Here is a 268,529-nt window from a genome sequence, read left to right as displayed (position 1 = left end):
CTTGGCAGCTTTCCCTCGTCCGCCCCCCCCAACCCCGCCCCAATCTGCCCTCCCGCCAAAAAAAAAAAAAAAAGTCGCAACCCCTGCACCCAAGACCGTGGTGGGCCCCCAACTGGGAGCACAGAATGCGCATCAAGTTTCATCCAAGGGGAACTGGCTCCCCTTAGCCATCGACTGTGACTCTCGGCCACCGCCCACCCTGGCCACGCACCGAAAAGGCAGGCGCTTCCCTAGGAGCTCGAGCAAGTTCGATGAGCAAGGAAAAAGCAGTTCGTTAGGGCAGCTTGAGCAAAGCCACTCCTTCGCGGGTTGCAGCACAGTCCTTGAAACAGCTTTTCTTTTTTTTCCATGAGTTTTTGCCAGCAGTCCCCTCCAGCTCCACATTCCAGACTTAGTTGTTCCTTTAAACACAGGCTTGAGCTAACGGGAACTAGATTAACCTGGAGAGTAAAATAATTTGCTCACAAGCTTGAAGGTACTCAGGAGCGTCTTCGAGAGTGGGTTTTGGGGTCTCCTCTGCTCAATCCCCCTGGCCCCGAACCCAGGGTTTGTGCAGGTGGAGGTCGCACCTAGGGGCAGGGGGCGGGCGTTAATAAAAAGCTCCAAAAGGAATCTCTCCCTGACAAAATGTAGCAAACAAAAAACCAGAGAAAAACATCCCATTCCTCGTTGTGAGGTTTGGTATAGGCAGATTTAAAACTTTTGCCTGAAAAATAATACAAGGTGCTGTGTTAGCTAAAAGTAAACCTTTGGCAGGTCTTTCTCTCTATAACTTTTTTCAAAAGTTGGATGAAGGTTTTGCATCCATGATCTGCTTAACTTAGTATATAGGACATAAGTTTTTAAATCATAATTCGGGAATAGAAACCTAAAAATTTTTTTAAATGTGGAATATATCCATTTTGTACAATGCAGAATAAAATTATTTTCATATGATACAACTTATGCAATGTTAAGGACCAAATTAAAGTATTATTTATTGTATCTAAACTCTAGAGACTAGCACAAAATCAAATTACATTCTTTAAAATGAATAAATAAATATAGTGCAAAATTCAAGAAAATTTGAAGATTAAAATACAAAAATTAGGCCATTATTAGGTGCAAACTAGGGCTTCCCTAGTAGCTCAGATGGTAAAGTGTCTGCCTGCAATACGGGAGACCTGGGTTCGATCCCTGGGTCGGGAAGATACCCTGGAGAAGGAAATGGCAACCCACTCCAGTACTCTTGCCTGGAAAATTCCATGGATGGAGGAAACTGGTAGACTACAGTCCATGGGATTGCAGAGTCGGACACGACTGAACAACTTCACTGGTTCACTGGTTCAGTTGCAAATATTTCAGCGAGATTTGTTCCATCAGTTGTATATGGTCACATAGGAGGAAAAGTTGAAACGGTCTAAGATGAAGGTTCAAAAATGTTTTTAAAAGCTAGAAAGTTAACTTTAACAGAAAAAAAAAGCAGATTTAAGTTTAATCTTTCAGTTCAGTTCAGTCACTCAGTCGCGTCCGACTCTTTGCGACCCCATGAATCGCAGCACGCCAGGCCTCCCTGTCCATCACCAACTCCCAGAGGTTACTCAAACTCATGTCCATAGAGTCGGTGATGCCATCCAACCATCTCATCCTCTGTCAACCCCTTCTCCTCCTGCCCACAATCCCTCCCAGCATCAAGGTCTTTTCCAATGAGTCAACTCTTCGCATGAGGTGGCCAAAGTATTGGAGTTTCAGCTTCAGCATCAGTCCTGCCAATGAACACCCAGGACTGATCTCTTTTAGGATGGACTGGTTGGATCTCCTTGCAGTCCAAGGGACGCTCAAGAGTCCTCTCCAACACCACAGTTCAAAAGCATCGATTCTTCAGCACTCAGCTTTCTTTATAGTCCAACTCTCACATCCATATGTGACCACTGGAAGAACCATAGCCTTGACTAGACAGACCTTTGTTGGCGAAGTAATGTCTCTGCTTTTTAATATGCTATCTAGGTTGGTCATAACTTTCCTTCCAAGGAGTAAGTGTCTTTTAATTTCATGGCTGCAATCACCATCTGCAGTGATTTTGGAGCCCAAAAAAATAAAGTCAGCCACTGTTTCCCCATCTAGTTTCCATGAAGTGCTGGGACCAGATGCCATGAGCTTAGTTTTCTGAATGTTGAGCTTTAAGCCAACTTTTTCACTCTCCTCTTTCATCTTCATCAAGAGGCTTTTTAGTTCCTCGTCACTTTCTGCCATAAGGGTGGTGTCATCTGCATATCTGACGTTATTGATATTTCTCCCAGGAATCTTGATTCCAGCTTGTGCTTCTTCCAGCCCAGCGTTTCTCATGATGTAGTCTGCATATAAGTTAAATTAGCAGGGTGACAATATATAACCTTGACGTACTCCTTTTCCTATTTGGAACCAGTCTGTTGTTCCATGTCCAGTTCTAACTGTTGCTTCCTGACCTGCATACAGGTTTCTCAAGAGGCAGGTCAGGTGGTCTGGTATTCCCATCTCTTTCAGAATTTTCCACAGTTTATTGTGATCCACACAGTCAAAGGCTTTGGCATAGTCAATAAAGCAGAAATAGATGTTTTTCTGGAACTCTCTTGCTTTTTCGATGATCAGATGTTGGCAATTTGATTCCTCTGCCTTTTCTAAAACCAGCTTGAACATCTAGAAGTTCACGGTTCACGTATTGCTGAAGCCTGGCTTAGAGAATTTTCAGCATTACTTTACTAGCATGTGAGATAAGTGCAATTGTGTGGTAGTTTGAGCATTCTTTGGGATTGGAATGAAAACTGACCTTTTCCAGTCCTGTGGCCACTGTTGAGTTTTCCAAATTTGCTGGCATATTGAGTGCAGCACTTTCACAGCATCATCTTTCAGGATTTGAAATAGCTCAACTGGAATTCCATCACCTCCACTAGCTTTGTTCGTAGTAATGCTGTCTAAGGCCCACTTGACTTCACATTCCAGGATGTCTGGCTCTAGGTGAGTGATCACACCATTGTGATTATCTGGATCATGAAGATCTTTTTTGTATAATTCTTCTGTGTATTCTTGCCACCTCTTCTTAATATCTTCTGTTTCTGTTAGGTCCATACCATTTCTGTCCTTTATTGAGCCCATCTTTGCATGAAATGTTCCCTTGGTATCTCTAATTTTCTTGAAGAGATCTCTAGTCTTTCTTTGCATTGATTGCTGAGGAAGGCTTTCTTATCTCTCCTTGCTATTCTTTGGAACTCTGCATTCAAATGGGACTATCTTTCCTTTTCTCCTTTGCTTTTCGCTTCTCTTCTTTTCTCAGCCATTTGTAAGGCCTCCTCAGACAGCCATTTTGCTTTTTTGCATTTCTTTTCCATGGGGATGGTCTTGATCCCGGTCTCATGTACAATGGCATGAACCTCCATCCATAGTTCATCAGGCACTCTATCAGATCTAGTCCCTTAAATCTATTTCTCACTTACACTGTATAATCATAAGGGATTTGATTTAGGTCATACCTGAATGGTCTAGTGGTTTTCCCTACTTTCTTCAATTTAAGTCTGAATTTGGCAATAAGAAGTTTATGGTCTGAGCCACAGCCAGCTCCCGGTCTTGTTTTTGCTGACTGTGTAGAGATTCTCCATCTTTGGCTGCAAAGAATATAATCAATCTGATTTCAGTGTTGACCATCTGGTGATGTCCATGTGTAGAGTCTTCTCTTCTGTTGTTGGAAGAGAGTGTTTGCTATGACCAGTGTGTTCTCTTGGCAAAACTCTATTAGCCTTTGCCCTGCTTCATTCCATACTCCAAGGCCAAATTTGCCTGTTACTCCAGGTGTTTCTTGACTTCCTACTTTTGCATTCCAGTCCCCTATAATGAAAAGGACGTCTTTTTTGGGTGTTAGTTCTAAAACGTCTTGTAGGTCTTCATAGAACCTTCAACTTCAGCTTCTTCAGTGTTACTGGTTGGGGCACAGGCTTGGATTACCATAATATTGAATGGTTTGCCTTGGAAACGAACAGAGATCATTCTGTTGTTTTTGAGATTGCATCCAAGTACTGCATTTCAGACTCTTTGGTTGACCATGATGTCTACTCCATTTCTTCTAAGGGATTCCTGCCCACAGTAGTAGATATAATGGTCATCTGAGTTAAATTCACCCATTCCAGTCCATTTTAGTTTGCTGATTCCTAGAATGTCGACATTCACTCTTGCCATCTCCTGTTTGACCACTTCCAATTTGCCTTGATTCATGGACCTAACATTCCAGGTTCCTATGCAGTATTGCTCTTTACAGCATTGGACCTTGCTTCTATCACCAGTCACATCCACAACTGGGTATTGTTTTTGCTTTGGTTCCATCCCTTCATTCTTTCTGGAGTTATTTCTCCACTGATCTCCAGTAGCATATTGGGCACGTACCGACCTGAGGAGTTCCTCTTTCAGTATCCTATCATTTGCCTTTTCATACTGTTCATGGGGTTCTCAAGGCAAGAATACTGAAGTGGTTTGCCATTCCCTTCTCCAGTGGACCACATTCTGTCAGACCTCTCCACCATGACCCGTCCGTCTTGGGTGGCCCCACACGGCATGGCTTAGTTTCACTGAATTAGACAAGGCTGTGGTCCGTGTGATCAGACTGGCTAGTTTTCTGTGATTATGATTTCAGTGTGTCTGCCGTCTGATGCCCTCTTGCAACACCTACCGTCTTACTTGGGTTTCTCTTACCTTGGACGTGGGGTATCACTTCATGGCTGCTCCAGCAAAGTGCAACTGCTGCTCCTTACCTTAGACGAGGGGTATCTCCTCACAGCTGCCCCTCCTGACCTTGAGTGTGGAGTTTGCTAAGAGTTTAATCTAGCAAACACTTAGTATGGGCTACTGGGGAGGGGGGTAAATTTTTAATTACTGGCCATTATCTTTCTAATCCTGATGCAGTAGAAATATCTGAAATTCATCCTACATTCTCTGAAAGACTTGAGTTATCACTCGAGACTCTTACACGTATGAACCATTTATTAAGTTGTAGAAATAGTACTCTGATTGTAAACTGCCTGTCTCAAGAATGCCTCATCTACTTCCCATATTTCCCATGAAATTACTGAAGCCCTAATTCTGATAATGTAATTCACATTATCTATATTAGAATATTTTCTCAATGACTGTGATCACCTAAGCATTTATAGAAGAGTCTCCTTGTTATATTAAATGTTATTAATGATAACAGCCACCATCTATTGAGCACCTACCAAGTGCTAAGAATCATGATAGCCTCTTTAGATACATAATTTCCAATATTCATAACATTCCTTTCACCAAGTTCTTATTCCCATTTTACAGAAGAGGAGGAAATGTAACATTACATCGCAAATAAGTGCCAGAATCAGCTTCTGAATGTACACTTGAAACTTCCCTATCCCTTCCACCTTAGTCATCGATCATATGCTTTTGTCATAGATCATGTATTTTGTTTAGTTGCTCAGTCATGTCTGACTCTTTGAGACCCCATGGACTGCAGCACTCCAAGCTTCCCTGTCCTTCACTAACTCCCAGAATTTGCTAAAACTCATGTCCATTAAGTGGATGATACCATCCAATCATCTCATCCTCTGTCGCCCCCTTCTCCTGCCTTCAATCTTTCCCAGCATCAGTCTTTTCCAATGAATTGGCTCTTTGCATCAGGTGGCCAAAGTATTGGAACTTCAGCCTCAGTCCTTCCAATGAATATTCAAGATTGATCTCCTTTAGGACTGATTGGTTTGATATCCTTACTGTCCAAGGGACTCTCAAGAGTCTTCTCCAGCACCACAGATTGAAAGCATCAGTTCTTCAGCACTCAGCCTTCTTTATGGTCCAACTCACATCTGTACATGACTACTGGAAAAACCATGGCTTTGACTATACAGACCTTTGTCAGCAAAATGTATATAGACATTCAATAAAAATTATTTTATTTTCTTGTACCTTGCTTTTCTCTCTTTGCCAAAATAAACTCAAGACTGCTTTTTAATGTTAGCATAGGTCAGAACATCATTCTTTTACATTACACAGAAGTGTCTTGCACACAGTAGAAAGCTGGTAAATATTTGTTGAATGAGTGAATAGATGAATGGATAATGAATACCTACTATTACGATGTTTAATTAATTTTGCCTAGAAAACATGAAAATGAGACTATTTGAACTGAAAGAATAAGGACTAAGACTAGTAAAATCTAAATTTCATGCTTATTTTTCAAGCCTCAGATTTCCTTCTGTGGATTTGCTCCTATAGTTCTCTTGATTCAGCCCAAAACCTGTGACAAGCTTAAAGGAGATCTGTCATCCCCAGCCAGCCCAAATCCAATGCAAAACACTCCTATATCTCAAGTATGTCTGATTACTTCCGTTTGTACCTTTCTTTAATATTTAATATTAGTTCATCAGAATGAAAATATGATCTTCCTTCCTAGGTTGTTGTTGTTCAGTCGCTCAGTCATGTCCAACTCTTTGTGACCCCATGGACTGCAGCACAACAGGCTTCCCTGTCCTTCATCATCTCCCAGAGCTTGCCCAAACACATGTCCACTGAGTTGGTGATGCCATTCAATCATCTCGTCCTCTGTTGTCCCCTTCTCCTCCTGCCTTCAATCTTTCCCACCAATCTGTGATTCAAAGCTATGGTTTTTCCAGTAGTCTTTCCTAGGTAAGCAGGTTTAACCTCTATTTCCATCAGCAGGCATCTGTATATTGAAACAATATTATTTGCACAGGTCAAACTCAAGTTTTCAGATGCTTAGTGAAGTTACCCTCTAGTTTTCCCACTTCATGCACTCCTTTCTCCCTAAAACACAGAAGCCTAAGCCTGGCAGAGGCTAGCGATCCAAGGTATTCCTGGTAAACTCACCATGCATGTTTTCACTTGAGTGAAAAAATCTATACAGTTGGTATTAAATAACTAATTAAAATAGTAACTGGGTTTACAAACATCTTCAGATACTTGTTTCTAACAAACTGACCCTTTCCCGAGACCCAGGTTAGATCCCTGGGTCGGGAAGATCCCGTGAAGAAGGGAATGGCAACCAACTCCAGTATTCTTGCCTGGAGAATTCCATGGACAGAGGAGCCTGGTGGGCTATATGTAGTCCATGGGGTTGCAAAGACCTGGACACAACTGAGTGACTAACACACTTTCACTTTTTCCCCATTAAATTAAGAGCACATATCAGTAAGATATAAATTGGTTTTTATTTAGGATTGTTATTGCCGGTTAAAATAAACTTCTTTTTCCTAAGTTCAAAATAGTAACTTCCTTGGGAAAATATCAAGAGGTAAAGTCTGTGATATGAAGAGAGAGATGCCAATCTAACAGAAAGACTATGTCTTATCAAAAGACAGAGCTGCATCAGGAGGTCTGAGCTCTTATCTTGAATTCTTAGTCTATCATCTACTAACTAGATTTCTTTAGCATCTGTCCATCCCTCAACTTTTTTCTTTTTAAAAATGGGGGTAATAAAATCTGCCATGCTCCACAGCTGAGAAATTGCTACTCAAATCTATCAGAAAACCACAAGGTCTTCCCTTATTGGATCCCCATACTTGAAAAAAAAACAAAAAACATAGATTCATCTCTTACAAACAAAATGCATGAGATATAAGCTGAATTTGTCCAAGTCAGATATTTTATATACTGTGAAAACTAGCATAATTTCAATGAACATTATAGGGTACACTTGGCCATTATTACATTCACCCAGTCCTTCAGTCAAAAACCAAACATTTATCAAACACTTGTATGCAGCTCTGCTGGAGGTGGGGATATCAAAATGAATAAGACAAACTGAACACTCCAAGAGTTTACACCCAATCCAAAGAAAGAGGGAGGAAAGGAGGGGGTTTAAAATCTTCAAAAGAACTAGTATCTCCTATCACACCCTTAATCATATCAAAAATTTTTAGATGTGCCATATAATACTGCATAACTCGATGAATGGAATTGCAGTTGACCGACTGATATAATGTCCTTTGGACAGTTAATTAAAACATTTACTAGTTCTGATTTTACACTTTTTGTGCTGGTTATTCTCCACTTGAGCCATTACTCACACCGCGCTGCCCCGCCCCCCCATGCATTTTCACCCTTCTTTGTCCCTGGGTGGGGACTTACTTTTCAGTAGTGCTGGCCCTTTTGTCAGCTGGTTTGGCCAATGGCAAATGTGATGGTGGGGAGGGGGACACAGGATGGGGAAAGAGAGAGAGTTCTTCCCACTCTCTTCCTGCCTGGGACCTCAGACTGCCACTGGCAGTGATTCCACTACAACAGCTCTGGGCAGGGTCTCCACTTTCAGGACTGGTTCTCACTCAGCCTTCAGGAAGAGGGAGAAGAAGGTACAGCTTCCAGTTTCTACTAATTCCTGGGTAACCTCAGCATCCCTTGTTAGTTCCCCTCAATCTACCTACACTTCTGTAAATAATTCACTCAATGCTCTTCAAAATTATATATGACTATACCTTCTGTTCCTGCTTGGACCGTTATTGAAATCATTTTATTCTCATATTTTAAGCCTTACAATTGAGAGAATGGAGTAGGGGGTTCAGATGTTTGTTTTGAGAACTTATAAACCTGAGGCACTGTGGTTTACATAGCACCTTAGGATGTCATAGCCTATTATGTGTAAACAAGTCACTATAATACTGTGGATAAAATCAACTTAGAGATATTGTCTTAGAGTGAAGGTTAAAGAAGATAATGTGTAAAAAAAAAAACACCTAAATGCTATCTGTTTATTGATAATAAATACTCCACAGTTACTAGTTCCCCATAGCCTATTTTTTTAGAGGGTGAAAGAGGTGATATTTGAACTTGGAGGGGAAGAATGCAGTTTGCCAAACAAACAAACAAGATCATAGGGAACAGCATATGTGCAAGGTAATGAAAAGTCACAGCATGGTCTTTAAACAGTGAAAGATTCAAGACATTCACTGGGCTGTAGAAAATATGAAGGAGTCAATTTAGAAAGGACTTTGAGTGTCACGCTAAGGTGTTTGAACTACTGAAGGCTGCTAAGCAAGGTAGTTGTAGAAGGAGAAATGCGGATCCCTGCAACCCCTCAAGCTGCTGCTACAGTGCCAAGGGCTCTGCGCCTGTCTCCTAATTGAAGGCTGACCTCTGTGAAAGCAGTCAAGATGGGCACGTGCTGGCAGGAGGTCACTGGCCATCCAGCAGCAGCCTCAGAGAGCATGGGCTGGAATGGGCAGAGGCTGGGAACAGTCAGAGCAATTGGGCTTTAATGGTCACAGGGAGGGGAATGAGGACCGGAACACCAGAACAGGAAGCTGGCAAGCTGGACTGGCCACCTCACAAGGCCACTTCAACAAGTGTGGTTTCACTGTTGGTTGTTTCTTTTTTTTCAATTGACCTTAAACCTACTTTCAATAAAGTGCACATATCATAAGCATAGAGTTTGATTAATTTTTACATATGCACGCACAGATGTACTCACACTGACGTCAAGGTATAGAGATTTCCAGCACCCCAGAAAATCTTATGACTCCTCCCAGTCAAGAATATTCCCTCCCAGTGAAGAAATATTCACAAGTCTTACTTCCTGTCCTAGTCCCAGAGCCTGTAAAGGTGAACCCACTGGAGCTGGCTGGGGAAGAAGAGGAAAGCTTGTTCCAGAGGGAACTGCCTGAGGGATCATGAGAATTTCTAAACAAGAAAAAGAGGGGAATAAATGACTGGTTTATTTATCTGAAAAGTAGATCCGCCCCCGCCCCCCGCCCCAGGTCTAAAGAAAGAACAAAGCACACATAATGGAATCCAATGTGGAGGATGCAAAACTGAAAAATCCTTGTACAGATTGCCTGTTCAAATTAGCATACAATCACTTCAGCCTTTCTAAATAAAAATTTTTTAAAACCTTAAAAAAAAAGAATATTCCCTTCCTGCCTTCAAGTAACCATTGTTCTGACCTCTATCATTGTAGATCAGTTTTGCCTATTTTTGGATATTTTACCAATGGATTTATACAGTATGTCCTCTTTGGTGTCTGGCTTCCTTGACTTAACATTTTGTCCCCAAGATTCATCCATATTGTTGAAGCATCACCCTCATTCTTAGCAAGCATTGCAGACGACTTTGCTGTCCCCCACTTTCCCACAAGCTGTTCTGTTTGATTAAAGCTATTGTAATTTGTCTTCCAATTATTTTCTCCTTTTCCTTCTTATGATGAATTCTCTTTAATTAAAGTAGTAGTTTGGCCTCCAATTATAGTAAACCTTAGTTATCTTGATAATGAAAGTTTTGCTTTATTCAAAGTCAAGGGCAGGTTTCACTTCACACTCAAGCGAGGCGGGGTACTGTGTAGGTAAACTATTGACCTTTCTTCCATTTTGAGTTTTCTGTCTAAATACAGATTTGTAAACCAATATAGTGGCTGGTCCGCAGATTTGAGTAGTTGCATTTTGTTTGCTATTTACTTCTGCTCTGCCAAAAGTAAACAAGAAAAAAAAATAAAGCCAACAACCAAGAGAATTTGATTGGAAAAGTAGAAAAGCAAACTAACATAAGAAATAATGGAAAAGCAGGCAATGGCATCTGACAGAAGAAAGGGTATAATTAGGAGAGTCTGGGTTCGGGAGAAGTGGGAACATGGTGAACAGAAGTGGTTACCTGCCTACCCTCAAAGGCCAAGGTGACTGGAGGTCTAAGAGATAGCACATATCATTTTTTTGCCCTGTGAAGCATGGAATGTTCTTTGTTCCTGAGTGGTTCAATTCATGGCATTTCTGTTTCTTTGTGAATATGGATGTCTGGAGATGTAACTCTTCAACTTCCCTGGGGCTTCACACCATTCATTTCCCTTCCGATCCCTGTCTTTCTGGGCCAGCCTCCTGTTCCAGTACCAGCTTGACAAACGGCCCCTCTCACTACTCATACTGATAATACTTATATATGTGTGTGTGTGTGTGTGTGTGTGTGTGTTTGGTGGGATGTTCATTGTCATTTACTCTGGCTGTGTTACCATCCCTAAGTGAGTACAGCTTGGATTTTACCAACCTAGATCTCTGAAGTCTTTTAGGTCATAACACTTACACTTAACTATTTTTTTTGTATGTATATATTTAATCTTTAAAATATGCAAAAGTAGAATAGTGTAATGAACCCTAGGCACCTATCACTCAGCCCCAGTGATTATGACCTATTCTGCCTCAGTCACACCCCTCTCGGATCTCCCCATCCTCTGTTATTTTGGAACAACTTCTAGATGTCATATTTATTTTGTAAATACTTCATCAAATATCTCTAAAAGATGACTCTTTGTATAACATAACTATATCAGGGTCCTACTGCTGCTATAACAAATTAACACAAATTTAGCAAGTTAAAACAACAGAAGTTTATTATCTTATAGTTCCGGAGGTCTCAGGTTCAAAAGGAATAGGCAGGGTTGTGTTTCTTTTGGAGAGTCTAGAGGAAAATCAGTTTCTTTGTCTTTTCCAGCTTCTAGACACCACCTGCATTCTTTGGTTTACAGCTGCTTCCTCCATCTTCAAAGCCAGCAGAAAAACATCTTCAAATCTTCCTCACTTTGACCTTTGCTTCCACTGTCACATCTTCTCTGATTCCCCTGCCCTGTCTCTTTCCTTCATAAGGACCTTGTGATTGCACTGCGCACACCAGATAATCCAAAATAATTTCCCCACACAAGATCATTAACTTAACCACACCTGCAAAGTCCCTTTTGCCACACAATCACAGGTTCCATGGATTAGGATGTGGACATCTTTGAGGAAAGCCATTACCCTGTCTACCACAATAACAGCAAGACCTAAGTAATTAGAAATAATTTCTTAATATCATCAAATATCCATTCACTGTTCAAATTTCCAATTGTCTCATAAAATACCATACTCTTTCCCAGCTTTAGAAAAAAAGGATGCAAATAAGGTCCACAAGTTTGGATGATAAGACTTTAGAGTCTCTTTTTATCTATAGGTTGCTCCTCCATCTCTCTATTTTTTTTTCCCTTACAATTTGTTAGTTGAAAAATCTTGGTTTCCCAAAACACAAAACACACATTAGAGAAACTCAAAAACAAAGGCTTACCCTTTAAAAAAATTTAAATTTATTTGTTTGAAATAATAGGGTAAGTTAAGAATGCTTCGGAATCTACACAGTCTCTCATCAAGATTTAGGAAGGATTTTTAAAAATGGAGAATAACAACAGCAATGTTGAGTTAACGAGCAAATTGATGGAAAGAACAAAAAGCAATACTGTGGACACTTGGACATTCAAAGGCTTGAATTTAGAAAGATAACCACAATTTAAATATTCTAGACAGGTTTTATAGCAGTACCTCTGTTCCTAAAGTACATGGTTTCTGAAAAGGGTTTATCATGAGGGTATTAGAGAAAGCATAGGGAGTCAGGGGACCTGGCTTAAATTAGGCTCTGCTCCTTTCTAGGACTGGGACTGACTTAAAGTGACAGACTCTAAAGTGAGTGGGAAACAACTCCACCAGCCAACTGTAAGCCCCTCTCGGGCTGGTCTAAACCCAGTATCTGGCATTGTAATCTGTCTGCATGATACCCTGGACACATTCATTCTTCATTCAGGAAGAACATATTTACTGAGCCTACTATACTCGGGTCATGTGCTAGATGCATACAACCTGCAGACAAAGAAGCAATCTTAATGCAAAGAGCTATCAGTGAAGTTAACATACCAATTATAGGCGCCAATAGGTATTCACTTGTTAAGCAAACCTGTGTTTGCATGCATGCTCAGTCGCTTCAGCCGTGTCCGACTCTTTTTGACCCTATGGTCTGTAGCCCACCACGCTCCTTGGTCCATGGAATTCTCCAGGCAAGAATACTGGAGTAGGTTGCCATCCCTTTCTCCAGGGGATCTGCCCGACCCAGGGATAGAACCCGCATTTCCTCTGTCTCCTGCATTGCAGGCAGATTCTAAACCACCAGGGGAGCCCCCTTACCTATGTTTATGTAAATGAATAAAAATAACCCTTCATACAAAATCTTGTAAACTTTGAATATAGGACATAGTGAAATCAGACAAGCCAACATGAAGTTCACTCAGAATATTTTCTTCCTTTTCTTAAAGAAGATCTTTAGCTTCTGGCTTTTGGAAATTTCCACCGAACTCTCCTTCACACATTTCCAGCAAGTTGTCTTTCCAAACCATGCCTCTGGGCATCGAGGGAGGGAGTCAGTCAACCACATGGTCTAAAGCCCAGGGTTCTGCAGGCCTCGAATAGCATAGTGCTCTCAATGGCCTCTCTTCTCCCCTCTAGTGCTAGGGACCTCAATCCAGGTGCCTGAGAAAAGAAGATGGAAAGTTGTGGTTTTGTGGGATGCTTTGTGTAAACCCAAAGTGTGCAAACCTTTTTTATTATATAGTGTCGGCTAGGAAAGGGGAAAAAAAAATACCAAGCCTAAGTCCATGAATTTCCAAAGCACGACACAACATGTTAAAGGTTTAGTATCATGAACAATCCAGTCCTTGTCATCTACCCATTTGCTAGCAAGTTTCCACAAATAACAGGCAAGCTTAAAATTTTCATAAAACGCTTTGGCAGTGCAGGATGGGCCAACTTTCTGGCCGTCTCTCTGAGGAAACGACTGCAAATGTTTTTTGGTGTGAACAGCCTTAAGTATTTTAAATCCTTGGTAAACAGAGTTGCCAACAGTCCCAAATATGTTTTACTATTTCTGAATTGGACATTCAGGATTATTTTAGGAGGATATTTTTCAACGACAAATGTTTCAATAAACGAGTTGTCCTAATTCCCTTTCTCAAATATTAAGTGACTTTGAAAAACTTTGTAAATGAGAAACGAACTTCAGTAGCCAAATTGCAGAAGATGAGATAAATAAAAATTTCCTAGAAAGCATACTTAAAAACAACATGATTCTATTGAGGCTTCCAGAAATAGTATAACATCCACAGTTTTCACTATATGAGAATGCTGATAACTAAATCAAAGGTTTGACACACCAGCACAACTTACTAACCTGAAATGATTCTAGAGTTCTTTCTGCAAGTTATCCTGAAGGATATTTGTTCTAAATCTGGCTTCCACTGTGGTAGTCACTGGCCATGTGTAACTATTTTTTTTATTTTATATTAGAGCATAGTTGATGAACAATGCTGTGTTAGTTTCAGGTATACAGTAAAGTGATTCAGTTGCAGGTATACATGCATTTATTCTTTTTCAAATCACATGTAGCCATTTTGAATTAAATTAATTAAAATGAAATTAAATTAAAAATTCAGTCCCTCAGTCACACTAGTCTGATTTCAAGCGCTGTGGCTAGTAACTGTCATATTGGACAGTGCAGAACATTTCCATCTCAAAGAAAATTCTATTGTTCTAAATCCTTATTATTCAAAAGGTAGGCCAGCAGCTTCAGCATGTGAGAGCTTGTTCGTTTTTTTGTTTTTTTTTTTTTTGCCTGTACCATGTGACATGTGGGATCTCAGTTCCCTGTCCAGGGATCAAACTCATGGCCCCTGCACCGGAAGCATTGAGTCTTAACCACTGGGCTACCAATGAAGCCCAAGAGCTTGTTGAAAAGACAGAATCTCATGCCTTACACCAAACACACGGAATCAGAATCTTCTTTTTTAACAAATCATCCAGGCGATTTGTGTGCATAGTTTGAGGACCATTGGTCCAAACTGGCGTTTCCCAGACCTAGCTTGATCATGAAAATCACTGAGTGCACTCATGAATCATTCAGGGTCCAGGGCCTTGCTCTAGATCTACTACATTTGACTCTTCAGAGCAGGTGCTTGGGAGCCCATATGTTTAACACGCACACACTCTAAGTGATTCTTATTACTCTGGAATTGTTGTTGTTCAGTCACTAAGTTGTATCTGACTGTTTGTGACCCCATGAACTGCAGCACACCAGGCTTCCCTGTCCTTCACTCTGGAATTGGGCACTGATATTTTTTCAAAATTCCCCAGGATTCTGATGGGCAGCCTAAGTTAAAACTACTGCTATAAATTATTAGATTTCAAAACTACTTCTGGTCTTAAAATTGGGTATTAAATTTTTAAATAGAGGTAAAAGGAAATGGCATTAAAAGTAAATCCAACAGTCTATGTAGTTTAGAAACATAGCTAAAGAGCTTATTTTGTATTTCATGAGCTAAAACATGAAGTGTTGATATATAAGGTTTTGGCTATTTTGCCAATTTCTATGTTATATAATCAGAATTCTATGTGAGACATTTTTGGCTTTGCTATGTCTTACTTTTTTTTGTCTTTTCTAAATAAAATGATTAGCTCAAGATAAAAATGAGATTTTTCTAATTTCTTGGAGCCTATAACTCCTACACTAAAATAGACACTTGTTGACTCAAATGAACCAATAATGAGACCCAGATAAAACAAAGTCACAATACTATAACAGCAAGAGCAGCAGATAAGAAACCCCCTGACAAAAGACTACCCAACCATGAAGAAATAAGAGTCAAAATATACTATTAATAAGGAAAATGTGAAAGGGAAGTGTTCAGAGGACAAAAGCTGGTTGGTTCCAAGATATTAATTTTCTTATTATGCTTGATAACTTAACTTTTATAGCCCTAGATGGCTAGAGTAGAAAGTAAGAAAACCTTAAAATTAATTAAACTGTCCAACTTAATTAAAAAAAGAAAGGATAAACCCAAGGAAAGTAGAAGGAAAGACAAAATAAAAACAAGTGAGAACATCAATGAAATGAAAACCAAAGAATAGAGACTAGCAAAGCTGAAAGTTGGTTCTTAAAATAACAGCAACATGAAAAATGATCCATATAGTTAATCAATTTTCCCCAGATTAATCTGTAGATACAGTGAAATTTCAGTCAAAATTTTAACAGGTTTTTTTTCCAAGAATTCTGATAATCAGATTATAAACTTTATATCCAGGCTTCTTAACCCTTGACAGTGTTGACATTTGGGACTGAATCATTTTCTTCTCCCAGGGCATTGTTCACTGTAGGATGTTTTATAGCATCTCTGGCCTCTACCTACTATATACTAGTAGAAACCTATCTCCCACTATGTCGCAGGTTGTGACAATCAAAAATGACTACAGACATTGCCAACGCAGTGTCAGGGGTGGGGCTGAGTGTGATAAATTCACTTCCAGAAGAGAACGACAATTTTATGGCTTTAAAGGGAAAGGACCAAACATAGCCAGAATACTTCTATAGTAGAACAGACTTAGTCTCCCAGATCTCAGAAGTAATTATGAAGCTATAGTAATTAGGCCAATTACATGATCTTAGAATAGACCATCGAGCCCAGACATAGTCCTCCTTTCAAGTTACAAACTAAGAGAATATATTTTCAATCCACACAACTCGAATATATAAAGAACTCCAACAAATAAATAAGGAAGCACAAGCAACCAAACAGAAAAATGGGCAAAAGGCATTGTTATGGACTGAATGTTTGTGTCCCCCAAAATCTATATGTTGAAATAGTAACCCCCAATGTGATAGTATTGGGAGGTGGAGCTTTTGGGAGGTGATTAAGTCATGAGGGTGGTCAGTGCCTTTATAAAAGATACTTTAGAGGGCTCCCATTTGAGGACACAGCAAGAAGATGATCATGTATGAATGTGAAAGTGGGCTTTGACCAGACACCAGATTTGCCAGCACTTTGATCTTGAACTTCCCAGCCTCCATAACTGTGAGAAATAAATTTTTGGTGTTTATAAGCCACCCAGTCCATGGTATCTGTTATAGTAGCCCAAACAGACTAAGACAGGCAAGAACATACATTTCACAGAAGACAAAACACATATGAACAATTAGCATGTGAAAAATCTGTTAAATACCATTAATGATCAGAGAAATTCAAACCAAGACCAAAATAAGATGCTGTTTTCCACATATTAATCGACAAAAATTTTAAAGTCTAACAATATCAAGTGTTGAAAACGATACAGATCAACAGAATTGCTGCTGTTAGGTGTGTAAATTGATATAATCATTTCAGAAAATAGTTTGACCTTATATCATGATGGTGAACAGTCACATGCCCTATGGTCCAGTAATTCTACTCCTAAATTTATCACAGAGAAACTCTTATATGTGTATCCTTGGAGGCATGCACATATATAGTCATAGTTGTATTCTTCACAATAGCAAAAATCTGAAAACAGCTCAAGTATGCATTGACAGAAGACTGGATTAACTGTAGTATATTCATAAAATGAAATACTATAGTCAGTCAAAATGAATAAGCTACAGCAACACATACCAACAAGGACAAACCTTAGCAACATAATATTAAGGAAAAGAGTAAGGGCAAATATTTCATACAACATGATACCCTTTTTAAAAGTTAAAAACAACTAAAATTACTTTACAATATTGTAGTGATTTTTGCCATACATTGACATGAATCAGCGATGGATTTACATGTGTTCCCCATCCCGAACCCCCCTCCCACCTCCCTCCCCATCCCATTCCTCTGGGTCTTCCCAGTGCACCAGCCCCGAGCACTTGTCTCATGCATCCCACCTGGGCTGGTGATCTGTTTCACCCTTGATAATATACTTGTTTCAATGCTATTCTCTCAGAACATCCCACCCTCGCCTTCTCCCCCAGAGTCCAAAAGTCTGTTCTGTACATCTGTGTCTCTTTTTCTGTTTTACATATAGGGTTATTGTTACCATCTTTCTAAATTCCATATATATGCGTTGGTATACTGTATTGGTCTTTATCTTTCTGGCTTACTTCACTCTGTATAAAGGGCTCCAGTTTCATCCATCTCATTAGAACTGATTCAAATGAATTCTTTTTAATGGCTGAGTAATATTCCATGGTGTATATATACCACAGCTTCCTTATCCATTCGTCTGCTGATGGGCATCTAGGTTGCTTCCATGTCCTGGCTATTATAAACAGTGCTGTGATGAACATTGGGGTGCATGTGTCTCTTTCAGATCTGGTTTCCTCGGTGTGTATGCCCAGGAGTGGGATTGCTGGGTCATATGGCAGTTCTATTTCCAGTTTTTTAAGGAATCTCCACACTGTTCTCCATAGTGGCTGTACTAGTTTGCATTCTTTTAGACAGCTCAATTCCAGAAAAATAAATGACCCAATCAAAAAATGGGCCAAAGAACTAAACAGACATTCCTCCAAAGAAGACATACAGATGGCTAACAAACACATGAAAAGATGCTCAACATCACTCATTATCAGAGAAATGCAAATCAAAACCACAAGGAGGTACCATCTCACGCTGGTCAGAATGGCCGCCATCACAAAGTCTACAAGCAATAAATGCTGGAGAGGGTGTGGAGAAAAGGGAACCCTCTTACACTGTTGGTGGGAATGCAAACTAGTACAGCCACTATGGAGAACAGTGTGGAGATTCCTTAAAAAACTGGAAATAGAACTGCCGTATGACCCAGCAATCCCACTTCTGGGCATACACACTGAGGAAACCAGATCTGAAAGAGACACGTGCACCTCAATGTTCATCACAGCACTGTTTATAATAGCCAGGACATGGAAGCAACCTAGATGCCCATCAGCAGACGAATGGATAAGGAAGCTGTGGTACATATACACCATGGAATATTACTCAGCCATTAAAAAGAATTCATTTGAATCAGTTCTAATGAGATGGATGAAACTGGAGCCCATTATACAGAGTGAAGTAAGCCAGAAAGATAAAGACCAATACAGTATACTAACGCATATATATGGAATTTAGAAAGATGGTAACAATAACCCTATATGTAAAACAGAAAAAGAGACACAGATGTACAGAACAGACTTTTGGACTCTGGGGGAGAAGGCGAGGGTGGGATGTTCTGAGAGAATAGCATTGAAACAAGTATATTATCAAGGGTGAAACAGATCACCAGCCCAGGTGGGATGCATGAGACAAGTGCTCGGGGCTGGTGCACTGGGAAGACCCAGAGGAATGGGATGGGGAGGGAGGTGGGAGGGGGGATCGGGATGGGGAACACATGTAAATCCATGGCTGATTCATGTCAATGTATGGCAAAAACCACTACAACATTGTAAAGTAATTAGCCTTCAACTAATAAAAATAAATGGAAAAAAAAGAATAAAAATAAAAGAAAAATAAATAAAAACAACTAAAATAAAAAATGGACTTAGGTCTGAATATAGATAAGATCAAGGAAAGCAGAAGGGAGCTCTAAACAGACATTTCTCCAAAGAAGACATACAGATGGCCAAAAAGCACATGAAAAGATGCTCAACATCACTAATTATTAGAGAAATGCAAATCAAAGCTACAGTGAGGTATCACTTCACACCCGGTCAGAATGGCCATCCTCAAAAAATCTACAAACAATAAATGCTAGAGAGGATATGGAGATGTAAATTGATACAGCCACTATGGAAAACAGTATGGAGGTTCCTCAAAAAACTAAACATAGAACTACAATATGGTCCAGCAATCCCACTCCTGGGCACATATTCAGAGAAAACCATAATTTGAAAAAATACGTGAACCCCAATGTTAATTGCAGCATTATTTATAATAGCCATGACATGGAAGCAACCTAAATGTCCATCAACAGAGGAATGGATAAAAAAAAATGTGGAACATATACACAATGAAATATTACTCAGCCATAAAAAAGAACAAAATAATGCCATTTGCAGCAACATGGATAGACCAAGGGATTATCATACTAGGTGAACTAAGATACAGAAAGACAAATGTAATATGATATCACTTATGTGTGGAATCTTGGACAGGGAGGCCTGGCATGCTGCAGTCCATGGGGTCACAAAGAGCTGGACATGACTGAGTGACTGAACTGTTATGTGGAATCTTAAAAAAAAAAAAAAAAAAAGGATACAGATGAACCTATTTACAAAACAGAAGTAGAGTCACGGATGTAGAAAACAAACATGGTTACAGGGGGTAGGGGAGGGCAGGGATAAATTGACATATCCACACTGTGTGCATGCATGCTCAGTTGTTTCAATCATATCCGACTCTTCCTGACCCCGCGGACTATGGCCCGCCAAGCTCCGTGTCTCTTATGTCCCCTGCATTGGCAAGCGGGTTCTTTACCACTAGCACAACCTGGGAAGCCCCATATATACACTACTATATATAAAATAGACAACTAATAAGAAAGAACCTGCTCTGTAGCATACAAAATTCTACTCAATACTCTCTAATGGCCTATATGGGAAAAAAAAAAATCTTTAAAAGAATGGATATATGTAGATGCATAACTGAATCATTTTGCTGTACACCTGAAACTAACCTAACAGTGTAAACCAACTATAGTCCAATAATTAAAAAAAAAAAAGGAAAGCAAAAGAATGACTAACAAAGGATTCAGATGCTTAGCTCAGCTCAGGAGAAGCCAGTGTGATGAAATGGCTGAAGACCACATGGCTGGATGATCACTGTTGTACAAGTCCTAGCTTTCACGTTAGATGGTAGATCCAGTCGTTCTTACTTAACTGTAAATGTAATTATATAGATGGACAGATAGATAGATAGACATAATAGAAAGTGTTGTAAATGGAATAAAGATGAGAGTAGTCTTGAACCAAGGAATAAAATTAATCCAAATATGTGTACCTAAGGTCCATTAAAAACAGGTCACATATAAAATATTTCATAATTAAAGAAAATAGAAAAATTAGAATGCACACATTCACTTGAACCTGTGGATGTACTTCTGAAAAACTGAACTGTTTTTCAGAAAACAGAAAACACAAAACTTTTTTTGCCATTGGAACAGAATCAAACTCCAAATGTCTTACTGGACCTTGTATTTTTTTTTTAATCTCAAAGGAACTATTTTTTTTCCCCAATTATTTTTATTAGTTGGAGGCTAATTACTTGGTGCAAACTAGTACAGCCACTATGGAGAACAGTGTGGAGATTCCTTAAAAAACTGGAAATAGAACTGCCATATGACCCAGCAATCCCACTCCTGGGCATACACGCCGAGGAAACCAGATCTGAAAGAGACGCGTGCACCCCAATGTTCATCCCAGCACTGTTTATAATAGCCAGGACATGGACCTTGTATTTTGTTGCTATTTTTGCTTTTATGAGCAACTCTATAACAAATCTTTCTGTATGGAAAATAACCACTGTTTTGTGCATATAATTATCTCCTAATTTACATATTCAACAAGTTTCCACTTTCAGCCACTCTCTGACCTGTATCTGACTATATACATATCGCAGTGGTAAAAATTTGCCTGCCAATGCAGGAGACACAAGAGACATGGGTTCCATCCCTGGGTCAGGAAGGTCCCCCGGAGTAGGAAGTGGCAACCCACTTCAGTATTCTTGCCTGAAGAATCTCATGGACAGAGCAGCCTGGTGGGCTATGGTACACAGGTTCGCAAAGAGTTGGACACAAACTGAGCAACTGAGCACACACACACACACACACCTCTACACATATAATTTCCTTCTTACAAATAATTACCCAGGGGACCTCCCACACAACAACCTCCTCTCCCAACTTTGCCAGACAGGGTGTCCATTCCCTCAACCCAGATTACCCTGCTCCAGCCTAGCATCTCTCCCATGCTTCACTGGTGCTGGCTTCTCATCGCATCTCATCAACAAGCAGATCTATGCTTTTTGAATGTACAACTCCTTCTCCAACCCCAACAACGACACCACAGTTCCTATTTCTTCACTCGAGATCCAGGGCTCTTCCTTTCTTCACTCAACAGATATTTACCAGTCACTTTCACTACATGCAATGCACTGAATTAAGTACAATGGGAGATATAAGAAGGTGAACCAGAGAAAGCCCTGCCTCGGGAACATGCAGACCTGTGGAGGAGGTGACATATATACAGCAGAAATAACTGCAAGAGAGAAAGTAATGTGTCTAGTCTTGGCCACACCTGTAAAATCAAGGCTGATCCAGATCCCAGGATGAATGTAACCTACAGCAGGAAGCATTTAACAGCCTTTAGCAACCTGCAACGCTAGACTAGACACAGGCACTCAGCTGCCTTTTCTCATAATTTGATTCTGACTTTGTCACCGCACCCTAGTTCCTGTTCTGGAAACTTGTTTGACATCTCAGTTCCCTATTAGGGGCTCCAGATCTTATCATTAAATTCTACCTTGGCCTCTGCCCCTCGTTTTTGGCCAGTAGCTTTGAGAGTATGACATCTTTTCATTAGCCTGGGGTCCTTGCAAGAACTGGGGCACTGCCCCTGAACTGCAGCTCCTGGATGGGATATAGAGAAAAGTGAAGTGAGAGTAGCTCAGTCGTGTCCGACTCTTTGTGACCCCATGGACTGTAGTCTGTAGAATTCTCCAGGCCAGAATACTGGAGTGGGTAGCCTTTCCCTTCTCCAATTCCCAACTCAGGGATCAAACTCAGGTCTCCCGCATTGCAGGTGGATTCTTTACCAGCTGAGCCACCAGGAAAGCCTAAGAATACTGGAGTGGGTAGCCTATCCCTTCTCCAGGGGATCTTCGCCATCCAGGAATCGAACTGGGGTCTCCGGCACTGCAGGCAGATTCTTTACCAACTGAGCTATCTATCTCAGGACTTCCTTGGGGAAGCCCAAGGGATAGAGAGCAAGGGGGAGTCAAAATCAGAATCAGGGTCTAGTCAGGAAACAGAACCACACCAGCGATTTGAACAGGGAAAATTGAATACGAAGAATTATTAACTAGGCAAAGGGTAGTTGATTTCTGAAATATAGAGAACTGATAGGTGTAACAGAAATAACTACTGCGGAAAGAGCCTGCCACTTCCAGGGCTGAGGGAAAAGTAAACAAAGAAGGAACTTAGAAAATTCAAGGAGATTCCCATCTCCCCCCGCAAAGCTGAGATTCAGACCTTTAAGGAGATCGTACGGTCTGCTGCAGAAACATCTGATCCACCGCCAGCCAGAGTGCGGGAGAAACCCGCGGGAGGCGACTGGGCAGAAAGAGCACCCCATCGCACAGAGAATGCTGCAGGGATCAGTTGCTCATCGAGCCGGTCGAGTCATCGCAGCAGTGGGAAGAAACAAGCAAACAGGAAGCAGGAAAGTCCTCTGGCGCCTCCTATTGGCAAGACCTAACATGGAGCCAGTTGCCAAAGGAGAAAACAGGGTTTTCAGAGACCAGTTCCGTATTGATTACAAAGTAAGAAAAACAAGGGTGGGCTTGGAACCAAGAGTCAATAAATTAATAATTGAGACTCTGGCAGTCATCTAAACTTAGATATGGGAAGAAGGGAAGTTAGACAAGAAGCAGGATAAGTTTGGAACTGCAAGTAGGAATCTTTGGCTACCAATCAAAGCCTGAGAAAACTCCATTAACCTCTTTTGAAATCAGGGAAATGAAAATTAAAGCCACAGTGGGATATTACTACAAACCCACCAGATTGGCAAAAAAAAATTTTATTTTCAGTCTTTTAAAAGAATGCCAATTATACATCAATAAAAAGGTGTATTTTTAAATAAATTAAAAATATATAAATTATATTTTATAATTTATATATAATTATAAAATATAATATAAACGCTTTAGAAGATAGTTTGACATTATCTAATAAAGTGGAAGATAAACACAGACTATGGCCCAGCCGGTCTACTTCTATGTATATGCCCCAGAAAATTCGTGCATGCATATCATAAAAAAATAGACATTTTTTTGGCCTGTGCGGGTCTTAGTTGTGGCATGTGGGATCTAGTTCCCTGACCAGGGATTGAACCAGGGGCCCCTGAATTGGGAGCATGGAGCCTTAGCCACTGGACCGGGGAAGTCCCACAAATAAACTTTTAACAATGTTCATGGCAACATGATTTGTAGTAGCCCCCAAGTCCACCTATAGTAAACTGGGAATATATATTTTGGCCAAAGAATTAATGTTTTGGAATTGTGGTGCTGGAGAAGACTCCTGAGAGTCCCTTAGACTGCATGGAGATCAGATCAGTCAATCCTAAAGGAAATCAGCTCTGAACATTCATTGGAAAGACTGATGCTGAAGCTGAAACTCCAACACTTTGGCCACCTGATGTCAACAGCCAACTGATTGGGAAGGACCCTGATGCTGGGAAAGATCAAAGAAAAAGTAGGAGGGGGTGGCAGAGGATGAGATATTAGATAGCATCATCAACTCAACGGACATGAATTTGAGCAAACTCTGGGAGATAGTGAAGGACAGGGAAGCCTGGAGTGCTGCAGTCCATGGGGTCTCGAACAGTAGGACATGACTTAGCAGTTGAACAACAGCAGCATATATTGTGGCATAATTATTCTACAGAATAATTCAATAGCAATGAAAATACACAGCTACACACTGTGACATGGATAAAATCTCAAAAACATAATGTTAGAAAGATAAAAAAGAAGAGATAGCAAGAGAGAGAGAGAGAAAGAGAACCCAAATGTTATGATTCCATTCAGATAATACTCAATCCAGCATTGTTGTTGCCAAGTCGTGTCCGACTCTTTTGCATCGCCATGGACTGTAGACTGCCAGGCTCTTCTGTCCCTGGAATTCTCCAGGCAAGAGTACTGGAGTGGGTTGCCATATCCTTCTCCAGGGGATCTTCCTGACCCAGGGATCAAACCCACACCTCCTGCTTGGTGGGTGGATTTTTACCACTGAGCCACTTGGGGAGCCTGGGATGCATACCTAGGGATAAAACAAAACAAAGAAACTTGAAAAACAAGGACTTGTTTATCAGGACTTACCAGTTACTTCTGGGAAGGCTGAGGGTCATGATCAAGGAGGTTGCATGTGGAAAGCCTCTGTTAGGATCTATTTTATTGACACAGGTGACAGTTACACTGTATTTAGTTTTGGCTTTAAAGTAAAAGTAAGTATGTTTGACATACATTTTGCATGTTTATTGTATGTCATGATTTTCAAAAAGAAAGCACAAAAAGGCAAGAAACATCTGTAATCCACCACTTGGGAGTACACATAGTTTATTTTTTAAATGGATTTCCTTCCTGTTCTTTTTCTCTTTTCCTGGGCATAAATGCCCTTTTTTGTTTCAGGTATTTTTGCAAAATTGAAATTATACTGCAAAACTTACAAAATCAAGATCAAAAGTGTTTTTTTCCCTCTTTATTAATATTTTGCCCTAATGTTATTGGAATTCTTTGAAAGATCAATGTTCTATAGTGGTAAAGGCCGAAGACATTGTATAGAAGGTTGTCTGGGTGATGGGCAAGGTACTGGAAAGCAGTTTACTTTGCTTTTTAAAGAAGCTTAGCACACTTAATGTCTTTTGGAATGAGTGCAACCAACACGTCGTGTATATTTGGGTTAAATAGGACTTTGCATGCAGACCTAACCATTGACCCAACAAAATATGCTGAAACCTGGTACATTTGGAGAACAGTAAATTGAGAGTGAAGCACTGGATATACAGAAAGTAGCAGAAACTTTGTCTGTAGTGATAGATGGAGCCAGATTGTGAAGGACTTTCTAATGTCAATGACACTGGATTTAGATTAATCCTATAAACATGTAGCCAGGAGAGTAGTTTTTTTCTTTTTGTTTTAAAATTTTTAAATGCATTTTAATTTTTAGTATACTTTCAGACCTACATAAAAGTTGTAACGATAGTGCAGAAAGTCTCCATATACCACGTACCAATTTTCCCCATTGTTTGATTTTTTAAAATATTGTTTTATCTATTTGGTTGTGCCGGGTCTTAGTTGCGGCTTGTGTGATATTTAGTCACAGCATTCGAACTCTTAGTTGCAGCATGTGGGATCTAGTTCCCTGACCAGGGATGGAACCCAGGCCCCCTGCATTGGGAGTGTGGAGTCTTAGTCACTGGACCACCAGGAAAGTTTCCAGTAGGGGGAGACAGGGGACCAAAAGATCAGATAAGCAGTCTGGGGACAGACTAGGCTAGAGACAAAGACCTAGGTAAGGAAGTGGCCCTGGCAATAGAAAATAAGTTCCTACAGTATTTGTGGAGGAGGTGGGAGCAGGGAGACAAAATGCCAGGAGTGGAGGAAATAATGAGTCCACATTCAATTTGACTGAGACACCAAGGAAGAAGTATCAAGTAGCCTGAGAAAATTCTTAGTGAACCGCTTTGATCACAGATGAAGTTAAAGTGTTGGCAGTTATAAGCTGGCACCTAGAAGGCGAAGCCATGGGAAGAGCTGGGATCATCCAAGGAGAACACTTTGTTGAAGAAGAAAAGAGGAACAAAGGAGAAAACCCTGGGAACACCAACTATGAGGAACAACATATGCCAAGTTCCAAATCAATAGATGAATAATTTTGGAACATTCATTCATTGCTTGCACCAGTTCAAGAAATGGCTAATAGTCAAGAACATATTTTGGTACTGCTTTCTCTCTTTATGTAATTCAGAAAACTTTTCCTGTGGACTTTATAAAGGGACATAGTTCACCCAAAAATGTGTGAAACATGCCAGCGTAATTTTTGTGTGTCAAGTACCCATCGCTTCTCAGCCTTTTGGCTAAGATCAAGTGTATGTTGAGTACCAGTTTAAAAAAAAAATCAGGATTTGTAATTAGGGTTATTTTTCAGACTAAAACAAATACTATTGTTCAGAGAATGAATTAAAATACAAAGTTAGAGATTAAAGAGTAGACTCTGCTTTTTAAACTAGCTTAATAAATTTTAAACTGTGCAATATTTAAAACATTCAAGAGTGACGAATTAGAAGTGGTAAGAATGATCATTTTTGTCTTAGCATCAGTATTCATTGGAAGGACTGACCTTTCCTCACCCTTATGGCAGAAAGTGAAGAACTAAAGAGCCTCTTGAAAGTGAAAGAGGAGAGTGAAAAAGTTGGCTTAAAGCTCAACATTCAGAAAACTAAAATCATGGCATCTGGTCCCATCAATTCATGGCAAATAGATGGGGAAACAGTGGAAACAGTGACTGACTTTATTTGGGGGGGGCTCCAAAATCACTGCAGATGGTGATTGCAGCCATGAAATTAAAAGACGCTTACTCCTTGGAAGGAAAGTTATGACCAACCTAGACAGCATATTAAAAAGCAGAGACATTACTTCGCCAACAAAGGTCCGTCTAGTCAAGGCTATGGTTTTTCCAGTGGTCATGTATGGATGTGAGAGTTGGACTATAAAGAAAGCTGAGCGCCGAAGAATTGATGCTTTTGAACTGTGGTGTTGGAGATGACTCTTGAGAGTCCCTTGCACTGCAAGGAGATCCAACCAGTCCATCCTAAAGGAGATCAGTCCTGGGTGTTCATTGGAAGGACTGATGTTGAAGCTGAAACTCCAATACTTTGGCCACCTGATGCAAAGAGCTGACTCTTTTGAAAAGACCCTGATGTTGGGAAAGATTGAAGGCAGGAGGAGAAGGGGACGACAGAGGATGAGATGGTTGGATGGCATCACCGACTCAATGGACATGAGTTTGGATGAACTCCGGGAGTTGGTGATGGACAGGGAGGCCTGGCGTGCTGCGGTTCATGGGTTCGCAAAGAGTTGGACACGACTGAGCGACTGAACTGAACTGAGAGCATATTAAGGAAAAGAATAAGAACTGGAATATCAAGAAGAGAAAGATAAGTAAATCTCAACTTTTAATATTCCTTCATTCATTCCAATTATTGTATACAATTACCATTGGAAAAGACCCTGATGCTGGGAGGGATTGGGGGCAGGAGGAGAAGGGGACGACAGAGGATGAGATGGTTGGATGGCATCACCGACTCAATGGGCATGAGTTTGAGTGAACTTCGGGAGTTTGTGATGGACAGGGAGGCCTGGCGTGCTGCAATTCATGGGGTCGCAAAGAGTCGGACATGACTGAGCGACTGAACTAACTAACTAATTAACCATGGAAATATTGTTTGGTGCTGAGGAACTCACTTTTGAAAGTATGATGAGCAAGTAAACTGATACTACAGAAGTAAGGAAGCTCTACTATGAGAAAAGTGACTAATTCTGCCTGGGAAGATAGCAGTAGGCTTCTCAGAGGAGGTGACATTTGAACTGGATCTCCATAGTTGAATTGGAGTTTGCAGGTAAGGAAATTTCAGGCAGGAGACAAAGAAGTCCCTATAGCCTCTATAAAGGACAGAGGGGGAAAATGTACAAATATAACATGGGGTTTTGTAAGGGTGGGCAAGATGAGTTTGAGGGTTTGTGAGACATTCAATGAACATGCAAATAACTTGTTCATCAACATGTAGATGAGCGTTTATTTGTTTGTTTTGAAAAGCTCCTTTTGTAAAAGGACTGAAGCCTAATTGCAACCAAGCAGGACCCTAAAGGGCCTTCCCGGGACTGGCCTTCCCCAGTATCCCCATATCCTTTGCCTTAGCTCCTCTCTGAAGAACCTGAGTGAGGGAAAGTCGCTCAGTCGTGTCCAACTCTTTGCGACACCATGGACTGTAGCCTGCCAGGCTCCTCTGTCCATGGGATTCTCCAGGCAAGAATACTGGAGTGGGTTGCCTATCCCTTCTCCAGGGGATCTTCCCAATCCATGAATCGACCCATGAATCAAACCGGGGTGTCCTGCATTGCAGGTGGATTCTTTACCAGCTGGGCTACCAAGGAAGCCCCTAGATAATAGTATTTGATGTGCATTTCCTGAGTTGTTGTGTAAATGTAAAAAACTCCCTCTCTCCAACAAAAGGAAGATGTTAACTATGTGAAGACCATGATGACTGAGCACAGAGTCCCAGGCCTCTTGGAGCCTAAGGACTGATAATGTTCACCCCCATGACATCACTCTGCTACCTCACCATCAGCCAGTCAGAAAGTTGTGCACAAGCTGATCACAGACCTTCCAACCCACCTCCCTTACCTGGCTTTTAAAAGTGCTTTGCCAAAACCCTTCAGGAAGCTCTGAGCTTTTTAGGGCATGAACCACTTGTCTCCTTGTGTGGCCCTGCAGTAAACCTTTCTCTGTTCCAAACTCCACTTTAGTTTGTTTGGCCTCGCCGTGTGTGGGGCACAGGAACTTGTATTAACATAATCGGTTTCAAAATTCTATAGCTATGGCAGACTCCAGGCTGGAAGGATTTCTGACAAAAGCTATTTGTATAACTAGTTTCTGTTGCATTTTTCACATTTTAAAAATTCTTATAATAGTTTATTATTTTTTTAAGATTTTTAAAAATGTGGATCATTTTTTTTTAAGTCTTTATTGAATTTGTTACAATATTGCTTCTGCTTCATGTTTTGGCTTTTTGGTCATGAGACATATGGGATCTCAGCTCCCTGACCAGGGATTGAACCCACACCACCTGCATTGGAAGGTGAAGTCTTAACTGCTGGACCACCAGGGAAGTCCCCTAATAGTTTAAATGATAAGGATATTGATGAATAGTGAAAACTTTTACTAGTCACATCTTGATCAGATTAATTTTAATTTTTTTTCAAGTTAAAAGATGTTATATTTTATTTTTCTAGTTTTAAAAAAATGTATTGGGCAAGTCCTAGCAACCAAGCCACCTCTCCTTTTCTAGCTACAGTTAGCTTCACACAAAGCTTTCAGTCATACCCAATACTTTCTTAATGGGCTGGAAGCAGTAAATAATAACATTTTTCTAAAAGCAACCCAGGGACTTCCCTGGCAGTCCAGGGGTTAGGACTCTGCACTCCCAATGCAAGGGGCATGGATTTGATCCCTGATGGGGGAACTATGATCCCACAAGCCAATCAGTGTGGCCAAAAAAATAAACTTTTAAAAATTAAAGCAACCTAAAAGTTTCTGAGAAGTTAGACATTCTCCTCTGTGCTGTTTTGCTGCTTAAATTCAAACAACCAAAAGAGTGTGCCCATCTGTCAGAACAAAAGCAGAGCTAACATTTGATGACGTTGAATTCAATGCAAAAAGGCTGAGACAATTCAGTTTCCTAGTGTAAAGGAGGTACTTAATGGGTAGCTAGAGATCAGTCAAAATTAATATAGAAAGACTCCTAAATCCAAACCTAAGATCAAAAAGAAATGAATACTATTAGTAATTCACCAGAATCTAGACAGCATGGAGAGTGTTGGCTGACAGAAACTGTCCCAGGTTATACCAGCGGGATGTAATTTAACACAAACTGATGCTAAGATTATAATCTTTTATTAACCTAAAATATGAAAGAAAATTTCCAGTTAACCTGGAAACTGTAATGTGTAAAATGAGATTTTGTAATGACAAATGCAATTAGAGAATGGATCATGTGGATTCTTTAACAAAAGAAGAGGGATAAATCTCACTAGAACTTACTCATGCCCAATTAGAGACAATACTTCACCAGATATCAAAATATTCTCTATAACCAGATACTGATGAAGACACCAAATTGATAAAACAGAATAAGGAGTTTGGAAATAGACTCATATATGTGAAAAGGTAATGTATGATAAAGGTGGAATTAAAGGACAGCCTGGTCAGGAGTGTTGGAATGATTAGCTATCTATTGGGGAAAAAAAGACTCATACTTTACACAATAAACAAAAAGGAATTCCAGATGGATTGAGGGTGTAACTGTGAAAAAAAAACAAACTCTGAAAATATTTTAAAAATATATTTGGGAGCATGTTTATAAACCTGATGCAGAGTCAATCATCCTGAAAAAAAGTTCAGAAACTAATGAGGGAAATAGTCATAATTTTAACCAAGTAAAAATTAAACCTCTCCCATTTAAAAAAACACTATAAGTTTAAAGACAGTAAACCAGTAGAAAATATCTGTTACAGAAATTATAGTCCCATAATTAATTTCCATAATATATAAAGAACCAGCGTTTATTAAGAAAAAAGATAACAGTTTATGCATAGATGACTTCCACACAAATTTTTATGCTCATTCCAGGCGTCTCCCATGAGTGCCAGACATTTATATTCAGTTTCAACTTGACTTCTCTTGCATGGCTCTAGGTTCTTCAAATTCATCAGGCCCTAAGGTGAATTTATGATCTTCTCACACATATTGGGTCCTCTCCAAAATTCTTTTTTCTCTGTTAAAATAACAATCTACCATTTTAATTTTTTTCAATTGGAATAGCCCTCCGTGGTTTCCCAGTGTTCTTCAGATAAAGACAAAAGTCCTTACTGGGTTTTACAAGGTCCTCCATGAACTGACTGAGAGGGTAACAGGCATGAAGGCCAGGGGTCTCCAAACGGAGGAAATAGGCTGCAAGTGTCAGACATTTTTATCTCTCTTAAGCGGCAGGAGGAAACAAACTAGAGATATTTTTTTTCCTTCTCTATACAAATTTAAAAGGAGATTTCTCATAGATCCTCTATGACCCACCTCCCAGAATATTGGAAATAAAAGCAAAAATAAACAAATGGGACCTAATGAAACTTAAAAGCTTTTGCACAACAAAGGAAACTATAAGCAAGGTGAAAAGACAGCCCTCAGATTGGGAGAAAATAATAGCAAATGAAGAAACAGACAAAGGATTAATCTCAAAAATAAGCAACTCCTGAAGCTCAATTCCAGAAAAATAAATGACCCAATCAAAAAATGGGCCAAAGAACTAAACAGACATTTCTCCAAAGAAGACATACAGATGGCTAACAAACACATGAAAAGATGCTCAACATCACTCATTATCAGAGAAGTGCAAATCAAAACCACAATGAGGTACCATTACACGCCAGTCAGGATGGCTGCTATCCAAAAGTCTACAAGCAATAAATGCTGGAGAGGGTGTGGAGAAAAGGGAACCCTCTTACACTGTTGGTGGGAATGCAAACTAGTACAGCCACTATGGAGAACAGTGTGGAGATTTCTTAAAAAACTGGAAATAGAACTGCCATATGACCCAGCAATCCCACTGCTGGGCATACACACCGAGGAAACCAGATCTGAAAGAGACACGTGCACCCCAATGTTCATCCCAGCACTGTTTATAATAGCCAGGACATGGAAGCAACCTAGATGCCCATCAGCAGACGAATGGATAAGGAAGCTGTGGTACATATACACCATGGAATATTACTCAGCCATTAAAAAGAATTCATTTGAATCAGTTCTAATGAGATGGATGAAACTGGAGCCCATTATACAGAGTGAAGTAAGCCAAAAAGATGAAGACCATTACAGTATATTAACACATATATATGGAATTTAGAAAGATGGTAACAATAACCCTATATGTAAAACAGAAAAAGAGACACAGATGTACAGAACAGACTTTTGGACTCTGTGGGAGAAGGCGAGGGTGGGAGGTTTCGAGAGAACAGCATCGAAACATGTATATTATCTATGGTGAAAGAGATCACCAGCCCAGGTGGGATGCATGAGACAAGTGCTCGGGCCTGGTGTACTGGGAAGACCCAGAGGGATCGGGTGGAGAGGGAGGTGGGAGGGGGGATCGGGATGGGGAATACATGTAAATCCATGGCTGATTCATGTCAATGTATGGCAAAAACCACTACAACATTGTAAAGTAATTAGCCTCCAACTAATAAAAATAAATGAAAAAAAATAATAATAAAAGGAGGTTTCTCTTAAAATGCTCTGTTGCCATGACACCTGGTTTCACCTGAAGCTAACTATTCTCAAAACCTTGAGTTAACCAATACATTTTTCTTATGGAAATGTTTGTCTTAAGCTATGTTAATGTGCTATGCATTTACCCCAGACTCTGTAAGTTCTGCCAAATGGCTCAAACTACTTGACAGACCAGTATGTTATACTCAGATATTGTTCCCCTAATCTATGTAAACGAAACTATTTGTTTGGTAATCTGCCCTTCTACAAGATTCAAGTCAATCGTTTTATGGCCTGGGATGAATTATCTGGTGCCAAGATTATCACAAAATGCAACTTATGGATGAGGGGCCTGGTGCCACTCTGAGTTTTAACACATTCCTTTCTTTCATTAACAGACTGCCAGTGACTATATAACATCCAGCTGAAGACTAGCAGGGGGGTACTCTTTCTGCCCCTTCTGATGCCTATGTCAGAAGCTTTCTCTATCTCCTTTATACTTTAATAAAACTTTATTACACAAAAGCTCTGAGTGATCCAGCCTCCTCTCTGGCCCCGGATTGAATTCGTCTCCTCCAGAGGCCAAGAATCCTGGCGTCTTATCGTTCAGCAACAACCTTTCATGACCCCTTCCTCCCTCTCCAGAGTCATCTCACACCACAAGCCTTGCCTTCTAGAAACTAAGAATTCAGCTAGAGAATTGAGGGAGATATTTGGCGTCACAAAATTGATTTAATTTTGCATGACTCCCTATAGGAGTTTGTTACATTCTCTGTGGCCCTAAGCCACTCATTTCAGCAGCTACTGTTGAGTGTATGGTGGTGCCTCTTAATAGTGTCCAGTGGTTAGGCCACTCCAATGTGGCCAAATAAGAGGTGTGTCAAAGTTGTAATTCTACTTATACAATTTGAAAAACTAAAAGTATTTTTTTAAAAAAACTGAACAAAGGGACATTTTGAAGACCCCTCTTTGAAAAGTGTTTTGGGTCCATTCCATTGCTATCTGCCACTGCCCTAATCTAGGCCATCATTGTCTTGCTCCTAGTCTAAGGCAGCAGCCTCCCCGTTGGTTTCTCGACCTTCAGTTTCTTCCCCTGTGATCCATTTTCTGTATGACAGAATGAATTTCTACAGTGCAAATGTAATCTTGTCCCTGCTCTGCTTAAGCAGCTGCCTCGTGCTCCCTGGAGAAGTACTGAGCTTCGTAACAGGCTTGGAAAGCCCTTCAAAGCTTCACTCTCTCTCTCTCCAATCTCATCTCTCCCCATTTTCCCCTCCTCTTTCCGATCCTTCAACTCACAGGCTCCAGACACATCAAACATCTTCCAGTTCCTCAAAGAAGCTCTCTTTCCTCACCTGGGAGCCTTTCAATGTGCTTTTCACTCTGCCTGGATGGTTTTTCCCACCACTTCACCTCATCCTTCTTTGGAGGCACTCCTCACTCATTCTTCAGTTGTCAGTTTAAATGTTGCTTTTTCTACTTGTTCTTGTTGTGTTTTCAGTGAAGTGAAAGTCGCTCAGTCATGTCTGACTCTTTGAGACCCCATGGACTATACAGTCCATGGAATTGTCCAGGCCAGAATACTGGAGTGGGTAGCCTTTCCCTTCTCCAGGGGATCTTCCCAACCCAGGGATCGAACCCAGGTCTCCCGCATTACAGGCGGATTCTTTACCAGCTGAGCCACAAGGGAAGCCCGAGTGTTTAGAATATCCTCTATTTAGCCTTTGCTATGCTGGATTGTTTTTTCTCACTTAATTATTATAAGCTTCTCTAAGGCACAGTCCGTCTTGCTTCAACTGTATCCTTAGCATCTGGTGCAAAGCCTGGGGAGTAATAACAACTTTTTAAGTGTCTCTCAAATGAATGAATGAATGAAATCTCTATGAAAACAGCCTGCTAGGTAGCTTACCTAATTTCATAGCTTCTTCCACCTTCTCTAATTCTTGTTAGACATATCTTTGTAAGACACCACAGTTATCATGCTAAAGCATTTAATTGCTCCTCATTTCTTACCCAGATGGCTCAGATGGTAAAGGGTCTGCCTGAAATGTGGAAGACCGGGGTTCAATCCCTGGATCAGGAAGATCCCCTGGAGAAGTAAATGGCAACCCACTCCAGTACTCTTGCCTGGAAAATTCCATGGAGGGAGGAGCCTGGTAGGCTAGTCCATAGGGTCACAAAGAATCGGACACGACTTCACTTTCACTTTCATTTCTTACAGATTAAAAACAAAAGTTTTCAAGTGCCTCTGTATTGTTTCCCTATGCTGTCTATCCAAATTTGTATTATGAGGAAGATTTTTTTTTCCAGAAACGACATTTGTTTGTATTTTCAAGAAAAGAATTAAAACTCCCAGAGCTCCCCATTGGCTTTCATTTGCAGGGAGTGCAGGGACCAAGGTGGATATAGAATCCTGGGTCCTCCAGCTGTGCTAGAGCAATCTAGAGTAGCTTAAGTGGAGAGAGAGTAGGTCTTAGTGGACACTTTTTCCTGGGGTTGGGGGTGCAGTGAAAAAGAAGGTGAAAAACAGGGATTGCTACTATAATGATTGGATACACAACTAAAACCTAGTTTCTGTGGCTATGGTGGCCTCTTGCCACTCACCAGGCTGACTAGACCCCAGATTGTCTTCAGGATTGTGTGTGTCAGCAGAAACATTGAAGCAGCAAGTAGATGCCTTCCACTTCGCTTCCACTGGGGAATGTAGTTTTTAGCTTTTTAGTCCATGTGGTACAGTATCCACATGAGAAGGAGGTTGAAATGTATGCCAAGTGCCAGTCGACCATACCAACCAAACAGATGGGGGAGAACTAAATTGCAAAAGTAGTAGCTTACAGTGACCACTGTGGCAGGACAGTGTCAATGACTTTGAACCTTCTTTGTACTTATGAAAGAAAGTGTTCAAGTCTATGACAGTAGCCCAATTGTCACAGAATAATGTATATTCTCATCATTGAAGCACTTGATCCCCAGTTGCTAAAATGACATGATTAGACCAGATTTCTATTACTTAAGAAATAGTTAAACTAACAGCATATTCATTTAGAGAACAGCAGGAATATTTTGATCTAAAGCAAAACACATTTTCATGCTTTCAAGAATATATAGCATCTGTAATTGGACTAATGATGCATTGCCCAGGAAACCAATTTTAGCAAGCAGATAAACATTTTTGTCATCAGCATACTGATTTAGTGCTTATATTTAGCATATCAAGTGTTTTCATGTTATATGTAAATGTTGCCTCTAAAGGGATTGAATACAGCCTCTCCACTCAATGGTCTTGACTACACTCTTAATTTATTTAACAGATTTTCATTTAGAAAATACAACACTATGCTTCAGCTCAACCACAAAGTCAATGTTACTAGTATAGTTATTAAGGAAGTTTAATTGTAATTACTAGTTGTGGTAACAGCTACAATGATCATTTGAGAAAATATTATGATACCACTGTACTCGACAACCTGCCTCCTTGTGCCTCTGAATTTTCTAGTGAGTAGAGTTACATGAATAAATCTATGTCCCACCTCTTAGGCAGGCAATGTGGCATTAAGGAAGGATCTGGCTGGCTTCAGGGGCCTCCCTATTCCCAACTTCCCATCAAATCTCTGACCCTGAAATGTAATTTTATTTTCTCTAAATGTAATTTTATTTTCAGTTTAGAACAAACTGAACACGAACCCAAAGTAGAGTCAGCTGCAGAAGATAAATAGCATGCATTTGACCACAGATGAAAAGTCATACTAAAACTTCTTCAGCACATATGAAATAAGGCTATCAAGATCCAGATGATTCAAACATTGAAAATCATGATGTATAATTTAATGTTTAGAAAGATCTCACATTCAGATCCCCTCACGACTGTGAGTCTTGGCCCAGCCACCTACCATGTATGGTGTCTATGTATTGGGCATGTGGGCTATAGTCCTCTCTCTTTCACCTGCTGCTGTCCTGATAGGTTTGTGCCTCTCAAAACCACCTCCTTTGTCATTGTGTCACATGGTCATGACAGTTTTAAAGGGGCTCAATTACTGTGAAATCAGGATTTTGAAGCCCTGGAAGTTTTGGCATTTGATCCATCATTATGTCATTAGTGGCAAGCCACTAAAGAAGAGGTAGAATCTGCTTCTATTTTTGGTATCCACACACAAGAGTTAAATCAGTGAGCAGTAGGAGCTCTTGTCTCTATGGCTGTACCATCTGAGTTTTTGTCTGGATAACACCCAGGCATCTGTGCCCTGCAGTTCTAACATACTTTGCTCTAGTACCCAGAATAGGGTAGTTTTGAAGATGGCTTGGTAAGAACCAAGGTATTAGAGCTACAAATCTTCCATCAACAGGGGCAACATGGAAAGAGTCCCCCAGACATTATGCCTTTTAAAACACAAATTCTAACTTTCTACACTATGGAATTCCCTGTAGGTACAAAACATACACATGATGCATGTACAAAGCAATGACTGTCAGGTTCACCTTAGGAATATCAAGGCATAAAGCATAGCAGAAGAACCACAAAGGAGAAAACTTAATTAAATGTATTGTGTAATTAATATTACATTGAAATGGAATTCACAAAAGAGATTGGCCATCAGAGATTACATCTAGTGATAATTCAAGCTTCTGTAGCTGATTTTAATTACACTCCTGAAATAGAAGTCTGTAAAAAGAATTTCAATAGATGGCTTAGATAAGTCTTTGCTCCACTGACAAATTTTGCTAGCAATATTCTCAGTCTACCAAAATTTGAAGGTGATAAGTTGATAAAGAAGCATTCTAAAAAGAACTGTCAGAAAAGAGTTCCAAAACTAGTGTGTTTGTATGATTTAAAGCTTTTTTTTCAGGAGAGTAGTTTATGCCATTGACAGTAAAAAAGTGTTTAAGTACCATTTTAAGATCTCTTTTTCTCTCTTTAGAACTTTCAGGTCAAATTTTCTGCCAAGTTCTTTTTATCTTTTTAGCTTGCAAGTTAAAAGTGAATGTCTACATTGCTGTAATATAGGCTATTTCTATATATTTCATAGGAGATGTCAGGAACAATGAAGTCTAATGACTAAATCACTCCCATTTCTGCATCTTCTTTTACATTGCCTGCCTTGGACTGGACAGGTACAGGTGACTTTTTAGATAATAATTCTATATTAGTTTCCTATAACTGTTGTAACAAATTACCACAAACTCGGTGGTTTAAAACAACAGGCAACCATTCTCTTACAGCTCTGGAGGTCAGAAGTTTGAAACCAGTTTCATTGGGCCAAAAACAAGGTGTCAACAACTCCATGCTCCCTCTAGAGGCTCTTGGGGAGACTGTTTCTTACCTCTCTCTCCTTGTGACTTCCAGCAATCCTTGGTTCATGGCATCACGGCTCCAACCTCTACTTCCGTGGTCACATTGTTTTCTCCTCTCCTGTGTGTGTAGTTTCCCTCTGCCTTTCTCTCTTAAGGACCCTTGAGATGGTTGACCTGCGTTTCAGGCCAATCCAGATACTCTAACAGCAACATATATCTGGGATTCATTACATGGGAAGTATTGGGCTAAGCACATATGTTTATTTAATTCTCACCACCACCCCAAGATGTGGATATAACTGTTACCTCATTTTACAGATGAGGAAGCTGAGTCTTAGAGAGGTAACAGTCATACAGCTGGCAGCCAAGATCCATCTCTTGGTAACTGGGAAAATTAAGACCAGAAATAACTTTGTACATTTGATAATGAATCCTCTAGTAGTAATAGAAGGAACTGGAGCCAAGGCCATCATTGGGCTTCATGCCAACATGGGCAGGTTTGAAGTCCTGGCAGGAGACTGAAGGCCTATTTGTCTGAAAACTGGTATTCAGTCACTCAGTCATGTCCAACTCTTTGCAACCCCATGAACTGCAGCACATCAGGCTTCCCTGTCCATTACCAACTCCTGGAACCTGCTCAAACTCATGTCCATCGAGTCAGTGATGCCATCCAACCATCTCATCCTCTGTCGCCCCCTTCTCCTGCCTTCAATCTCTCCAGAGTCTTTTCCAAAAAGTCAGTCTTAACATCAGGTGGCCAGAGTATTGGAGCTTCAGCTTCAGCATCAGTCCTTCCAATGAATATTCAGGACTGATTTCCTTTAAAATTGACTGGTTTGATCTCGTTGCAGTCCAAAGGACTCTCAAGAGTCTTCTCCAACATCACAGTTCAAAAGCATCAATTCTCCGGTGCTCAGCTTTCTTTATGGTCCAACTCTCACATCCATGACTGCTGGAAAAACCATAGCTTTGACTAAACAGACCTTTGTCAGCAAAGTAATGTCTCTGCTTTTTAATACACTGTCTAGGTTTGTCATAGCTTTTCTTCCAAGGAGCAAACATCTTTTCATTTCATCACTGCAGTCACCATCTGCAGTGATTTTGGAGCCCAGAAAAATAAAATCTGTCACTGTTTCCATTGTTTCCCCATCTATTTGCCATGAAGCGATGGGACCAGATGCCATGATCTTCATTTTTTGAATGTTGAGTTTTAAGCCAGCTTTTTCACTCTCTTCTTTCACTTTTATCAAGAGGCTCTTTAGTTCTTCTTCACTTTCTGCCATAAGGGTGGTGTCATCTGCATATCTGAGGTTATTGATATTTCTCCCGGTAATCTTGATTCCAGCTGGTGCTTCATCCAGCCTGGCATTTCACATTATGTACTCTGCATATGAGTTAGATAAGCAGGGTGACAAGACACAGCCTTGACATACTCCTTTCCCAATTTGGAACCTATTAGACAGCTGTTATTTTGGACTGTCCAGTATCCTTTCAAGAATCAGCAGGATCTCCATTTTTCTGGTATTGACGTCCCAGCTTTCCTTTGGGAAGCTTCCACTTGTCCCATTTGGTTTGGCTCTGGTTCAAATGGGGTTTTCAATTATTTTACCTGGCTTCCCTGACCACAAATGTTGGCACATGTGCTAGTCATCTATTGCTGCATAATTAACTCCTTCAGAACTTAGTGGCTCACAAGAGCAAACATATATTATCTCACAGTTTCTATGGATCAAGAATTTGGAAGCAGCTTAGCTAGGTGGCTCTGGCTCAGGGTGACTCTGGAGGTAGCAGTCGAGATGTTGGCCAGGACTGCAATCATCTGAGGGCTAGACCAGGGCTAGAGGATCTGCTTCCAAGCTCACTCATGTGGCTGTTAGCAGGAAGCCTCAGCTCCTTGCTGTGTGTAGGCCAGAGACCTTTGTTCCTCACAACGTGGGCCTCTCAGGACACACAGCTGGCTTCTCCCAGAGGGAGTGATCCAAGAGAAAGACCCAGAGGAAGTTGCAGGGCCTTTTATAACCTGGTATCAGAAGTCACATACTGGCACATCTGCCTTTTTCTATTAGTCGCACAGACCAACCTGATACAATGTGGCAGGACATTACACAAGAGAGTTAATACCAAGACGTTGGGATCATTGGGAGCCATCATGGAGGCAGGCTACTGTAGCACTTGACTTCACCACTGCATACCCTTGGCCACTGATTGGGTTGAGGGATGGACATATGACTCGAATGAGGCCTGTTAGAATGCATCTCTGAGAATCATATATATAGGTGCTGGGAATGAGAGCCACGCATATTTTCTTTGACTCTCAAGCTGCAGTGCTGTAAGTCTGAAAACTTTGGTGGTCATGTTTTCAACCACATGGAGGAAGCAATTATAAACTGGAAAAGAATGAAGCCAAGCAGAGTAAAAAGTAGAATTAATGGTTAGAAACAGAGAAAGCCCTGTTAACATCCTGGGGGCCCCTGGATCCATCCATGCCTGAAGTTTATGCCCAGATTTCCCAGTAACACAAGCCCATTTCTGTTTTAGCTCAAGTCAGTTTACTTGGATTGCTAAATCTTAAATCTGAAAAGGCATGAACCCAGGCACAGCTTGAGGAGACTCGCAGTCACAAACCCATCCTACAGGAACAGAGGATCAAACTTTGCGAAGTGACAGAGCCTGGACTGTGTGAGGTGTAATTCCCCAAAAGAAGTTGATTACTCAAATTTACCTCATGGTCTTGATCCCTTAGCACCAGACCTAAGCCCTATGGCTAAAGGAGGAGGATTTTTTTCAGTGGGAAAATGATTTTATTATAAACTCTGTAAGAGTTTGGCACAAAAGCAATCCTGAATGTGTGCCCTTGTGACAAACGGTCACTCCTAGTGGAAGGAGAGGCGTTTTTACTGTTTCCCTTCAAAAGAAAATGGAGGTTTTACAGACTAGAGAATCCTGATTCCACAACTGATGCTTTGGTGAGAGGGGCTTTCTCACTGGTGCTCTGAGACAGAGTGGTCTGTAAATGTCCCTGCTAGAGCTGATTGCCTCCCAGACCTGGGAAAGAGAAAGATGGTCTCTCTCTGGTAATCTTTCACCAAGTATCACCAAGAAGCCCCTCTGACCTTTCTCTCTCCTAGTGGAAAGCTTGGCCCTCTATCAGCAAAATCCTCATGCTCCACCAGGATTTTGTATGTCTCCAGCCCCATCTCTGGGGAGTCTCGTTACCTACAAATCCCTGCAAAGGTCTAGGCACAGAACTCTGCCCCTAGTAGATGCTCCAAAAACACTCATGGGGTGAAAGCCTTGAAGGGAAACAGAATATATTACCCCCAAATATGCTCCTCTGGCATATGGATTATTTTGAGCTTGTTATTTTTAAGAAACAGCAGAGAAAACAAAAGCTTTGGAAACCCAGTAGAAGTTACCTTATCATAAGATACATTTATGTTTATAAGGGAAATCTCCATTTGTAACGGTGTCTCCCTCTCTTCAGGGCTTCCCTGGTGGCTCACTGGTAAAGAATCTGCCTGCCAATACAGGAGACATGGGTTCGATCCCTGGGTGGGGAAGATCCCCTGGAGAAGGGAATAGCAACCCACTGCAGTATTCTTGCCTGCAGATTCCCATGGACAGAAGAGCCTGGTTGGCTACAGTACATGGGGTCGCAAAGAGTCAGACACGACTGAAGCGACTAACATACACACTCCCACATTATACCAGGAACAGGAGGAATCCCAAACTCTAGAAACTCTTACCAATGGAGAATGCTTGGACTAAAATCTTCATAACATCTTTATCTTTGCTTACTGTGCTTTGCCTGATAACTTACCCCATCAACATCTTCTTCTGTTTTTTATTGCTAGAGATGGTATTTAAGATAATGACATGGATCATTTACAAGAGCAACTCATTTTAGGGGTCTCTCCCATAAACACAGTATGATATGTATTATTAAACTTCCGATTGTTTTGCTCTTGTTAATCTGTCTTATTATAGGGAGGTCTCAGCCAAAAAGCTACAGAAGTAGAGGGAAAATGATTTTTTCTCCCCCAGCAGCCTAATTGAAAGACAATCACATTTCTGGCACCATCCAATGAAGACATAATAAAAATCAAAACTTTAGGTCATGAGAGTGCCCAAAGAAATTCTGAAACACTTATTTAAATGTTCCTAAAGAGATCAAATCGCCAACACCCGTTGGATCATTAAAAAGCAAGAGAGTTCCAGAAAAACATCTATTTCTGCTTTATAAATGACTATGCCAAAGCCTTTGACTGTGTGGATCACAATAAACTGTGGAAAATTCTGAAAGAGATGGGAATACCAGACCACCTGACCTGCCTCTGTATGCAGGCCAGGAAGCAACAGTTAGAACTGGACATGGAACAGAGTGGATCCAAATAGGAAAAGGAGTACGTCAAGGCTGTATACTGTCACCCTGCTTGTTTAATTTATATGCAGAATATATCACGAGAAACGCTGGGCTGGAAGAAGCACAAGCTGGAATCAAGATTGCCGGGAGAAATATCAATAACCTCAGATATGCAGATGACACCACCCTTATGGCAGAGAGTGAAGAGGAACTGAAAAGCCTCTTGATGAAAGTGAAAGAGGAGAGTGAAAAAGTTGGCTTAAAACTCAACTTTCAGAAAACTAAGCTCATGGCATCTGGTCCCATCACTTCATGGGAAATAGATGGAGAAACAGTGGAAACAGTGTCAGACTTTATTTTTGGGGGCTCCAAAATCACTGCAGATGGTGATTGCAGCCATGAAACTGAAAGACGCTCACTCCTTGGAAGGAAAGTTATGACCAACCTAGATAGCATGTTTAAAAGCAGAGACACTACATTGCCAACAAAGGTCCGTCTAGTCAAGGCTATGGTTGTTCCAGTGGTCATGTATGGATGTGAGAGTTGGACTGTGAAGAAAGCTGAGCGCCGAAAAATCAATGCTTTTGAACTGTGGTGTTGGAGAAGACTGTTGAGAGTCCCTTGGGCTGCAAGGAGACCCAGCCAGTCCATCCTAAAGATCAGTCCTGGGTGTTCATTAGAAGGACTGATGCTGAAGCTGGAACTCCAATAGTTTGGCCACCTCATGCGAAGAGTTCATTCATTGGAAAAGTCCCTGATGCTGGGAGGGATTGGGGGCAGGAGGAGAAGGGGACGACAGAGGATGAGATGGCTGGATGGCATCATCAATTCGACGGACATGAGTTTGAGTAAGCTCCGGGAGTTGGTGATGGACAGGGAGGCCTGGTGTGCTGAGATTCATAGGGTCGCAAAGAGTTGGACACGACTGAGCGACTGAATTGAACTGAACTGAACTCCAGTAGTAATAACTGTGGACTAGGAAAAAAACAAAACACAAAAAATGCGGCTCATACAGTAAACAATTCACGTGCAATGCAGGAGACACGGGTTCGATGTCTGGGTTGGGCAGATCCCAGAAAAGGGGAAGGCTAACCACTCCAGTATTCTGGCCTGGAAAATTCCACGGACTGCATAGTATATGGGGTCGCAAAAAGTCGGACACGCCTAAGCGACTTTCACTTTCAACTCACCAAAGACCAAACCCGCAATCCGAACTGGTAAACACAAAAAGCTTCAAAACTGTAAAAGAATCGGCCGAAATCAGTTACTGTCAAGTTCTACTTTTCTGCACAAAAATATTGGTCTTGCTTAATCTCACAAGACCTCCAAAAGTTGCTGGGTCATGCAAAATTTTCTTTCTTGGTTCTACTTGACTTAGTCTGCACGGCAATGCCGGAGACCAAGCGCAAGTAGAAGCAAGAAAGGGAGCACAGATACCGCGCTGAGCCTGGGCACGTACTGATAGGGGGAAGTTGACTCCTAATACACTGAGGACGAGGAAAAACAAGCAAACAAACAGAAACGGTAAGTCCCGGTGAAGAGCTTGTAGCAGATCTTTTCACATTAGTGGACGAAGGATCATTCCTCGAAATACTATGATTAAAGGAAATTTATGATAAATTCAAATAATGAATTGAACATATTGCGCGCAGTGCATTCTGGTTATGCAAATGAATGCTGAGTCCCCACCCCCGAGATTCTCGCCTTTCCCGCCCCAGCTCTCGAGAAGCCTGCTTCCAGTCCCTTGTTCCCCGGCCCCTGACTCCATGTCTTCTCCACGTCTTCTCCTCGATGCTCTGCGTCTGATTTCTCTCGAATAAAGGATTTTCTTGACGGCTTAAGAAAATGATATAGGAGTGCTGCATTTGACACAGAGAAGCTTCACTATAATGTCAAATGAAACAGAGTGCCCTGAGTGCACAGTTGTGCCAAATTATTTGCGACCCATGGACTGTAGTCGTCCAGGCTCCTGTGTCCATGGAATTCTCCAGGCAAGAATAATGCAGTGGGTAGCCATTCCCTTCTCCAGGAGATTCTTACGCAGGAGTGCACCTCGGTCTCCCTTATTGTAAGTGGACTCTTCACTGTCTAAGCCACCAGGGTGACTCTAGTCAGTAGTTAAAACAAAAACAAACAACAAAAAAAAGCTGTCTACCAACATAGGAGGAGCTGGTTCCATCCCTGGGTCGTAAAAATTGTCCAGTTCTTCTGCTGAGTCGTCTCGGAACAGGGCTTGTTCCGTCTCCCAGGGCTTGTTCAAACGGATGTCCACCGAGAAGGTGGGTGCTCTATAATGAGTCAATGTTGTCTCTTTCTCCTCCTGTCTTCAGTCTTTCCCGGAATCAAAAAGCAAAAACAATCTCAGGGAAACTCCGTTCAGGATTATGAAAATCTTACTGACTAAACATCAAGAACACGATTTCCCATGATAAATACACATAAGTCTCTTAACTGCTGGAGGTGTAGAAAAACTGCCCAAAGCCCTCCATTTTTCAAATTCTATTCTTCCACACAGCAATATTGGCCTCGTTCAATCTAACAAGGACCCCAAAAATTATCGGAAGCTTGTCTTATCCTTACTTGGGTAGAAGCAAGGACAAGAGTAAAAATACCCCATAGAGCCTGTGAACATACAGGGGATGCTCTGATGAGGGAACACTCACGCCTAACACAGTGAGGCTGAGGAACGTCAAGGGTAAGTCCGGGTCAGGAGTTTGCAGCAGATGTTTTCGCAGAAGGGCATGAAGGCTCATTCTTCGAAATACTACGTTAAAGAAAAAAAAAAAAAGATAAATTGAAATAATAAATAAAAACTACATTGCACCCAGTGCATTCTGGTTATGAAAATGAATGCTGAGTCCCCCGCCCCCGAGATTCACGCCTTTCCCGCCCCAGCTCCAGTGAAGCCAGCTTCCAGTCCCTTGTTCCCAAGCCCCTATCTCCATGTTTTCTCCTCCTGGACACTCTGGGTCTGATTTCTTTTGAATAAAGCTTTTCTTGAAGGCTTAAGATAATGATATATGGGCGCTGTATTTGACACAGAGAAGGATCACTATAATGTCGAATGAAATAGATGGTCGAACCCACTCAGTCGTGCTCACACTATTGGCAACACCTTGGACTGTAGCCGTCCAGGCTCCTCTGTCCATGGAATTCTCCAGGCAAGTATACTGCAGTGGGTAGCCATTCCCTTCTCCAGGAGATGCTTCCCAGGAGCGAATCTGGCTCTCCTGCTTTGTAAATGGACTCTTTATTGTCTAGGCCGTCAAGGTGACTCTAATCACTGTTTAAAAAACAAACAAACAAACAAACAAACAGGTGACTGCCGAAATAGGAGGGCCCGGCTCCATCCCAGGGTCGTGAAAATTGTCCAGTTCATTTGCTCAGTTCTGTCCGACCGGCTTTCCTATCCCTCACTAACTGCCGGGGCATGCTCAAACTCATGTCCACCGAGTAGGTGATGCTATCTAATCGTTTTACCCAATGTTGTCCCTTACTCCTCCTGTCTTCAATCTTTCCTAGCACCAGAGAAATCTCCTGGAAAACCCATCACGATTATGAGAACCTTACTGACCAAAGACCTATCAATCTTACTGACCAATCAACCTGACCTGCCCCCTGAGAAATCTGTATGCAGGTCACGAAGAAATGGTTAGAACCGAACATGGAACAACAGGCTGGTTCCAAAGCGGGAAAGGAGAACCTCAGGGCTGCACATTGTCACTCTGCTTATTTAACTTATATGCAGAGTACATCATTGAAAATGCCATGCTGGATGAAGCACAGGCTGTAATCAAGATTACCGGGAGAAACATCAGTCACCTCAGATATGCAGATGACACCACCCTTATGGCACAAAGCGAAGAACTAAAGAGCCTCTTGATGAAAGTGAAAGAGGAGAGTCAAAAAGTTGGCTTAAAACTCAACATTTGGCTACCTACCTTGGACACCTGATGTGAAGAACTGACTCAGTGGAGAAGACCCTGGTGCTGGGAAAGATTGAAAGCTTGAGGAGAAGGGGACAGCAGAGAATGAGATGGTTGGATGCATCACCACCTTGATGTACATGACTCTGAGCAAGTTCCAGGAGTTGGTGATGACCAGGGACCCCCACGTGCTGCAGCCCATGGGGTCGCAAAGAGTCTGACAGGACTCAGCGACTGGACTGAACTGAACACGGCATGGCTCATAGTTTCACTGAGTTAGCCAAGGCTGTGGTCCATGTGATCAGTTTGACAAGTTTTCTGTGACACTGGTTTTCATTCTGTCTGCCCTCTGACAGATAAGGATAAGACGCTTATGGAAGCTTCCTGCTGAGAGAGACTGACTGTGGGGGAAACTGGGTCTTGTTCTGATGGGTGGGACCATGCTCAGCAAATGCTTAATCCAATTTTCTGTTGATGGGCAGGGCCGTCTTCCCTCCCTGTTGTTTGACCCGAGACCAAACTAAGGTGGAGGTAGTGAAGATAACGGCCACCTCCTTGCAAAGGTCCCAGGCAGGCACTGCTGCAACAGTGCCCCCGACCCTGCAGCAGTACACTGCCGACCCACGCCTCTGCCAGGGTCTCCTGGACTCTCACGGGCAAGGCTGGGTCAGTCCCCTGTGGGGGGAGGGGTCCCTGCTCCTTTCTCCCGGGTCCTGGGGCACACCGGGTTTTGTTTGTGCCCTCCAAGAGCCTGTTTCCCCAGTCCTGTGTAAGTTCTGTAATCAAATCCCACTGGCCTCCACAGTCAGATTCCTTGGGGGTTCTCAGTTCCCTTGCCAGATCTCCAGGTTGGTAAATAAATCTCTTGTGGGTCCTAGAACTTTCATAACAGTGCGAGAATTTCTTTAGTATGATTGTTCTGCAGTTCGTGCTTCATCTGCTCAGGGGCTCTATGGCTGGGGTTAATGGCGACCTTGTCCAAGAGGGCTTATGCCACAGGCTGCGTGACCAGGCCTCCTACACCCAGAGCCTCTGTCCCTGCGGCAGGCCACTGCTGACCCCCAGTCCCTCCACAGGAGATGCTCAAGCAGAGTTCTGGCTCAGTCTCTGTGGGGTCTCTGAGCCCTGGTGTGCACAAGGTTTTGTTTGAGCCCTCCAAGGGTCACGGGCGGGTATGGGCTTTGATTCCAAACGAAATTTCGCCCCTCCTACTATCTGGCTGGGATTTCTCCTTTGCCCTTGGACTTGGGTTATCTTTTTTTGGTGGGATCTAACATTCTCCTTGGTTGTTCAGCACCGAGTTGTAATTTGGGACTTCTCCCAGGAGAAAATAAGGGCACCTCCTTCTACTCCGCCACCTTGTATGATTCCCATAACACTGAATGGGATTTTTCCAAGAGATTTTTTTGGTGCCAGAAAGGATTGAAAGCAGGGGGAGAAAGGGACAACATTGAAAAAAGCAATTAGATGGCATCACCAACTGAATGGACATGAGTTTGACCAAGCACGGGTGTCGGTGACAGACAGGAAGGCCAATCGGATAGGACTCAGCAAATGAACTGCACAATTTTCACACCCCAGGCATGGAACTGGGTCCTCCTATATTGGCATACAGGTTTTTTTTTTTTTTTTACGGATTACAGCCACCCTGATGGCTGAGACAGTAAAGAGTCTGCTGACAATGAGGGAGGCCCAGGTTCGATCCTGGGGAAGCTTCTCCTGGAGAAGGGGATGGCTACCCACTGCAGTATTCTTGCCTTGAGAATTCCATGGACTGAGGAGCCTGGAGGCCACCTCTCATAGTCTGGGTATGTTTGGCACTCTATTTCATTCAACATTATAGTGAAACTTCTCTGTGTCAAATGCAGTGCCCATATATTACCTTAAGCCATCAAGAAAATCCTTATTCAAAGAAATCAGACACACAGGGTTGATGAGGAGAAAGCATGGAGTCAGGGGCCTGAGAACAAGGGACTTGAAACTGGCTTCCCAGGAGCTGGTTCGGGGAAAGGCTTGAATCTTGGGGGCAGAGACACAAGGTTCATTTGCATAACCAGAACGCACTTTGCTCAATACAGTTTCAATTTACTATTTCAATTTATTGCAAATTTCTGTTATACGTAGTATTTCGAAGAATGAGCCTTCATCCACTTACGTCAAACGATCTGTTGCAAACTTGAGCCGGACTTGTGCTTGTTGTTCCTGGCCCTCACTGTGTCAGGAGTGACGTTTCCCCCATCTGTATATGCATAGGCTTGGTCTACTATGGTTAGGGTCTCTCTTGCTTGGCTCAAACCGATTTTATATGTAAGACTCGGTTAGGTAGGGTCAGAGCAGGAAAATTAGCGTGGTCATCCTCTTTTTTGGAGGTCTTTTGAGAGAAACAAAACCAACATTGTTGTATGCAAAAACAGATCTTGTGGAGTAAAAGTTTTGAGGCAGGGTGTTTTCTGGGGTTCCCATACTTAACAGCTTTCTCTGTGTTTATCTCGTGAAATCATGAGGTTAGGCTTTGGCCTGCTCGGTTGACTGTCAGTCGTGTCCCACTATTTTGTAACCCCGTAGACTGCATGCAGCACTTCAGCTTTCCCTGTCTATCACCCATTCTCAGAGGTTTCTCATACTCATGCCTTTCGAATCTAAGGTGCTATCTAAGCATCTCATTTTCCGTCGTCTCCTTTATCCTGCCAGGGTTAGTCCTTCCCAGCATCATGGTTTATTCCAGGAAGTAAGTTCTTCGCATCAGGTGACCAAAGTAGGTAGCCAAATGTTGAGTTTTAAGCCATTTTTTTCACTCTCCTCTTTCACTTTCATCAAGAGGCTCTTCAGTTCTTTGCTTTCTGCCATAAGGGTGGTGTTATCTGCATATCTGAGGTTATTGATGTTTCTCCCGGTAATCTTGATTGCAGCCTGTGTTTCATCCAGCATGGCATTTTGCATGATATACTCTGCATATAAGTTAAATAAGCAGGGTGACAATATGCAGCCTTGACGTTCTCCTTTCCTGATTTGGAACCAGCCTGGTTTTCAATGCCTGGTTCTAACTGTTGCTTCTTGACCTGCATACGGATTTCTCAGGGTCAGGTCAGGTTGATTGGTCAGTAAGATTGATTGGCCTTTGGTCAGTAAAGGTCTCATAATCGTGAATGGGTTTTCCAGGAGATTTTTCTAGTGCCGGGAAAGATCAAAGACAGGAGGAGAAAAGGACGACATAGGGTAAAAGGATTAGATAGCATTACCGACTCGGTGGACATGAGTTTGAGCATGTCCCGGAAGTTAGCGACGGTTAGGAAAGCCGGTTGGACAGAACTGAGCAAATGAAGTGGACAATTTTCACGACCTTGGGATGGAACCGTACCCTCCAATTTTGGCAGTCACCTTTTTTTTTTTTTTTTAATATTGATTAGAGTCACACTAAAGAGTCCGCTTACAAAGCAGGAGACCCAGATTCGATCCTGGGGAAACTCCTCCTGAAGATGAGAATGGCTACCCACTGCAGTATTATTGCCTGGAACATTCCATGGACAGAGGTTCCTAGAGGGCTACATTCTATGGGGTCGCAAATAGTCTGAGCACGACTGAGCGACTGAACTGAACTGAACTGAAAGAACTTTAAGGCTTTTAAAAAGTTTTCGTATAAAACTTCAGAAATGTATTAGTGTTATAAAACAAAACACACCAATGAAACAAATAATCCTGGTTTCCTTCGAGAGAAGAAATCATAAAATACTGTCCACAGTAACCGAACTTTCAGGTGTTCACACTCTCAGACAATAGATGGCACTGTGAGATAACAATCAATGACTTTTCTGCCTAGTTAGGAGGAAGCGGGGAAACAGAGAATCAAACAGCAACCTGATGTGGGATCTGAACTAAATCTACATCGTTAAAGAGGGTCATTTTGAAAAGGCCCCTGCCCAGGTGCAAGTTCTACTCTCTTCTAAACTATTCGAATGTGGTCCTGGGACCAGGGGCCCTGGTGTCATCTGAGAGCTTGTTAGAAATGTGCAATCTCAGACTCAGACCCCTTGAGAGAGAATACACTTCTTGGGCAATGTCTTCTTAACTGACCAAAAGCTTCGGAAAAATTTTCAGTTATGTAGCAGTGCAGATGTTCATCCATGTTACAACACAAAGCAAAGCAAAGCAAACCAAAATGATGTTTGTCCCCTTTAAGGGAAAAAAAACATCCTGTTCTTGTAAAATAAGTGTTAAAGGAACTGGCGGTGCTTCCCACTTTTAGGCAACAGATGGCGCTGTGGGACAACACTAAAAGTCACTCTTTTTCCTGTAGCCAAGAGGAGTCCTGGAAACTGGCAGGATGGAACACAGGAGTCTTCTGCTAGATGTGGACCTATTTAAAAATCTACATCTCCAAAGTTAGAAGATTAGGAACTCTTCTGGATGAGGAAAAATAAAATAAGCTTGTGGAGGAGGTGGTGAAGAAGACGACAAGGGCTTTCCTCTCAAAGGAGAGAAAAAATTTGCTTTTATATGTGTCAGAAAGCTCTGAAATTGTCTCTTTAAAATCCATTGTTAGAAAAAAAAAAAAAATCCATTGTTAGAACTCCAGCCGTTTAAGTCAGTGCTTAAAACACAAATGCCCTCAGGAGGCAATACATTTCACCATCCTAATGCCTTTCTGGGCATTAATTTGTCACCTTGCTTTGTAATAAAGGTCACTCCCCAGCAGCAAAAGAGCTCCCCCACACCTCTAGTAAGAATTCCTTCAGTTCCTTTCAAGTTCCCCATCTCTTTCTCATAGGGACTGGTTGATTCAATTGCTATAATGGAAAAAAAAATTGCTATAATGGCACAATGAATATACCTCAACAATAGATAGATTTCTACCTCATTAGATAGAGAAAGTTACATTAGAACAGTTAAGATACAATATGCTGCTGCTGCTGCTAAGTCATTTCAGTCGTTTCTGACTCTGTGTGACCCCACGGACAGCAGCCCACCAGGCTCCCCTGTCCACGGGATTCTCCAGGCAAGAATACTGGAGTGGACTGCCATTTCCTTCTCCAAGATACACTATGATATTTGTGCAAAATTTTTAAGTATGCAATTACAGAAATATACATATATCATTAAAAGTACAACATTCATGGAAATAAGGAGAGTGGTGACCTCTGTAGAGAAAGGAGGAGGGGGCAGGCTTTTTTTTTTAGCCAGGGCCATGGCAGTGAAAGCCCAGAATCCTAACCACTAGGCAACCAGGGGATTCCCAAAGAGACAGGCTTTAATTGTTCCAAATTTTGTTAAATATTAGCATCTGTTAAATCTGGGTGTTGGTTGCCATGCGGTTGTCTGTTATACTGGTGTCTTTACTATCCATATATTTGAAATATTAAAAATTTTAACAATGTTATCTACTATGTAAAGGCATAAAATATAACTTTTTATGTTAAATGTTAGTGCTTGTTTGGTGCTGACCATACAAAGACGAAGAGAAAACTGACAATTCGACATGCCAGTGCAAGACATCTAGTGATAGCAGTAGAAGATTAATCCTCAAATGACTGCTTTAGAGATGATTGGAAGAGGGAAGGAGCCCTGAGAAGAGTCTGGGAGAAATTCATGGATAGTGGGAATGGAATGGGATCTTGAGGCCACCTGGGATCTGTATAGTGGGTGGGAAGAGGGTTAGCATTCCAAACAAGGAAAACAGAATGTCTCAAATCACAGCGGTCCCAGAGTGGGGCATCCTGGATGGCCGGCAGAGGGTTGGGTAAGTCAGAAGTTCTGGCCAGGGTGGCAACCTGGTTGGAGCAGGACTCTGTTAAGTCTGAAGCTTCTCCCCAGCTGGACCATTCTGCTCATGCCTCTACCTACCAGGGAAGGAGCAGCCTACGAAAGGCCTCCACGGTCCCTTGAGGAGCCTGGGTCTTTCTTTGCAGAGCATGAGCAGTCCTAGTTTTCTTAGCCATGCAGAGACAGGATCCAAGCTGTCACTTAGGCAGGTCAGCTTGGCATCTCCACACAGGGTCGACTGGAGAGGAGAGATAACCAGAGGCAGGAGACCCTGTTCAGAGGTCAAAGTCATTGTTGAATGACACAAGTAGGCCATGAACTAAATTATGATCGTGGCTCCTGGAGTGAAAATAGGGAAGAAATGAAAAGAAACTGGGAAATCATTGACAGAACCCACAACTGTACATCCAGAAGACTAAAGAGAAATTGAAAAGGGCTCTAAGGGTTGGGAAAATAGTGATGCCCTTAAGGACAGTACATGGCACTGGGAGGGACAAGAAGATTTGGGAAAGATTAGAGGAAGTTCATTTGTATAAATTTTGAGACTAAAATGATATCTAAGTGGCCATTCCATTAAGCAAGAGATTTGGGGCTGGGGGCTTGGGAGGCAAGCTGTTGATTCAGATTTGGGAGCAGTCTTAGAAGCCATGGGATTGTATATACTTCGTGCAATGAATGATTAAGAGAAAAAGATGGTACACTAACAGCCTTTTCTTGGAGAGTAAGGAATAGGAAGATACAAGGAACCAGGGAAAGGTAAAGAGGGGAACTGTATCAAAGGGAGAAGCAGATGGTGGAGAGAGTGTGGCCTCTAAGGTTATGCTGATCAGTGCAAGAGGACAGCCAGGTTTCCATGGGCTTTGCCAATTGCTTGACCACCTAGTGTCCTTTGAACAGGACAGAATCAAGTCCAGAAGAGCTTCTGATGGTCCTAACTTTCTCTCAGCTCTGGCCAGTTGCAGATGCACAGGAGAACCTAGATTCTTGGACAATCTTTAGTTCTCTCAGGAAGCTGTCATTTTCCCAGTCCTCTTACTTCTTGTCTACCTTGAAATGGCACTAATAATTAAGCATGTCTTCCTCTGAAATCCCATGGCACATTTCTTGCCTCTCCATTGGCCATCAAATAAATCCATTCAAAGAAGATTCTGAAGTCACACACCTAAGTTTGAATCTGGGCTCCATCAGTTACTACCTGTGACCTGGAGCCCATTCTTGAATCTGCCATGTTTGATTCGTTTTGTATCCTGGGGTCCAAACACAGTGACTAATGCAGTTGTTATTGAGTTAGGTCAAATTTTGCAAAATTCCTGGCTTTCACGTCACTTCTGCTTTGTCTTCATATTTCCCTTCTGTCCACATGATACTTGCAGCAGTAAAGCAGGGAATATTGACCACATGTTCAAGAAGTAAGCACGTAGAATACAGAGAAAAATGGGATGGTAGCTGGAGGAAGCAGTGACAGACTTTTCCAAAATAATGAAGACCCGTGCGTCACTTAAGAAAGGAGGAAAGAACCAATGTAGGTTAAAGAGCTGGAAAGGGAAGGAATCTTATAGGCCTGGTAAGTGGGAAGAGGGCTGCTGCTGCTGCTGCTAAGTCACTTCAGTCGTGTCCGACTCTGTGCGACCCCATAGACAGCAGCCCACCAGGCTTTCCCGCCCCTGGGATTCTCCAGGCAAGAACACTGGAGTGGGTTGCCATTTCCTTCTCCAATGCATGAAAGTGAAAAGTGAAAGTGAAGTCGCTCAGTAGTGTCTGACTCTTAGCGACCCCATGGACCGCAGCCTACCAGGCTCCTCTGTCCATGGGATTTTCCAGGCAAGAGTACTGGAGTGGGGTGCCATTGCCTTCTCCGGGGAAGAGGGCAGGGGGGATTCAAATCACAAGTGCCAAGAGAAAAGAGTTTGCCTCTCTTTTATTAAAATTTAAAAAAAAAATTCTTTGGAAGCAGTAAAAATCATCTTAAATAGCAATTAACAGTCATTAGCTGAGAACAACCATCATGTCCAATATATTAATTACCTAAACGGATCCTGGACTGAATCCTTGAAGTCTTTGTGCACAAACTGATAAAGGTATATGTGCTTATGTTATACATGTATGCCCCAAACAGACTTAACTAATACATCAACTTGAGTGTTTCTATCTAGAAATTCTTTTCAAGAGGAACTTCAGAGAAGCTAAATGAGCTACTGAACTCACCACTTCACTTAGATGAGTAAACTGAGGCATGAAGTACTTAAGTAACTTGTCCAAAGTCAGCTGGGAAGTGGCTGAGCTGAAATTTAAACTATGGTGTTAACCACTCTTGTTATTTTGTTGCTAAGTCGTGTATGACTCTGTGACCCCATGGACTGTAGCCCTCCAGGCTCCTCTGCCCATGGAATTCTCCAGGCAAAAATACTGGAGTCGGTTGCCATTTCCTTCTCCAGGGGATCTTCCCGACCCAGGAACCACTCTACTGCTGTTATAAAAATGAATATCTTAGACCCACCTTGACCATGGTCCTGGATCCTTCTCACTTGTTCCTGCCTTGCTCTTCATCCAAGTTTGGTCTTCCTCTGACGTGTAACTCTCAGTCTTACAAGATCCTGTCCCTGACCTGTATAACAAATGTCTGTACTTGGTCTTTCTACTGGAGTCTCTGGGGACTCTGATTAGATTTGTCCCCTGGCTCTATGTCACCCACATTGCTCCAAACAGGAACCTGGTCCAGTTCTCAGGTTCTAAACCTATTGGCTTTCCTTTGCACCCAGCCTCCCAAGGTCCCACCTTTTACCTTCCACCTCAGTTCACCTGAATGCCCAAGTTGGGATGGGGGAAAGTGCACAGCAGCTTCAAGTTTAGACCCTTGCCCCAGCGTGACCCCTCTCCAAGGGATTTGGAGATCTGGGGACTTGGTATCTGGGCAGACACAGTTTTCAGCTGAGGCCAAGAGATGGAGGTAGAGAGAGATTAAACAATTCAAGTTAGAGTGGTGGGGAATAGGCCCACAGAGAAGTAGCGTCTCATCAGGGATGAGGTTGAGTGAAGTCAAGTCAGAGATGAAAACAGAAGTGGTGATGACAGGTGGCAGATGTGAAAAGCTGAGTCAGAGAGACACATTCCTAAGAAAAGTTGTAGGTGACCATGGGAGGCCTCAGCCCATGCTTGGCGATCGCTGTGTGGTCTGCTCTGCTGAGCGTGAGTCTTCTAGCCTCTCAGACAAAGACTGTAAGTTTTGGCAGGTATGGCCTCTTTGAAAACCTGATGGAAAATATGAACTGTTTCCTCAGAAAGGCAGAGGGGTGCACAAGAGCAACCCACATTCTGCAGGTAATTTTTCAGGAGCCATAGACACCCCGCCCCCACCACCGGAAATTAATCCACAGACCTCAGATTAAGAATCCCTGCTCTAGAACTCTTTTTTTTTTTTAAATGACAGGAAGTCATTGGGATGTCTTATTTATTCATGTATGTATTTAAGTTTATTTATTTTTATTGAAGTATAGCTGATTTACATACTGGAGGGTTTTAAACATGCAACTGGAAAAGTCTGGTATACATAAATATTTTTAATTTAAATTTTAATTTTTTAATTCAAAACAGAATTGGGTATATGACTTTCAGGTGTACAAAGTAATGATTTGATATTTGTATATGTTACAAAATGACCACCAAAATAAATCTATGGAACTTTTAACCTGGCCCTCTTTCGTTATTGAAATTTAAGTACTTTACTTCCATAGATTGGAGAATTTTTCTTTTCTCTTTTGGCCCTGCCACACAGCTTGCAGGATCTTCGTTTCCCAACCAGGGATCAAAGTGACAGTGCAGAGTTGTAACCACTGGACTGCTGGGGAATGCCCGAGAACTTTGGAGTTAGGAGTGTTATCAGCAAGCTAGTGTTTCCCAGCCCCCTCACATCACTACTGAGGAGGCTATACTGAGGTACAGAGAGGTATGCTCACAAACCTTCTTTGAAAATGGCATGGCCTTTCTACCATACTGTTTTCTGCCATTTCCCCTTGTCTTTAACTCCCATGGAGGAGGAGGAAGGAGGAGCAGATGGCTTTAAAGTGCTCTGGGAAACTTCAGAGATATTTTTGTATAATGTGGGTGTTATGGATTGAATTGTGTTCTCCCCTCAAAATTCATATGTTGAAGCCCTAACCTCACCCCACCTCACTCCCGCCCTGGTACCTGAGAATGTGACCTTATGTGGGAATAGGGTCATGTGATATAATTGGTTAAGATGAAGTCATGCTGGAGTGGGCTTCTAACCCAACGTGGAAAATCTTGGACATAGACACACACACAGGGAGAACGCCAGGGGAACATGGAGACAGAGAAGGGACTGAAGCGGCTGCAAGCCAAGGAACACCAAGGATTGCCTGCAGAAGCCAGGGAGTGAAGAGGCTCCTCCCTCACACTCTCAGAAGGAACCATGCCTGCTGCTGACATCTTGACTTCGGGCCTCTAGTCTCCAGGGCTGTGAATCAGTGAATTTCTGTTGTTTAACTCCCTTGGTCTGCAGTGCTTTGTTAGCGTGGCCCTAGCACGTGAATATGGAGGGGGCAGTATGTACTTCTTTTGTCTGGGCACAGTGCTCTCAATACATGCCCTGACTACTGGGTCTTATAGGCAATGGCATGAGCATCTTTGGGGAAGATGAGGTGGGAAGGAAGGGACAGGAAGTACGCTGAGGTCGTCATACAGACCAGCTGCCTGTGGTCAAAGAAGGCAGGTTTGCTTGGTTAGGAAAAAGCAGACTTCAGAGCTGGGAGATGATGAGAAATTACACCAGAGAGTGGAACAATGTGTTCAAATATCTCAGAGTAAAGGAAATGAGGTTTAGATGGATTTGGTCAAGGGCTACAGTCCATGGAGTCACAAAAGAGTTGGACACGACTTAGCAACTAAACAGCAACAACATCAGGGAAACAGAGGTCTTGTGGTGGGGGACTTGAATGCCACAAATAATCTCTCCAACCCTCACCATCATGAAAGCCAATTTAAATAAATGTTGTTTAGTTGCAGTTGTGTCCAACTCTTTTGCAACCCCATGGCATGCACCATATTCTGCCAAGCTTCCTGTCCATGGGATTTCCCAGGCAAGAATGCTGGAGTGGGTTACCGTTTCCTTCTCCAGAGGATCTTCCAGACCTAGGGATCAAACCTGCATCTCCTGTATTGGCAGGCAGATTTTTAACTGCTGAGCCACTGGGGAAGCCCAATTTAAATAAATATACAGTCTAATAAACACAGTGCATTGATGTAAACACGCAATTTTTACAGAATCTTGCCTAGACCAATTTGTTGCCCTAAGCCCTTTGTATTACTTTGCTAGGGCTGCTGTAACAAAGTAACACAGACTGGGTGACTCAAACAACAGAAATTTATTTTCTCAAAGTTTTGGAAAGTCCAAGATCAAGATGTCAGTGGGTTTGGTTTCTCATGAGGCCTCTCTCCTTGGCTTGCAGACGACTGTCTTCTCCCTGTGTCCTCTCACTCACAGCCTTTCCTCTGTGCATGCACATTCCTGGCATCTCTTCCTTTTATTCGAAGGACACCAGTCCTATTGGATTCAAACCCACCCTAAGGGCTTCATTTAACCTTATTTACCTCTTTAAAGGCCCTATCTCCAAATACAGTTACACTAGGAATCAGGGCTCCAATATATGAATTTTGGTTTAACTCAATTCCTTCCATGGTACCCCCGCATGAGAAAAAGTCTGAGGCTGTCCTTGTAATAAAAAGAGCTGGAGAATGGCAAGGCACATGACTGATTTAATATTACTGTGGAAAAGTGGGCAAGAAGAGAAGATTGAACTGGGGGTCGAAGGATTTAGTCAAAAAGGGAGAATATCACATAGGTTAAGTGTTATAGAGAGATTTTTAAACGGTATTGAGTGGAGAATGAGATTGAGAAATTCAAGGCACTTATATGATAGGAGAGCTACTACGAGTGAGGAGGAGAAAACTGGATTATAACTACTGTGGGATTTGAAAATTGGGCCGGATTTGGTACTCTCTCAGATATTTCAGTGAAGTTCAGTTACTTTTCGAGGCTAAGCTGTGCTGCTTCGAATGGCGTTCAGTATGGAGACTGGATTATGTGAAGCACTGACTTTTGTGTGGGTTACACAAGAAGCAAAGGGCACGAGTCTGGAAAGAGTGTGAGGTCAGGGTTTTGTCCATGATTTGTACATTTTTATGACTTAATTATCTGAGTAACAGATACCACTACAACTGGATGCTTTCAACAGGACAAAATGCAAAGCAAAAAAAAAAAAAGTGAGTAGATGAAACATTAAATATAGACAAAGGATTTCCCAGATGGTGTCAATTTGGCACCATTGCTCTCTCAAATTGTTTAACTATGACTAAGTCTTTTCCCCACTTTGACATTTTGAAGGAAACCTTTTGGAACCATATTTAATTTGAAATAGAGGCAAAGAAGCCTTTTAGGGGCTGAGTAAATATAGGCTTGGTTGCAGTTATTTCAGTGGTAGTCACATTATGGTAATAAAACCTGATTCTCTTTGAGTTCTAGCTAATCAAAGGAAGGTACAATTATGAGGAAACCAAGACTTAAAGAGGGGAAGTTACTTGTTCAGAGTCACCCTGCTGGTGAGCAGCAGAGCTCAGAGCAAGCTAAGGGCATGTGTGTATAATTTGAGTGCACTATTGCAGGAGTGGGCCTGCATACTGACTCCCTATGTTATGCGTTCTGTCTATAGAAATTTGCTACAGCTTAATGAATGAAGAAACTTAATGCATATTATCTGAGGCTTATATTTTTAGACAATTGTAAGGGTTAGATCCTTTAATTAATACTAGAGAGATATGTGTGTGCATGTGTGTGTGTGTGTGTGTGTGTGTGTGTGTGTGTATTAGGAGGAAGAGAGGGAGAAGGAAAGGAGGAGGAGGAGGAAGCAGAAGAGGTGGAGGAGGAGAGAGGTTTCAACTCACAAAGAGGTTTTGCTCCAAAAGTTTATTTTTAAGTTGATGGCATTTTCTCTCAGAAACAGGGTTATAGAGGTTGATTAAGGGCCCAGATCAGGCTAGAAAAACACATTTAACCAGTGCTCTAGGAGTATAGTAGTATCTTAGAGTCCAAACACTGTTTTATGACAGCAGTGTTTCTGTAAAAAGTGTGTTGAAGATTCTGACTTGGAATGCCAGCGATCCAACTCCCTATGGGCCCTCCTCTTCTCCCCCACCTATCTGTTAGGGTAGCAGAAGTAGACACTTCACTAGCACCAGGTACAGATGGAAGCTTCTAGGCATGGGACTAGTCCTATACAATATAGTAAGTGGTCAGGGATGGGCTGAGACATGGGCTGTGAGCAGGCCTGGGAGACAGTAGGGAATTGTGACAGAGCACTTTATGGGGAATGGGAGGCTCCCCAGACTTTCTCCTGGGTCTTTAGCTGGACCCAGTGATGGTCAACCTGCTTCCCTTCCTCCTACTACCAACTGATGCTTCCAATAACTTCCTTTCTTCCCTGGTCTGTTCTGGAACAGCACATGGCTTCCATGTTTCTAATCCTATCCCTGAAGCAAGCACTTCACAGTGTAGAAATTTAGTCTACTTTAGAAGAACTGTCAGACTTTGACTGTCCTTGCATTTTATCTTAAGAGCTATAAAGATCCCTTTGGTGACAAGTTGGATAAAGCCTGAGGCCACTTGTAGGCAGATGGTTGAGAAATGGGAACATCGCTGTGACCAGTACATCTTCCATAAGGTGGAAGGTTTGAGTGGCACAGAAGGGCCACTAGCCCCAAAATATCACACTAGATCACATTTTTTTAAAGGGAAGGTGCAGGTTTGAAAGGTTTTTCCATTTGAAGATTCCTCTGAGAGCAGTGATACTTCAGACATTCTCTTAGCAGAGTTGCCTAGTGATAATGGGGCTTTTGGATTAATGAAAAAGCTGGTACTGGTATATTTTAAATTATAAAGTGCCCTTCCATTCCTCATTTCCTGTTCCACTTTCTCTATTGGATAAGAGATGAATTTTTAGTGAAAAAATAAAAATGAGACTTGCCACAGGTTGGGTTTCCTTGGAAGCAGACTCTGAGATGGACACAGAGCATATTAGGTTTATTAGCAAGTGTCTTTGGTGTCAACTCCTGTGAAAGGGAGGGGCAGGAAACAGAACTGGGCAGAGGGAAAAGTCTCTGTGTCATACAGGCCCAAACACAGCCTCAGAAAGTTCTGGAGCTTTGTTTTGGGTTGGGCCAAGATGGCCAGGCCTGTATAACCTTACACCCATCAGTGCTTGGATGCTGGCCACCTGGGCCAGGTGACTTTTTGCAGCTGAGGCACCTCCTTGTGCCAATGGCACTCCCAGCTGTTGGGGTAGCAAGCCCGTCACTGAAGGCAGCTCCACATGGTGCACCAATGTGTCATATTATGATACTCAGACTAAAAATGGATGATAACTAGGAATTTATAGTGTAAAATAAAAATAAAAAAGCGTACCTGTTTAAAGTGCTGTTCTCATCTGCACAGATTCATTCAGCAGGAGTAGCAACAGAGTGCAGTCTACAGGCCAACAGGTTCCTGTACCTGTGGCTGAGTACAGAAGCTGGGCTGAGACCAAGGCCTTTCCATTCGACCACGGCCATTCTTGCCATCTACCATGGCAACCTCCAGCAGACACACCACGGCAATCAGGAAAAAGAAAAGCCTGCTTCTCTTCACTTATTTTTAAGAAAAGAAGTGAATTTATTTATCCTGAATTTAAAAGCAATTTACATTTACTGTAAAAAAAATATGCATAGTGCAAAGGAGTAGAAGAAAAGTGGGAAAATCACCCATGACCCATCGATCAGAGTATTTGTTAACATTTTAGCATATATTTCCCCTAATCTTCTCTGATATATATGTGTGTATATATGTGCTGCTAGAGCCAGACATCCTGGAATGCGAAGTCAAGTGGGCCATAGGAAGCATCACTATGAACAAAGCTAGTGGAGGTGATGGAATTCCAGTTGAGCTACTTCAAATCCTAAAAGATGATGCTGTGAAAATGCTGCACTCAATATGCCAGCAAATCTGGAAAGCTCAGCAGTGGCCACAGGACTGGAAAAGGTAAATTTTCATTCCAATGCCAAAGAATGTTCAAACTGTTGCACAATTGTATTCATCTCACATGCTAGCAAAGTAATGCTCAAAATCCTCTAAGTCAGGCTTCAACAGTACGTGAACCGTGAACTTCCAGATATTCAAGCTGTATTTAGAAAAGGCAGAGGAACCGGAGATCAAACTGCTGATATCTGCTGGATCATCAAAAAAGCAAGAGAGTTCCAGAAAAACATCTACTTCTGCATTATTGACTATGCCAAAGCCTTTGACTGTGTGGATCACAACAAACTGTGGGAAATTTTTAAAGAGATGGGAATACCATACCACCTGACCTGCCTCTTGAGAAATCTGTATGCAGCTCAGGAAGCAACAGTTAGAACTGGACACGGAACAACAGACTGGTTCAAAATCGGGAAAGGAGTACATCAAGGCTGTATATTGTCACTCTGCTTATTTAACCTATATGCAGAGTACATCATGCGAAATGCTGGGCTGGATGAAGCACAGCTGGAATCAAGATGGTTGGGAGAAATATCAAACTCAGATATGCAGATGATACCACTTAAATGGCAGAAAGCAAAGAGGAACTAAAGAGCCGCTTGATGAAGGTGAAAGAGGAGAGTGAAAAAGCTGGCTTAAAACTCAATATTCAGAAAATGAAGATCATGGCATCCGATCCCATCACTTCATGGCAAATAGATGGGGAAACAATGGAAACAGTGACAGACTTCATTTTCTTGGGCTCCAAAATCACTGCAGCTGGTGACTGCAGCCATGAAATTAAAAGACGCTTACTCCTTGGAAGAAAAGTTATGACCAACCTAGATAGCATATTAAAAAGCAGAGACATTACATTGCCAACAAAGGTCAGTTTAGTCAAAGCTATGGTTTTTCCAGTAGTCATGTATGGATGTGAGAGTTGGACTATAAAGAAAGCTGAGCGCCGAAGAATTGATGCTTTTGAACTGTGGTGTTGGAGAAGACTCTTGAGAGTCCCTTGGACTGCAAGGAGATCCAACCAGTCCATCCTTAAGCGAATCAGTCCTAAATATTCATTGGAAGGACTGATGCTGAAGCTGAAGCTCCAATACTTTGGCCACTTGATGGGAAGAGCCAACTCATTGGAAAAGACCCTGATGCTGGGAAAGATTGAAGGCGGGAGGAGAAGGGGAAGGCAGAGGATGAGATGGTTGGATGGTATCATTGATTCGATGGACATGAGTTTGAGTAAGCTCTGGTAGTTGGTGAGGGACAGGGAAGCCTGGTGTGCTTCAGTCCATGGGGTCACAAAGAGTCGGACACGACTGAGTGACTGAACTGAACTGATATGTGCTGCTACTAAGTCACTTTAGTCGTGTCCAACTCTTTGCGACCCTGTGGACTGTAGCCTGCCAGGCTCCTCTGTCCATGGGATTCTCCAGGCAATAATACTGGAGTGGGTCTCCATGGTCTCCTCAGGGGATCTTCTCAACCCAGGGATCGAACCGAGTCTCTTTATGTCTCCTGCATTGCAGGCAGATTCTTTACCACTAGTACCACCTGGGAAGCTCATGTGTGTGTATATGTATATATACACATTTACCGCCCCCCCCCCCCAGTAGTTGAACTCATGCTGGACTTAAAGGAAGCATCAGTGTGTTGTGATTAAGAACATGAACTCTGAAGACAGAAAAATCTGGTTTGAATTCTGTCCCTGCCACTTATTAGTGGTAAAACTTCCATTCATTCAAAAAATAACTATTATGTAGTGCTGAAAATATGAGGGTAAAAAAGAGAGATACAGCCTTTCCTTCATGAACTCACATGGTAACCTTTCTTAGTCTCCACTCTCTCACCTGGAAAGTGGAGATAATAATACCTACTCCATAAGGCTTCTGTGAGAATGATCTTGTTAAACGAGATAATGTATGTAAAATGCCGCACATAGTAATTGCTCAAAATTTAGCAGTTATTATCATGTATGTTTTGCTTTTTTCCACTGAACATTACGTCATGGTTTCCCCATGTTGTGTCACCATGGGATTCCAGAGGATCTCACTGATTCTCATGAGATCAATGAAAATACAGATGCTTAGGAGCACAGTGTTTAGAACTTCAGCAACCTGGCAGCACAGCCCTTCTGGGTTCAGGGGAACACTGTTTGCCCTTCTGCTTTCCAGTCCAGAGTGGTAAGGCTTCCTGAACCAATAATTTTTAGATAGCCTCATCTCCCTTTCACTTCTCTCACCCTTCCATCTCTTTCTTTAGTGATGCCTTCCAGTCAGTTCTTTTTGTTTGTTCTGTTTTCCTGTTTGGACATAAAAGAGACAAACATTGTTTCATTTTGGCTTCCAACTTTAAAAGTAATTCTAAGGGGAGTTCCCTAGTGGTCCAGTAGTTAGGACTTAACACTTTCATTGCAGTGACCCGGGTTCAATCCTTGATCGGGAAGCTAAAGTCCTGCAAGCCAAGCGGTGTGCTCCCCGCTCAAAAGTAACTCTAAGAAGTAGCTGAACATCCATTAAGTTCAGTTCAGTCGTTCAGTCGTGTCTGACTCTTTGTGATCTCATGGACCGCAGCACGCCAGCCCTCCCTGTCCATCACCAACTCCCGGAGTTTACCCAAACTCATGTCCATTGAGCCGGTGATGCCATCCAACCATCTCATCCTCTGTCATCCCCTTCTCCTCCTGCTCTCAATCTTTCCCAGCATCAGAGTCTTTTCAAATGAGTCAGCTCTTCGCATCAGGTGGCCAAAGATAGTTGTAAAAAGAATTTGACTTGAAAAATGGGGCAGCTGGGGAAAAGCTGCAATAGTGAACAGGCATGTAGGTTAATAAACAAAGGATTTAGCACCTGAAAAGTTGTTCTAAGAATTTGATCATTAATTTACCATCTCCACTGAGAAAAGAAGAAGAGGAAATTTCCTCCAAGTCAGGGAATCAGAATCTTTTTTTAGGAAAAGCTTCCTTATCAGAAAGCAGAGGTCAACTTTACGTAACCTTTTGTGTCTGGTTTTTTACATAATGTCTTCAAGTTTCATACGCCACTGTAGTATAAATTAGTATTTCTTCTTCTTCTTTTTTTTTTTTTTTTTTTGCCAAATACTACTCCAGTCTATGGAGGTATCACCTTTTGTTTATCCATTCATCTTTTTTTTTTTAATTTTGGCCACACCCCATGGCATTTGGGATCTTAGTTCCTCAACCAGGGCTCAAACCTGTGCCCCCTGCATTGGGGGTCAGTATCTTAACCACTGGACTGCCAGGGAAGTCTCTATCCATTCATCATTTGATGGACATTTGGGTTGTTCCCACTTTTTGACTATTGTACACAATGCTGGTAGTCTCACTAGATCTTGGAATTTTATAATGAGAGGCTTTTCTTCTATGTTACTGGTTGGTTGATTGATTACTTCAGTGTTAAAATGTAAACTGCCAGGAAAGATTACACAGAACACAGCCATTAACAGCCATTTATAGGCTGGTTTCAATGAATTTATCAGGTGTTTTTTTTCAGAGCTACTTTTGAAAGGGAGAGGGTAGCAGAGCACTGGGTATACTGAATTTGAGATGGTGTGGAGGGTGGGAAAAGGAGCAGAAGGGGAGAGTGGCATCCATAAAATGAACACTAGTCCTTGAACTTGCCTTGTTTAAATGCATTCATTTTAAAGCTTCCCAAGGAGGCAGAGATATTGCAACCATTCAATTGGTATGTTTAGTTAGATACTCTTTTCTTTTAAAAAGAATTTTTTTGGCTGCACTGTTTACAGGATCTTAGTTCTGAAAGGTTGTTGCTGAACGATAAGACGCCGGGATTCTTGGCCTCCGGAGAAGACGAATTCAATCCGGGGCCGGAGACAAGGCTGGATCTCTCAGAACTTTTGTGTAATAAAGTTTTATTGAAGTATAAAGGAGATAGAGAAAGCTTCTGACATAGGCATCAGAAGGGGGCAGAAAGAGTACCCCCCTGCTAGTCTTCAGCTGGATGTTATATAGTCACTGGTAGTCTGTTAATGAAAAGAAAGGAATGTGTTAAAACTCAGAATGGCGCCAGGCCCCTCATCCATAAGTTGCATTTTGTGATAATCTTGGCACCAGATAATTCATCCCGGGTCATAAAACGATTGACTTGAATCTTGTAGAAGGGCAGATTATCACACAAATAGTTTTGTTTACATAGATTAGGGGAACAATACCTGAGTATAACATACTGGTTTGTCAAGTAGTTTTTGAGCCATTTGGCAGAACTTACAGAGTCTGGGGTAAATGCATAGCACACTAACATAGCTTAAGACAAACATTTCCATAAGAAAAATGTATTGGTTAACTCAAGGTTTTGAGAATAGTTAGCTTCAGGTGAAACCAGGTGTCATGGCAACAGAGCATTTTAAGAGAAACCTCCATTTAAATTTGTATAGAGAAGGAAAAAAAAAATCTCTAGTTTGTTTCCTCCTACCACTTAAGAGAGATAAAAATGTCTGGCACTTGCAGCCTATTTCCTCCATTTGGAGACCCCTGGCCTTCCTGCCTGTTACCCTCTCAGTTCCCCGACCAGGGATTGAACTTGAGCCCTCTGCAGTGAAAGCAGACAGAGTCCTAACCGCGGGACCACCAAGGAATTCTCTAGTTAGATGCTCTTTCCTTGGAAGCCAGTGAATAGACAACAAAAAACACATTGAAATTGCCTATCCACAGTCTCGAAGTTGTATCTTTTATAGTAATGAAATTGATTAGTGAGAAAATAAATTTAGGTTTTTATTTGGTTAGTCTATGCAGTGTTTCCAGGAATTGATTGCCTTATTTATGCATGAGTAAAGAAACAAAATTTTTTTCTTTCTTTTCTTATTTTTACTTTTTTATTATGCCCATGTTCATTAGCAGTTTGGAGGAGAATAAGAAGGAAAATATAGCTTATGATGATTGGGTGCTCCATTTGTGTATCCTCACTGTGATATATATATATATATATATATATATATATATATATATATATATATATAGTGTTTTCTATATTATAGGCTATCATTAATCTTTGTTGAATAGATGAACTCAAGTCAACCTGGTCATTTTCTAGCAATGTTGATGCAAAGAAAAGTTTAATATGTGAGAAACCAACAAAATTGGTTTAAGTGGAAGAGTTGGATTATTGGTGGATGTCAACTGGTTGCAAAATCTCTGTCTCTTGCTAGTAAAGTAATACAGTTGTTCCCTTGTTTTTGAAAGCAGTGTGTGTATATGCACATACTGTTTGTCTTGGGCACTGTGTCAGTCATCTATCACTGCATAACAACCTACCCCTAAATTCAGTGAATTCCAATTACTTACTTTGGTCATGAATCTCAAATTGAGCAGGGCTTAGTACAGACTGGTAGTCTCTTCCCTGATGGCTCAGTTGGTAAAGAATCTGCCTGCAACGCTGGAGACCCCGGTTCTATTCCTGGGTCGGGAAGATCTGCTGGAGGAGGGATAGGCTACCCACTCCAGTATTTTTGGGCTTCCCTTGTGGCTCAGCTGGTATAAAGAATCTGCCTGCAATGTGGGAGACCTGGGTTTGATCCCTGGGTTGTAATGTTCCCCTGGAGAAGGGAAATGCTACCCACTCCAGTATTCTGGCCTGGAGAATCCCATGGACTGTATAGTCCGTGGGGTCGCAGAGTCAGACACGACTGAGTGACTTTCACTTCACTTTCACATAAGCTGGGGTGACTCTCCTGGGGCTGGAGCATACAATCCAAAAGTGACTCACTCACATACATGGTTAAGTTGGGACTGGCTATTGGTTCTTCTCCAGAGTGACCTCTCTATAGGGTGATTTGGGTTCCCTCACAGGAGAGTGGCTAGAGAAAAACAATGAGCATCCTGAAGAACCGACCAGAAGCTACACTGCTTTTTTAATATATATTGCCTTTTATAATGTAGCATTGGAAATCACACACTGGCCCTTTCACCTTAGTTACAAGTCAGCCTAAATTCAAGGGGAGGGGACATAGACCCCCACCTCTCAATGGGAAGAGTGTGAAAAACACATTGTAAGGAGGACATATAGGATGGGAGATATTGTTGTGGCCATTTTGGAAAATACAGTTTGCCATAGGGATTACTTATGACCCTTCCCTACACCCCAATTTTGCAGGTGTAAAGATTTTTTACTATTTGTCTTTATGATCATTTCTTCCATCTGTCCCCTTTAAACTTGGTAGCAATGATATCTCAGGAGTTAACATTATTTAAAATAATTTGTGTGTGGAAAATTGTTTTTTCAGTACAGAAGGCACCCACTGAGCATTTTTCTAGGATAGATGTGTGTTCGGCTAGGTTCATTCTTCTATATAATTCTTATCTCTGTCTGGTTTGGAGAAGAGACTTAACACACTGATAAGCATAGCCTTAAATATAAGAAGTAAAATACAGGAGCAAATATATATATATTGCCTGGGGCAGCCTGAGTAAATTTTTGGAAAATTCTATGGCGTAGGTGGTGGGTGGATTCTGTGGAAAATCTTACAGACATGTGAAATAATAAGTGGTCTCTATTTTGGGATTATCATGGCAATGCAAGTTAATGATACATGTTGTGAGTGTGTGTGTGTGTGTGTGTGTGCCCAGTCCTAGTTAAGTTGGAACACTGAGGCCAGTAGTGATTTGGTCATGACTTTGTGTGAAATCCTGAACATAAAATCAAAAAGCAACATATATATTTCCATCAGAGTAGGATTTTCCCTAACATTTTAATCAGTTTTCAAAATATTAAAAGTGTAAAGAATTGCACATTCTTACATACGTGGTGTGTAAATGTCCACATACCACCACCCAGATTCTATAATTAACATTTACCCTATTTGCTTATATCCACATATACTACATATTTACCCATTCATCCATCCCTCTATCTATCCATCAATTCATCTTGTTTTCTTAATGCATTTCAAAGTAACTTACAGTTATCAGTAAACAAAGTAGCATATTTTGAGTTTTGTTTAAAAGTGTGGACAGTTTTCTTATTTCAATCTATCTTATAAAAATTATATTTGATGAAATCAGGTGGACTTGATCTTTTATGATCATATTAAAAATGAAATCTATGAGAATTTAGTGAAGAAATTACTGGAGAAACAAACCGTACAAAGACTGTGCTCTGTGATGCATATTATTTAATGTGATTCAGATCATATCTTAGGCTTCACTTGAGAATCTAATAAAAACTTATACACATGGAATTGAATCGTTGTGTCTCTTGGTAGCAAAAAGGTTGACTAATAAATAAAATAAGCATTGTACCTTTTCATTTCCTTAAATATATTGGAAGCCATATTGAATTTTTATCCATGAAGCTAGTTAAGAATTTCTTTTGGGGAAGTGAAGCCAAGACTCAAGGCAATTGTACAGGTAGATCAGGTTCACTCCATAACTCTTACACCTTTTTATTCCAACCTGCCTCCTCCAAATGGTATAGCCTCAATTTACCTACCTGTTTGTGTTCATCTTTTTCTCTTTCTTCTTCTAAAAAATGGATATTCCTCAGATAATTGTCTGACTCCTTAATTTTCAACTATTGTATATTAACACAGCACAAAATGATGCTGAAACTCATTGATCAGTTTATTCACTGATTGGTTCATTTAGCAAATGCTTAGTGAGCACCAGGTCTTGTGCTAGGCATTGGGAAAACAAAAATGAATAAAACATATTCTTTATTTTCAGTGCAAAGCCATTAATATGTAACATTGATTAGTACAGATGGCAAAAACTGAGGCCTACTAGATTTTTTTCCACTTCTCCGTTGACAGTAACTATATAATGGTACTAATCTTTGCTTCATTTTATGTTGTATAGATACCAAACAGGAGTGTACACACAAGACTAATCTTTGCTTCATTTTATGTTGTATAGATACCAAATAGGAGCGTACACACAAGACCAATGTTATGCTAATCTAATCACTCATTATTATGTCAGAACATTTCTAAAAGAGCAAGAATTGTTTTATGGATTTGAGAAGAAGCAAGATCAATGTGTTTTCCGCTGTGTATGTTTTTATATAACTAGCCCAGAATTCCAAGGCACCTTATAAAAAGGTCTATAAAATTGCATTCAGTGAAGTCTGATATTAAACCTAGAAAGTGAATGGCACAGCCATTTGATTACTTTTTACTACCTAGCCTCTATGAACTTAATTTGTTTCCTTTACAAATTAAAAGAGGTGCGTTTTAAATTTTTCCACTTTTAATTAAAATCTTGAGATAGGATAATATTTAGTATAAGCTAAATCTCAGTCTATCTGCATATATTCAAGGGAAGGCCATCATTTGGGGCCATTTTAAACTTTCAAAACCCTTTGAGAGAAGGATATCAGTAAGGTGCTTATCAAGTCACCTTACACTTGAGCTAAATAAGTAAGCAACAGACAAAAAGGGAATAGATAATAGTGCTGCCTCTCTTATATACCTTTATGTACATCATTATCATTTGATTCCTATAAGAAGGTAGTCACTTTACTTTGAAGTTACTTTACTTTTACTGGAAGGCAGAAAAAAAATCTTCCTTGCAGAGCTGTTGTGGGAGTAAATGAGACAGTGTAAAAGAAGTTCCTGGCACACAGCACTGTTACATAAATGGTTTCTATTGCTGAGAGGGTATAGCTTAGTGGTTAAGGATTAGGCTTTTAGAGTTAATCACCTGGATCTGTATCCTGGTCCCACAGTCAACCACCTGGGTAAACTTGGGCACATTGCTACAACTTTGTCTGTAAAATGGAGACAGGAACCACCAGCATCAATTACGCACCAGTATAACAAATCACTCCAAAACCTGGTGGCTTACAACAAGTAAGCATTTGTTATCACATGGTTTCTGTGAGTCAGGAATTCAGGAATGGCTTAGCTGGATGGTTCTGGCGCAAGACCTCTCATGTGGTAGCCGTCATAGGATGTTAGCCAGGACTGTACTCCCCTGAAGGCTTGACTGGGGCTAGAGATCTGCTTCTTAGATAGCGCGCTCACATGGCTGTTGGCAATTCTTTGCTGGCTTCTGATGGGAGGCTTCAGTTCCTCAGTCCATGATCTCTCCATAAGGAAGTCTTGAGACTGTCCTCACAGCATGTAGCTGACCTCTCCCATAGTGGGTGATCTTAGAGGGAGAGAGAGGAAGGAGGAAGCTGCAACACCTTTTGGGACCTGGTCTCAGGTCATGACCATCTATGGCCACCATTTCTGCCATATTTTATTTGCTAGAAGCGACTCACTAAATGTAGCCCACACTACAGGAGAGGGGAGTTTATTAATAGTTCTACATTTTGACTGGCAGGCTACAGTCCATGGGGTTGCAAAGAGTCGGACACGACTGAGACACTAACACACACTATCTTTTGAAGGGAGAAGTAAGGGTAAATTTTTGTAGAGATATCTTAAAACCACTGCATGACTTCAGAGGGATATTGGAAGGATTAAATGAGATAATCCATGCAAAATGTTGAGCACAACGCCTGGCACACACCAAGCACTCAAACAACATTGATTAATATTATCTCTAAAGAAAGGTCAGTAGACTCCTATTTAGCTAGGGTATAAATATGATGGCATCTGGATAAAGACATTAACACATGAGAAAGTAATCTATTGATATTTTAAAATTCTATAGAATTGCGAATGTTCAGTAGAAACAGGTATCTGAGACAACAGGTATTTCTAACATACTCCTCTGGCTTTACGTCTCTTTCATAATTTATTGAGCACTATGTTGGGGGGAAAGGGAACTGGATGTGGAGGACTGCCCTAAAATCACCAGATCAGGGGTTTCAGGACTATGAAATTATTTAGGCCAGATGAAGGATGCTAGGATTACTCTCCATTTTGTGCCCCAATTCTCAGTGTTATTTTTCTGCTGCTAGCTATAAAATTAGCTGTCTCGCTTCTTTCAAAGCCAAAGACAGCACATCTCCATTATCTTATTAGATATTCCTCTTGAAATAAAAAGCTCTTCTATACCAGTAACAGCATCTATTAGCACAGCCACACTCCAGCTCCCTAGATACCACTGATCTCAGATGATCTGAGCATTCTAGACTAAGGTAGACCAGGGAATCCACAGCCTTTCTAGTGGATTGAAAATGGGGCAGGGAAAGGGGGTGGGTTGGAGGAGGCTTCTAGATGTAACTGTTATCTGAGAGGATTTTAAAAATAGCCAAGTTTCAGGCTTCTTCCTAGAAGGTTTATATTTCTCCAAGAAAACACCCCATCAATTGTGGAGTCCATAATATTCACTGCTATTTATGCTGCCAGCCTGTGGTTGAAGAACATTTTCTGAAATGACTGCCATTCTGTAAGATACAGTTCTGTAAAATGGGTATAATAATAAAAAAAAATAAAATGGGTATAATGATATTCTTAGCTGAGGGACATACTCTGGTCACCCCAGCAAGGTCTTCCTAGCACTCACCTCCACCTGCCTGAGGCCACTTATTGTGATTGCTTGGGACTCTTTGCCTGAGGTTCTTTCCCAGGCTGTGGGAGCATACTTGGCCGACATCTTGGGAGAACTGAAAATTCTGGAGAGTTATTGCCTGGAAGAACTTCCAGAATGGTGGCTAAACACTCCAGCATCTCATCTTCTGGGAGAGGAGAAGCTTCTCCATCATCTCCTGGAACTCCCTGGCCAATCCTGAGCTCCAGTCGCCTACAGAAGTCACTGGCTTGATAACCCACCTATTATTGGCTTCCTTCTCTTCCCTGTCTCACTTGCCCATGCTCTTGGGATCAACTCTCAAAACCATGAACACTTAAATCCTTGTGTCAGGGTCTGCTTTGGGGGAAAACCAAACTAAGATATCACTCATAGGGTTGATGTGAGAGTAGAAAGAAATGGCCTATGTACAATGCCTGTCATAATATAATAACAGTGGCTAGCATTTCTTGATCAGTTTCTTAGAGTCAATACTGCTTTAAACACTTTACTTGTATTAATTCATCTAACCCTGTGTTAATCTTCATAAAAACCCGTTAGTATTACTCTACTACAGATGAGATTGAGACACAGAGAAGGTAACTTGGCCAAGATCACACACTATTCAAACCATTGAAACCATTATTCAAGCGGTAAACATGGCAATATTCTTTCAGGATGCTCAAATGGTTCTTTGAGTTATTGGAGCTCTAACTTACTGAGTTGACTTTTGGAAATTTTGGCTTGTTTTCTGTGCATTATTGACAAATGAATAACAATATTTTGAGAGATTTTTTTTTCCTGTTGCCTCTGCTTAGGAGGGCTTCTGTAGGGAAAGTGACAGATAGATCCGTGAGGGGGAATCTATACATGTCATTCAGATGCCCTCTACACAGAGGTCAACTAGAGCCAAGAGTGGGGGTAAATGAGGAGAGCAGGGGACAATGTTCATGGGTTGTTAAGAGAAGAACTGATGGCTCCTTCTCCCCTCTACTTCTTACAAACCCCAGTTTTGGGTGTGGGGAGTAAGGGCTGGTATGGGAACTGATCAGGCCCTCAAAGGAACTGGAGTAGACATGAACAAGGGTGAACCACACCCCCTGGTCACTTCAGGTCCCTCGAGTCACAATCCTAGCAGGTGACAATGGTGGTGGCAAAAGGGGGAGAGGGATGGGATTTAATTCAAACACAACATTCAAGTAGACTAAATTGATTTTTGATAGCTACAAAAACACAGGAGTCAGAAAAACTGTCCAAATTGTGAAGGGACAGAAAGGCCAAATTTGCTGTAAAATCATGGCTCAAAGTAGTCACTTGAAGAAAAAGAAATTGTTTCCAGTTTATACCCCACAGAATTGAGCCTGCTCAACAATATAAAGTCTTTGCTATGGGCCAGGTATTCTGTGGAGCATTTCACAAATAGTCATTCAAATAGACCTGTGAGGTGAGCACTATTATCACTTGTCATCATCCCTATTTTACAGGGGAGGAAACTGAGGCACACAGAAGTTGAGCAATTTGCCCAAGGATATAACTAGAACTGGCATTTAATCACAGGCAATCTGGCTCCCAAGTCTATGGTTTTAGCCATTAAAGCTACACTGCCTTGCCAACCATCCACTTTCATATGGCATTCTATTCTGGTGTGGTTTTTCCCTCTTGGGTCTTTTGAGGCTGACATTTCTCTTCTGTCTACCCTGTTTGTGGCTAAACTTAGTGCCTGGAAGATAGGAATAGAGGTTTTAATAGTTTAAACTGAGGTACTGGACTTGCATTTCTAAAATGACATTTTCCCAAATGGTATGAACTTTAAACAAAAACATGTAAGATCTGACAGTCTAATTTAAGCTCTGAACAGGGCCAGTGAATAACTAATGCTGACCTCTTCTGATAAACAAATTTATACATTGATTTGATTCTTAACTTTTTCTCCTAGATCTTAATTGTTTTATGAGGTCTAGGCCCAGATAGCCATTTCATAAATGCTTTTTGACAATGATTAGAAAGCTTATTTAGTCTTCAAGACTTGTTCCACATATATCCAGGGTAGAAATGTCTTACATCTCTATGACTACTTGTTCATTTATTATTGAGAGCCATAATAAGTAGCACACATGGATGCTTCTGAGGCATCTAATAGAAACTCAAATCCAAACTGCAAGAAAAGGCAGAATTTGTTTCATCAGACAAGTTAGTGGCATCATCAAGAAGCCAAGTTTTTTTTTTTCCTTTCTTTTTTTCCAACTCTGCCTTATTTATATAGGCTTTGATCTAAGTCTGATTTTCCTCCTAGTAACAAAATGGCTGCCAGTAGCACCTGGGATATATGCTTCCTTATTCATCCAGCAGGATAGACAGGGAAAACCTCTGTCTCAAACCATAGGCTAAGTCCTTTCCTTTAGTCTAGTTGGGCCACATGCTGATTGGCTAAGAGATATAAGCCCCCACTGCCCTGGAAACATGGATAGCTGAACACAGTTGTAGTTCTATTAGTAGAAAGAAGGAGCAAATAAATGCTGAGGAGGTTCTGAAGCTGTTTCTTCATCTGGAAAAAAGTGACCTATCAGAGAATCTTACAGAGAATCATAAGGCTCAGAGATTATGTAGGGTTGCCAGATTTAACAAAGAAAAATAGAGAATGCCCAGTTAAGTTTGAATTTCAGATCAACAACAAATAATTTTTAGGATGAGTATGCACACCTTTTTCTACAAACACTACAAATTTACACATTGATTTGGTTTTTAAGCTTTTCTCCCGGATACTGATTGTGTTATGAGGTCTGGCACCAGAGGGGCTTTACAAAAAATGTTTTTTTCTTTTGATAGTGATTAGAAAGCTTATTTAGCCCTCTACCCTTGTACCACATGTATCTAGGATAAAAATACACACTTCTACTAAAAAATTATTCATTGTTTATCTGAAATTCAAATTTAACAAGCCTCCTGTATTTTATCTGGCAACTCTAAATGTATGCAAAGTTCTTGGCACATAGCAGGCATTCATTCAGTGTTAAGTATTAGTGTTCTTTCTAAATAAGAAAAGAGCTCAGTTAAATGGCAGCATGGTGCTTTTTAACTCTTATGAACATAGAAAATATATGCTGTTTATCAAAATTGCAATTCCCTGAACTGGATGTGACCTGAAGAACCCCTTTACCACCACTCAAAATAAGATCAAAGCAAAGGTCCCTAAGTGGAAGGTCATATTTGCATACATGGGATGGCACATTATAAAGCATCTAATATTACCACTTAAAACTAAATTGAACCTGTAGCACCAGATACTTAGTTATTGGCTTTTCCTTATTTTATTCTGAATCTATACAAATAAACCAGTCTTCACTTGATTCAAAGGTAATGCTGCTACAATTCCTGGGACAAAGGCACTAATGTACAAGGTTGACAATGGACTGATTGCCATAGGAATTCTAGCTCCACATGGGTGAAGCTTGAGGTCACAGCAACTGTTACTTTGCATCTGGAGGTGGCATTAAACTCTGTAAAGCTCTCTGCTGTTGCCTCTGACTCCATTTTCCCTCACTGCTCATTCACTGTTCCTACCTATAAAATTTTCTAATATGCTTCCTGAGAAGCTGAAGGTAAAGCAGGCACCTTCATTTCCTCATCAAATATTCACCATATTATGAAAAAGAAAACCCTACTGACAGGGCACTGAATGGTCAAATCCAGCATATTGTTACATATTGTTACCAGATTCACAACAGGAATAGATCAAGTGGATTTTATCCAAGATATCTAACTCCCATTACAGTACAGTACTATTTCTAATTTGGTGGCTGCTATGATCTCATACACTGCTTATTTTCTGCGCTTCTCCTATAAACCAGAAAAAAAAATCTCTTTTTCCCGTTTGTTTTTTAAGTGGGAATTATGCAGCTTTACATAGATTAATCTGCAATGTCTTTAAAAGTATTATTTGTCTTAGATTTCAAGAAGTGGCATTGGAAATGTATCTCCTTCCATGTCATCACCTCTTCATTCTTGTTGGAAGCCTGATCCATAGTAGGTATTAAGATCTTTACATTTCTACTGGTTGGGCGATGACTTCATTGCTTTCACGCCGGCTGGGGAATCTTGTGTGGCTGAGCACTGGACCGAAGCGGAACTGTGGGTTAGCTGCTGCTGCCGCAACAGCCGTTAGCATGTATCCAGCTGCTGTGGAAGGAATCCTCAGGCTACTAGTTCTTTGCACCTAAATCACCTAAGGGATCGCAGGCTGATGGACGAACGTATGTGTGAATGTGTGTGTGTGAGCACGGGCAGCTGCAACAGTTGGGCACCAGCAGCAATGGATTTCGATATGATTTTTACCAACAACGGAGATAAGCCATCCTCCATCCTTTATTTCCAAGCAGTGCCTCGGTTTCCGCCCCAAATGTGCTCTACCCTCTCTTCTCCGATCCCTCCCTCCCCCCGCACGTGTCCCTACGGAGGGAGGCCAGGATAGCTGCGCTGCAGGCAGGATTCCCCTTGTTTTTCCGCAGTGACAGGCGGATTCCCGGGCCTCCTCGGCCCCCCACCCCCGCAGCCGCCCCTTTCTCAGTCACGATCTTCCCCCCCAACCCCCCCTCCCGTCGTCAGCTTGCGGCTCGGCCCCGCCCCTCCCAGCCACTCAGCCCAGGTTGCTAGGGCCTGGCGGGGCAACCAAACGTGGCGCGCGAGGAGGCGCGGCGCGCGCGTACGCGCGCAGACGAGCTTATACAGGGAACCAGCAGTCTATTGCTTTGGGGACCAGAGCACGAGCCGCGCAGGCGGGGCGCACGAGCCCGAGCCCGAGGACGAGCGCTCTCTCCTTATTGGTTCCAATCAGAAGTGGGCGGGACGGAGGAGGGACCTGTCAGAATCTGAGGCGCTTCTCCATTGGTCCGAATTGGACGGTTGGGGCGGGGCAGTTAGCAAATTAGGCTGCGCGTCGCCTGAGCGAGAGGGCGGGGTCGAGGGTTTCGATTAGTTGTCGCTGCCGCTGGGGAAGGTAAAGCGGTGACGGCGGCCTCAGGAGCTGTGGGGTCCCCGACTGGAGGTGGGGAACTCGGCGGGGTGAGTAGTCTCGTTGCCACCCGCTCGCCAAGCCTCCTTGTCCTCACATCGGCCTCGTGCTCACCCAGCTTCTTCTGAGAGAGGAGACCCACCCGGTCCCCCCGGGCAGACGTGAGAAGGGGCGGTGGCGCGGGTCCCCTCCGAACCGGGCGACGCGGCGAGGGCACCCCAGTCTAGAGTGGTTCCTCCTCAGCGCCCCATTGCGCCGCTGGAAGGGCTTCCCCGGCGAGGGACTAGGGCTGTATTTTGGGGTGTAGGGAGACGGGAGGGTATGAGGAGGGGCGGCGGGTCGAGGCCGCCCCGCGGGGCTCCTCTCAGCGGCCGGTCTGCGGCATCCCCGCCCCGTTGCCCCCGCGGCACGCGCTCCCCCGGGCTTGCGGCGAGGGAAGCCCCTTCCCGCCGGCGCTGAGGAGGAGCCTGAATGCCGGAGCCCCCCTCTCGAGTTCCGTGTGAGTTCGGGACCCGCCGGGGACTGCGAGCTTGGCCCCGGCCCTGCTGACCTTGGCTGCCTGCGAGGGTGGGCGAGCGACCCTCCGCCTGCCCCGCGGCTCCTCTACCTTCCCCCGAACAAGTTTCAGGCGTCATTACGAAGTTCAAGACTAGCATAGTGGGGAGAAGCAGAAACTGGCCCTTTCCCAGACCTTCGTACCCTTTGGACCCTCATAGAAATTTAAATCCTGGGGTTTGGAACCATTTCCGAGCACGAACAGGTTCTGCTCGCATTGACACGTTCTGTGCCCACGTTGGGGGAAAAAATAACCTGAACGTTTTCATCGTAAAGGCAGATCTTCCTTGAGGGTTTTGTTTTTCGCTTCACTTGAGTATTAAAGCACAGATGCCTGAAAAAGAAAAACCTGACCTTAGTATCTCCACAGTGAGATTAGACGGATGCTGTGATATTTAAATAGTTGCAGATCAGTGTTCTGTTGATTGAAATTTAAGCTGATTTTAGAAAGTATCGCAGACACGGAATAATTTCTTTCCATGCATCTGAATTAGGTTTGTTTGGATGTAATGGTTTATGTAGCTAATGTAAAGGATTACACAGATTAATTTGTCCAGGGGCATTTGACCGAAACAGCAGACATAAATATCAATATGTATAGAATAGAATTGTCCTTTTAGGTAACATCTGCTGGAATATTTACAGGTTGTTCCTCTTGCTGTAGGGTTACCAAAAAAAAAAAAAAAAAAGCCTCTTTATCGAGGCTATTCGAAATTACAGGTGAATGACATTTAGATGTAAATTTGTTTTTAATTTCTTTAAGTGTCATAAAATGTGAAGAACCTATGTTTACTTGTCCCTGTATATTTAGTGTTGAAGGAGGGGTAGTATAATCATGTATTTAACAATACAGTTAGGGTCCATTAAGAATAATTTTTTTAAAAAAGATGTGCCTCTTTTTGAGAACATGATAGTTGAGTACCTTAGCAATCTTTTACATTTCTGTAATAAAAGTACTATTTTAGGTTTGAGCATTTTTGGCCGTTGACTCTGGATCGGGAGTAAGGAAGCCTGCAGCAGTATTACCAGTTTGACACCGCCAGTGGGTGTTTCTGTTGACAAATGCAGAGAAGAGAACATTTGGGAAGGAAATCTTTTTTTTCCAGGAGGGTGAGGGGTGGGTGAGGGGGGGAAGGAGCCAGAAGAGAGAAGCTGTAGAACTAAAGCTTCCAGCACAGTGTATGCTGAGCATTTCACAAGTACAAGGAAACCTAATTAGGAGAAAAAAATTCGGTTTGGAAATAATAGAGCTCCAAAAGAGGAATGCTGAATAAAGTTAATAATCACGAGTGTTAAATAATCTACCATTTCAGAGGGGTTGGAGAGTCTTCCCTTTGAGTTGTCTGGCCTTCTAACCTAATCAATGCAAGGATTTATTTGATGTATATGTATATATATATAGAAAGCACTTCAGTATTCTGATTTTGCTTATTTGGGAAGTTTTCTGAGCCTAGTTTTTTAAAAAAAAAATTGGTATATTAAAAAAATAATTAGACATAAGCCTTCTTTCTCCAAAGAGAATTCGTTTTTTCTCCTGCTCAGACTTATAGTTTATTCCTGATTGAGGGGCTTCTGGTAGGGGTTTTTTACCCCTTTATCTCAGGTTTTTTGATTTTTTTACTTATGCAAGTTCCCTGGGCTAAAGGTGCCATTATTTTCATTGTAATTTTCTAGGAGTCATTTAAATCAGAGTGTGGCATCCACAGTATTCCCTGGGGTTTTAAAAGAAAAGGCTCCCATTGAGGGAAATTGCAGGGCCATCTCGCATAGATGAGTAATAGAAGGTTGACTGATTGCGAATCAGATATATTCTGTTCCAGATAGGCTGCATTTAATGAGAACCAGATTTTACTTGGTATTTCTACTTTGAAGGTGCGGTATTGTTACATTGTAAACCGAAATACAGAGGTGGAGAAATCCCTTCAAGTATGCCTCCCCCTGCCCCAACCCAGCCTTGCTTCATCACTGTGTGTGTCTAAGAATCTGCGACAGACTCTTTCAACAATAGTTGCATTGTTGGAAATGACAGTGGCTTCTGTTGCAGAAATTTAACCTTTCATTATGATTTATGTTTCAATTTACTTTGTGATAGAAAATTCCAGTATATCTGAGAATATGGCTATAAGAATTTGTAAGGAGGTGAGCAGAGAAAAGAAGCCTTCTTCAGTGTGTCTGTTAAAATTCACCTTTTTTCCCCCTTTTTAGTTCGATAACTTTGGTGGTTATCTCCTTTATTTCTAATGGATATTAGCAAGTATGTTAACAAAGTATCAGTACTTCATTTTTGGCTGTTAGTGTGGCAGTATGACTTTATCATGTAATAGATGGATGTCAAATAATAGCAGAAGGCATCTAAGAACAAACGAATCCACATACTTAGATTCCAAATGTGAGGGGAATCCTTTAGGTAACCGTTAATTTTAGTAGAAGAATAGCAGAATTTGAAGTATTAAGTCACTTTTAAATAGAAAAGACTGTTTACGCAGAACTTGAAAATTAGAATTTTAGATTCTAAAGTTTTAATTTTTGGCAACATCGAATTTCTTGATGGAGACAGAACCTCAAATTCTTTAACATCTGATGATGGAAGCAGTTGGGTCACATGTTTCAACTTGAGAAAATAATGTAATTAAAAGATTATATTTTTTTGTTTGGGAGGGTTTTCCAATTTACTTTCAGTCTTAAACTCAACATTAGAACTATTTTTTTTGGTGATGCATCACTTTACTGTTTGGATTTAAATTCTTGATCGTTTATAGAATGTTTCCTTTCTATAGAGCAGTGCTTGGAAGTGTGGATTAGTCAAAGATGTGGCCTCATTTCTCATTCACCTTTGTACAATTACTTCTTAATACTGCCGGGTGAATTTGGGTACAATTCTATCAGTGGGAAATGAAAGCTGTGAGTGAGGACCTTCCACCTGAAGAGTCTGATAACATTTAGAGAATTCCAATTTGGGAATTAACAGAAAATTATTTTTATGCATTAGGTTAAAGGACTTAGCCCATTTCAGGTCTTTGGAATTGATTGTCAGCATTTTGAATTAAACTCTTAGAAACATTTGTGTTTGAGATAGTTCTAATTAGGATCAAATTTGGGGTGTGGTTTCTCTGTTGGGCAGTCTTCTTTATAATAATTAAATTCTCATATTCTGTTTATTGAGCCTTACTGAATACTAGGTACTATGGCAAATAATTTTTTTCATGGATATATTAATATGTGTGTATGTGTGTTCTCATAACATTCCTATGAAGTAGATGTTTTTCTTATATCCTGTGGTACACTTGACCAAATGGGTGAGGGAGAGAAAATATTTTACCCAGATTACCCAGCTAGTCAGCAGCTGAGGCAAAACTTCCATTGAAACCGGTCTGACTTGAAGGTGCGCTCTTCAAACCTATGCTTTCTTCTTCTCTTTAGGAATCCGATTTCCCAAACATGTTTTGAGCTCCTACTGCTCCTGGGGTGGTTACTCAAGGTATAAATATGCTTCCTGGAGTTCATAGGTTACATTGGCAAGGCTTTCTGACCTTTAGTCACATGGGAGGCTGGACTCAGCTCCATCGGCACTGATGGATTAGGACAACTGCAAGTTCAGACTTTTCTCAGAGGGTCGTTAATTCTGTTTCTCATAAATGAAGGTTGTACATAAGTCATGTTCCGTTTTAACTTTTGACTGACTTTGATTAAATTTGCTACCGTAATAAAGGCTATGAAGTTATTCTGTGAATTCAGTTTTGTGGTTTAGATACACTTTTTTTTCCACTTTATTTTTTAATTGAATAATTGCTTAACAGAATTATGTTGTCTCCTGTCAGACATCAACAAGAATCAGCCATAGATACACTTTTGAAGTAAAATGGCAGCCATTCCAATCTGCAGATAGGTGTCTCTTCTGTAATTGTAATGATTTCAGTGAAATAAAATTTGGAGGTGAAGTCTACAGAGATATGTTATTGATGTTGCTTAACAATATGTAGGAGTTGGAGTCTAAAAAAAATTTTTCTACCTGAAAGTAGAATTTTCTGTTAGTTAAAGCCTCATGATTATGTGTGTGTGTGTAAGCAAGACCCATCCTTAAGAGAGCTACAGTTGCTTAGCTCAAAGGAACCCTCACAGGTCCATGTTAAGGAGGAAAGGGACTTACTTAACATCTTATTCTGTAATTGATGAGAATCACTTTTGCTGGTTATTAAAGTTAGAAAGGAACTATGAATATTGTAGAACCTCAGGGCTGGAAATCACCTCAGCCAAAGCAGGAAGGACAGTTGTTCTACCAAGATGGAACCTACACAGAAATGTTGTGAATTTCTTTAGCAAGTATGGGTTTTGAATATGCATTTTTAATAGTTTTAGCGATGTATACTTTACATACCATAAAATTCATGTTTTAAGAGTTTAAGAGTATTGTTCAATGATTTTTTTTTTTTAGATTTATGGAGTTGTGTAACCATCACTGCAATCCAATTTTGGAACATTTCCATTACCCCAGAAAGATCTCGCCCACCAACGTGCATTTTTTTTAACTTTATTTACTTGCTTCCACCTAGATCGTTTTATCATCAGGCACTGATAAACTAAATCATGTAGATTTTAAAAGATATGTCTTTAAAATATATCTTCTTACATGTATTACAATTTCTTAGTATTTTTTGTATATTCAAAAGTTTTGCCTAAACATAATACATAGAAGAATGTAAAAGGTAGTACTGCAAGTACCATCCATTATCTTGTCTTTGTGGTTTTGATTTGATTCTGTTTTGATCTTTTTTAAACCAGTAAATAAAATATAGTGCTCTTAGTGATATGTTGGAAATCAGGAATAAGAAATCAAGGTAAAAATAATATAATTTTCGTTGGGCAAGAAAAAATTCCTTTAGGATTTAAGACCAAGGACAAAATAATTGTTTTTCTTGATTTTAAGCCAATAACCTTGTGCATTTTATTGTTTGAGCTCTAATCCCCCTTGAGAGATCCATGCCTACAGTGCATGCTGGAGAGCAGGCTTCATTAAATTCAGGTATGCAAACGCATTGTCTACTTTTTGCATTACTTTAGACTGGATTGTTGAGGGATTTAGAAATAGCTTAACCTGCAAGGTACAGTAGCTGCTTTTTCCTGCCTGCATCATTTTTTGTTGTTGTTTTTTAAAGTTACCCTCAAGGGTAGCCAGAAGAATTAAAGCTCCCTTGGGAACGAGTTGTACTGGATGGATGGAATTCTACCCCTTTGGTTCCCCGGTGCTCTCTTTGCTCCCTGTTTTGCCGTGTAGATGAACACTGCTGATAGGATAGCTTGGGGATGTTATTTTTTAGGTACACATGATAGGGGAATGCAGTGGTTTGGTTGTTAGATAAAGTGTTTTGGAAACAAACTTTCATTGCTTTTAGATGAACATTTCTGTATGGAAAGTGACCCTTACAAGTGCCAGGCAGGTAAATCAGTACCCCTTTGTGTGGTGGGTTGTGTCTGGATTTTTAATAACAAACAGAAAGGACATAGCACTGCTCTGATGATAATAGTTTACTGTAAATTCAGTCATAATTGGCTTGAAATAACTTTACTTAAAAAAAACACCTGTTTAATTGCTATGATTGTGGGATTCTGTTGTTACTTTGCATTCTTTCCTAAGAGAAAGGCCTAATATCAAATATTAACAAATGAAGAGCTTTCTGACCTATTTGATTTAGAGGAGAGTAGTGATTTTGAAAGTAACAACTTTGGTTTCTGGAAGTTAGTTAACACAACATGGATGAATGCATTATTGTTTTCTTGTTTAAGACTGCTTTAAATTATTTTAGATAAGTTGCAGTTTTAGATCTCAGTTTTAGATTTTGTACTATGCCTAAAGATTAGGTTCTTGGCAGCTTGTAAAATCGTATTATAATAATCAGATTAAGTACACACAAACACACACTCATGGGAGGAAGATAAAGCAAGTTAAAAAAGGTGATAAGTACCAGTTGAAGAAAACTTACTGACTTGGATTTGCCCCATTATGCTGATGTTGGCCAAGAGTAGTAGAAACGATAGTTTTCTGATGAATAGAATCTCTGGGAAATTATGAAAGCTGGTTCAGGTATGACGTATCCTCGAATTTATCCACATATCCTACCCTGGTTTTGTCAGGCACTAGTGGAATGTTTTAGGGCTTGTTTGGGTGGCTCGGTGGTAAAGGATCTACCTGTAGTGCAAGAGATGCGGGTTTGATCCCTGGGTTGGGAAGATTCCCTGGAGAAGGAAATGGCAACCCACTCTAGTATTCTTACCTGGGAAATCCCATGGACAGAGGTGCCTGCAGGGCTACAGTCTATGGGGTTGCAAAAGAATTGGACATAACTGAGCATGCACACATAGTGGGATGTTTGGAAAAGATTGAAGGCAGGAAGAGAAGGGGGACACAGAGGATGAGATGGTTGGATGGTATCACCGACTCAATGGACATGAGTTTGAGCAAACTCCAGAAGACAGTGAGAGACAGGGAAGCCTGGCGTGCTGCAGTTCATGACTTAGCAACTGAACAACAACAGCAATTTTTACTGGTAATATTACCATTAAAATTTGAGATTAGCATTGCAAAGAAAAAGAAAAAATTTTATTTTAATTGTTAATAATTTCAAATAGTTGAGGTAGAACAAAAGCTAATTTTGTGCAAATTGGTGTTTTGTAATTTATTATTTCTTTCTAAGGTGACCTGTCCTATATCCTGAGAATCTGCCCTTCATTTAGATACTTCATTTAATGAGTATCTACTGTATACCAAACTGTGATAGAGTGATGCATCAAAGAGAAGTAGGTCCTCAAAGACTCTATGAACTTGAAATGGAGGCAGAGGAGAAGTACCAGGCACTTGCAGGGTAGGGGGATCTGCCTTGTGGGGAGCAGGTAGGAAGGCCATGGTGAAGAGGTAACATTAAGTGGGACCTGAAGGATGAGAAGGGCATGGTTTAGTTGGGGAACTAAGTTTTCCTGGCAGAAAGTGCAAATGCCCTCAGGCAAGGTGAGAGCTAGAGGCTTTTGAAAAACTGAACCTTTTAAAGAACTGAAAGAAATCCAGAATGGCTGGAAAGTAGAGAAGCAGGTGATGACGCAGAAGTAGACAGGGGCCCGGTTTTGAAAAGGCTTAGTAGGCCATCTGCTGGGTTTTTGAACTTGTCCTAAGCCTCCTGGGAAGCTATTGAAGGTTTTAAGTAGGGATGTGACACGAAATGAAATGCCACAAAAAACAAGAGTTTTAGCTCAATGGAACCTTGATGATTTACCAAAAAGGTCATAATTGCTACAAGGTAAAATATTCTTTCCTCATCTCTTTAAAAAATTTTGCAGCTGCTTTCTTCCATCGTCATCTGTGATCTCTTTTCATTGTTTTTATAGAAATTACCTTCAGTTTTCTAAAGGCTCCCCCTTTTCTTTTATCCTTCACCAGTCTGTTAACCTTATATAGGAATGTCATTTCTATTTATAACTGAGTTAAAATTTTTTTCTAACAGTTTTAGCTCTCTTCCATATTTAAACTTAAGACTCTTTGCTGGTTTTTTCCCCCCAGACATCTTTAATCTACTCAAGATTTTAATGAAACGTTTTGCTAAATATCAACATTAAATTTGCTTTGTTCTTTTCTTTCCTCAAATACAATGTTTTATGTCTAGTTTCATATTTTTCAGCACTTATGCTATTTCATATTCAAGGAAATCTGACTCGAGCACCTCCAGTGTTTTTAGAGAATTTTATTAATACTATTTAGAAGCACTAATCTTTAGCAGGAGTATCATTTTCAAATCTGGTTCACATTCTGCGGCTTTGCCATCTTTGATATTTAACTGATCTTTGTTGAGCTTCTTATTTTCAAGTGAGCTTATATGTGTAAAAGTGCTCCACAGATTTTATTTTATATATCCTGATTTGTTTGTTTCTCCTTCTACAATATGCATGCCTACATGCTCAGCTCATTTTTGGAAATCTTCAACTATGCTGAGTTTTCCTTGCCTTGATGACTGAACAGGCATTCATCCAGGGCTTCCTTGGTGTAACGAGGTTAGTTTGTGACAGTATACAATGCCATTGTGCACTTCCCCTTCATGGATGCACAGAATAACCACAGCATCACCTCCTCCTCCTCCAGATATTTCCTTGAAATCTACATTGTGATGCAGTCTCTACCGTAGCTCACTTTGGCCTTTCTGAATCATTTTATACCTGCTCTGTATTCTTTCCTTGTTGATTTTTTCCCCCCTCATGCTGGTAACCTGAATGAAGAGTTTACAGTGGCTTTGTGTCATAACTATTTTCACTTCCTATCCAGCCCAGGACATTTATTTTGAAAGAGTTGCCTCATTTTAGAGTTTGATGTTTTCGTGCTGGTGGTTTCTTTGCCATCCACAGTGACTGCCCTTGGTTTGGAGTTGTGCTTTCCAGTTTGTCCCTCTCTGCACGGCTGGTAAAGGAAGGCCATACATGTCTGTCTTTGGCTGCCTTTACGATACGGTGATGATTTGGGTATCTTGGTATCACTGTGTAGGCAACTGAAAGGGTATCAGTGTCATGGTAAGTGCTGGAAATACAAAGCCAGGCTGTGGTGTTGTGCCCTTTTATGGAGTTTTTATGGAGTTTTAAGAACAGAGTGATATGCCCATTTAGATGGGGAAACACGGAGTGCTGTTAGTCTAGGCCAGAAGAGGTGTGTTTAATGCAGACTTAAGGGAACTGAGAAAGGTAATGACTCCTGTGTATTTGTGAAGAGTCTTAGAAGAGGCCCAGAATGCCATGTGGAGGGAAGGGATTTTCTGGTAGACCATGTATTCAAAGACACGGATCTGAGAAAAGCAGATAAAGCTGGGTGAATAGCAAGAAATGACGTGGATTTATATATTGCATGCCTTGCTTTGAAGCTTTGACCCCAGCTACATCCCAGGATCTTAGTTTTCTTTCTTTGTGGCCTTTTTTCTGTTCATTTCCACTTTCGCCTGAGAGTATACATAGGAAATACTAAAGCTGGCGTTTAAATAGGGCTGGGCCTTTGGTAAAATGGATAAGCAGATGGTATCGGTTTTCTACATGTAGGCTCCCTGGAGGCATGAAGTGTTGCCTGTTGTCACCTCAGCATCTAGTGCATTGCCTGGCACAGAGGAAGTGCTCAGTAAATATTTCTCTTATGAAATTTGTTTCTTTTTCTGCCCCCCATCTCTTCCCGTCAGTGCTTGCTTCCTTGTTCAGTGGTTTCTCTGTCAGGTACCTGTCTAGTGGACCTTCCTCTCTGCTCACCCTATAGATGCGCTTGTCCTGTAGTCTAGTCACTTGTCTCGAACATAACTGTTATAATTGGATCTGTGTTGGTGTATAACTAAGTGCTAATGGCTCCCTCTGTGGGACTCCTCAAACTTCTGTCATCATTTACAGAATGGTAGATGAAGGGGAAGCAAGAGTTGACAACTGTAAGAATGACATTTCTTTAAATTTTTTCATGATTTGTTGTATGAATTCATAGAAGTGCTGAGTTCTGTTCCATAATAAACCTGTGTGTGCATTGTATGTTTGTATATATCTGCATTGTACCTTACTTAACGTTAAGCAAAACCAACATTCAGTGAAGATGTTTGCTTATTTTGTTATGTAGCTTCACCCCACTCCCCCATTACTTTTAGGTTCCTCAGATTGGGACACTGGTTTTAAATGTGGTACCACTTTAAAATAAAATATTTGTCTTATAGAAAGTCTCTCTAGGATGCAAGGACTTCACCGAAGGATCTGCCGTACAATAAGAGTTGGTTAGATAGGTGGAAAGTTTTTTAAAAAATCATTTATTTTCTTTTTAGCATGCCATAGCTCAGATGATAAAGAATCTGCCTGCAATGTAGGAGACTCAGGTTTGATCTCTGGGTTCGCAAGATCCCTTGGAGAAGGGAATGGCTACCCACTCCAGTATTCTTGCCTGGAGATTTCCATGGATGGAGGAGTCTGGCAGTCTACAACCCATGGGGTCGCAATGAGTCAGACATGACTGCGTGACTAACATACACACAGTGGACTTTTAAATATCCTCTCTACATTTTGATAATTTTTCATATTATAGGTCCCACATTCCCAAGAAAACTCATCTCTTTTACAGCTGTGGTACAAGCTTGTAACCCAGGCTTGAACAGTCGTTAACACAGAGTGAGACTTGTATGTAGAGGTGAGCATTGTGAGATAGCCATCATGTGTATAGTTGAATTGCTGACCTGGTGATTGTGTTGACAAAGGTGCTTGGTGGTGGCAGAGCTAATGGAATTCAGTCTCAGTGGTATTGGTACTCGGTGGTGACAATAATTTTTTTGCTTGTTTTTATCTTACTGTTCTCTGATCATCTAGGATTTGTGTTGTTTTTGTTCTTGTGTTGTTTTGTTGTTCAGTCACTAAGTCATGTCTGACTCTTTGTGACCCAATGGACTGTAGCACGCCAGGCTTCCCTGTCCTTCACTGTCTCCCAGAGTCGACGCAGACTCATCTCCATTGAGTCAGTCATGCCATCCAACCATCTCATCCTCTGTTGCCCGATTCGCCTCTTGCCTTCAATCTTTCCTAGCATCAGGTCTTTTCCAATGAGTCAGCTCTTTTCATCAGGTGGCCAGAGTATTGGAGCTTCAGCATCAGTCCTTCCAGTGAATATTCAGAATTGATTTCCTTTAGAATTGACTAGTTGGATCTCCTTGCTGTCCAAAGGACTCTCAAGAGTCTTCTCCAGAACCACAGTTCAAAAGCATCAATTCTTTGGCGCTCAGCTTTCTTTATAGTCTAACTCTCACATCCATACATGACCACTGGAAAAACCATAGCTTTGACTAGACGGACCTTTGTTGGCAAAGTAATGTCTCTGCTTTTTAATATGCTGTCTAGGTTTGTCAAGGCTTTCCTTCCAAGGAGCAAGTGTCTTTTAATTTCATGGCTGCATTGACTGTCTGTAGTGATTTTGGAGCCCAAGAAAATAAAATCTGTCACTGTTTCCACTTTTTCCCCATCTGTTTGCCATGAAGTGTAGGGACTGGATGCCATGATCTTAGTTTTTTGAATACTGAGTTGTAAGCCAGCTTTTTCACTCTCTTCTTTCACCTTCATCAAGAGGCTTTTTAGTTCCTCCTCACTTTCTGCCATTAAAGTGGTATCATCTGTATATCTGAGGTTTTTGATACTTCTCCTGGCAAGAGAATTGTGTTAGGGATTTGTGTTCCATGTCTTATATTAACTTTGGAATATTTTCAGCCATTGTTTCTGCAAGTTTTTGTCACATTCTTCTTTTTCTGATTCCAGTTATATTAGAACCTATGTTGCACACCTCTTGAAAGTCCTGTTTGTTCTGTTCTTCACCCTCTTTTCTCTCAGTGTTTTTGGGTGGGGTAGTTTCTACTGACATATCTTCAACTTCACTGATTTTTTCCCTGGCTCAGTTAAGTTTCCTAATGAGCCCATTGAAGGCATTTTTAATTTCTCTCAACTGTACTTTTAATTTTTAGCACTTTCATTTTATTCTTTCTTATAGTTTCTATTTATCTGCTGAATTACCAGTCCAATTTTGCGTGTCCTCCTTTTGGGTTAGAGCTCTAAACATGTTACTCATAGTGTTTTAACTTGGATTCTAGGTGTTTCCAACATCAGATTCTGTGTCTCGTTCTGAGTTCTGACATATTCTTTGTCTTTTCTGAGTGGTGTTTTTCCTCTGCTTTTTCTTATGCCTTGTGTTTTTTTTTTTTTTAATTGTAAGCCTGACTTATTTTGTAGAACAGTGGAGACTGAGCTACAAAAATTTTTTTTCAGTTTGAAAGCAATTACTGTTTAATAACTGACCAGATTACAAAAATATTCATGGTAGATACCTTAGTTCATCCTTCTAATAATAGCCTATTGATCTGTCCTTCTCTGTTGCCAGCATCTCTACAAAATGGCTGATCTTTTTCTTCATTCCACCTCATGGAGAAGATGATTTGAAGGGCCACGGAAAGTTGTTTGCATCTTTGAAATGATTTTCAACAGTATAGATCTCGTGGATCAGATCCTCCATGCAGATGATGCCATATTTACCAAGAGATTGAGCAGTCAGTGCATTATCTGTCAGGGCAATTTAATTTTTGTTGATTTTGTCATAACCATGCTTGTTGATCAATTCATTTACTGACTTCAGGTTTGGGTACCCCTCCTATGCAACATATGGTTCCACAGTCCTCAGCATGTTAATTGAAGCCATGTTGAGCTTCACACAGGCGCCACTGAAGATCAGATGGCAGCAAAGAAGCTGCCACACCTTCTGGACCTTTGGGCTCACACCATTGATACCTCTGATCCTGGTGACAAATGCCAGTTGGATTCCACGGGTATGTAGAAGCTGATGACTTTTCTTGTCATCCTAGCCATTGGAATCTCAGTTCTGTACATCTGCCTGTATTCCTTGTGACGGTGCTCAGCTTTTTCATAAATAAGCTTCCTCCTTGCCTTTCAAAGCATCTTCTGGGCATACTTCTTTCTCAGGCACTTGTACTTAAGCTCTGCGAAATTTTTTCGCTTTTTCTTATGAGTTTTGGCACAGCAGGAACCTTTTTTTCCCTTCTCTTCTGCACCCTCCATTTTTCTAGCTGGAAAAGAGCTGAAGTGCAGAATTTTTGTGTCTGTAAACAGGCTCATCTTTCCTTGTGTGAGGCCTTTGGCTCAGGGATTTGAGTTTGTCTAGTTTGGAGTTGAACTTGTTTTAAGTTTGGTTGTTATTGTACTTCAGGCTTCAAATTCTTAGTTTGTGATTAGGGTGGGGGTTGGTTTATTTTATCGAGTGTCAGGTCTTACTTCAGGACTGTGACTTGGGTTTCCTTACATGCTCTTGATCTTCCCTGGTCCCTCTGCTGGTAGTATTCTGCTGTTTACTTGTTATTGGAAGTCGGTTAGCTTAGAGGTGGGGAGTGGTGGTGGGATGTGGTCTTTTGTTCTGATTAAACCTCAGGCTTGGGCTTGCAGCACTGTCCCAAGGACGTGCCTTTCCCCTAGCTATTATTTGGGCTCAGTGTATAGTCCTGCCCTTCTCCCAGGGTGTCTACCCGTTCCCTCAGTTGCAGCAAGTTTTAACCAGTGCTTTGACAGAAGCACTGACAGTAAATCCCCTGCATACATTCTGAGAGCATGTTCGTAAGTCCAATTTGTTCTTAAGTCCAACAGAGTTAGCCTAGGTACCCAGCTGACACAATTGGCTTCATAGTACCATACTGTAATAGGTTTATAATACTTTTCACACAAATAATACATAAAAAACAAGCAAGCACAAAAAGTAAAGAAAATATTTAAAATCTTTCAGGATAGTACCTTGAAGAGCACAGTAGTACAGTACAACAGCTGGGATACAGAGTCTGGCATCAAGTGAACACAGGAGGAGTTCCTGACTGGAGGAGGGAGAGGAGGTGGGAGATGGTAGAGCTGAGGGATCGTCAGCGATAGGAGACGGAGGGCAAGCTGCAGCTTTCACTCATGCCTGATGGTGATGGAACACACGTTCGCGTCTTTGAAAGCAGGAAACTTGAAGATTCATCTGTAGGGAACTTACTTTCACAAGTGAAGGTTTTTCTTCCCTAGTGGAGGTGCGAGGGAAGGATCTGGGTGGACATGTTGTTCCTGAGGTGCTGCTGCATTCCCCTTCCCCCAAGGCTGCATCACAATGGGCACTCCTCAATGGGCACGTCACGGAGGGCTCTTTCCGGAATGCTGGGGGGGAGGGGTTGGTGGGGGAAGGTCTTGCAGGAGACTGGGGTCTCCCCAATTTCTGTGACCTCCATTGGTTTCACACTGTTCCTTCAGCACGCCTCACCAGGCTTTTTATCAATCTGCTGTTGATTCTAGCTGAATTCCTCTTGTCAGTGGCCACTCGGAGTCTACCCCAAGTGACACAAGGTTGTCTCCTCTCTCCTTGTGGGGCCTGTCTCTCTCTCCGAAGATTTTTGAGCCAGTTGGTTGTTTTGTGATGGGTTTCAAGAAAGTCATGACTTTGAAATTAGTGCAGCTCTTTTTTAGTGTGAGAGCAGGCAGCTATGTTCTTCCAGCTTTCCTATTCCAAGGTGGAAGACAGAAGTTTGGTTTCCCTTAAAAATTTTACACGCACATTTAACTAAGTCAAAGCTTCATTATTATTCCTGTCTTCTCAAATAAGACAGAGATTCTAGTATGGCTTACCTTTTAACCCTCATCGCCTCTCTTCCGTCTTAGTTATTTGTGCTTTGGTTTTGCCTTGTTGAAGCCACCTTGAGTCTGTAAAATAGTGAATATTTACTCAATATGTTTCCCAAATTTCTTTGCTCACCATTCTTGATTCACCCCATTTCTTCCTTTGGGTTTAGGTTTCTTCTTATAAAGAATGTTCTTAAAGTAGTTCTTTTGCTAAAGGCCTGTTAGTAGAAAACTTGGCGTTCTTGGTGTTTCTGCAAGTGTCTTTTTCTCTTGAATGATTGTTGAGATGGGTACAGAATTTATGTTGACAGTTATTCCCTTAGCACATTAATAATGTTATTTTCTTGTCTTTTGATAAGTCTTATTTATTAATGAGAAGCCTTTAGTCAGTTCAGGTGTAATTTCTTTGTAGCTAACTATCTTTTCTCTTGGGCTACCTTTAAGATTTTTTTTTCCTTATATTTGATTTTTTTTGCAGTTTCTTGGTGACATCTCTAGATGTGGATTTGTTTTCATTTATCCTGTTTTTTATTTGGTATACACCTGAAAACTCATGACACCTTAAATTGTGGAAAAAAATTTTAGATATTATTTTTAAAAATAATGCTTCTTCTCCATTTTCCACTTCTGAAACCCTTATTGAGATATATGTTGGAATTTTTCATTGTGTTCCTTAAAGTTTCTTTTATACTTTCTGTTTTTACTTCTGGGTGATTTCTTGACATCTACCTTACAATTCACTAATTTCTGTTTAGCTGTGTCCAGTCTATTGGTTAATACATTCACTGAGAATTTTCACTGAAAACATTTGACTGTATTTTTAAATGTAAAAGTTTCTGTGTTTTCTTTCAAATCTGCTTCTTAATTTTCATCAGGACTTTTTCTTGTCTTTTCTTTGAACATTTAAAAATATAGTTATGTTTGTCTCCTTTGGATTATTTTCTGAGCTGTAGTTCTTGAGGAATGAAATCTCCCATTTGTCTCCCCTCCAAGTTTTGCTTATTTCTTTGTGTGGTTCACAACATTTGACAATTTGGGCATTGTGGGATGCTCCTTTGGATAGTCTTTGTTTGTCTTGATGGGACCCTTTGGGTTCACTGCTCCTGGAGAGTTTTTGATCTCTTCTCAGATGATGGGTTTCTGACATCTGGAGAAGGATGTGAATTTGGACTTCCTATCTGTGGTAGAGGAAAGACTTGGGTTTTCCATTTTGCTTTGCTCACTCTTACACCCAGCTCTGGGTTGCTCTGTGTAGCTTTTATTTATCCAAGGCAGCCCTTCATTTGATATTTCATAGCTTTATGTTGGTGCTTCATTTCCAGCTTTTTTCTCATGCACAGACTTGAGATATCTCGTTTCCTGGTATCATATTCATTGAGTTTGCAGTCCTTGGTTTAGAGGGTATAAGTAAGCAGGTCTTTGTCCTGTTGTCCTGTGAAGAATCTCATTTAACAAGCCCTTGTCTTTGTAGGCACTCCTTTCTATTCAACTGTTCTAGCTCTAGGTCAGAAAGTAGTTCATCCTTTTAAGAACCAGGAATTAGTTGCAACCACCACAGGCATCCTCTAACTTGAACAGATAATTTATGGAAAGTTCATTTAGATGTCAGTTATGTTGAACACAGTTCCTGTTATCTGATACGAACTATGTTAATTTTAAAAAATGGGTTAGTTTCCCAGATACCTTCAGGAGGTCTAGTCTTTCCATGATGCATTGAAATTTGTATAGACTTGTGAGCTCTTTGGTATTGTAATCAGTAGTTAGGTGATTTCTGTGGGGAAATGCATTTTAACCTTCTCAGGGAGAGAGCAGAGTATTAGTTTTCTCTGGGGTGACCTGCCAGGACTGGTCCCTGTTAATTTTTACAAACCTTAACCACTGTTCTCAAGCCTGCCACTAAATCATCACCATGCAGACTCAGCACACAGCCTTATCTCCACTCAGTTGAGAATATTGAGGACCTTTTGGCTGATTTTCTCCAGTTTCTGGCACCATCTGCAAATTTATCAGCCCCTCTCTCTCCAGAGCTGCCCCTTGCCCTGTCTCTGAGGATGAGGTGCTTCTGCTGTTTGAGGCCAGCTCCTTGGCTGGCGCCTTCAGCTTTAGTGCTGCTGCTTTGGCAGTCTTTTTTTCATCAGTTATTCTTCCTCCCCATCCTGTATCCCAGTGGCTCACAGCTAGACTTGGTCCAGATTCTGCCCCCAGGGGACAGTGTCTGGAGCATTTTTGATTGTCACAACTGGAGCGGTAGCCTGTGTGCTACTGGCATCTGGTGAGTAGAGGCCAGGGGTGATGCTAAACACTTCACAGTGCACAGCGCCCGACAGCAAAGGGTGACTGGTCCAAAATGTCAGTGGTGCTGAGGTTCAGTAACCTTGCCATATCCTTAGAGTCTTCCTTTTGATTTATTTATTTTTTTGGCCCATTATCTTATTCCAAAGGTTCTCATCCTAGAAAACCTTCTCTGAACCCCTCGTCCACTCTTTCCTTAGCTAACTAACCTCTTTTCCCCTTCCCAGCTAAACATCTGGGTGGCCTATATATCGTTTATCCATCCCTCATCCACTTCTCACACTTCAGCTTTTGATCTCTTAACTTCCACTCTCATATTAGTAAACAGTTTTTACTGTGATCGTCTATGGCCTCTTGTTTGTTGCGTGTAATGGATTCATTCAGTCCTCATTTTACTTGACAGTTCTGTTGCACCTGACACTATTAGTCACTAGCTCCTTGAAGCAGCGTGTTTCCTTTGCATCCTTGTTCTCCATGTCCTTCTTTTACGTTTCTTTCCATCCTCTGTGACTTTGTCTTGATCTACTTTCTCCTTACACACTGCTGTTACCTGGGTTTAACTTCTTGGTCAAGTGTTGTCCTAGGTCACTCTCTCAATTATACCCAGAGTTTCAGTTCTATTTACATGCAGATATAATTCTAAATTCTTTCCTGATTTTTCACTACAAGCTTTCAGACTCAATAACCTGCTGGAAATCTACACTTGACTCTTCTTTAGGCACTAATATGAAGTACAGCATACTTTCCTGAAACTTGCTCTTCCTCCTTAATTAAGGAAAAAAAAATCTCTGTTAATGGTTCCTCCATCCACGGAGGCTTCTAAGGTGTATAGTTGGGTCTAATCCAACTCAGATATATTATTAATATCTACAGTTGCTAGTATGACATTAAAATTTTGACCGTAAAACTGATCTGCTTGAAAAGCCTGCAGTGGGGCTCTGTTGCTGATGGAAGGAGAAAGTTTGGAGAAAGTCTGATTTCCTTTATCTGGCTCATCAGGCTTTCCTTGGTATGGTTTCTATCTGCCTACCTCTCCAGCCAGCATCCTTTCCTTGTTTGCCTCAAACACGGTGCCCTCCAGCATGTAGACTTCTCCATAAAATTCTGTTTCAAACGTGACGTCTTTGCTTATGCCATCTCCTTTGTGTGGAAGACAGCATCTACAGTAGTGTGTGGGTTGCTAGCTCTCTGGCTGCTGGGGCTGCCTATTCCTCATGGAAGCTACAGTTAATTGATACCTTCCCCTACTTTTCTGGCCTCAATGTTAGTGAGGAATATTCCTTGTCTGAACTATGATTTTGGAGAGCCGGGACTATGTAAGTGCTGGCATCAGTCCTGCTGAAAGAGAGTGGGAAGTGGGCATAGGTAGACATGTTTCACAGCTCTTCAGTTACGTGGTTTCCTATTTGCTTCCCAGGTGGTTCAGCAGTAAGGAATCTGCCTGCCATTTATTTTCTTAGTCCCAGTCTTGGCCTGCTTCATAGCTCCTTGGAATTCGTCACTGATCTGTCTCCTGGGAGCACCTCCTGTATTCTCAGGGTTGCTCTCAGTTTATTTTTTATATTTCTTTTGCCTATTTCAGAGGGTTTTAGTGTGGGAGGGAAGGCAAACGTGTGTCTGATCAGCCATTTTAAAGCAGAACTACAGTGCCCTATACCTCATGTGGTTTCTCTTTTTTCTCTATTGTAGACATACTGGCAAACAATGTCTTAAATTTTTTTTTTTAATTTAAATTTTATTTTTTGGCCATGTCCTGAGGCTTGCGAGACCTTAGTTCCCTGATCAGGGATCTAACCCACGCCCTTGGCAGTGAAAGCCAGGAGTCCTAACCACTGGACTCCAGGGAATTTCCGAATGTCTTTTAAAGTGAATCCTTGTGTACATTTTTTATCCTTTTCTTAGAACACTAGTCTTATGGCCCTCCTTGAGGATCACTGGGCTTGATGTATAGGTGACACTGATGGGAGTGTGCCATGCTTGTGAAGGGTGTAGAGGGAACACTGCTGATTCACCTAAAGGAAAGGTTGCCAGGTTTATTTTGTCCATTCTGGTCCCTAGTATTGGTTTTTGTTGGATTTTAAAAAGTTACTTGTAAGATTAAATATTTACAAAATTTGTTATTTTGATAGTTGTATTTTTCTATATACATTTTCTTTCCTGTTCTTTTTTTTGTGTGTGTTCATAAAGTTTTTTTTTTTTTTTAAGTCTCTTAGAGGGTTCACTTGATTCTTTCCCTTTAACATGAAATGAGCAAATGCTGCCAAATATAAGGTCCATTGCTCATTTTTTTTTTAGTTTGAATTTATTATGATATGATTCTTGGAAAATGAAATCTACTCCTGGTTTTGTGGTTATTAATACCTAACAAAGTAGCTGTGAAAATTAAATGAAATAACATAGATGAGATGCCCAACACAGTACTTGGTATGTAATAGGCAGCAGTAGATATTAGTTCTTTTCGTGCATTCTTTTTCCTTTGCCAGATTATTAAAATAACTTCACTACAACATACCTGAGAGAGAGGGAAAGAAAAAAAGAATCACGTGTATTTACTGAACCCTTGTTAAAGGAAGGGCAGTATGCCAAATACCTTGAGGGATACAGAGATGTTTAAGGCACCTTCCTGTCCAGGGATAAACATTAGCCTACTATATATATCTTTACCTTTTTAGGCTTTTTTTTTAAAATCATGCTGTTCTGAAAACCTTTCAACCTTTAAGCTGTATGATTTTGTTTGAGCACAGAACACTTTAAAGGTTGGTGTGCCACATTTAATCCATTACATTTCTATGAGAGTAGTTATTAGCTCCATTTTATGGATGGGGGCCCTGAAGGGCGGTCTGCCCTGCTTCTGGCTGGGGTAAAAATAGGATATGTTGGGCTGTAGAAGAATGCTAACAATTGTGTTTCCAGTCGCAGTAGGTGCTGAATAAATATTTGTTGAATGAATGAATCATCTTATATTAAATGATATGTTAAGCCGAGTCCTAACTCGCATCTCTGCTTCTTACTGTTTTACTTTTCCCCTGTTATATTTTATGCTGTTAAAGCTTTAAAATTCAATGGTTGGTACACAGGACATTGGAAGTTGGAAGACAAATGTGACACTGTTTTAGTCATAATGAAGAAAGGCTTTGAGAGGAGATTTTGTGCTGATGCCGATTGCATTTGCCAATTGAATTTTTTTGCCCTGGTGCTGATTCTTTGCAAGACCACCTTTCTAGTTCATACAACAGTTGCAAAGGGCTTCCCAAGTTTGGGGCTACGGTAAATGGCCCAATTTGTTGCACTCTAAGGGTGACTCTGCTGTTAATAGTCAGGTTTTTCATATAATCTCTAGTCAAGAAGGAAAAACTAGCAATTATAGTTAGGCTCTGGAGATTTGAGTTCATATATTGCTTTTAATATATGAACTAGCAAATATACAAACTTTAATGGATTAAGTGATTAACATCTCAGAGTTTGCTCAGTATATACCTTTCTTTAGCTGGTTGGCTTGGATAGTGAAATAAGGGTTCTTAGTGAAAATGGTAACACCCAGGAAAGGATCGGTGGTGGGACATACATGGTCTTATTGCAGAGAGTAGTGTTAACACATAGGCTTTGCATCTCCTTCACTCTGCACATGGAATACTCCATTTGGTTTTGGTTTTTGTAAAAAAAATTTTAATTTGTAAAATCTATTTTTAACTGAAGGATAATTGCTTTACAGTGTTGTGTTGGTTTCTGCCATACAACAATGTGAATCAACCATAAGTATACATATAAGTGAAAAAAAAGAAAGTGTTAGTCGCTCAATTGTGTCCAACTCTTTGCGATCCCATGGACTGTAGCCCGCCAGGCTTCTCTGTCCATGGAATTCTCTAGGCAAGAATACTGAAGTGGGTAGCCATTCCCTTCTACAGGGGAATCTTCCCAACCCAGGGATTGAACCGGGTCTCCTGCATTGCAAGCAATTCTTTACCATCTGAGCCATCTCCTCCCTATTGACCTTCCTTCCCACACCCCTCCAATCCCGTCCCTCTAGGTCCATTTATTGTTTTTTTTTTTTTTCTGGCTTTTAACATTAGTTTTATCAGAGAGGAATAGAGAGGGGTTGAGAGGTTATTAATATTTTCTTCACATTAACTGAGCATCATTTTCTAGTTAAAATAAGGAGATACAACTTCTACAATTAAAATAATTAATGAAGAAAATCCACAGAGTGTCTGACTATTTTGCAACTCCTTGGACTGTAGCCTACCAGGCTCCTCTGTCCATGGGATTTCCCAGGAAAGATAACTGGAGTGGGTTGTCATTTCCTTCTCCACCATTTAGCCTTAAGCTTACTAAATTCATTTCTTTTTACAAATTTTGTGAATAGATAGACCTTTTCATCACATTTTGGGTTTTCCCACTCCATTTTTCTACTTAGAATGCATTCAGTGAGGCTTGCAGACAACTATTGTCTTGTAAAATAATGTCACAGGTAAAAATATGCCTTTGGGAGTTGGAAAAAAACCTTGGTTTGGTTCTGGCCTTAATACTTCCTAGCTGTGTGATCAAGGACAAGGTACTAATGACTCTGGAACTGATTTCTTAGCTTTTAAATGTATTAGGATTAAATGTGATAATGTATATAAAAATACTTAGCATCGCTCCAGTGTATGGAAGTTCTCCCAAAGCACAGTTTTAAGCCCCGTGGCTTATCTCTTAAGGACATAGCATACTGGCTGATTGTGGGGATTCTGGGGCTTGACTGCCTGGATTTGACCCAATTCTGCCATTTACTGCTTATGAGACTAACCTCTCTTAGTCTACTTATTGGTAATATGAAGTTTCTGGTAGTAAAGGACCCAGAAGCATTCTTGGGAGGATAAAACAAATTAATGTAAATAAAGCTGCTAGATCAGGGCTTAGCACGAAAGTGCTACTTGTTTTAACTGTTGTTATTATTTTATCACATTTGAAAACCCAGTGTGCCACAAGGTTTTATTTGAAATATTTTGTTCTGATGGCATTTTTTGCTTCTCTCTATGATTTCAAGCTCCATGAGAGCAGGGCCTGGTCTGTTTTGTTCACTACTGAATTGCTACCATCTGGTATAGTGACTGGCATAAAGTATTCAGGAAACATTTGTGGAATGAATAAATGGATGATGAATGTTCCATTTTCCTTGAATTGTGTTTGCCAATATTCTAATTCAAGTAGTTTTTTTCATTGTTAAGTCTCTGTTAAGAAAAAGTATAACAAAACTTATTACACCAAACAAGTTCCCTGTGTTTACAGGTTGAAATCCAAGTTTCTTCAGTCAGTTCAGTTCAGTCACTCGGTCGTGTCCGACTCTTTGCGACCCTATGAATCGCAGCACGCCAGGCCTCCCTGTCCATCACCAACTCCCAGAGCTTACTCAAACTCATGCCCATCGAGTCAGTGATGCCATCCAGCCATCTCATCCTCTGTTGCTCCCTTCTCCTCCTGCCCCCAATCCCTCCCAGCATCAGGGACTTTTCCAATGAATCACCTCGTCGCATGAGGTGGCCAAACTACTGGCGTTTCAGCTTCAGCATCAGTCCTTCCAATGAACACCCAGGAATGATCTCCTTCAGGATGGACTGGTTGGATCTCCTTGCAGTGCAAGGGACTCTCAAGAGTCTTCTCCAACACCACAGTTTAAAAGCATCAATTCTTCTGCGCTCAGCTTTCTTCACAGTCCAACTCTCACATCCATACATGACCACTGGAAAAACCATAGCCTTGACCAGACGGACCTTTGTTGGCAAAGTAATGTCTCTGCTTTTTAATATGCTATCTAGGTTGGTCATAACTTTCCTTCCAAGGAGTAAGCGTCTTTTAATTTCATGGCTGCAGTCACCATCCGCAGTGATTTTGGAGCCCCAAAAAATGAAGTCTGACACTGTTTCCACTGTCTCCCCATCTATTTCCCATGAGGTGATGGGACCAGATGCCATGATCTTAGTTTTCTGAATGTTGAGCTTTAAGCCAACTTTTTCACTCTCTTCTTTACCTTTCATCAAGAGGCTTTTTAGTTCCTCTACACTCTCTGCAGTAAGGGTGGTGTCATCTGCATATCTGAGGTTATTGATATTTCTCCCGGGGATCTTGATTCCAGCTTGTGCTTTTTCCAGCCCAGCGTTTCTCATGATGTACTCTGCATATAAGTTAAATAAGCAGGGTGACAATATACAGCCTTGACGTACTCCTTTTCCTATTTGGAACCATAGTTGGTGCCTAAAAAATTGAATGAAAGAGAAGTTCTGGCCATTTAAACAGATGATACAACCCAATCTGCCTGAAGTGTGGTTTTCATTGGTGTGCCATAAGAAAATAAGCCATTATTATCTATAAAGTACAGAAAATATTTTAGTATTGTTATACTCAGTTGAGTGCATTATATTCTATACGTCTGAGATACTATGTTACGTCTACAAAGGTACTGAGTTTGATAATACATAGTTCTTACTGGAGAGGGTGTGGGGAAATGGGAGCCCTCCTACACTACTGGTGGGAACCTAAGTTGGTACAGCCACCATGGAGAGTATGGAGGTTTGTTAAAAAACTAAAAATAGAATTATCATGATTCTGCATTCCCACTTCTGGGCATATATCTGGACAAAGCTATAATTAAAAAAGATACAGGCACCCCTCTGTTCATAGCAGTGCTATTTACAATAGCCAAGACATGGAAACAATCTAAGGGTCCATCAACAGACTAGTGGATAAAGAAGATATGGGGTATATATACAATGGAATATGACTCAGCCATAAAAATGAATGAAATAATGCCATTTGCAGCAACGTGGATGAACCTAAAGATTATGATACTAAGTAACTCAGTAACAGATGCTATATGATATCACTTATATGTGGAATCTAAAATATGACACAAATGAACCTATTTATGAAACAGACTCATAGACATAAAGAACAGACTTGTGGTTGTTAAGAGGGAGATGGGTGGGGGAGGGATGGAGTGGGAGTTTGGGATTAGCAAATGCAAACTATTATATATATATTATAACTGCATCACTTTGTTGTACACCAGAAACTAAGAACATTGTAAATCAACTGTACTCCAATTAAAAAATAATAATAATACGTGATTCTTGCCTGTGCACGTGTGTCCTAATAGCATAGTGGGAATTTATGGAGAGGCAAAATTAACTGGAGTCTGGAGGAATCCGAGCGGTTTGAGAGTAGATAGAACCTGAACTGGGCTGTGAATGCTAACAACAATTAAAGCTTTTGGGCATGTATTTACTACTTTATGGGCTTCCCTTGCAGCTCAGCTGGTAAAGAATCCACCTGCAACGCGGGAGACCTGGGTTTGATCCCTGGGTTGGGAAGATCCCCTGGAGAAGGGAAAGGCCATCCACTCTAGTATTCTGGCCTGGAGAATTCCATGGACTGCATAGTCCATGGGTTTGCAAAGAGTCAGACACAACTGAGTGACTTTCACTATTACACCTTACTACTTTATGGCATTTGATGGTCAGGATCGCCTTCCATCTTTCTTCCCTTCTTTTCTGTCACATACTCCCAGTCTTTCCTCTCCCATTTCTAGTCTTTTGCCTCTGCAGTGTGTTTGTTGTCTTTAACATCCTGCCTTTGGCCACCTTCCTCTTTTTGTCCTTGATGCTTTATTGTTTTAACCCTAGCCCCAAGCTTCTGGAAATATGCTTTTCTCTCTTCTATACATCCATAACACATCATCAGTGTCCCTTTTACAGCATTCCCCCCACCCCTTCACTCTAGTTGCATACGTAACTGCCGTCTCCTGGGCTGTAGCTTTGGAGAGCAATATGCATCTTTGCAGTTCTTAGAGTATCTAGTATATAGTTTTGTGAGTAGTAAGTGCCATGTACCTTTCTTTTAAACTTCTCTCCCCAAATTCAGCCCCTCTTTCAGACTTTCCATTTTCTGTTCATGGTACTAGAGTTCTTTCTTTAATTCCACATTCTGATTAGCAGTTTCTGCTGCTTGTGTCCTCAAACTATTACTCATAGCCACACCACTCTTTTCACTCTCATGCCAATTAAAAAACCAAGTATTGAGGGTGTATTACATTCTGAGCACTATATAAGTTCTAGAAATACAAATATTACAGATCCAGCCCCTTGTTCTTAGAATACCAGTGGGGGAGAGACACACACAACGTGGTACCTTCTCCAGACTGTTTGTTGAGCACTTCTCTGTGCTGGGTGGTGTAGTGGCACTGAAGTTGGAGAGCCAGTAATCTGTACTTGCTTGGTCGGAGAAAAGTCAGTTGCCCTTTGGTTGAAGAGTAGGATTTAAGAAAAGCAATGATGAGAATACAAAGGCAAAATTAGAAGAGACCTTGAATACTAGCATGGGAGTATGTAGGGGCTGGGGAACCATTTCAGTGAAGGAAGGGACATTCTGGGGGCTTACTTTAGGAAGAGTAAGCTGACAGATTTTTTTAGGGTGAATTCAAACTAGAAGATAATTGGATGTGGTGAGGTAAATTAGAGGAGTAGCCTGGGGAATTGAAAGGAAACTGCTGCCTAGGAGCAATGTGGCTGGGTTGGATAAGCCTTGACAGCCACCTGGGTCAGTGTCTAGACAGAGGCAGCTGCCTCAGAATAAGCTCAGGCTTTGAACCTGGTTTTGGGAGAGCATGATGGTGCCCGCTGACACCGTGTGGGCAGAAGGTGGAGGTGCCACATGGTATGAAAAGTGGGATATGGAGGAAGATCATTCTTTCTAAAGAAAAGAAAAGATTCTTGCCCAGAATGATACAGGCTCATTGTAAGAAACTCAGCCACTGGAGGGAAGGTGAGGATGAAAGCAGCATCATTTGAATCTCAGTTTCCAGTGAAAAGCAGTACATTTTTCTGCTTAAATATTTGAGTATCCATTTGTTTATTTAAACTCAGTGTCTTATACATAGAATTACACAGTTCTAAAAACAGAATTCCTTAGGCAAATTGATCTTGAACACCTGTCAAGGTTTCACACATGAAAGAGTGTACCCAGGTCGGCGTGTGCTTAGAAGTTGATGGATTTTATATTTGAGAAACAGAAGGTTGGTAAAGAGTGAAATTTCATTTCATATGGTCATAAAAAGTCCTGTCCATATCAGTTATTATGGAGGAAATTTGGGGCAAAACAGTCTTAGATATCTAGTATGCCAATGTTAGTCTGGGAAGAAGATACCCAACCATATTTAGATGAAAAGGGTTGAACATTGTGTCTTTTATTAGAATGACAGGGTTATTCTGGTGTCTTATAAGAAGCAATTAATATTGGACATAAAATGATATCATACATAGGCCAATAGCAAGTTCCAAAATTCTTTTAAATAGGCAGCTGGCTACCAGTGAATTTCTTTTTTTTTTTTTTTCCAGTGAATTTCTTAAATGACAAGCAGAAATGTGGAATATAGTTTGCTCATTTCTTAATTTTATGAAAAAGACTTTTTTCATTGACAGAATACACCATGTTCTATAGTATTTTTTTTATTTAAAATACCATATTATGGCCATTTTTCTATATCACTAAATATAGTTAAATAATTTGGATAGTGCTATGATTTTTCATTTATATAATGTGCTATCATTTATTTTATCAATCCTACATTGACTAATGTTAGGTTGTGTTTTGTTGTTGGTTATTATGAATAGCACTTCAATATACAACCTTTGCAGTATCCATCTGTCTTTGTCCATTTGTCTGATGGTTTCCCTAGCATAAATCTCGAGAAGTATGATGGATTTTTGAATCAAATGGTACTCCTGTATTTAAAATGTTGATACCTACTACCAGCTGACTTTCCAGAAACCTTTATATTCCTACCTACTGTGAATTCGAGTTCACATTTTTCCATACCTAAGAAAGAGTAATTACTTAAATCATTATCAGCATGATAGCTTAAAAGTGATTTCTTTCTCTTTTTTTTCTTAATTGATTATTAATGAGATTGAACAGGTTTTCACAGATTTATTAGACAGTTGTATTTCTTTTGTGAAAGGCCAGTTTATATCTGTTCTTTTTTGTTTTCTCTTTGAGTATTTATGTTGTACTGATTTATAAGATGCTACTACAGTCCTGGAACCAATTCCACTTATGATCATCAACTAAGATTCTACATCTTACTTCTCTGTGTGTACATGTTTCCTATACCACCAAGCATTTCTCCATCACTAGCTGGATGTTTTACAAGTCAACTCAATTTTGACACTTGGTAAAGAATCTGCCTGCAATGCAGAAGGTGTGGTTCGATTCCTGGGTAAGGAAAATCTGCTGGAGAAGGGATAGGCTACCCACTCCAGTATTCTTGGGCTTCCTTCATGGCTCAGGTGGTAAAGAATCTGCCTGCAGTGCAGGAGACCTGGGTTCAATCCCTGGGTTGGGAAGATCCCCTGGAGAAGGTAATGGCTACCCACTCCAGTATTCTGGCCTAGAGAATTCCATGGACTATAAGTCCATGGGGTTGCAAAGAGTCGGACATGACTGAGCAACTTTCACTTCACTTCACTTCACCTGGAGATAGCTTCCCAGGTGGTACAGTGCTACAGAATCCAGATGCCAGGGAAGGACACACAAGAGACAGGAGTTTGATCCCTGGGTTGTGAAAATTCCCTGGAGAAGAAAATGACAACCCACTCCAGTATTCTTGCCTGGAATATCCCATGGGCAGAGCAGCCTGGTGAGCTACAGCCCATGGGGTTGCAAAGAGTTGGACACGACTGAGCACACACATGCACACGCACCTGGAGATAACGTCAGATCCTACAGGTTAAGGGCTGAGGCCTACAGGACTGCCCCTGCTTTTAGATGCCAGCCACAAGTCCAGGAAGTCACCTGGGCTTCTGATTAACTGGCTGTAGATTGGAGTTTCTAATGATCTGCTCGTGTTTGATTAATTTCTTAGAGCAGCTCACAGAACTCAAAAGAAGTATTTTACTTCCTAGATTATAACGGTTTGTGGTAAAAGAGTATATTCAGGAACCCGCCAAATGGAAGCGATGTACAGGGCAAGGTATGGGGGAAGGTGGGGGACGTGATCTTCCATGCCTTCTCTGAGACTGCCACTCTCCCCAAATCTCCACCAGAAATTCCATTCCAGGATATATATCCAAAGAAAATGAAAATACTAATTCAAAAAGACACATGTACCTCAGTGTTCATAAGAGCATTATTTACAGTAGCTGAGATGGAAGCAATCTAAGTGTCCACAGACAGATGAATTGATAAAGTTGTGATACACACACACACACACACACCAGAGGAATACTACTCATATTCCATAAAAAGAATGAAATTTTGCCACGTGCAACCGTTGACTTTTTAAACTATTTTATAGTGAAGCATGATAAACAGTTAAGGTATGCAAGGTATCTGGGAGTTGTCACAAAGCCAACACTTATGTAACTTGACCCAGGTGAACACGTAATAACTACGCACCTTCCCCTCAAGTTAGTAGTATATTAAGAGCGGGGAGAAATGGGTGTTTTATGCCCTGAGTTCAGTCAGTACATTTTCTATAAAAAATTTAAAATCAGTATAATTACTGACTAATAGTTGGTTTGTTTTTGTTATCACCATGCATTAATCATTAAAAAAATGTGTATGTGTGTGTTATATGTACTTTACTCTATGTCTCATTTATCTTTCCTTTCCTTATTAGTTGGTGCTTGTTGTATGCACAAAGAGATATATTCCTACATTATCTTTTAGGAGCTTTATTGTTTTGACTTTTACATTGAGATCTGTAATCCATCTGAAGTTAATGTTTGTGTATGGTATGAGTTATAGGTCAAGTTTAATTTTTCCTTTTCCAAATGTCTTAGCACCATTTATTGCAAAGATCACATTTTCCTCACTGATCTGCAGTGACAGGTTTATTGTACAGAAAGCATTCATTACATGTGTAATCTACTTCTGTGCTTTCTGTTCTTGCCTTTCAAATCTGTTTGTCTAATACACTGTCCTAATGACTGTGCTTCATAATAAGTCCTGTTATCTGGAGAGAGAATCTTTTTGTTATTCTTCCAGGTATCTTGTTTTCCTTGGCCATTTGTGTTTCTTAATACATTTTTGAACCAGCCTTTAAATTTCCATTAAAATACCTGTTAGGATTGCTTGGGTTTTTGTTGGATCTCTAGATCAATTTGGGTAGAATTGACATCTTTACAATGTTAAATCTGAAGAACATGGAGCATCCGTTCACTTATTAGGTGTTCTTTAATTTTTAAAAATACTGTTTTCTATAGCTTTCTATATAGAGGATGTCTACTTTTCTTTCTGTTTATTTCTAGGAATTTGATATTTTTGATGGTATTGTAAATGATATTAAAAATTAATTTTCTAAGTTTATTGCTGGTATATTGAAATGCAGTTGATTTTTAAATATTATCTTCTGTATTCCTCAGCTTTGGTAAACTCATTTTTTTTCTGATAGTTCATAGCTTATTTTGGAATTCTTATATATACAGTCTGTGAATAATAGTTTTTTCCCCTTCATTCCCAAGTGTCATGTTTTTGTCCACCTTTCTACTTGTGTGCAATGGAAGGGTTTGCCTCAATTACCCAAGCAGCATTATTGGGAGCAGAAATTTTTCTTAAATAAAAAATTAAAACTGTATTCTATTGTCATTTTTTAATTACCTTTGAATTTAAACCCAAATCCATGGGTACTTCAATAGCCATGAAGTCCAGAGAAAGGTAATAGGATCTTTTCAGACAAGACATCATAAATGTTCCTAAAGGTTGTGTAAACAAATCTTATAAAAATGTTTCTTTTAAATGTTTAAAATTTAGTTTTAGTGGTGGGAACTCTTAATGTGTATCCCAAGGGCTTATATATTAATACTTATCAGTAGCTTAACGAATTTCTCAAAGTGGTGAAGTCACTAGTGAAGCCACAGTTTCCCTCTGATGTACTGTCTTCTTAAGCATCGTTCTTAGAAGTCTCCCACCCAAGGTAGCCCAGGGAGCTCTCCCCTTTGCAGAGGGCATTGGCTTGCCTGGGTATTGCCATGTGGTGCCAGTGGAGATGAATTGCAGGAAGAGCTCTCGGAACTGAGTGGGGGGAGAAGTGGCATTTGAGTGTCAGTATGGGGAAGTGTCAGATAGTGTTTCACAGAGGAAAACTTGGTGGGTTGCAGCTGACGGATCAGAGTCTCATTGCAGCTTGTCCTCTGGCAATGTCAAGTATGCTTCTGTGAGCTGGAGGAGTCTGTGGGCTGCTGTCAGGGAGGTAGTCAGCAGATGCCAAGCAGTCTCAGGAAAGTGATTGCAGCTTAAAACAGACAACCTCTGCAGGGTCATCTCCACGGGGGAGTTCTGTGCCATCCTGGTTGTGGAATTTCATTGGTAACAAAATGGAGCTGTAGAGATGAATCTTTACCAGTTGAGCCACAAGGGAAGCCCAGAGATGGACCAGCAAGAGGCAATTATAACAAGCAAGAGCTGTTTTAACTATTTTGGATCTGTATCGACTATCTTGTAAAATAATCTGTTTCTCAGAATAATTTTAAACACTCTTTAAGAATTTTCTTTTCAAATAAATTATGAGGTGGCTCCTTTTGTAAAACAAGGGTTCGTTTATTAGCATGAATATCTCCTGATCTTTCCTTCTCCACTCCATGCATATTTTATCTACTTATAAAGCTGGGTTTTCATATATAATAATTTTTTTCAGTCACAAGGAGCACTTTAGCAATCAGTAGCTAAGTCTGGTATTTAATTATGGTTCTTTCGGCAGTATATCTTCTCAATTGTGAGCTGTTTTTTGCCCTTGAATGTGGTAGGCTAACTATGGGATGGGCTTCCCAGGTGACTTAGTGGTAAAGAAGCCTCCTGCTAACGCAGGAGATGCGGGTTCAATCCCTGGATTAGCAGGATCCCCTGGAAAAGGAAATGGCAACCCACTCCAGTATTCTTGCCTGGGAAATCCCATGGACAGAGGAGCCTGGCAGACTGCAGTCCATGGGGTCAGTCAGATATTACTGAGCGACTTTCTAAAAATACCTTATCTACTGATTTTTCTCTTTGTTATTAAAGTTTTAAGATCCCAATAAATGAATTACAGGTCAGAGAATATTCAAAATTTGCAAAGGAAAACAGGTACAAAATTTAAGTATGAATAACTATAGAGTCTTTGGTGGGTTTGGGATTAAAAATAACTGAGTAAAAAAAAAAAAACAAAAAAAAACCACAACTGAGTATGCCATGAGACTTTCTTAAATGTCCATACTCCACTCTAGGAATGGTGAATAAAAGCAGGTAACCCTTCGCAAGAGATATTAATTTGAGAAGATTTAGGTTCTTTGAAATACAGAGCTTCAAAAGTTTGTCAGCTTGGTTGATATATTCAACCAGCAAAATTAAGTGGTTTGCTGTTCTCAGGATCTGACTACATCTTTTGTGCTCCAGGTCTGTCTTCTGTCTTCTGCAGTGCCCGTGTAGTATACTTTCTAGTTGATTTTTTTCTTTAAAGGATGATCTGACAGGGTAGGGGAGTAAGGACATGATAAAAGATAGAAAGTGCTGAAAAGAATTTTCATTTATCTCCTTCCTGCTGTCCATAAAGGCATGGGGAATCATTTGTCTCTTTCCCATTTGATTTTCCTTTTTTTCTTCTCTAGAGTTGGGAGAATCTCTTCTAATTTCTTTTAAAAACATTCATCAATAATGACTGTAGTATTCTGAAAAGTTAGATGTACCTCTCAGACATAGGTGTAGAATATCTTTTAAAATGAATTTTTATTGGAGTGTAGTTGATTTACAGTGGTGTGTTAGTTTCTGCTGTACAGCAAAGTGAATCAGTCATGCATAGACATGTATCCACTCTTAGATGATTTTCCCTTGTAGATCACTGCAGAGTACTGAGCAGAGTCTGCTGTGTGGTCCCGTCAGTCCTTGTTAGTTATCCGTTTTATGTACAGTAGTGTGTGCATGTCAATCCCAATCCCCCAGTTTATTCCTCCCCCTTGAAAGTGGCTCAGTTGTGTCCAACTCATTGGGACCCATGGACTGTAGCCCACCAGGCTCCTCTGTCCATGGGATTCTCCAGGCAAGAATACCGGAGTGGGTTGCCATTTCCTTCTCCAGGGGATCTTCCTGACCCAGGGATTGAACCCAGGTCTCCTGCATTGGCAGGCAGATTTTTTGCCATCTGAACCACTAGGAAAGTTCTAAATAATAATCTTCATTGCCACCATCATGTTTTCTTAACATATAATTAATTTCTTAACATTAGTAATTAATTGATAACACTTGGGTTTAGACTCTGTAACTTAACTCTTCTCTCCGTATTTTTATGTTTTGAAAATGAAACTTCATTTTATTTTCCATAGTTCAGGAAAAATACTTCCATGTGTAATCCTTTGACTTGACTTTGTGTGTGTGTCTTGTTTCTGTGGTTTCTTTCATGAAATCTTTTAGGGCTAAAGGTAATTGAAGTGCATTTGCTTTTTTCCACCTCAAATAAATGCTTTACAAATATACCTCAACAATTCTGGTTATAGCTGACTCTTTGATTTGTTAGTTCTTGGTTTTTGTCTTGGTACAGCAGAAGATGACTTACTTTATACAGTAAGTTGAAGGTATCTTTACTTATACGACTGTAAATTATCAGTAATGTTGATAGTGTAATGCAATTTAGAAGTGGTTCTAGATTTAGTATAGTTCTAAATTGTTTAGACTGAGTAGAAAATTTCCAAGTGATATTGTTTAACTTAATAAAATAACAGTGCTTTGCAGGTAATTTAATTATCATTGGAACTGGCAAGACTAAAATATTGCTTGCTTTATTTACTTTATTTATTATAAATACTTTATTTACTTCAATAAAAATATTGCTCTTAAAATGCTAGTGACATTTCATAAATCTATTATTCCGTTTGGTTCCTGACATAAATTACTTGTCTCATTTGGGGAGTATCTTTAAGCACAAGCTCATTAATTGAGATGATAAATCCCACTTTCTTGAGATGTTAGCCTTCTTATTTCTGTCATCTGTTGTGTTAAATGAATCTTATTTAATTACTAATAATAGTTATTTTCTTATTAATGGCTGCTATGCATCAGAGGCTCTATTGATAATAACCTTGAATCCTCACCTGTAAGGAGGTAGTGTTAGTCCCTCTTAGTGAATGAGAAAAGAGACTTAAAGAGGTTAAATAATTTGCTCATGGTCACATAATTAATGAAGGTTGACACCTCGATGTGTTAGTATTCTCAGAAAGATGGACAGAGGGTTCCAGGTAGAGGAAGGGTTTGTGCCAATGAGCAGTGCACTTGGCCTGATTGTTCATTATCTTAATTGGTCTTGGATTATTGAAATAATATTTTATCTTCTGAGAAGGACATATTAAAGTGTAGAAGCTGAAAGAAAATTCACTTTTGATTTTAAAAGTTATTAGGATATGCTAGCTTACGTTAACATAGTTATTTCATATGTTTGCATAATTAAAAATAGGTAATAGATGCTATTTACATTCAGAATGTGCAAGGGTTTCTTTTTTTTGTTGGTTTTTTATCTTTATTTTTTTCATTTTTTTTTATTAGTTGGAGGCTATATGCAAAACAGAACAAGGGTTTCTTTAAAATACTGAATCTTGTGTCTAGATTAAGTAAAGTGGGAGTTATTTCAAGGAAAATGGTAATGCCAGGTGGAAGAGCAGGCACTGTGGTCACCAGGAAGCTGTCTAGTTTTCCCACCTACTCTGTTGTGAATGGGGAGAGGGCCCTTCAGTTAAGCTAAAGCAGAGCTCCTCCTCAGAAGCTGATTTGGACACCTGTGATATAAGCTTTGTTTTCTCATTCATATAATGAATGGGTAGGGTTTATTATACCTTCAAGATTCTGTGATTCCCTGAATAAGAAGATGGTAGTTTGTATTTCAGAGGGCTTTACATATCATTTGTATGGAATTTTTTAAGAGTAAGTTAGTACTGTGGCACTGTAAAGTACAATATATTGTGGGTAGGCCACATACAGATAGTAATTGACAGTAATATTGTTTACAAGCTCATCCTCTGTCAGTTACTGTAAGCCCCATAAATATGTATAGTCAATTCCTAATTATTTAAGAATTGTTAAGATGGTTTGTCCTAAACCCATTTCTTTCCCCTGTATCTTTCTTTTAGAAATGTGAATCATGGGACTTCTCTGGTGGTCCAGTTGTTAAGACTCCATGCTTCCAATGGAAGGGATGCAGGTTCCATCCCTTGTCAAGGAACTAAGATCCCACATGCCACACGGGCCAGCCAAAAAGTAGAAATGTGGATCATTATTCTCTCTCATTTGAGAGGCAGAAAAGAGTTGAAATGCAGATACAAGATATAATTGTGATGTGATATCTAGTTTCTAGGAGATGATGATTTATCTAAAGGAAATAGATATGTATGCAAACAATAAATGTTTAAATAAGGATATAATGAATGTTATGTAAGTGTTGTATGTAAGAATTTATAAACTAGCCTTTAAAATTTTTATTATGGGTATGTATTAGTTAATCTTAACCAAAAAAAAGACAGAATTTATAGAGAATAATTTCTAGCTAGGCTGAACAGAGAGAAAGTAATAATTTACTTGATTTTTAAGAAAATGATGGCTAATATTTCAGTTGGCAAAGACTGGTGCCAGGGGTGGGGAAGTGATTGGAACAAAGGTATAAAAGTGGGAAACTGAAAAGGCATATTCTAGCTGTTGATTAGTAGGTGTAGTTGATTTGGAGCCAAGAATTCTTAAAGTGGAGTAGTAGATGATTGTCAAAAATTATAGTTAAATTCACAGGAAAACAATTGCCAAAGGTAATAGTTAATTTCAGATTAAGTAACATAACTGTCCAGAGCCTCAATTTTCCCTGCTGTAAATTAAGGTCAGATGAGATGATCCCTCACCTATTTAATAGGTGTTCAGTAGATATTTGTTGAACGAATAAGTGAGTGAGCAAATGAGTGAGTGAGTGAAAGAGATGTCTTTAGCTATTTTCCTTGACATCAGTGCCTTAGAAATTTGGAATTTTGATAGGCAGTGGGAAATTAACAGTTTTTGATAGTTAAATGATATAACAACTTTAGTCTAAAAAGAATAAGTCATGGTTTTTTCCTATAAATAATGGTTATATGTTTTAAAAATTTGTTTTTCTTATTTGCAAAGCAGGAATGGAGACACACACAGACTTGAATAATAAATGTATGGATACCAGGGGGGATGAGGGGGGTAGGATGACCTGGGAGATTGGCATTGACATATATATACTACTACATATAAACAGATAACTAATGAGAGCGTGCTGTCTATAGCACAGGGAACTCTGCTCGGTGCTCTGTGGTGACCTAAATGGGAAAGAAATCCAAAACAGAGAGGATATATGTATATCTATAGCTGATTCACTTTGCTGTACAGCAGAAAGTTAACATTGTAAAGCAACTATACCCCAATTAAAAAAGAAAGAAATGAAGAAAAAAAATAGTTTCTTTCTATAGGAATCAGTGGATCCCTGTCTGGACTATGAATTGTGAGGGTGCTTTTAACACTTAAAATATTGAGTCTTAAATGTGTTAAGTATTTTTGTATAAAAATATTTAAAAAGTGAATGTGAGAGTTTATAAAGTTTTACAGCAGTTTAACATTTTTACTGTATTTTGCAACATAATTCACATGAGATTAAAAAAAAAGCAAAGTAGACTTTTATTCTAAATAGTGTGAGAACCTCTGATCTAAATGGTTCCAAAGTTTTTGGCTTTGGGTAGATGAAATGCCATGATTACATGAACTGATCTTTTTCCAAGTTACCTTTTTTTAAGGATTCTAAAAGAGTGTGATTTTAATGTATTCATCTAAAAAGTGACTTCATAATGGAGCCTAAGAATAACGATTGTTGCTGCTGTTCAGTTGCTCAGTCATGTCTGAGTCTTTGTGACCCCGTGGACTGCAGCATGCCGGGCTTCCCTGTCCTTCTCCGTCTCCTGGAGCTTGCTCAAACTCATGTCCATTGACCTGGTGATGCCATTCAACCATCTTGTCTTCTGTCATCCCCTCCTCCTCCTGTCTTCAATCTTTCCCAGCATCAGGGTCTTTTCTAATGAGTCAGTTCTTCGCATCAGGTGGCCAAAATATTGGAGGTTCAGCATCAGTCTGTCCAATGAATATTCAGGACTGATTTTCTTTAGGATGGACTGGTTGGATCTTCTTGCAGCCCAAGGAACTCTCAAGAATCTTCTCCAACACCACAGTTCAAAAACATCAGTTCTTCGGCGCTCAGCCTTCTTTATTCAATTCTCACATCTATACATGACTACTGGAAAAACCGTAGCTTTGACTGTATGGACCTTTGTTGGCAAAGAAATGTCTCTGCTTTTTAGTACACTGTCTAGGTTTGTCATAGATTTTCTTCCAAGGAACAAGCATCTTCTAACCTCATGGCTGCAGTCACCATCTACAGTGGTTTTGGAGCCCAAGAAAATAAAGTCTCTCACTGTTTCCATTGTTTCCCCATCTATTTGCCATGAAGTAATGGGATTGGATGCCATGATCTTAGTTTTTTGAATGTTGAGTTTTAAGCCAACTTTTTCACTTGCCTCTTTCACTTTCATCAAGAGGCTCTTTAGTTCTTTGCTTTCTGCCATAAGGGTGGTGTCATCTGCATATCTGAGGTTATTGATATTTCTCCCGGTAATCTTGATTCCATCTTGTGCTTCATCCAGCCCAGCATTTCACATGATGTACTCTGCATATAAGTTAAATAAGCAGGGTGACAATATATAGTCTTGATGTACTCCTTTCCCAATTTGGAACCAGCCTGTTGTTCCATGTCCGGTTCTAACTGCTGCTTCTTGACCTGCATACAGATTTCTCAGGAGGCAAGTAAGGTGGTCTGGTATTCCCATCTCTTGAAGAATTTTCCACAGTTTGTTGTGATCCACACAGTCAAAGGCTTTAGTGCAGTCAATGAAGCAGAAGTAGATGTTTTTCTGGAACTCTCTTGCTTTTTCTGTGATCCAGCGGATGTTGGCAGTTTGATCTCTGGTTCCTCTGCCTTTCTAAATCCATCTTGTACATTTGGAAGTTCTTGGTTCATGTTCTGGTGAAGTTTAGCTAAAAGGATTTTGAGCATTACCTTGCTAGCATGTGAAATGAGTGTAATTGTGTGGTAGTTTGAACGTTCTTTGGCATTGCCCTTCTTTGGGATTGGGGTGAAAACTGACCTTGTCCAGTCCTGTGGCCACTGTTGAGTTTTCCAAATTTGCTGGCATATTGAGCACAGCACTTTAACAGCATTATCTTTTAGGATTTGAAATAGCTCAGCTGGGATTCCATCACCTCCACTAGCTTTGTTCGTAGTGATGCCTCTTAAGGCCCAGTTGAATATAACCCATAGGGCAGGTTTTCTTGATGAAACTACCTTAAGTTGGAAATAAAGTTAAATCTTGAGATTCTCATATTCTCAATTTGTATGATATATATTTCTTACTATTAACCTGAAGTTCAAGTTTGTATTCATTCAGCTCTCCATGATACTACTGTATTTTGCAGTATAAAATTTCCCATTAATAAATGACAATTAGATAAGACCCAATAATTGTCAGTCATGTAGTATTGTTTTCCACATGCTCCTCTATATTCCCAATTTCAGTCATCTAGACTTCTCCATTTCTCATTAATCAACTATTTTTAAATTGGCACTGTGTCTTTTCAGTACACCTCCTAAATAACTCAAATTTATCCACCTTTCTCTCTTCACTGCTGCTTCAGTTGAGATTTTCATTCTTTTGTGCCTGGCCTCCATCAATCAGTAGCTTTCTGATTAGTGTCTCTGCCCTAACCTGCCTCCATAGTGATTTTTCTGAAACATAACACTGATAAATACACATCTAAAAAGCTTCTCGATTTACTATTGTCTATGGCAGTAGCCTTGAAATGTCCTGTGCAGCAGTTGAATCTTTTCTTAAAATATAGGGACACATACCTGTGGCATGGCATTCAAGGCCTTTAATGATTTAGTTCCTGCCTCATCCTTGTCATCCCTGGACCTGTGCCCTAGATTTCAGAGAAGCTGAATGTCTTGAGTTCTACAATCACTCCTTGTTTTTGTTTTTTGGAGTTTTTTGGCTTATTTTAGCAAGAACTTTTCCTGGAATACCTCTACCATTATATCTGTTTCATATTCTGTTCTTGTCTGAAGAATGTCACCTGAATCTCCTGAGTGGTAAGAGTGTGTGCTAATGGATGAGTTCTCACAGAGGTCCCTAGATGATGACATCAGGATGGGGCCAGGTCATCAGAAGGACTAGCCATGATTAGGTTAGAACTTTCAGCCCCCTCATCCTACCCCCACTTCTGGGGAGAAGAGGGGGCCAGAGATTGAATTCAATTACCAGTGACCAGTGATTGAATCAATTGTGCCTACATGATAAAACCACCATGAAAACCCCTTAAACAATAGGTTTTGGGGAGCTTCTGGGTTGGTGAACACACTGAAGTGCTGGGAAGGTGCTGTACCCTAGGAGGGCATGGGACCTTTGCCCCTCTTCCCTCCACCCCTGCAACCCCCTTTGCATCCCTTCAATTTGGCTGTTGCTGAGTTATATCCTCTATAACAAACGAGTAATGGTTTAAATAAAGCATTTCTTGAGTTCTGAGTCATTCTAGGGAATTATCAAACCTGAGGAAGGGTTTGTGGGAACCTCCAAATTTTTTTAGCTAAGTAGGACAGAAGTGCAGATGGCCTGGGGACTGGGTACTTGTGACTGGCATCTACAGTGACAGAAATTTGTGGGACTGAACCGTTAAACCTGTGGAGTCTGATGTTAATTAACTCTGGGTAGTTGGTGTTTGATTGTAGCATGCCCAGGTATTAGAGATTTGGTGTTGGAAAGGTGCCACATATTTGGTGTCAGGGTGACTTAACCTCAGTTTACAAATGGAAGCAAACCAAAGCTTCAAGAGACTGCTCAGCTTATTATTAAATTAGTACGTGGGAGTGCTGTAATTCAAGAGTCCTCTTAACCATATCTTGTTTTAATAATAATGTCCTTGAGGGAATGAACCTTCCTTTTCTTCTAACATATTAATTTTTTTTATTATTTATTAGTCATGTGTTCAAGTCTCTTGAACTTAATTGAATGCTTTCATCAATTAATGGCCTTGATAAAATTGCTTGTAATTTTGACTGTTATTTGTTTGGCCAAAGTGATGTTACTTATCCTTGAAAAGTTATCAGGACAAACAGCTGGGGGAGTGCAAGCTCTTAAGCTTGATTTTTTTTTTCTTTAGTTCCTTCTGTATTTTAAATAGGACACAAATATCTCTGTAAATAAAAATAACTTCCTCCCAACCCATTTGGAAAATATCCCAGACTTCCTCTTCATGCCTTGCAAAGTTGCTGCTGTCTAGTCTTTGTTACTATTTGTTATTTCCCTTTAAAATAAGTGACCCTCCTAGGAATAGCTTAATCACCAGATGTTTGGCCAGCAGTATTCCACTTATTCTGGTTTTGTAGTTCTGAAATAGACTTGAAAGGTAATCACTGCATTCCTTCTCTAGTTCTAAAATGATTTTACTCAATTGCTCTTGAAACTTACCTTGGTAAGTGATTTGGAGCCAAAATGAAAAGAGAGAGGATAGGATATATATATTTTATATATATATATATATATATATATATATATATATATATATATATATATATTTTATACTGGTCTTTTATGAATTGATAATTATTCACTGAGAATTTTCACACTCATTTTCAGTTTGAGAGGTTCTGAGTGTTTAGAAATGAAATTGTGGGAGTTCCAACAGAGGATCCTTATTTTTTAACTGAGGAAATGAAAGTTGTCAAGGTCAACCATAAAGTTGGTACTTTGGCTTGGTAAGAGACACCCAGGATTTAGAGTCTTTCTGATGTAATTTTCAGCCTACCATGAATCTGGAGAATTGATAACATCAGTCTGTGACAGCAGTAATATTGTTTAGCCTGGAAGCAACCTTTGTGAATTTTCCAGATTATTGACAGTGTTTGAAAGTATTTGATATCTTTAGGACCAATATACTCTGCCATGTACTTTTATCTTTTTCAATTAGTAGATATTTCAAATTTCCAAAAATATAAATAAACCTCCTTTTTCAAATATATATAGAAAGAATGTACAAAACAGATATAAGTGGTATTTAATTAGAATAGAATTTTAAGCATAATTTTGATTTATTGGAAAATAAATTGAGAAAATTCAAATTTGTGAAATGCTATATTAGAGTATTTAATTTCCATCTCTAGCTTAAAACACCTGAATGGATGTACCATAATTCATTTAACCAGGCCTCTCTTGATATTTAGGTAGTTTCCATTCTTACTGCTGTTATACACAATGCTGCAGTGAATAAAATATGTTTATCATGTATATGTGTATCTGTTTTCTGAGGATAAATTCCTAGAAATATAATTTCTTTGTCATTAGAATGTATTTGTTTTTAGTTTTGAAAGATGTCAAATTGGTTTCCAAAAAAATTGTATCAGTATATATACATTCCCACCAGCAATATATGAGCAAGCTTAATTCCCTCATGCTCTCATCAACATGGTATGTTAGTTTTGGTCTTTGCTAATCTGAAAAATTATATCTCAGTATAGTTTGAATCTTCAGTTTTTATTATATCTAAAGTCAAGTAACTTTTTATATGTTTAAGAGGCATTTGTGTTTCCTCTTCTGGAACTATTTGTTCATATCACTTTGCCCATTTAAAAAATTGGGTTTCTGCCCCTCTTATTGAGCAATAGGTTCCTTTTATGTGTTATGGTTTTACCTTTTTGTGATGTAAGTTGCAGATTCTTTTCCTCATTTTTAAATTTCTCTTTTCCCTTTGATTTTTGCCTTTTTCATTTTATGGGTATGTAAACTCAAACTTAACATGCCTAAAATGGAATCTTGAATTTCTTCCCTTCCCTTAATTTGCTCTTCTTCTAGTTTTCCTCACATCAGGAAGCAACAACCTTCATCTACTCAGAGCCCAAGTGCCAAACCCAGAAGTTATCTTTGATTTCTTTTCCCCTCACTTCCCCTCTCTAATCCATTCCCAGATGTATTGGCTTCCTATCCAAATATATCCTGAATCTATCCATCTCTCTTCATGGGTACCTATTTATAGTCCATCCTGCCCTTATCCTTTCACCTGGGTGGTTGCAATGGCTCCCTAGTTGTTATACCCCCAAATTGATAGCTCCCTTTCGAGGCACAGAGCCCTTCTCTACTCTGTAGGTTGTGTGATCTTTTCAAAATGAAAATCATCTGATTGTCATTCTACCCCCAAACCCACCTCCCATTCTTGTTCAAAACCCTCCAGTGACTCTGTCTCACGATGAAGGTAAAACTACTTAAACAACTTGCTCTTTCTCCAGCCTCACCTTGTACTGGGTTATTAACCACCCAACCCTTGCTATCTTCAAGTCTTTTCTGTCTGCCATGTTCCCTCCTCAGTTGGGACTTTTGCATAAATCATTCCTCCTCTGAAGTTTATATCTGATTGTCCTGGAGATCTCAGCTCACTGAAACTTTTCTCTGGAAAAGCCAACCCTCCCTAATTAGGTAGAAAACCTCGTACAAGCCCTTGTAGAGCTTATATCTCTTTTTCATAGCACTTGTATTTGCAATTTACACTTACTGTATGATTCTTTGATAAACTCCCTGAGATAAGGGGTTTTGTTTATTTTCTTTACCAATATGTTCTCAGTGTCTGTCATTGTGCCTGGCATATAGTTAACTCTCAAGACATATTGAATGATTGCTTACTTTTAAGTTCTTAGCTTTGGAGTTTGAAGAATATATCGATCTACCCTTTCTGAAAAAATATGACTATATTTGCTCTAGGTCAGTCTTTGTTCTCTTTTTTTCCCTGTGGCTTTCCCAAGACCACTGAGGTTCACAGTCTGATCTCCAAAGTCTTAAAGCATTTCAGATATGAAATGTGCCTAGGCCAATGGTCTTGAATTCATTTGAAGTCCATAGGTATTCTTCAATGGTTTTGGCTTTCAGTTCCTTCTCTTTTTTTTCCATCTGGGAAGGGAGTGTGTTTTGTTTGGTTGGTGAGGGGTTTTTGGTTTGTTTGTTTTTAATTTTTGGGGGGGTTGTTTTCTAGTCGCTCAGTCGTGTCTGACTCTGCGACCACATGGACTGCAGCACACCAGGCTCCCCCGTCCTTCGCTATCTCTCCCAGTTTGCTCGAATTTATGTCCATTGAGTCGGTGATGCTATCTAACCAAATTGTCCTCTGCCGCCCCCTTCTCCTTTTGCCTTCAGTCTTTGCCAACATCAGGATCTTTTCCAATGAGTCTGCTCTTCCAGTCAAGTGACCAAAGAATTGGAGCTTCAGCTTCAGCATCAGTCCTTCCAATGAATATTCAGAGTTGATTTCCTTTAGGATTGACTGGTTTGATCTTACAGTCCAAGGGACTCTCAAGAGGCTTCTCCAGCACTGCAATTCCAAAGCATCAGTTCTTCAGTGTTCAGTCATTTTTATGGTCCAACTTTCACATCCGTACATGACTACAGTAAAACCATAGCTTTGGCTTATATGGTGCTTTGTCAACCAAGTGATGTCTCCACTTTTTAATACATTGTCTAGGTTTGTCATAGCTTTCCTTCCGAGGAGCAAGTGTCTTAATTTCATGGCTGCAGTCACCATCCACAGTGCTTTTGGAGCCCAAGAAAATAAAATCTGTCACTGTTACCACTTTTTCCCCTTCTCTTTGCCTTGAAGTGATGGGACCAGATGCCATGATCTTAGCTTTTTGAATGTTGAGTTTTAAGCCAGCTTTCTCACGCTCCTCTTTTACCCTCATCAAGAGGCTCTTTAGTCCTCTTTGCTTTCTGCCATTAGAGTGGTATCATCTGCATATCTGAAGTTGTTGATGTTTCTCCTGGCAGTCTTGATTCCAGCGTGATTCATCCAGCCTGGCATTTCGCATGATTGTAGTAGTAGAGGACAATAACAGACCACATTTTCTGATCCACATCAACACAGTAAAATCTAGGTGGTTCTTAACTTCTGTAAGTTTGCTCTAAATTCAGTTATTTAAAATTTAGTGATCAAAACAAGTTACCCCGTAAAAACCATGATAAAATTGATACATTTTCATGCAAGGGCTTTCAAAACCTTTTAAACCAATAGTGTTTCTTAAATAGTACAATGTTAGTGTGAACTCTGGATTTCTCTGATCCCAGTTTATTTCTTTTTTTTTTAAATCTGAACCTTGAGGTCCTCAGATTCTCAGGAAGGGCTGGGAGTTTAACAGGTTTGGCAGTACTAGGAGAAATATCAGGTAACTGGGTAAGAGATACGTTGACTTGGTACTGGATTCCCTAACTTGTGGAAAGACCGTAAGGGTAAAGGGGAGGCAAGATACATGTTTCACAATTAGAAATTTTTATTCTATTAAACTGTGTGTATATTGCTCATGATAGTCAAATATCAGTTTGATTTAATTATGAGAACTGAATTACAGAGAATGGATTGGTAGATCAGATTACTCTTCACTATTGGAGGAATAAAGCAAAATGAAGGTCCTATTAATTGTGTCAGATGGTCCTATTTAGGAAGAAAACTAAGTAGGAGTGCATTATCTCTTCACTTACAGTCAACATGGAGAATTCTCTGTAAGAGAGTAGGGTGTTTTCTCATAAGGGTGTGCTTTCCACGGAAATGATTTCTTTCCATGCATGGATCACGAGTTTCAAATTTCAAACCATTTGAACTCTCTTATTATAGCAGAAGTTTTGTTGTGTACCACATCCATTCCTGTCCAATTTCAGTGACAAAATGATTCTCTCATTTGTATGTATAAAAACAATGCCAGAAATGAAAACAAAACTCATGATTCATCTGATTTTGTACTTTTCTTTCAGAAGAAGAAAAGAGCCATTGAGATGAAGATTATAATTTCAGCAACAAAGGAAACATTTAAGGCTCAGGCAGCCCTTAAATTCAATACTAGTAATATATGAAATAAATTATAAGCCTTACATTTCTCTCAGTTCTTATAGGTACGTACTTGCCAATGCAGAGACAAGATTCCTTAATTTTAGGTGTATTTCTTAGTTCAAGATGGGGGTTTAGTCACTTAGTTGTGTCCGACTTTGCGAACACACTCAGTCATGTCTGACTCTTTGCTTCCCCGTGGACTGTATCCTGCCAGGCTTCTCTGTCCATGGGATTTCCCAGGCAAGAATATTGGAGTGGGTTGCCATTTCCTTCTCCAGGGGATCTTCCCAACACAGGAATTGAACCTGGGTCTCTTGCATTGCAGGCAGTTTCTTTACCAACTGAGCTAAAGACAAATCTACTTTAAAAATCATCCTGGGGAGGGAGGTGGGAGAGGGGTTCAGGATGGGGAACACATGTAAATCCATGGCTGATTCATGTCAATGTATGGCAAAAACCACTACAATATTGTAAAGTAACTAGCCTCCAACTAATAAAAATAAATGAAAAAAAAAGTGCTAAAAAAAAATAAAAATAAAATTCATTCTGTTATTTACAAAGTTAATAGTAATCAAAAGCTCAAACAATTTTTGAGAGATTCTTACAATCTTTTTATTGGAAGGGACCTTAGAGGACATCTACTTTAGTACATGACTCTTGTACATGACTCTCTAGCACGGCCAGGCTACACTGCTTCCAGTGGCCTCTTCCTGCCCCCTGCAGGTCCCCTGCTAGTCTTCTCTGCTTTGGATTACAGGTCTTCTCTGCTCCTTGATTTTATTAAGCTCTCTAGGACTCTGTAACTTCCCTGGTGGTTCAGACGGTAAAGCGTCTGCCTACAATGCTGGAGACCTGGGTTCGATCCCTGGGTCAGGAAGATCCTCCAGATAAGAAAATGGCAACCCACTCCGGTATTCTTGCCTGGGAAATCTCATGGACAGAGGAGCCTGGCAGGCTACGTCCATGGGGAGGCAAAGAGTCAGACACGACTGAGTGACTTCATTTCAAGACTCTGTACTGCCTTGAACGCTCTTCTCACATCCCTGTTCCTATGACTTGCTTCTTGACATTAAGCAGATTTCAATGAAATTTCACCTCCCCATACAGGCCTTTCCCAGACTACCTTATCTACCTGCCCACCCCCCTGCCCCTTTCAATCTCCAAAACTCTCTACCATATGACTGTTTTCTTTCCTTCATAATAATTGTCACTATCTGGAATGATCATGTTTGTTTGTTTATTGTCTGTCTTCCTCATTGTCTCCATGAGAGCAGGGGCTGTGTTTGTCTCCTGAAGCATCTCTGGTGGGCTGTCCCAGTGTAGGTGTCTGACAGATATTTATAGAATGAATGAGTAACCATCAATGGTTCATCATTGTGCGAATCACTGCTGCACTGATATGTCTGCTTTTTACCACTTTTCTACCACTGATCTTAGTTATTCCCCCTGAAATAACCCAAATCACCTGCTTGATTCCCTCTTTTTCAAAGAGTTTTCACACACTGGGATGCCAGTCATCTCTCATTGAGGCGTATCTTGTCCAGTTTCCTCACCAGCTCCTCGTCTGGCATGATTTTGGAGTGTGGGCATCATCCAGATTATCTGTCACTGGGAGTTTTTGGTTTTGCTGTTGATACCCAACACTAGACACATGGGATTATATGGAGTCTGGAGAGAGAGAGTTCAGTTAAATTTTTTTTTGATGTAATATTGAAATGCTCTATCTTTGATAAAAATTATCTTTTGCCTACATATAAGTGCCATGAAACTATTGAAATGCTCTATCTTTGATAAAAATTATCTTTTGCCTACATATAAGTGCCATGATATCATTATCAGAATTACTTTTGACTTGTTAAAACCTTGTTTTATTGTGAAATACAACACAGAAGTAGGTAAAACAAATTTACACTCTAATGTATATTTAGCTATCACTCAAGTCAAGAAATAGAATATTACCAGTGTCCCAGAAAGCCCTCTTATGTTATCATTCTCAACTCCTCCCTGGAGCTAATTAATATCCTCATTTTTAAAAGAAACACTTCCTTGATTGCTTATTTTTTTAATAGATTTACCACTTATATATGCATATCTAGCCAATATAGTTTGTAATTCAGCTTTACCTGTTATAAAACTATGTATAAATGAAATCAAGATTGCTCTGAGAAATATCAACAACCTCGGACATGGAGATGATACCACTCTGATGGCAGAAAGCAAGAAGAACTAAAGAGCCTCTTGATACAGGTGAAAGAGGAGAGTGAAAAAGCTGGCTTAAAACTCAACATTCAAAAATCTAAGATCATGGCATCCAGTCCCATCACTTCATGGTAAATAGAAGGGGAAAAGTAGAAGAAATGACAGATTTTATTTACTTGGGCTCCAGAATCACTGGGGATAGTGACTGCTGCCATGCAGTGAGAAGACACTTGCTCCTTGGAAGGAAAGCTATGACAAACCTAGACAGTGTATTAAAAAGCAGACAGATCACTTTGACGACAGAGGTCCGTATAGTTAAAGCTGTGGTTTTTTTCAGTAGTCGTGTACAGATGGTAAGAGCTGGCCCATAAGAAAGGCTGAGCGCCGAAGAGTTGATGCTTTTGAACTGTAGTGCTAGAGAAAACTCTTGAGAGGCCCTTGGACTGCAAGGAGTCAAACCAGTCCATCCTAAAGGAAATCAACCATGAATATTCACTGGAAGGACTGATGCTAAAGCTGAAGCTCCAATCCTTTGGCCACCTGAAGTGACGAGCCGACTTACTGGAAAAGACCCTGATGCTGGGAAAGATTGAGAGCAAAAGGAGAAGGGGGTGGCAGAGGATGAGATGGTTAGATAGCATAACCAACTCAATGGACATGAATTTGAGGAAACTCTTAAGAGATAGTGAAGGACAGGGGAGCCTGATGTGCTGCAGTCCATGGGATTGCAAAGAGTTGGACAGACTGAGTGACTTAACGACAGCAACACTACAAGCTTAGTTGCTTAAAACAGCACCCATATATTACCTCACAGTTCTGTAGATCAGAAGTCTGGGATGGTATGGCTGGGTTCTCTGCTTAAGGTAACACTGATATAAAGCTAGAGTTTAGTGTGTTGATTGGGGCTGAGTTCTCATTTGTCCTTGATTAGTTACAAAGTTGATTTCTGAGATCCAGCTCTTTTTGATCTCTCTATTTTTGTGTGTTTTCTATTTCATGAACTTCTGCTCTTATTTCTTTCTTTATATTTTCTTTGGATTTATTTTACTGTTCTTTTTAAAAAAAAAAAACCTCTTGAGATTGATGCTTAGTTTATTTTTTATATTTTGTGATATAGGCATATATAAGGCTTTTGATTACCTCCCTAAGCATTGTTTTAATTTCTCATGAATTTGTATTTTTGTTATTTTTAAATGTTTATTATGATTTCTTCTTTGACTGACATAAATTATTTTAAGAATGTTGTTTATTAATTTCTAAACATATGAACGGAAAGTGAAAGTGTTAGTCACTCTGTTGTGTCTGACTCTTTGCAACTTTACCCACTGTAGCCCACCAGGCTCCTCTATCCATGGTCTTCTCCAGGCAAGAATACTGGAGTGGGTAGCCATTACCTTCTCCAGGGAATTTTCTGGACTCAAGGATTGAATCTGGGTCTCCTGCATTGCAGATAGATTCTTTACCGTCTGAGCAAGCATATGAATATTTCTTAATTATTTCTTTTGTGACTAATTTGTTGCATACTTGCATTGTGGGGAGAGAACATCCTCGGACTAAATCTTTGTAATTTGCTTTGAATTGCATTTCAGCCTAGCACATTATCAGTTTTTATAAATGTTCTGTGTGTGCTGGGGGGAAGAAAGATATTCTACAGTTCTTTTCATTTGCTTAAGTTTTTAAAATGAAAGTATTATGTGTACTTTTTATACTGTTTGTGTTGAGTTCCCTTGCTGGTATTCTGTTTTCCAGTTCCGGAATTCTAATTTCTTTTCCCAGTTTGTTCTTCTACCTTGTGGACCTCCCAGTTCTGTCAGAATGTTCAACCCTTGGTTTTTATTCATGCAACTCTATGGTTGTCTCACAAGCTAGGTCTGATAATCCTGATATTATAAATTTTTCTGGGGCATTTTCTGTTTTGGTCATTTCTGTTCTTGTTAATGTTATGTGTATCTTGTTGTCTTTGATTATGTATTGCATGAGCTAAACAAGAAATTATCTGTAGCAACATTATGATGGCTGGGTTCTTGTTACCCTCCTGCCAACTCCCCCCAACACCCTGCACTTACCACCTGCTGCTACCCCTTGCAACCAGATAACTGTTGGCACTAACCATCTGAATGTGGGGCCACCTCATCCAAGGTACACTTAGAGGTTTATTTAGGTCACTCAGGTGACATAAAGCTATCATTCAGGTCTGTTCTGGGACTTATATTTCTTTCTGGTTTCCTTTATCCTAAGAGTATTGCTCTTGGGGTTTCAGCTTCAAGTGAGTGATGCTTGTCGTACTTTCTTCTTTTGAAACACTTTTACCTTTGACTTTCTTGCCCCTGGATTTATGAGTTTCAAGAGCAAGCCTGTTTTTCTCCCTGTTTTTCTGAATCTTCCTTCAAGTGTCTGTGAGCTAAAATTGTTTTGGGTGATTTGGATTACCTCTCTGAGTTCTATTCCTTTGCCTTGATATCAGCCAGGTAATTCTTCATAACCTTCAGTCTTTGGGGATTTTTAGGCTGTTCTTTAGAAATATTCCCTCCAGCATTTGTATTTGTTCTCAAAGGGACAGTTCATCCAAGTTATTTAGTTACTTGAAGCTAAAGTGTCTGAGTTTTTAAAGCCTTGAAAAATTAATTAGTATTATTCATATAAAATTGTAGTTAAATCCAATTGGCTTTAAGTTTTTCCCTCAATTTGAATTCAGTTCAGTTCACTCGCTCAGTCGTGTCCCACTCTTTGTGACCCTATGGACTGAAGCACACCAGGCTTCCCTGTCCACCACCAACTCCCGGAGCTTACTCAAACTCATGTCCATCGAGTCGGTGATGCCACTTAACCATCTCATCCTCTGTCGTCCCGTTCTCCTCCCGCCTTCAATCTTTTCCAGCATCAGAGTCTTTTCCATTGAGTCAGTTCTTCGCATCAGGTGGCCAAAGTATTGGAGTTTCAGCTTCAGCATCAGTCCTTCTAATGAATATTCAGGACTGATCTCCTTTAGGATGGACTGGTTGGATTTCCTTGCAGTCCAAGGGACTGTCAAGAGTCTTCTCCAACACCACAGTTCAAAAGCATCAATTCTTCAGTGCTCAGTTTTCTTTATAGTCCAACTTTCACATCCATACGTGACTACTGGTAAAACCATAGCTTTGACTAGATGGACCTCTGTTGGCAAAGTAATGTCTGCTTTTTAATACGCTGTCTAGGTTGGTCATAGCTCTTCTTCCAAGGAGCAAGCGTTTTTTAATTTCATGGCTGCAGTCACCATCTGCAGTGATTTTGGAGTCCAAGATAATAAAGTTTCTCACTGTTTCCATTGTTTCCCCATCTATTTGTCATGAAGTGATGGGACCGGATGCCATGATCTTAGATTTCTGAATGTTGAGTTTTAAGCCAACTTTTTCACTCTCCTCTTTCATTTTCATCAAGAGGCTCATTAGTTCTTCTTTGCTTTCTGCCATAAGGGTAGTATCATCTGCATATCTGAGGTTATTGATATTTCTCCCAGCAATCTTGATTCCAGTTTGTGCTTCATCCAGCCCGGCATTTTGCATGATGTACTCTGTATAGAAGTTAAATAAGCAAGACAATATGTAGTCTTGATGTACTCTTTTTCCCAATTTGGAACCAGTCTGTCATTCCATGTCCATTTCTAACTGTTTCTTCTTGACCTGCATACAGATTTCTCAGGAGGCAGGTCAGGTGGTCTGGTATTCCCATCTCTCGAAGAATTTTCCACAGTTTGTTGTGATCCACACAGTCAAAGGCTTTGGTATAGTCAATAAAACAGAAGTAGATCTATTTCTGGAACTCTCTTGCTTTTTCTGTGATCCAGTGGATATTGGCAATTTGATCTGCCTTTTCTAAATCCAGCTTGAACATGTGGATTAATTTGAATACTGGTAGTTAAAAGACTGTTCTTGACACCTGTGTTTATATTTACTCACACACTTAAATTCTGATTCCCAGGGTTTACATTACTTGATTTCCATAGAGAATAGGTGGGACCAAATGTTCTTTATATATACTTACATATAGAACTTTTGTGGGTGCTGAGTCTTCTTAATAGGAATTACTTAATTTTTATCCCTAGTTTCCTTCAAAATGAGCTGTACCATTCTTGACAGAGAGTGGAATATTTAATGTTTCCTGGGTGTTCTTCCAAATCAGCCATAGAAAATAAAAGAATGATTCATTCTCAGAAACACTCTGCACATCTTTTACCTGGAAAGTGACTGACTTAGATCTTCATATGTTGGCTCCTTCCTGTTAGTGATATTCCACTTCAAATGTCACCTTTGTAGTGGGGGCTTTTTGAGTAATCACTCCTTGTTTCTCCCTTCATAACATGTATCATTATCTGATAATAATCTTGCATTTTTTCCTCCCTTAGTAAAATGTGAAGCACCATGAGGGCAAGGATTTTGCCTATCTTGTTCACAACTGTCTCAGGTCTTATTTACTCTTTCTCTGAATCATGTTAGGCAGTCAGTAATTTTTTTGTTTAATAAATGAATGAATAGAACAAATGTTTATTTTTTGAAAATATTTGAAATTGTGACATCATTTTCTCTAAATGTCACAGTCATCCTTTAAAAATGTGTGATTCCATTGAATTAAAGTTTTCTAAAATATGTGTTGTGTCTGCTTTCTCTTGCCTTTTTTCAAAAACGATTTTGGTAAATATTGAATGAAAAGTCAGACAATTAAAAGTCTGACTTAACCCTAAAGTTAGAGTGTTAGAGTGACAAATACTTAGCATTAGGGACTACTGTGACTTTGTTGTATATTGCGCTGGAAGGAGATCAGTGTGACTGGAGTGGAAGAATCAAGGGAAAGAAGAGTCAGAGATGACATCAGAGGAGAGGAGATTAAGACCTGATGGCTTATGTGGACTTTGACTTTCAGTCTTAATGATATGGGCGGCCACTAGAGGATTTTGAGCAGAGAAGTGACATAGAGGTGAGTGTGGACTATAGGGATATTAAAGTATGGTCTACTTCCGAGCTCTCATGTCAGTTCCACTGGCTATTTTGTCTCTCTCTGCCAAGACCACCCTTTCTTTTTTTTTTTTTCCATTTATTTTTATTAGTTGGAGGCTAATTACTTCACAACATTGCAGTGGGTTTTGTCATACATTGACATGAATCAGCCATGGAGTTACATGTATTCCCCATCCCGATCCCCCCTCCCACCTCCCTCTCCATCCCATCCCTCTGGGTCTTCCCAGTGCACCAGGCCCGAGCACTTGTCTCGTGCATCCCACCTGGGCTTGTGAACTGTTTCACCCTTGATAATATACATGCTGTTCTCTCGAAACCTCCCACCCTCGCCTTCTCCCACAGAGTCCAAAAGTCTGTTCTGTACATCTGTGTCTCTTTTTCTGTTTTGCATATAGGGTTATCATTACCATCTTTCTAAATTCCATATATATGTGTTAGTATGCTGTAATGTTCTTTATCTTTCTGGCTTACTTCACTCTGTATAATGGGCTCCAGTTTCATCCATCTCATTAGAACTGATTCAAATGAATTCTTTTTAACGGCTGAGTAATATTCCATGGTGTATATGTACCACAGCTTCCTTATCCATTCGTCTGCTGATGGGCATCTAGGTTGCTTCCATGTCCTGGCTATTATAAACAGTGCTGTGATGAACATTGGGGTGCACGTGTCTCTTTCAGATCTGGTTTCCTCAGTGTGTATGCCCAGAAGTGGTATTGCTAGGTCATACGGCAGTTCTATTTCCAGTTTTTTTTAAGAAATCTCCACACTGTTTTCCATAGCGGCTGTACTAGTTTGCATTCCCACCAACAGTGTAAGAGGGTTCCCTTTTCTCCACACCCTCTCCAGCATTTATTGCTTGTAGACTTTTGGATAGCAGCCATCCTGACTGGCGTGTAATGGTACCTCATTGTGGTTTTGATTTGCATTTCTCTGATAATGACTGATGTTGAGCATCTTTTCATGTGTTTGTTAGCCATCTGTATGTCCTCTTTGGAGAAATGTCTGTTTAGTTCTTTGGCCCACTTTTTGATTGGGTCATTTATTTTTCTGGAATGGAGCTTCAGGAGTTGCTTGTATATTTTTGAGATTAATCCTTTGTCTGTTGCTTCATTTGCTATTATTTTCTCCCAGTCTGAGGGCTGTCTTTTCACCTTGCTTATAGTTTCCTTTGTTGTGCAAAAGCTTTTAAGTTTCATTAGGTCCCATTTGTTTATTTTTGCTTTTATTTCCAGTATTCTGGGAGGTGGAAGACCACCCTTTCTTAATTTTTATAGCTCAGTTCTAATTTTCAGTATATTTAGTAGAGAGTATCTTGCCAGATCCTCCCCTCAAGGCTGAGCCTTCTTATTTTTCTTATTTGGAAGAGTGTTGGCTGTACTTGGAATTTTGCTCTTCTATGTATATTTTAGAATCAGCTTATTGTAATTCCTCAGAAAACTCTCTTGGGATTCTGATTGAAATTGCATTGACTGTATAGATTAATATAGAGATAATTGATATCCTTTAGACTTAAAATTGGAAAAACTTCATTGATCTAGGTCATCTTTAATGACTTTGAATAAACTTTACATGTATATACACACACAAGTACACACATATATGTATATTTGAATAGAGGTCTTAAGTATCTTTTTATGTTAAGTCCTAAGTGTCTTTTTTGTTGTAAAGATGATTTTTAAAAATAACATTTTATGTTTCTTATTGATGGTTACAAATACAGTTGATATTTGTATACTGAGTTTGTATTTAGCTTCCTTGTTAACACTTATAATTCTAATAATTTTTAGATTCCTTTGCATTTTCTATATAAACAATAATATTTGTAAATTCTGGGTTTCTCTTTCCAGTCCTATATAGTTTATTCTTTTTTTTTTTTTTTTTTTAACTTGCTGAGCTGTCTGGAACCCACCAGGATGATGTTTAATAGTAATGTTAATAAGTATTAATAGCAGAATTTCTTGTCATGTTCTTAACTTTTAAAGGGGCTATATCTAAATATTCCACATTTAAGAATGATATTGTAGATTTTTTCAGATACTTTTATCAAGATATGAACATTTAAAAGGCATTTAATTAGGGACATATTGCTCTTTAGATTTACATTCCTACCATTAGTATATAAAACGGCCACTTTTTGTGTCAGTTCTTTATATCACCTAAGGTGCTCAAATTTTTTTAAGTTTCAGATTTCATAAGCAGCAAAGAAAATTTCTTTACTGGTTTAGATTTATTTATTTCTTTTAAACCAATACTTTATGTTGATACAACTGTTCTTCTTAAAGATAGTATAGGATTTTTTTTAAGCAAAAACTTATTTCAAAATAATTTCAGATTTAAAGTTGTAAAGATCATATAAAGAATTTCCTGTTCCATGGAGTCTTGACCCAGATCCCCCAAATGTAAACATTTTATAATATTTACTTTATCATTCTTTCTGTTTCTCTTCCTCTATATCTACATACATTTTTTTTTTCCTGAATTGGTTTAAGTTGCAAATTGTCTCTAAGAACTTTGATATTCTCCTTTTATTTTTTTCTTTTAAGCTTTTTATTAGACTGTTCTAGAGATTTAGGCTGTGCCTTATTTATTTTTTCAAAATTTAATTGACATATAACATTGGTTCCAAGTGTACAACATAATGATTTCATGTTTGTATACATTACAAAAGGATCACATAAATCTGCTTACCATCCATCACCACACATAGTTACATATTTTTTCTTGTGAAGAGCACTTAAAATTTACTTTTAGCCACTTTCAAATATACAGTAGAGTATTATTAACTATAGTCACCATGCTGTACATTGCATCCCTAGGACTTGCTCATTTTATAACCAGAAATTTGTACCTTTGGATCACCACTCATCTTGTCATTTCTTAAAACGAGAGGATTATTTTATGTAACCACCTTACTATTGTCAAAAAAAATTATAATTGATACAATATTATCTGATCTGTGGCTCAGCTGGTAAAGAGTTCGCCTGCAATGTGGGAGACCTGGCTTCGATCCCTGGGTTGGGAAGATCCCTTGGAGAAGGGAAAGGCTACCCACTCCAGTATTCTGGCCTGGAGAATTCCATGGATTACAGTCCATGGGGTTGCAAAGAGTTGGACACGACTGAGCGACTTTCACTTTGCTATCTAATCTGTACACTTTTAAATTTTATAATTTACCCTTTATAGCAAAAAACTTTTTTATTGTCTAGCATCCAATCCAGGATCATGCATTATATTTAGTTGTCATGACTCTTAATCTTCTTTTCTGGAACAGTTACTTAGTCGTTTCTTATGTTTCATGACATAGACATTTTTAAAGAATACAGGCCAGTTATTGAGTAGAATATTCCTCAGTTTGGGCTTGTCTGTTATGGTTAGACTCATGTTTTACCCTTTCGGAAGAATGTATGTGTATATGTAATTTACATACACATTTATATCTATTTCTTTATCTCTCTATATTAAGAACTGACCTTACATGATTAACTCTTAATTCCAAGCTTTCCCAATTTTCATGTTTGTAACTTCCTTTTATGAGAATGAGACGAAACCCACATTATCCACAATATGTTTACTTATTTGCTTAATTCTAGAATATACATAAAGAGGTTTCATATCTCTGTAAAAAATCACTGAGTATAATATTTGTTTATATTTCTTTAGCTTAAGGAAAGTATGTAGTTAAAATACTGTTTTCAAAAGTTGTGTGTGTGTGCTCACTCGCTCAGTAATGTCTGACTCTGCGACCCCATGGACTGTAGTCCTCCAGGATCCTCTGTCCATGGAATTCTCCTGGCAAGAATACTGGAGTGGGTTGCCATTTCCTCCTCCAGGAGATCTTCCTGACCCAGGAATTGAACGCACGTCTCCTGCTTTGGCAGTGTATTCTTTACCACTAAACCACCTGGGAATCCCTTTCAAAAGTTGCCTGAGGTTAATTCTTTTCCCTGCCCAGGCTTGTTCAGTGTAGTTATAGTATTCATTTCAAATATAGTTAAGTACATTTTTTCGATTGTGTTTCATTTTGGGTACTTCCCTCCTATTATTATTAGTAGTAGTAGTGGTAGCATATGAAACAATGTGGTTTTAAAAGAACTGTACAAAAAGATTGGATAGGTTATTGGAGTACTGAGAAATAAAATTTATGACTTTTAATTGTGTTTGTTCTTTCAGGAAATCATTTAATACTTCACATTAGGACAAATATGTGAAAGTTCCTGCCAACCTGTGAGAACTTCTTCCTTCGGACATTTTTTGTTCTACTTACTGTACAGCTTTCTTAGAAGTTCTTTTTTGATGCCATGTTCTGTGGCTTGCATCTTAAGAGGAGTTTGTCTTCATGAAGATTCCTAACATTGGTAATGTGATGAATAAATTTGAGATCCTTGGGGTTGTAGGTGAAGGTAAGTTTAACATTCTTTGAGCTTTTGAGCAATGTGCAATTATATCTATCACCAAAAAAGTTATTAATTCAAATTCTATTATGTCAGCTAGGCTTATTTTGACTAACTTAAAATTTATATAAGTTAAATTTTACTTAATGCATGAGAAATAAATGAATAAATAACTTCTGTTTGTCTATGACAATGATAAACCACATTTTATAAATTCTGAGCCTCACGATTTGGTCATATTTTAACATCTCTGAAATCAGGATGTGTGTTACAATCAGTAATGTCGTGGTTTAATTGGCAGAACTTTTTCTTTCCTAGTAGTACATAAAATAATACTTATAATCAATGACCTCATCAATTTGATGAAATATGGTAATTTGGTTTTTCATAAGTCTTCCTAATTTTTCCTTTTTTTTTGTAATGTTTGCTCTTAAAGATAACTTCATGGAGATTTTGATATATGATTCTTTTAACAGTATAAGTTATTATAATTATGATTTCTTTATATCTTTAAAGCAATGTTACAAAAGCTTGGTATTTCAGAATTTTCAAGTGTATTTTGAATTTCAAAAGAAATTTTACACCTTACCTATGTCAACAGCATAGTTGTTCTGGATTTTAATAGTAAGTTGTTAAATCCTTTTCAAATAAGTAGAAACAATTAAAATATTATGTAATCAATGTGTATTTGCTTCAAGGTCTGAAGTTTGAAGACAAAAAAAAGGATCCTTTTTTCTTCACTTAGCTCCTTTTCCTGTTTTTCAATGATATTCATTATGTAGATAAAATTCATTCTTAATGTCTTATTTACTATTAATTTTATAATACCCGATTTATTACTTTTTTCTATAAGTGTTATATAGACTTATGCTGTAAAAATACTCACTGGAGAACATCAGCTCCTTGGATGTAACAAAGTTGGAATGTTTCAAATTCTGGGCCTAAGTTTTTCCTGTATCATGACCTTTTTCTTAGTATGCCTATAGGTGATCATCTTCTCAGGGATCAGCTTAGATTAACTACAACTACCAGTTGTTGTTGTTGTTGTTTTTCGGTTGCTCAGTCAAGTCTGACTCTTTGCAACCCTCTGGACTGCAGCACACCAGGCTTCCTTGTCCTTCACCATCTCCCAGAGTTTGCTCAGACTCATGTCCATTGAGTTGATGATGCCATCCAGCCATTTCATCCTCTGTCATCCCCTTCTCCTCCTGCCCTAAATCTTTCCTGTCATCAGGGTCTACAACTACCAGACTGGCATGTAAATCAAGATATGTTAGTTTCAGGTTGTAGTCAGAACCATCATTGCTATTTTTTTTCTTTGTAAACTACCTCAGATGCTTCTTGGCTATGAAATACATATACATTAAGGAAATTAAAAGCTGTCAAGCAAACTCTACATCCCTGCAGCCTAAGCAGTGCATTTTCACCCCATAGAAAAACTAACACGGGCCGTTAAATGAGGATTGGATGACTGCTTGGTGATTGTGGAGTTCAATTGGATGGCTATAAGGGCCGGTTTCATCCTAACTGTGATAATAAGATTCTTCCATCTCGACCAGTTGAAGGATACTTACTCTGGTTCCCCAATCTCTGTTGCAGACACATTTTCCAATTTCATCTCCCTGAAGTCTTCTTTTCAGACACGAACATAGGCTTTGCCTGTCTGTAAATGTCAATCATTTCTGCCAGCTTCAGTTATCGTATATTACATTTTGATTCTCCTAATTAGATTTTTCACATTATAACTTTTGCCTCAATTTCCTTGCTGTCAACTCTGTGTTCTGGGTTTAAGGACATAGTTGATTGGCTAATTAATAGGATAAGTAACCCAAAAGGTAGTGATGTATCTCATTTGAAATGTATCAAATAAAGTGGGAGTGCTTAGCTACAAATGGTCAGAGATCCTTGGACTACTTATGCTGGTGCCATTGAACTTAGTATTTATGGCAAAAATGTAGCAACTCCTACTAGTTATTAATTGGAATGCTGAGGTGCTGCTGCTGCTGCTGCTAAGTCGCTTCAGTCATGTCCGACTTTGTGCAACCCCATAGACGGCAGCCCACCAGGCTCCCCCGTCCCTGGGATTCTCCCGGCAAGAACACTGGAGTGGGTTGCCGTTTTCTTTGTCCAATGTGTGAAAGTGAAAAGTGAAAATGAAGTTGCTCAGTAGTCTCCGACTTTGTGCGACCCCATGGACTGCAGCCTACCAGGCTCCTCCGTTCATGGGATTTTCCAGGCAAGAGTACTGGAGTGGGGTGCCATTGCCTTCTCTGATGCTGAGGTGAGGCCTGTACTATTTTGTGAGTCAGAGAAGACTTTCTAGTGTCCTAGAAGAGAATTTAATTGTCTCCTAGGAGAGAGAACATATTTGATGGGCTCCATGCTTGAGCCTACCCTTGTGAAACCATTAGCTCTTAAATTTTGAGTTCCCTAGAATCTTTTGAGGTAATTTTAATTTACTCTTTTTTTTTTTCCAATTATTTTTATTAGTTGGAGGCTAATTACTTTGCAACATTGCAGTGGGTTTTGTCATACATTGACATGAATCAGCCATGGAGTTACATGTATTCCCCATCCCGATGCCCCCTCCCACCCCCCACCCCCCACCCAATTCCCCTGGGTCCTCCCAGTGCACCAGGCCCGAGCACCTGTCTCATGCATCCCACCTGGGCCTGTGGTCTGTTTCACCATAGATAATATACATGCTGTTCTCTTGAAACCTCCCACCCTCGCCTTCTCCCACAGAGTCCAAAAGTCTGTTCTGTACATCTGTGTCTCTTTTTCTGTTTTGCATATAGGGTTATCATTACCATCTTTCTAAATTCCATATATATGTGTTAGTATGCTGTAATGTTCTTTATCTTTCTGGCTTACTTCACTCTGTATAATGGGCTCCAGTTTCATCCATCTCATTAGCACTGATTCAAATGAATTCTTTTTAACGGCTGAGTAATATTCCATGGTGTATATGTACCACAGCTTCCTTATCCATTCGTCTGCTGATGGGCATCTAGGTTGCTTCCATGTCCTGGCTATTATAAACAGTGCTGCGATGAACATTGGGGTGCACGTGTCTCTTTCAGATCTGGTTTCCTCAGTGTGTATGCCCAAGAGTGGTATTGCTGTTCTTAGGTCCAAATCACATCTCTAGAAATTTTTAAATGTCTGAAGTAAAATTTTCCTTAAAAAGAGAAACATTAAAAAAAAAAAAGAGAAACATTAAAAAGTACATGCTTGTTGGGGAAATGAGTTGTTTATACTCTTGGTTTATAAAAAATATATGAGAAATATTCATGCTTTCTTTGTATATGGCTCATTGCATTATCACTGCAGAATATTATCATTTTAGGAATCACTGTTATTCCATATTTTGATAGCCACTGTAAATATAATAGAACTTTGATTTTTCCAAGAGCTGTATTTTGTATACGTGTCCCTAATAGTGTACTTCTTTTTATTATAGGAGCCTATGGAGTTGTACTTAAATGCAGACATAAGGCAAGTACATGGTTTTTAAAAGGAAAATATCTGTTTAACATTTTTGAAACTAATGTAGTATTCTGTGCATGTGGGCATATAATTAAAACTGTCTGTCTGTGATGATGGTGATGCTTAATGAAGAATTAATATGGGAACCTAAAAAAAGAGACTACTTTGGGTAAGCTTTATCATGATTAGTCATTAGTTTTTTATACTCACGTGCTATTTTTTTCAACTGACCTATATGTGGATGGGAAGCTGCCTAATGGGAAGAGAGAAAAGGTGGTAGAGAAGAAATCAAAGTAGTGGCAGATTTAATTTATGTCCAAGAACTTAAGAGCAAGGAGTTTCATGCAGTCAGTGTTTTTCTTGTAGAACCAGTAACTTAGATTGCTTATTGGGTCAGAATCCAGATTTTGAAGGGTAGTGGATAGGTGTTTGGTTATGAAATAGGGCTTGAAGTAATAGTGTATGATTATGACTCTTAGCTGTTGTTGGTCACCCTTGAATAGCCTTGAAATGAATCTTATTATATAGATAATTTGACTATGGTTAATAATCACCAGTTATTCAGGGAGGTTATTTCAAGTTTCCACAGGTGTTGCTGTATTGAGCATATTTTACTCAGAGACTACCTTTAACCTGGCAAGTGTTGAAGCTGTAACAATTTCAAACATTAGGTTAAATATTTTTCTAATATGGTATAGCTAGTCTGAATGTTAATATCTGGCCTCATACTATTTTGTGCATATTTTGTTAAGACCAAGGTTTAAATTTTTTTGATATTTTATAGTGATATGATTTATATTTGAGATGAGCTTAGCAATTTAGTCTGAGTCATTTAAACTCTCAAATCTGTCACAACACACATAAAGATGATGTAATTTTTATGTTTGCTTTTTCTTTCCTACTGTACAAAATATTACTTAACATTTTGAATTTAAGGCTTCATGACAACTGATGTATTTTGGATTTTACATCACATATCTCTTTAATTCAAAGAATTTTCTATTTTTGAAATTGGGTATTTGAATTATTTTATGTTGATAATAGTTATCTGAAGACCTCTGCCAGTAAATCTTAAAAAAATTATTTGAATACTGTTGGCTCTTGATTCAGGATGACTAAGAATTTAAAATAATAAATATAGTCAAAATAATAGCCCCTTAAATTTCTAATTAAGAAATATCACTGCAGTTTGAAATTAAACAAATAGCTGTCTAGTGAAGTGCTATGCTTTTAGGGAGGTGCCTTGAGTTAAATTTAGGAAGCTTTAAAAATATTCTTGGATAGATACTATTCAGGGGACATAGGTTATTAGTGTCCAAATTAAATTTGAGTCTTTCATGAACATAATACCCCTTTTAGTATACTGTGGCTCTGTTGATACAACATAGCCAAGGGAAGCTTCAGTTCTTAGTCTTACTCCTTGAATTTTAAAACCCAGGGATTTCTGATACATATTGGCACATCTTCCAACAGTATTTTCTCTCAGTTGTTGCACTTCTTCCTGTGACCTTTCTCCCTATACTTTCATCTAGTTTGCTCATTTGTTAAGACATGTTTGTTAACTGTACTTGGTTCTCATATGCACACTATTAGTGCTGGCAAGATGGGCTCAGAGTGAGACTGGATGGGAACTAGTGTCACTGCTCTTGGGAAACCACCTCTAAATGTGAACTCTGATTCCTTTGTCCATGTGCAGGGCATTTTGAGTTCTAAGGATGAATAAACCATAGTTTTCTTGCCTTTGTATGTCTTATGGTCTATCTGAAGAGTTAGAAGAATGTATATTTTTTCAAAAACATACATGTGAGATTGCTGCAAATGAGATTGCATCTTAAAAAAAATACCTCTTTTTACTGCCCCTCACTAAATGAGGGACTCACAGACCAGCTTTCTGAGTATTGTTGTTTTTTCCTTTCATGCACCAAAAAAGATACCACTGGATGGAAAATTTGAAGCATAAATTAGTGTCTATCTCAGAGTAATATAGAATTTTTTCTAGAATTTGCAGTTGTTTCATCATTAGACTTGTTATAGTATACCCTTTTTTCAGCTAGAATCGGGCCTTCAGATCTTTCCCTGGCTATCCAAAAATAGAAGATTTGATGCTTCCGATAAGATTTACCCTTTCGGATCAAACAAATGGATATCTATGCAATATCACAGTATAGTTAAAAAAAAAAAAGGATATAAACCTCTCTTTGGTGCCTATTATGTGTAAAGTTATCATGCCCATATATCTTCCATACTTTCAAAATTTTTAATAAAATGCTTATAAAAATGTATAAACCAGGTTGGTTGTGATTACTTACACAGGTATGTGTGATTGCTTGTGCATAAATTGGATCTCGTTTTGAGAAGCTTGGCTATGGTTGTATGTATAGTTAAATAATTTCTAGTGTATGGTGTATTTCAACAAGTATGAAAGAAAGTCACTGTTTTAATCTGTGTTCTGTTGCAAGAAATTTAGAGGTCATGTTTATAAACAGATGTATCTTGTCTTTTGTAAACATAATATGATATTGGGCTTTTCCAGGCCAAAGATCAGTTCTTAATTTACTGAAATAAATGCTACCCAATTAAAAAAGAAAAATATAATTGTACTCTCTTTTTGACAGCTTCTGTTATCTTTATATGAACACTCTTAGTAGTGACTGTTAAGCTGTTTATGGGGATTTATAATTTTACTTGCATTTGGAAAAAGTTCTGACTTGGACCTTTACCCTACAAATGTGTGTTGCTTATTTTCTTTTTATTTGTTTGTCTGCTTTGAAGTGCCCAAGAAAGGGGAGGTATGTTTTAGAGCACACTTTTCTTCACAGAAGCCCCAAGATGTCATCTTCATAACAAAATGGGGAGAATGGAATGGAGTTGAAATAGGGAGATGTGATTAGAACTTGAGGCAAGAGAGAGGATAGAGAGAACTGGCGATTGATGATAATCAAGTCTAGGACACGGAGTGCTGATTCATGTAGTTCATTTCCTATGGCTATAGTTGACTTATGAGAAGTTTTTGTTTGTTTTGGAGTAGTAGGTGTATATGCTCTTGAATAACTAGTTACAAAAACTGTGAATAATCCAGTATTGGGGTACAGCCTGTAAGTATTAAATGATAAACTTGACTTAAATTAGAGAAAGTGAAAGTGAAGTTGCTCAGTCGTGTCTGACTCTTTGCGACCCCATGGACTGTAGCCCACCAGGCTCCTCCATCCATGGAATTTTCTAGGCAAGGGTACTGGAGTGGGTTGCCATTTCCTTCTCCAGGGGATCTTCCCGACCCAGGGATCAAACCCGGGTCTCCCACATTGCAGGCAGACGCTTTACCATCTGAGCCACCTGGGAACCAAAAAGGAAAGACTGAAGAGAGCTTTTGCAGAGTAGTGGGTCCCTGTGGAGGGATTAAAGATGATCCCAAGGATTGGTGGTAAACTGGAAAAGCATTGGTATCATTTTACCTGACTGGAAAACTTAGAAAGGGTGTATAAGTTTGAAGGGAAAGATGAGTTTGGCTTTCATAATAAAGAATAAAATGTCAGCAGAGTACCAAACCTGATATTAGTAAATACCACATATTGAGCATCTACCGTATGTGGTAGGTAGGCAATCTATTTGATGTTTTACATTTAATCCCCACAACCCCCACTCTCCATCCCTACTTTATAAATGAGAAAACTGAGTCAGAGAGAGGCTGTGTAATAGAGCCAAGATTATGCAGCTAATAAGTGGCAAAACCAGGCTTTGATCTGAGTCCAGAAATAGCTTCCTTGTGCCCGAGATGAAACTGAAATGATATGAATCTTCCAAGAGGGAGAGCAGAGCAGAGTGAAAGACGTGTTTAAATGATCTTACTGAAAGGAGAAGGAGCAGACCTCTTGCAAGCAAGGAAAAAAAGATTTTTTTAAGTGGCATTCACTAATAGTTAAAAATCTCATAAAAAGATCCATGATGATAAGGATTGAGGGGTGAGAAAATCCATTTCACTTAACAATGAATGCCATTTATTAATGACTTCTCTAAGTCAAATGATACATTAATGCCAAATAGCAAGAGGTTAAGGAGAGAGTAGATAGAGAAGATCTGGACTGCATCATTCTTCTCTTGTGAGAGTTCAGAAATTGAGATTGAGAGTAGTAGGAAGAATAGATTTGATTAAATATTTTCTAGTTAGGAATATCCATATTTCCCCTACTGATAGGCATTCTTTGGATATTTGTTATTGTTTAATAGTCATAAATTTAGCTTCTGTTATAAGCCTTGATTTTTAGCAAGCAATATGTATTTTTGAATCAGTGATTCCATTTTTCCTTTTCACATTAATTTTGTTTTTCTACCAAAAAACTGAGTGATGATTTGGTTACTTTTTTTAAAAATCAAACTGTTTTAAGAAGATGCTTGAGGAAAAGTCCATGAACCGTTATCAGTTTAACAAATTATTTATAGTTGCCATCTAAAGCCATAGTTATTCTCTACTGGAACAAAATAAACTTTTTTCAGGTTTTTTCCCCACATTAAATAAAGCAAATGTTTTTCTTTAATTTTTAGTCAACCATGAGAAACAGAATATATGGGATTAATTATGTTAATTACTTTGTCATTTTATTCCTCCTTACTTAAATAAAAGTAACATGTGGGTTCTTGCTTTTGTGTGCAAAATTTCTAGCATTTGAAGAAGATTATAGAGAGACTTGGGGTTTTTCATAAAGATTATAAGCAGCTGGAAATATTTCAATATCAATTGGTTATTTTATCATAATTTTTAAAAATAATTACACTCTGAAATGACGTGAATTTACTGCAGGTTATGAAGATTAATGAGATGTCAGCGTTAAACTGGACTTCAGGTCAGGAACAAAGATAGGAATCAGTAATGGGGGAAAACATCTGCCTCTTCTTACAGAGGCACTCATGTAGAACAGATACTTCTGTGTGGTTTCCTTTCTTGACCAGGTTTTTGTTGCTGATCCAGTTAATTGTAGAACAGTCTCTGGAAGAGGACAAAAGTGTCATCAAGATTGTACTTCTTTGTACTATAATATTTTGCATTTTCAATTCTGCTAGTCAAAGGAAAAATTGCCCATGTTTCTGTTGTCTTATTTTTAGTAAAACAAATAATGACTCGTGTGAATTTCCAGATGAGTCTGACTGTAGGGTAACAAAAGAATCTGGGGCTTTTGTAGGTTTCCTGGTTGCATTTATCCTTTTCATCCTAATCTGGATTTTGTTTTTTGTTTGCTCTTAGTAAATGAGATAAGAGAATGGTCATATTGGAACTAGCCCCACTACTAGCTCTGCATGCATTGTCTGCACAGAAGGCTTTACCTCATTCATCCTTCATGTAGTGACTCAGTTCCTAAATGCTCATCCCTCCTCCCATCCACAGCCCCCCAATCTAGAGGATGAGTTGGCTGGAGCACAAGGTGGACTTTAAAGTTCCCTTTTCTGCCAGTCATAAAAACGTAATTATTCCCTTCTGTAAGAGAACATTCTTTCTATACCTTCTTAAGATGAGTAATTTTATTAGTCTTTGATAAATGTCCATGCTTAAGGGATTTAACTGGTTCTTTAATGTGACTTTAAAGCTTCAGGGACCAAAAAATGAGTGTCAGTCATTTTTCTACACAAGCCTAAAATATGTAGACATTGGCAGTATAAGAAAAGTAGCTGATCAACAAATGCCCATATAGTGGATACTTTTAAATAGTTCATCATAACTCTTAATGAGTTGTTGAAATCAGTAACTCAAAAGTAGTGCATGAGCATCTATTTTTATATAAAAATAATCCACCCCTGAATATTATAAGCTATAGTTCATATTCTACAGTGCTTTTGAACTTTACTATTTCTTAATTTAAAGGTTTTAAAAAAAAAGGTTTGTTCCCTATGTTAAAATATTTTAATTAAAAAAAAAACCTTTCTACTTTTTCTACTTAAAGCACTGTGTTCGAGGCATGGTATTGTAAAGTAAAATTCAACCAAATATCTTTTTAGGAAAAATCTATTGAGTGCCTGTGGGCCAGATCTGGCCTGCCACTTATTTTATGGAACCTAGCCACGCTCATTCACTTACGTTTTTGCTATGGATGCTTTTGCACTAAAATGACAGAATAGTTTCAACAGAGACCATATGACATACAAAGGCTAAAATAGTGTATTTATTTTGTGACCCTTCCTGAACAGAAGTTTGCTGACTCTCATGCTGAGCAAGCCCTAACTAGGAGAATACAGTGGAAGCAGAACAGTGGCCTCAGTGGACCAACAATCTCAGTTTCTGTTTGTCTCTTGGCCCTTGGTGCTCTTGGAGTCTGAGGAATAGAATTAATAAAGTGTGGAACTTCCACTGAAAATTATTTTTCCCTTGAGCTGAGCTTGAGTAAATCTTTTGGCTGGTTAAGTAGGAAGTTTTATATTGGTTCCCTCTTTCACGATCAAGTATCAGAATGGAGAATTGGACTTTCTAGGAACTGGGCATGCAGAGACACATGCACTATTCACTCTGACTGTGTTTCATCACTGGCCTGAATAGCTCTCTTTTCATTCAGAGGTGAATACAAAGAAGAAAACAGTCTTCACTGAGACTATGAAAGGTAACTTGAGTTCATGAAAAGGACATTCTCACAAATATGAAGAGGAAAATTCTTTAGAGGCAAAGAAACTTGAGATAACTTCCCAATATTGTATAATTCAAGTGACCATAAATGAGAAGAAGCAATAGTAATAATCTCTGTTTCAAGTATCTCTTAACTTCCAGGCATTGTGCTGGACTTGGTGTTTTATTTTCATTACTCTTTAGATCCTCACAACAGCTATAAAAGTTAGAAAGAATTACCTTCCTTTTAAATGGAGGAAACTGATGCTCAAATAGGTTAATTTCCTAAAAACCATACAAGTTAGTAGGTGCTTGAGCCAGGAAATAAACCACATAGGCCCTTATATTTTTTAATTGACATACAGTTGATTTACAGTGTTGTGACCTTTTTAAAAAAAAAGGAAGTAAAATTCACATAATATAAAACCAACCATTTTAAAGTATACAGCTCAGTAGCATTCAGTACATTCACAATATCGTACAATCACTACCTCTATCAAGTTTCAAAACACTTTATCATCCCCTAGAAAAACCCTATACCCATTAAGTACTCATTGTTTGTTTCTCCCTTTCTCTGTCTCTGGCAAACACAAATCTGCTTTCTGTCTCTATAGATGAACCTATTCTGGATATTTCATATAAAGGGAATCACATACAATTTGTGGCCATTTGAGTTTGACTTCTTTCACTTGGTGTAATGTTTTTGAGATTCATCCATGTAGCCTGTATCATTACTTCATTCCTTTTTTTTTATGACTGAATAATATTCCGTTTTGTGGCCATACCACATTTTGTTTATCCATTTATCTGTAGATGGACATTTAGGTTGTTTTCACCTTTTGATTATTGTGAATAGTGTTGCTGTGAACTTTTATGATCGAGTTTTGTTTGAGTCCCAGTTTTCAGTTCTTTTGAGTTATATACCAAGAAGTGAAAATCCTGGGTAATATGAGAATTCTGTGTTTAACATTTTTGAGGAATCACATAACTTTTCTAAAGTGGCTGTACTGCTTTACATTTCTGCCAGCACTGTACAAAGGTTCCAGTTTCTCCACATCTTTGCCAATACTTGTTTCCTTATTTTATTATTTTTTTACTGCAGCCATCCTAGTCTATAGCTGTATCATATTATGGTTTTGATTTGCATGACACTGATGATTAGTGGAAAATTCTGAAAGAGGTGAGAATACCAGACCACCTGATCGACCTCTTGAGAAACCTATATGCAGGTCAGGAAGCAACAGTTAGAACTGGACATGGAACAACAGACTGGTTCCAAATAGGAAAAGGAGTACGTCAAGGCTGTATATTGTCACCCTGCTTATTTAACTTATATGCAGAGTAAATCATGAGAAACGCTGGCCTGGAAGAAGCACGGGCTGGAAGAAGCACAAGCTGGAATCAAGATTGCTGGGAGAAAAATATCAATAACCTCAGATATGCAGATGACACCACCCTATGGCAGAAAGTGAAGAGGAACTAAAAAGCCTCTTGATGAAAGTGAAAGAGGAGAGTGAAAAAGTTAGCTTAAAGCTCAACATTCAGAAAACTAAGATCATGGCATCTGGTCCCATCACTTCATGGGAAATAGCTGGGGAAACAGTGGAAGCAGTGTCAGACTTTATTTTTGGGGGCTCCAAAATCACTGCAGGTGGTGATTGCAGCCATGAAATTAAAAGACACTCCTTGGAAGTAAAGTTATGATCAACCTAGATAGCATATTAAAAAGCAGAGACATTACTTTGCCAACAAAGGTCCGTCTAGTCAGGGCTATGGTTTTTCCAGTGGTCATGAGAGATGTGAGAGTTGGACTGTGAAGAAAGCTGAGCGCTGAAGAATTGATGCTTTTGAACTGTGGTGTTGCAGAAGACTCTGGAGAGTCCCTTGGACTGCAAGGAGATCCAACCAGTCCATCCTAAAGGAGATAAGTCCTGGGTGTTCATTGGAAGGACTGATGCTGAAGCTGAAACTCCAATACTTTGGCCACCTCATGCAAAGAGTTGACTCATTGGAAAAGACCCTGAGGCTGGGAGGGATTGGGGGCAGGAGGAGAAGGGGACGACAGAGGATGAGATGGTTGGATGGCATCACTGACTCGATGGGCATGAGTTTGAGTAAACTCCAGGAGTTGGTGATGGACAGGGAGGCCTGGCGTGCAGCGATTCGTGGGGTTGCAAAGAGTCGGACACGACTGAGCGACTGAACTGAACTGAACTGAATGATTAGTGATGTTGGACATCCTTTCATGTGCTCTTGGCTATTTGTAAGTCTTTGGAGAAAAGTCAAGTCCTTGGCCCATTTTTGATTAGGTTATTTCAACCATTTGTTGAAAGGACTTCTGTCTCCATTGGATTGTCACTGCTTATTTATCAAAGATCAGCTGTGTTTGTGTTGAGTCTGCTTTTGGGATCTGTGTTTTGTTTCATTGATCTATATGTCTATTCTTCACCAATATTATACTCTCTTGATTTACTGCAGCTTTACAGTAAGTCTTAAAGTCAGTTAGTGTCAGTCTTTCAATTTTGTTGTTCTTTTTCAATATTGTATTGGCTATGCCAGGTCTTTTGCCTTTCTGTATTATCTTTTAAATCAGTTTGTTGATATTCACAAAATAGCTTGCTTGGATTGGGATCACATTAAATCTGTAGATTGAGTTGAGAATTGACATCTTAACAATATTGTGTCTTCTAATCAATGAGTACAGAATATCTCTGCATTTGATTTTTCTCTTTTTAATTTTTCAACAGTTAGTTTTTTCCATGCATATCTCATAATTGTTTTGTTAGATTTATTGCTAAGTATTTTTTTTCTTTTGGTGATGATATAGGTGGTATTGTTTTTCATTTTTTTAAAAACATTATTTTTGTCTGTGCTGGGTTTTTGCTGCACTCAGCTTTCTCTAGTTGTGATGAGCGGGGGCTCCTCTTTGTTACGGTGCACAGGCTTCTCGTTGCGGTGGCTTCTCTCGTTGGGAGCACAGGCTCTAGGCTCGAGAGCTCATTAATTGTGGCTTGCGGACCCTGGAGTGTGTCCTCTCTTGCTGTGGTGCATGGGCTTTAGTTGCCCACGGCATGTGGAATCTTCCTGGGCCAGGGATCAAACTTGTGTCCCCTGCATTAGCAGGCAGATTCTTATCCACTGTACCACCAGGGAAGTCCTGTTTTTAATTTTTAAATTCCAGTTCATTGCTGGTATATAGGAAAGCAGTTGACTTTGTATATTAGCTTTGTATCATATGACCTTGCTAGAATTGCTTATTAGTTTCAGTGTTTTTTATTTTTAGAGGCGGGGTAGATTCTTTGGGATTTTCTTCATAATCAGTCATCTCATCTGCAAACAAAATAGTTTTATTTCTTCTTTCCCAATCTGTATACCTTTTATTTCCTTTACTTATTTTGTATTAGTTATGAATTCCAGTACAGTGTTTAATACAAATGGTGAGAAGAGACATTCTTGTCTTTTTCTGAGCTTGGTGGGAAGGCATGCCGTTTCTCACCATTAAATATGATGTTTTTAGCTTGTAGGTTTTTTTTAGATGTTCTTTATCAAGTTGAGGAAGTTCTCTCTAAGATTGCTAAGAGTATCATGAATGGGTATTGGGTTTTGTCAAATGCTTTTCTACATCACTTGATATAATCATGTGGTTTTACTTTCATCTGTTGATTATAAATTTATTTTAGGATGTTGAACCAGCCTTGCACATCTGAGATAAATCCCACTTGGTTGAGATGTGTATTTCTTCTTGTAGCATTGCTGAATTTGATTTGATAATATTGGTTGCAGATGTCTATGTCTAGTCCATGTGGGTGAAAGTGAAAGTTGCTCAGTCCTGTCCGACTCTTTGTAACCCCATGGACTATACTGTCCATGGAATTCTCCAGGCCAGAATACTGGAGTGGGTAGCTGTTCCCTTCTCTAGGGGGTCTTCCCAACCCAGGGATTGAACCCAGGTCTCCCACATTGCAGGCAGATTCTTTACCAGCTAAGCCACAAGGGAAGCCCCTAGTTTTGCCTTTTAATGTCTTTATCTGGTTTCAGGATTGGTAATACCCTAATGTGGCCTCATAGAGTTCTCTTTGAAGTATTTTTCTACTTTTGTTTTCTGGAAGAGATTGTAGAGAATTTCTTCCTTCCATAGATATAGGCCTATTCACATCATCTATTATTTTTCTTTGTATAAATTTTGATAGTTTGTTTCTTTCAATGAATTGGTTCACTTATCTAAGTTATCAAATATGTAGGCGTAGATTTGTTTATAATATTCCTTTATTGTCCTTTTAATGTCCATGTGATTTGTAATGATGACTCTTCTTTCATTTGTTATTAATAATTTGTGTCTTCTCTCTTTTTTTTCTTTGTTATCTTGTCAAAGGTTTATCAATTTTATCAGTTGTTGGTCCTTTAATGGACCGGAACCTGGTGGTCCGGAGAGTAAGAGAGAGAGAGAGGCTGATATCCCCTGGTTTACGCGGAAAGCCAATAGAGTCCTGTTCTTAGTGCTCATGCTACTGCACATAGGCACCAGGCACCCTCTCAAGTGGGTCTTAGAAGCCCGGGCAAGAAAGTGAGCTCAGTGGGCCTCTGCGCTCCAAAGAATTGGCCAGAAATAGAGAGAGAGAGAGAGAAAAGAAAGAAAAAAAGAAAGACACGGGGACCAAAGCTCTGATGGAGCAAAGGTGTTTTAATCAACATGGCGTGGGCATATGTACTGTCTTGCAAGGTGGTTATTCTCAGCAAAGACAAAGATTAAAATTCTAGACTTAGAAAACATAAGACGATCCCTATCAGAGAGTTGCAAACAATCACCTTTTACCGTATGGCTCATAAAAAGGAAGAGGGTACTGATCACTGTAATGAGAAATGCCTGGATTCCTCAGCCCCGGGAGAGGCGTGCCTCTCCTCTTAATTCCTGAATATTCAGGAATCAATAAGGGCCAGAGGGTTCCTGACAGATCCAAAACAGCACACAGGAAGCCTCTTGTTAAATGCTTCCTGACAATCAGTGTTTTCAAAGAACCATCTATTGCCTCCACTGGTTTTTCACTGTTGAGTTCCTGTTTTCAATTTTGATTACTGCTATAATTTTTACTGTTGTAGTCTCTTATCCATTTACTTTAGTCTTAAGTTGTCCTTCTTTGCCTTATTTCCTAAGGTAGAAGCTTAGGTTATCATTTTTAAGCCTGTTTTCTTTTAGACTATATGTATACAATACTATAAACTTTTCTCTAAGGCCTGCTTTTGCTGCATTATATGTATTTTGATTTTCATTTAGTTAAAAATATTTTTAAAATCCTCTTTAGATTTCTTCTTTGACCTACATATATTTAGAAATGTATTATTTAATAGTTAAATATTTTGAGATTTTCCAGCTATCTTTTTGCTACTGATTTCTAGTTTAATTCCATCGTGGTGTGAGAGTATACTTTGTATGATTTTTATTCTTTGAATTTTTGTGAAGTTGTGTTTTGTGGTGTAGAATTTGGTCTATATTGATGAATATTCCATGTGACTTGAGAATAATATGTATTCTGCTGTTGTTGGATGAAGTGTTACATAAATAGCAGGTAGATCTAGTTGATTGATGGTGCTTTTCAATTCACCTATCTTTATTCTTTTTTTTTTTCTTTTTTTTTTGGCCTACTGGATCTGTCAGTTACCTAATGGGGGTGTTGAAGTATCCAACTATAATAGTGGATTTGTTTATTTCTCTTTGCAGTTCTGTCTTTTGCCTCATATATTTTGATGCTTGTTTGGTGCATACATATTAAGGATTGTTGTGCCTTCTTGGAGAGTATATCGTTTTCTAATGCCCCTCTTTATCCTGTTAATTTTTCTTGTTCTAAAGTCTTTGTCTAAAACTGATATAGCTACTTCAGCTTTCTTTTGATTAATATTACAATAACAGGGTATATCTTTCTTCATCCTTTTGCTTTTAACCTAGATGTATCTTTATATTTAATGTGAGTTTTAAAAATCTACTCTTGACAGTCTCTTTTAATTGGTGTATTTAGGCCATTCACATTTAAAGTGAGTATTATATATATATACTTGGATTAATATGAACCATGTTTATTACTTTTCTATTTGTTATACTCCTTTTTCTAAAATCAATAATTGGTCCCCTTTTTCTGCCTTCCCTGATTTCAGTTGACCATTTTGTATGATTCTGTTTTCTCTCCTCTGAGCATGTCCAGTATATTTCTTTTTAAAAGGGTTTTTAGTTGTTGCTCTAGAGTTTACAGTGTATATTTACAACTTATCTAAGTCTACTGTCAGATAACTCTTATCTGCTTTTCAGATAGTAGAGGTACCTTTCATTTTACATATCCATTTGCTATAATCAGCAAATACGCTATTACTGTTATTACTTAGAGGAGTAGGAAATGGCTACCCACTCCAGTATTCTTGCCTGGAGAATCCCATGGACAAAGGAGCCTGATGGACTACTGTCCATGGGGTTGAAAAGAGTCAGACACAACTGAGCTCGCACACACATTGTTACTTAGAACAATTATCTATTAAGAATAAGAAAAATAGATTTTTTTAACTTCATTTATGCCTTCAATGATTTCTTTCCTTTCTCCTTTGTTTGGATCTGACTTTCTGATCTATGTCATTTTCTTTCTCTGAAGAACTTTTTAAAAACAGTTTTTACTAGGCAGGTCCACTAGTGACAAATTCCCTCAGTTTTTGTTTATCTGAGAAAGTATTTCTCCTTCACTTTTGAAGGATAATTTCACTGAATGCTTTCTAGATTCATTTTTTTTTCTTTCACCACTAAATATTTCACTTCCTGGCTTCTGAGAAGTCAAATGTACTTCTTACCCTTGTTTTCTATAAGTAAGGTGTTTTCTTCCCCCCTCTGACTTCTTTCCTAATTTTCTCTTTGCGTTTGATTTTCTGTAGTTTGAATACAGTATGTTTAGGTGTGGAGTTTTCGGGTATTTATCTTACTTGTTGTGCTCTGAGCTTCTTGGATATATCATTTGGTGTCTTTGATTTGGAAGACATTGATTTTGGAAGATTCTCAGCAGTTATTCCTTCAAATAGTTCTCTTTTGTCTCATTCTTCTTCTGGTATTTCAGTGACACCTTTTGTAATTGTCCCATGGTTCTTGGATATTCTTTTCTCCTTTTTAAAATTCATTTTTCTGTTTGCATTTTAGTTTGGAAAATTTCTCTGACATATCTTTAAACTCACTGATTGCTTCCTTGGCCGTGTCCAGTCTACTGATGAGTCCATTAAAAGTATTATTCATTTTTGTTCTGGTGTTTTTGATTGTTATCATTTCCTTTTAATTTTTCCTGAAAGTTGTATATTCTTTCATTAGTCATCTGTTCTTGCATGTGGTCTCCCTTTTCCATTCGAGCGCTTATGATAGTAATGATAGTTGTTATCTGAAATTATTCCTGGTAATCCCCAAATCTGTGACCAGTCTAAGTCTTGTTCTGATGCTGGCTTAATCTGCTCAGTGTTTTCCCTTGCCTTTTAGCATACTTTTTACTGCTTTTTAAAAGCCAGGTAGGACATATTGGATAATAGAAACAGAGGCCCGTAGTGTAAGGTTTCATGTTAATTTGGGTAGGAGTTAGGCTGTGTTTAATGTTAAATGTGTATATGCCAGAGACTTCAGTTTCCTCTAGTTTCTTTATTTTTTAAAATTTTCTCCCCCATTATCTTTGAGTTTCCCTAAGAAGTCTTTTTTAAATAGTATCTGTTTCTTGCAACTCTTTCTGTTGTAATCTGCTGTTATTGTATTGGCACTTTGGTGACATGGTGGTAGAATGTGGGGAAGGCGAAGTGTTTTATGATCTTAGAACCAGATGTTAGTCTTTTGGTGGGCCTGAGCCCTGGACTGCAATCTTCAGAAGTATTTCTTAGACCTCCCCCCACCCCTTCTTCCTTTTAGGTGAAACAAAGCTAGAGGTATGCAGATGACACCACCCTTATGGCAGAAAGTAAAGTAGAACTAAAGAGTCTCTTGATGAAAGTGAAAGAGGAGAGTGAAAAAGTTGGCTTAAAGCTCAACATTCAGAAAACTAAGATCATGGCATCTGGTCCAATCAATTCATGGCAAATAGATGGGGAAACAGTGGCCGAATTTATTTTTTGGGGTCAAAATCACTGCAGATGGTGATTGCAGCCATGAAATTAAAAGATGCTTACTCCTTGAAAGGAAAGTTATGACCAACCTAGACAGCATATTAAAAAGCAGAGACATTAGTTTGCCAACAAAGGTCCATCTAGTCAAGGCTATGGTTTTTCCAGTAGTCGTGTATGGATGTGAGAGTTGGACTATAAAGAAAGCTGAGTGCCAAAGAATTGATGCTTTTGAACTGTGGTGTTGAAAACTCTTGAGAGTCCCTTGGACTGCAAGGAGATCCAACCAGTCCATCCTAAAGGAGATCAGTCCTAGGTGTTCATTGGAAGGACTGATGTTGAAGCTGAAACTCCAATACTTTGGCCACCTGATGAGAACAGCTGACTCATTGGAAAAGACCCTGATGCTGGGAAAGATTGAGGGCAGGAGGAGAAGGGGACGACAGAGGATGAGATGGTTGGATGGCATCACCGACTCAGTGGACATGGGTTTGGGTGAACTCTGGGAGTTGATGATGGACAGGGAGGTCTGGTGTGCTGCAGTCCATGGGGTTGCAAAGAGTGGGACATGACTGAGTAACTGAATTGAACTGAGGCTAGAGGAGTCTGTATTTGGCTAATTCCCCCTCTCCCAAGACAATATAAAAGGCTTGGGTAAATTTTCCCTTGTAATGTTGGCCTTTGTTAAGGAGAACCTTCTAGGCTTATTTTAAAACTATTACCTTTCCCATGGGTGCATTTCAAAATGGTTACTTCTCTCTTCCTCTTACCCAAGAGGGGAGGAGATTGTTGTTGGATCTTTACACTCAGAACTTGGTAAGGTGTTCCTGGAGGTAAAGCCATTAGAATATAGAGGCTTTCCTAATATTGGGCCTCCAAGAGTTCTTATGCATAATCCTTTATCAAAATTACAATTTAAATTTTCTTACTAGTGTTTTACTTCAACACCTTCTGTTCCAGGTAAGCTGATCTTGGATGTGATTCTCTGCATTTGGCTGTCTCTCCCGATTTCAGTAGTTCAGTTTGCCCTGTGTCCTCAATTCTCTGATAAGTCTAATATAAGTTGTTGATTGGCAGTTTATTTGGATTTTTTCTTATTGTAAGGATAGGAATGACAATACCCAAGCACTTTATGTATTGGAGCTAAAACCTAAAGTTTTATATTTGTATTTTCAAATTGGAAACACATTGTCCAGTTTTAAAATTATGTTCAACAAGAGGCTTTTAACTTCTGTATGAGCCATTTGCTTAGCTAAATGACTCATTCTCAGTTATTTTCATCCCTTTGAATCTCCGATCTGTGTATTTTAAAAGTGCTTAGTAAGAACTTTTTCAGAGCCAAAGATTTGTAAAAGTTAAGAACTTCATGTTGTTCTAGAAAATTCCCAATAACTTCATCCTAAATTAACTAGAATTTTTTATTTTTTGCACCCACTCCCACCTCAGCACTGTTTTTTGTTTTATCAGATACCTTCTATAAACCATGCTAAAGTAGTTTCATGGATTATTTTCTTTAACCTTCATTTGTTGTTTCGTCACCCCACTTGTTTTTGAAGAAGTAACTCAGTTTTTGAAAGCATCTTGAAATCTTTGGGACTAAGCATTGGTTAAATTTGAAAAACTAATGAGAATAAATGACCAACTTTTATGCTGTGAATGGTCTATTTTCAATTAACCTTGAAGAATGTATTACTTATGAACTATACATCTTGGTGATTTTAGCTTAATAGGATTACTTCCAGAGTCTGCCTGATAGAGGACAGTTTGGCTAAAATGTATTATTTAAGCAACTGAGAAAGCACTGGGTGTGCTTTTAAATCTTATAATTTGATTACTTGCTAAAAAATTACATTTTGGGAGGTTTCAGTTCTTATCCTTAAACAGTTGTAACCAACTTTGAGTGGTTGACATTGTAAAATGCATTAACCTTGCACCCCTTCTTAGGTTTCATTTTAAGTTTTATTTTTCTCATTGAATCTACTGTGAGGAGTAGCCGTTAAACCAAGAAACAAGTAAGCTGCATGGTATTTAAGATTGCTCATTAATTGGCAGATACATATTATGTTTACTTTAAGAAATATTTTCCTCTTTTTTAATTTTCCTAATTGTTTGAAATGAACATTTACCTTGGGAATAAATTTTTAACTAATTTTTTAAAGAAGGAGAATTAAAATATAAATATTATGAATGTTATGTTAATATATTAAATAAGTTCAGTTCAGTCGTTCAGTTGTGTCTGACTTTTTGTGACCCTATGGATTGCAGCATGCCAGTCCCCCCTGTCCATCACCAACTCCCAGAGCTTGCTCAAACTCGTGTCCATTGAGTCGGTGATGCCATCCAACCATCTCATCCTCTGTTGTCCCCTTCTCCTGCCTTCAATCTTTGCCAGCATCAAGGTCTTCTCAGATGAGTCAGTTCTTTGCATCAGGTGACCAAAGTATTGGAGTTTCAGCTTCAACATCAGTCCTTCCACTGAATATTCAGGACTGATTTGCTTAAGGATTGACTGGTTTGATCTCCTTGCAGTCCAAGGGACTCTCAAGAGTCTTCACCAGCACCACAGTTCAAAAGCATCAAGTCTTCGTGCTCAGCTTTCTTTATAGTCCAACTCTCACATCCATACATGACTACTGGAAAAAACATAGCCTTGACTAGATGGACCTTTGTTGGCAAAGTAATGTCTCTGCTTTTTAATATGCTGTCTAGGTTGATCATACCTTTCCTTCCAAGGAGTAAGTGTCTTTTAATTTCATGGCTGCAGTCACCATCTGCAGTGATTTTGGAGCCCAAAAATAAAGTTTGTTTTAAAAATGATGAGGCAGTGCTATATTGAAATAACTTGGTTAAAAATAATTATTTTTGCTATGTGATAATCAGTTAGCTTTGGTCCTCCATTTTAAGGTAAGATCTGCTTGTTTGGCATGTTCTGAACTAGAGGCAGAAACTTCTCCCTAGGCTTTTTCCTCAGAGACATTACTTATAAAGAAAGAGGACTGTCAGGGGAAAGTGGAGAAAGAATAGAAGGTCTTCAGTAGTGGCTCGGCAGGTGTAGTGCCCCATGCAGGTTCCACCTACTCACAGCACTTTGGTGGGTGGTATCAGAATTGCTGCTCCTGAAATTTTTTAAAAGCTCTTGATATATTAAAATACTATCTTAGAAGAAACCAGGAAGAATGAACACTGTGTGTCAGTATTGTAGTCTTTACAAAAAAGCTTCCATGTGGTAACAATTGAAAGGAAGATAATGGTCCACCTTCAGCAGATGAGTATTTGAATTGAGGCCCTGATGGCAGAGACCTGACTTCAGTTCCCTCTTTTGGTTCTGATCTTGCTGGTCTACTCTCCTGACTGGAATGCAGCTATCCTTGTAAAATGCCCCTTTATGTACCACAGCATTCAGGACCACAGCACCGTACAGATTGCCTTCCTGTCTCCAGAGACTCTCAGGATCAGACCCATGATTCCTGACATCTTTTACTTTTTGTTACCACCAAAATTCACTGGTCATCCATTACCCAGAACCCTTGTCTCTGTACTGATCTGTATATCCCTCAATTGCATCCTGTTTTCTCCCTCAACTCTCCCACCATCCCCTAGAGCTCCCCCAACTGCTGTTACTACTTTCTCTGATGGCCTCAATCTTGCCCCGGCCTCACAGTGTAATTTGACTTTCTGCCTCTAGGATTCTCTGCTGATGCCTGAGGTAGCCTCCTTTGTCATATTCTGCTACCTCTGTCTACTACCTGGTAACCATACTGCCTGCCTTTGAGCTCCTTGAGTACAGTGAGTCCTTCCCTCTTCAAATTTTTGCCCATGCTGCTGCTTCACACGCAGCAGTTTTTCCACTCTTTGCTTGACTGACTCTGTACATTCTGATCTGGATTTCATTGTGCTAATCTCTGTCGGTCCCTATTTCTTTCCTCTTGACACTTACTTAAATTTGCACTTGTATATTCATTTACTAAACCTTTTTCATTGATTCTAAGTGTACATTTCCGCCCCCCCTTCTGAAATTGGGACACATCTTACCTTGGATGCCCTGATTGATTTCTGAATGGTAAATAAAATAATGATTTATCTTACAGTCAATTAATTGTAAATAAAATAATGGTTTATCTTACAGTCAGTTAATTGTGATAATCAATAAAATACTGTGCTTTTGCTGATCTGTTCCCCCTAGTTGATTGTGAGCTCTGAAGGACTCATAGTAGGAACCAGTGCCCATTACCATACGTGACACCTACTAGGCACTCCATAATTAATGCTGGGATGAATATCATTATCTGGAGATGATGGCCCAATACATCTGAAAATGAATCAGCCAGTATATGCATGTAAATTTTTAATTCAGCTTTTGTGCTTGAATTTTAATCTTTGTAGATTGCCTTATTCTGGAATTGGAGATATTTAGATGTGTCTATTTTGTTCCCCTGTTTATGTAACTTGTCACATTATTGATATATGTACATTCTTATTTAAGAATATTTACTCACCATGTATGGAAAATGAATCCACATCAGCTTTTATCAGGTATCAGCAGTTGCCTTTCGTTAGGGGAAAGAATGAGGAAGGTACCAAAGAGTAGCAGATTTGTAAGCTTTAGACAGTTCTGAGTGCTTTTTCATTTTACTTCATCCTTTAAGGAGTGCAGTCACTTGGCATACCTACTTTCGTTTTTAAGGGAAAGAACAGCGAACAGGCAGTGTGAGTTACTAGAGTGCTTTAGGCCAACTCCTTGACAGGGTTCACAGGTAGAGGGAAGGTATGGCTCTCAGTCCTTTGCGTTTTCAGAATCCTGCTACTGGGAACAGCAGTTGAGTCAACCTGACATGATGAGTAGTTTGCCTTTAGTTGTAACGTTGGGCAACTTGGTTGTGAAAATGTCTGCTATGATAAGTCCTTCTCAGTCTCTCACATGCACTTCTGAGTCCTGCAGATCATATTTGCATCTCTCCCCATGCTCTTGTACCTAGTCCCTGTGTCCTGTGTGATGCAAAAGGAGGACAAGTTGAATAAGAAAGAGGAAGAACTCAAAGTTGCCCAAACCAATGGTGCCATTGTAGAGATGCCCTTAGAGGAAATTGAAATCAGGAAGTTCAGGTATGGCCTTGAAGAACACGGCAAGGTGAAAATGGTGGGAGTGGAGGCTTGCTGTGAACCTATACCATCTGCATCTTCAAGTCTGTCTTTTGAGGTGGCTTTCGTGCTGATCCAGTGGTACATCTAGGGATTCAGCCTGAATGCGGTTTACACTTGCAAACGAGACCTCTGCCACATCAGGTGGATTGCTTCCTCTCTTGCCCCACAGAGAAAAACATCTTCATCTACTTCATGTTGCTGGTTTTTTATGTCTCTTGCCTTGGATATCATCGATCTCTTCTCTGTCTTAACTCAAGAGCATTAAAGACCATGTGAAGGATCCAGAGAGTGAGCCTTTCATCTGGTCTGCCAAGCCCCTCCAGTGGCTCCTCAACCACTATTCCTCTTTCCACCATGTTTCCTCACAGGCACAAACTGGTTCCCAGAGACAGAAACAGTTCTTTCTGCTACAGTTACAGCAAACAAGGAAGTGAGCAAAACCTTGCTAATTACAGCGCATAGCAAGTTTGAATGGGACAGGCAGGAAGCACTGTCTCTAACATACATAAACTTCTGATTACCCTGATAACAAGCATAACTCCAAAAAATATCTAGCTACTGGACACTGGCCATTGTAGACAAGCAGCCGTTCTGCAGAGCTAGCAGACATGCCAGCAGTATAAATTACCTAGAGATCTAGACAGATGGTTGAAAGCATTACAGTTCTGCTCACTTGTTAAAGAAAAGGAAGGTGCAATAGACAATGTACTTCTGTTTCAGTGAAGGTGGTACTCACTGACCTCATTGACAAAGCTTAGCAGATACAAAGGCATTAGACTGGTTCTTTAGAGATGTTGGGGATAGGAGGATGGAAAGAGGGGAATTAACAGAGGTACATGTTGGTATTTAAAGTCATTGACTCAAAGAACTTGCATTTTTATAAGTAAAAGTTGTACTAGGTGATGCATAAGTAAGGCCTTTTTCTCCCCATTTCCCCTAGAATGGTTCAGTGTACGTGAAACTGATAGATATTTGCCACGTATTGGTATAAACAGATGCCGTATAAACTCATGAACATAGATTTTAAAATAATGCACACAGGGTTCAAACGAGCTTTTCTCGTGGATTTTTTTGGTAAGGGTCAAAATTATATTTACATTACATAATTTCTACCGTAAAAGTAAAGCACTGGTTTTCCTTAACTACCCCCAACCTGCAGCGTATCCTATTGTAGATACTAGTTCTGTTTATTATAATATTTTCTCTTTTGTAGAAAGATGTCACAAATGATTTCCTTTTTCTGAAATGTAATCATTGATGCTTGAATGATAGAATTTTAGTACTGTAAACAACACTCATTAATGTGAGAAACTTAAAAGAAATGCTTATAGCTGGACTATTAAGTGTTCTTACATGAATTTTGCAATAACTGATAGTTCTTGCCTTCATCCAACTTAATAAACAGTATTTTGGAACTTATATTCTTTTGAGTTTGGCAGTCTGTCTTTTGGGGTGACCAGCATTTTTTATATTTGTACTAAGATTTTATTTGGCATCCAAGAGAGGTTGAAAGATGTTTGAGTATGTTCATTGTAACTAATTTGTTTGAAATATATACCACAGAAATGCTGCAGTCCATGAATCACGAAGAGTCGGACATGACTGAGCAACTGAACCGAACTGATAGATGATTGGTGAAAACACTGAATTTAGTGCATTATTCTTGCATGACAGCTACATAAGAAGTTTCATACAATGAAAAACCCTAATTTTGTTTAACACTTCACACTGAACTATTGTCATGTTCAGCTTTACTGCACGCAGTGTAGACCTAGCCCATCATATGTTCTACAGTGTTCTTTGTTCAATAAAGTGTTAAGAGAGCAATCTACATGCCTGCTTTCTTTGAGAGCTTCTAGCTGCACTGATCTTTTTGAATTCTTCCTTGGTACATCTTCATTTAAGCAAAATAGGCTAGAACAGATTCTTTGAAATGGAATTGTGGAGACTGTGTTAGAGAAGGTTTTAGTATTTGTTTTTTTAATTATATGTATCAGCATCATACATATACTTACTACTTTCAGATGTGCAAAAATTGTAGCTTGTTTTTCTTTTAACTGATCTACTTTTCGTCAGAAGCTTCCTCCTACCTGACAGGGCACCAGGGGAAGGCAGAGATGGGGACAGCATTAAACTTGCCAATCCATCTGACTGCATCTTGCTCTGATGGTCTCATTTGGAAAACCCATTCACTTGGTTCAGTCAAGAGTCTTTCAGATTTCCTTCTCACAGACTTCTTGAGGAAGAATCCCTATCATGTTCTAATGGGGTGTGTGCTTCTGTGGGAGACTGTAAAACTTATGAAACCTTGGAATCAGATTGGACATTGCCACCCTCACTTCCTCTTTCGCATTCATTTTCATATATATTGCTGACTTGATTTTCTTTAAATTTTTCTCTTGAGATAGTTATAGATTCACATGAATTTTAGATTCAATTATAAGAAATAATAGATTCTATATATCCTTCAAATAATTTCTCCTAATAGTAGTATCTTACATAATTATAGCAGAACATCATAACCAGAAAACTGACATTGATATAATCCATCAATTGTATTCAGATTTCACCAATTTTACTTGCACTAGTGTGTATGTGGTGTGTGTGCTTGTGTGTATATGTAGTTCTGACACTTGTGTAAACTCGTGTGGCCACCACAGTCAAGATAGAGGACAGTTTTTTTTAACCAGGATTCTTTATGCAATCTTTTTTTTTTAATGCAATCTTTTTTTTTTATGCAATCTTTTTATAGACACAGCTACATCCCGACGTAGCTACATCCCTCTTTTACCCTCTACCCATCCCCTGGCAACCACTAATATGTTCATCTCTATAATTTTGTCATTTCAAGAATGCTATTTAAATGGAATGATATAGTATATAACTTTTTTAGATTGGCCTTTTTCACTCAGCATGACTTCTTGAGAACCATCCAGGTTTTTTGTGTGAACCAATCATTTGTTCTTTTTTATTGCTGAGTAGTATTCCATAGAGTGGGAGGTATCATGGTTTATTAACCTATTGAAGGACCTTCAGGTTTTTTCTAGTTTTTGGCTATTACAAATAAAATTGCTATGAAGAATCATGCACAGGTTTCTTGTGAACCTGACCTTTCATTTCCCTGGAATAAATGCTGAAAAGGATAGTTGCTGAGTTATATGCTAAATGAGCGTATAGTTTTGTGAGAAACTACTGGTGTACTCTTTTTTCCAGTGTTTCTCTTCCCATCAGCAATGTATGACTGATCTCATTCTCCATATGCTCACCAACCTTTGGTATTATTACTATTTTTTTTTATTACTATTTTTTATTTAGCCATTCTAATAGGTATATAGGTGATCTCGTAGTTTAAATTTGCATTTCTGTAATGGCTAGTCATGTTGAACATCTTTTCACGTGCTTGTTTGATATCTCTGTATTCTCTTCAGTGAAATATCTGTGTCATTCGTCCATTTTCTAGTTGAATGTTTTATTACTGTTGAATTTAAGGAGTTTTTGAAATATATATATATTCTTGATTAAAATCCATGTTGGATATGTTTGAAAATATTTTTTCCCAGCTTGTAGCTTGTCTTTTCATTGCTTAATCAGGTCTTTCACAGAGCAGAATGTTTTAATTTTGATGCAGTAATTTAATAATTTTTCCTTTTATAGATTGTAGTTTTGGTGGTAAGTCTAAAAACTTTTTGTCTAGTCATTAATCCTAAAGATTTTCTCCTTTGTCTGCATCTAAAATTTTATAAATTTGCATTTTACACTTAAGTCCATGATCTGTTTTGAGTTAATTTTTATATAGGTTGCTTGAGATGTAGGTTGAGGCTTTTTGTTTTTTGGCCTATGGATGACCAGTTGCTATAGCACTACTTGTTGAACAGTCTCTCCTCCTTTCACTGAATTTCTTTTGCAGGCAAAAATCAGTTGAGCATATTTGTGTGGCTCTATTTCTGGATTCTCTGAGCCGTCCCATTGATCGAGTGTTTATCCTTCTGCCAGTGTCATGCTGTCTTGACTACTGTTATGTGGCTCTGTAGCAAGCCTCACCATCAGATATAGTGATTCCTCCCACCTTATTCTCCTTTTTCAAAATTTCTTTAGCTATTCCAGGTCATGTGCCTTTCAGTTTCTGTTTTAGAATAAGCTTTCCTGTAGCTATAGAACACTTGCTGGCATTTTGATAGGAATTACTTTAAATTTATATATCCATTTGGGAAGGATTGGCATCTTGTTGATTCTTACAATACATGAGTACAGTGTGTTTCTCTATTTAGGTTCTCTTCAATTTTTTTCATTAACATTTTATAATTTTCAGGATACAGATGCTATAGATATTTTGTTAGGTTTATATTTCATTTCCTTGGAGCAATTGTAAATCTTATGTTGCTTCTAATTTCTGTCTCCACATTTTTGTAGTTTGTGTATAGAAATGTAATTAATTTTTGTGTGTTTATCTTGTATTCTACAGTCTCACAAGACTCATAGTTCTAGGAGTTTGTTGGTTGATTCCTTGGAATTTTATATGTAGACCATCATGTCATCTATAAATAGTGTCTATTTCATTCCTTTGTTTACACTCTGTTTGCTTTTTATTTCTTTTTTGTGGCTTATTACTCTGATTAGAACTTATAATACTGTGTTAAGTTGCAGTGATTGAGCAGACACTCTTGTCTTTTTTGCGATCTTAGGGGAAAAGCATTGTCTTTCACCATTAAATATGTTAGCTGCAGAGTTTTATGGATGATGTTTATCAAGTTAAGGAAATTACCTTCTATTAGCTTACCAGAGTTTCTTTTATTTTTTAAGTCATGAATGGATGCTGGATTTTGTCAGATTCTTCTATTATGTGATTTTTGTTCTTTACCCTGTTGATAATATTTTCAAATGTCAAATCAGTCTTGAATATCTGGAATAAATCCAACTTGGTCATGGTGCATAGTTCTTTTCATATATTGCTGGATTTGATTTGCTAATATTTTGAGTTCATGAGCTGTATCAGTCGGTAGTTTTCATTTTTTGTGTTATCAGGGTTTGGTATCCACATAGCAGTAACTTCATAAAATGAGTTGGGAAGCGTTTCTTCCTCTTCTGATTTCTGGAAGAGGTTATATAAAATTGATGCTGATTCGTCTTCAAATGTTTGGTAGAATTCTTCAGTGAACCCATCAGAGCCTGAAGATTTATTAGAAACTCTAAAGTTATAAATTCACTGTATTTAATAATTATCTGACTATTGTTTATTTCATCTTGGTTAAGTTTTGGTAGCTTGTGATTTTCAAGGAATTGGCCCATTTTTTTTTCTAAGTTGTCAAATTTATGAGTGTGAAGTTTGTGGTACTTCTTACTATCCTTTTAATGGCTACAGAATTATAGGCATCTCCCCTATTTCATTCCTGATATTGATAATTTTTGTCTTCTCTCTTTTTAAAAATCTTTTATCAGTCTTGGTAGATGTTAATCAACTTTACCAATTTTGGGGGGAAACAGATTTTACTTCATTGATTTTTTTTCCCTCAATTGTTTTCTTATTTGAAACGTCATTGATTTCTGATTTTATCTTTATCATTTCCTTCCGTCTTGCTTTGGGTTTGTTTTCGTTTTCTAGTGTTGAGGTAAGCATTTAGGTTATTGATTTGAGACCTTTCTTCTTTAATATATGCAGTTAGTGCTATACATTTCTTTCTTAGCATTGCTTTAGCTGCATCCCACATATTTTGATATAATATGTTTTTATTAAGGGCCTTCTCTGGTGGCTCAGACCTTAAAGAATCTGCTTGCAATCCCAGAGACCTGGATTCGATCCCTGGGTTGAGAAGATCCCCTGGAGAAGGGAATGGCTACCCACTCCAGTATTCTTTGGAGAACTCCATGGACAAAGGAGCCTGGTGGGCTATAGTCCATGGGGTCGCGAAGAGCGGACACGACTGAGCGACTAACACACACACACACATTTTCACCAAGATGTTTGCCTCTCCGTCAGCTTTCCTAGAAAAGGGCTCTGCTGAAAGCTTTCCGGGAGTTCAGGATTTTTAAGGCATGACCCACCCATCTCCATGCATGGTCCTGCAGTAAAACCGTTCTCTGTTCCAAAGTCCAACGCTTTGGTATTATTTGGCCACACTGCACGTGGGGTGCATGCACTTACTTGCATATGGTAACTGTTGACCATCCTGTAGGAGGAGCAGGAGAGGCAGGCGTGCCTTGTCACTGCTCCCCACGTGGCCTCCACTGACACTACCCTGGCAGGGGATTGGGCCTGCTTCCCAGTCTGCCTTTGCTGGTATGAATGGAGTCACAATTTTCACTGTTAAGTCTGGCTGAAGTAGAGTGGTTATTGTTTAAGTTTTCCATTTTGGTAGGCTGGTCCTTTATTGGGCTTTAAGCTCAAGAGAGAGCAAGCTTTGGTTGGGGCTATTTCTTGTCTGTGTCACAGGCATTTTAGGGTTGCTTGTTGAAGTAGTTTTATTGGAGTTGCTTTAAAATCCTTGTCAGATAATTCCAACATTTATTTCATCTTGGTGTAAGTCTCTTGTCTTCTCATTCAAATTGTGACTCTAAAGGTCCTTGGTATGATGAGTGAATTTTGTTTCTATCCTGGTCAATTTGTATGAGGCTCTGGATCCTTTTTGATTTATTTTGTTGAGCAGGTAGCCTTCCTGTAGCAGGATAGTGTGAGGGTTGGGGGTGTATGTTCAGTTTCTTGCTAGGCCTCCTTGATCCCACCTCTGCAGAAGTCTTGCTTTTACTCCCACTGCCTCCTTGCAGGTGGATGGAGCAGATGTTCAGCTCCTCACTTGGCCTTGCTAAGACCTTTCCAGCAAAGAAAGTGAAAGTGAAGTCATTCAGTTATGTCCAACTCTTTGCGACCCCATGGACTGTAGCCCACCAGGCTCTTCCATCCATGGAATTTTCTAGGCAAGAGTACTGGAGTGGGTTGCCATTTCCTTCTCCAGGGGATCTTCCTGACCCAAGGATTAAAGCCGGGTCTCCTGGATTGCAGGCAGACGCTTTACCATTTGAGCCACCAGGGAATCCCAGCAAAAGTGGACCACTCATTCACCCTTCCTTATTATCTCTGCTTTGTCCTGAAGACACTACCCTGGCAGGGGCACCAGAGTACTGTTGCCTGCTTCTGCCTAGGGGAAGAGAGAAGATCAGCTTGAGAACTGGACCCACCAGCACCACAGAGGGGTGAATGGCGCACTCCCTGATTCTGCCGGGCTGGGGATGGAAGATTAGGTCCCTGCTTCCTTATGTGTGTGTGTGTAAGAGTGTCTACCCACTTAGCCCCACTGAAACCTCAGTGGGGTAGTGGTGCAGTTTTTCATGTTTGCTTGAGCAGGGTGAGTATTGCCTTGAAGGATTTTTCTGTTGTTAGCTCATCCTTTTTTTGATCTTTTAGCGGCGGGAACGGGCTATTCTTAGCACTTTTTTATATTCGACTCTTGTCGGTTCCAGGTCACAGGCTTCTCTGGCACCCTGGTGAGGATACATGGGAAACAATGAGGGACCCCAGGAGACTGAGTGCTGAGGTGTTCCTTAGGTCCCCAAGTCTTCAGGCAGTCGTCCTCCTCCTTTCCATCCTGTCTTCTATCTTTGTGTATTATGTACAGGGGTCTTTAGTTTTAAGAGGAGGCACCTGGGAGAAATGAGGCTACTCCATCTTTACCAACTAGAATTTTCCATTTGTGTATGTGAAAATTCTGTAAACGTCCATTTTATGATAATGAACATCAGTTCATCCTTCAAATATACAATGTATCTGGCACTGTGATTGAGACTTAGTCTTTACCTTCAGAGATCTCAGTTTTTTACAGTTTCAAAGTCCTTTGAAATAGATTTTAATTTGCCCCATAGCACTCAGGTAGAAATATAATTATTTTAGAAATAAAACTAAATCTAGCTCGTCACCTGGCTTGTTGGTATTACTAGCCCTCCTTTACTTCCTGTGGACTAATACAAGCCTCCTTTGGTTTATGACATACCAGACAAATGGGGAAAGGGGCGTTGTCCTTAGTGCTTTGTCATTACCATGGTTACTGTTGCTTGTTACTCAGGTTACCATTAGACATTTTGCCAGGAGCTGCCCTCCAGTGGGCATTGTTTCCCTGGCCCCACCTCTCCAGGCTGTGGTGCTTAGTGGGCAGACTGGAGGGGTCTCTCCAAGCACCATCACTGTTCTAAGTCCTGGACATGCTTCTGTCTCATGTGGAAGCTACAGCCCCAAAATCCGGAGGAATGTCACCCCTCTTTAACCTATTGGATGGGAAGTTCGGTTCAACTGTGAGTCTGGGCTTTATATAGTAAGGTCTGTTCGTTCTCTCCAGGGTTGGGAGAAGCCCCTTGAGGACGAATTACTTGCTCTCGACTTTCCTCTGGAAACTTGCTTTGGTGATTTGAGAATGCCCAGAAGTAGAGTTGAGTAAGCTCCAGGAGTGGGTGATGGGCAGGAAAGCCTGGCATGCTGCAGTCCATGGGGTCGCAAAGAGTTGGACATGACTGAGCAGCTGAACTGAACTGAGAAATAGAGTGTTTTGAACTTGATGATGGTAATAATGGTAATAACATTTAGCTTATGTGCTGTACTGAGCATTTTCTTTGTATCTTCTCATTTAATCCTAATAGCACTCTCAAGAGTTAGTGATACTATTAGACCCAGATTGCAATAAAGGAAATCGAGGTACCAAGAAGTTAACAAACTGGCCCAAAGTCACTCGGCTAGTAGCTGGTGGAGCTAGAATTCAAATCCAGGCAGTGTGACTCTGGATCTGAAGTTCTCACACTTCTTCTTGATGTATGACATCTTTTGACTTTCACTTTGCTTTATTATTTGTTTGAAATCAAGATTGTGTCTGAAAGAAGTGCTTCTGGGCTTTTGAAAGTTATCACAGAATTAAATGTAATTAAACAGCATTTCTAGTTAGAAACACTTTGTTTTCTTTCTTATGAAACCATATAGATAGATCTGGCAACTGGAGTATGAAAAATAGCCTGTACCTAGCTTATGTTTTAAATTGGTGTATAGTCATCTAATAATCAGATTTTTTATTTGTTTCTGAAAGTAGGAAGTGATGATTTTGTTAGAAACTTCTGCCTTTCTGTTTGGTAGTTTAGGGCTCAAGAGAAAATTTAACCAGATTGTTTTTTATGATATATATCTGTTTATCACATTTCTTTATATGGTGGTAACATTTTCTATTCCTTTAGAAGTGCCTTTTTGAACAAAAATACAGGTAGTAGTATAACTAGAAGGATGTGATTCATAAGTCATTATATAAATACTACGCATGCCCTTAGATTTAAATTCTACTTTAGGGGCTTATTATAAAGCTGTTATAATGTAGCCAAGTTCCTTTGTTCAGAAAAGATTTGTCCTTTAACTTGATTTTTTTAATGGAAATATATAAATTGTTCCATTCATTTAAAATGTGGAATCAAATTTATTTACATGTATCTTCTATGTACCCAATAGTATAAAATATAAAATTTCTGACATGTTTTGTTAGAGAATAATATATAATTTCTCTTAAAGTCACCCATTAATTTCTGTTTTTTCATATCATTGGTTTTGAGATTTCTACAGGCACTTTCTCACTATGTGGTTTATCTGAATCACTATGTGATTTATATAAGTCAGATACCTTTTTCAAAATTGTATTGATTTATCATCCATGCTGTTTAAATACATTCTTTGGTGATATATAAAGATTCTTTGTTAGTTCTGGCTCAAGAGGAACCACAGGAGAGAGCTTTGAAACTTTAAATGTAATTCGTTAAGCTGACATCTGTTAAAACACCTGCTGTAGTGAGTCCTGCTGGATGTCTGGAATAAACAACAAGAAGGACATGATTAGTGATTGTAGACAACCCCCATTCTGGAGGGGGCAAAACTCATGACAGCATAATGATTGGGATGTGCTCTCTGCCCTTGAGGAGTTCTAGGACCAACAGAGAATGAAAATGTCAAAAAACAGTTTATTTCAAAACTCAGGGGATTGGTCTGTTTAAGAGAAATAATATTTCAGCCTTTATTTTCTGTGATTTTTTAGTTATGATGAAATTTACATATTCCATTTCTAGGCCCTGTGTGTCTATTGCCTTATTTCTTCTTGGTCCTTGTAAGATCCTTAAGAAGTACTTAGAGCAGTTGAACTGCTTAATTCACCGTGCCAAGCTATTTGTTCGCCTTTCTGCTAGGTCTTAGGGGTGAGAGTTATTTGTAGTGCCTACACTCATGGATCTTATTAACTGTAGTTTGAGGTAGGCCTTGAGGCAGAGTTGCAAACCAAAGATTCCAGGGTAGTTGTGGTAAGAGCTTGGTAGGAGGTGTGGTTAGTGTGCTAGGGACCTCAGGAGAGGAGCACACGGAATAAGCTGCAGGATTGTGCAGTGCTTCCCAAAGGAGGGTTTTGAAGGAGAAAAGAAAGAATTAACTAGAAATACAAAGTTGGCTTCTTGTCATTTAAATAGCAGCTATAACATCACTTCCTTGGAAACTCCTTAACCCAAATCAATACTCTATTAAGTTGACCCATTTTGCTTTCTTTTATAGCAGTTACTGTCATCTTCTTATCTGTTACCTATTTGCTTATTATGTCTCTTCTCTCCAGAATGTAACTGCTGTAAGAACAGGGACCCTCCCTCTTTTTGTCTTGTTTCCTATGTATCCCCACTGCTTAGCATGGTGCCTGTCACCTTCTAGGAGCTTGGGAAATGTTTGTTTGTTGAACAAATGAATAAATGAATGAAGAAATGATGAATACTGGAAGACAGAGTGTGAGCAGATAAAAGTAAATATGTGTGAAGGCTCAGTTGAGAAGCTGTAAATAATTAGATGTGACTGGAGCAGAGGTGCTTTTTCTTAAAAGTTAGGAGATGAAGTATGGAATGAAAACTTTATCCTTGAAGTCTTGGACAGCTTCTGGGCTGCATGAAATGTAATACATATTTCTTTCCCTGAATCCAGTGATTGACAAGCAGAGTATGTTTGAAATATCTATTTTGGCAAAGTTGATGGCCTCACTGAGGCCTTGGGAAAATGTTACTAGAAGAGGATTTCAACTAGAAAGCTTTGGTGATATTCTTGAAGTCAAGTAGCCAGAATGTATAAGGTACTAAGGCATAAGGTCCTCAGGTGTGGGATTTACTACGACACTGCCAAGATGTAAAGGACTGCCAAGAATATTAGAATGTTGTTAGGTTTACAGTGTTCCTTGGCTAATTTTCTTGAAACATTGCATTGCTTGAGGTTTATATTCCATGGTTGTTTCAAAGGCATGGCCACTTTGGGGATTTTTCTCTTCCTCTCTCCTTTTTATTTTTGCTTTAGTGCTTGAGGTAGCGTATATGATGTCATCCAGCTTCTTTATGTGGTGATGGTAAGCAGTTCTTCCGTGACTGTGAAAATATGGTACAGTTCACTTCAGACCTTTTATTACATATGCATTACATGTAAGATAAAGTGCTGGCTACTTGGATATAAAGATAAGCCAGAATTTTAGCTCTTTCAAAAATATCACAGGTTGCTGATTTATATCTGAAACACATCATTTCCTATGGTAAGAGAAAGCGAATCTGGCATTTTCTAGATTTCTCTACAACACATAACAACAAACTTTCACCAAATTGACTAGATCCTTTGAAAATACGTTTTTTAAGAAAAGAAAAATTGTTACTACCTAAGTTGAATGTACTTTTCAGTTTTCTACATGGATTATGGTTATGGCAGAAAGCTGTGATTTAGAACTTTTTTCAGATTTTGGTTGTACCGTTCTGTTTCCTTGTCTGCCTAGGTGTGACTGATCTGTCAGAAAGCATGATCACAGGGTCCCTGGAGGTGCTCCAGGCCAATTGTGTGAATAGGGAGCTTCTCAGGTCCTCTTGCTCTACCTGTCAGTCCTTCACATCTTGGCAGTGTTGTGGTAATCCTGCACCTGAGGACCTTATGCCTTAGTACCTTAAAGATATTATACAGAACATAATTTTGGTTGCTTTCAAACTTTGGAGGTTCCTTAGCATGTTTCTGTCCTAAAACCTGGCATATGTTTCATGAATTGGAAAAAACTAAACCTTGGTGATGTTGAGGCTCAAGGTGGGCCACCCCAAAATATGCCACAATGGCATATTGATTATTTTGAATTGATGTTGCTTGAGAAACAGCTGATACAAGAAAGAAGCTCTGACCCACTTCTGTCCCCCTAAAAGCAGGAAATAAATCTCCCGTGTGAAATAAAGGTGCAGTCCTTATATCTAGAGATAGTGTGAATGTGTGTGCTCAGTTGTGTCCGACTCTTGTGACCCGCCAGGCACCTCTGTCCTTGGAATTCTCCAGGCAAGAATACCTAAGTGAGTTCCCTTCTCCAGGGGATCTTCTTGTTCAGTTCAGTTCAGTTGCTCAGTTATGTCCAACTCTTTGCGGCCCCATGAACCACAGCATGCCAGGCCTCCCTGTCTATCACCAACTCCCGGAGTCCACCCAAACCCATGTCCATTGAGTCAGTGATGCCATCCAACCATCTCATCCTCTGTCGTCCCCTTCTCCTCCTGCCCTCCATCTTTCCCAGCATCAGGGTCTTTTCCAATGAGTCAGCTGTTCTCATCAGGTGGCCAAAGTATTGGAGTTTCAACTTCAACATCAGTCCTTCCAATGAACATCCAGGACTGATCTCCTTTAGGATGGACTGGTTGGATCCCCTTGCAGTCCAGGGGACTCTCAGGAGTCTTCTCCAACACCACAGTTCAAAAGCATCAATTCTTCGGCGCTCAGCTTTCTTTATAGTCCAACTCTCATATCCATACATGACCACTGGAAAAACCATAGCCTTGACTAGACGGACCTTTGTTGACAAAGGAATGTCTCTGCTTTTTAATATGCTATCTAGGTTGGTCATAACTTTCCTTCCAAGGATCTTCTTGACCCAGGGATTAAACCTGAGTTTCTTACATCTCCTACATTGGCAGGCGAGTTCTTTACCACTGAGCCACTAGGGAAACCACAAATCAGACATTCTTAAGCTATTCATAGCTATTCTTAAGCTATGATTTAATAACCATTTTAGTCTCTTAACTTTAGCAGGTTATGAGTCTATACTCATGGGTCTGGTTTTTGTTAGGGCTCTCAGGAATCAGTGAGCAACTTGCTTCTATAGTAGCAATTGCTACTATAACGATCTGCTGTTGTTAGCTTTCTGTACCTTGTTTACCCACCAGTGTCTAAAAAATTTAAGTATGTTGACTTCAATGGTTTCTACATAATTTACTGGGGAAATTGGCCATGAGGAAGTTAGGCACAGTCAGTTCTTCTCTCAATTAAGGAATCTATAGCAAGCTGTTTGCCTTCATTTGGATCATATATTTTTATGTTGATCATTAGTCCATTTTAATTTTAAACCTTTCTTTGTTTATTTTTCTATCATTATAGCTGAATGTTTATGTATTTAATGGAGATAATCTTTCTGGAGTACCTGGTGATGTATCTTTGGTCAATAAATTGGTTTTTCTCTCCTAATCTTTTCTTATCATGGTTCCAGATAAGAGAGTAGGATAAAAGCCTCTTCAGAGGGGAAATTCCTTTGAGACTTAAAAGGGAAAGAAAAGACAGCCCTTCCAGGTGCCAAAGAAATGTGGATTGAAGAGCAGAGTTAAGGCAGGCAAGTCCTGACATTCTCTTCCCCACACCCCTCCCACCACCATGAAAGTGAAAGTCACTCAGTCGTGTCCGACTCTGTGACCCCATGGACTATACAGCCCAGGGAATTCTCCAGGCCAGAATACTAGAGTGGGTAGCCTTTCCCTTCTCCAGAGGATCTTCCCAACCCAGGGATCGAACCCAGGTCTCCTGCATTGCAGGCAGATTCTTTACCAGCTGAGCCAAGGGAAGCCCAAGAATACTGGAGTGAGTAGCCTATCCCTTCTCCAGCGGATCTTCCTGACCCAGGAATTGAACTGGGTCTCCTGCGTTGCAGGAGGATTCTTTACCAACTGAGCTATCAGGGAAGCCCTTCCCACCACCATGAGGGTCTGGAATTCTGGGTTTGGGGGACACTGAGTTGCGGGTGAAGCCCAAAGTGAAGGATGCTTATGCCCCATTCCCCTCTTGAAACTCAGGGAAGAAACTGCCTTGCAAGGTTACCTCAACACAGCGGACGCTGTGACAGCAGAGTGCCTCGTGGCGCCATGTGGTCAGGTGGGGAGAGGGCACCTGGGCCGCCTCAGCTTGTGAGTGTCTTCTGAGGAATCCCAAAGGGATCACCCACACCACGTAACTAGGTTGAGAGTTAGCGAACCTGTCAGTGGGGATGCTGTGTTGAGGGGCAGGCTGATATCAACACTCTAGTTGTTGGCCAGGCAGCAGCCATACATGAGATTGCAGAGTGTAGATGGCTTTACCTATTAAAGCTGAGAAGGAGACAAACAACCAGGCCAGATCCCTGGGCTCTAAGCCAAGAGCACATCCCTACGCCCACAGCCTGCATGGGGTCCAGCATTAGCGTCTGACCAGTGTCTGGGGTCCAGACCTGTAAGGAACCTTGTCTTGGGGACCATAGAGCCCCAGGGGCCAGCACAAGGGCCAATACATGTGTATCTGTGAGTCCTTCGTTTACCACAGTCAAGTTACAAAACCCCATCCGCTTCCATACACCCAGCTGCCATCTTGGTAGAAGCAGGGAGAAAATCTGAACAGAGAAACTTGAGTGTTTACCTGAAGAAAAACTATAAACCACCTTACCTGTTCCCTGAGAAACCTGTATTCAGGTCAAGAAGCAACAGTTAGAACCAGACATAGAACAACGAACTGGTTCCAAATTGGGAAAGGAATATGTCAAGGCTGTATATTGTCACCCTGCTTATTTAACTTATATGCAGAGTACTTCATGAGACATGCCGGGCTGGATGAAGCACAAGCTGGAATCAAGATTGCCAGGAGAAATATCAATAGCCTCAGATATGCAGGTGACACCACCTTTATGGCAGAAAGCGAAGATGAACTAAAGAGCCTCTTAATGAAAGTGACAGGGGAGAGTGAAAAAGCTGGCTTAAAACTAAACCTTCAGAAAACTAAGATCATGGCATCCGGTCCCATCACTTCATGGCAAACAGAAGGGGAAAATGTAGAAACAATGACAGATTGTATTTTCTTGGGCTCCAAAATTGCTGCAGACAGTGATTGCAGCCATGGAATTAAAAGACGCTTGCTCCTTGGAAGGAAAGCTATGACAAACCTAGACAGTGTATTAAATAGCAGAGACGTTACTTTGCTGACAAAGGTCCATATAGTCAAAGCTATGGTTTTTCCTTTAGTCAGGTACAGATGTGAGAGACAGACTACCAAGAAGGCTGAGCACTGAAGAACTGATGCTTTTGAATTGTCCTGGAGTGAACTCTTGAGAGTCCCTTGGACAGCAAGGAGATCCAACCAGTCCATCCTAAAGGAGATCGACCCTGAATATTCTTTGGAAGGACTGATGCTGAAGCTGAAGCTCCAATACTTTGGCCACCTGATGGGAAGAGCTGACTCATTGGAAAATACCCTGATGCTAGGAAAGATTAGGGGCAGGAGGAGAAGGGGGTGACAGAGGATGAGATGGTTGGATGGCATCACCAACTCAGTAATCGTGAGTTTTAGCAAACTCTGGGAGATAGTGAAGGACATGGAAGCCTGGCATACTGCAGTCTGTGGGGTCGCAAAGAGTAGGACATGACTTAGCGACTAAACAACAACAACTATAAATCAAAAAGGACTGAGCTACTATAAAATGCAAGTTAAAGTCAAGGTCAGAGCTTGAAAAGCAAGATTAAATCAGTTGTAGAAAATTAAAGAGCTACGTTTTCTTGGCACATCTTAGATTTAGTCTTAGAGGATACATTTTCGTCATTTAAATTTAAATTTTGCTCACTATTGAACACAGCTTAACTCCAGTGATTGTCTGATTGAGGTTGTAGATTGCCTGCATTTGGCATACTTACTTAATGCTATTTTTGATTATTTGATCACTAGAAGTGGAATTTTCATTTTCTCATTATTCATTGTTATAAAATGAGCACAAAATGAAATAAAATTTTAACACAATTGTACAGTAACTACAGTACATACATGATGGTTAATATTTCTAAACTGAAATGCTGTCTGGCAAGCATCATTACAATGTACTTTTTGAAATTTCCATTCATTTGCTGACAATACCAAGTCTGAGTTTGGTGTAGCCAAGGTGGTTTGAGAGCATCTGTATATAATGTCTGTAAGTATGGGCTATATGAAATTAAGTACATCTCAGATTTTGTGTAATCTATAAATAGGGAGCTAAATTGTTTGAAAGTTCACCTATCCCTTTCTAGTGAAGAGAGTTACTATTTGCTGTGCTAGAGGGATTAGTGAAAATTGTTCCCTGGGTGCCTCATTTTTCATCTTGATAACATTTTATTAATTACCTAATCTACCATAATAAGTAGGGCAGTCAATTTATATTAGTCTATAACTATGAGGTGAATTATTTTTAAATGATGCATTTAAAATCAACTCTATTGAGGTATAATTTACATATAAAGAATGTACCCTATATACAGTAAGAGGTAGCTATTTTAAGTGTACAATTCTGTGTGAATTAGTTTCCTTAGTTCCTCATGGTTACATCCTTAGACGTTGTCAAGCAGTGTGCTTTCAGGTTGATATTGATCCACTAAATACTTACACTGGACCATATTAGAAGTATTTATAAAGGCTTTCTAGGTATGTGGGCTTGTTTACATTTATCAGCTAAATGGTCCTAGGTTTTTGTTTTTTATTCTTATATTTGAGACACTCAAACCTCAGCCATCTAGATGGCTCCAAGTCTCACAGCCTTACTGGTATGTTCACTTGTAATGTTCAAGTAAAAACAGTTCAGGACTTGACTGTGGGAATTCTAGTGTTCTCCTTAAGAATGTGGCTTACATTTTCAAGAGAGCCTCTCCATTTTCTCTTCCCATTAACCTCATGTTACTATATCTCACCTCGAGAGGTTCTTCCCTTCTCTGTTCCACATCGGCCCAGGCTTTACCTCTTTTCCTTCATTTCCTAGAACTCCACTAATATAAAATGACTGGGAGCATTTGTAGCACGTATGCCCTGAGGATTTGAGGACCTTGTTACTATATAGGACTGTAAGTGATATATTAGCTAGTTCTGGGCCTGTTACAATTTCCTTCAGAGTGTCTCACAACGCACATGTTAGATATTAGTAATTATGTGACATATATGTTCCCATATTATATTTTGCCAGACTAGAGGAAAGCTTACTAGTTTTGTCACAAAATGGAATAGAGGTGATGGTGAAAGAGAGCAATCCTTGTTGTAGGTGGAGAAATGAAGCAATAAATAATGACGTTTTAATTTAGTAAGCCTTCTGATGTATCTTGATAAATATTGGCAACCTAGTAACTGCAATAATTTTATAGCAATGCTGTGGAAGAATTTTTTTAACAAAAAGAAAGCAATATTAGTTTTGCAGTGCCTTTTCAAGATCTGTAGGAGGCCAGAGTAGCCAAGTAGCAAAAGAGATTTTTAATCAAGACAGTATAATTCTGAACTTAAAGACCTTGTTTCTATTCCTGCCTGCTGAAGGACTTCTGGACGGAGCCAGATAAAATTTTGAAGGCTCTATGTTCTTTCATTATCCTCATTTTTTAAAACTTTCTGAAGAAAGAAGGAAACAGATCTATCTTAATAAGTCTCCCAGGGATACACTGTCCTTAAAAAGCATAAACCTGTATATTTGTATTCTGTGTTTTTAGGTTTGTTGTTTGAGTTCCTTGTATATCAAGGAATATCTTTTATTCTTTTTATAATTATGGTAGGAAAAGGTGTTTTTCTCTGTTAAACTGTAGTAGAAATTAGTAGAATGATGTCCAAATAGATGGGTGACACAGGCCGGCAAGATGTGAGGTTTAAATACATTATGCAGTGCGACATTTGCACTAGATCTTTCTCTCTTGCTCAACATACTTTTAGACCAGTCATACATTTATTTCTCACCTACACACTTGCAGTCCTGTGGTAGAATCAGATAAATATGTGAAGGTATCACTTTAATACAAGTTACGAAGAAGAGGTGTCTACTCAGAGTATTTGGGGCTTCAGATGTAGTCACGGGGCTATAGGAAGACTTCCTTAAGGAAGTGACAGTTAAGCTAAGGCCTAAGGGATAGTGTAGGGTTGAATGGCACAGGGAGGGCCAAGGTTTTAGGAGGAAAGGGAACAGCCTCAATAGCAGGAGAGATCATGGTAAGGATGGCGAGGTCTCGGCAAGAAAGGGAGACCAAAGAAGAAGAGGTTGGGGACCATTCCCTGCTGACCAGGTTAAAGAGCTTTGATGTGGTCCTTAGGGCAGGGGAGTTTGGGAAGAGTCTTTTAAGGGCAGTTAATCCGATTTTCCTTTGCAAATGAAGAACCTGTTGCTGAGTGGCAGACATATTAAACGTGTTAGGAAGTTAGGCAATACCCTGGGTGGGAATTCCAAAGGCTCCAACTAGGATGGGAGTGTTCAGGTAGAGAAGAACAGTGGACCAATTTCTAAAAGATTTAGGAAACAAAAATCAACAGTACTTGGTGATAACCTGGATGGACTGGGGATTGCAGACAAGGGAGATGGAAAGAGTGGGCCTTAATTTCTGGCTAGGGTTCACTGAGATATGGGACAGGAGGCAGGACCAGGTTCAGAGGGGGAAGATGAGGGCATGGTTAGGCGTGGTCTCTAAATATTTTACATTCATTTATTCTTATTTTACATCTCAATAAAGATTTATGGAGGGCAGATCCAGCCCAGAGGGGGTAGAAGGGATTTGCTGTTTTATTGGAAACAAATGAGAAAATAGATTTTGTTATGTAGGAATTTTATTACTGACTTGACTTGAAGGCAGTTGTTTTATAGAAGACTTTTTCTTTGTAAGATCCCACTTCCCACATCTTCCTTTCTTGGCTGCATACTTTCTCATATCCTTGATGATGTATTCATATCTTCACAAGACTATCCTCTTTTTAGAGCCTGAGCATGGGAGTTTTCCTTGTAATGCTTTTTAAAATGTAAGAGTTCTTAGCAACAAAAAATAATGTTTTTATTTATCTTTTGATAGTTCACTATATGATGTTCTAATGGAACCATATTGCAAAAGTTATTATAAAAGTAATTGTTTTATGAAAATGAAATGAATGTAGACATTTTAGTACCTTGATTAATAGCTTTAATAATTTTTGAAGAATTAATCTTTTAATCATCCCATTTTCAACTAAAATTTCTTTTCACAGTGTATTAGTCTTTTTCAAAGCTTCACCTGATCTCAACAAGTGGTCAGGCTCTTTTTTAAGGGAAATGCTTATAGTGGACTATCACAAAACCATTACAATGAATAAAACTAAAGCAGGGTTTCTCAACATCAGTACTTTTGACATTTGGGGCCAGGTAATTCTTTGTGGTGGAGACTGTCCTGTGCATTGTAGGGTGTTCAGCAGAATCCATAGTTTTTAACCACTAGATGCTAGTAAGAAGTGTGTGCTGCAGTCCATGGTGTTGCAAAAAATCAGACACGACTTAGCGACTGAACAACAACGACAACCCCCGACCCTGTTGTGACAACCAGAAGTGTCTGCAGACATTGCCAGATGTCCCCTGGGGGCGCAGTTATCCCCAGGTGGCTAGATTTATGTTTAAATCTCAACTATACCATGTTGTACTTAAAAAGAACTTGGAAAAGGATGTGTAAAATAACATGCCAGTTATGATTTTTAATGTACAAAATAGTAAGTTTGCTTATGGATAAATTCATTGGTAGTAATAAAAATGTGTCTGGGAATGGTACTTACCAACTTTAGGATGGAAGTTACCTCTGGGGAGAGAAGGAATGGGCATGAACGAAGATTTATTTATGATATTTCACATTTCAGAAAGAGAAAGAACAAAACAAACCAATATATTATAAACTTAAATCTCAAAGTGGAATACATTTTTTCTTTATATTTACATGATCAACCTGTTTTAAACTTCTGTGGCATATCATATAACATTCACTGTACTTCTTAACTTTTGTCATAAATTTTTACTTACTGTCATGCATTATTACACACTAGGATGTAAACTTTTGTACAAATGAGATGCTGTACTTACTCACTCATGTTAAACTTAGGATGCCACATAAAATAACCTCACATAAAGTTGGGGCCCAACAGACAGTTCTTAGCTGACTGACATGCACACCTGAGTATTAATCTTTCTTGATTACATCTGAAATACTTAAATTTAGTAGTTAATCTAACTTTTAGTATTGGCAAACTATGGTAGTTTATACATATTAATAATAAATACAAGTCAAGGAAAGATCTCTGAGGGATTCCTTGGAGAACAGCCTGGTTCTTATCATTGCATATCCTGGGTAATGTTTTGTATTTCTGTTAAATGCTCCATTGTATTTACTTGCCATGGAATGTATCCTGTGCATGAATTTACTCCCATTTTATAATTTTGCTCATAATGTAACAATAACTTAATTTGTCTAAGATTCTGTGAAATAGAAGTCTGAATATAGATAAAGATGGAAATATATAAAATATTTGTACATACTTTTAGATGTATAAATATTATAACAGAGTTTAGAAAACTATTTGAAAAGTTTTGTTGCTGCTAGCATTTTGAGAAAATACAGAAGCGAAGTAAGCATACCTCCCTAGGAGTGAGAGAGTGAGCATGTGTGTGTGTGTTTCAGAATATACCCTTTTCAACAATAGAATTTATATATATATGACTTGCAATGGCAAGTAGCATTGCCATAGATGAAAAATGGCCTCCAGAATCAATCTTCCTAGGTTTGAAATTTTAGCCTTATTACTTCTTAGTTGTATGATCTTGGGGCAAATTATGGCACCTCCTAAAATTCAGTACATTTTCATCTATGCAATGAACATGATGGTAAGATTCTCTTCAGAGTATTGATTTGAAGATTAGATGAGTTAATACATGGGAAACACAGGGCCTGGCACAAAAGTTCTTAAGAATAGTAAAATAAAGCTGACTTTTTTAGTTACCATATCTGTCTATAATGTGATAATATTTATGTTTATAGGATTTTGCTTCTGCTGAAGGATCTCATCAGTGTTTGAAAGCACTTAGTGTGGTCTTTGCATACCAAATACAGAGTGAGGTATTTTAAAATACTTGTCAAGTTGTAATTTCTCCCAAGGAAGGGCTTCCTCAGAGAATAGAGAATGAATTGTAGAGTATAACCTTTGGAATGGTTTAATCCATGAATAGCAGAGTAAAATAAAATCATTATTTTTTTCTGTTCTGTTTCATGTTGGATATTTTAAACTAGAGCAAAACATTTAAAACGATGACTCCTGCTACTTCCTTATAACTGTATGATTGGTTTAGAGAATTTACTGTTCCAAAGCATAATTAAATCAGGTTATGTAACTGCATTTAAAATAACTTAGTAAATTTATGATTGTTAATACCAATCAGTTACTTTGCCAACATCTTAAGAAGGGACAATTGATTCTGGGAATAAACCAATGACTCAGGAGCTTTAGACAGTCAGCAGAAGTGAGTTTTGATTACAAGTTTCTGTGTTCAGTATGGTTGTTCACTGATGGATGCATGGTTTTTATGGGGTGGAGGATCATGAGAATACAGGAAGAAATATAAATGCTAGAGGTATTTTTTTATTTGTTACTACTTAAAAAGTTTATTTTTCATTCTCTTTATCTTTTTCAATTGTGGAAATTTATTCTAGAAAGTGTTAAATGCCTTCATTTAGCTTGTTTACTCACGAAGAGTACAATTCAAGAACCTCTATCTTTCTGCATTCTGAAGTAATATAATTTCAATTTTGAGACAAAATTAAGGGTGAGGCATGGAATGATCATTAGTGTTTGCTTACATATTTTATGATATCCTTAGTTTGTTGTTTAAAATATGAGCTCTTAAGTAGCTCCTCGTTTAAACAAATAAGATGTTGAAACAAGTAGTGGATTATGTCTATCTTATTAACTACAGCTGGTGACATTCTCTTGCAGATGTTGTGGGGGCAATGTCTTGCTTTTTTGAATAAATTGAATTTAAAACACAGTTTGTTGGAGTTTTCACATATTTTTTCTTTGTCTACATCTATGTTATATGTAACATCTCAAGGTGGTGGCATGAAGATATTTAAAAACAAAGCCATGAACTTGTAAAAGTTCTGTAAATTAAGAAACTAAACATCAAAGATAATTAGCAAAGTCCAGGGAGATTGTTTGAAAAATACATGCTATCTCTTCTATTTTCTGAACCAGAATATGGCAAAGTATCCAAAAGGAATAGGAAAAGACTTGGATCATTATCAGCATCTATATTGCCAGATCTTTTCTGAGACAAAATGCCTCAAATACAGAAGGGCAAGAGGCAGAGATGGATTTGAAGCAGCATTTTGTATCCTAGGATGCACAGACCCCATGACAAGGTGTGGTGAAGGTAAATTAATGGGAGTAGGATGTGCTAGGAAGTGTGGGCTTAGCAAACAGCTTACTCAGGGAACTTTGCCCAGGTGGCCCAGCCTCAGACCAGCCGGCCCAACAAGAATGTTTACTAAGAATCCAAGTTTCAAATTGGGCTTGGGTACATCAATCTGCCTTTGAAATGCAGGTTGATAAAAAGTCCAACTACCTTTTTTGCTGCCTGACACCAAGCCTGGTGGATCTCTTCCTGTCTTAGTGAGGATGAGTTATAAATGAGAGTGAGGGTGTGGCTTATGAAAAGTCTTGAATAGATAAAATACTGCTCTGAAGATTTAAGAGCAACACATAGTTCTAAAAATAATTTTTTTTTGGTAACAAGCAGATGAAGTTGTCTCCTAAAGGAGAGCCAGGAGAATATGGCCTCTATAGTGGTAAGCAAGCTGAAATAAGGCAAAAATTGCAAAAGTTGGCTGAAATAAGGAAAGATGATAAACCAAAAATGAAGGAAATAAAAGAACAAAACCGATAGAGCAGTTTTGATTAATTCACTCATGAAATAGTCATTCATGAAATATTTATTGAACACCTACTATGTGCCTGCCATTCTAGGCACTTATGATGCAATAGTGAATGAAACACATAAAGCAATTATGAAAAGTTCAGCCTTAAAGTTACAAGGTTTGTAATGGAAACTTTAGACATATAGGAGTAGAAACAATATTTAAGGTTGCTGGAAGAAAACTTTCTTAAGTTCTTTTATTTCCAGGTAATATTAGTTCAGAAATAAACCTCTGATCTCATTGGTACCTAAAGATTTTTTAATGATTGTATTTAGTGTTGGCTGTGGTTGTAGAGCGGGTTCTCATGCTGCTGAAAGGAACTGTAAAATAATATATTTTTGGATATATCAGTTCATACCCCTTGACCTAGATTATCAGTTACAGAATTTGCTTTATGGAAATGAAGATGCAGATGTTGAAGTGTGTTCATTGGCAGATTGGTTAAATAACCATCTATTAAAAATAGTGGTTTTCAAAAGTATTTAATGACAGGTCAGAATATTCCATGTACAATATCAAGTGAATTAAAAGCAACATACAACAAAGTATATGTGTGGTCAGATTCTTCCAATTTGAGAAAAATTAACTGGAAGAAAATATTATCAAGTGTTTTTGGGAAGGGTTATACAGTTTTTTATTTCTTTTTATACTCTTATATCCCTTTATATTCTTTTATATGAGTTCATATTAATTTTATAAGTAGTATGAATAAAAAATGTTAAATTTTTCCAGCATCTTCTGCTCTTAATTGCTTTTGTGTTTTCCACCATACATTGAATTGACTTTATGTAGAAAACTTCCATTTGTTTGACTTTGTTCTGTAAGTAAATACAAAACCCGTATTGAGTGTGTGTGTGTGTATGTGTGTGTTGAGGCAAAAGAGGATTTTCATGGTATTGATGAAAGGATAAATAAAAGAATAAACATTTCATTTTTTTGACCCTCGCCCCCCCCCCTTCAGGCAACTGTTTTATACTGTAAATTCTATTTATGAGATTGCTGGGGGGAAATCTGATGAATTTCTTTCTTCAAGATGGTGGCAGTCATAAATTTAAATATGTAGTCATATCAGTGGGCAGTTTTGAACTAAGCAAGACCTTTTATAAAATCAAAGCAAGCTTTAACACTTAGGACGCAACAAAAAAATGTGCACTATAGGATGAAATGCTACACTCAGTTGAAATGTGGGCAGTTGGCCTCTCTTCCTGGATGCCATCCTGCTGCCCCTTTCTTTGTGCTGTGAGCAGTTTTCTTGATAGGGTTTTGTACTTTCCCTTAGGCTGTAGGTGGGTTGCTAGCTGGAGCCATTTGAAAAGGCGCAGGGTAAGAAAACAATGTTGGTGTATTAAGAGAGAGTGGGCTTCCCTCGTATCTCAGTCGGTAAGGAATCTGCCTGAAATGCAGGAGACCTGGGTTTGATTCCTGGGTCGGGAAGATCCCCTGGAGAAGGAAATGACAATCCACTCCAGTATCCTTGCCTGGAAAATCCCATGGACAGAGGAGCCTGGCGGGCTACAGTCCACAAGAGTTGGACACAACTTAGCGACTAAACCACCAACCAGCATGCTTAGCAGAGTTACCTAGTACCTCTGTTAATATTCTAGGTGATCATCCTCCACATCACTTTTGACTTTGCAGTTTTTCTTTCTCAATAATGAAACCATTACAGTATCAGAAAGTACCTGGACGGCTGAGTTTAAATCAGAAGGTCTGCCGATATACAAATAAATTGTATCCCCAAAGCTCTCTGTACTCTACATTCTGTTTCTCCCATAAAAAACAAAAACATAATAACCTTAATAAGAACCTTTTTCCTCAGTAGCCTATAGCACTTTCAGATAATTTTCCCCCTGTAACACAAATAAGAAAGCTGGTACTTTCTACCATTTTCATCGGGCAGGTGAGAAACAGGGTTTGATTTATAGACATGGTTATGACTCAGGGTTTGTCTTTCACCATAATGTTTGTTTTTCACCATAATGGTCGCTTTTTAAAAATTTATTTTTTTCTCCCTACTTTTATGATTTCCTTTGCTTTTATAAGGAACCTCGGAGAAAAGCATGTATTTTGGATAAGTTAATGATTTTGTACCCTGTTGGTTATTGCCTCATATTGTATCTGTTTTTGTTTTGATGCAGGGACAAAGTTTTATAAAAGGTTTGCTCTTACAGATCTGAAAGTATCCCTACTTAGAGTAAAAAAAGAGCGGGCCTGAGTTATCCAGAAGACCTTTTTATATGACATGTTGGCTTTGAAGAATCTATATATTATTTTGCCAAAAGCTTTTTTATTCCTTTTATAGGCTAGAATATTAGACATGAATTATTTAGCGTAGTTATACTTAATCCTTAGCATTTCCATTTCCTTTCTAGCCTTTATTTTCTTCTCCTCCAGCCAAAAAAGACCAAAAAAAAAAAAAGAACTTGTGATGTTTCAGTTTAAAGTAGGGTTCTTCTCACCAACTACTTCTGTTAATTCAAGAGGGCTAAATAAAGATAGGGGGATGTTAATGATTGGTATTTGGTGACAAATATTTATCCATTTTGGATTTGAAATGGGTGTCAATGGGGAGGAGCTGGTGAATAACTAGATAGGTTAGGAAGATAGGTTTGTTAGGAAGAGATATGTGAAAGGAGGAGACTTGGAAGAGGTATTCTGCTACCAGCAACTACCAAGTGTTATAGAAGTTTTTTCTCTGATTTGAGAAACCCAATTAAATGTGTCCCTGGGTTTCAGAGGGCAATGTAGATGTTGTCTATTGTCGTCCATCTTTCTACTTTTGCATTGCCTCAAGACATTGGCGCTGCTGGTTCATCCATGCTCTGTTGCCAGATCAGCCCTTAGTCCCCCAGCCTCTCCCCATTCTCCTTTTCCTTCCCTGACAATGCCTGCAGGGTAGTAAGAAAGACAATTTTGGAACTGAGAAATGAGGGACTGGGGACAAGGAGGATTTATTTTTTTATTCTTTTAGTTCTTGCTACTCTGTTTCAGAATATATCTCCAGACAGTTGGGATTCCCAGTTTGAAAAACACTAGAGAATGACTTTTCTTCTGCCTCTTTTCCTTTGCAGGAAACTCATGAAATTGTGGCAATCAAGAAATTCAAGGACAGTGAAGGTATATATATATTTTTTCTTTCTGTATTTAGTTTTTGTGAATAGAATATGGAAGAGATGAAATCTAGCTGATTAGACTCTGTTCCTTAGATTTTAGAGTCTCAGTCTCAGGAAGTATAATAAATATATCTTACTGATCATCATGCTTTGCTTTGAAACATCTAGTTCCTCTTGTGTGAATATTTTCAAATCTCATGATATCAAAAAATTCACTTTGTGTTTTAAAGAGACAGCATTGGAAATCTTGCTTCAAATGCTGGACAGAAGACATGCTATTTACACTGTTCTACATACTAACAGTTTAAAATGAGAAAACTTATTTGAAGTAAATACTTCCTGGGTTCATCCAAGTAGTGAGTGCTGTGTTAAAGGCTTTGGTATTGGTTACTGGGATCTCTACTTCCTAGTTAGATGGAAATATAAAGATAAGTAGTATGTAGACAGTACAGAGGGAATGGTTTTATATTTAGAATAACTCGTTGGGAAAAGAAAAGCTTTTCAAGAAGAAATACCATACTTGGAGGCTTTGGTCACACATACAGACCATTTCAAATAGAGTAGTATATTTGCCTATACTGGGCGAGAAGGTTTAAAATAAAAGATTAACAACAACAACAAAATAGTGTACCCAGTGAAAGTAATGTACAGGAGAAAAAGCGTTAGGCCATTAGGTATTAAATCCAGACTATTATTGGCCATACAAATACAGGCAAGTAGTAAAACTGACTCCAAAGACAGACGTGGCCTCTAAGAAGATCCACGTAGCTATTTTTTCAGGTTTTTTTGACAGAGACCCCAAGCAGAAATATTTTTTACCTCCTAACACAGTATTCTCATACATAATATCATACATATAAAACTGTAGGGAAAGTTTCACAAGGTTATTTTACTAATGTGAGGTTCTTCATTTTCTGTTCTTTCTTGCTCATATAAATTCATATAAGTACCTATTTTGGCATCAAATGTTTTGATTTCACCACTAATGAGTCACAGCCTGCCATTTGAAAACTAGTGCTACAGGAGTGAGAGATCCCACCATAGCATCAACCGATCATATCTAGTTGGAAGCGTGACAATAGCATTCATAGCCTACCTTCATCAGCACACAGCAACCGTGTACTGTCAGATACCAGCCTCTGTATTTGTGAACATTCACCACCCCTACCTTAGAGACTTAGCAAACATTAAATAGCAAATGGGCCTCACTAACACTTCCCAGGGTAGAGACAGTCGTATTTGATGTAACCCAGCTCTGATGTGCTGGTTATGTGGAGCACATGCACTTCAGCTGGGAATGTTAGCCTTGTCTTGGCAGCCTTAAAGAGTAGGCCAAAAAAAAAAAAGTACTTTTAGCTTATTCTTTAAAAACAAAACCCAAAAAAGCCCTACTTCAAATGATATACCTGTAGTCTAATAGGAAGCTGTAGCCCCAGGCCAACCCACTAGGAGACCATTGGAAGTGAGCTCTTTGAGCAGTGGCTTTGGGCTAACCACAGGTGGCCAGGAGACAAATGGTGTTCTGCTAAAAAGAGTGGTTGCAACAGTAGATCAAAGCATAACCTTTGCCTGCATATAAAAACTTGTGACTGTGCATTCATCGTGTAAGGCACATTGTCAACCATCAGTTACCACCAGAAATAATGTGTCATCAAATTTTTGAAAAGCAGTGCTATCTAGGCCACATATGTCATTGCTTTAAAAAAAAAAAACATCCAGTTCTTTACAACCTCTATCCTATAGAATACCAATTCTTAGCTTCAATTAAGTGATATATTTGACCCCACGTTAGAGTACCTTCAGATTGGCAATCAGTAGTGTATCTCTCTGGAGAATCCCAGGGACAGGGGAGCCTGGTGGGCTGCCGTCTATGGGGTCGCATAGAGTCGGACACTACTGAAGCGACTTAGCAGCAGCAGCAGTGTATCTGTTGAAATTCATTGAGCACTGGGGACTTCCTTGGCGGTCCAGTGGTTAAGACTCTGCACTTCCACTGCAGGGGCTTTGGGTTTGATCCCTGGTCAGAGAACTAACAGCACCATGCTGGATGGTATTGCCAAGAAAAAAATTTCACTGAGTACTGAACCAGGTGCTGTAAGAACAATGAAGGTAAATCAGGTCTGGATACTTTCAAGAAGCTTCTGACCAATTAGAATTAAGACCTGTAAATAAAAAGCAGTAAAAGAGTAGAAAGCAGTCCGTGCCTGAATCACTTTGCATAATTTTGAGGTGAGAGAGAGTGTTTCTAGTTGTGGCATCCCAGGACTGTATTGGTAATCTAAACATTATGGGAAACATTTGATCAGTTCCTATTTCACTGAGCTGACAAAACACGAATCCACTCTGCCCATGTCTCTGCTGGGCCATTATCAGTTACTATACCTCAGAAGCATGCAGCCCCATCCCTCACCCACCTTGCACCCGGACACTTTGTAGGCATGCCTGTACATACTTCTGGAGGGATACTTCCTAAATATTTCAGTGATAGAATCTGAAAACGTATCCAATTATTCCTAACTTCTCAGTTCCAGGCCTATCCTAGGCACACTTTCCTATTATTTCCAGTTCTCCCTGGAGACCTAACACAATCTTTTCTGTCTTTACCCTTTTCCTCCTGCCTGAGTTATTACCGTGCTTACTGGAAAGCAAGGGAACATGTGCAGTTAACATCCTTTTGGAGTGTGAAGTGTACATAGATAGTCTAGTGTTGGTGAGGATGTCCATTCAACCCCTATGTAAACCACTTAATTCTGTATCAGTTTATCATCTTAAATTTTAGTCAAGCTAATTATAATTAAAAATATCACTTCATGATAATATTGCCCTTATTGTCATATAGCTCCCATGAGTTTCCTTTATTAGTTACCCTGAATATATTCTTTTGATATTATGATACTGACTTTTCTAAATCCAGAATTTAAAAATCTTTGTGAAGGTAATGAAATAATTCTGCAAAAACATTGTTAAACTGAAATGGGATCTGAACTTGGTCTGACCCACATTCAAGCTAATCAAGTATTTTCATGCTGATGGTATCAAGGAATATTTTTTGAGTATATATTATCTTCTGTTAGCTTTAAAAGATTATGATAATGTCCTGTTTTCTCGTTAAATTCATATGTATCCACAAATTTACATGAACAATTTTTTGAGCATCATTTTAAGGTAGACTGCTGTTTAGTTCAAGAAGTCGTTATTATCCTAGATTATTATTTAAAATGGAAACCAAAATTTTATAGTAAATAAAAAGTTAAATTGAGAGTTTTAAGTTGAAAAAAAGAAACTAAAATTATGAAAATAAGTTTACTTTATCTTATAGTTAACACAATTTAGATTATAATAGCAACTATGTACTGTTTCTTAGAGAAAAGAATCAAGTGTTATCTTTTGGCAGGGCTAGGTCAGTGAATGACTTTCACAATAAAAAGGTCATTAAAAAAAAAGGTCATTAGAAGTATACAAAAGGTTTTGTCACTTCTTTTTCAGTATGTTCCTGGTTTTTTTTTTCCCTTGTCTTCATCCTTGTCAGTTTTTTTTCTCTCTCCAATTAACTGGTATAACTCTCATCAGGTCATTTATCAGTGTCTTTGCTATGATTCTCCCTGAAAAACTTTGACACACTGGTGGGAATTAAAAACTCCTGTTAAAAGGAAGGAAAGCTTGAGTGAAGACGTTTTTATTTGAGATCCTTTCATTTGTTAATATTTTCTATTTTGATTACTTTTGTTTCTTTATTCATCATCATAAATGTGGAGTCTCAGATAATGAATTCTTTTTTTTTTTAGATAATGAATTCTTGATGATACCCTGAATGATAGTATTATAAATGTGTCTATTAATATAAGTTTCCACAGAGAAACACTTAACTAATAAATACTTAGCCAACCAGAAATCTCCATAGAATTAATTCTGCTCAGTATGTATTTGTATTTTTCTGAGAAGAGAAAAATGATTAGAGACCAAAAAGATACTAGAGATTATTTAGTTAAAAGGTACTTTTCAGGCTATGTATAATGATAAATTGAGGCTAGTCCTCTTACCCTTCCTATAATTCCAATCTTGTACATTGAGATTTGATGTTCAGATGATAATCTTCTATCACTTTTGGATCAGCATTCTCTTATGTGTCAGTGTCTACCATGCTCAATTCTTTAAATAATCCAAGAGCACTAATTTAGATAGCTTTGGACCAGCACCGGGCTTCCCTGGTGGCTCAGATGGTAAAGCATCTGCCTGCAATGTGGGAGACCCGGGTTCAATCCCTGGGTCGGGAGGATCCCCTGGAGAAGGAAATGGCAACCTACTCCAGCACTCTTGCCTGGAAAATTCCATGGACAGAGGAGCCTGGTAGGCTACAGTCCATGGGGTCGCAAAGAGTCGGACAGGACTGAGCGACTTCACTTTCACTTTGAACCAGCAAGAATTAAAAACACTGTTCAACCTTTAATTAAAGAAGTCCTGTGGTCTAAAATTTATTTTTGACAAACTTTTGAATCATCTGATGTGATAGTACCTTTTGTTTATTCTAACTTCTCGGCCCTTCCTGAATGTACGGGTGATAGGGTGAGGAGAGATCCTCCTCGCTTGTCATTGGGCCTCCATACATGGCAAGGAGGCTGACTTTCAGGGAGTTGTGTAGTAGTCTATGGTTAAGATAGGATTTAGGCTGTGTCTTTGCTTTTCTATCAAAATTGCTTGTATTTCATATCTTGCTCCTGTTTATGTTTCCTATAAATATTTTACCTTGGAATGGACATAGTTGTTCTTAATCATGAGAAAATGTTTAATTGATCATTCTTTCCTCCAGTTTATGTTGTCCTTATTTTTACTCAGACACTAGAAAGTTCTATTCTGATTTCAGATTCAAGGGAACTCTGGTCTCTTATTTTGTATACTTGTATAAAACAAGGGTTCATAATCTTTAAATTCAAGAATCTGATTTCTTGTAAGAGAGGCCTTGAGACAGACTGTCCAACCGTTGGTTAAACAGATGAATCAGTTCACTAAGTTTGAGCTAGTCATGATTTCACCACACTTATTTTTAATGACCAAAATGGATCTCTTTCAAACTTCAGGGATTCTTCTTGGATTTGGTGAACCTTTTGCACCTTTCATGTTTTAATCCATTTCCATTGTGCATTTATCTGGCCTTCATCTCTGAAGATGTAAGAGTTCTCATCATTTTTGGTATATATGACAGCAACACCACCATTGAACCCCCCCTGGCCATTTTTCTTGCCTCCTGTTGATGTTCCTTCAGTCAAGGCATCCAGACTCAAAAATGGCACCACTATGGTTTTGTACAATGATGGCTTGACTTTTCCCCACAGAGTACCTGTTTAAAGTCCATTTTGGGGTGCCTCTTTGGTTATACAAAAGTGTCAAGTTTGTGATTTCATAAAGTAGGTTATAGTTATTTCTGGACTTCTTTTCCAAGCCCACAGTTCTTTAAAAATAGAGTTTCAGAAGAGTTTCTGCTCATCTTTAGATTTTTCTCTTTTCATCATTTATCTTTGCATTTCTTTTGCTTCTGTGATCTTTCTTCTTAAAAATTGTTTTCTTTTACTTTGTATCTCCCTCCTTGATTTTTTGCATGTGTTAACTTTCAGCCTTGCTGGCAAGTTTAGAAATAGGTTAGTTTTTTTTTTTTTAATGTCCTTTTTCTGACCCTACTATTTAGTCATCATTCAGTAGAATTTACAGAACTTTGTCAGAAGCACTACCTGTACTAAGCTAAACACCCTCCATGGTAATTGATGACCAGGTCTATCAGCATGCATATAAGCAGGAATCACATGGTAGGGCCTTCAGCAGCATCTAGTAGAATGCTAACAGTAGTTTACAGCTGAGGAACCACAGTAACTATTTGATTAACTGAGACTAAGACACAGACCCCAGGATCTTCACTGAGCTTCTCTTCCACTGACACTGTGCTGCTTTGCCATGTAGTGAAGCAGAAACATTCTAGGCCTGAATTTGGGTGTTCCGACTCACTCTCCAAAGGTCACCCACTACCTTTACACCATGTCACCTCTATCCCTGTGTTCTACGTGGTGTGACATTCCCTTCACTGCCCTGAGAAAGTTATTCTTTCTAGACTTGGTTTCTTCATTTGTGAACTGGAGTAGCCTAGCCTAAATAAAGGGCTTCCCTGTTAGCTCAGATGGTAAAGAATCTGCCTGCAATGCGGGAGATGCGGGTTGGATCCCTAGGTTGGGAAGTTCCCTTGAAGGAAATGGCAACCCACTCCAGTATTCTTGCCTGGAGAATTCCATGGGTAGAGGGAGCCTGGTGGGCTACAGTACATAGGGTTGCAAAGAGTCTGATGTGACTAACACACACACACACAGCCTAAATAAAAAGCCATGAGATTATTTCAACTGGAAGGCAGGGGGAGTTGTGCCCACTTCAGTGGATTATATATCTACCTTTAAAAATCTGCCTTACTCAACAGCTTTGCTACTTTCTGAACCTCTGAGGAGAGAAGCATGTATAAGTGGAATGTGCATTTCTCTTCCCCATAATCTAATCATTCAGTGCCACAATTTTCATCATAAAGTACATAGAGTAGGCCAGGAACCTTTAAAAGTACTCATAGGAACAAAAATAATGGAATTTCCAGATAATGAAGAGTGTGCATTTTTGCTTTCACTTACAGAATTAATAACTCCACTTTCTTCCTGTTCCCATTCATTACAATCTTAGTGCTGAAGTGCTTACCTCAACTTTTAATAACTGAGTGGCATAAATTAGAAGAACCTTCACTTCCTAAACAAGATGAGCTGCTTAAATGAGGTGGCTCTGCATACTAAGTGATTTTGTGACCTTCTTTTTGATGGTTTGTTTTTCTTTTCTCTTTAGCTGTTGTTTAGCAAACTTAGTATAGATTCGAATGATAAATATATATATAACAAAGTACCAAAAATCAGTGGAGTTTAGGCTCATAATCAGTGAGATCTTAATGAAAAGAAATCATGGATTATTAGATTTGGAAAAGGCCATGGGACTTTTTAAGGTACTGTGTGGGTGTGGAGGCGTGTCCATTTAGTTATTTTATGAATGAAAAGTTAAATGGCTTGCCCAGAGTCACATGTTACATTGTTAGTTGGTTAAAAGGGTCCAAAATCTAGGTCTCCTGGATCCTACTTCAGTGTTCCTTCTATGATAGCCATGTTGCTTTGGCCATTTGGCTTTATCTGTTAGCAAAGTGAAACTGCCACAATTTGGTAATGATATAAAGGTACCTGTTTTTCAGTGCCAAGAATTCCCCAAGCTTTTGATTAGAAAAAGTATACCAGCTTTATTTACCTTTTACTTTGTTGCACCATTTATTTGTAACCAGCTCCAGCATAGCTTAGGGATGTTCTAATGACCAAATATATATGTGTTCTTGAGCGTTGGTGCTGTCAGTTTTCTGGAGCCTTCGTTTTTCATAATCACACATTGTAGACTACTAGGAGCAGAGGTGAATAGGGAAAATAAATTCAGTTTGTCTTACTGTCTGAAAAATGGCCCTTTCAAAGTTCTAGAGAGAGAAGCTTGAAAACACTGTCCTCTAAACTAGGAGGGCAAAGTGCCTTTTGTTTGATATCATATTGCTGCTTCCCATGTTTTATGGGAATAAGAGCTAGCCACACATGGGCAAAGATTTCCTTGTAGCACCATCAAAAGCATTTGTGTAGGAAGTATTTATTGATCTCCTCTGTACCAGGTCCAGTCCTAGGTGGTTGGGTGTGTGTTATTGAATACCAAGCAGAACTTAGACCCGTTGTCCTAGAGCTCTCAGATTAGCAACGTTGGCCACATAGATGGTAAACCAGTAAGCAAACAAATACATAAATAAAGATGGTGGGAAGGTTTGTGAATGAAAAGTCAGAGTACTGAGATGAGGACTAATGGGGATGGAGGCTTGCTTTGGTTGAGTGATCGAGTAACATTTAAACTAAAGCCTGAAGGAGCTAGCCCTGTAAAGAGTCTGGTAGTGTAATGAGGGTTCTCAGCAGAGGGATCAAGCTTAAAGGCCCTAAGGTTAAAAAATAAAGTTTGGGGCTCTTTTGGGAACCGAAAGACTAACATGAAGGTAGGGAGAGAAGGGCATGAGGTGGGGGTGGAAACGCAGACAAGGACCAGGTCATGAGTAGTATAGTTGTCTCTTGCTGAATTACTTCCTTATTAGAAGACCATCTGTGTGGCAGTCTGTGTCTTAGAGATAGGTAGATTTTAGTTTGATTACCTCAACCTTGGGAGTAACTCAGATGGGACAGCAGAGAAACAGGTTAGCCTTCTTCATAAGACTGGAGGCATTTAGCCTCCCTAGTCTTTAGCACTTCTGACAGTTACAAAACACCAATTCTCTGGCCCAGCCCCGGTTTGCAGAACAGCTGTACATCTGCCCCCACCACAAGCCTCTAAGCTACTTTGGAAAGTCATCTAATCACGTCACATTCATTGCCCCTACTGCCAGGTGGCCCCCTGTTTCATGCTCCGACATGGGCCCCATGAGGACCAGGTTTCCAGTTGACCTCCCTGATGTGGGTGGATTGGTTTACTCCTGTGCCACTGTCCGCCTTTGCCACTGCTGCTTCCTGCCTTCTGATAGGCAGAATTCCTCTTCCAGGATTCTCCAATAGTTTTCTTGAAGTAAGGGGAGTATTTCACTTGTGTAACCAGTTCACAAAAGAGCATTGGCTTTGTTTCCTGTTTATTGCAGGTACTCCGGGGGCTACTACAAAGCCCATGGTTTTATTACAGTCTCTTTTCTTTAAACTCAGTTTGAAGGGAGGGGGGGTAGGGGAATTCCTTGGTGGTCCAGTGGTTATGACTTGGCATTTTCACTGCCAGGTCCTGGATTCAGTCCCTGGTCCAGGAACTAAGATCCTGAACTGTGTGGGGGGACCATAATCTCAGAGGTACTGCTGGCCCTGCATTTAGGATCTCCCTTCCCTCTTTGGTCCCATTTAGGATCTTTTCTCTAGTGTACCTTGCTTAGGAAACATTTCTTTTTTGAAGGCATCTTCATCTTTCTCATCTCTGTCCCTCACCCTATTTTCTTCCTTCCCAGACATGCCTGAATGTGAGGGTCACACAGCTTAGACTTGCAAGCTAGGATTCTGACCATTACCCAAAACCTTGGAGCCATGTGTATTTTAGAATTCATAACTTTTAGATTTTAGAATGGAAATATGGCATGTCACTTTAGGATCCTGTGATCAGGTATTATTTCTAAAGCATAACATAAGAATTATTTATACTAAGTAGGTTAAACAAAGACTTATAAGTGGTTTCATGTTAGTTCAGGTTTTGCTCCTAAAGAGATTTGCCTTAAAGTTAGAAAAAAAATAGCAGTTTTTAGACTGATGTTTTTGGTTTTCGGAATGCCGATCAGGGATTAAGAACCTATATCCTTCCTGGTATATACATATGTAACCATGGTGGTTAGGATGTCCCAACTAAATCTAAAGCTATTATAAAAATTCCTTTAGCATGAAATAGTACCTTACTTGCTCCCCTGCCAATTGATCCATTAGAGTTAATGTGACTTCTGTCCTTCCTCTGTGTCTGAGGGTTCAGCATGAGTGGAGTTAATGATACGAAAGGGTGTATTGGTTCAGCCTAAGTTCTCCATCCCAGTACATTACACTACCTGGGGGTGGACAGATGGACACGCCACAGGAGGACAGCAGGAACTGGCAACAGCCACTGTTCAGAGAGATCAGTCACCCTTAGAGGTTCCTGCAGGTCGACTGTGAGCTGCACTGTGGATGCGTGCAGGGCACGTGACCTCTGCTCACAGAGGTGACTCACGCATCCTGGGGGATAAAATGCTCTCTTAAGCCAAAGCTTCAGGCCCAACCTGAAAATTTCAGCTGCTACAGATGCTGCATGGAAGCTCCTCAGCACAGTGATGTGATTGATTCCTTTTTACCCTGTTAAACTCCTCCTTCCTCTGTATGTAGTGGTAGGGTTAACACAACAGTGGATTCCTATGTCGTATCTGTAAGTCTGTTTCATATAAACTTCGCAGTAAAGAGTACAGGAAAATACAAGTAGAAAGTTAGGTTCGTGCTGGTCAAGTAAGCCTTTTCTTCTACAAGTTTCTCATTCTTGATCCTTTCATCAAGAAAATCTGATATTAAAAAAAAAAAAGAAAATCTGATATTTGATATTCCATCCTTGGACTTCTTATGCAGAAGTACTCAAAGTGCAAAGTGAAATTGGTATGTTTTTATTGTTCTTAGAATTTCCTGAATAGTGGTTTGAAAGCTTTAATTTTACTCTATTCACCATTGTTTACATTCTAGAAAATGAAGAAGTCAAGGAAACGACTTTACGAGAGCTTAAAATGCTTCGTACTCTCAAACAGGAAAACATTGTGGAGTTGAAGGAAGCCTTTCGTCGGAGGGGGAAATTGTACTTGGTGTTTGAGTATGTTGAAAAAGTAAGTCACTGACAGTAGAGATCTGCCTCATTCTTTTATTTAGCGTTCTTTCTGATGCTATTAAAGTATTATTGTTGAGTGTGACTTGTCATTGTGCTCTTAATCTGACTGTAAAAATGAAAGTATTACCCACAGTCATTAGAAATCCTGAAAAAACATTGAAGGATTTTGTAAGCTTTAACCATACAGAGATAATCTTAAATTTAAACAGTGTATTGATTTGGCTTCTGAAGTCTTAGACTCTATCTTCAACAAGTAATTTTTAGACTTGGTTTATTTTAATTAAACTTAAGCAAGGCCTCTGAGGGAGAGGCACATAAATTGACAGTGATGGTACAGGATGATATAAGTATGTGTAAGATACCGCACAGGCACAGGGTGGGTGTCTGAATCAGACCTAGATGGCTAATGAGTGGGCTCATGAAGCAGCCTTTTTGAATTGTCAGTGTTGTAGCTTTATTTGAGGGAAGAAGATGTGCCAGGAGCCAGAAGGTAAAGCTTGAGGAGGTAGATGAGACCACAAGTAAGGAATTAGAAGCGTGGGAGAAAAGAAGAAAAAGCACACATTGTTCGAGTTGTCTCTGTACCTGCTTTCACATTTTTATAATTGTTATTAACTCTTAGTGACGGTTTTAATCGTATGACCTGAAGGGAAATGTCCAGTGCAGTAAACAACATTGTATACCTATGAGTTTCTTGAACAGCAACTGACTTACAGCAGTTGGTTATTGTCAAGAACTGAAATAAGTGCTTTCACAAGAATAGAATAAACTGGAGCCAGACAGACCTTTCAGAGGTTTCTTTACTGAGTAAATAGGTGGCTACTGCTGATTTCCTGTGTTCTTATCTAAAATTAAGACTGGAGAGGTTTATCTTTGCTTTAGGTCAATTCCCAGGTGCTTTCTGTGTCATAAATGACAATATCACCACCAGCATCATCATCATGAAATGGAAAGCAGAGTTGCCAAGACAGCTAACCAGTAATATGACTTTTCAATTAATTCAGCCTTTACAAATTATTTTTCTAATTAAATATATATGTATATAATAATTTCATTACAAGCAAAACTTGAAAAAATATAAACTTTGTTGTCTTAAAACACTGTTTTATGTTGCTTTTCGAGAATCCGTTTAAAGGCTTCTTTTTTTGTGTTAATCTAGACATTTTCCTAAGGGATCCTTCCCACTGGGGAAAAAAAACCCTGAAATTTGATATTTTATAAAAAGTTATTAAAACAGGATTGCTGTAAAATCAGATGCTTATTTTTTAGTTGTCAAAAATAATCATGTGGTCTACAATTTTGCTGCCAAATAATAAAATTTGGCCAGATCTATTTTAGTTATCTTTTTTATTTCTAATTCTACTCATGGTGATTGTTTACAATTTTGTATGAACAAATGGAGAAATCACCTATGTGTATCAGACAGTATGTAATGTCTGCAGTCTCTGCTGGTAAGTGGCAGAGCTGCAATCAGAACTCCAGTCTTCTGACCTCCAAGCCTGGGATTCTTGTGCTGGCCTTATGGTTTTTCAGTGGAAGGTGACCATCACCCTCCCATCAGTAGCAGTGCCTAATGATTGACAGTGAGTCTCAAGAGGGCAAGGAGAAAGATGCTCTTAGGTGTAGGGGGTTGTAACAGAGACGCAAGATTACAGTGGCTTAAACAAAACAGAAGTTTCTGTCTCAAGTACGAATACAGAGGTAGATGGGTATGGTACCTCTGCTCTACAGCTGCAGGAGATCCCAGGTGGCTTCCACCTTTATGGTCTGCCACCCCTCAGAAGTGGCCCTTGTCCTCAAGGTCAGGATGGAGCTTCAGCTATCACATCCCATTGGCCAGGACTTAGTTGCATGGCCATACTAGCTGCAAGGCAGAGGAAAATGTACTCTTCTTTCTGGGCATTGATGCATCCACTTATAAGATATATTACTCTAGTAAGGAAAGAATGGATATTGGGGGACATTTCTCTCTATAAGTGAGGAATTTAGAGTTGATTAGTAAATGAGATACAATTTATATTCTTTATTACAAAGCCCTTTTACTCCGCATGTGCATTTGTTAATTGAAAAAGGTAATTCCAGGGGAGAATCCCTAAAAAGTGATACATATATGCTTTAAACATTTTATTTTAACTTAAGACTTATCAATATACATTCATTTTCCACATTCTCTTCAGAAGTGGGTATTGATCTTCTGGTTGGATTTCTGATGGGCTTTCTTACATACATTCTACCCTTAATGCATCAGTGATATCCTGTGTCAGCTTCTTTAAAGTGAAGTGAAAACTTAAAAACATTGCAAAGTAGTCTCAGTGCAGAATCCTTCACCACCACCACTGTCCCTTGCCAGTGTTTTCTAGTTGCATTCACATTTGATTAGATAGCATTATGTGTAGTGGCTTTCCTTTAAGTCTTTCCAAATTATTAAACTTCACTTTCTTATAAACAGCAAACCTCTTTTTTAAAAACATTATTTAGTTGGCTTATATGATACATAATTATATTAAAATAACATGTATCTGTTATAAATAGGTATGAGAGTATTATAAGCAAGCAGCTGATTGGTTATATGTATGCAACTTGACTGGCGGGGGCAAAATTGTAGAGCAACTTTTTGGTCTTAGGACTCCTTTACATTCTTAACATTATTGGGAACCCTAAGAGCTTTGTATTTATGTGGGTTTTATCTATTAATATTTATCATATTAGAAGTCAAAACTGAAGAATATAAAAATATTGATTCATTTAAAATAACAATAATAAACCCATTGCCTGTTAACATAAATGTTTGTGTATCAGTCATTCTTTCAAGTAAAAAATGGTATGCCTCAAGAAAAATGACTAGTTCAGTTTATAACTTGATTACCCAAGTGCTTTTCCCCAAGACAGCTAGCATACTTTGATATGCAGCAGAAGTGGTTTAGTTGTATTCCTCATTTTATCATGTAGATTCCTAAAAAGACAAGTACTCAAGAACTGAAATTGAATAAACATCATAATTTTTACTGCTTCATCAGACATCCTTTACTGAAATTGACCTTTTCCTTTTTTTTAAATGTAAGGATGTGGCATTGAAGAATCTAATGCTTTGATTCATGTTAAGGTGCCACCAGTGTAAATGCCAACACAGTGAAAAAGGCAAACAGCTGAGTGCTGTTACGAATATAGTTTTGACTTCATGGGTCCTCTGAGACAGCGCCACTCCCGGAGATCCACAGGTTACACTTTGAGAACTGGTGTCCTAGATGGTCATCTACAAACAGTAAACTCTAACCATTCTATAGACCTTAATCTTGTGCTTTACAGAGGAAATGGAGGATATTTAGTTAATCTGGAAATTTACTGGAAATTGATTAAGTGGAATTTCTACTTAAACAATGTGCATGAATTTTAGAATGGTCTCTGACTCCAGACTAAGATTTTTGCATATTGATTTGTTTGGAGTCTGTGAATTTTTATTTCAACAGTATTTTGTAGCCTTTTAAAATATTTGTTATGATTATATTGACTACTGGTAATCTTAGGGATCATTTAAGAATATTTTCCAGGTCGCCCAGAAATATTTCAAAGCTTGATCTTACTGTGAAGTTCTATCAGAGATGCACAGTGCACTATGTTAAAATGACTATTTCCTCTCTCCATGTATTACAGTGTCTTTTCCCTACTTTGTGTTGCTTTTCCCTCAAAATTAGGCTTAAATGGTGCCTGATAGGTTTCAGAGAGTGAAGAGTACACAGGAATGTTATTGGAGACAGCATTGGGAAGTAGCAAAACCTGAATTTCTTTAAAAAAGAGAACCTTGATTTAATACAGTATCCTGCTTCAGCATGAAAAAGATTATAGATGGAAAGCAAAGCAATTTTTTAAAAAATATATTCTGTGTATTAGATGAATTATCATCCAAGATGCTTTTAAAATTTTTAATACATAATTTGTGGGCCTACCTAATTTTGGAGATCAATGGCTCTCTATTTAATTTTTAGAATATGCTTGAATTGCTGGAAGAAATGCCAAATGGAGTTCCACCTGAAAAAGTAAAAAGTTATATCTATCAGCTAATCAAAGCTATTCACTGGTGCCATAAGAATGATATTGTTCATCGAGGTAAGTATGGAATTTTCAAAATGGAAAATATTAAAATAGCAAATAAAATTAACAAAATATTTCACATAGGCATTGACATTCTGTTTAAATTAAATACATTTTGAAGGTGTAGGATATTTGAGCTCCAGGTCTCCTTTTGTATCATCAAAAGGATGGACTGCACATTTATTTGGATATTATGGTGAGATATCCATGAGATATCCATGAAACCAGATCTGGTTTCAACAGTATAAGTACCTAGTGATAAAAAGAATTCAACAAATGCAAACTTTGCAGTTTGCTTGGCGAGGGCAACAACCTTCTCCATTGCCTTTTGGTCCTGCAGATAGACCTGGTAACATGAAACAGGCCAGAATCAGACTTTAGAGGTGATGCTAAGTGACTGGCCCCCATTGACAGTCTCTTCTCATTCTCTGTTCGACCAAGATCTCTAGCATGTACCTTTACCTCCTGATTTTCCCTGCCTGTTACTGGAAAGTGCCCATTGTTTTCAGGTTTTAGGCATGATCAACCTTGCGTAAAGGCCATGATTATACTTCCATAAACTGTTTTATTTTGTCCTTTATTGCCATGAGGTGGGTGGTTTATAGCAATAAAAGAGAAATTACTTGCTCAGCACCATCTTTAACTCTACACTGTTTATCTTCTCCTGATAATCTCTTGCATTCAAGAGTCATGCATTGAACAATAATGAAGCTAAAAAATGTTTGTCAGAAAATGTTGCAGTATCCATTTCTTATCTTTGAATTATCAGGCAAATGAATACTACATTTTAGTGTTTCTAAATAGACACAGAAGGATATCATTTTTAAAATAGTTTCACATTAAGAATAGCTTAAAGGTCATGTGAAGAATGCCAACTCCTATTATTTCTGGAAAGAGACAGTTTGTTATTTGTCTTCTATTTGACTTTCATAGTGGTTACTTTATGAAAGTTGTTGGCAGCATGGAGAGATGCCTGGTCACCTGGACATCTAGTGTCTAGGATAATGATTCTAATAACAGTCTCTGCTACAGTTTGAGGATATTAATAAGGAACTGATTTAGCTGCATTTCCATAGTGATGCTGTAATTTGGCTAAGTGTATAGTGAATTAATGGTTGTGAATTAGTGGTAGAAACTGAAATCTACAGATTCTGAAATCTGATCTGAAATGGTTCAGATGGTTCTGAAATCTACAGATCTCACCCCTACCTCTTCCCTTTCTCCATTTTCACTTCTACCATATAATGTAGATGATGAGTACTCTAAGAATAGAATTGTGAGATGCCTCCAAAGGGGTGAATTAAACTGCATCTTCTGTGTATTTCTACTCCTTAACTCCCACCACATCTTCAGAAAAAATGAGAAATCTTATCTTGACTCATCCAGCATAGCTTCAATACTAGATATTTATGATCGTGAACCACACAGAGAAGCTAAACAGATATATAAATAATAGAAATTATATAGAAAATCATAACAGACAATGTATCTTCTATGTATTTTTTCCTCCAGTAAATACAGTGCTATCTACTTAGTCCGTATGTGTTTTTAAAGTATCTTATGGGTGTAAACATTTTATACTCTATCTCCAAAAATTTGTATTATTAGTATTTTATAAAGTAAAGATAGTTCCTTGAAATGTGGTAACCTAGGTTCAGTCATCCTTAAATTCCTTTCAGAGATCCAGTCAATGCCTTTAAGATTTAAGGGGAAAAATATTTTTGAAATTGTGGTCTGCATGGTTCTCAAAATGAAATTAATTGAAACTTTTGTGTACTGTTATAAAATGTGTTACTCTGCTTTTTACTACCACAGTTTTCTGTTCAGATTACTCTATTTCTAATTAAGTGCCATTACAGTGATCTAACAGTGTCAATCAGTAGTACATGGTCCATTTTTAAATGATTGTTTTTTAATCTTGATACTCCAGATATAAAACCAGAAAATCTCTTAATCAGCCACAATGACGTTTTGAAACTGTGTGACTTTGGTAAGTTAAAAAGAAATTGAGTCCTGTAAGTACAGAAGTAATTTAATATAACACATAGGTAGCTTTTACAGGTGTTTTAAAAGTATTTTTTTTAAGTATTTTTTATATTTGACTTAAATTAATGTATATTCATAAGCCCGGTATTTAATGACTCCAGAGAAAGAATTTTCTAGAAAATACCATCATGAACTTCTGGCTTGAGTAGGATAAAAAAATTTTTTAAATATTTTAAATATTGATAGAAATTATTGTAGGCACAATCATAAACACTGAAAAATAACTAAATATATATATATATTATATATATGTGATAGTTATATATGTGTAAGTTTAAAAGACATTTTTAGAATGCTTCCATTTATCTCCTTTAAATGTTCAGTCAAGGTATTATTAATTGATTATGATATTCCAGCTCCTGGTTGAGTGTATAAGGAAGTTTTGAGTCATACTGTATCACAGTAGAAAATTGTGTACTGTTTTTCGTATATATAAAACTCTGTATTATGTGCTATTAAAAATTTAAGTTAAAATAATTCAGAAAAGTTTTAAAATTGTAGATTAGGTTTCTACATCATGGGTCACTTTATTTTAAAAAGTGATGTAAAATTTAAAAAATTTTACATTTTTGCCTAATCCATGTGCTAAAAAATAACTTTTAAAAAATGTTATTTTTTCATATATTTAAATATAATCACAAATACAGTGTGAATCTCTATATATAAATGAAGAGGTTTCTCACTTATTTCCTTATATCTTTATCTCCCTGTATCTCCTTATAAGGAGAAGTTAGATTAGTACTGAGAATATGGATTGCACAGGTGAGAGAAATTAGAAGCAATCTAAAAATTCACTTTGTAGAATGATCAGTTTTGGCCAGTGCAGCAATTGGAAGCATGTATAACTGTTTTCACTTATTGATTTTTAAGAGTTTGAATATTATGAACCTGTCTGCTTGAGGAAAAATGTTTTATAGGACTTAATTTTCTTAGTATTTTATGATAAGGAATATTGCAAAGAAGAGTCCTGCTATACCTAAACGTGTTAAGAAGTACTTAGTAGCTGAAATTAGTAAAGCAAGTTAAAAAAGAGGTGTGTGTAGAATAGTTAATAATGGTAAAAGAGTTTCCTTAGTTTAGCATCATTTCTCAAAAGACAATTTTACCTTGTCAGGAAGTTCCGCATGGCAGCAACACATGTGGCGTTCTGTGTCCTGTGCATCCCCAACAAAAAACTCCTAATTGTTTTCCCTCCCAGAGCATGTAGCTCCTTTGTCTGGCTTGAAGAATCCCAATAAAAAATATAAATATTTCTTCCAAATGTGTCTTATAAAGAAATATTGATTAACTGAAGTTAGGGCTTTTGTTTTGTTGCTGTGATTATTTTTATTTTTTTACTGTTCTACTTTAAGAAACACTATTTTCTAACTCTTGAAACTATTTTTTTAACTTTTTATCTCGTATTGGAATATAAGCCGGGTGGCACAGTGGTAAAGAATCTGCTTGCCAAAGCAGGAGATGTGGGTTTGATCCCTGGGTCAGAAAGATCTCTTAGAGTAGGAAATGGCAACCCACTCCAATATTCTTGCCTGGAAAATTCCATGGGCAGAGGAGCCTGGTGGGCTATAGTCCAGTGGGGTCACAAAGAGTCAGATACAGCTGAGCACACACGCACACATGTGCACATAGCTGATAAACAGCATTGTGGTAGTTTCAGGTGAACAGCAAAGGGACTCAGCCACACGCATACATATGCCTTAACTGTCACCTTTTATTTTAATGTTCTGGTTCTCTGTGACTATTTACAGTGAACCTATGTTGCTTTTGGTGCATTAGATGGGTAATTAACTGACCCTCCAGTTTATTTTGTGGCCGCAAAACCTTTTGAAAGGATTGTTACTTGGGGAGGTGGGGGAGCAGCAGTCTGTAAGGTAATTAAGATATCCCTAATATGCTTCTCAGTTACATTAGGAGATAAAAATCATTTTGGCCTGCTTCATTTCCATCATTGCCAACCCTAACTGTTGTTGTTTACATAATGGTCGGAGCTGATCAGCACCAATAGATACAGAAATACTATCTAAGTCCCACATAGCTGAATTAATGAGTTATCTGCAACATGCTAATGTAACTTTGACTTTTGGCTCTCATGGAGTCTTCATTTTGTAAGATTTGCATTTATTGGAAAAGCTGGTTTAAAAGTATGCTCTGAATTCAGAGACTTTGAAAACATGGATTTCTTTATTAGAGAGAAGAGACTGGATTTGTAGTGACTACATTGTATATTTTAGTTCACATATGAACAATGAACTAACATTTTAAAATAATAAGGGCATGTTAATAAACAGCCCATTCAATAACAATCATTATATTCTTTTGATGTTCCTTTAAGATATTAATGTAGCACTGAAATATTTTGTCAGCATGAAATTAACTCTTTTTCAAAATTACACTTTTGGGTTTTGCTGTCTTTCAGGTTTTGCTCGGAATCTATCAGAAGGAAATAATGCTAATTATACAGAATATGTGGCCACCAGGTGGTATCGGTCCCCAGAACTCTTACTTGGGTGAGTTACCTTCCCAGAATAGAATAACATCTACATTATTTGTTGACCCTCTATTGTTAACTTTGAGATTATCTGTGGAAGATAAGAACTTGAGTTATTTAAATGCCAGTTACCTGTCGCAGTATAGCAAACCTAAAAACTTAATGGCATAAAACAAGCACCATTTTATTTGCTCATGATTCTGGGTGCCAATGGATTGGAGGAATCAGCTTTTTGAGTTCAACTGTCTGATTCTTCTGCTGGTCTCAAATGAAATTGCTCATGTAGCTACAATCAGTCAACAAGTCATCTGGAGGCTGTTTGGTTTTAGGGAGCCTCAGCTGGAACAAAGCATCTCTGTTGCATGGGGACTCATCCTCCAGTAGATTAGTCCAAGTTTCTTCACATAATAGCAGTAGAATTCCCAGAGCAGAGGGCAAGCCCAAGAGCAAAAGTGTTTTTTTCAAGCCTCTTTGCATGACTTTTGCCTCATTGGCCAAAGCATGTTACTTGTCTATGCTCTGATTCATGGAATGGAGGAATAAACTTGATGGGAGGAGTGGCAGAGTCGCATTACAAAGTGACAGGTATACAGAAATGGGGGGAATTATTGCTGCCACCTTTGTTAATAGACTTGCACATTAAAAATGTGGATATCCACAGTTTGACATTCTGGCTTATCTGTTTGTTCACACATTCATTCATCCATGCATTCAGCAAATATTTCTGGAATATCTCTTATGCCTAGCCACTTTGCTATAAATATTAACCAACTGCCATTTTTCTTCTAAGCAGTGTAAATCCTGTTTGATGATAAATGGCTATTCAAACTAGTCCATTGATGATTTTCTCAGCAACACTGCCATATCCATCCACTTTGTGCCACCTTTCCACTTTCAGTGCTATAGCTACCAGGGCAACGATTTCATTCACCTATCAACACCAGAAACGCATTATCTGATAAGATTCTTCTTCTTATTTATTTTCTTAAATTTTTTTTCCATATATTTATATTAGTTGGAGGCTAATTACTTTACAATATTGTAGGGGTTTTTGCCATACATTGATATGAATCAACCATGGATTTACATGTGTTTCTCATCCTGAAGATTCTTCCTTTTAATAAGTTTAAACTTTAGAGACTAAGAAGGGGCCTGTAGTCTTGGTCTCCATCACATATTCTCATTAATAATTCTCTACTTATTGTAGTCGTAGTATTTTCTTATTTATCCTAGATTGTATTTTCTTCTTTGGGACCATCAAATAATTGAGGTAGAAGACACTCTCTACAAATAAAATTACAGATGGTGGTAATGATAACCATTGCATTAATTATAGGTTTCATCTCTTTTCTTTAGTGTGCCATATATGTATCTAGGGGACATGATAAATTTAATTTTTTAAAGATAATTTTTACAACATTGTAAATCAACTCTGCTTCAATAAAAAATTTTTAATCAGTAAATAAAGATACTTTTTATATAATAGAAATATACATTTCTATTTCTTCTGAAGATCATGATGACTATATATTTAAGTTACTCACTGAAAGATTATTTTGAAGTTAACAGTTGATTTCCCAGTGTCTATTTGGTGTTAATTCTTATTTCATTGCGGACCTAGAGCCTCTAAGAATTACTGGTGTCAGTTACTGAAAGCTTTACTATTTATTTTTAAATCAAAAGCTTGTGTTTCATCCTCTGAAATCAATGGTGGCTAGTCACTTTATTATCCCTCCTTGGGTGACTAGATTTTAGAATTTCTGTGTTCATTTTAAACTTCGATTTAGGATTGATTTTCTTTTGTGTCATCTGTGTTTCTTCTGTGTACCTCTGTCTGGACTCACTTGAATGAATTGTCCATTCATGTGTCCATTCTTTGGGGAGGGATTGGGAGTTTGAATTTACTGGGCAGGATTTGCCAAAGAAGAAATGAATTTGAAGTAAATCATTCTTAGACCCCCATCTGAGGATTCAAGTATGGTAGAGGGACTCATTATAATTTTGTCTATAAAATGTCCTTGAGTTCATTCTGAGGACAGCCTTAATGTGAAACTTTAGAGAGTGTTTGCTGCCTAATAGTACATTTTGGAAAACTGAAATTATATTTAGAGATATATGGGAGCTACCCAAAGTAGATGAGGACTCCAGCTAATTTGAGCCAAATTGAATATTGCTAATTAAATGATTGTCGAGTACTAGTTGAAGAACCATATTATTTGTATAAAAATTCCATTGAAATCAGTTGATATTTGGTCAACATGTAGAATTTACAGATTTTTGTATATATATTTTCAAGACTTTGCCCTTGACATTCAAAGTAGTTACAGCTGCATAAATTATTCAAATTAGCTGACATAAGAAAAAAATAGTTTATCATGGGTATGTAAAGATTTTCCACAAGTTTCTCCACCTAGCACAAGTTTTTCCTCTTTCATACTTGTATGAAAGAAAGATCGGTATCCTTCCCTTCCTAACAAGCTACCAAAAAGATCTAAATGAAGTTTCCTGATGTGGTTCTTCGGTTTTTATGGGAGGAAATGAGAGAAATAAAATATTGACTTATTGATATAATGGTTTACTATCCTGGAAGCATACTCTGTTTTATGTTAAAAGTTCTTTAGAGTATTTGTTAAAAGTTTTATATTGCTACTATAGTACTATGACACTCTGGAATTTCTTTCCTTGGTTTTTCAGATATTGTATTTTGGCTTTTCATTCTTAAGATTTAGATTTAAGTTTGAAATGAAAGAAAAATATAGTTTCTTAATCTGTCATATGTAATTTGACTTGAGGCTATAGATATTGAGGTATATACATAAAGCTTTTTTGAGGGATACGTGGATTTTATATCTAGCCTGTTAGTAACGGTAGTACTCCAAAAGCCCTCTGGTAAACTCATACCTTGAAAGATAGCTATAAATCCCTCAATTAGTGAAAAAAATGCTTTGAGGGAGATACCTGTCATAAACCTTCATAAACAAAGGGTACAAATAGATTCAAGTAAATAATTCAATAAAGCTTAGCATAATCTTAGCTGTTTTGACTCTGTGCAATCAGAACAGGTTAAATATTAAATGTTTGTTTTTTAAGAAGACACATAAGTCAGTGGTACATTTTAATAGACTGAACTCAAAAAATGAGTCAGTATAACTTGTTGACATTTAAAGAGCTAAAGGATAATTACCTAGGAAATACATTTCTTGGGAGTGTTTCATTCTCCAGGTGAGTGGTAACTCATCAGACATGTGTGCTGCTATTAGGGTTTATTAAGCTATTAATAATCAACATATATATCTGGATGTAAATAGATTTCAAATCAGTATATACTAACTAAATTGTTATTAAACTGATGGCTTTATTTGCTTACATTTATTCACTTGTGTTCTGAATTTCTACTTTGGTATCCATAATTGCTTTTTTTCAGCCTCACTTTTGTTAATGTGGTATTTTTAAATTCCTTAAATACCCAAATATGCTTTAAATCTTGAACCTGTTCAAAATAGTTTGGAAATTATTAAAACTTATTCCTTCAGTTGCCAAGATAATCTCTCCCTTTGCTTTTCAGAGCTCCCTATGGAAAGTCTGTAGATATGTGGTCAGTTGGCTGTATTCTTGGGGAGCTTAGTGATGGACAGCCTTTATTTCCTGGAGAAAGTGAAATTGACCAACTTTTTACCATTCAGAAGGTGCTAGGACCACTTCCATCTGAGCAGATGAAACTCTTCTATAGTAATCCTCGCTTCCACGGGCTCCGGGTAAGAGGCTTTGCTAAAACCCAAATGGAATCAATACAGTAGTATTTAAATCATTGTTCATTGCACAATGAAATGCTAAGCTATCCATTGAGTACTTTTTCCTTTTCCATTACAGTGTTTATAATCCCCATTACATTTTATTTTTGAATTTTATAGAGTATTTGTGAATTTTAAAAAGTCTAAATTTGAAAGTGGGAACTGTTAATATCTTTCTCACTTGTAAGTTCCAGTTTTTCAAACTCTTTTTTAGTGTATGCATTATTCTAAACTTTGGTTATCTCAGATTGTTTCTTTATGCAAAATATTTAGCATTGTCAAAAGATTGAGAAATGTATAAATGGCTACTGCTTATTTGAGCTAACATTTGTGGTGATTTGAGGAAGATTATGAATACTATTCTGCAGATTTAAAGGCGCTGTTCTAGTGAGAATGACCTGCTTAGTGAAACATCGTTATCTTTTCGAACTAAGGTTTGGTCTTAGGCAGCCTTTTCTAGACTTGCTAACTTTGTGCTAAACTTGATTTCAGAAAATATGCTAGAAAGAGTCTTAAAGTATAAACTTTCCACAAGTGAGGGACATCTTACTGGAGTGGCCAGTTATAGGTTGCTTCTCTGTTCCATCTACCCCCAAAGCTACTTTTTCCATTTTCAACTACCCTGTTTGGGCCAACATGCCAGTTGGTGGCCTTTGTGGGAACTATAAAGTAAGCTCCCCACCATTTCTTTTCTTTCTCTTAAATGCATAATTCTCAAACCATGTTTTCTTGACATTTACAGAGCACTTTGTTTTTTTCCTTTGACTTTCTGGCCTCAATTCATTTCACTTTGAAGAGCACCCCTCCTCACACATGAACGCCCAACACAGTCTCCCTCCTGCTAGGCTCAATGAGTGTGGAAGAAAGAAAGGAACAGAAGTGCAAACATTTCTTTCATCCCCTTCCTGCTTTCACTCTCTTCCAAATCTGTCTGAGTTACCTCAGGCAAGTTTCTCTTTTCTCCTTTTACTTTTGCTTTTGTAAGCCGAAAAAGAGCCAAATTATGACAATTAATTAGGGTACAAATAGTTCAACAGTTATTGAGCATTTGTCATACTAGATGTTGAAAATATGAAAATAAATAGGACTTGCCCTCAGTCCAGCAACAGAGGAAAATCTATTCAGAAATAAAGTAAAATCACTGCAGATGGTGACTGCAGCCATGAAATTAAAAGACCCTTGCTCCTTGGAAGAAAAGCTATGACAGAGCTAGACAGCATATTCAAAAGCAGTGACATTACTTTGCCGAAAAAGGTCCCCATAGTCAAAGCTATGTTTTTTCCAGTAGTCATGTATGGATAGAAGATGAAATGGTTGGATGGCATCACTGACTCAATGGTCATGAGTTTGGGTGGACCCCGGGAGTTGGTGATGGACAGGGAGGCCTGGCATGCTGCGGTTCATGGGGTAACAAAGAGTCGGACACGACTGAGCAACTAAACTGAACATGTATGGATGTGAGAGTTGAACCATAAAGAAGACTGAGCACCAAAGAATTGATACTTTCAAAATGTGGTGCTGGAGAAGACTCTGAGAGTCCCTTGGACTGCAAGGAGATCAAACCAGTCAATCCTAAAGGAAATCATCCTGAATATTCTTTGAAAGGACTGATGCTGAAGCTCCAATACTTTGGCCACCTGATCCAAAGAGCTGACTCATTGGAAAAGATCCTGATGCTGGGAAAGGTTGAAGGCAAGAAAAGGGGGCAGCAGAGAATGAGATGGTTAGATAGCATCACCAACTCAATGGACATGAATTTGAGCACACTCCAGGAGATAGTGAAGGACAGGGAAGCCTGGCGTGCTGCAGTCCATGGGGTTGCAAAGAGCTGGACATGACTTAGCGACTGAACAACGATAACAACAGAAATAAAGAGAGCTACAACTAATAAATTCCTGTCTCAGTGAGAATACATTCAAACTCATTCCCATCAGACCTTGCCTATTCTGGGCCCTTCTAGCTCTCTGACTTCAGCTCATATGTCTCTCCATTCCCATCCCTTTCCAGACTTTCAGCACACTTAACCTTTCTTTTTCTTTAACTTCCATAAACATCCCCAAGTTGTGCTAGCTCCATGAGATTGGGACTTTTCCCAGGAAAAGTGCTTTCCCAGCATCCTTTTCCCAGGAAAGTGCTTCCCTTGCATGGCCTCTTCTCATTTTATAAATCTCATCTCCAAGAACACCTCCTTTTTCTGACATGCCAACAATCTTTCCCCCACCTCCTTCTTTGTCTCTCCTATAGCATTTTTCTTTTTCCATCATAGCACTTACACAGAATGAAATTATTTTGTTTATTTTTTAATTATTAGCTGTTAGAAATCATCTGTTTTATTGCTGCATTTCTAACATCTAGCCCAGTCTAGCACATATAGTAGGGACTCGATGAATATTTGAATGATCTCTTGAACCAAAAATTTGCATTATCAGCAATCAAGCTCAACTATTTCCCTCTCTCCATCTCTAATTGTTTCTTTCACTCGTACCACTTTTTACCTGAACAGCCACTCCCAAACTGATTCTCTGAGTTTTTCTCTTCATTGCAGCCTTCACATTACTTTTAGAATCTTCCTGCAAATTGCACGTTTAATTCTGTCTTCTCTATGTTAAAAACCTCTACACATAGCTTATTAGGTTTTAACTCCTTAGGGTAGCATTAAAAACCCCTTGCTCCTAGCCCTGCAGCCTTGTCTCCCAACTTTTCCTACCCCTGCCCTGCGGCCACATTGACCTTGTCACCATTTCCTTGTTGCTTCTACAATGCTGCATTTTCCTATAATTCTCCCAATATTCACCCCCCTTCCTGGAAAGCTCTCCATCCTCCCTCCCCCAGATTTGGGTCAAGTGTCCTCCTTCTATGAAGCCTTCTAGACTCCTCCAGGGGAATGGTTACCTCCTCCTTATGTGCTCCTGCAGCACACTAGTAGCACACGTAGCAGTCTCTCTTAAATAGCTATTTGACAGAACATTGTAAATCCATACTATACTTCAGTGTTTTTAAATTGTAATAAAAAAATTTTTTTTAACTATTTGAAAATATGTATCCTCACTGGACTAATGGATTCCTTAAAGAAATGAGCTCTCATGGCCACGATTATATTCACAACACAACTAGAGTTGCTCTTACTAGGTTGAATAGTATTAAATGATTAAATATTTGAACTGGAGCATCAATCTTGGTCTTCTGGCTGCCTTATTCTTTGCCTGGTTAAAGAGGCTTTAAACTGGATTCTCTGAAGAGAGTATAAACAGATCTGCCATGGTACCTGGCTTTAAAAACTTGTAAACTAGCTGAAGAATTAAGACTTTTGTGCATAAAATAATTAGAAAACAATACAATTTATGATAAAGCATAGTATATAATAAAGTACTGCATTCTTTACTACATTGTACTGTTCTCTAATACATCTAGATATAATTGTGACCTTGAGAATATTAAAGATTCTGGAAAATTGGCTGGATTCACTTGGAATGATTTATAGAGGATTTGCAATTTGAAATGTATATTGAAGAATGAATAGCATTTGGATTAGATAGGCCAAACAAAGGAGATCTTTTCCTCCTTTGTCTATGGTCCTATTTGTTCACAGACCTCCTCGCTAAATAATATTATCTGTAAAATGCTAGACAGTCCATGATGGCACTGTCTGTAAGTATCCTTTGGAGAAACTGCTGCTTCCCTGACACTGATTTTGACCTTAATTAATGTCTTTATGTTTTAGTCTGAAAGTGTTTGTGGTATTTTAACTAAGTTAGTTTAATCTTTTTGGAGGTTTAACCACATCTTTTGTGGGAAGAGTCTTCTTGTATCATTCACTTGAGAATGTCTGAGATGTTCTCAGCTAAGCATACAGGGTGTGTGAATGGCGGCTGCTGTGAAACATGGACTGGCCAGTAACCAGTCCAGTGTGATTTGTATTTTGCTTTAGTGTGTAGAGATTAGAAAATCACCAAGATGTTGCTCTAATAATATGCATTATTTTGAAAAAATAACAATTGCTATCCCAGAATATAGGGCGTAGACTCTGGAGTTAGGCTGCTGGGGTTCAAAGCCAGACTCGACATTTACTATTTGAATGACCTTGGGCAAGTTTCTTGTGCCTGTCTTTCTTCATGTATAAAATTATGATAACAGAAGTACCACCAATGGGGTTGTTATGAAGATTAGACATTATAGCTGCAGATCATGGGGTTGCATAAAGTTGTACATGACTGAACAACAACAAAGTGCCCAGACCAGTGCCCGAAGCATAGTAAGTGCTCAGTAAAGAGGCACTCTTATTGTGTCATATTGGCCACGTGAATAAGAAAAAAAGGGAAGACGAAACAAACTACTGAGTGACATATACTTTAAACTTCTATGCTTGAGTATTGATTTGTCAGATTACCTCACACGAGAATGGTGTCTTTCATTCAAAAGACATAAATTAATTTTTTAAGAGTTTATGTGGTCGTTTTAAAATCATATTTCTAATACCTTTTGACTTTGGGCATTAATTTTCTTATTGATGAAATGTTACTTTTGGCAGAAAAGGAGGAGGGGATATTTGGTAGCATAAGATAGACCTCATAAGCACAGTATTAATAAAAAATCTACTAGCATAGAGTCTTTTATCACACCATGACAGGTGTCTCTCTCTGGGATGATATTTAATGCTCCAGTAACATCCAGCGGAACCTCTGTACCTCCTTTAGGAAAGGCGCCCATGTTAAGAAAGAATGTGGGTTTGGATCACTGAGTGCAAATACTAGTTTTACTGCTTTTTAGTTATGTAACCTGCCTTGAACCATTTATTTCAGTTTTCTGATCATCACCTTCTTCATCTCTGAAATAAGTAGCATAACAATTGTTGAAATGCCTTGCATAGCATCACTTCCCTCAGAAATGTGTTTTAGGTTATTGCCTGTGTGTCTGTGTTAAGTTCATGTTATTCCTTCTGTGTCCTCTATCTAGGAGGTGCTGTCCTACTTTTCTCTGTCCTCACATTTTTTCTGATCTTTCAAAAGCTAGTTCAGATGTTATCTATATATGGATTCTTCTACAGCTGCAAACCACCTTGGCCTCTCCTTTTGCTGAACTTCAACTAGAATTTATGGCTACACAGTTTTGTACTGATTGCTTTCTCAACAAGACTGGGAGTTGTTTACATGCAAGGTTTTGGTCTTACCCATATTCTGTATCTCCTGTCATACCTAACACTGTGACACTGTGTGTGGATGAAGTCTTAATACCTTGTTTGAATTTTTCTACATTACTGCTCCTCTCATCCACTTATTGAGTATGTTTAGAGATTTTCGGCTTTGAAATCTTCTTATATTGGTATAAAGGAAATACATATTAAAAGCAAACTAGTCCTCCCGTTGGGAGGGAATACATGGCATTAGACTCTAATATTTTATCATCCACTTAGATATTGTGAAATGTGAGTTGGCAGAGGGAAGGACAGATCATCTGAATAAACTTGACCCTTTCCCCTCATTTTATTTAAAAATACATTTGTTAATTTAGGAGCCTGTTTGCCTTCTGTTCCAGCTTACATAAAGTAAGAAATTAAAAACAAGTCATTCAAAGAGTACATTAAAAGCAATAATAGAACGTGTGTCTGAATTCATTATTTTTACTTCTGTAGTCTTTCAGGTACTAGCCTTTTCTTTTTAATTCTCTGATGTTCAGAAGTAAATTGCATGTTTTTATGAAAAGGGTGTAAGAATTGTCTGTATAAGCAGACAAATTCTGTATGAATTGTATTATAATGAAATTATCTGTATAAGTAGGCAATACTGTATAAACTGAATAGTTTCAAATTTTTATATTTTGTTTTATTTTACATGCTTCAGTGTTGTCTGATTAGATTTTTTAAGTTTCACTTGTGAGTTTTCCTCTTATTTAACACCCAGTCCTATTAATCCCAAGCTCAAATATATAGACACCAAAATTTATGTGAAATAAATTTAACTTTGGCACCAGGGCACTAGCTTCTGCTCCTCTGCTACCTTCCCCAACACTCAAAGCACATGTACACACATACCCTTCCCCATGTGCTAATATTCCTGTCATGTTGTTGTAGTTCCCAGCTGTTAACCATCCTCAGTCGTTGGAGAGAAGATACCTTGGAATTTTAAACAGCGTTTTACTTGACTTAATGAAGGTGGGACAAGTTGATGTATTATCTGTACAAAATGTCTTTTGGTTTGTGATTTCTCTTGTGTCTATATGTGACCATAGCCTGCTTTTATGGATTAAATGTTTTGTTAACAGGTGTGTAGTATGTGGTGTAGTGGTGAATAGTGGAGGACTATGTCCTCTGAAGAGGCATGCAATTCATTTAAAATCACAACAGCATCTGGTATTATAACATTCTGTCTAGACAGGACTATGAAATACCTAAATTAGATTGCTAAAATGGGCAGAATAATAACAATCTAAATATAAATAATAAGAAAATCATTAAAATTTTTTCATCACTTGAGCTATTCAGGTATAATGTTTTGTTTTGTTTTCTTAGCTTCATTGGGTCTTAGTTGCGGCATGTAGGATCTAATTCCCTGACTAGGAATCGAACCCAGCCCCCTGAATTAGGAGTGTGTAGCCTTAGCCACTGGACCATCAGGGAAGTCCTCAGGCATCATGTTTTAAAAACAAATCTTAAAATGAATGTTGAAAGAAAAAAGATTCTAACATTTTTTTGCGTATTCAAGGCCTCCCATAAGATTATTTTATCAGTGAACATAATTCTGCTGTTAGGTAATGTCTCTTTCACTGGCTCTTCATTTGACAACCGCAAGATCACTTGCTTGCTGCTACCATGCCTGAGTGTTCCTCCTCCTGCTGGTGTCCCTGTCCAGGTCTCCATGCTCTGGACTACTGAAAATGTTCTCACAATTTTTTATTCAAGCTTTTCTACCCAAGTAGATGGTTAGCCCCTTCAGTAAGAACTGCTTTTTCACATTTCTCCAGCTTTCAGTGCAGCCAGTGTTAGTTATTTGATGGTAGTAGACCTTCAAAAGATACTGGTTAATGGATCAATTTTATTTTGTGCCCATTCAGTCAACTGTCAGAAACATAGGAGTTTACACTGCACAGAGCCTTTAAAGGCATACTTAGCACAGTTGGAAGTTGCTGCGCAGCACTCTTAGAACTTTGCTCTGCTTTAACACCATGTTAATCTGTGGTCCAGGGAACACTGTGTAAATAGGTGTGGGGGCAGAGGTGAGGGAGGGGGGCGTAGCCTTTGGAAAAGGCCACATGGGATATAACCTTTCTTGGAGATTTACAATGTTCATTAACTTATAAAGGCTTTCAGAAATCTCACAGTAAAGAAGTATTTCCCAAATTTAATTAAATACTAAATACTTTAAAAAAATGCTACAGCACTTGTGTTCTTCTGAACACAGATTGAGAGATGCTATTTAAAACAAATCCTCATGACTCTTTAAGATTAATTAGGCATAAATTATTTCTTAAATCAGTTGGATTATGTCAGTCTGTTCTTTCACACAGTCAATATTTATTTATCAGGGCTTTAATTATTTGGTAACTTAAAATGTAAATAGAGTAAAATAGAAGAACTGAAATACAATTTCATGTTTTCTGCCTTTTGTCGCTTTTAGTAAAAAATAACTGAACTTCTTTTGTTAAATCATTACCAAATGTAATTACCCAGTGTCAAATGTGGTACCTGGTAAATACTAACACAGATAAAAATATGACAGTAATCTGAACTGTTACACATTTACACCAGTTTGAAAGTTGAACAGTTGAATTGTCATTCATTTAATATATTTACCATTGGGACTTCCCTGGCAGCCCACTGCCAATATTCACCTTCCAATACAGAGGTTGTGGGTTTGATATCTGGGAACTTGTCCTATGCAAGGTATAATGGACGTATGCAATGATTTCAGGTGTACATCAAAGCTTTAATTATAATAGTGCAAAGTGGCAGCCATCTAGACATCCAACAATAAATCATTAAATAAATCATACCACAAACTTCCATGTAGTCATTTAAAATATGTAAAGTTCTTTGTTGCATCATTGTTCATGATAATAAAAGAAGGAAAACAATGCTACTTAGGGTAGCATTACCTGTAGGTAATTGATAGACCTAAGATAGTATATAGAATTACTGATATGGAATGATCTCTTTAAGATCTACTGTTGAGTGGAAAGAAGACTTAAGTGCAGACTCATTGTATGTATGTGTGTTTGGATAAAATAAAAGGAGCAGGTAGAGATATGTACAAAGTACCTGTGGAAGGATTCGCAGGACACATGTACAATGGGCTGCCTGCCTCCAGAGAGGAGGACAAGAGAAAAATGAAGAGTGTATATTTTTTTATATGAATATGTACTTATTTAAAAGTATATTTTAGGGAATGCCCTGATAATCCAGTGGTTAAGACTCTGCACTTTCACTACCAAAGGCTTGGCTTTGATCCCTAGTCAGGGAACTAAGATCCCACAAGCTGCATGGTACAGTCAAAAACAAAATTTAAGAATACATTTGAAATATTTAAATTATGTTGTAAAAATGTTTTTAATTAGGAAATGTACAGTATACAAAACTTGTGTGTAATATAAGCCAGATTTTGTAAAAGAAAATAATACATACATGATATTTTTTAAGGGGCTAGAAGGGCATATTCCCAGAGGACAGCAATGCTAAGATTATGAGTGATTTAGATGGTCCTTTAAAAAAATTTTTTTAGACTAAACTGTGTTTACTAAATATTCTGCAATGACCATGCATTTCTTCTATAAGGAAAAGAAATATGGTTTTTATTACAGTTTAAATTTGACTTTGTGATGTTCTTTCCAATCCTAACTTTATTTCCTAAGAATTTACTGAAGTTGGACCCAGCTGACAGATACTTGACAGAACAGTGTTTGAATCACCCTACATTCCAAACCCAGAGGCTTTTGGATCGCTCCCCTTCAAGGTCAGCAAAAAGAAAACCTTACCATGTGGAAAGCAGCACTTTGTCTAATAGGTAAATATTCCCTTTTAAGGAAATACAGATGCAGTATTGGTCTTACAAGTAGGTGGAGGAGGTGGCTGCTCAAATGATGCAATTAGAGAAAAGAAGGAAAGCCCTCCTTATTCAAAAATATCTTCCTTATGCTTATTGCATGATTCAGAACCACAATTTAAAAGTTGTGTGGGTCTTAAAGACTTTATCTTTTACAAGATTTTCCCAGGGGAAACCTATGCATTCCCTGGGAAAGGTAGCATGGTTTAGCGACAAAGGGAAGTTTCTAGCCTCATGAGCTTGAAGATCCTGTGTGCATGGGACAGGGGTGATCCCTAGAAGAAGAAGGATGGGTGAGGGCAAAGGGATTCCTGAAGGGAAAGGAGGATGCCAATCACAGGACCGTGGGAAGGCACCTAGGACATGCTTTGCATCCTTTGCAACAGAACCGAGTAGTTCTGGCTTAATAGCAGGGGCTCATGTTTTTGTTGCTCTTGTCTTTTAATCATTGAGTTGAGAAACTAGTTTTTCATAAGAATAAGAATATAGAAATAGTAAAATAAGTTTGGTAGGTAGTGATTAAAATTGATGCTTTCTGATGTAATTGTCAGTATAATCTTTAAAAAACCCTGTATTTCCTTCGGGGTAGGAGATTGGGGAGGGGCTCAAGGAGCTGGACCCTGCGATCAAGTTCTCTCTCCAAAAGCAACATTCCTTACTTCTCTTGGCTGCATTTACAGGGGCAGTGTCCTTCCTGTTCCAGGAAGCTGGTCTTGTCATCTAGAATTTCTTAAATTTGGAAGATAGGAAATCATTTCTCTTGTCTACTATTGGAAGAAATCATTTCTCTTATCTACTATTGGAGAAGTAGAAAACAGTAATTCTTTAGCTTTCCTAATACAAGTTTTTTTGTCCCATGTGCCCCCTTTCTCTCCACATAGAACAATTGTTCTTAACCAACTGGAATTTTGAGAGCTTAAGACCTGGTATTTTTTAGATCTGTGAGTACAGCTATAAGTAAGCACTAACCATTTACCCTGTATTTTCTCTGCTTAACCGCGGTGGTGTGATTGTGTTTTATAGCTGTTTACTCTCTTTAAAATGACTGGTTTGGTTATTGTTTCCTTCACATCTTATAAACCATTCTTACCTGTTTTTTTTCAAGGAGGCCTAGGAGGAGATTCAAATTCCGTTTTACTAAGTTGGTGTTCACTTTGTTGTCCATTTCCATGAGATCAGTGCACTAAGGCAAGGACCAGTATTCATCATATGGTTGATCCTTTGAGTTCAAGAGCATCACATTTATGCTTGTGTCTTATCTGGGGTCACTCCCAGTTCAGATGCTTTTGTCTCCCTTCTACCTTGATTGTCACCTGTCTCTTCTAGTTTATATTTGCAAATAATAAGGATCTCAGTGATAGAAAGTTCAGTAGACTAATGATGAAAATTTGTGCTTTAGTGATTGGCAGTGTAACCATACCATAAAAGGAGGCTTGTGTATTCGTCCTCTAATAACTCACTTGAGAGAGATACCCAGTGGGGTCCAAGGCTCTCCTTGGGAGCCCTCTTTAGGGATCTATCAAGGAGGATGTGTGTGGTCATGAGGATGTGGTTCATGTGGTCTTTGAGGAGTCCTACCAAATCCCCTTTTGAAGCAGGCAAGAATAGAAATTGTAAGTAAATAAAAATCTCCAGAAGAATTTGTTTTCAGGTCTTGACACTATATTGAATATATTAAAGAAAAAGTCCTAAATGATTTATGTAGGAAAGAAACCATTAGCTCAGTTTACATGTATCTGGAAATATCTCGACTCCATGCTTGTCTATGGTCCACATATCCTCCATGGAAGTCCCTGTTGTGGACACTAATTCTGCGTAGAGCATGGCTCCATTGGACTTCCTGGCACCCTTGTAGAGATGTTCAGGGCACCATGTTGTGTTGGATGCCCTGCCTTGTCCCTGAGACAGCAAGTACCCTCATACACATACCCTCACACACTCTGTCTCTGTGGGAGAGGCAGTGGATTCTGCATTTACCTAGTCCTTGCCTGAGTCTCCTCAGACTCTCCTGAGGTTCTGCTCACCTTGGACGTGGTGGGATGGTGCTTCATCCTGCCACACACTGCCCTGTCACCAGTCCTGCTTCGCCAGTCTTCCCCATAAAAGTGTAGTTTTGTATCTTTGATGTTTGCTTTGAAAAGTTATTTTAACTGGAGATTAGCCATCTATATATCCATCTTACCAACCATTAAGAAGGGTTACTATATAAAATCTCAAGTGGTTGGCAGTTTAACACGGATTCCTTCCAGTTGTGTGTCAGAGAGATCTATGGGATTTCCATAATAGTAGTTTTTTTTTTTTTAATTTAAGGATAATTGGTTTCCAGTGTTTTGTTGGTTTCTGCCATACATGTGTCCCCTCTCTCGAACCTGCCTCCCACCTCCCATCCCTTCCCAACCCACTATGTTGTTACAGAGCCCCGGTTTGAGTTCCCTGAGTCATACAGCAAATTCTTCCTGGCTATCTATTTTACATATGGTGGTGTATATGTTTCCATTCTACTCTCTCTGTTTGTCCCACCATCTCCTTCCCTCTTGTGTCCACAAGTCTGTTCTCTGTGTTTGCATCTCCATTGCTGCTTTGCAGATAGGTTCATCAGTGCCATCTTTCTAGATTCCATATGTATGCATTAATATTTGATATTTTTTCTCTTTCTGACTTCACTTTGTTTAATAGGCTCTAGGTTCATCTACCTCATTAGAACTGACTCAAATGTGTTTCTTTTTATGGCTAATATTCCACTGTATATATGTACCACAGCTGCTTTATCCATTCATCTGTTGGTGAACATCCAGATTGCTTCCATGTCCTAGCTATTGTAAATAGTGCTGCGGTGAACACTGAGGTATATATGTCTTTTTCAGTTATGGTTTTCTAAGGGTATATGCCCAGTAGTGGAATTGTTGGGTCACATGGTAATTTTATTCCTAGCTTTTTAAGGAATCTCCGTGTGTCTTCCATAGTGGCTGTATCAATTTACATTCCCACCAACAGTGTAAGAGGATTCCCTTTTCTCCACATCCTCTCTAGCATTTATTGTTTGTTTATAGATTTTTTGATGATGGCCATTCTGACTGGTGTGAGGTGATGCCTCATTGTAGTTTTGATTTGCATTTCTGTAATAATGAGTGATGTTGAGCATCTTTTCATGTGTTTATTGGCCATCTGTATGTTGTCTTTGGAGAGATGTCCATTTATGTGTTCTGCCCCTTTTTGATTGGGTTGTTTGTTTTTCTGATATTGAGTTGCGTGAGCTGTGTACCAGTTTTTTTATTGTGCTTTGGCAGAGCTCTGATTTGAAGACAATATGATGCCCTTTCTACATAAGAATTGTGTGCAGAGGTCAGTGGCTTCATATTAATATCGAGACAGAAACTTTCAGAATAGCAGTTTAGGCTTTTTGTACTTTTTATGGGAAACCTAACTCTTTGACACATGTTTCCACCTTAACTTTATAGCCTCCCTTTTCACATTAGAAATTGTATCTTATTTTTCTATGAATATATTCTTGCTAATATATGTAGGTTTGTGCTCTACATTGAGAGCAGTGTTTCCAAGAGTTTCAAAAGCTTTAGCAGCTATCTTCACTTTTCTCTTATCTTTTTCTGGATATACTCTTTTGAGCTTTGGACATTTCACATCATCTGCATGTGTTATCTCTGTGATTACACTCTCTAGGCCTGAAGCAGAAAAGGAAAAAAATAAGGTTGTGAGAGCCCAGGGAAGCCAGGCAGGGGGAGCCACCCCATGAGAGCTATAATCTAGAGACACACCTATGATCTGAGTCAGGGGGCCACTGCCAGGAAGGAGCAGGGGAGACAGCCCCCACACCCTTGCACTGCTAAGCCCAACTGGGAGTTAGGTGGCAAGGGAGGCTGGGTGACACATTCTGAAGTGTTGGGTTCCCCAGGCCCAGGATGGAGCAGAGAGGAATGGAGAATGGACTGGGGGTTGGGCACATGGAGAATAACCAGCATACTTAGATCTATTTATGGGTGAGACTCTATCATCATTTGAGTTTTTTAAGAAGTTGCTGAGATATTTTTAGTTTCCAAGATGTACATTGTCGCAAGTTTAAAACTTGACAGGGGGACCGTCAACTCTGGAGCTAGAGATAGACTCTGTTAACATCATTTAATAGAAAGTGAAACTTTCCTTTCTTTGTAATTTCTCTCTGGATCTGGGTCTGCCATTTAGTTAGCTCAGATTTAAGAGATCTTATTTAATGCTGCAATTTCTGTGACCCAACTGGGAGAGATTAGTATGTGCATTTTGGAGATGAGAACTTCCAAACTATTACAGGTATGCCTGCCATCAGATACTTTTTAACACTTCTCTGAAAGAGAGGAGGAGAGGATAAGGGCCTTTACCTTTGATGCCTGAGCGAGTGGATTCTCGTAGGGAAAATAGGAAGACACAGTTTGATAGATTACCACTGTAGAGGAAAAAAAATGTGACTTTTCCTCTAATTGCTCTGCGATGAGAGCAAAACTCTCCCAGATCAAACCATCCTTAGCAATAGCAATATTTGCAGCAAAATTTTTGGAATGAATAGTAAAAATTGTCTTTTATTTAAAAAAATAATGAAATTGCTATTCATTTAAAAGCATTCTCACCTATCTCAAACCGTAATTTGGTCCTTTAGATAGTTACAGTAGATCACACTGACCTTACTGTGATACCAGCTTCAGCTTTCAAAGAGAGGACAGGGTTTTCCTCAGGATTTATATTTTGTATTTTAAACCAAGTAGGACGTGAAGCTTTCAGTCCTAAAGAAGACCTCAGCCCATTTGAAATAATGAAGTGTGAAATGGAGAAGAGAATAAATGGTGTCTTTTGGAGAGAGATTACCTGTTTAGGTCCCTGTGATCCAGTTAGAGACACACTCCTAGTCAGTGTACAGGAGGTATCTGACATACCCCAAGTATGCCACTTCTCTAAAACATGAGTGTTGATCATCACATTTTCCAGCAAACCTCACCAGGCAGTTCCCACTTCTTTTTAGAATATCATTTTCTTTTTTTGAGCACCTTGCTAGAATTCGCATTCGTTGATTATACAGGCTAAAGACCAAAGAGACATAAATGCTTGTGTGTATATGCTGCATGGATCTCTGAGGTAGGCCATGAGTTTTACAAATAAAAATGAAGTTCAAGGAACAGAGTGATCTGCAAGTCTAAATGTCTCCTTCTGATGTCCACGCAGACAGAGTTATAAAGAATTTGCCTATAGCTCAGCTGTCTTGTTCTTTGCAGGCTTTCTACAGCACATACTCTTCTGAGCCCCAATATAGCAAAAGGATCTTTTCCCAGATGATCAGGTAGAAGCCGTGTTGGCAGCAAGTTAGCTGAGTGTTTAAGAATGCCGAAGCACTTCATCAGGACCAGTACTTTGTGGCAGAGTGACTTGATCTAAGCAACTTACTCTTAATGATAGATTACATGTGATTTATAGTCACATGTTTGAGAGAGAAAATTATTTTAGTCTTTGTGGTGTTTTAGTTGTTTGTTCTTTCTTGTTTTAGTAATACTTTGTGTGTGTCTGCTCTTGAGGGAAACTGATATGCTTCTTGTTTCTGACACAGAAACCAAGCCAGCAAAAGTGCGGCTTTGCAGTCTCACCACAGATCTAACAGCAAAGATATCCAGAACCTAGGTGTGGCTCTGCCCCGGGCTGATGAAGGGCTTCCTGCCAACGAAAGCTTCCTGAATGGAAACCTTGCTGGAGCTACTCTTAGTCCCATGCACACCAAAACCTACCAAGCCGGCAGCCAGCCTGGGTCTACCAGCAAAGATCTAACCAACAACAACATTCCACACCTTCTCAGCCCGAAAGAAGCCAAGTCAAAGACAGAGTTTGATTTTAATATTGACCCAAAGCCTTCAGATGGCCCAGGCACGAAGTACCTCAAGTCAAGCAGCAGATCTCAACAGAACCGGCACTCGTTTATGGAAAGTTCTCAGAGCAAAGCTGGAACGCTGCAGCCCGGTGAAAAGCAGAGTCGGCACAGCTACATTGACACCATTCCCCAGTCCTCTCGGAGTCCTTCCTATAGGACCAAGGCCAAAAGCCATGGGGCGTTGAGTGACTCCAAGTCTGTGAGCAACCTTTCCGAAGCCCGGGCCCAGATCGCAGAGTCCAATACCAGTAGGTACTTCCCATCCAGCTGCTTGGACTTGAACTCTCCCACCAGCCCAACCCCCACCAGACACGGTGATACAAGAACTTTGCTCAGCCCCTCGGGGAGAAATAACCGAAGTGAAGGCACTCTTGACTCACGCCGAACCACAACCAGGCATTCTAAGACGATGGAGGAATTGAAGCTGCCTGAACACATGGACAGCAGCCATTCCCATTCGCTATCTGCACCTCATGAATCCTTTTCGTATGGGCTGGGCTACACCAGCCCCTTCTCCTCCCAGCAGCGTCCACATAGGCATTCCATGTACGTGACCCGGGACAAAGTGAGAGCCAAGGGCTTGGACGGAAGCTTAAGTGTAGGGCAAGGGATGGCGGCCAGAGCCAACAGCCTGCAGCTCTTATCACCTCAGGTACGACTCAGGGCCTTGACCAGATGTGTCGGCTCCTCAGGGGAAGGTGGTTCGGGGATGTGATGGGTTCGGTGTGCAGTTATCCCTACTGCAAGAGGTTATACTTTCGTGATAGGACATATTTAAGGAAGCAATATTTGAAAGACTAATCTGTTAAAACAATTTTTTTTTAGTTATTTAAGCTAATTGTTGAGTACTCAAGGGAACTCAGAAAACTTGCTTTTCAAAATCTGTTCCCTTTCTTAAATGTTCCTTTCTGGCGTATTTTGTTTAGAGAACATCTTTTTTCATTTGTTTATTATTTCATTTATTTTTATTGAAGTATAGTTGAGTTACATTGTTGTGTTAATCACTACTGTATAGCTAAGTGACTCACTTATACACACACATATATATATATATATGTATGTATGCATACATTCTTTTTCATATTCTTTTCCATCATGGTCTATCACAGGATATTGAATATACTTCACTATATTATACAGTAGGATCTTATTGTTTATCCATCCTGTATATACCAGTTTGCATCTGATAATCCCAAACTCCCAGTGCAACCCTCTCTCACCCAACCACCAGTCTATTCTCTCTGTCCCTGATTCTGTTTCTGTTTCGTAGATAGGTTCAGTTGTGTCATAGTTTAGATTCCACATAGAAGTGATATCATATGGTATTTGTCTTTTTCTTTCTGACTTAATTCGCTTAGTATGATCATATCTAGGTTCATCCATGTTGCTGCAAATGACATCATTTCATTCTTTTTTGGGGCTGAGTAACATTCCATTCTGTATGTGTACCACATCTTTATCCATTCATCTGTTGATGGACATTTAGGTTGTTTCCATGTCTTGGCTATTGTAAGTGGTGCTGCTATGAACATAAGAATGCACGTATCCTTTTGAATTATAGTTTTGTCCAGATATATGTCTAGGAGTTGGATTGCTGGATCATATTGTTACTCTAGTTTTCCGAGGAACCTCTATACTGTTTTCCACAGTGGCTACACCAAGTTACATTCCCACTAACAGTGTAGGAGGGTTCCCTTTTCTCCACACTCTCCCCATTATTTGTTATTTGTAGACTTTTTATTGATGGCCATTCTGACCAGCGCAAGGTGGTATCACCTTGTAGATTTGATTTGCATTAGAGAATCCTATTTTTATTTTTACAGAATTCATCAGCTATCTGGGTAATTTTCTCAAAATTCAGTGTGACTTCTTGGAGATTTTCTCTAATCTCTGTAAACTACATTTGCTTAAATCAAACCCTTTTGCTAATACCTTACTCAATATCTAAACTGAATTGAAAAGGTTTAAATTTATCCAGAACTGTGGGTAAATGTAACTCCAGGCCAAGATAGATGTTAATTTTCAGTCTTTCTGGATTGTTATTACATCTCGATGTTTTTAGCATAATGTTCCTTCCATCTTACTGTTCTTCAGACTCCAGAATTGACACTAATCTGTTTAAAAGAAGTAGCATTCTTGTAACAGAACCCATATCTTTTAAAATTAATTAATTAATTTTAATTGGAGGTTAACTACTTTACAGTATTGTAGTGGGTTTTCCCATACATTGACATGAATCAGCCTTGGGTGTACAGGTGTCCCCCATCCTGAACCCCCATCCCACCTCCCTCCCCATCCCATCCCTCAGGGTCATCCCAGTGCACCAGCCCTGAGCATCCTGTCTCATGCAACGAACCTGGAGTGGCGATCTGTTTCACACATGATAATATACATGTTTCAATGCTATTCTGTCAAATCATCCCACCCTCACCTTCTCCCAGAGTCCAAAAGACTGTTCTTTACATCTGTGTCTCTTGCTGTCTCACATATAGGGTCATTGTTACCATATTTCTAAAATTTCATATATATGCGTTAGTATACTGTATTGGTGTTTTTCTTTCTGAGTTACTTCACTCTGTATAATAGGCACCAGTTTCACCCACCTCATTAGAACTGATTCAAATGCATTCTTTTTAATGGCTGAGTAATATTCCGTTGTCTATATGTCCCACAGCTTTCTTATCCATTTGTCTGCTGATGGACATCTAGGTTGCTTCCATGTCCTGGCTATTGTAAACAGTGCTGTGATGAACATTGGGGTACACATGTCTCTTTCAGGTCTGGTTTCCTTGGTGTGTATGCCCAGCAGTGGGATTGCTGGGTCGTATGGCAGTTCTATTTCCAGTTGTTTTTTTTTTTTTTTTTTTCCAGTTTTTTAAGGAATCTCCACACTGTTCTCCATAGTGGCTGTACTAGTTTGCATTCCCACCAACAGTGTAAGAGGGTTCCCTTTTCTCTGCACCGTCTCCAGCATTTATTATTTGTAGACTTTTTGATAGCAGCCATTCTGACCGGCGTGAGATGGTACCTCACTGTGGTTTTGATTTGCATCTCTCTGATAATGAGTGATGTTGAGCATCTTTTCATAGAACACATATTTTAAAAATTATATTTTTGTGACATGAAACATTCACCTGCATCAAAGACATGAAGGTGGAGAAAAAACAGTAGAAGAAAGGAGTATTATGTAGGAAAAGTACTCCCTTTTTAGAGGATACAAAAATAAGCTTATCAGTGTGTATCAAAGCTCCAGCAAATAAAATGGACTCTGCAGTGGGAAGCTTAGCAAGATGGGTGCTGGGGAGAGGGAGATTGTCAATAACTAAAAGCTAAAAGCTTGGACTGGAAAGCCAGGCAGACCTGGGTTTGTATCTGAGTTCTGCAGTGTGCTTTAAACTCTAAATCTGGGAATTTCTCTGTGCCTTGATTCCTCATCTGAATGTTGTTGTGAGCATTAAACATGGTGTATAAAGCACTGTGTGCCCTATGCTGGGCACAGAGTAAAGGTTTTAGTTTGTTGCTACTGCTTCTGGGATGATGGGGGCTGTTCTTGAGACACTGAATACCTTCTGTATGCTGGGTATCCTTGGCAACTTAAAAGAGTCTGAGGCAAGGTTCTTGCTCTTGAGAAATTTATCTTCTCTTAGAGAAGATTAAATTATACATGATAATAGTGAAATAATTAAGAACCAGATTTCTACGGCACTGGCTATAAAAAGTACTTGAGGATGGGGAGAGATCATTGTTAGCAGGAGCAATCAGAAATGGCTTTTGGAGCAACTGGAGGTCTTGTTGGAGCTCAGATGTGGAGACAGGTTTTTTGGTTGAAGGATGAAGATGTATTTAGGCCTTTACTGAGCTAGACACCATGATAGGCTCTAACTAGAAAGATCAAGATGTGGTCCCTGTCCTCTTAGAATGTGTGGGCTCGGGTGGTGGGATGACACTTGCCAACACACAGGTGGTGACAGGGCTGTGCCGGAGCTGTGTGCGGTGCAGGGAGGCACAGGCCCAGCAGGGACTGAGGGAGGCCCCCAGGGGGTGGGGGTGGGATCTGAGCAGAAACTCTGAAGATGTTGGGGGCTTCACCAGGGGAAGAAAGTAGAGTGGGCATGAGGAAAGAGGCTCAAGGGAGGGCCAAAAAGACTATCTGGAAGAGAAGGAGGGTACTTGAGATATTAAGTATTAAGTAGCATGGTGGGATTGCAACTTGTGCCATGTGCCTAGCGTGGGAAAATGCAAGATGTAGACCCAAGCATGAGGTGAGGAGAATATGTTGTCTAAGTCAGTGCCAGTGGAAAGACAGAGAAAGAATGAGTCTTATAGGCTCCTCGGAAGTAGAACCGGGACTTGTGAATGGAAGGATTGAATATAGGAAAAAGGAAGACTTCAAAGTTTCTCTCCTAGGAGCTGCTTTTCAGAGTAGAAGAGAGGACTTAAAGTCATCTAATTCAACCCCTCCGTTGCGTGGATGAGCATGCTAAGGCTCTGAGAAGTTGGGTGGGTTGCCTAAGTTTATCCAGCTAGTTCAGGGTGGAGCTGGGATGTTGAGGGAATGTCCAGGTCTCTAGGCCAGAGTTTTTCACACTGTGTCGCGCCGACATGTGAAAGTTGAGGTGTGACCCTGGGCCCTTTTGCAGAGATGTTCTCCATTAGGTTGGAAGATTGTCTGGGGCCCCGGTGAGAAGAGACAGGAGATGTCATGATTGGAGTGAGAGCAGTGGTTGGAGGAGCCTCTCTAGAGAGAAGGGATCTCTAGCAGTCTGGCAGCTGCACATAGATTTACATGGAGGTCAAAAACAGTAAAGTGTGTTAATTTTAAGCACAGTGTAAATAGAGAAGAAGTAAGAAAAATAAAAAATTGTACCTTGGAGAAAGGACAAATGGACTGGCTCTCTGCTAGAGAAAAGGCTTCATGACCCTGGTGGAAATAAGCTCATTATGAAACAGTAACTGTAGGCTAAAAACAGATCCAACCGTTACTGAATTTTAAGTCCAATTCGGGAGGTGCAATGCCAAACTGCAAGAAAGTACAGGTTTGAAGGCACAAAGATGGCAGACGGCTTGACAAGTAATTGAAGCTGGGAATAATAATGGGAATCACTCTCTTGAAAAGTACTGTCACCTTCAAGAGCAAGGGCACTGGACTGGCTCTGTCACTTAGAGTTTAGGTTAAGTGTAAGTCATTTATTTTCTAAGATGCTTTTCTAGAGGCTTTTGTAAACAATGCAGGTGACAAAATTCAAGTGAAATCTTGTCACAAAGTAGAAAGAAGAGAGGCTACATTGAATGATTTCCTGCCCGGAGTCCTTTTGTAGTACATTTGGGGAGTGAGGGGGAGAAAGAGAGAATTGTATTTTAAATTTTAAATAAACTATTTTTGACACGTTGTGTAAGGCTCAAGATAATACTTTCTGTGCATAATACACAGATACACAATGCAACTAACTCCTCTGAATGGCTTGGTAATTTTATTCCATAATTCTTTTTTTCTGAAGATACTTTTTCCCTCAATGAACACTACTGTGGACCAAGGCTGCTCTTAGCTTGTGATTCACTTCCTTGACAGAAAGAAGAAGTGTCTCTGGAGATGAATGCTGTCGCGATTGTTAAGAAAATACATGAAGTACATAAACTACAATAGTTAGGGGATTTTTAAGACAGAAATTATTGAGGGTGCTGATTCAATTCCTTGATCCATCCAAAGAACGTTTGTTTTCATCTGAATCTGCCATACATGTCCTTCATGAAAAATATTTTTGCATCTGTAGTTCTTTTTGGAGAACTCAGCCTAAAGTCTGCTAGAGATATTTTGGATTAACTAATAGAACCTCTGATTCTCTTCTAATTGAGTGCTGCTCAGAACCATGGCTTTCTAGATATTAGGAGGATGATTTTCTTTGTTTTTAATAATTAATTGAACTATTTTCAGAGTAATTCATTCCCTGCTTGCATTAACTTTAATGAGAATTTCACTTTCCATCTGTGTGACATTTGTTTGACATATTTTACATTCGTCAGATGATTCACTCTTTTACGGGACAATTTGTGTTTTAACCAACTCACATTTTTAATTTTAGCCAGTTAAGGTACTGGTTATACCAAATAAAACCCATGGCAATTTAGGTGATTTTCATCCCTACGAACAAGACACTCTCATAAATCCTTCTAACTTTGACTTTCAGCCCGGGGAGCAACTCCCTCCAGAGATGACTGTGGCACGATCTTCTGTTAAGGAGTCCTCCAGAGAAGGCACCTCTTCATTTCATGCACGGCAGAAGTCTGAGGTATGAATCTTCTAGAGTGGCTACCGTTCCTGATAGAACGTGTCTATAAAGATTGGTCATTCAGAATCATTACAGTCTGTCTTAAAAGATTTATCCATACCTAGTCTCCCACAAATAATTTGAACTGGCTTACAAAGTAAGCAGTTTTCCTCATGCCATAATTCTGAGTTTTGTCTTAAATAGATCCCAGAGTAAATTATAGATCAGTTAGGTACTGCTCTGAGTGCACAGGCCGCATCATCATCACTCTGCTGTTTACCTTTTGTCTCAGGGTGGCGCGTATCATGACCCCCACTCTGATGATGGCACCGCCCCCAAGGAAAATAGACACCTGTATAATGATCCTGTTCCGAGAAGAGTTGGCAGCTTCTACCGAGGTAAACCCAGCTCCTAGCACCCATCCGGGTCCTCTCTTCTCTCCCCCTCTCTACATCTCCAGGCCGCATACTCCCCTACATTCCACTGCCCTGACTTCCGGTCAGTGGCATTCTTACCTGTACTGCTGCCTTCCACCACATCTTCCTGCCTTGGGTCCCACTGTCTTAGTTCAGACCCTTGTGGCTTCTGGCTTGATTTCTTTGAATAGCCTCCTAGCAGCTCTCCCTGTCTCTAAAGTCACCATCAAAATGGTCCCTGGAATAATCTTTATGAAGCTGTGTTGTAACCACACCACTCATTCGATTAAGTCATAAAATATTTATCGATGTCACTTGTGTGCCTGAGACTTCTAATTTAGAACATCACTGAGCAATACAGCCAAAGGTCTCCACCCTCACAGAGCTCACATTCTCATGAGGAGGGAACAATACTAAATGTAATAATACATAGAGCAGTAAAAGATAGTAAATGCTACAGGGAAAAAAAATACAACAGGGCAATCCATCGCCCCCAGCCCCAGTCCTCTCTCTCTCATCTGCCGAGAGTGGCTTCCCATTGGCAACAGGACAAAATGTAAGTTCCCTCAGATGGCATTTTAGACTTTCTGTGCCTGGCCCTTGCTATTCTCTCCAGCTCTTCCCCCGCTGCTCACACAGGTTGTGCCCTCCTCTGACCTGAATGCATTCCTCCAGATGCTCAGACAGCTTGTTTCTGTCCCTTTTGAGAGTCGTCTTTGATGTCCTCTGCAGTGTGATGGCTTCCCTGCCCACCTAGACGAAGTGAAGTGTTTTCTTCTTTGTTCTGCTCATGGTCCTTTGTCTCTAACATAACACATAGCACATGGTATGGCTTCTTTACCTTTCTCTCTCACAAGGTTACAAGGCCCTTTACCTTTTCCTCTTTTACCCTCATTGACTAGGACACTACCTGGCAGTTTCAGAAATATTTGTTGAATGAATGACAGAAAATCTTCAAGTGTACTTGCATGACCTTAAAATTGTGTTTTGATGTTTAACAGACAATTGTAACAAATGTTTCAGGGGCTGAATGGATTTAAGAGAGATTGACAGAGAAAGACATCCCCTTTAAGGAGCTATGTAGTAATAGAGTGGGGGCCCCCAGGAAGCCCCAGCCCCTAGTGGGGAGACAGACAGCAAGCCCACCAGGGCACAGGCAAAGTCCTGGGTCCACGAGGCCCAACTTCTCATGATTCTGTTGATTTGGGAGGATAGCTGGGAAGGGCAGAAATTGGTAGGGAACATGGACAACTGCTTGGTCATTTTAGCTAGGAATCTGAGCTAAATAAATGCATACAAGTGTTATTCAGGACCTAAATATATATTGACTGATTAAGCTACTCTGTTCCCTCCTAGCCCCACACTGAAGAAGAGCATAAGGCATTCTATATACCTTTTGATGCATTTATTATTTTTTTTCTGATGTCACGGTTACTTTAGAATCTTATGGGACTAAAATTTTAATTCAGATTAAAGTTAATTAAAACAGAAGTATTATAGTGTACATATAAACAAAAGTCTTTTCATCTCTCACTGGAAGTTTTACTTCCAAAATGGATCCACACACATGTTAATTCTATAGATGTCTAGAGAGTATATGTTAATATTAAGATGTTAACTAAGTTTTTAATTAATTAGTCCTTGACCTCAAGGAATACAATTTTATTTTGATTGCCAATTTATTACGATCAGCAAAGCCCCTCATAATTGACTTCAGAGTTTGGCAAGTAGAACATTTTTATTTTAGAAAGTCCAGAAATAGAAAGGCAAGATTTAACTAGGTGAAACATTTGGAGACATCTCTCATTTCAGTGATACTACTAAATCTAACTGGATGATGATTTAGTAGTATCATTGAAATGACAGATGTTTTTAGAATATTTCCCATTTTCACTCCTGCCGGCCAAGAGTCAAGTGAAATGGTGTCATTTGTCTTTACATACAGCCTGTGTATTCCTTTTGTGATGAAATTTTTAATATATTTTGATTTATGACCAAGCTTAGAAATTGACAGAAAAAGATGATTACCCCCCCCAAAGAAAAACAGAAAAGTATTTACTCACAAACATCATGGTTTGTCTTTTTATTTATTCCTGGATTGAATACTTAGAGAAAAATAGTATTTTTGTGCAAATAATCACATTTCTTTGGAATTGAGTTTAAAAAAATATAAAATTGATATGTCACCTCCCAAGTGGCAAGTCTTAAACTGTAGTTGGTGTATTACAGCACACATATTGTTAAGAATCACTTCAGACTAAGAATAGATTCTACATAGTTGGGTCTATGATGTAAGAAAGCCTCAACTTAAGTGAATGTCAAAATGGGGAGATGGGGATCATATTCATACTTTGAAATCTCCTATGATGTTCTCCAGTTTATCAACTGTTATGTTAATTTATGTCTTGAATATATATTGCCTGAGTTAATTGACCCTTGCAAGTTGCTGTCATAAGCAATTGGGGCAGGGGGGAGGGAGAGAATGTTCCCTGTAATGCCTCCATCCTCAGAAAACACAAAAGTTTTATGAAGGGCAAATGAGGATTTTGACTTACCTTTTTGTTATTTTGTTTGTGTGAGAGAAATGCAATAGAACAATATGAGAAGTGCTTTGATCAAAAGAGTACATCAGTGGCTTACCTTTTCTTTATTCAGTGCCATCTCCACGTCCAGACAATTCTTTCCATGAAAATAATGTGTCAACCAGAGTTTCTTCCCTACCATCAGAAAGCAGTTCTGGAACTAACCACTCAAAAAGACAGCCAACATTCGATCCATGGTGGGTATTTTAGCTTGTTTCTACTCTTCTTTTTTCTAACTGTGGATTTGAGATTTCACAGCAATTCTGGATAAACAGTTTAGCATTCTTTCTCCTACTAGGCCTTTCTTTCTCAAGAGAGATTGTTTCATAAGGGAAATGTGATTTGTCATTATTTGTAATGGTCTCATTCAAAATGTTCAGCATTTATGTTAAATATCATGTAAAAGAAAAAAAAATACCCTGGGTCAGTGCATACCTCATAAGTCTTCCATCGTCGTCTTCTGACATGATTGACATCCTTTGCTGTCTTCTCCGCTTGTTGCTGTTGAATCATGTAGGAGACACTTTGCTTAGCCCTTGGTGTGCAGTGTCTCACTCAGTTCTCACAATCAGCCTTTGAAGTGTAGGGTAGCCTTTCCTCTCCAGATGAGGAAACTGCAGCTTAGAAAAGGTAAGGAGCCTGCCTGGTGCTGGACAGCAAGTACCAGGGAGGAGGTGAGCCGGGATCTAGACCCAGATGGGTTCTGACTCTAAAGCTCATGTCTTTTACTTCTGTGCTACCTGACTTTCATTCAGGGTGAAAAGAAAAATAACAGACCAACCATTTGTGGTACCACAAAAATGTACTGGTAGTCAGAGAACAAAATGATGTGCCAATTTTGCTTATCCTTTAATCTTTGTGTCATGTGTAATAAAAATTTAAGGAGAGAATTATAACACACATCAAGTCTCATTAGCAGATTTTGTCTGGGGGGGTAAGGACTATATTTTTAATAATGTAGACTTTATAGTCTCAGCTGCCCAGAAAGACTTCCCAGAATCTAGATGTGAGGGGTGTTTATATATTTTTCATAGAGCTATTAAGTTCTCCACCAAGAGAATAAAATGGTGCCTCACTGTAAAGCACTGAATTGAGAATGAGACCAATCTGTCAGATTCTGTCTCTGCTGTGTATTGCCAGAATTCATACAGTTTGGACCCTGTTGGCAGGGTAATATCAAGGTTTCAGTGTTACCATGCCCTATAGGGAAAAGAACTTATTTTTACAGTAATAAAAACAGTTTTCTTAAAGCTATAAATACTTTTTCTTTTATAAGCACATTTTATATTTATCACCTTATTTATAAAATGAGAGTTTTAACATTAATGACTCAGAGGTTAGACTCTGGACATGAGATATCTTGACTAATGTCACCTTTTGGCCATGTGAATTTAAGCTCTCTGTCCCTCAGTTTCCTTGTCTATAAAATAGGCTAAGAATAGGACTTCCCTCATACAATATATATGATCGTTAAATGAAGTAAAGCATCAAAAGCCTCTAGAGCAGTGCCTGGCACCGTTGTGACTTGTTAACATTAGCAGCAGCAGTTTTTACCTTTAATGTTCTCTAACTTCAGTATGACTTGCCAGGTGCCTCCTCTCCACTTAACTTTCCTGAAGAACTTCCATGAGTTCTTTCTCCATAACTTAGATAAGATCTACACATCAACTGGAGAGCACAGGTACAACCCTAGTTACCGACGTTGACAGTTTTCAAGTGGTTTTGACAAGCTGTGAGAATAGTGTCTAAGTTGTGAGAATACAGAAGTACAGATGGAATTATGTTTCATCTTGGTCATTGCATAATGAAGTGGTGATGGTTTAAAAGAGCGTTGATTACAGATTAGCGTGAATGAAAATTAGATAGGTTAGATCAAAACTACATCTAAATGTGGGACTCACAGTCTTAACAGCATATTATTTCTGACTTTTTGATAATCAGTTTAAGTAGACCTGGATATGTGTAGAAACCTAAAAACAATTGTTTTGAAAAGAATTAGAGACACAGTTGGGATGCTAAACTTTAGACAGGTCTTCATCAAGTCATCTGATATTGCTATTATGAGGTTTGAGAGAATTCCAGAATTTCCAGGGAGGAATTGGATATATCCTTTTGTTCTTACTGCCCCTCATGATAGTGCTGCTATGATACTTCTCCCCCATGCATCGCATCCAACTTAATCTAAGTCATCCGTTAAGCTTGACTTGTCTTGGATTTTTTTCTTGAACAAGATCTCTCATTGGTTCACCATATTTATATTTGAGAGAGTGCCATTTGATAACTTTTACAAAAACATGAATGAGCCTTGCCATGGTGACATAGTGAATTGCTCTTCCTAAATTATCACTGTCCTAAGGGCAGTCTGTTTCTCCTTGTTAGTAGTACTTTACATTTCTTTGGAGAAGGGGATATGTGTACAGGGCACACATTTCTTGCAACGGAAAAGTCAAGCTACTGTATCATACTTTAAAATGATAGTGTAGTATAATATGCAGAGCTGTTATTCTGGCCATCTCAACTGTCCAGAATCCAGTTAAGAACTGGGAGATAAGCCAAAACATTTCAGAACAACAAAAATAGGGTTAATACAGTCAGTTGATCATCTTTAGTAATGGGAAAACACCTCCACCCTCCCTGTGAGCCTGCTTATTCTTCTTCTATGTTGAGTTCTCTCAGTTGGCACTGAGTTTGTCAGGCAAGAAATAATCCCAGGTAACAATACGGTGTGCAGAGAGAGAAGGATCCTGAACAGTAACTGTAGAGAGAAGAGAGGTAGTTTGACTTTTCTAATGCTCTAAAGGGAAAGTCATTTCTGGCCGTTATGGTTTCATACATAGAGTAGATGTCCAGGTAGAGTATATATCTTTAAAATAGGCTGCTCTTACTTTCCATGAAAAGACAAAGTGTTTAGAAAGACTGCTGTCAAAATTGGGTTGAAAATTGACACTTAAACAATAAACCAAATTAATTAGAAATCCCAGTAGTTAAGATAAGTGAAGAATTGCTGTCACTCACTTGCACAATCCCAGGCTTTCTCTTCTTGTAAAGTTATGAATACATTGGTATCCTTTATTGTCATTATAACGCACAGAATTATTCCTGTAGAATTAGTCCCTGACTTTCTACCGTCAAACGTTAGCTGACTGACCCTAGTCACACTGGCAGGGGGAAGGAGGTGACAGGGAAAGAGTCACAGTCAGCTTCTCTTTGATGCATCTTCTCACTGCTGCTCTTGAGGGGATTATAATGGAGCTCCCTGGCCCTCTGTCTAACTGGTGGGTCACTTGCCTTGAGTCTGTGAGCAGCTTGAGGTCACACCCCTTGTTTTAGTTTTTCTCTGTATCTCCAATACCTAACACTGATCCTGGCACATACAGAGTACTCTATAAATGTTGATTGGATTTGATTCAGTTGGTTTTCATTCCTTCCTTTTTTTAGGTGTTTCTTTTGAATCCTCTTTCTTTTTAACCCCTTATGGAAATAGTAGCTATTCTGTTAGATAATGTTTGAGTGCCATGACTATTCAGGAAGGAGACTGTTATTGTTACCCACCCCTCTCCCCCAGCACACACATATACATATATTCTTCCCCACATCATGTTTGCTGCACCCCCCCACCCCCCCACCCCCGCTGTGTTTTCAGCCCTGGATAATATGCCAAGTGACAGCTGAGTGGTCCTTCTCAGAGCTCCTGTCCCTGAGGCTTAGGTGATCACCATTCGCCCTTTTCTTGTACTGCTCCTCTGTTGCCTGTATAGTTAGTTTGCTCAGCTCAGCACACAACTGTTGACCTAACAAGGCAGAATCAATAACAGGGTCCAGAATTCACAAGTGAGATTAAGTCACAGGGCTCACTCTTACCCATCGGGTGCAGTACTGGTTATAAATGTTCAAGTCCTTTTTTTCATTCATTTGTACAGCACACAGCTTTATAGGTGCCTGACTTCCGGGCAGCGTCTCTCAATCCCTGAGTCTTTCTTGCAAGTTTTTCTCCCTTTGATTTCTCTGTTAATTTTCTGTGTGTGTATGTTTCAGTGTAGCTTCTCCCTCTCCCTTTTCTCTCTCTATCTCCCTCCCTCCCCCACTGGCACTCTTTCTTTCTCTCTGACTTCCTTTTGTGTCTTTATTTTTGTGATGCATGCACACTCACACTTTACTCCTAGCTTTCATCCTCTAATTCAAGGGTAATTTCTTTTTCTTTTTTGTTTTGGCCCCTGGAATCTTTTCCCACCTGGATCTTGACCCCACTGCCTCTCCATGGCTCCAGTTTGAGGATACTTTCCTCATTATTCCCCTTTCCCCAGACTCTAGTTTATCCAGTGCCTCTGAAGAGACCCTGCGTAGAGTCTTTGATTCATCAACTGTGATTTGGGGACACAAGGAATTGCAAACACCGAGCTTTTTGTCCTGCTCCTCCTTTTCTTTCAGTACTGTACCCCCATCGCCCCCGTACTCTCACTTTCATTTTATTGGACAGTCTTCTTCCTCCTAGGGCTGGTCTCTCAAGCCTTCACTTCCTCTCATACCAATATTAACATTCTTATAGTAACGCCTGTTCCCATCCTGAGGATGTGGTCATGATGAATGTGGGCCCCTTAAAGATTTCCTCAATTGGCAGAAAGCACTTTAACTACTGACCCTCAGCAGACCATTGAGATTTTGTTATACTTTAATTCTGATTAGTAAAAACTTCTTCCCGTTAACCTAACGGGTGCTGTGCTTCTAGGTTATGTGCAGACTCCAGTATGGAAGGACATGAGCTGTATCATAAGCATATAATGCTTTAACTTCTGGAAGTTACAAATCGTTAAAAATAGTATTACTGGTTAGATTAGATGCTCTCTGAGGTTTCTTTCAGGCTTCCATGATAGCTCAGTTTGGTAAAAAATCCGCCTGCAGTGCAGGAGACCCCAGTTCAATTCCTGGATTGGGAAGATCTGCTGGAGAAGGAATAGGCTACCCACTCCAGTATTCTTGGGCTTCCCTGGTGGCTCAGCTGGTAAAGAATCTGCCTGCAATGCAGGAGACCTGGGTTCAATCCCTGGGTTGGGAAGATCCCCTGGAAAAGGGAAAGACTACCCTCTTTCACTTCTAATAGTGGTACTTATGTGTTTCCAGCAACTACTTACACTGTTCTGCTATGTTTCCTAGAACCCTCACATAACTGAATGCTGTGGCCTGGAATTTAGTTAAGGGCAGTCTGTATTTAGACCCCATCCAAGGGTTTCATCTCCTTAATCTCAAAAGTACTTGTCATAAGAAACTTTGACCAAATAGGCCCAGTCTGTCATTAGGATGAGAGTGTTTTTCCCAGCACTACCGCATTGAGTTTAGGGAATCTTTAACATTTCACTATTTCATTCTCACTCATTCCATCATGTCTGAAGTTTTCTCACTTTCAAAATTGTTAACGCATTATTCTGAGTCCCAATACTAATTATTTTATTGGATGTGTTGTATTATGGAACTTTAACTTCAGAGCTTGAAAGTCTCAATGAGGTTTAAAATTGTAGTTCCTAATGAGTTTCAGGAACACTTGAGCCTACAGTACATGTTTTTACTTCCTTGGTATTTCCATTAACTTTTAGGCTAAACACTTTAAGAACGAATGACCCTTGCTCCTTCAAACAGTCATGGTTTTTACTTCTTGTTTTTTGTCTGTCTGTCTCTAAATTGTTTCCTTTGTGGGCTTTGATCTTGAGTTCTTGGCTTTTCAAATGAATTTTCTGTTCTGTAAACCTTTTTGTTATATTTTTAGTCCATGTTAGTTGTTGAAATTAAGAGAAATAACAACAAATCACCAATAATCGTATTACCCAGAAATAACTACTAAGATTTTTTTTTAAATTTCTCTCTGCTTTATAAAAAATTTGTGTATATATACACATATATGACTTTAAAAAATAAATAGTTGGGCTCATATAGAAAGTTTTGAATCAATCCTGCTGTTTTCGCTTAGTATTATAGTTGAAATATTCCTTCATATTAGTGAAAATTCTGTGACAATGTGATTTTAAAAATAGCTTCATGGTGTTTTCTATCATGTGGATCTGTAATAGATTATATAAATGTTTTCTGCCTTCACATAGATTTAATCAAGTAAAGGATGCTGGTTTGCTCATATTTTTTAGATGTTCTAGTAACTTCACTGTTCAGTCCTCTAAAACCATAAATATCAATGAATTCTGTCACCTTTAAAGTTTCTACTCTTGATTTTAGGGAATAGCTAATAGAAGGAATTCAGTCATTTGAGAAAATGGTTTTCCACAGTCATCTAGATGTTCAAATTCAAAATAGGGCCCATGGAATGTGCCTTTTTCAAGAATGACACCATTCCAGTTGTTTTTAAGACCATAAATTAAGTAACATAGGGCCTCTGTTAACATATAAGTAGTCAACTTCTTGGGGCCAGTGACTTGTTTGCTCTCTTTTAATATCTCCTATTTGTATTAAAGTACCTGGTGGTGTCAGTGATGCAAAGCTTAAAGTCATTATTTTAAGTCAGAAGCTTTTTTCCCAAAAGAGTGCTTTGTATTAATGCATTATCCTGTCTCTATTTTTTCTTACCTTATGTACTTTTTATTTAGTTTTAATATATAGATATAAAATTTTCATAAAGGAATTTTCCAGTTTCAGGCAATTTTTACTTTTATTTGTAAGGTTTCTGTAGCAGCATTGATTTTTTTTTTTTTTTTAATGTTCAGTACCTTGGTAAGCCACTAATAATGAACTTGTTAGGCTGGTTTTTAAAAGGTAAATGGAAAAATGAAGATACTGAAAATGTTTTTGTTTCCCTTGGAGGGATACAGAAAAGGCATCCTTCAAACGTGTGCTTTTCAGGCTCTCTAATCCTCAGGTTTTCAACAGCATGAAAATGGTCCTGTAGCATAGTTACAGATCATTTGTAATAATGTTCAAATTGCTAGTTCAAGTGAGCCTTTGCCAAAGGCTAATCATTAACCATGCTTCATGATATTCAGTTCCTTCTCTGCTTTTTAGAGGTTCTTTAACTATGTGCTTGATTCTTCATGGCTATTTGAACCTGGTGTCGTGCATTTTTAGTCTTCATTATATTTGTCATATAATGGTAGGGGAATGATTGAAAGATCAATATGATAAAAATGTCTTCCCATTTAGGAAAAGTCCTGAAAACATTAGTCATTCTGAACAACTCAAGGAAAAGGAAAAACAAGGTTTTTTCAGGTCAATGAAAAAGAAAAAGAAGAAATCTCAAACAGTAAGTAAATGGCCAATTTCTATTTACAATGGCATACGAGTCTACATTAGTCTGTGGGATCTTTACACTTTGTACATGGCAATCAAAGTGAATTATTTTCTTACTGATACTTGATATGCATATACTTTATATGTTTCTTTCTCAAATTCTATACAACTTCCTCCTCCCACAGAGCCTTTTCTAGATTCAACAGAACCTCTAGGAATAGGAGAAATTTAATTTGGATGAAAGAGAATGCTTTAACCCTCTTTCAGTAAACACCTTATCCATATGGATTTATATTCATGTAAAAGTTATGAACCTGCAGGATTTATTTCTCTCTGAGGGTTAAAAATACATGAAAATTTAGGAAATGGTTTTGGTTTGTGTTTAAATCTTAGAATTCTTAACTAACCATCATTCATTATTCTCCCCTGGCTGGTTATCTGATTCCCATGTTGACAAGTGCATTTCTGGGCTGCCTAGTCACAGACAGGAGCTAGCATTTGACATTTCAGGGCTTGCTTTAGTAGGAGGACATGTTTATCTTGTGATTGAACTGGGAAATGGAATGAGTCTCATCTCCTGAGAGTCCTCCACCTGAACCAAGGGCTGGCTGCATGAAAGCATGCATGTCATATCACTGAACCAGGCATGGATTCTGCTGATAGTGACTTGAGAACACATGGAGAAGCCAGGCCTCCAGGCCAGTGAGAACATCTTCACCACACGAGGCATGCTTTGGTTTATGACACCTTTGATACTAGACAGGGTTGAGTCGGCTATTTTTAATTATTTTGTTTCTGGTTTTACTTCATACATGATTGACTCTCACTTACTTAAAAAGGAAAAAGGCATAATCAAAATGACCTACTCAGATGGGCTTCATTGATTTCATCTTTTAACATGAATGGATTAGACTCAGTTTTTCTGAGGTCTGTTCCATTTTGAAAAGTCTAGGATTATGACTCAATGGTAAGTAATGGTGAGATAGATGATAGTAACAAAGAATATATTTGAAGTAAGGATTTAATAAAGGCCTTTCTAGATTACTGGGCTTCCCTGGTAGCTCAGATGGTAAAGCGTCTGCCTGCAATGCAGGAGACCTGGGTTCAATCCCTGGGTCAGGAAGATACCCTGGAGAAGGAAATGGCAACCCACTCCAGTAATCTTGCCTGGAAAATTCCATGCATGGAGGAGCCTGGTAGGCTATAGTCCATGGGGTCATTCATCTTACTTGTTTGTTAGATTTATGATGCCATTATAATATAAATATGAGCTCATTAGAAAAAAGGGTCAAAAAAATTGAGAAAAAAATGATAATTTCCAATCTTACCACCCTATCACAACTAGTATTAAGATTTTGGTGTATTTCCTCCTAGCTTTTTAGCCTGTGCATGTTTATGGAAAGAAGGTGGTTTTTTAGTTTGCTTTAAAAAATAGTAGTCATTCTAGTACAATTTTGTATTCTGACTTTCTAATAGTGTTTCTATCACACATACACACAGTATGTATGTTACTACACAGATTTTATTATCTTCATTTTAATGGCTTATAATATTTCTGAAATGTCCATTTAAAAAAAAAAGGCTGGCTACATTTCTAACTGAAACTCAAAGTAGAAGGTCCAATCAAGATGTCACTTAGTCACATATTAACTACATGTGTTGTTTAAACCAGATGAACAAAATAGACCTGATTTGAAGTAGTGAGGCTTAAAATATGTACAGTGCTAATAAAGCTTTTATTATCTGTGGAACATATTTATGCATCATGAATATTAAATTTAGATTACCTCCTCCTAACCACTATTGTTATTATTTATTGTTTTGGTTCTTAACCTCAGGCCCATAACCATTGTGGGGTTGATTAAATGGAAGTAGCAAGACACAGGAATTAAAGGTGTTTCTGTGTTATAGATTTAGCTTTTGATGTCTGCCTTAGACCAGCAGTAAACCTGTGGCTCACCATGGCATGAGTCAAGTGTGTACATGTTAACTGTTACTCAGGATCTAGTTCGAATTTTAGATGTTTAAATAGTGTAGGTTAGGGTACATAAGATATTTACTATTCTCTAGCATACTCTTCACTTGAACTTACTTGTTTCAGGGTTTCATACTTTTCATTTTTAATATGTAAAGTAACTGCAAATTATCTCTGCACAGGTCACAATGACTTAAGCCTTCCAAACCACAAGTTTTTTATACCTCTGCATTTTTTTAATTAAAATAGGAAAGAAAATGTTTTAAAGACTTTGATATCTAAAGTAAGATTTCCAAAGAGCACTCAGTGTAGTATTTCCTGGCAGACCACAGGCTCCTAAGCTTGATATTGTGGTAACTGCCTCCTTCAAATAAGCATTGGAACAGAATTAAATTCAACTTTTCTTCGGTCACTAGTTAGAACTCAGCAAAAGGAAACCTAGGTAAATGAACTCTGAAGGACTTAAAGCATTGTGGCCTTTGCACAGGATTGGACAAAATGGAAACCTGATACCCAGTGCACAGAGAGAAGTCTCTGGATCTTAAATCTAGTTTAACCCCCTTATTTTGCTGATATAGGAACTGCCCAGGCAAGTTGTGACCTGCCTGAAGTTGCAGTCAGTTTGGAGAGCCGGAGGTGGGTTCTCCTGGATAGCAGGCCCAGCTTAGTCCCTGCCAAGGTCCCACCGGGAGGCGTGGAGCGCCTCCTGCTGCTTATTCCTGAGAATGCTCTCTTTTTTTAATGTGAATTTTTTAATAAATATAATTGACTTACAATAATATATTAGTTTCAGGTGTATAGCATAGCGATTCAGTATTTTTGCAGTTTATACTGAATTAAAAGTTATTACAAGATAATGGCTAGAATTCTCTGTGCTATACAATATCCTTGTTGCTTCTCTATTTTATTTATTATTTTTTTCTAATTGGAGTATAGTTCATTGACAGTGTTGTGTTACTTTCTTCTGTAATAGCAAAGTGAATCAGTCATACATACACATATCTGAGGGCTCTCCTGTGGCCTCCTTAGCCACGTAAGTTAAACTCTTCACAGATCCCTATCTTGGGAACAGGAAAACCTTATGGGCTGTTTTTCTTGAATGTCTTCAGACACACCAGTAAAAGATGATCTGAACCTTCACAGACATTCTGGTGCTCTCACAATTGAAATATCCAAAACAGGGTAAAGTCATGCCAAAAAATCATTCAGTATTGTAAAGGAGCCTGCTTTGACTCAAGCAAATCTGGAAGCCGCCTTGGGAAATCTGGCTTCAGTTCCACATTCAGACAGTTACATAAGCCCTCAGAGCATATGGTGACTTTGCCAACTTGGTAATTGTACCCTAGTTAGTTAGTATCTCAACTGGTAATCATGCTTCAGTTTGAAGATTGAACTTTCTTTTTCTTTACTTTTGTGGCATATTCTGCATCATGCCAGCTATTTTCCATGGGGTGAATACTTCTCATAGTGTAGAGCAAGGCTTCTTCCTCAACAGTAGAATCCTGCAATATTGATACATTCCCCTTCCAAGTGATGTTTTCTGGTTTAAGAGTTGACCACATTCAAAAAGGTTTGCAGTATTTTTTTCTTTTTTCTAAATAGACATGTGGATTACATGAGATTATTTAGTTGCTTAAGTGATTGGGAAAAGATTGAAGTTCATTGATAGCCCTTTAAATATAATTCTTTATAACAGTCATATTTCTGATAATAAATTCTTAAAAGTCTTATAAGCTGAATGTGAATATATGTGTATAAGTCTCTAGAGACGTTCCTGCTATAGGTATTGATCCTGTCCAAAGGTTCTTTATACACATAGAAGTTTCTGCATGTCTTGAATTTACATTATTGGCATCTTCATGTCCAGGTGAGAAATGACACAAAACCTCTCTACATGCACACACAGCACAGAGATTCTTTCCGTGACTGTTAATATTTAACAATTTGAGGGCATCCAAGGGCTAGGATTTTCAATAAGAACACCTTTTTTTTTTCCTTGGCAATTAGTTTATTTGTATCTTATATTGCAGACAGATTCCACCAACGGGGAGAATCCAAGCATCAAGAAATCCCTCTTTCCTCTTTTTAATTCAAAGAATCATTTAAAGCATAGTTCTTCTTTGAAAAAGCTTCCTGTAGTCACTCCACCCATGGTACCCATTTTTACGTATGGTAGCCCTGAACTCTGCTCCAGTAAACTTGTTTTACTGATGACAACAGCATGTCTTTTATTTTCATGGGGTCATATTCTCTTTGTGCTAGTTAAGTACCTGAGCCAGTTCCATAAATTCACTGAGATATAAATTCTTTGACATTCTGGAATTTCTGAATCAGTTAAGGAGGTTGAAGCATAAAGGGCTATTAAACAACCAACTAGTGAAAGGCTAGTTTGGGTTGTCTCATTAGCCAGTTGTTGGCAGACAGTGTTCATGAAATCCCTTATTTCCTGTAAAGAATTCGATTAACATTTACAATTAACAAATGTCTTTTTGTTTGGCTCACAAAGTTTGTTAACACTTGGTTGGCAGTTTGTGTCTCTGAAACCAAGATAAATTGACCAAATTGAGTGAGCTTGCAGGCTCCATGAAAAAACAGCTTCTGTTAGTTGGTGATTTGCTCTTTCCTTGCCTGGCTCTAGCTTTTGCTGGTCACTTAGTTGAAGGCCAGGGCTTTTGCTTGGCATTTGGCGTTACTCTCCTGTGTTCACCAAAGTCGGTGAGTGGACCAATTGCATTTATCTGGAATTTGTGGCACAAATTTCCAGCATTTTCATAGTGTATAATGCTAGACCCAGATTTCCTGGGCATTGTCTTGGGAATATGATTCAAACCATACTTTCTCACTTCGCTATCCTTGAAAGCCTGCTAGACTTCTTTGGCACCACCAAACACAGTGTTTGGATCATTTTCCCAGCAGAAACACATTTTTGTTTTATTGAACTGGTTCATAACCTAACTGCAATATGGAATGAGGATACGACAGCAATTCCTGGTACAGCCCAATTTAACTGCTCTCTCTTACAGCGACTAAAACTAACAGCATGGGAATGCTTGAAGGGTTGAGGTTTAACAAAGCTGCATGACATCTGCCAATTTTTCCTACCGCAGGGAAAATTATTAAGAGGGCAGCAGACTTTAACTAGCATCACTTGCATTGTGAACATTGGGAAAGTTTTGATTTCTTTTTCTATCGAGTCTTTTCTTTGGAGGGGAGGGGATTGAGTTTTGGTTTGGTCGGATTTGCTTTCGTTCTCCTCTTGGGTGTGGCTGCGTATCCTAATGAGGCTTACCTGTGTGCTCATTGAATCCTTGTCCGTATTCTGCTCTAGGTGCCCAATTCTGACGGCCCTGATCTTCTGACATTACAGAAAGCCATTCACTCTGCTAGCACCCCGAGCAGCAGACCCAAGGAGTGGCGTCCTGAGAAGATCTCTGATCTACAGACCCAAGTGAGTGGTGCCTACATCACTCTTAGACTCTCAGACTCTCCAGTGACTGGTCTCTCCTGAAGAGAGGGCAGGGTTGAGAAATTTAGCCTTTCAATGTTACAGCAAGGCTGAGAGTCTCCCCAGAACATACCCTCAGTGATAGCCAGATGCATCTTAGGAGTCTGGATGAATCTTGCTTCAGTGACCCGTGTCCTAATGGGGAAAAAGGGAGCTTCTGTTAGTTTTCACCTGAGGGGAGAACTGAATAAGATACATCTCCAGCCCAGAAACACCCTGCAGCCTAGGAGAGAGAGAAAATCCACAGATAACAATAATTCATGGTAACAGTGAAGCGTGCTATAAAATGTGAGGGAGGGTAAGAGGAGGTAGCGTGAGCATTAAGGGTTTGTTAAAGGTGATAGCCTACAAACTGCACCTTGAAAGACAGATATAATACACTTTCTTGGAAGACTCTTTAAGCTTCTGAAATCTCTACTAGTTTTGATAGAAAACTGGCAAACATTCACATTAGGAACCACGTATTAGACAGTATGTGTAGTCACATTTCCCTGCATATGGCTTGTATGCCATAATTTCCCTGCCATACAAGCCAGATACTGAATCCATAAATTTTTCATGTAACTGAGGTCTTATCTCCTTGAAGCAAACTATTTTGATTGGAAATTTTAAAATATTGTATATCTTCAGTATTGCATAATAACATAATCTAACTTGTTTTCAATTGTATTCAGTATTTTATAAATCTCTTATTCCTCTGAACTGTGAGCTTTAGAGGCTATAAGGTTACTTGTGCCTATAAATGACCATGGATGTCTGTGCTTTGGAGGAGGAGGTTCTGTTTTTATAAGTTGGTTGTTTACTTTCTCTAACTATAAGCTGTTACTTAGAGCTGCTGACAAGAGCTCCCTAAATTTCTATCGTATTTGCCCAACCATTTATATTTTCTGCTTGTAATGTATGTAGGCTCGGGGGAGGGGTGCAGTGGTGGTGAAGAGACTAGGGAACCAGATACCCTAGTTATTGGATGTGTATCCAACCTAAAAGCACAAGGCTCTGAGTGATGTCCTATTCCTAGTTTATTTTAAAAGAGAGAGAGTGAGAGAGAGTACAGGGCTTTAGAACCTTCTTTGTATGACCACTTCTTTGGCCAGGAAACTTTTCAGGTAACTTTATATTTCTGTTTGAACTATTGTGATTGTTCGATAGAAACGTCATCAAGGCTGTAAAAATCACCACAAATCTCATTGCATTATCATACCAATTCATGAAAAAATGACAGAAGACACACTTGAGCACTTAAGAGTTTGTGTGTACTATGCCACCCACCATGGACATCACAGAAGGTTTCTGGACAGACTCCTGAATGGCCGTGGGGAGGACAATTTCCCAGGAGCGACTGACTTCTCCTTGAGTCAGTGCTCAAGCAGTAGCCCCTGGATTTCAGTGCCGTCTTCCCTTGAATCTTTAGTGTGTCTTGAGATTATCAACCTTCTGCTTGGCTTAAGGCCTTTGAGGAATGACAGCCAGAGATGCTTGTGGCCCATTTGTCAGGTTCTGTGGTGAAGGCCGTGAATGTCAGGGTGCTTTCCCATGCCTCTTCTGGTGGTGACCTTGTCACGTCTGACAAAAGGGAGAGGAGGACCCTTCCTCCTGCCTTGAAGTTCCCCTCCCAGTGCAGCACCCCCTGGGGCCTCAGCCCCAAGCACACAACGGACAGGCTGTTAGGAATTAAAACCCTCCCGTGAGTGAACTGTGTTTTAGAGTCTATAGGGCTTGTGCTCATTTCTCTGTGCTTGGCATTTTTAGTGCCCATACCTTACCTCCACCTCAAAACATAATGAAAACCAAAACAAGTTAGAGAGCAGAAAGGGACCATTGGGATTTTGCAATGCCAAGGGAAAGGGGAAATTGAGGAGATAAGAAGAAAGGGGGATACACAATTTTTAGCAGAGTTATGTTGCTGCCTATTGAGACGTTACGTTTTTTCAGTGACTCTTGCAGGTAGATATGGTCAAATGGCTGACTTTTTGCAGGTGAAACCTAAGCAGCAGCTTTCTGTGGAGCTGTTGGGAAGGAAGTCTTCTGCAAAGGGAGACGCATATCCCTTCTTTCCCTTCTTCTTGCTGGTTGGTGCAGGAGATTCCCCCCTTCCTCCCATAAAGATGGGGTGCAGCCAGATACAAGGTGCCTAAGCCTTGGATCATTCACCACACCAGCTCTAGATTTCTTCTACATTTCTAAGCTTTTTCGTTAAAGAAAAATAACTTCCATCTTTTCTGAAGAAGAACAAAAGCACAGATAAGTCTGGACTGGCCCCTCTTCCCCTACACGCACCCTCCCTAACTCCACACAGTCATCTCAGATCTGCACTCCATTTCCTCCCACCTTTCAGGTCTACTCTAACTTAAACCCTACATGCACCCTCATCTTTTCTTTCAGAGCCAGCCATTAAAATCACTGCGCAAGCTGTTACATCTCTCTTCAGCCTCAAATCACCCGGCTTCCTCAGACCCCCGCTTCCAGCCCTTAACAACTCAACAAGCCAAAAATTCCTTCTCAGAAATTCGGATTCACCCTCTGAGCCAGGCCTCTGGCGGGAGCAGTAACATCCGGCAGGAGCCAACACCAAAGGGCAGGCCGGCCCTCCAGCTGCCAGGTCAGATGGACCCTGGTTGGCACGTGTCCTCTGTGACCCGGAGTGCCACAGAGGGGCCTTCCTACTCTGAACAGCTGGGTGCCAAGAGTGGGCCAAATGGGCACCCTTATAACAGAACAAATCGGTCCAGAATGCCAAATCTGAATGATTTAAAAGAGACAGCCTTGTAATGTGTGCTGGAGAAGGGGGGTGGGGGTGGGAGGGACAGGGACAATCCAGTTAGAAGGGGAGGGGTGGGTGGGGTGGGTGGGGGAATGGGCGGGGCCAGAGTGGTAAGCCAGTATTTTCAGCTTTATGAAGGTGTGTGCAATATTGTATGTGTGGGGCCAGCTGGCTCCCCACGGCCACAAATGCTAGTCAGGGATCTTAGAGCCACAGGAGTTCCTTAGGGATCACCAGTCCCCACGAGTCTTGTGTGAGAATGCATAGCGTGCCATTGAGGAAGAAGACATTCTTGCCAGGTTCTCCCCCTTACGTTCCAGCTTTAGTGCAATTGCCGTTGAACTTGGGAAAGCCAGGATGTGTTCTGGCACTGCAAGTGATAGAAAAATAGGTGTTGACTGATATCCTTACCACAGATTTGTTTCCACCTAGACTAAATGTGGGGTTTGTTGTAATCCAAGAGTATCCCTTTGAAGGGTTAGCGGATGACCTAACTGTATGTCTTAAATTGTTTTCTAAACTTCCATATTTGATAGGGTTTGTAACATTTATTTATAATTAATTAATATTGTACTGTTATAATCATTCCTTTTCTGTTAAATGTAAAGTTACTTTGAGCTGTTTGGAACATTGTGAAGCAGTGGGACAGCTACAGTAGTTTCTATAAAAACTAAACAGTAACATTTATATATTGCATCAGGAGTATTTTATTCTATATATAAATATATATATGATAAATATCTGTCTGTTTTATAAATATAATCATTTAAGAAAGTATCGTTATGACACTATCTGCCATATTTTTATACATTTGTGATATGAAGTGAGTATTATACTTCTAATCAAGGGAGTTGAAATTGTGGCTGCACGGGAGTGTGATGGTAGGAAGCTTGCTCAACTTTGAGACCCCAGCAGCAGCTTTTAGACACGATCCTTGGTAGCAGATGAGATGCAGCAGCTCCTCCCAAACCTGCAGGGGAAGAAAGTTGGCTAAGCCAGTAAGAACTCCAGCAGGCCTATCTCCGTCCTCACACACTTGGCTCCTGTTCATGTCCAGGGACATTCCTTGCACCTGAGGGGAGAACAGATCCAGGGTTACTCATGGGACTTTGTAGAGAAAATGTACTCTTCTACTTCCATTAGTGTAGAGCGTAGACCAAAGATTTGCCAGTGAACATTCCTAGTTGTGAGGTTGTTAGAGGTATCGATCTGCAGATCTTGCAAACCAGCTCTATGCTCCTGAATCCCGCGTGCTGTACTGGAGACTTGCGGCTGGTAGGATGGGAGATACCTGTGTGGCACTTCGGTTTCTAAATGGTTTTTTTTTTGTTATCGCTCTTTCCAATATATTTAGAAGGCTCCTGAAGCAATTCCAGATGTAGAGAAAATGGCTGTACTCATCTTCCTGGGACGGTCCATTTATAACAAGGTTATCATGTACATCAGTAGACACACGAACACATGTGGCCAGAATAGGACTTATCTTTCCCTCCTTTGATCTCCTTCAACTCCCAAGTTATTCCCAAGTATCATCAAGGCCTTTATCCAAAAGGGGCATAGCCCCATGTCCCTGGGCCATCCTTGACAGAAATCCCCTCAACACTGTCATTCATCAAGTGTATTAGATTTTCGGAAATAGTCTCTTAGCAATAATATTTTTAAAGATCCCCTCCCACCCCTCAAAGAGATATTGTCAGTATTTATTACTTGCCCCAGGATTGTGAGAGTATCAGCCCCTGAATCAAGTCAGCTATAATCGAAATGTGCTGAGTTACTGTTCCCCCTCCCCTAAGATGTTAAGAATCATAGCTCTGATGATTATGAAGATTATAAAGAAAAAGGTCTTAGTTTCTTTGAAGCTTAAACTGTGTGCATATTGCATTTTTATATAACTACTATAATGATGTGTATTGATTATATATAGAGGTCATTTTAAGGTGCTTTTAATTTAATAAGTGTAATAGGCACTAAAATGAAACTCAACTGGGTACTATCATTGAAACAATTTGATTCTAACCAATAGTTTGCATGCTCTTCGATTCTTTTTATATCTGACTGCTTTCACCAGTTCAGTGCTGTCTGAGTAGCTCTGAATTCTGGCTTTTTCCAGGCAGCTGCTCAGTTATATAGTGACGTGGACCCTTAGCAGTTTTTGCCTGGATACTAATGACTCTAAAAGGGTGTGTAACTCTTCTTTTTTAAACTCGATCTGTACCTTGTATCCCCCTTGCAAACCAGAAACTCCATTTTTTCCTCTGGAAAGACTTCTCACTGTGCTGTGCGCTTAGAAACTGCGCAGTCACATTGCCATGCTGTGGCATTTGAGGCTCGTTGTCACCTAGGGGCTGGTTTCCCATGTTTTCATCCTTGCTAACACTGGGATCTCAGATGTTTGCAGAACATTTATATTCTGATGGTTCTTCAAAGAAGGGCTAGAATAATTGCCTTCTACCTAGAGCAAAGTAAACCTAACTGATGAAGAGTCAATACATACTTTTCGTACATTCCCAGATTTGAGCCAGAAAATATCTACAATGTTTTCAACTAGTATTTTTGAGGTAGCTCTTTTATCCTCTTCTCAGCTTTTGTCCATTCTGACTTTCATTAACCTCAGTAAGCTGTAAATGAACTCCAATCCACATTTCTAGCATGCATGATTCTCTTCCTGCTTGCAGAGGGGAATTATAAAGTTTTCTCTCAAATCTAATGGGCCCTCTCTTAGCTTTTAACTCATTTTCCTCCGGTTGATGAATTATTGGCCTCACAAAGATTGCCATCTGTGATGAGATTAAGGACTTACAAGTCTCAAAAGTCTGCATTTTCTTTAGGAAGGGAAGTTTATGGCATCCATGTTCTATTATCTGCCCTAACTTCCTAAAAGATTAAAAGGTCAAATGAAGGCTTATGAATTGCTTTATTTTATGAAAGTGTCACTGATCTTTTGCAAAGAAACTGCTTCGCTGTTTTTCTACCTTTGCTTTACTGCCATCCTTGTTATTCTTCTCAGAAGTTCTGAATGAACTTTTACTGAACCTTGTTTGGTCTCAGTCAGAGGTTTAGCCTCTCCAGAGCCCAAGACAACAAGTGCTCCATGCTGAGGGGCTCAAGTGAGTTATCTCTACAGCAGCGATTCTCAACCAGGGCCAGTTTTGCCTCCTGGGGACATTTGGCAACGGCCAGAGACATATTTGATTGTCACAACTGGGGGTGGTGGTGTGCTACTGGGATCCAGTAGGTAGAAGCCAGGGATGCTGTAAACATCTTGTGTGCACAGGACCCCCCCACCGACACACACAGACAGAGAATGATTCAACCCCAAATGTCAATAGCGGTTAGGTTGAGACCCCCTGCTCTCCTGAATTCCAAGCCCACCCACCCGCAGAACTTGGCTCAGCCCTGGTTCTCTGCAGGCTACAAGACTACAGGTATGAATTCTTTAGCGTTGCATTCTCTTAAAGAGTCTTCTACCACCATTCTCGAATCCCTGGAATCCTATTGTTCGTTTCCATTATCTTGGGCCTGCTAAAAGGTGCATCTTTTGGGAAGAGACCAGAGTCACTTCATAGGTGTTTGAGAACTTAAATTCTAGGTCAGCATCCTTAGAAAATCTTTCACAGAGCCATGAAGCTTATAGTTAAGAAGCAAGCAGCAGCCTGGCAGATTGGCATGATTTTTACCAACTGCTCAAAGGCATACGTGGCTTTAGCTGTGTCTCCCACAAGAAAATGTCTTTGTTTTCTATTCAAGTCATCTAATAACTCTTTACAAAGATTGGCATATGACAGACCAATTAGAAACAAAAAACTCTTAGTTGGTGGTCATAATGTGGCTGTTATAAGAGTATTTGTGCCGTATGCTTTGGTTAAATCTGTTTTAAAACATACTTTTTAAGATTCACCATATGCAGTTGTACTTTAATTCTAAGCTCAGATTTATGCTGGTTAGTTTCTAGTCACGTCATGTATTATAAAGTACCTTGTGGTGTAGAGTTAGCCAGTTTAGCATGTTCCTAACCTGAAAATTAGTGGGCTTTGCTACGAAATGCTATCCCATTTTCCCTTCCCTGCACCTCTTAGTTAACGTCATAGTACCCTCACTTCTTAAACTAGTTTTTAGAGTAAATAAGGAAAAAAGCCATTTATTTTCTTGTAGCTATGTATGAGAATGACTCATAAGTATGCAACTTTTTTTCAAGGCCAGAAGATTACTTTTCAAGTATGTAGAAGGCTCTGTCCATTTCTGTTCACCTAGGTCCTGGTGGTGATTCAACTTTTAGCAAGAGCAATGGCTCATTGCAACTTATTCCTAGAGCTCAGCTGGGACTCAGAAACCTGCATATTCTCTCCCGGTCAGAACATTTTTTCTGGAGAGCACTGCTTTTATATCTAGAAGTTTGTTACCTCCTGCATTATAGTAGGACATTGAGCTCCATGCGAGCACTAAGATCCACAGACTCGTGCTTTTGTGAACTGGGAATGTGTTATGATACACTGAACCAAGTCAGAAAATAATGAAATATTTCCTTGCCTCCTTCAGTTCATCACTAATAAAGTGTGTAGGCAGAGAAAACTAATTTGCAGTTTAAAAAAATGGTTTCTTTAAAAGGGGCTGCAGAAACGACAGTACAAATGTTGTTAAATGTCCTGTCGCTAATCCCCAGGGTCAGAATCTCACAAGAACGTTCTCTTAGAGACTTAAAGGGCCAACTTACAAAATAAAAACTTGTAAGTGGTTCTGATTTCTTCCTTTTGCATCTTGACCAGCTGAGATGCAGAATATCTTGAGGTCTGATTCAGCTGGGTGAAAAATACTGTCTTAGAAACCACGAGTAAATGCAAGAAAGTGAATCCATGACAGGATGAGTCTGACGTCTTTCTGTATACACACAATGTGATAGTAGTAAAGTGGCTAGAAAACTGTGGGCCTGCTGCCCTATTCTATTCTATTTCTTCTTTTTTAACTGAATGTACTATAAACAGTCATAGAATTTTGTGCCAAGTCAGTTACTACATCAATATTCATTTCCCATAGTGCTTTGTTAATACATCAGCATTTGGCCTGGTCCTGACTCTACCTTTCTCCACTCCAGGCACTGACCCACCTTTCTATGTATTTCCTATAGGCTATTAAATATAATCACGACCTGCCTTGTGCTTTCATTCACTGTTTACTCCCAAGTTTGAGGGAGGTTTGTCTTTTATTTTGCCAGAAAAAATTTGTAATAGTCTACACGTTGGATTTCTAGGGCCAGAGAACTACAGCAGTAAAACTGGTATCTCTTCTAAGGCCCTTCATTACCCACAAGGTTAAGCTCTCTGAACCCCATTTGATCCTTGGGTTGTATTTTGATCTTCCTTTGGAATCTTAAAAATCGGTCTCCATGTTGTATGCAGATTAGAAGTTGCCTTGTTCGCTACTCTTCCAGCGCAGAGTATCAGGGAGAAAGAGGCCTTATCTGTTCCTCCATCCCCTCCATTTTGACAGACTGCTAAGAATTCCTCAGGACTTCCTTTGGTTTGGGATTTTACATTCCCAAAAGCCTGATGTGATTCATTTCAGGCATAGACAAGTTTGTCCCAGTGCTCTGCTTCAGGGCTAATCAGACAAAACCCAGGAATAGAAAAGGTAGATGCCTTGACTTTTGTCCCCATTGGGGGATTAAAGTATTTATTGCCAGAGTTGTCAAAAGCTCCAGTTATAACACATTCATTTTCAAGGGAAAGAAAAAAAAATGATGCTTTTCCTTCTGGAGAACTTTTTAAGTTCTCCACAGCTTAGATTTTCCAAAATGGAAAGTAAAGCTTGTATAAAATCTGTTTTCACTAGAAGTATTAATATACAATTGATTATAGTCAACTCGGTCCATTTCCCTCTCCTTGTTTCCTCCTTGGTCACTGATTGAGTCAGGCTGGAGGGGTAATGCTGTGATTGTAAGAAGTAAATTCTCATGTAAATGTGGATTGATCAACAGAAACAAACCAAACAAAATAGTTGCCCCTAATTCCTATCTCCAAGAATTGCTTTGTGCCATTTGAATTCAGGTAGTTATTCTGTATATATTTAGAAGACTATTCTGAGCTTCTTCAATCTCTAGGAAGTTTGAAGGTGGTATCTGGGAAGACACAGGGCAGGGAGACTTTGAAAACCCTGCTTGTGCCTGAAAACAAAAATAGGGATAAGCCAGAGTGATGTAACATCTAAATTTGTGGTAGATGAAGAATCAGTTGAAATTCTTAATTGCACAGACTTTATAATCCATAATAAAAAGTGTAATTCCATACTTTGTACTGTGGCAAGGGTGTGACGTGGTGTTAACCTTTTTAATTTTTGAATCCAAGCTGAATTTAAAGTATTGAATATTTAAATTCCTCACAAGCTAATTATGAACCATTTGTAAAGTGTTTATATAACTCTTTGTATCATGTGTTGGTACATCTTATCAAGTTTTTTCTGGCATGTATTCCATTCTAAACTTCTGTAAAATTTCTATTGTTGCTGTAAATATTATACAAATATCTATTCCGTGGTAACCTTAATTATCAGCATGAAATGGTTAATTTTTACTGAGCACAATGTATTTTTGAATGGACCTTCCCAAATGTCTTTAATAAAATGCAGATTTTGCACTGACTGATGTGATTGCCAGGCCATCCCCATCTTGAGCACTGTGGTCCCTCTTGTTTGAACAGCAAGCAGCTCCATGGTCTTTCCTTCTTTGTAAAGAACTCGTTTGAATTAAAATGAAGGATAATGGGTCTTTGAAGTTGGAATCAGTTTATGGGACAGAAATTATTGTAAAGTAGGGCAAATCCTGTTATTTACCGATGTTGATAATTTTTTTTTTTTTTTGTATTTATAAAGCTTTTCCCCCCTTCTGGCATTTTGAAAACTGGTTTATTTTACACTTGAGTGTTGCCTCCTTTTTATGTTGCTATACATGCACTTGGTGGTTTGGGGAAGATGGGAAGATGTCAACTTCCTGCATAGTGCCATGGAGGAAGCAAAGGTAGACAACTTAATAAGGATCATGTTTTGGGACAGGGGGTTGGCAAACTTTTTCTGTAAAGGGCCAGATAGTAAATATTTGAGGCTGTCTTGAGTCATTGGATTTCTGACTAGTCAACCCTACTCACCGTGCAACTCTGCCATTGTAGTGCAAAAGCAGTATAGATGATATGTAAATGAATGGGTGTGACTGTGTTCCAGGAAAACTTTATTACAAAAACAGGCAGGGGACCAGATTTGTCAACCGGTTTCAGGCCCTCGCTTTGTCTTTAAGGATAAGAAGACCAACTAAGTAAATGGGGTGAGGGGGAGAGCTTAAATTTTGTGATAACATGTGTAAATGTTCTCCAACTTTCTTTATCTTTCTAAACAAAGGATGGAGCTTAAACACTTTCTTACAGTACTGTGTCACCAAATTCTTCACTCCAAGTTTCTCAAGTGTCATACAGACTTGTGGCCTATGATTTCAACTATACTGTTTATCTAGATTGACTCAAAGTAACTGAGGCTTATCACTTTTTTAAGTTCATAGCACTTACTATGGCTGGGCAAATTGCCAAATATTTTACTTATATTAATACATTTATTTTTCAGAAGGCAACAAAGTGGATAGTATCCCCATTTATAGATGAGGAAACTGAGGTTTATGGCGTTTACGTTAACCTATGCAAGGTTACCCTGCTAGGATTTGAAACCAAGTACTTTCACTGTTAAGACTATACTCTTTAACACTACTATACTATGCGATCACTATGTTTCCACGTATAGAAACTGACATGGGTTTGTGCCATGGGGCAGTTCATGTACCACCCTTCCTTCTATCTCCCATCAGGTGGTAATTGATCTGATTTGAGAGTAGAACATTTCATTGAAACAAGTCACTGTGTGTGTGTTTGTATGCGTGCATGCTAAGTTGCTTCAGTCATGTCTAACTCTTTGTGACCCTATGGACTGTAGCCCACTAGGCTTCTCTGTCCTGGGATTTCCCAGGCGAGAATGCTGGAGTGGGTTGCCATGCCCTCCTCCAGGGAATCTTCCCGACCCAAGGATTGAACCCCGCGTCTTGTATGGCTCCTGCATTTGTAGGCAGATTCCTTACCACTGAGCCAGGGGGAGCCCATGTACTTTAACTGAAAATTTCCCCCAGAAAAGAAATAGTACCACAAACATAGTTCATGTTTTTAATAGCAAGATTCTGTTGGGCTTCAGATGTCTCTCAATGAAAGTTTTATTTTTTATACATTCTGTCATTAATTAAATGAAGTAAGAAATTCAAATGCTGTTCTAAACAATTCACAGATAAATGTTTTACAAATCTCATTGTTTATTAAAACTCTGAAGTATTGAGCAATTTCAAATAAGAAATATCAGCTGACTTCTTTGCAGAAATTGACAAGTTGATCCTCACAATATTATGGAAATTCAAGGGACTCAGAGTAGCCAAAATGATCTTAAAGGAGAACAAAGTTGGAAGACTCATGTGTTACAATTTGAAAACTTACTACAAAGCTACCGTAATCAAAACAATGTGGTACTAGAATAACAATAGACGTATAGACCGATGGAATAGAATTGAGTGTCCAGGAAATTCCCTGGTGGTCCAGTGTTTAGGACTCTGCTCTTTCATTGCTGTGAGTGCAATGAAACTAAGATCCCACAAGTGACGTGGCAAAAAAAAAACACATAAATATATATATATTTGAGAGAGAGAGAGAGTGTGTGTGTGTGTGTTCAGAAATATAAACCCTCACCCTCTGGTCAGTTGATTCTTGGTAAAGGTTCAAGATCATTCAATAGGGGAAGAATAGTTTTTTAACAAGTGTGCTGAGACATTTGGATATTCACATGCAAAGAATGAAACCCCTACCTCACACCATATACAAAAATTAACTCAAAATTGATCAAAGATCTAAATTTAAAAGGTAGAACTATAAACTTCTTGGGGGGAAAAGCAAAATAAATCTTCATGATCTGGATTTGGCAATGGTTTCTCAGATATGACACCTATAGCACAAATAACAAAAGAGAAAAAATAAGTTGGACTTCATCAAAATTTTAAAATATGTGTTTCAAAGGACTCCTTCAAGAGAGTGAAAAGACAACTTATGAAATAGAAGAAAATATTTGCAAATCATTTATCTGGTGAGGTATCTATAATATATAAGGAACTCTTATAACTCAGTATTTTAAAAAACAACCTAATTTCAAAAATGGACAGAGTCTGAATAGACATTTCTTCAAAGAAGGTGTACAAACACAATAAACACATGAAAAGATATTTAACATCATTAGTCATTAGAGAAATGCAAATCAAAACCACAATGAAAGATACTACTTCATACAAACCAGGATGGCCTCAATCAAAAAGACAGATAATAACAAGTGTGGAGAAATTGGAACCCTCATACATTGCTGGTGGGGGTGTAAAATGGTATAGCCACCTTGAAAAGCAGTCTGACAGTTCCTCAAAAGGTTAAATCAAGTTACCATATGACCCAGCAATTCCACTCCTAGGTATATACCCAGGATAAATGAAAACATGTCCACACAAAAATTTGTACACAGTTGTTTATAGCAGCACTGTTCATAACAGCCAAGAAATGGAAACAATCCAAATGTCCATCAACAGATGAATGGATAAATACCATGTGGTGTATCCATACATTGGAATGATATTCAGCCATGACAAGGAATGAAGTACTGATACATGCTACAACATGCATGAACCTTGGAATCACTATACTAAGTAAAAGAAGCCAGACAGGAAAAACCACATATTGTATGATTTCATTTATATAAAATGTCCAGAATAGGTAAATCTACAGAGACAGGAGATTAATGGTTGCCCAGGACTGGGGTGGGCACGTGGATTGGAGGGGTGATGGCTAGTGGGTACAGGGCTCCTTTTGGAGGTGATAAAAATTTTCTAAAATTTATTGTGATAATGGTAGTTCAACTCTGAATATACTAAAAAGCATTGAATTATACACTGTAAATGGGTGGAATGTGTATGGTGTGTGAATTTTATCTCAATAAAGCTATTCCAAAACAGAAGTTTCCAATATAAACAGTTATTTGGAGAACTTTCATCCCTGCCTCACCCTGTTTACTTCTTTTCTTTTTTTCCTCTTAACTGTACTCCCCATCCTGGGTCTGGTGTGCCAGTTGTAGTCCTGAACTCGGATACCACCATTTTCTCTGACAGTCCATATCACAATAAGAGTTCATCCATCTTTCCCAGTAAGGATCTCTGTAGGCATTCTGTTCAAAGTGGATTTGTCTGTGTGTCCTAAGGCCAGAGAAGGATTTTTTTTTTTCCCTACCCTGAATTGATAAGCTCTGTATTTGAGAGAAGATTGAGCAGGGAAAGGTGTTTTTCCAGGTTTAAGTATACAGCATGGGTATTAGAAAGATGCTAGGTTAAATAAGCTGATCTAAGACCCACAACACCAGAGAAGAGATTAAGGGATTTTGGGAGGCTGGCTTCACAGAGAAGGTGAATATGATGTCCAGGATCGTGTTAGTGTCCATTCACTAGGCTTGTCGTTTGAAAACAAAGTAACTCAGAGAAATGAATTCCTGCTAGCAGAGGCTGCACTGCGTCAAGAGCCAGAACAGTCTTGGATTCCCTAGTCTTGCTGGGGTCCCTCATCTTCAGATTCCACCCCCTCCTGGCTTCTACTTTCAAATCCTCTCCTGCCCACATGCCCTGACTCTTCTGGGGAAGGGCCTGAAAACAGGCTAAGCTGTAAATGACAGAAGAAGCAGACTGTCCTTCCCCCAGCTGCCTGCTTACAGAGCTCCTCTGGGAGGGGACGGCCAGACCAGCCCATACTTTACAAGGCAAGGGGGCTGAGGTTGGAAGGCTGGGCTCAGCAGCGGACTGGCTACATCACGCTTCTCAGATTGTAGGTCCTGATCACTTCCCGCAGAGTGTCCTTGGCTGATGGGCCTCTGTGTATCCAGTGACAGCTCCTGGCCAACTGTTTGCCCAGTGTTAAGTTTGTTGAAGAATGGTAGCCCTAGATAAAAGGACGTTCTGGTGTGTTCTGGTCATTTGGGTTTCCTAAATACAGGGAAATTTTGTTCCTTACATATGTAGCCTGTCCCGTGTTATTCACTTAAATACTGACCACAGACTGGGATCGTGTATCTGAGGGCATGCAGAGTGGAGCTGTCTGTAATGAAAGCTCTGAACCTCCCCCGCCACTGTGTGCAGGGTTGGGCATAGGAGGTGAAATCTCAGAGCAGGGGAGACCTTCCTACCTCTGGGGTGTTCGGTCATGCATGGCTCTCACAAGACTGGGACACCGGCTCCCATCTACCAGGCTCATCTGCACCACCCAGTCATCCCCAAACTCCATACCCAATGCTCTAAAGTCCTAAAAGACCATAATTTAATGAAAACTTAGCTAGGAGAAACCACAAGCTTGCTCCCCCTTTGTGTTCAAAGAGAGGTTTTATAAAACAGTATGTTCCTGTTTTGAGCGTGGTAAAGAAAAAGAATTTTCAAATTATCAGGGCTGCTTTGCATTCCCCTGCAACTGCACCTTTCACTATATCACTAGAGTAAAAACAAAAACAAACAAAAACAACGCCCCCAGAGCAGCAAATTACTCCTGCTACTTAGGCTTTCTGCATGAAAATTGTTTTTAGAGACATTTTCTTTGTTCTTATTTTCTTTGACCCTGAATGGGGAATAAGTTCATTTTCATTTTCTCTCACTGAAATTGGAAACTATGCAAAAAAGATAGTATACTCTTCCCAGCCCTGCATTGAAAAGAGCCTGTAAAATCCAGCTCTGTTGGTCACAGTGATAAGTCAGCGTTCCCCCACAGGCCACTCTGCACCCTTCACCCACTGCAGGTATAAGCCGAGGCAGCATCAGGTACACTTGCTGACGCACTCCAGCAGCTCCATCCGGATGGCAATGCGGACATGCCAGCCTAGCGGGATGAGCCGGATGAAGCGGGAGATGATGGGGGGCCGCAGCAGGTTCTGGACTGTGGAGGTTCGGTCCGAATTTCCATAGAAAACCTAAAGAGGAAGGAAATCCTATCATCATCACAGCAGAGAAGAGAAAAGGAAGACGTTTCCTGTCTGGATTTGGCTCCAACTTTTAACTATGGAAAATCTCAGTGCTTAAAAGGTAGAGAATTTGCTGATATCCTCCAAAATCTGACCTTGAATGTTTGTCAGCACCTACATGCTCCAGGCATCAACAGAAATGAATTAATATTAGGTAACAACACATCCTCAGTCACACTAGCTGCTATGTAAGTGCTCAGTACTGTATGTCATCAGTGGCTACCATACTGGATACTGCAGATAACATCTCCTTCATTGCAGAAAGTTCTATTGGATGGTGCTGATAGAAAATGCCTCTTGATTCATATCACCAATTTTGTGATTTAATCCTTTGCATTTTGACAAGAATTTTGAAAAGGACCACACTGTGCTTAAAAGAGGAATGTTCCCATGTTCCAAAGGTATCTACAGTGGGGCTCAAGTGAAAACTTGTGAACTGGCTCTGAAGTTGTGAGCCAAAGCTTAACTGTTTGTGTCTGCATCAATACAAATGGCAAGTACTTTTTAGACTTGAGGGAAAAAAGTTTTTAAAACAGAAAAAGACATAAAAACTAGAGAGAAGATTCTCAGAGTGGGAGAGCAGTGCCCAAAATAGAAAAAGGGGTTGCTTCCTGTTTTGGGGAATATAACATAGCATGATGCGGTAGCTATAACATAGGACACAGTGGCTATTTGCCTATATTTTCAAAGAAACTTCTTTGCACTCTTTCCAGAGTCGTAGTGCTCTGCCCCATGACACTAGAACATTTCATTTCCTTCTGGGATTATCTCCTGAAAAAAATTTGGCTGCCACATTGACCTCATCCATACACAAATCAAGAAGGACTTCAGCTGCCATGATCTTGATTTTATTTCTTCCCAATAGCAACACCCCACACCCTCTTCTCTAAGCTGTTTGCCCTTGAACCTATTTAAGTCAGGAGCCCGGTGAAGAGGGAGGATGGAACAGGCCCACTCCACACAGCTGCTGGAGTGGAGCACTTCTTTGCAAAGAACCAACAAGGCCTTCAGAAGCGCAGAGCTTGAAAAAGAATTTGCATATCTTTTTGAAAAGCCAACTAATAAGAACAAAAGTGAATTACAATGTCCAAGTATCAAGATGGTTTTTCCTATTGTGTTCAAACTCCTTGAAATCTCAACCCATGAATATTTTGCTGCACAAATTGTCATCAGAGTACAGAGCCTTCTGATGTTCAGCTACACATGTCTGCTTAACCTGATGAAATGTCTGAATTAGCTGCGGGAAGGCCTCACTCTCAGGCAAAAGGGCAATTAACTTTTCCAAACAGCTGGTGAGTTTTTATTTCATTGCAGATAGCATTATATATATGTATATATATATTTAATATATATAGTATATATTATATATACATATATATTACAAATATATGTATATTTACATATATATGTAAAATATTGATTATATATGTGTGTGTGTGTGTATATATATATAATATATAAACTCAAGAGCCTACTGTATTCAGTCTGTGTTGAACAAGACTTGGGTCTCAGCCCTCAGAGATTAGTAGGGTATAAAGTTGCTCAAAGGTTTAAGTGATTCTATTTCTTCTCAGCTAGAGTCCTTTTAACCATTTATATGGTTTAGTAGCTAACTTGTTGAGATTGTCTCAGTCAACAGTTAGGAGAGGCCATATCCATTGATACATAAAGGGACGAGGACCTAGCTGCATCAACAGTAGATCAAGGAAACCCATGCAGCAAAGTGTTCAAGGTCCAATGAGTTTGGAAGCATCCAAATGGCCAGTCTTGATTATTTAAGCTTCTCTGTGCTAATGCGAGAATTCAAAGATTTCTTTTGCACATATGATGGCACTCATTGGCAGACAAACTTTGCTAGGCATGAGGGGGACAAGAAAAGACACCTGCGTTGATATCGCCATCAGAGAGCAGATTGTGTGATGGGGAGGAAGCATGGATGACTCACCATGCTGTGGGGGCAGTTCTGACAGAGGGTGATGACGGGAACACAAGGATGGGTGGGAGGGAAGTCCCAGAGGGGCTGTGTGGAAGGTGGTTTGGGGTAAGCCCGACATACCCGGTTGTTTCCAGTCTGGTCTTTATAGTAAATCCAGTTCAGGCTCTCATCAGTCCTGTACTGCACACTGTACTTGGTCATCCACTCATCGATGTCACAGCGCCCCTGGGTGAGGATCCCTGAAATCACCTTGACCTCCTTCAGATCTATCTGTAACCACTGGCTGCTGTCCTGGAACTTGGAGAGCCAGGCGCACCTGCGTGGACACAGCAAGTCACCAGGAGCCTTACCCCGTGAGCCCCTCCGAAGAGCTGGGAGGTGCTGTCTTTTGAGGGGACACCAGCACCTGCAGAGCCCCCACAAAGGTCAGGCAGCCTGGGCTGCAATCTATTAAGCACCCAGAGGCTTGTCCTCAAGAAATATCTGGCCTCTGATCCTTCTGTAGTTTCCCTCTCCCTGCACCTCCACCGTCCAAGGAAGAATTGCCAGATTCAAATAATTTGTCAAATGCCTTCAAGTGTAGCTAAAATCATCTTTGGGGTGTGGTTGAGCATGTTTTGCTTCAAAACATGCAAATACGTGGTCATTTCACCTGCTAGCCCCCTTCCTTTTTCATTAGTCTCTCCTGATGTTCTTTCTCCATAAGTTTTCTTTTTTTCTCTTTAATTTCATCTCTTCATACCTTATCTGTGTCTCCTTCAGGTGCTGTCACCCACACCATGGTAGGCACTGTGTACAGAACATGAAACCAAGTGGCTCTGGAAGGCCTTCTCACAATTGTAAAGCAAACCAACCAATGAAGGAACTGATTTATTTTTTAGTTATATCCCTCATAATTTGTGGAAACCTATAGTTTCCCTTTGTGGTATGTGTGTGCGTGTATGCACACATTGATTTAGCTTCTCAGGACTCTCAGCCCTTGGCTGCCTTCTCTTCTAATTCTGGACTTGCTCCTTGGGTGGCTCCTGACTTTTTAGGTCCATCCCAGACCTTTTCTAAATTCCAAATCCCAAGAATCAATTGCCAGCTATTCAACTTCTTCTGGATGCTATACAGCATCTCAAAACATGTTTAAAAAGAGCTCTTAATTATCCTTACCCCAGCCTCTCCTTCCAGTGTTCATCTCTCTGAATGCTTCCCCTTCCTCTCTGTCACCTCAACCATCTAATGCATCTCTTGGCTCCATCTCCAAATGTTCCTCAAAGTCATTTCACTGCCACCACGCTAGCCCATGTCACCTTCAGTTCTTGCCTGGACAGCTGGCGTAGCTTACTTAACTAGTCTCTCTGGATTCCTTTCCCCACCTCACCCCCAACCCATACTGCACATTAGACCGTTCTTCCCGTAAGAGCCAGAAATTTTTACTTAAAACATAAATCCGATTGTAATACTCCCCAACTTTAAATCTTTCTCTGGTAGAGTCTGCCAGTTGTCTCCCCATATCCTTTACCCATCTTCCTTTAGTAATGGAACCCCTGAGTTTTCTGCAAACGAGTGGCCACTCAGCTAAGATCTCATTTCCCAGTCTCCTTTGCAGCTGGATGGGACAATCTGAACAAATTCTGATCAATGAGATGTGGGTAGCAGTGGCCAGTAGGATTGATATATCCTTAAAGGAAAAGTGTCTGCACTGTGCTTTTCTTTCCCTACTGACTAGACTGTGGATATAGCAGTGGAAGCTAGAGCAGCCATCTTGGGCTCCAAGATGGAAATTTCATATTAAGGAGGAGAGAACAAGGTAGAAAGAGTTTGGGTCCCTGATACCATCCAGCTGTCATAACAATTCTAGACTGCCTAATCACCTTCATGTTGGTTAAGTCTCTGTATTTGGGGGCTGTTTGTTACAGCAGCACAAATCTGTATTCTAACTCATGCACATTCAGGGTTCTCCCAATATCCCTAAAATAAGGACCACAATCCTTAACATGACTTATAAGGCCCATACCATCTGACTGCTGCCTACCTCTCTGGGTTTATCTCACCATCCAAGCACTTGAGGGATCTTCCCAAGTCAGGGCCTTTGCACCTGCTGTGCCCTGTGCCTCCCTCCCACCTTGCCCCCACCTGGCCAACTGCAATTCTCAGGGCAAAGATTTTTTCCTTAGAAAACCTTTCCTGATGTTTCAAATCAAATAGGTCTTTCTTCATCTCCTCCACAGTGTTCCTCACACTTAGCCAATGGCCAGTTGTGTGACAGTGTGCTTAGAGTCCCCCCTCTAAACTGAGTGCTTCTCAAAGGCCAGGAGCTCATCCGCCTTGTTCACTGCTATATCCATGGTCCTTGGCACATGAAAGGCACTCAGTCACTATTTGTTAAATAAATAAATGCATTCTATGTCTTTCATTTGTCACAGAGACATACTTTTTCAAATTACATGGAAAAAATAATCACCCAAGTTGCATGCCCTGCTTACCCAAAGCCTTGACTGTTGAGCCGGGCCTTGTTGGCAGTCCAGGAAGAATACCAGCCCACATACTGCTCCACGTTGGAGCAGGTGATCTGGTCTGGTGTAACCTCTCCTGACTCGAAACCCAGGGGCTTATGGTATGGGCATTCTGGGAAAGGAGAAAGAAGGCACATTGAAACACTTGGATCGCATGGCAAGACTCAACAAACATGACATGATTGAAATGACAAATCAGACCCTCTCGTGAGGTGGAAGATGTTTTCCTTTGTCAGCACTGTTCTCAATGGGTAGGACTGGGTCTTCATTCTCTTCACTGCTCTTGTGAGAAGAGAGTGAAGATGAAGTAAAAGGATTGCCATAGAGACTCACAACATTCATAAAAGCAGAGGGAAGTAGCTCTATGGCAACCTCTTGGGTAAGGGGGAATTTTGAGAAATACTTCACCTCCTCCACAAACTCAGAGACCTAAAACTAAGAGATTTGTAGCAAAATATCATACTTATATGCCACACTCTATTTTCCTTATTAACACTGGTTTGCCGTCCCACATGATGACATCAGAGTCCCTAATTGTCCTCAGGCAGCATATGATGCCAATTATAGGAACAAAACAATGGTGAGAGGCAAGAAGGGCAATTATATATTAAGACTGACTTCCTACTTGTAAATTGCAGTTTTCTTACTAGTCTAATGAAATTCTAATGAAAAAAGGAGGGAGGGATGAAATGCGCCTAAGTGACTGTTGAATAGGAACATTTGAAAGGAACTGCTTTTTCCAAATAAGACTAGACGAAGCTGGTGCTTCTATATTAATTTTCTGCTGCTTCTCATGTATTTCCTCTTATATTTAGCATTGAGTTACCTGGTCAGAGACCGCCAGTTGCCAACCCAGCATCTGTTCTCCCTTTCTTTTTGACTAAAAAACCCTAATTTTGTTGGGTGCAGCAATGTAGCCAACTGTGTGTGTGTGTGTGTGTGTGTGTGTGTGTGTGTATTTTCTGGTCACCTTTGCAGTTAGAATTGACCATATGACACAATTTCTGATCCATGAGATAGGAGAAGGTATCTGTTAGTGATTTCTAATCAAATTTTGCTTGCCCCCTCTTTCTTCCTTGCCTAAAAGCAAGATCTGATGGCTGGTACAACAATACCATCTTGCACCATGATGGTAAGGCCAAGAGAACTAAAGAGACCTCAGTCCTGATATCCTTAAGCTATTCCTTACCCCTAGTTTTTTACCATGTGAGTCAAAGCAAAACTATTTCAATAAGCCACTATTTAGGGGGTCTTTTATTTATAACCAAACCCAGATTCTAGCTGAATTTCTTTAGAAAACAAGTGATAAATTTAGGCAGTTTTCCAGTTGTGAATGATAAACTTCAAGTAAGGCAGATCAAATTACTTTCTCACCATGTGTAAATGTGAGTTCAGATTAAAAAGCTGAGTGTATTTACTAAGGCATTGTCACCTTCAAGAGTAAAATGAGTGCTTATGTCTTTGTAGCAGATAATTTTCAAATATCAGTAAAATTGAATGAGGCATATAAAAGCTTGAATGACATCCTGAGGCTCTGGAATGCCTATGGGGATAGTCCTGCCCTGTCCCCAGATGCTGAAGACAAAAGGACAGCTTCAGGCCTCTGGCCAGGGTGGCTTAACTGCCTTGCTACCCAGTGTACCAAAGAAATAGGGCCAACTCCCACCAGCAGCTGCAGCTTAGTGGAACTGGGGGTCTGAGGACAGCATTTGTAGTTTATCAAGTACTCGAAGCTTTGGTGGGCCTATTAATGTCAAGAGAGAGAGAATAGGAGTGCTTTCTGGGCCACTCTATCATGCCTTGTGTGGTCAGATCATCAGAGGGGCTTGTTAAGAATGCCGCTTCCAGGATTCCACCCCCAGAGCCGCCGCATTTTTAATGAACACACTTTCAAAGCACACTTTGAAAACCTTGGTCTGCCAGGAAGGTGTTTTGTTGGCTGGAGGATTCAGGGGGCCGCTCTCTGTGGCCTTGGGGGTTCATCCACCTCCTCACCTCCCCCTCTGACCTGGAAGACGAGCCCAGCCACCAGAAGGAGGGACAAGGCCCCAGCATCAGAAAGCTAGGTTTCAGTTGGAAACCACTTAAATTCTAACCATGGATGTCCCTAGGGCCCCTCCATCATGAATTTCCCTTTTCTTACTCCGGGGCCACCAGCTCAGAGGGAAGAAGCAGAGGGAAAGGAAAAGCCATGGCCACCTCTCCCGATTGCTTTATTCTTGCCATTTGGCTCTTTCTCTATTTTCCCCCTCACATCTCTTTTGCCATCTCTTCCCAATTAGCCCATCTAACAGTTAGTTACACTGCAGCGACCTGGCCAATGGCAATGTCCTTGGAGGCCTGTAAGGGCTTGTCCCGACATGGATCCTGCCCGTACTCTCCACGGTAGACGATGAACTCACCATCCCCATAGCTTCAGCTGGTGTCTGAAAGCCAAAGAGTGACTCCCAGTCCCCAAGCTCCATCCCACTGCCCCCTGGATATTTCCCAGGTGAACAGTTCCATCTGGGTGACCTATAGATGCTTCACACTCATATATCCAAAACTAAGTCCTTCAGCATCCAAGCCCCAAGCCTGCCCCTGTCCAGTGCTCCATGACTCTGGCATTGGCACCTCCAGCCACCAATCTGCTAACCCAGAAACCCCAGTGTTTGGGCCCAAGGTACCAAGTAGAGACTGTGATGGGAAGAAGTGCTGGTGTTCAGGTCATACCACCAGCGATTCTGATGTCCTTGCTCTAGGGCAGGACCTGGGCATGGGGTAAAGCTGCAGGTGATTTTAATGGGCAGCCAAGCTCAAGAATGCCACTTAGAGCCAGGATGACCTAGGATGGGATCCCACTCTCCCTTCAGTGAGCTTAGACAAGCTACTCAACCTCTCTGGGTCTGTTTCCTCATCTGTGAAATGGGTACAACAGTAGTCCCTGCCTCCATAAAGTTGATTTGGGATTGTTTAAAACAGTGTAGAGTGTAGAGCCTCTATTGCCTGGCTAAAAATAATCAGCTAATGCTGGTGTAAATAGCGTGAATTTGTGAGAGTATATTAATGTCTTGAGTTGTGTATGTTTGTTTTTATGGTGAAAACTCACCAGGGGAAATAATCTAGCACCTCTCTACCCCCATCACCCTCTCTATATCCGTTTAAGAAGGTCAGCTTCCTATTTCTAAAGGTTTAGACTCTCCTTGCCTCACAAAGGAGTAAGATGTTTACAAGTGCACACATGTGATTTGAGACAGGAGAAGCCTGTTGACAGCCTAGCATCCCTCAGGCTCATGGATTTGGAAGGTCCAGGCCTCAACAGGAATGAGGTGACTCTCCCAGATGAGGTGGCTGGAGGCTTTGGGCTTTGAGCTTTGCTGGGGCCTGGGGGGACTCGTGATAGGGGCCTGAGCACCTCTGAGGGAGTCTTGGGGAAATCCCCAGGATTAAGCTTGGTTCAGAATGAGAAGGGCCACCAACAAAGCTTCTGCCCTCCTGTGAGGGCCAGGCAGGCAGAGAGCTGCCCCCAGTCAGTCCTGGCAGGCCCCCGAGGGGCAGGGGGCAGGAGAATGTAGTCCAAGGGGGAGGGACAGGACCTTCAACAATCCTGTCTTTAGACTCCTCACAGCCCATGATAACAGGGGACTCAAACCAGAGTTATCTAAAAGTTGGAAAAATAGAAAATGTAGCATTTCTCCTGCTCTTTGTGCCCTGGAGTGAAGGGCAGTCCACTCACATTCTTACTATTTTCCCTGGCTCCTCCTTTCCCCTTCACCTGGCCACCTCTCCTCATCCTTTGGCTCTCTTCCCACTTCCCCTGCCCACCCTGAGTTGGGAGGGACTCCAGATGCTGCTTCCAGCTCCCCCGGTCTGTCTAGCTCACCATACTATCCTGAGCCGAGCAGAATGCCTGTGTGTGCTAGGCACTCAGTAGATATTGATTGGATGGATGAATGGAGGGATAAACAAACTTCATCATCTCATCTTGGGTGGCCACTTGGGATAAGCAGAGATAATGGCAGGAATAGGAAGCAGGGAGCTCAGGGAGGCAGTGGGAGTTGACTGGCCCAGAGAATTCCCCATTGGTCTCATCAAAAATTGTCAATTGAGTCTAAACTAGTATTAAGCAACATAAACAGTGCTGCTAGAGGAAGTAAAGTGATCCACTTCACACACACAGAATATGTCCGTCCCAAGTTTTCTGCTCAGTGGAGGTTACTATAAGCTATTAAGCCTGTTTGTGCACTCATTTTACTCTTAAGGAAAAACCGGCATTTTCTGTGGCACAAGTGTCTCTTGTGATCATTAGATGGGTAAAGCCATCATCATACGTACTGCTAATTCAGGTTATGCACGCTTAACATACTAGCCTTTCTTATTCAGTGGGTAATTTCTCCATGTGTAGACATATGAAGGGCAGACATGAAGAATATTAACAATAAAGGAACGCAAAGAGAGTTCAGGGCCATTCTCGACAAAAGACATGTGACTATTATCATGCACATGTGTTAGACTTGAATCTGTATGATGATGTAGTTGAATACAGAATAATATTTATAAAAGAATAAACTTGAATATTATATGGAAATATAAAATCTAGGATATAAGTAAAGCATTGAGTCATTGGATGTCTTATACTTTGATACCTTCCCTACCTTATTCCCCCCTCTCAGAGTGATGAGGTAATCTTGGCTCAACATTGAAAAAGACAGACCTTTTACTATAAAAGCGTTAAGCTGAAGATTACTAGGCCATAATGCACCCAGCTGGTCACCTTCTGCTCTGTGGGTAGGGCTCCCTGGCAGTAACAGCCAGTGTGCACCTGCCAGCACCTCCCGGCAGCTCTGAATGACCCTCCTGTCCTGTGCTTTCTAGGCTCTCCTTCCGTCGTAAGGCGGACTCTGGTGGAAGCACTCAATCTCAGGATCCAGAAAGACCAGGCCACGTTCTTGACGTTCCAATGAGGATCTGAGGCACTGACGGGCAAGTGAATTCTGGAAGGTTGTGGCCAGTCCTGCTGCCCCGAATCATCTCTCTTGTGGAAAAGCCAATTTACATAAGTGAATCAACCATGTAACACTAAGATTGCATTTTTTTCTTTCCAGGGAATATCTGTATTGCTAAAATAAAAACAAAAACCCCAATGGGGAGAGGAAAACACTTAAGCTAAAAGAATTTCTGATTTCAGAACTTCAAGTTCATGGCAGCTGTGTAGGGGAGAGAGCCTGAACCACCCAGGTCATCTTCATGTTCCTCAGACACACAGCCCTCCTCAGCTGCACAGTTGATGGCGTCAATGAAACTGTACAAATAATCTCTTTTCAATTTCTTCTTAGAAAGAGCTTCCTTGGACTGGAATTACAGGAGGACTCCAGTCTCTAGTGAAGAGAACATTTGTTTCCACTAAAGGGTAAACTCCTTCAGGGTAGAGACAGCGGTTCATTTTTGTCTTCCCATCAGCACATAACAGGCACATGATAACAGAGGGTGGAATTGAATTCTAAACGGATTTATTAAGGAGGTTGCCTCAGTCTTCACTGGGCAGATTATCCCAGCACAGAAGGGCTGCAGGAACTCAGTGGGATGTCCTTCCCAAGGGAGAAGCCCCTGAACTCATCAGCACTTACTGCTTTCCTCCCTACCACTACCGGGCCCCCACTGTTCCCTTCCAGGAGACTTCCTTCAGAAACCAATTCCTCCCCTTTAGTAAATAGGAAAGCAGGCAGTAAAAGCCTTTGTAGACCCCTTTTCCCCACAACTTGCTATTTTAATGCAAATTTAATGGAATAATGCAGAGAAGCTTGCGTACTTCACACTAAACCTCTCTCCTGGAGCTATTATTAGGCGATTATGTAAAGTGAATGACACGGCAGGGCTCCAGCATAACCCTGGAAGGGGGTGGCAAGGACAGTTTCAGCAAAAAAGGCTCTGAGCTGTGGTAAATACCGAGCCTGGCAAACGTTTGCTAGGCCACTTGAAAGTCGAAATGTGAGCTCTTAGGAGGCAGGAAGAAAAGGAACTACAGTTTGCCAGGTCCAGGACAAGACGCTTTAATGCCTCATCCATTTTAGTCCTCAGAAATACTCCTTACAGCAGGTTCCACACACTGTGGCCCTTGGGCCAAATGTGGCTCTGTGCCTGTTTTTATAAATAAAGTTTTATTGGAGCACAGCCATGCTCATGTATTTACATACTGTCTATGACTGCTTTCTATTTGAGGTGTCGAGGCCCTGCAGTGCTCAGAGCCACAAATAATTACCGCCGGGTCCTTTACAGACCAAGTTTTCTGGCCCCTGCCTTAGAGGAAGGCATTCATATTAGTCAGCAGAGGCTGCAGAAAAAATTGTCACAGAAATTTCAGAGGCTTAACACAGCAAACAGTGATTTTTCACTCAGGTAAGGTCAGCAGGAGGTTCTGCTACATTTAACCTCCCTGGCTCCCAGATGAAAGGAGAAACCACTTTCTCCAGCAGGGAAATGGACCCCATTTCAGAAGAGAAACGTCTCCCTTCAGCTGGAACTGCTCCTGTGAGGCCACTTGACTGTGAAGGGGCTGAGAATGTGAGGCATGTGGTTGTTTGGTGAGTAGTAAGTGTCTGGGCATAGTAGCATTACCTCCATTTGACAGAGAAAGGCTAGAGTGGAAGTCCCAGAGTTAAACAGTGATGCAGCCAAGATTCCAACCCTGGTATTTCTGGCTCAGAAGCCCGTGCTCTTCTCAAAATTGCTGCCTATCATTAGTTTATTTGAGATAAATTCTGTTAATCCCTTTCGGTGAAATTTAGGTCCCATCTTACCATCTCACAGAGGTCAAGTAGAGATCCAGCAAACTGTTCTGAACAATGACAGCAGTGCCATTTGTTGAAGCAGTGGCCATTGAAATTTGAAGTTTAAAGGCCAACTGGTGAAAACCCGACTGTGGCATTCAGGGGATTTAATTCATCAAAGTTGAAAGAAGAGAAACAGGGTGTTCCCAAGGACACCCCAAGGATCTGGTGCCCCAAAGAGAGGGGACACTCACCCGGTATGCAGTCCAAGGGGGTGGAACCTGCAGACCACAGGGCATTGGCACCTCCTTGGCAATCGCACTTGCACGCTTTGTGGTACCAGGGATCCTCACCCTCATCCTGCGGGAAGTCAGGGGGCAGGAACTTCAGAAAAGTCATAGTCAAAGGCAACTGTGGTCAGCACTACTGGAAAAGCTTGCATTCACAAACCTCACTCATTCAGTTCCTATTGTCTAGGGCAGCTTTCACTCTACAGCAGTGCAACTGACTTTTGAACCCAGTTTAACATACACAGTCGCCACTCATCTTTGAGTCTAAACAGACAAATATTTGTCACTGTGGATGACCAGCTAAAAACTTCACAGACACATCTATGTAGAGAGCCATGTCCACCCCATTGTAGTGATCAGGCACCTCACATCTCCTGGAGGTCCCTTCTGGGGATCCAGTTTTAAAAGGGACTGAATTCAAGATTCCGCCATCTGACTTAAGACCTGGTTCACTTGCATTCTCTCATTTATCTGAATCAGTCTTGGACTTTGTCCAGATAAAACATGCTATTGCCACCACCAGAAAAAAAGATATATTTAAAAATACATTTTTTAAAAAGTGGTAATCCTATACATTGTTTTTGGCTAGGAAAATCTTTAAAAACAGTATCGGTATGAATTCCAGCCTTCTTACTATAACATACCTCAGTAGATGATAATCCCAGTGTGGCTGAGCAAAAGGAAAAGAGAGGGAAAATCAAGTTAAAACAAGAAAGAAAAATTCAACAAATGATTCATTACATGGAAAAGCAAAGTGATAATAATCACATAAAAAGTTAACAAGGCCCCTTCTGGAAGAAGTCAAAGTGAGTAAATATGTGCCTGGAAAAACATCCACGGAAGCTTAGAAACTAGAGACAGTAAAACAGAAAGACAAGGATGATGGTAATTATCTTGTTCATTATAGAATTTTGGAAAAATACATTAATGTTGCAAAGAGAAAAAAAGGCACCTACACACACACACACACACACACACACACACACACCACGTATATATACGACCAAAGGTAACACTATTAACATTTTACTGTAAATTTCTTCTCTTTTCTTTCATATTTTAAGAACATATTTGAGAATCTATCTAAACAATGTTTTAAGTTTATGACATTCTTATTCCATTTAACATTGTCAGTGAGAGTTTTTCCCTTGTTAACTCCTTATCATTCATCATCATGGTTCCCAGTGTCTGCCCAATATGCTATTAAAGAGTTGATTCCTAGTCCCGCCTTGCGACATAGTCAGGT

The 268,529-nt window shown here is 39.5% G+C and overlaps 2 protein-coding genes, 1 non-coding gene and 1 pseudogene across 5 annotated transcripts; 3 read left to right on the top strand and 1 right to left on the bottom strand.

Moving 5' to 3' along the window:
* Window positions 1-9,520: 9,520 nt before the first annotated feature.
* LOC122691074 lies at window positions 9,521-9,646 on the top strand. The gene has a single exon (XR_006340316.1). It is a non-coding gene; the product is annotated as a small nucleolar RNA SNORD22 (small nucleolar RNA).
* Window positions 9,647-76,134: 66,488 nt separating this feature from the next.
* On the top strand, window positions 76,135-250,345 carry CDKL5 (cyclin dependent kinase like 5). Of its 3 annotated transcripts, XM_043895531.1 has the most exons (20): window positions 76,180-76,261; window positions 120,101-120,238; window positions 131,540-131,769; window positions 135,224-135,258; window positions 181,159-181,204; window positions 191,502-191,638; window positions 195,624-195,744; window positions 197,660-197,719; window positions 200,192-200,282; window positions 203,829-204,018; window positions 210,122-210,202; window positions 212,896-213,047; window positions 218,671-219,637; window positions 225,171-225,272; window positions 225,544-225,649; window positions 228,323-228,446; window positions 235,387-235,486; window positions 239,479-239,601; window positions 240,777-240,896; window positions 243,336-250,345. In XM_043895531.1, the coding sequence occupies exons 3-20, from the start codon at window positions 131,706-131,708 to the stop codon at window positions 243,720-243,722; spliced, it is 3,006 nt and encodes a 1,001-aa protein (XP_043751466.1). In that variant the 5' UTR covers window positions 76,180-76,261; window positions 120,101-120,238; window positions 131,540-131,705; the 3' UTR covers window positions 243,723-250,345. The 3 variants fall into 3 exon arrangements, with proteins under 3 accessions (XP_043751465.1, XP_043751467.1, XP_043751466.1); XM_043895530.1 differs by lacking the exon at window positions 120,101-120,238 and having other exon boundaries at window positions 76,135-76,261; XM_043895532.1 differs by lacking the exons at window positions 120,101-120,238; window positions 239,479-239,601 and having other exon boundaries at window positions 76,135-76,261.
* On the top strand, window positions 149,606-156,626 carry LOC122689378 (annotated as a pseudogene).
* A 5,258-nt stretch (window positions 250,346-255,603) lies between the features above and the next one.
* RS1 (retinoschisin 1) lies at window positions 255,604-267,392 on the bottom strand. Its single transcript, XM_043897480.1, has 4 exons — window positions 267,248-267,392; window positions 260,218-260,359; window positions 257,864-258,059; window positions 255,604-255,756 (listed from the first exon to the last, which is right to left on the bottom strand). Exons 1-4 carry the CDS (start codon window positions 267,390-267,392, stop codon window positions 255,604-255,606), a joined length of 636 nt encoding a protein of 211 aa, XP_043753415.1.
* Between the last annotated feature and the right edge of the window lie 1,137 nt (window positions 267,393-268,529).

Source organism: Cervus elaphus, chromosome X, assembly GCF_910594005.1.
Source record: "Cervus elaphus chromosome X, mCerEla1.1, whole genome shotgun sequence".
Lineage (NCBI taxonomy): Eukaryota > Metazoa > Chordata > Mammalia > Artiodactyla > Cervidae > Cervus > Cervus elaphus.
The sequence above is the reverse complement of the archived record's forward strand: the minus strand, read 5'-3'. Positions and strand labels throughout refer to the sequence as shown.

Excerpts from the sequence above, each read along its gene's own strand:
- CDKL5 (XM_043895530.1), top strand. The coding sequence starts at position 131,706 with ATGAAGATTCCTAACATTGGTAATGTGATGAATAAATTTGAGATCCTT. Across the intron at positions 200,283-203,828 it reads TCCCCAGAACTCTTACTTGG|AGCTCCCTATGGAAAGTCTG; the intron begins GTGAGTTACCTT and ends TTTGCTTTTCAG. Across the intron at positions 235,487-239,478 it reads AAAAGAAGAAATCTCAAACA|ACAGATTCCACCAACGGGGA; the intron begins GTAAGTAAATGG and ends CTTATATTGCAG.
- RS1 (XM_043897480.1), bottom strand. The coding sequence starts at position 267,392 with ATGACTTTTCTGAAGTTCCTGCCCCCTGACTTCCCGCAGGATGAGGGT. Across the intron at positions 260,360-267,247 it reads CCCCTTGGACTGCATACCGG|AATGCCCATACCATAAGCCC; the intron begins GTGAGTGTCCCC and ends CTCCTTTCCCAG. Across the intron at positions 255,757-257,863 it reads ACCAGACTGGAAACAACCGG|GTTTTCTATGGAAATTCGGA; the intron begins GTATGTCGGGCT and ends CTTCCTCTTTAG.